The sequence below is a fragment of the Melanostigma gelatinosum genome (genome assembly GCF_949748355.1).
Source record: "Melanostigma gelatinosum genome assembly, chromosome: 7".
Taxonomy (NCBI): Eukaryota; Metazoa; Chordata; class Actinopteri; order Perciformes; family Zoarcidae; genus Melanostigma; species Melanostigma gelatinosum.
This window is the reverse complement of record NC_136640.1, coordinates 10,902,521-11,163,855: the sequence shown is the minus strand read 5'-3', so window position 1 is coordinate 11,163,855 and position 261,335 is coordinate 10,902,521. Positions and strand designations below refer to the sequence as shown.

Here is a 261,335-nt window from a genome sequence, read left to right as displayed (position 1 = left end):
AATGAACAGTGAAATCCTTCATATGAACTTCATTTAATCACACGTGACATGTAAACCGAAACAAATTGACCCATCATCTTTACCACAAGCTATCCAACACGATCCAGTTCTATTCCAATAAATTAAATGATTGCAACTTACACATATTGCACAACTGATTACAACAAAGAATAGACAGTTTTGTGAGTCAATTATGTCACACAATTCGTCTGAAGAACGGCTGAGAAAAAAGAAAAAAAATCGCCACGATCAATTCCCAGCAGCGGAGTTAATACTTCATTTAACCTCTGAACTTCCCTTTGTGCATTTTAAAGCTGATTTGGCAGCTCATGTTCCCTCATCGTGCATCTAGGACCTGACCCCTGAGTGCATGTCGGCAGTGGGCCTGAGCTCTGGGACTATCCCGTGCTTTATTCATTTATCGATCTAAAGCATTTCTCAAATCAAAACGAGGTCATATCCGTCACCTCCCTTTTTGACCCTCTGTGAACACACTGAGGAGTTTCCTCTGAGAGCTAGCACCTTAACCTGTAGTGTGTTATTTGAGCTAGAACAACGAATACATTAAAAATGGAAATGTAAGGCACACTCTTTGGCACTATTACGCTGTATTGAAATGTATCAAATCACAAAATAAAAGCACAAATCAAACCTTGTTCATTCCTTAATTTGTACGAATGTCATGATGAAAGACTGTTTTGTTTGTAGGCCCAGCAAAGATTTCGACAAAGTCCCGGTCTCCACCATCGAATCATTAAGACAGAGGAGGTTTCACAGTCATGTCAGTCAGGAGCTTGATTCTTCATCCTCTGTTCTTGATCACGTTGGTGTGACTCGGAAGAATCCCAATCGCTGAGCTAGTGAACAAAAAGTCAAGCACCCGATCACTGTGTTAAGATCAAAAGTCTCTCCTCTCACCACAGACGGATGTCTCTGAGTCAGAGCTGCTCACGTCTTAGACTGACACCAGGATGAACTCTAACTCTGACTGGTTCCTCTCTTCAGGTCAGCATGTCGTGGAGTCTCTGCGGTCTCTCCTCTGGTCTAAACATTGCAGGGTCCTTTAAAGACAAACATTAAAAATGGTTCAACATTTATTCTGCTCATCTTCAAAAAGGGTGCAGATTGTCTTTATTTTGGTAATTAGAATTCACAAATAAGAAAACAACTAAAAGTTACATTATTCCAATGAGGCCAGAGCAACACTCACCCAATTATTCCAGCAGGGATGAAGAGGATGATGGCAGCAAGAAGGAAAGAGAAGCCCTTCATGAAGTGCAGTGTGGCCGGGTAGATGGAGCTGAAGAGGCCACTGCCCACCAGATAACATAAGCTCTGCACACAGGCCAGACAGGCAAACAGGACACCTGGGAGGACGTTCAAACACACAGGTGTATACAAGCTGCAGGGCGCAAGCAGTCCCTCGTGAAAAAAGGGACTTACACTGCACCGTAGCAACATAATACTCAGTGTTCAGTGACTGACCTTGTTCTGATGGGCCCACCAACTTAGACAGCTTTGACCGGAGCACAGGCGTCACAGCCATGAAGAGGAAACACAGACCATAACCTGGCGACGAGCAAAACGAGCTTAGTAGCTGCTAAAAAGATATACTGTACATTGTGGCACCACATTAGTGACCACTGCTAACAGTTTAAAATGATGTTTCTGCATTTGTATGCATGTATTCTTGTATGTTTTTATTCTGTCATAAAATTACCCATACATTATTGTGCAACTAACTTTACAATCTGTGAAATCTGAGAATGCTATTGACTGCTTTCAGTCTTTCACTTGCTGAGCTGGACTCATGATAGCTGATAATGGGAGATTATTTTCACCTGTGGCTGAAAAAGGAAAATGAATGTGAAAAGGGCATATTGCATGTCAGTGTAACATCATTTCATATGTCATCATTCCTTATAAAGGCTGAATATGCTGAGATAAGGACTGATTTCTGTGCTTAATAAGACCTTGAAGTCATCTCATTTGCAGTTTACTTTTGCTTATGGGTAGAAAACCTTTTGTCCATCCAACCATCTGGAGGTCACTAACTCACCTGTGAACATGAGCTGGGTGGTGTCAGCTACAGAGAAGACCACCAGCCCGATGATATTGGAGGCCAGACCCGCGACAGCCACCCAGGAGTCCTGCAGGCAGCGCTGCATGATCTTCAGCCCCAGCAGACTGCTGAGGTAGTCCAGGTTCCGAGCTGCTGATCCAAAGCCAATGAGGGCCGGCCCCCAGCACAGCGGTGAGCTCAGCACATACAACACATACAAATCCTTGCAGCCCATGTGTACACTTATCACTATGAAGAAACACAGTATGTAAAGCCACAGCTTGCATCTGTGAAATCTTCCACCCGCCTCACTGGTACTGCCTCCTGTTGAGAAGAGGTGCCAGACCGCTTTATGGTGGCGAGAGGTGAGGAGCTTGGCACTTGGGTCTGGCAGGACGGACTCACGGACAAACAGGTAAGCGTACAGAGCCGAAGCCAAGTTAGTGGCCACGACCAGCCAGAATGGATTGATGTACCTAAATAGAGGCATAACAACATAATGGGAATGATTATTTCCAATTCAGATAGCAAAGGTTTTGATTTTCAGCAAAGTGCACTGGCTAAATGGAACTAACATTCAAAAACACACATTCCTTACCCTTGTGCCCGCCGCCACTCTCCTCCGATGATGCTTGCTAGCATCCCTGAAAGGCCCAGACAAGCCTCCAAGATGGCCACCCTGAAGGTGCGGGACCTTCTGTCGCTGGTGTCAGCCACATATGCAAAACAGGCCGCCAGGATGGCGTTGAAATCCCCCGAAAGGCCGCTGAGCAGCTTGCCCACTAGAAAGTAGACCACAGGCAGCTTCAGGTACATCACCATGAGGTAAACCAGCGCTTGGAGGGCCAGGCCGAGGTTGGGGATGATAAGGACAGGTCTGCGACCTGCGAGGTCACTCCATGAGCCCAGGAGAGGCACCACCAACAGGCCTATAGAAAAGCCCCCAAGATTGATGTACAGGTTCCAGTGGGCTGTCATGGTTTGCACCTCCTGTAAAAACAACAACAATGATTGTAACTCGGTCGACCACATTTATCAGCCAACAGGAGTTTGAGATACTCAAGTTGTTTCTGTCTTGTCCCCGAGCCATAACAACCTTGGATCCTATGTAGAATGTCTCAAACTAGATGTGTGAAACAAACCGTCAATGCTCTGCTGAGCAGGACTGAAACATTGTGATCTCTCAAACCTCTACTGCTGGTTCTCATTTAAAAAGTCAGTCAACCTGTTCAAATTGTGCATGTGCATATCGTTTTAACTTGTGACTGCTGTTCCTCTTTTTGTAAGTGCTCAAAAAAAGAAGAGCAGTTTATTTATGTTGCGCTAAAATGTATGCACTTGCATTTTAGGCACTGATTCTTTACACTTAATCGTCACATTTTGCTTTGAAAATAAAAAAAAGCCTCTTTCGTTTGTTGTGGCCTTGCTTCCATTGTGCAATAATGATTCATGTCTTTTTTTTTTTGTCTGTGTATTGTATGCCTTTGTTTTGCATGTGGCTCATAATATAGCAAAGTGACATCTTGTATCGTATATATATTGAATGATTGTTCATGATCCACACCTGGCCGGTGTCTAATTAGCGCACCTGGCACCAGCTGTGGTTATCAGAGGAGACTTCATGGCTGGCCTGTTAGGTTGCTTGTTAACGAAACCGCTTTGCAGTAGTTCGAATAAATAAGCGTTAACAGCAGACAAGTATAAAGGTGCCTTACAGCAAGGCACTTAAATGGCTGAGACATAAGAGGATTTTTATTTTCGATGAGTAACCATTTGAAGCGGGTCGGGAGGCACGGAACCGTCGCTGCACGCCGGCCTCTTGGAGCCGTTGTAGCCCAGGTCGTCGCTGATGCGGTCCCACAGATACTGTGTGGCTAGAGGCGTCTGCAGGGCCATAGAAAACATGGAGAGGAACAGCACTGGCTCCACAGAAACCGGCCGCCAGCATATCCACGGCGGTCGTACGAAGCGGGTTGTCGGTAACGGAACATCGGCCTCCTCTTGGTGGCCACGCGAGCCGTTGGTTTCCTCGCCAGTTGACGCGACGTCGGGAAGGATCGCTGCGGTGTCCCGCTCGTCCATGTCGAACCGACTAAGCGTTAACTGGGAACATTGATTGTTGCAACGTTACTTTCTCTGGATTCCGAGGGTCTGAACACGAACGTGAAATAAAACGAGCTTAAAGGCAACTTAACTGCCAGCTCAGCCGAATACAGGACGCGACACTGAGGCACGTTGAAGCGTGAACTCAGCAGCCCCATCTGGACAAAGCTGCGAACTACATATTTCAGATAACTAATGTTAGATAATGTCACTGGCCACGTCATGTTAAGTTAAACCGCTGTTTCAAAGCCTATTCTCTGACTTTATAGTCTTAAAAACACGGGATTCCATCTATTCAATATCTACTAAGTAACTTTATTCTTTATCTCTAATGTCAACTATCATTAGTTTCTAAAACACCCTGAAGTCTCACAAAAGAGCGGCAGACATCCCACTCAACTGCCCTGCTACACTACTGTTCTGTTTTTTTATTGATATCAATCATTATGCATGGCTTGCATTTTTATGGACTTTCTTTATGATTTTAATCATGGGGGTGCTTGTAAGCTCTAATTGGGTGTACAAAAGTTATCTTTTTAATGATTAACAGGATATCTTTACATCTGCAGTCATTGGCTCCATGTTTTTAAAAGGCAGCCTAGAAATGGAGTAAAACAGCATATACCGTCTAAAATATCACGCGTATTGTGCAACAGACGTGACTATCAGTGGACATTCACAACAAGACAAACAAGATGGCAGCAGAGAAAACTATCAGGAGAATGTGCTTTGGTCGTCAATTTTGTAAATCTATGAAGATACTAAACTGCCTTTTTTGTTTTGACACTCAAACTATGCAGTCAGCATTATTCTCTATCAATAATTAATTCTAATGAGGTGTCCAATAGAAATTCATTTAACTGGTTATTTTAAGTAAGTTTGGAGGAAGGCATTTGACAGACTACAGCAAACATGCGTGCTTTATTGTGTATACTAATTCTCCACTTGGTAGCCACATTTCTTGTAATATGAACGAGCTAAGATAATGCACAGATGTCAGAATTAGCTTAGAACAACTAACATATAATTCTGTCCTCATAGACGATGCGTGAAAAGCAGTTTCCTTTGTATGCATGTAAGATATTTAAAATATGCACGATATATTCAGTGACTATGCACTAGAGAATTAACGTCAAACAAAATGATGGTATTATCATAGTAATTGTTCATTCTAGTTGATGGATACTGCGTTAAGCAGCGTTCACATGTTACACCTAAGTAAACACTTATTTGTTTGTCATGTTGCCACAATTTTTGAAAATTAGTTATATTGTCTTTAAAATCACTATAACACTGTTTTATGTTGGCAAAAATCTATTCCCCCCCCCCAAGTCTCTAAGAGGATTATGTACAACTAAGTGCAAACTTGAATTACAAATGGTTTACTTCTTTTTTTTCTTTTTTCTTTTTTTTTTATCTGAAAGTATTTGTTCCTCAAATAACCGTCAAGGACTTCGAACGTAATTCGATAGAAACTGAAGGTTGCCTCAAGCAATACAACATCCATCATCGCTCTCTTGCAAAACCTTTTAACATTTTCACTTCACACACACGGTGGGAGGATTATCTGGTTTGTCTACATTTCAGTCTCTGGCAGACTTTTCAGAGGACTCACAACATTATGTTTTGCAAGTTACGCCCACACAACTTATTTACAAGGCTATCAACACTCTTATCAAATGGAACTTTGTTTTTTATAGATTGCCATCTCCTCTTCAAGACATTGATAACACATTGATGCCATTTCAGACATGCCCCCCCCCCCCCCCCCCCCCAAACACATGGAAACACACCCAGGACATGCAGGGCCCTCACTCTGATAGTTAATTTTTAATCTTTTTTCAGGGTGACAGACACACAGCCATATATATACTGTGGCTTTCTGTTACTGTCTCTTAGTTAGCACAGTAAGGTGGTGTTGCTAATCATTTTTTTTTCTCTTGACTCTTCAATACTTTGGGTGTCCGTCACACCTTGTGGATCGTGTCATGGCTGGGTTTCTTAGAGGGTTGTGGAGTTATAGGAATTACATTGTGATCGTCCTGGCACCTCTTTTACTTCTGCTTCTGCCCCTTCTCAGCCCGACCCCGGTAAGAAAACAACCATGTGTATGAGTTTTTCCTGTAGTAGAACGTATCTGCAGAAATATTTGACTTCAGACCTGCGGAATAGAGATGGCTTGTCTAATTGCATAATGTATATTAGTCCGACGCTATGCAATATAATACATTCAGCCCTTAAATGTTGCTTATTTTGTATGTATATCTATATAGGTTAAATTTTGTGTTTTTCTGATGTTGAGGTGCCTCGTTGTAAATTCTCAACGCTTCTCCCAAAACTTTAGCGATGACGAGTTTAGCAAGAAAGCCAGTGAAGTGCAGCTCACATTCCTTCAAAGCAAAGCAAGTGTAACTTCAAAATGCAAACTATTGTAGAATATGTTCAATTAAAGGCAGAGTGCAACTTTTTCCTCTCCATCTGTACTGATGGACACATGGTGCAGTTTCTTCATCAACTGTGGAGCTACTGATTGAGAGCCATGCTGGAGATGGAGTAAAAACTAACATGTAATATTGTTGCCATTTGAGTTAAACTAGCTTGATATGATAGATTATTTTTCGTAGATCAAAAAAAATTTGCAACGTCCTTTTAACCACTCTCACTGCACATTCAGGGTTAACAGCTTAAAAGCTGATCCGACTAATTTAGATTAAATGACGGGTGTGTCCTGCCATTTACCAAAAACATAGTCTCAAGTCACATATCAAAGAACAGATCTGATAGGACTTCACGGGTTTATTGTCATATCTAAACTTTGGCCAAAGGTGTTCTGATAACAAGATTAATGAACTACCTCGATGGCCATTAAGGCTGATGCATCGATACCACAGATGCCCAACGAAACACCACTCAGATTCAGATACTTTTACTTCTATTGTAGCAACATATACTCTGCTGCAACAGTCATTTCAATGCTTAAAATCAAAGAACAATATGATTATTAGGAGTAAGCAATGCAAAGGTCACGGTGCCCTGACTTTAGATACGACTCTGTTGTAAAAATGCACGATACATAAGAAGAAGAGATTGTCTTTGTGGAGGAGGTGGATATCGGAGAGAGGTGCTATCTGAAGTAAAGATATGTTCAAGTGTTAATGAGGCAAATAAGGGCTGACCATGACTCATGCAATGAAAGTGAGGAGTCAGAAGAGCGAAGAATAGAGGCTCATTAAACAAACACGAGAAACAGAGTTCAGGTGTTAGACAGCCAGTGGCGTGTACAGTAGGGGGGTTACTCATCTTGTTGGGTGTTCTGGAGACAACGGTGACTAAAGCTTGGATCTTTGAGTGAGTTTTTTTCTGCTCTCTAAAAGATGTATAATCAAACATTACATTCTACGGTGTTTTAGAAGAGATGAGCATTATTATAGCAAACTATAACACCGATACACTGTTGTTGTTTGGTTACATCTTTGCACTACTGTTTAGTTTAGTTAGAATAATATTAAATTAACTAACTATTTATATCTGTTGTATATATTGTGCATTTGATATTTAAGATTTTTACTCTGTTATTTTATTTACCTGTATCATAATTTATGCTGTAGCGAAAGAATTTCCCCTCGCGGGATTAATAAAGTGTCTGTCTGTCTGTCTGTCTGTCTGTCTGTCTGTCTGTCGTAAATGGAACATACAGCAAAACAAGCACAAGGAACTCAATTCATTTCCTTATTCCTTGACTTTTGTCAGCAGTTATTTCATGTTTGGTTTGGTTCCAGACAACTACACAGACAAAAGTTTACTGTGTGTGAATAATAAATGTAATGTAATTGTTTTATGACTAGGTGCAAAGTTTCAACATCAAGCACATATGTAGCATTTCAGGAAGTTGTTCAATGTTTACTACAGATATCAGAGAATGATTAAGTGAACTACAGTAAGTTAGCCAAGGTTAAGACGTTTATGGTTCCCTCACAGGCTTTAACGGGATTCTCTCTCTTGAGTAGCCATCACTTGTACACAATTGCAAAAGTGCATTTGACCACTTATGTAATTTATGTGTAACATACTGTGTATTAAGGCTGTTAAGGAACATATTCCTTGTCTGTCATTACAGCAGGCAAAATGTGGCTACGTAATAATCCTCATGGCGCTGTACTGGTGCACAGAGTGCATCCCTCTGGCTGTGACCGCCCTGCTGCCTGTCATTCTCTTCCCCATGATGGGCATCATGGACTCAAATGAGGTATTTCCATCTGTTTACTGCACATGCATGTTCTAATAAACCACTTTGAATTAGTTTGACTGGGATTTGGGTTTCTTTTTCTTCTCTCATCCAGGTTTGTATTCAGTACCTGAAAGATTCCAACATGCTCTTTATTGGTGGGCTGCTGGTGGCCATCGCTGTCGAGCACTGGAACCTGCACCGGAGGATCGCCCTTCAAGTGATGCTTCTTGTGGGAGTGAAGCCATCTCTGTGAGACGTTTAAATACTACAAACTGCAGCTACAATATAAAGTGTGTGGAAGAACTTGACTGGCCTGCACAGAGCCCTGACCTGAACCCCATCCAACACCTTTGGGATTCAGTGGTAGCCCGACAATAAGCCAGGTCTTATGGTCCAGAATCGACCTCAGTAATACTCTTGTGGCTGATTGGGAGCAAATCCCTGCAGCCAGGTACCAGATGTTGTAGAAAGCCTTCCCAGAAGAGTGGAGGCTGTTATAATGTAATTTTTGAGTCCACATACTTTAGGCCATTTAATGTCTATCATTTATTTTCTGTTTTTCTATACATGCCGTCTTCAACTTTCATCTAATCATTTGTTTTGCGTCCTCCCCAGCCTGATGATCGGTTTCATGGGCACCACAGCCTTTCTGTCCATGTGGATCAGTAACACGGCCTCCACGGCCATGATGCTGCCCATCGCCAACGCTGTGCTGCAGCAGCTGTGTGACACAGAGGCCAACGCTGAAGAGAGGGATCATAACCGGTCTGCTGCGATGGATGGTCAGGATAACCAGGCATTAGAGATGGGGGACACCAAAGAGAGCCAAGAGCTTAGACAAAGGGCCATCGACATGGGTGTGTATGACGGTCTTTTTTAATGTTCTTTAAACTTTTCCTTGTTACATGTTGAAGACTATTTTTGTTTTTACTGTTGTTCTAATGATGTTTTGGAAATAACGATGACCACAAATGCATGAAGGAAAATTACATAATATCAAGTAGGTGTTTTTTTTAAACTTTGTCTTTGAAGTGAGACCCAACTGGTAAAACATGGAAGCCCACACACTAAATGTATGTTGCATTCAAGACACAACAATTAAGATGTCTTTCCAATCCTGAAGGTCTGGACTCTGCCCCCCCAGAGGTCTGTGACAGGAGTCTAGAGGCCGAGCTGAGCAGACTGAAGCGGGAGCGGAAGTATTTGAACCTGACGAAAGGCATGAGCCTTGGTGTTTGTTACGCAGCGAGCATCGGTGGGACGGCCACCCTCACTGGAACCACACCCAATGTCATCATGAAAGGCCAGATTGATGAGTACGACCTGCACAAATGACACTCATGAGCAAGTTTCCTGGATGCAGATTAACTCTCTGGTCCTGGACTCTTATCTGTGAAAACAAACCACGATACCCAGTTCTAACTTCCTTTACTCGTAGTCTGGTGGGCCACATCTATTGCCACCAATATTCATTCACAACTACCGTAGTAGGCTGTTTCTTTGGTCAACATACTTACGGTTTTGTTAACATTTTACTCACAGCTTGCAATGTTGAGATCTAGACATGTGGCAACGCCAGTTAACCACAGTGTCTGTTAGTCTGTTAGGCAAATTGACTTGACAAGTTTTAAACAAGGCTCTAGTTTGACTTATTATTGTTGTTAGGATTTTTAGGATATAAAAAAAAGAAGATTTGAGCACACTCATGTGTAGGATCATTCTACATGAGGGATGACCAAAACAAGAAAAACACCCCGGTTGTACAAAACAAAACAATTGCTGTCAGTTGTAGGCTTGCGTGTTCTACCGTTTTTGAGATCTCAATATTTTCTTTTCATCATCGACAGACTCTTCCCAGAGAACGGAGGCATAATCAACTTTGCAAGCTGGTTTGGCTTCGCATTCCCCAACATGATACTGATGCTCATCTTGTCTTGGTTGTGGCTGCAGTTGATATTTCTGGGCTTCAAGTAAGTAATAGACAAGTGTCTCATACTCTGGTGTGATATCTTATGACTGCATCCAGATTATTAAAGCATTATTTATTGTTAACGTGATGTTATTCCAGCTTTAAAAAGACCTTTGGATGTGGCACTAAGAACGAAGCTGACAGAGAGGCATTCCAGGTAATCAAAGATGAGTACAACAAGTTGGGCAGGATGAGCTTCGCTGAGGGTTGTGTGCTGACTATCTTCACGTTGCTGGTTCTTCTGTGGTTCACCAGAGAGCCTGGGTTCATACCCGGCTGGGCCACTGTGCTCTTCAACAAAGACAAAACGTGAGTACAATAGCTGTTTGCCGTACAGCTTTTCATGACTCCTCAGTGAGAAAGTGAAGAGGTGCTAGTCCAGTACACAGTCCAGTATAGGAGGAGATAATAAGGGTCTACTTTTTTTTATTATCAATCACTGAACTTGTCTGCAGATGTTTTATCTTTGTCTTTGAATCACTACACTAGCCTCAAGATAGTAGCCTGAGTATTTGTCGCAATGTTAATACATGAAATGCAGACACTTCAAATGTGTTTTCTCATCAGGTACGTCACAGATGGCACCGTGGCCATATTCATGGCAACACTCTTCTTCTGCATCCCGTCCAAATTGCCCAGATGCTGCGGGAGGTCCGAGGATGGTAAGACAGCTGGCATGTTTCAAATTTTGTTTAAGAAACGGGTGCATTTGTATACATATCTTATTTTAAAAAAGTGTATAAATTGAAGTGTATAAAGTGTATAAATTGGATCATATCAAAGGGTAATTAAATCGTAGGTCAACAGGTATTTTCACGTTTATGCCATCATTTGTTGAGAGACATTGATAAAATAGTGATGAGAAAATGTATAAATCACGTTTTAAGAGGAATAAGACTATGTTGAAGCAAGAGGGCATAAACGTGATCTCTTTTAGGCCCTATCTGCACGTCTGGACAGAACAATTGGAAGAGTTCATTCACTGTTGCGTCACATTTTATATTTTCGGTTTAGTTTGCCACATGAAGATAGAGTGCAGTTTTATGAGCATGTTTGTCCTCTATCTGTGTACTATAACAACCGAAGATACAGTCAATAACCTTTACTGCCCGTGAAAACTCATCTCGCTGATTCAGCGCTTTCCCGACAAACGTTGTCCCAACTCCTTCCTGAATTGTAGCCTGATAGCCCCAAGGTCAAGCCTGTACAACGGTACATGCTGTGCTGTTCCTTCGACAAATGACTTTTTCTATCAATGAAATTTTTTTCTCCCCCTTGGTAACTTAAGTTAAGCGTGTCTTGCTCTTGCCTACAAGCAACAACTTCTTAAGTACCCGTCAAAAAGTGGAAAAGCAATGTGTTTTGAACACAAGCGAAGTGACACAATGATTAACACACACTTAAAAGGAAAAGGTTTAAAAGCTGTGAGGCAGACTTTGAGGTGCCATAGTCCGTTGGAAAAGGGCGAACATTGGTTTGAGAGTGAATCCACTTACAACAATGCATTTTTATTATGATTTTGATGGCTTTCCTATTCATCCCATTTACTTTTTATCTTTATAGATGCATTCACAGTCACAGCATCTTATCTGTACACAATAAAAGCTTGTTTTTTCTAAAGTTGGTGAAGATATATCATTGTTTATGACTGCCCTAACCAACAGTTGACAAGACACTGTCACCTCTAAAGATTGCCTTTTTTTCTCCTCGTTGTAAAAGGTGCTCCTGCTGAAGCCCCGTCACCTCTGCTTAGTTGGGACGTCGTCCATGAAAAGATGCCTTGGAACATCCTTTTGCTTCTGGGAGGAGGTTTTGCATTGGCACACGGAAGTGAGGTAACGCAGTTGATCCCGAGTCCACCTCTTTCTAAAGATAATCTTTTCTTTGAATGTTTGGACGCTAATATGTGTTTTTCCACCTTGCAAATAAGAAATCTGGACTTTCGTTGTGGCTGGGGGAGAGTCTCGTACCGCTGCAGAGCATCCCTCCTTTTGCCATCTCCATCCTGATGTGTCTGCTGGTGGCAACGTTCACTGAATGTTCCAGCAACACTGCCACCACCACACTCTTTCTGCCTATACTGGCTTCTATGGTGAGACAGGACGTCATCGAATACTTCAAACAAATAACAACAGATGCTACAAATAAACTGCTGTTTATCATCAACAATGAGGCCTTGAAAGATTTATACTAACAAGTGTTTGAATGTCCCTTTTTTAATTGGTTTAATCCAGGCAACTGCTATCAAGATACATCCACTGTACGTCATGTTTCCCTGCACCATCGCGGCCTCGCTGGCTTTCATGCTGCCCGTAGCCACTCCACCCAACGCCATCGCCTTCTCCTACGGCAACCTTAAAGTCATGGACATGGTAAGACCTTTTAGTAAAGTTACACCCCATAAGGGCGCATGTTGACATTCATGCAGTGTTTTGGATAAAGGCTCATATCTAGTTTTTGGATAACTGGCTTATATTAATCCTTATATCTGATGATTATCATCTATTTGCACACGTACAATATCCTTAATATTACCATGGAACATAAGCTCCGGCAGACTGAGCACCAAATGCAGTGTGTATATTGACAAATTAATATCCATACCTGTTCTGATGGTGTGTGGACAAAACACTGTATCTAAATATCATAGTTTTATGTTGTATTGTTTTTCTGGTTGTTCCAGGCCAAAGCTGGATTGGTTCTGAACATTGTTGGAATCATTACCATCAACATTGCCATTAACACGTGGGGCGTGTCCATGTTCCAGCTGAATACCTTTCCCAGTTGGGCTAATGTCACCAAAGCTCCTTGAATGTGAACTCAGGAAAATGGACACGGAGAAATTGGGGGAGATTCACAATATCTGCGTATTGATTAGGATTCCACCACTGATGGACTGGGCTGGCAAGATGATTTATTACTTTTATTTAAAGCCCAATACTCCAGCCAGAACAGCTTGATGTGCATTGAGGCCTGTACTTGAGACGGGTTATTCAAATTATAACCTCCCTCACACTGTGATGCTCATCAGAAACCAGCAGGACATGCTGACTGGAAACATTGGAGCAACTTTTGTTGATGTTTTGACTGAACTTGAGTGAGTTTAGTTCATATAGATAAATAATCTCCTAGACTCTCAACCAAGCACCTTTTTATAAACTCCATAATAACTTTTAAAGCATATTGTAATTGAAGTGGTATCCCAGGGTAGTCAGCTTTCGGGAAAAGGAAACAAACAAAAAAAGCCAGAATTTGTAAATATAGCCCTCATCGTGCAGCTCGCCCCTCTGTCCTAAGCCCCTCCCACCAGACGAGCATAGGCGTATGCACACACTTTATACAGTAACCTGCCAAGATGTCTAGTTTCTACTCTCAGACCCTTTGTATTACAATATGCGGAAAGGTTAATATGCATTTTTTTTGTACATTGATGCCAAAAATGGTTGTCTGAATAAAGAGTCTTGTCACAATAGAGAACCATAATTGTTGGAATGCTGTTTGAATTATTAAGCTTTTTATTTTCAATGGGATCTCTATGGAGAATATTTTCAAATGGCTTCAGGCACACAGGTGTTCGCGATTGAGCCAATTAGTGATGTTGATAAACACACAGACTCACAGACACACACGCACATACACTCCTCTCCCTCTCTGTCTCTCATACAGTCATTCAGGTCTTAGGGATCTTCAGAGGTCTTTCCTCTGAAGATCTGAAGACACCCCATTTTAAAATAAAAGCCGCACACACATGATTTGTTGCAGCTGTTACGTGTTGCATCTCGGCCAATCAGACATGAGTATTCTGATAAGTTTCCTGATTCGAGTGACATTTACACACACCGCGACACAAGAGGGAGAGACGAGGAAAGACATGGCAGAGCAGGACAACAGTCATGTAAGCTGTAAAAGATAAAACATTGGACAATCTCCAAATGAGAAAGTTTGCCAGAGATATCAGAGGCTCTATCTCGCTCTCTCTCTGCCTCTCTCTCTCTCTCTCTCTCTCTCTCTCACACAAATTCTTTCTTCTCTCTCTCTCTCACAAATTCTTTCTTCTCTCTCTTGCTCACAAATTCTTTCTTCTCTCTCTCTCACAAATTCTTTCTTCTCTCTCACAAATTCTTTCTTCTCTCTCTCTCACAAATTCTTTCTCCTCTCTCTCGCTCTCTCTCACAAATTCTTTCTTCTCTCTCTCTCTCACAAATTCTTTCTTCTCTCTCTCTCGCTCACAAATTCTTTCTTCTCTCTCTCTCACAAATTCTTTCTTCTCTCTCTTACAAATTCTTTCTTCTCTCTCTCTCTCTCTCTCTCTCTCTCTCTCTCTCTCTCTCTCTCTCTCTCTCTCTCTCACTAATTCTTTCTTCTCTCTCTCTCCCTGTCCATGTCTCTCTCTCATACAGTCATTCAGGTCTTAGAGACTTTTAGAGGACCCCCCCCACACACACCCCATTTCAAAATAAAAGCCCCAAAGAGTGAATTCTAATTGAAATGCTTGTGATGAAGCCAGGCATTTAATAACCTCTGTTTATGTGTGTCAGACATTATGATTATGACTCCTCTCCCCCGCCCAGCACCACCCTTTCAAAATAAAAGCCCCATGGATTAACTGTATTTAAACAAGCTCAAAATTAGGCTTTTTTTGTTAAAAAAATGAATGCTCTTACTAATACTGCGACAACTACTACTGCTGCTGCTAATATAGTATTACTACTTCGACTATAATTTTTGCTGTTGCTACTATTACTGCTACTACTGCTACCATCAATATTATTACTACCACTACTGCTATTACTACCACTACTACTATTACTTATACGACAACTGCTACTACTACTACTACTGCTATTCATGCTACTAAAAGTAGTAATACTACTACAGCTATTAGTACGACTGCTACTAGTACTACTACTACTGCTACATCTTCTACTGCCATTACTATTACTACTACTACTATTACTGTGATATTAAATACTACGACCAATACTACAGCTGTTACTATGACTACTGATACTACGTCTTCTACTACTTCTTCTAATTACTAATACTTCTACTTCTAATAATACTTCTACTACAACTACAACTTCTACTACGACTACAAATAGCACTACTACTAGTACTTATTCTAATGCTACTAATACTTCTACGAATAATACTTCTACTACAACTTATACTACTACAAATATCACCACTGATGAATTTTCTTTAAGCCACAGAAACTGTTAAAATATCAAAATGTTCAGCTCTTTCAGGAGAGGCGTGATATGACTTTTCATATTTGTAATCTTTAAACTCTTTGAATTATTAAGGTTTTTGCAATTTGTTTTTGAATTGGATATCTATTTTCAGCAATGTTTTTGCGATTAATTTCAGTTTTCAGCATTCCAACGCATTTTCAGCAGGAAATGCTTTTTCTAGTTCCTCTATTTCTTCCGTCCCCCGTTTCATCGCAACGCTTCTTCTTCTTCATTTTTTAAGTTACAGAAACCGTTCAACTATCAAAATGTTCAGCTCCTTCAGCTCATCTCTGCTATGACTTTTTCTATTTCTAACCTTTAAACTTTTTGAATTATTAAGCTTTTAGCAACTTTATTTTTGAATGGGCTCTCTATGGAGAATATTTACAAATCCTCTTAAACTTCTTCAACTTTCAAATCCTTCAACTTCCTCATACTTTCAGCTACAGACACCATTTCAACTTTCAAATGTTGAGAAAACCCTCAACTATTGCCAACATGATTCAGCTTTTTGATATCTTTTAAACTTTTTGAACTGCAGCAATTTAACTTTTATGATTTTTCAGCCCTTTTCTGACTTTATAATGGGTGTGTATTGCGCAGCTTAGAGTGCGTGATGTCACCGCTAGAGTGAAGAGCAGCTTGAGATTCTTGTGAAAAAAACATTTTTGTTTTGCCACTGTGTCCACAATCTTCACTCTTCATGCATAATTTCTGGATGTAGAAGTAGCTAATATTGTCCTTGTCGTAGAACAATTACTGTAGAATCCCACAGATTTCCACATTTGACACAGAAGCCGTTAATTGAGAGGAAAACCAACTTTCTGCTCCATAGAGACCAATGTTAAAGTTTGCTTCAAAAACATCTTCCACAGAACACGGTACCCCATTTCTAGATCGCCAGTTAAGCCACATTTTTTACACTACAGACACAATTTTTACAGGATCTGTTCTTCAACTCATTCTTCCCCTCAATTATTAATATCGGAGCAATAGGAGCTACGGTTATGGGAGTTTTGATGATTTGTTTGAGAAGTGTTTCCCTGTTTTATCTCCATGAAATGGCTTCAGGCACACAGGTGTTCGCGATTGAGCCAATTAGTGATGTTGATAAACACACAGACTCACAGACACACGCGCACATACACTCCTCTCCCTCTCTCTCTCTGTGTCTCTCATACAGTCATTCAGGTCTTAGGGATCTTTAGAGGTCTTTCCCCCCTCCTCCAACCCCCCCCCACACACACACACACACACATACACACACGCCATTTTAAAATAAAAGCCCCAGAGAGTGAATCCTAACTGAACTGCTTGTGATGAGCCTGTCATTTAATAACCGGTTTGTGTTTATCTAACATTATGATTCTGTCTCCTCTCGCCTTCTCCCCCACACCCCACACCCCATTTCAAAATAAAAGCCCCAGAGAGTGAATTCTAACTGAACTGCTTGTGATGAAGCCTGTCATTTAATAACCTCTGTTTATATGTCAAACATGATGATTATGTCTCCTCTCCCCCTCCCTCCCCCACCCAGTCCCACCCTTTCAAAATAAAAGCCTCATGGATTTACTGTATTTAAACGTTTCGCTCAAAATTAGGCTTTTTTTGTTGAAATAATGAATGCTCTTACTAATACTGCGACAACTACTACTACTGCTAATATTTCTAGTATTACCACTACTACTACAACTTTTGCTGTTGCTACTACTACTGCTACTGCTATTACTGCTACCATAAATATTATTACTACCACTACTGCTATTACTACCACTACCACTACTATTATTACTGATACCACAACTGCTAATACTGCTATTCCTGCTACTACCAGTACTAATAACCAGTACGAATACTACTACAGCTATTAGTACGACTGCTGATACTACTACTTCTACTACTTCTTCTAATTACAAATACTTCGACGACAACTTCTAGTACTACTGCTACTACAAATATCACTACTGCTACAACTAGTACTTATTCAAATGCTACTCATACTTATACTGCGAATAATACTTCTACTACTACTACAACAAATATCACTACTGCTGGAATTCTTTTAAGCTACAGAAAGCGTTCGAATATCAAAATGTTCAGCTCTTTCAGGAGAGGGGTGACATAACTTCATATTTGTAATCTTTCAACTTTTTGAATTATTCAGCTTTTTGCAATTTTTAAAAAAATTGGATATCTATTTTCAGCAATGTTTTTGAGATTCATTTCAGCTTTCAGCATTCCAACGCATTTTCAGCAGGAAATGCATTTTCTAGTTATCCTAACTTTCTCAGTTATAGCTATCGAGCAAACTATACACGCTGTGCTATATTTTGAAAACTACTGTGGTTACTCAAACTAATTTGTGTTGTCTGTCAACAACAGAATATTCAGCTTCCAGGAAAATAAATCTTTGGAATAGAGATTCTACAGGATCAAGGGCTCACTGTAGTTTTTGAGACCGTTATGACTGTTATATGTAATTTAATGATGGGATCAAATCTCATTACATCCATAGGATTAGGACCAGGGGGTCCTCAATTGATTTAAAGAGCGCAAAGAGCACAGAAGGCAAATCTCTTCAAAGGGTCAATGTGGGAGAAATGCAAAATGATGGGAGGTAAGAGAAATCAACTATAGGAAACTGATTGAAAACATTTCATTGAACCCTTTGACAGAGGTCTGCTGTATGTGAAGAGCAAAGGGGATTTTAAAATGGGGGAAACTACAGTACACATAGGTCAATAGCATAAACAGTTGGGAAATCCAAAACATTTTTGTTCAATCTAGCAACCTTTCTTCTGGCGAAGACTGAAAGACGGCATCATTCAGAGGGAAAAACTATCACTCTTGTTGAATCGGTGCTCACAGTAATGGAAGGTAATGAAGGTGCGATGGATGCTTGTTATCAGAGGTAAGACAATATCATTATGTTGGGACATCTTCTGTCTTCGTACTTTGATCCCTTTTGATCTTTTCCCAATCACAAATAGAAAAACTGCATTCAGAATGGGAAATGCTGCGGTACATTTTCTGTTTAAAAGCTCAGATGAATTGTTAGTATTTGGTATAATTCTCAGGTTATGTGCAAGATTCTGTTCTCAATTATCATAAGCTCTGGAGAGCTTTGCCACTTGACTGAACATATAGCATTTCTAAACATGTTATTTTTAACATGGCACCTGAATCAGTAATGATATGGTAATTGTGACTATAAAAGACAGCTGCACATTTTAGTTATGATGTATCCTTGGGACAGGCAAATTAGTTGCGGAATTTATATAACCTTACCCTGAAGCAAAAATGTGTTCAGCTGTAAATCTCGCTGCCACAGGGACTCAATGTTTTCCTCCAGGTTTTCAAAAGACACCCATAAATCACCGTTATATAGAATTAGATTTTCCTTTCCTTCATATTATACGCGTTTTCTGATTTACAATTATTTCTTTATTGGAGAAACTTATTCGAATTGTTATAAAACTAAAATGTTATTTTTTTTAAATGAACCATAAAGTAACAAACTTGTTGCGTCATGCTTTTAATTTGCTAGGACAGACAAGCTAAGATGTTGGTCCCTGTAATGTTTATAAACTTAGTTCAGAATTTATTATAACAATCTGATAAAACGGTACTGTAAGAAATCCTGCCTTCAGACAGGTTACTCTGTCCAGTGTCTGTTGACTGTATTAGGTTTTGAGACTGCAGTTTGTGTTGAATTGATGGTGTCTTTGATATTTAGAGGGCCGCCAGACAAATCTGAGGGGTTGTGAGACGACACACAAAGCAGAAGAAGCATATTTCTGCCTCACAAAATCATGGTAATATTTTAAGACTTTATTTTTTTCAGGCCTATTGTGTGACTCAAATTAAGAAACATTCTTTAACTGGTGCTTAATAACACTGACAGCTGATGATTAGAGCAGATTAAATAAACGCAGCTTTGATGCTTTTAGATCATAAAAAGGTAAATAATTAGCTCTGCAAAACATGACATTGCAACTTCGAACACCCAAGCACTGGAGCAATTATTTCCCAGGAGACAATGAGACTTTCAGTGAAGTGGCCCCTGGAATCTGTTCCCACATTACACCCTCCTCAAGAACTCCATCTTTGGCAAAAAAGAGCCTTCGGCAGTCGCTTCGCTCTGCAGAAGCCTTGCACTGTAACACGAGAGTTTATTCAATCTGTAATGAATCCTCTATCTCTCTGTCATCTCTCTGCCTCGCCCTCTCACCGAGGACAGAGTTTGTTCAAGGTATACCAACGAGCTACGGCTAGGACTGCTCTCCAGGTTCATGGGGAGGATAGGATAGGACTCTACCTGTATTGACATACCTCTACTCCCTCTCCGACTTTCTCCTTTATTTCTCTGCCTCTCTTACTCTTTGAGCCTCATGTTGTCACTGGAAAAGTTTCAGAGAGGAATTTCTCAAGAAAAAGGGAAAAATGCTTGAAAAGACGTGCCAAAGTCACCATGGAGCATCTTAAAACATGCGTAGGAGCTGCCTGATGTTCTAAGATTAGTTTGACTTCACATCCTGCAGCCCATTACAAACCCGTTGGTGGGTATGTCCATTAGTTATGACATTAAGGCTGCATCAGAAACTGAAATTTCTAGATCGACAGCTTCTGTCTTCCAGAGTAGCTAGTGCTTTCGGTTCGGTTTGCTCCAACTGTAACTTTAAGTGTGTGCTTGCATGCTTTAGATGCACAAATGATTCTGCCTGCGTCTACTCGTGCACAGGATTGATGAAGAGTGCAACAGTTAAGTGGAACTAGATCACATTATACGACGTTTGCTGTGGGCGAGCTCAGAAACCAGGGCACTGCGCCCGCTCTCTGCCACTGGCTGTGATCAGTAGTGTATCTTATGTCCCGTTCAGACAAGTAACCATTGAGTCAGGCAAAGAAAGACTGATGGAAGGAGGAAGAGAGCGCTGCCAGCTGCCAATGACTGCACCAGTAGATGTTTTGGAACCTGTTGCAGCAGGTTTTTCTTTCTGTATATCTTATTGCTGGGCTAGCCTGGACGAGTGCCAACACACACACATACACACACAGAGACAGACACACACACAATGAGTTTGATATTCCGAGCTGCCAAAATCTGAAACCAGCCCATCGCTCCTCTCCATACATATTTAGACAGTCAATCTAATCGAAGTGCTTCAGTGTGAGGGTTGAGGGGGCGTGAGGTGCACGAGGGATAATGGACTCAGATGTGGACAGAGGTTATGGCTCTGACTGAGAAAATCTGACTGAAACTACAAATCCGAGTCGAGAGGGGGCAGTTGTTGTTTGCAAAGTTTAGGTGAGTTAATTCGACAGTTTTCCAATAATGTGAAGGATGGTGTTTACGTAAACTGCTGCAACAATTTTGCTCTGATTTGTACTCCGTGTTTGTCTGAGAGAGAGCACACAGTACTGCACTGATACTGTTGGCACTGCTGTAGGTGCTGAATGCTCGTTAACCGCTGTGAACTTGTGAGCAGCAGCCTTCTCATGTCAACAATACTGGCAAAGCACTGTCAGTATATTATCCTGACAAATAGGAGAGCAGATGTGCCTGTCATTGTCTTCTCATTACCAGACATGAATGAGCCCTACTTCGCCAACACTTATGTAAAATACAAGTGGCTCAAATTTGCTTTAAGTATTCCCATGTGATGCAACTTTATACTTCTACTCCACTACATCGCAGAGGTAAATATTGTACTTTCTACTCTATTACTGTCCAGTGGAATTTATGTAGCTTCAACTTTTGTGATTTTCTGAAGGACAAAATGTGGTTTTATGTGTAAATGTAAAACATTCTCCTACTTCTTAAGCTAAATAAACGATCCACTCTTGGATGAGCTGGAAAACTCATGGTCACAAAGCTGAAAACAGGGATCTTTTTCTTTTAGAGATTTGTTGCTCTCGCAGGACAGCGATCACATGATGATCTTATAGAATATGATGTATTGCTGTAGATTAAACTACCCAACAGTATATAAATGGGTTAAATTAGCAGAACAGGATTCTGTGCCATTATCCATTTTGAATCTTTCTCAGCTTTGATCGGAAGATACATTTCTGAAGAGTCCCAACCAGACGAAAGGTTTTACATCCTTTGTTGAAGTCGGAAACAATGTGAATAATCCGGCTGGACGCGGTAGTTTGCTTTCATTTTTTAACACCACACCCAAGAGGAATTTCCTTTTAAAAATGCCACACTGCACAAATATGCAGCAGTTGACTTAATCTTTCACAGTAGCGCTTCAAATCACCCAGACAACTGATGACACCATGATCAAACCTATACAGGACAAACCCCCAGCTTTTGTTTATTCATATAAACCATGAAGATAAGATAAAAAAAACGTTTACTTGTTGAAACTGATTTGTTGGTCTTCTTTCAAGACATGCCATTAAGTGACATCTGCTCTGTTACACCACAAACACAGCGTTATTTGCATCAAGATTCAAATTTCAAATCAATAAAGAAATGTTTTGTATGTAAAATATGTATCTGTAAAGGTAACTATAGATCTCAAATAAATAGTACAATATATCCCTCCGATATGTAGAGCAGATGCAGTGTAAAAATTGTAATACTGAAGTAAAGTACTAGTGACTCAAAATTGGAAGTAAATGTACACAGTTACAACAGATGCGCCAACATCCAGCATGAAAAATAAGAAGTGCTTTTGGCCCGGTACATTAGTAAAATGTATTAACAATTCTTAGCTGTGTCTTAACAATGTAGGATTTACAGTATTTTACTTCAAATATATATATCTGCAATGTTCAAAAACATCATCCCGAACTATTAATACAGCCTATAGTACAGTTTCATACTTTAGAAGTCTGCTGATGGTGAAAATAAAACAGCTACTCTGTGTTCTTTACAGCATGTCGGCTTGCTGAAAAGGTTGCTGATGCATGTTACAGTTTCATAATAAAATGTCAGATGCCCATATGTTCACCCAATTTTTTAAAATGTCTTGCTGTAATCATTCCTCCTGCTTTAAATGTAAGTAATGGTGGCCAAAATCTACAGTCCTCCTGTGCAACATTTATTCAAAGGTTTATCTGGAGCTAATATGAGGCTTCGGCAGTCTGAGTTTAACAAATCAAATGTTTTTTAGCACAAACGTCCCTCTTTGTGTCACTGTCCCTCCGCTGCTGCTCAACAGAAAAAAAAAGAAAAACACTTTGACTGTAACTGACTGCCGAACCTCAACTTGGTTAAGATAATAACTTTGAATACTTTTTGCACAAAACAAGGACTGTGGATTGAATTCTTTCCTTCATCTTTTGATTACATCAGCACAATCTGATTCAATATTCCAGACACCTGACAGGCCGATCCTAAACCTATCCTTTGATATCGGTGTGCAGAGAATTGAATTGGTGGAAACATTTTGGTTCTGGTCCTGTGGGTGAACTTCACAGATTGACGACGTATAAGGAGCATCATTGTTGCCTCCTCTGCTGCTTCCACTGGTCAGCATCCTTAAATCACAATACACTTATCGTTGTTTGAATTAGTATGAGAAAAAATCTTTTTTATTGTGAATATTAAAGAATATTCTTTGAGGATTCAGGAAATATCTCAAATGCTGTGAAATGATGAGTTTTTAAAAGATCGCTGTACAATTATTTTCTGAGAAAATCAAATGCGAAAACAAATGGGACTCGCATATAGTGTTGACAATTGAGAGGCACACAAACCTCGGGTCTACACCTGCACCTGTGCATCTATGGGTTATCTCAGAGACTAAAACAGCTCCGTTTCTTTCGGGATCTTAATGAAGATCACACACACACACCACTGCTGATGTTTCTACTTCTCTTTCTGTAAGTGCATCTGTTCTGCTGGCAGCGTGTCTGTCAAGCAGATGAGAGGATTTGTTGCCACAGTGGTTAAAAGGCAATCTCTCAACTTTCACTGTGACACTTTAGCCTGGTTGATGTGAACAGAAAGAGCTACGATTGCTACTTCTCTCTCTTTCTCTCTCTCTCTCTCTCTCTCTCTCTCTCTCTCTCTCTCTCTCTCTCTCTCTCTCTCTCTCTCTCTCTCTCTCTCACGCACACACACAGACACACACACACACACACACACTACTACACACTCTGCCTCAGCATTATTTGGCTTTACATGACCCAACAGCCATGGTTTGTTGGCAGTTTTAATGAGCTTGGTTTATGTCGGGGCTGAGGTTACCTTTACTGGAACTAGGGCCACGTGTCTGTCACCTCTGCTGGGATCAGATATCACTTCTTTACACTCAGCCGGATAAACCCCTGCCTCATGTACATCCACTTATGTCAAACTTTGGTGTTTTAATAAATGGCACTGAAAGTGAACTGTTCTCACCCCTGCACTCATGCTGTCAGAAGACACAGTATAGCGTATCTCGCATTTGTACAGCAGAATAAAGACTCAGCAGATATGATCTCAGAGGATCAGTAACAATAAGTGCTTTGTCAAAACAGTTGAGATGTACTTCCTGTCATATGCCAACAGCAATATCAATCAAAAGTAGAAAAACAAACAGCTTGACTTGTTACAACTTGCTTTTTCACACTTCAGATTCCAATATTCAAAAGAATAGTTTGACATTTTGGGAAAAACGCTGATTAGCTCTCTTGCTAAGTGTTGATGAGATGTCAATACCACTCTGGTTCCCTTAGCTTAGCATAACGACTGGAAACAGGTAGCCTGGCTCTGTTAAAAGGTGCTTGCCAGCACCACTATGATGTTTGTAGATGTTTTTACCTTTGGACCGGGCAAGGCTTTATTTATATGTACCCCTGTCTCTACTCTTTATGCTAAGCTAAGCTAACCAGCTGCTTCACATTTAGTGTTTAGCTTTACCAGTCAGTAAGAGAGTGCATGCTATCAGCCTACACAAATCGACTCATGGCAAGAAAGTGAACAATCACATTTCCAAAATGAGAAATAATTTAGTTACAGCATAACATTTGTGTGACCTTTAATTTAAATTGATGCAGCTGACAATTCTATGATAACTGAAACATGTCATCCATCGCAAGCTATGCAGACCGCCGTTGGGCCAGAAAATGCCACTGACTAAAAATAGACGACCGTCTTTCTCTCCCATCTCAAATTTAACCTGTTTCCCCTCTCTTCACAGGAGCAGGTTTTAGTGCAGAATGTCAGACTCGCTGACATTTTCTCACAGTGGCGGCAAGTCAACGGCAACCCCTCAGGCTAGCCAACACACATGTGAGCCCTCTCGCCAGCTGATGGCAGAATCACAGGTATTGATCCGCCTCAGGTTTTAACCAGAAACGTTCTTCTGTGTGACACTGGAAATAGACTCTTGTACTTAACATGTACTGCTTGTACTTTGACAAATGGCCTTAGTTTTCCATGGGCTTTCAATGGACAACTGTTTTAATTTGCCTATGATCTGTATTTCTTTCTTACGGCAAATTAACTGTGGAACATACAGCATAACACCACATTTTTAAAGGAATAGTTTGACATTTTGGGAAATATGTGTCGTCACATTCTCAATGAAAGGGAGAGTGACTTCATTCTCTGCTCAGTTAGGTATTACTCCACGATATCTTTACATAGCAAATCGTTAATTAGTGCTCTCTGCACTCTAGTATATTAATGCTCTGAATATTGTATAGGGAAACTTATATATTGTTTCCCAAAATGTCAAACTTCTCCACCTATCAAAAGTACTGCGTTTCACAATTAAATAAATAAAAACATGTCCTGCCCCAGGAATAAAGGTTTTATATCTTAAAGATTAAAGTAAGGGAGCATGAAGGTTGATTTCATTTGATTTGATTAAAAGGCTGTTCTCTGTGTTTTACTATGAGAGAGGAAGTTTTCTCGTAATGCCTCAGAGGATTCCCAGTAAGCATCTTTGCAGCTTCTTGGTCCGGAAATGGTAGTACAGCTACACATGGAAACCCATCCTTGATGGGTTTGTCAACAGTTAGTGTAGATTGTGATTTGCATCTTTAAAGATTTGTATGATGATCACACCACAGACTAAAGAGGGCAGGGGCATCTGCTTCAACCAGCAAGAGAGCAGCAGCTTCATCTTGAGGACTGCAGATGTGAACAGGAGGCACAGTGCTGATGGGACCATCGGTCCAGGGTCTGGATCAACACCGCGACGAGGCTCTGTTGACGCTGACCGTTACCATCCGTACCAACGACAGTTCAGCGATGGAGCGAGGCCGGGTGCGGGTTGCCTCCAACAGGACACGTCTTCCTTCAGCTGTCTGCAGGAGGTGTGTAGCCCTGACACTCGTTCACACAGCTCCAGACACGAGGCATCATCATCCTGGGACCAGTACGACGGCAGCGTTCAGGTTTCTAAATTTAGGCTATACACTCATTTTATCCTCATTTTTATTCCAGTTTGTGCAATTCAAAACAAGTTGATATCAGAAAATAAGTCTATAATGAAAGGGAGTGAGTAAACAGAGTGACCAGAAATGTGAGAGATATGTATCTCAGGAGTTGGTAGAGACCAAAAACAGAGCTAAAAGAGAATATTGGACTTATCCCCACTCCGTGAGAGCTTGAGTTGTAAAAAAAAAACACTTGTTTGCTATGAAGTTCACCAATCAACTTAAAAGGTGATAAGTCTTTGTTGAGCTCACAACTTGTTTCCACTGCCCCCAAGTGGCCCAATTAGGCCATTAAGTTAATTTTAGGCAGAAATATTATTAGAAATCCCACTCTTGCACATGCGTTTGGCTTCTCCAAACAACTTTATTCTCTATTTTCTTTTAGCAGAGTTCGTTCCCAGAACTACTAACCGTACCAGTAGACCCCTCCTGCTTCCTGTCTCAAAGCTATCCATCCTACAGCTCATCGAGCCCTCTACAACAGGTGAGCGAGCGTGTCGGTTCACGAGTTGCATCAAGGCCCGTGCATGAACACGAGAACTGCGTGATGAATAATAAAAACATGAGCGAGAAATATTTAGGTTTACCTGTATGATTTGAGGGTATTACAAAAATCGGTCAAACATATCTGTCTTTTATTGTTTCCAGTTTTCAGGTGTGTGTGTGTGTGTGTGTGTGTCCTCTACAGGTCTCCTCTAGACTGTATCCTAATAACGATCAGTCCAACAGCTCAAAATATTCTCTCCAAATTCTCTCCACTCAATCACACCAGGAGAGCACCAAACAGTCCCTCTTCCCCAAGCCCATTTACTCATACAGGTAACATCGTATTTCAACATATTTTGTGCCATGTTTTACATTCATGTCTAGCTCCATTGTGCATTCATATTTAAAGCAACAATGTGCAGAATTAGTATATGATTCACATGCTTTGAATATTGGTGGGGTGTCTTTAAGTGCTTTGTTTGCGCCAAATGTAACATGTAAATAAAATTGTAATGTGAAAAATGTTTCCTTCACGACTGCAGCATCTTGATCTTCTTGGCTCTGAAGAACAGCAAGACAGGAAGCCTGCCCGTCAGTGAGATCTACAGCTTCATGACTGAACACTTCCCCTATTTCAAGGTACGGCGATGAATGTTTGTGTGTCACATATTTAACCAAATGAAAAAAAGCTCATCAGTGGCACAACCAGAGCAGCAGTAGTCGTGACTTTAACAACCCATAGAATAAATATTCTTCTCCAGCAAGTCTCTTTAGATCAATTGATAGTTTTTCTACAGCAGATCAGGAGTTGAAAGGGTTCACGTTCAGGTTTGCGTTGTCTTTCCCGTTACCAAACCACATCTTTATTGCAGCTGACATGAATCACTGTCTAATTAATGACACGCCTCAAAAGTCTCTACACCTGCAGCTAGGTGGCCCTGCACCGGCTGAGTGGTAACCTGTTGAGGCAGAAGGCTGGCATGGGTTTAATGAGGAGAGGTTTTGTATCTGTTGACTATCAACAGTGTACGTTTGTGTGTGTGTGTGTATGTAGGGTGTTAGTGAGGTTGTTTCACCATTCAGTAAATCAAATCTGACATGTGAAACCAAAGACACATCATAATTATATGTTATTGTTAAGAAAGTGCCTGGTAAAGTCAAACACATGCATCTTTGCTTTAATAGCAATAAAATGAGGCCGCTGCAGGGTTGGCCCTCTGATTGAACCCTGGGTCGTCACAAATACTGTACATTCGTCAAAGGATTCCAGGTATCTACAAATCAAATAAGTTCAGACTCACCTCTGGAAAGAGGTCAAAGACTTGCTGCCATTCGTATTTAAGAAGGCACCTTACAGATGGCTGCTTTCCAAACAGCTGCCTGTAACATTAAACACAGGCTGCAGGGCCAGAAAACACATGAGGCAGATGAGATGCGATACTGGAAGGAAAGTCAATGCATTCTTCAAAGGCTGAGATTGTTGAGATAGGTCTGAATACTTTCCGGATATTGTCAGGTATCTTTGAGATCATTTCGGTCCAGTGGACACTTACCACGGCATGCAGATATTAAGCACTGCAGATTGTGGAAACATTAATACACCTTTTAACCTCCGGGGAAAGAGGTTTCTGAATATGGATTTCAGGGAATTTGAAACATCACTCATAATATCTGAGTGATGCTTAATTTGCTACATAGATACTGAAACACCAGTTCATGCTAAGATAGGGCAAAAAAGGGCAATTCAGTTTAATTTATATCTTTATTGTGTGAAACAAATTAAAACTAAATACATTTTTTGGATCCTTCCATGGAATGCTAATGGTTCCGTTTTAGCGTGTGGCACCAGGAATGCTGTCAGTCAGTCCTTGTATATATTTTAGCTGTATGCAATTTGTTGTCATATATACTGCATTTATTGAAACAAATATTTATACACAGTATTTGGATTTGAAAGCACAGTATGCGAGAGGGCAACAAAGCACTGCAGAGTGGAGCAATATGTTGCGTGTGTGAAAAGTAAAACTTGACATTTGAAACTGTCTTTCGGATGAATTGCCATGACTTTCTTGTTCCACAGAGGATTCGTATCTCACTGACTTTGGTGAGCCTCAGCTGTACTTTGTGTTATCTGCCAAAATCTGCCGTTACTGTGGACTTTTAGTCTTGTTAAAATATCCTCGGAAAACTTTTCACTTCTGAAATAAACAGAAGAAAAATGCAAAACATTCACTGTTCCTGCTTGTGAGTTTGTATTTATCTTATGTATGTAATTTAAGGTCATATATAATTGATTGGACCACTGATCACTGAAATTATATTTGACAATTTTCCCAATTTGATGGCATTTTATAAAGGAAATGATATGTGTCCTTGCAGCACAGTGGTTTGGATGCATATGCCACCCAATAATGTGTACTCATTGCTTTTCTTCTTGTACTATGAAGTACTCTGACATGACATTATAAGAAGAGCTGCTTTAAATCTTTTCTTTCCCATCTTCTGCATCTATTCACTCCTCTCTATTTTCAGTCAGCTCCTGATGGATGGAAGAACTCTGTGCGTCACAACCTCTCCCTGAACAAGTGCTTTCAGAAGGTGGAGAACAAAAATGGGAACTCGTCCCGTAAAGGCTGTCTTTGGGCTCTCAATCCCGCCAAGGTGGACAAAATGCAGGAGGAGCTGCACAAGTGGCGTCGCAAGGACCCCATCAGTGTTCGCAGGAGCATGGCGAGACCAGGTGTGTCCCTTAAACGTATTGAAAGAAGTCAGTACCCAAGAAGAGAATATTAAGCAAAGGAAGAGGAAAATAATATTTTTCAGATGATTGATTTTTTACCATGAATTCATTACAGTGACAGATTAAACAATCAAAGATGTACTGTACAGATGTTTTACCTTTTAATCAGTTCTTGCTGTTCTGACCGCTACTTCTTCATTTTAGTACATCTTGAGTCAAACTTAATACAATACACACTTTTTCTGCAGAAGACCTTGATCGTCTACTGGGAGAGGGACCGAACAAGCTCAGGTCTTTGCCACTTTACACCAACCCAGCTTTGTTATCCAGAGTGGCCCCTTTCTACGGCACCACCTCGTCATCATGCAACCCAGCACAGCTTCGACCATTGTTCCGGCGTCCACAGTATGCCCATGTTCAACCTCAGCAGCCCTGCTACCTTCCCCCTGCCGCTGCTCAGCCCAGCAACTCCTTTGCCCTGTACTCACCCTGTGGACAGCAGCCTGCAGCTGGCATCCCATCAGCCACTGGAGGCTTGCACTCCCCCGTGGCTGGCAAGATGCCACCTAGTTACAATCGCGCCCTGCAGGCTCAGTACAGCTCCAGGAGCATGCAGGACTTGCTGTTGGAGGGAGACGCCAGTTATGACATCGACACGCTCAACCCCAGTCTGACTGACCTGCAGCTGCACGGTACGAGAGACGGTACAATATGATGGATAGGAATAAAACAAGCAAAGTGCAAGGAGACTAGAAAGTGCCGTGTCATTGACGCATCACATCGTCACATTCACTTGGTTAGGACACAGGAAGGCAACTCATCAAAGTCTTGTTTGCTCTAATTAGCTAACTAATGCTAAATCGCAGTTTTTCAGCTCGTAGCATAATTAATTTGTCGATTAATATAAATCCTGTGGCTGTATTGAACATTTTTGCTGCTATCAGACCTCAGCAGACATGTTCACGTCAAAGAGGCAAAAGCACAGGTGCAGTCAATTACATGAATGATGGATGAGACATTTAGCTTTGCTGTCTTTATCATCTAATTTCCCTTTTTTCACAGCAGCCATTTTGACTTTTCCCTGCAGGAAAAGCTTGTTTATGTGTCTGTTACAGATATATTTTTCTATTTTTTTCTTCTTCAGGTAACTTGTGGGAGGAGTTACAGCAGGACAACTTGGTGTCTGATACCACCGTGACTCCGCACACGACCTCTGCCCTGCAGGACCACCACGTCCGGACCGGCTTCACGCGGGTCACGTCTCGTGACGGTCAGACGTCAGAGGTGACGGGCGTCGGTCGACAGAGAGCAGAGGACGAAGACGAGAACACAGGCAGAATCTTTGACCAGCACGGCTGTTTGAATGGACTGCATCCTGCGGTTTATTCAGGGGTGGAGAGTCTTGCTGGCTATCTGACTTCCTGTACCGCATCCATCTCCTTAATATAAAGACCTGACTGTTTGGGCTCTTTCACACTCTTACTATTGATGTACTATATCAACCTGAATAGGGAATATTGTCAGAAGGAGCTTCTTGCCACAGTATTATCTCGGTGGTTATGTAAACCATCAAATCATCGAAATAGGAAATAGTTATATCTTTTTTTTTGTCTGTTTCAATATACATTCCCCCCCCCCCCCCATTTTTATTTATTTGCAAGCGCTCCAGTTATATATTATGGTGAGTTAGGTTTTTATAAATGGAAAAGTAAAAAGGAGACAGTTGATACATAAATAATTATAATTAAATTCCTTATTGAAAACTTTGTGAATTTGCTATTTATTTGCCTTATACAAACTGTATTGTTACGTTGATTCTAAAATGTCACATAATTGTGGCATTAATTCATGTACTTTTAAGTAATTCTAAAAAAAATGTTTTGTCATTTACGAATTGTCATATCCAATTAATTATGACTTAGTAAAGTTGTTTATGATGATAAGGAGGATTTCCTCTTCTTCAGCACCTTACATTGAACTGACTACAACCTGAAACAAATGTACAGTTGCCTGAATTATATCAATGCTTTTCAGTGCTGGCTGCTTTTTCACCTAACAAACAAATAAACAAAAAACTGTTATTGCAGGTCTGAATTTGTTATTGAATATGATCAAAATAATTGAATATGAATAGTATTTAAAACAAACCATATTGTATCATTTACACTGGCTCCACTGTGGTAAAAGTTCAGCATAATAACTAAACATGAGAACGGATTACGCGGATAAGACAATAGGAAATTCTGATATCAGGATTATTGTCAGTATTCATATCATGGTTTTACAGTTTTTACGATTATTTACGAGTACCTATTTCTAATAGAGCTAGCTAATGAACTAAAATACTAATTATTATCAACTACATACTTTTATTTTGTTATTCGTCATCAATCGTGCTTATTTGGATAAAAACACACGATTCACATGATTAGGAAATAAAATACTTTATTTTTAATGATTAAATCATTAAATCATGGCATTGGCAGTTTTGATGATGTAGTATTTGCTTAGAGCAGCGCGCACACAAACAACGTGTTTCGCGAGATGCACTTTCACCGGGCAACGATGCAGGAATCAGGACAACATAGATGTCACTGCTTCTTCAGTTCCTACAGTTATGAAACCCTGGTCCATATAATCGTGGGTACGAATGTTTAAATAGCAATGCTTGCCTGAGTGATGGTGATAAGTGGTGTCATGGCTAAAAATGCAGTAAGACTGATGTCACAGAAGATGGCAGCAAAGACACTTTGACAATGATGAGGAAATATCTTTTGATAATTAAAATGATATACAATGATTCTGCAACAGTCACATCTTTTACTTTCTCAATATATTGTGGTACTTTTGTCTCCTACATTAAGTAGCTTCATAAACACAAGAAAAACTTACAATATAGACCAGCTGGAAACTTTATTTACAGGCATTATTTAAGCACACACTTAGTTTCACCAACCACCGTCTTTCTAAAGGTATTGTCGCAAACAAATTAAAGTGTGTTATGTTTATGTAAATCTGAACGAGGTTACTATAATTGTGGAACCACACACAAATTATTTATCCAAGCAACTTTTTTTTCCAGTCTTAAAACATGTATGGAAGGAATCTTTAATCATTGCTCTTAAATTGTTGGAAGGTGGTACATTTCCAAACCTGTGTCTGAAAATCAGTAATACCGTATTTGAGAAGATACTGTTTAGATTTAAACTATTGAATCAGGTAACATCATCATTTTGGAATAAGTTTCCGTCTCACCAATAAAAGTCAGAGAAACAAGGCTGGCAAAATAGATCAATTATAAACAGGAACACAATAACTCTTTACCTTACCTCTGGGTTGTACTTCCTGATTTTGTCTGATTCTGATTATTTGTAAGCTTCACTGTCTATTGTCTGCTCAACCTGACTTTGACATTCTTCCTTCAGTTTCATCTGTTGTGAAAAAACAAACAAACAATGGATATCAAGACTTCGAAAAAATATTTATTGCAGTGATGGAATTTCCGCTGTCAAAACTTTACATACTTCTTCATTTGATACTTAAAACATTCATCATAATTAAAGTATACACAGTGTTCAGTACTACAGACAACGTACTGGATATCAAAATTGGTATGGTATTGGTTTTATGACACTTCAAAGTGGCTATTTATTTAAAAAATACTCCTTCAGTAGGCTTGAAGTACTACATGGAAACGTACAACAAATGACACCTTCACATTGACAAAGTACACATTTCTGTTGGTCGTTCCAACGAACGATGACAGAATGAATCATTCAGATGTGTGCTACTAGAAATTTAAGAAACTTCTGGAGTAAAAATGTAATGAGCTTCCGATACAAAGTATATAAATGTACACCTGAATGGATTAATTATTATTCAACTTTTCTAGGGTAACTTATTTTCTCTTTATGTCTCATGGTGTGTCTCTGACTCACTGTCGCCTTTCTCTCTTCATGTTTTAAAAACACACAAAAATGTGACGTCTTGTTGATGATCAAGTGGAACCCAAATATACAGACTGAAATCAACAGTATGTACTGACACTTAGCTGCCCACACACTCGCTCACACACATTGATGCAAAAGTGATGATTAAACTGGCAGAATTCGATGTTCCTGCAAAGAGGCAAAGGGAGAAATCTATTGGTCTGGCAGCTGAATACCTGAATGGGAAATAATGCAGTTAACAGGAGGGAGACAAGAGCGTTTAATGCCAGTGAATTGTCCATTAGTTCATCTGTTTCTGGTCCTGAAGTGGTACATGTCATGTAAAATGTCTAGACTATAGGGAGGAGTGAAAGGTGGAGGGTGATCTTCTTATGGCCCGCCGCTGTAGGAATAGTCTGCCTTGTTGTGCATCACCAGCTTGTTGTCCACAAAGTAGAAGCTGTCAGACTGCGTCTCATAAGGGTGCAGGATCATCTCACGCACTGAGAGAGAGAGAAAAGAAACAGCCAACACTCAGGATTTTACATGATTAAATCCTGTTAGATCTCAGAATACGCCTCTGTGTGGGTGCGTTTGTCTCTTGTGGTCACGTGCGTGTTGCAGCATTGTGTGTGTGTGTGTGTGTGTGTGTGTGTGTGTGTGTGTGTGACACTCACTGATTTCCTCAGACAGCGCGGGGAACTCGTAGATGTGCTCGCATGTGTTCTTGCTGCTGGGCATGCAGAAGCCAAACTCGAAATCAAAGCTCTTGAGCAGCTGATCGCGGAAGTAGTGTCTCTCGATCATGCGGAAGTTGTTGATTGGTGTGTCTCCCACTGTGAACTCAACTCTGCAGAAACACAGCGAGGACATTTATTCACCAACCTGGAAGCAAATGAGAAACTTTGGGGACTGCTCAAAGGTCAGGCAACCTTTAACGGTTAATTCCAGTTCATTTAAACTATAGGGCCTTATTTATGTAGTTTTGGCGGTTATAATAACATCATATTGACAAAAATATGTGGGAACATATGGGAACATCATTACAACAAAGTCAATCAGTTCATCAATTAAACAGGTTGTTATTGGCGATTTCACAGATGTCTACATCCCGTCCAGAGCGATGATTGGTCAGGGCGAACCCAACTTTGAATGAAATGTTTTGTGCTTTTCTTATTTGTTGGTCTCATGGAAAAAGTCTGCTACTTGGACTGTGGTAGTGGCCGACACAGTCTGTGGGGATATTGGATTCAAATGGGGAGACGGAATATATCCGTGGCATCGTGAAAATACAAATACAAGTTGGTCGAGTGTTTTTGCACGATTGCCAAAGGAGGAAGATGACGATAACACTAAAACCCAAATTGTAAATTGTCTTTTAAAAATGTTACCTGTTTTGAGGTGCTGTGCTAAATATAACATAACACCTCTTTTGTTATATGGTTCACAAAGCACATTGTATCTAACATACATTGAGCTTTTTTCTTTATATCCCTAGATTATCAAAATGAGTCAGTTTGTTGGACTGGATTTAAATCTGCAGTCAGTCACAAAGTAGGAGTCTGATGATGAACACAACTCAGAAGCACTGACAGCTATTTGGTGCCTGACTCAGCAGGTGGGCTCGGCTGCTCTGTATGTTCACACTTATCATCGTCCCACACTGACGCCCACACACCTCCCACAGCCGGTATGGGTCTTCTGTCCGCGCAGCAGGGTTGATCAGCTTTCACGGAAACACGTCTCTTGCTCTCTCACAGCCTTCAAAGACACACGTATTGTCAACTTACGTGGCTCCGACCTGCCGCAACTGCAGGAAGGCTGGCGTGAACTGGTATCGGACAAAGCGGCCGGCATTGGGGTCACACTGCTTTTTGCCTTCTGCGAAAACAAGAGACATTTCAAAGAAAAGAAGAGCGTTGGCTGAATTGAAAAATATCCATTATGACATTAGATTATCCTCCACATGGTGTCATGGAGACAAGAAAAGTATTATACAATAAAATCGAACAAGTGAAAAACCATTTAAAGAACAACAAAGACAAGTCCCAAAGTGGATCTGTTTTATAATATGTTATTTGGTTTCTATTGTTCGGAGCTGACCTGTTGGAGGTTTCGTAATCTCAAAGAGGACCGTCCCTGTCTCCATGTCCCGGATCTTAAACCTGGTGAAGTCGATCATGTGGACATTTTCTTCCGGAGAACAAAGATAATCTGAAAAAGAGAGAAAAGACCCTTGAGACATTCATTCTCAGCCGACAATACAAACGTCTATTTCTTCTCTTTTCATGATGTCACTGTGAAAGAAACAAACCTTTCATGTCTGGCAGCAAGCTGTCAATTAATGAGAAATTGTCACCTCTGTAGTTCTCTGCCAAGATGCAGTAATATCTGTTGTTACGAGCAAGTCTGAACTGATCTCAATCACAAGCCTGCTGCTTACTGAATGCATTCTACTCTGAACTGTTTCTGGATGCTCACCTTGGATTTGACACATCAAATCTGTGCCAAGGCATGACATACCCTGTCAGACATGTTTTGTATTGTGGAGCCAATTTCATTTTGAGTTTTCAAGTGTTTGACGAAGGTCATTGTTAATGTGCGTACTACTTGTTTTATGTCTGTAATGTAGTTACAGTGCATGTTATGTCCTGAGGTTACTGGTTTCTTTTATGTAAGTTTGATTCATTTGATTTGGAGTGCCTGTTGGAGATTGAAATCATAATAGTATCAAATAGAGCATGAAAAAGACATAAGACATAACACACACACACACACCTCATTATTATAATATTCTTGACTGAACAGGCTGCTGTTCTTTTTGCATTCACAGTCATTGTTACTTTTCTGGTTTTTGTTTGCATTGAACAGCAGGACCGTCAACTTGAATGAACACAAGGCCACTGAAAGAAAGAAACCCAAGTATCTAAGTAGGGTGATTGATTTGGTCATGATTGCACTGTGTGTGTGTGTGAGCATGTGAGCATGTGAGACACCCCCCTTCCAACGCGGCAGGATTAGACCTAAGAGGCTTATTGTGTTTCACCATCACATGGACCGGCTGGTTGGGTGGGGAGTCTCTCTCTCTCTCTCTCTCTCTCTCTCTCTCTCTCTCTCACACACACACACACACACACACACATAGACACACACGCTTACTATCTTATTGGGGTTGTGGTAAGGGCTGTTAATACGGTATTAGCAGTCTATATGTTGCAAAAGGGTTGAAGGGTCTTTCTGACGACTTCATGCAACAGATTTAAAATGACTGTAAGGTCAATGGAGGCCAAAGTGAATAAGATACACACACATGAAGGCATCCGTGTGTCTGCGCATACACAAACTCTGCATCCTCTACTGTTTTGAGAGGGTTCGAGAGCAGATGGGTCAAACAAGCTTTAGCCACCTGCCTGAAGATATTTATCGTCAAGTACAGTACATCATACCTGACACCTTGTCCAAAAATACCCCTCTTGTGTATAACCACCTGGAACTGAGAATATTTATGTTTTTCTTAGCTTAGAAAAAGCAATTTATATCTATAAAGCCTTTTGCTTAGGTTAGCTCGCTTGCTTTTTCCAGGGATGCCCTCCGAAACCCGGTATTAAACAGGCCCGGTGCTAAATTACCGGAGTTTTGATAAGCTCTGATGCTTCTGGTGTTTTTATTCGTACTTTTGTCATGTTTTGATGTCATTCATTGGCACGCTGCAGCGGGAATTTGCTCTGCTCTCTCTGTCAAGCTGAGTTCCTCCGACTACACACACGCATAGACACAGACACACACACACGAAGCGCAAGCAGATAGCTCGCTGTGGTGAAGTGAAGGATGCTCCAGTTGATGGCAAGTACGCGTTTTACTGTACGTGCCAATCAAATATTTGCAAGCCAATACTTTATCAATACATCTGTGCAACAAGGACAGACAATGTAAACAAAAGTAAAACCTAATTCATCGGCCACCGCCGGTATGTTTACACAAGCACAGCAGACACGATCGGCTAATCCCCAGTTAGTCATGTCAAGAACTAATCAGCAAAAACTATAGACTGGTAGTTAGCCGTGCATGTTAATGGGAAGGATGTTTTTATTAAGCATTGTATATATGCATGCGTGCGTGCAGAAAACACATATATACCTACGTGTGTGTTTGTGTGTGTGTAGTTTACACTTGAAGCTGTTGCATCTCTCTGCACATGCGTTGCAGAATGCACTGGGCTTGTCGCTGCTGTTGATTTTATGTTACCTTACTGTATGTGAGTGGAGTGTTTCCACGATGAACAACACAAGACTGGTCAAGATGTTTCCATGTTAAGCTGCTCTGGCTCAAAAACGCAAACTCTCCTTGTATTGCCTTCCAAACGACTCTTGAAGGTTAGCGAGCTGCTGTTTGATGCAGTGCCCTCTGGTGCCGCTCGTTCATTTGGTGTGGGACGCTTATCTGCTGTGAGAATATTGCTTTAAGCCGATGTTTGTAGGCTGCGATTGTGGTTTTCTAAAGGAACAGCAAGGAAACACTTTCACATGCTATTTATAGAGCACTTTCATACTAATGCACAGTCAGTGTTGAAATAGTCCTTAATCCTGCTTTGTTTTTGTAATATGTGATATTGATAAGTCTGTGTGTACTGCTGACACTGAACTGAGCCTTGTTATCATGCAGTACAACAACAGAATACCTCGTTGTGTGGTCTAATAAAGGGTTAATTAATAGGATTAATAACGTATGAATAACAGCTGTAGGATTTCATAATTACAATTATAATTAAGCTCAGAACTGTCCATTTCTGATCTTAAAGGCTGCAACAGAATTACTACATAACACAATTTTCTGAAGATATTTGTCTGTTTTTCCTCAATGGACAAAAAACGCACCAAAACCATAATATACAAATAATCATTTTCTATTTTTCTTAACATGGTTAAAAACCATCTGAAGGCACCAATGTTCATCCCCAAACTATAGTCACATTATATCAATACATCAATTGAAGTAATTGGTGGAAAATACTCTTTCTTTACCCTCATTGTAAAGTCCAGTATAAGGACTGGAGTAAGTGAGCGGTCACCGAGCAGCTCTCTTTGTGGGCAGATTAGCAATAGAAGCGTTTTGTGAATCAGAGGTGGCTACTTGCCAGACATGCTGAGGAAGACAGATGGAGCATTTCATCTGATACCTCAGCCTGTGAAGTCACTTTCACCCAGTCCAGTACAAGTAATCACACATAACCATGCCACTCCCACAGTCGTATCAAACCCAGAGCACGGTAGCATAGCACCTCTTTGATTTCATAGCCTCCGCTCATGCAGCAGCTTGACTGATGACGACCGACGACAGTCTTTTCAGAGATTTGTAGGAGTAGTAATAAGAGATACTTTCAGATGCTCACTGTTCGGTGAGAACAACATAAAGTGTGAGCTATGGAGGGGTAAAAAGGCAGAAAACACACACACACTGAACGATGAGTCATTTTCAATTTGTGAGAGACAGACAAATGGTAGAGAGAGAGAAACGTGGTGAAGGAGGATTTGAGGAATACAATGATACAACTTTTTGACGATCTGATGAAGGTAGCTTCTGTTACAGGCTGAAGTTTGTCTTTTTTTTATTGATGAACCAGAGCCTATTTTTCATAGATGTCTGGGCACATAAACCACAAATTGTTGTTTTTACACTTTGGTTGTTGTGCGGATTTAACAAAAGAGATATAACGTGTTAATTAGTGAGCTTTAGAGATGCTGCTTGGCAGATTTTATTTATTTTGGTCAGAGCTTCCACTTCCACTTGGCTCCAGCTGCATTTTTATCGTACAGACATGAGAGTGATATCTATCTTATCGTCTAACTCTCAGCAAGAAATTGAAGAAGTGTATGTCCCAAAATGTTGAACGATTCCTTTAACGATTGGCTTTTACCCCAATACAACTATCAGTGGTGTTGTCATTATTCTTCTGATAAGAAAGGTTAGTGCTGGAAGGATTTCTCCTTGCTATAAGACAAAGGCATATATGCAAAGTCCAACCAAACTATTAAAATTACGATAAAAAATGTTAACTGCTATTTCCCTGTTGCATGAATCACCTTATCTTGAGGATTTACATGTTCATATTTCAGTTCTTTCTTTATTCTTTCCTTCTGTTTTTTCCCCGACACACATGCACACATACACACACACACACACACATGAAGTGCTCCACTTCACTTCCTTCAACACCGTCACCTAGCAACGCTCCTTCTGATAGTGTGCCAGCTCTATTAGCCCGTCTTTTTCCTTCCCCTCATCCACCTCGCTGCTCCGCAACAACAAGGTGCAGCAGTGAATCAAAGGACAGTATCTTAGGTAAGGCATCAGAGGCATGCAAATGAAATGTGTCACGTCCGATGAAGGTACATACCTGAAGCCTCCTCCTACAGCCTGAAGGCCTCCTTTTGCCAGATTTCACAAGCTTGAAGCACAGGGGGAATCAGTATGCGCACACACACACACACACACACCTTCATGTGTGTGTGTGCACAGTGACTTCGACTTAGATTACAATACGCTTTCTTGTCCCCGGGGGGAAACACGTCATCAACTCCAGCACAGGTGATCTGCCATAATTACATACAGGACTTTCTACATTCATCTGATCCTGATTTCCATGTACTTCGTCTAATGTTTTTAGCCTTGCAGTGTTGTTTCTAACAGTCAATCTCATCTATGCTAACAGGCATTAGTCATAGACCCAAAGACCAACAGCAGATTCTTGTGAAACATAATCATTTTCATTCTACTGAAATACATCGAGTCTTGAAAGGATCCCTCTGGCTGCAGCCCCTCTAAAGAGAGTAAAATTAGCACCAAGTCTTGAGTCAAGCTGTGTTCCTGTGTTCAGATACAAAGAGCCTGTCTCACACCAAAGTGGCACTCATAAAGAGCAAGCGAGCTGCCATTTATAGCTCCTTAATCCTCAAGATTAGTTACAGACTCTCAGCACAGGGATCGACTTCACATGCCATATTCTTCCCATTTGACCCTGTGGTCTCCGATCAATGCAAAGACTGTGTGTTAAATGAATCCCAGAACATGAGGAAGAACAATGCAGGCATGTTTACTTGTCTTCACGTTGAAATAATCCATAGCCAAAGGCAGCAAGAGACATTACATCACGATGTACAGTGCACATGGCAGGCTGTTACATGTCTCTCCTTTAATAGCACCTATAGGCAAACTGGCACACGCTGAGGTTCGTGGAGAGGTTGGGTTCAGAGCAGCTGAATGCAGATGAGATTCTTTCCTCTTATCTTTCTCCGGCCTGCATCAGTGTGAAAAAATAAAAATGTATCTGAGAGGGTTTTTCGAGGACAAATATTGTGATCTAAGCTCCCTGAACCATGAAGGCAAAAAAAAACAATGTTCGACATTTTGGGATATGCTCACTCACTTTCTTGCCGATAGTTAGAAGAGTAGATCGAGACAACTCTAATGTTTGTACGGTGATATGAATCTACGGCCTGGAAACAGTTAGCATAAAGCCTGCAAACAGCTGGCCTGGCTCCGTCTGAAGGTAACAAAATCGGCATACTGGCACCTCTAAAGCTCACTGATTATTAAATAAACGAGACATAAAATAAATTTAGCGTTGCGAAACGATTGCTTAGGTTTAGGCGACAAAACCTCTTGGTTTAGTTTCGAAAAAAGATCAGGATTTGTGTTAAAATTCTAACGTAAAAAACGTCCCAACGTAAAAAACGTCCCAACGTAACTACAGTAGATAAATATAATAACAACCGCCTTTAGCGGACTTTCTTGCATTACAAGCATGAACTGCCTATCAGCACTCCTACAGCTTGCTAATTGTTAAATATACAAGACAAGACAAATACCTATAAAAGCAATCAAGGACCGTTAGGTTTTGTAATCATTCGAGCCTGACCTGTTGTTACTAGTATAGTTTTAGAATATTATCGTATAATAACTATTTTCTGTAACTATGCAACCGATCTACTTCCTATTTATACCAGCACCTGCATGCACAGTGTACATGAATAGTCGTGGGATTTTTGTTTTCAGGCATGTTAGTGTGGACGGAAATCATTTCTAAAACGATGCTGAAATACCCGTGTAGATCGTTTTCATTTAAAAACCCTGTTTCAAAACAGAAACGAACAAGAAGAGTCTTTTCATCAGGTGATCAACATGACACCACTTCCCACTTCTCGCCAAGCACAGAAAAACACACACACACACACACACGCGCACACACACACACACGCACGCACACACACAGACACACACACTGACCACTTATATTTAGGGGATTAATGATTTGTCTTCCTCCCTCCATGGGCATGATCTAAAAAGAGAAAAAGCCGTGTCACCAGTAAAAGTTTATACTCAGGATGTTCTGAGAAAGAAACCCTTAAAAGAGTTTCCTTGACATTAAAGCATCGAACAACAAGAAAGGCATTGATGGTGTTTAACCAAACAAAATTTAGCATTTGAGTTATTTTGACGCAAATAAATACAAATCAATCAATCAATGATGCATATTCAGTAAAATACAGTAGATTATTGTAATATTTGTGAATTAAATGCTTTTTTCTATAGGAATCACATGCAAAAGTCACCCTGCAAACAAATGTAAATGTGTGATTCAAGCTATTACTGCCTGTCCAATGAGCGCCACTCTCATCCCTTTTGTTCAACAGGTCAAGGGAAGCAACTACAGCATTTCAGCTGCTCTAATTTCTCTCTTTTGTGCACAACAAAGACCACAAAAAGACTGTTGAGATGAATATTTGAATTGGGTACAGGGTACATTTATGTATAAATTAAGACTGATACCGATAAAGTCAGTGTTGTAGTACTTGAGATAGATCTTGGCCTCAAGACCGACCACTTTTTGAAGATCTCAAACTCGTATGGAACCAGTGAAGATGGGTCACAAGAAGCCATTGCTTGATTTTTGTGGGGCCTCGAGGAAAGAAAGTTTGGTTCTTAATGCAGGAGACCCAAATCAATAACCCGATAAAACTCTAAAGGACAATCTTACATAATGCTCCTTGAACGTGATAAATGGACGGATATTGAGTTAATTTGATCCCGAGTGTGTCAACAACTGCCTGATTCAAAGAGAAAGAGGAAGCACAAATAAAAGACAGTTCATGAGATTGTGTTGATTACTGATGTGGATGCAACAAGCCATCTCTCTCCATGTCAGATCACCATGAAAGAGTGACCTTGTGACAGCTGTGCCAGGGAGATTAGGAGCCGGCTGCACCAATCAATTTTAATTAAAGCTGTATCCATTGTGTTGGCAGACATCACAGAGTGGAATCCCCCGCCCGACGTAGATAAAGCACTGCTCTGTGTCGCAGACTTATTAACACCAAATAATTGATCACCCATTAGTAAGGAACCGGGCTGTGCTGACTAAATCATTTGGATGGGGCAAAAGTACGCATCAATGTTGATTCTTTGAGTCAGGATCAAGAGAGGTAGAGCCGATACATCCCCTAAGAAACCGTAATGGGGTCTGAGAGTTTCTTTTCACAGTTATGTAACTTTGAAACTGAAAATCAAACAAGCAGGTCCACTTCAGGATTCAAACTTCTCCCCTAAATTCTCTTTTTCCACTTCACGTACAACGCCGACTGCAACGCCGTGAATGCCTTTGACAAGCAAACTGTTCACCATCAGCCGAACAGAGCAGGCATTTCATCCAACCTTTGTGTGTCCAGTCAGAAGAGGTATGAACAGGTTTGTCTTGAAAGATTCACCGTGTCGTCTTCTCTACACCAAAATCTGAGGAGTCTGTGTGTTTTCCTTGTCCCAGTGTCTTTCTCAGAAAGTAGTTCTCGCCGATATTTCCTAGATTTTCCTCGTTTGGCTCCTTCTGCTACCTGAAATCGGGACAAGTTAATGTGCAGCCTTGGCAGCATGATAACTACGAGTTGGACAATCCTGTCTGAGTAGCCTATTATAAACCATTGTACAGTCTTGGTACACCTTTAAACACATTAATCTGTTATTCAAACTGGACTTCCTGGATCTTATTTCACCGGTAACAACACGTCCTCACCAACGTTGTGACCCCTGTGTATTGTTTTAATAAATGTATCTGGAGCTCTGAGGTTGCTATAATCCAACTGAAGAGTGTATCTCTTAAATTCATGGTTCACATTTAAAAACTTTTGCAGTCAAATTGAAAGACTAAAGAGCATTTCCAGTAGCATGTTTTCATATTTTATCAACAGGAAATCCTGCCCTGAGCACTTACAAACACAATTAGACATGCGGATTAGAGGTAAGTGGGTACAACAGAGATCTAAATAACAATTCCAGAAAAGAACTGAACACGATAAAACAATAATAGGTTCAACGGCGGAGGCTTTTCAAGAATTTATGTTGATTATAATAAAGGATAAATCAAATTTTCCCTTCTGCAGCCATCAGCAATTATAGTAATTCTTGTTATTAGAAGGTTACAAGATGTCACCTATAAATGTAACATTTATTCTGTAACAGAGGTATTTCTGTCTGCCTGCCTGCATATCATAAATCATCCTTTATGTAAACTGATAATGTGTCATTTTTCCCATCACAGCGGTGCTTCTCTGCTGCGTGGATTATATTTCTTCTCCTCTCCGCCTGTTTGACAATGAGGCGCTCTGCCTCGCTTATCAGCACTGAACCAGCATGACAGACTGGAGCTGGGCTGCCCCAAAATGGTGGCATTTACCTCCCAAAAGCACAACTGTAAAAGTAATTTACACTGCAGGGTGACGCATTTTCTGCTTCTCTCTTTTCACACCGCGAATTTCGTTCTTTTGCAGCAGAAAATAATAGCCTGAATTGTGCGGCACACTTTGCTTTTCTCTGTGGTACGGTCTGTCGTTTAAAATGATTGGGCCTTGGAGAGACATCAGGAAACATGGAAGCAGATTCAAATGAATTTGTACAAACATCATCCAGCTTTCATTCAAATTAAGAGAAATGTCGTTGTTGAGGGGTTACAAAAGCCATTCTTGACCATCAAGTATCTTTGAGAAAATACTTCACATGTCTTTCTTTTAAAATTTGCACCGAGGGAACAAAACAACTGCATGTCTAATCCGACTTCCACAACGTAAACAAACTCACTTACGGTCCAGCTCCAGGGTCATTAATGACCTGAGGTGTAACGGGTCATTGCTGCGTTCCAGCCCCCTTTGACAAAATCCAGATTACGTACAGATGTCAGTGGAGAACAGAGATTACTGCACCATCATGACTAGTTTAGGTATAATTGCACTGATGGAGCCCTTGAATTGCATATCTGCTGAGGGGATACCCAATGAAAACAGAATTGATGGTCTGAGAGGAGATGAGAGCAAAGAGTTGATGTTTAAATTTGAGGGGGTTTTTGTGTTTGAGGGGTTCAGTTTTGACCCTAGACTTCAGCGTCAACCACTGCTATGAATATGAATTCATGAAAGTGAATGCAAATTTACCTTTTAGAAAACAATAATACGTAATTATTTATGTCTTGAGTTGTCAGTTCATTAAAAGACAAATTAATCAATTTGTGAGTGAAAGCAGGTTTCAAACCTGCTACTGATAGCGACAATAAAATTGCAAATATTCACAATTCTTTCGAGATCTATTGTGGGTTTTCTTCTTGCTATGTTGAAAGTGTGGTTTAGGTAAGAAGTGAAGGAAACACTCAGAATATCATTAGATTAAAAAGAAAAAAGAAAAATCTCTACACCCCAAAAAAGGCAAGGTCCACTATACCAACCCCCATTCACAGTTTCTAATATGCTAAAAACTACACCTGTAATTAAGATTTATTTATTTATTTGACGAACTAATATCAAGCTCAATAAATAACTTTCATGCTGATCATTATACTTATGAAGTAGACTCAACTACTCACATTTCTTTCTTTGAACCAACTATATTCTGTCAGCCTCCGTAGTTTTGACTCCATGCCACCTCTGCAAACTGTACTTAAACCATGCTTGTTTCACATTTCCATTTCAGTCCCAATCTTACCCTGAATCAAAACAGCAACATCTTGACAGCAAATATTTTATCACTAGAAATATTTTTTTTTAAAAATATATATATATTGTTACAAAATATGATACTTGTGAAATAGAATTTCAAAGTGTGCTAAACTCCTCAGACTTCACTCTGCTTGAAACCAGGCATAGTGGCCTTTAACAGTTTGCCGCTGTCCTGTTTCCATGACATAATCTGGAAACAGTTTCCATAAAAAGGCTGATAGTATTCTTCTCCTGTATTTGTTCCACTTGACTACAGTCTGTGACAAGCTATAATCAGTGGACCACATCTCTGGCCACCTGTTACCTCTGAGCCACAGGTGTCTTGAGATGAGGATGAAGTAAGAGCCAGATTTATTTTTCAGCTGGATTTGAGAAGCACACCAGGAAGTGTTCAGCAACCTTCTCTCTCTCTTCCAATGCCTGCCACACACTCAGACACGTTGCAAACACTTACAATCACACATGCTAGTAGTGTTAGTAACAGGGAAACTCAACATGCATGCTGCTTGTCCCATCTACAGTCCAATCAAAATAGTAAATAAATCAAATAGTAGCCTGCATTAAACCTGTAACTGCTTATTGACTGTGATACACACCGGTTACAAGTGATCAGTCTTACTTGAGGCGACAGAGACTCTCTGTGTCGCTGTCCATGGTATCTGTGTCCAGACAGTCAATAAAAACCGTAAACGACCGCAGGGGATATGTTACATCATTAGAAATACAATGAACAAGGACGCAACAGCAAGTGGGTTGCACGAATCTCCTCTAAATGCAGACTACGGCTTTAACTACTCTCCCCACCGTGCAAATGAAGGTTACTTACTCTTGGTGATCTTCTGCAGCCCGAGCACATCGTCGGGCGTTATTACGGTATTTTTGCGCAATTCTTCTTCAGTTGTAGCCGGGATCCCCATGTCTGATGAGTTGCAGCCCTGCTGCACTTTCATGTCCAACAGAAGAGGGCTGTTCGGTGCGCAACCTGGCAGGAGCTGAGGCTTTCCAATGCTCTCGGCGTCGTCGCCGCAGCAGCCGATGTACTTGCGTCGCAGCCTTTAGTTGCGCGCTGGCTAATACGCCGCACAGCAAACAGGCTCGGTGCTGCTACAAGAATAACTCATTCTCCGTGCCTCCTCCCCTTCTCGATCCGGTAAAAGATAAAAAGCAGCCCCTTAGCTCCCTCCCCTCCCGCGCCAAAGGCTCATCGGTTCTCTCACAAACTACTTAATCCAAATCCTGTGGCTATAAACCGACTAGTGGTGCGTGGCTGACAGTCTGCGCGCCTCGTCATCTGCTGATACACCACCAGAGCGTGCATGGCTGGGCTTTAGTCAGGAACAGTAACCGATTACGCAATATGAGCTTCCATATCCGGTGAGGAAGAGGTTCACAGGGGTCAGAAATAACATGTTGAAATGACATTTTGTTTAGGTGAGCTGTTACCATTGTGTACAAAGAGGTGGATGCTAAATCAGCAAACGACTGACACTGTCACTGTGCATTTTAGCTTCCCATAACCTAAGGTTGAAATGAAATATCTTCTTGAGGTTTGACTTTTAAAGCAGTATTGTTCATCATTTTGGGCCACGTGCAAAGACAATATTAACATATTAAGGCCTTACAATGTCGTTATGCTCACAAACACCAACACTAACCCTCACAAAGCACTCATTTAGAGTCATGTTTCTGGCTTCCTGATGAACAAGTCTGCTCTGCTTTATGCTGTTAATGGTCTCTACTGACTCCTGAAGGAAATATCTGGTGCTTTAGCTTTAGCTAAATGCAAGTCTTTCACTTTGTCATTTGGTGCGAGTGAGGTATAGTGTACAGTGGATTTATCAGAGATTTATTGATGAAAACAGCAGCCTGCAGCTAATGGAAACCGTGTCGATGAGAGCAGTGAGCCTGAACTCAAAACAGCAAAGTTGTGGGCCAGAAGACCAACACATTTGGCTGAAAGACAGAATATGCGCTCCTCAGGGCTGAGAGACACTGCAGAGTTGGCCGATAATTCTCTTCACATTACACATATTCCTTTGATCCATTGTTAATCAAACACATTGATTAATGCCACTTTAAATAACATCTGAGTAAAGGATCATTATGACCCTCAAGGAAAATAAAATACTCAAAAGCAGCTTTATAATATTTTTATTTCATTTTTCTTCATTGGAAAGTTGCTTTCCAGATGCCAGCATCCCTGAGAAAGTGTTCAATGCAAATCTTCCAGACAGCCCCATCAATGAGATGAAACAGGCCAGCCAAAAGATAATCACATCTGCAAAACACAACCCTGCATAGCCACCTTTCTCTTGATTATTCACAGGCTGGCCAGTGCCCTCATCCTGTCAGTGAAGTGAGCCTGTTGCTAATATGAGCAGGTAGTGCCTCCCTCTGCTTGGCAAACCTACTGCAGGGCATGTGCAGAGCTGAGAGCTGTCCATGGTAGTACTTTGTGAGGAATGATATAATTGTTTATCCCTTTACTCTTTAAAATCGGTGGGTCCCTGGAGTGGGAGAGCGCTTTGGCGAACCGGCTTATTGGCATCATGTCAGCTAGAAACACGTAGGCGAGTAAATCTAAATAAAATAAAAGGGTTATAATAGCATTGAAACAAACTAATAAACACAAACTATCAACTAATCCCCTATAATCCCCCTTTCATATTCTTTCTACGAGGTCTGTCGACAGAGAGCATTGCTACAGTTTTTACCAGAGTTACAGTTACTCTGGAAGTCTGTGACAATCAGAGTTTCTTATCAGAATCATTCACGATGCCACATACTCCCAAATCCTACCAGTAAAAGCATAACAACACTCAAAAGCCATTAGCTTATGTGGCGGTTGAAGAATTTCCAAGGGATGGTTAGCAGCATAGCAAGTCTGACCCCTTTTGCTATTCCCTCCTGTTCGCCCACAGTCTGCCGGACTCCTCTCTATGCGGTCATCTCGAAGCAGCCCCTGCGGTGTGTCTGCATGTCCCTCACCCTGCGGATGGACTGGATCTGGGGGTGCTGGGCTCCCCACTCGTTCCAGTGCTTGTAAGGGCCCATTTCAAACACATACTGGTAGCCGCGGTAGCCAGGGTACTGGTAGCCCACCCAGCTGTGAGGGGAAGTAGAGAGAAACACCAGTGAACAGTGAACAGCAAAGCTCTACTTTTGTTGGCCATGTAACTTATCTAGCTGCGTGTCCTTTTAGTTTTCATTTCATTCTGGTGGACAGAAATGACTTACGTTCCACCGGTGACCTGAATGCTGGCAATGTGGTCCTGGAAGCCATAAGACCACAGGCTGGGGATGTCCTCATCGCACACCTCCATCTTACGACCCTCGAAGTTTGGAGATTCAAACAGGCAAATCTTGTGATCCTGGGGATCCTGGAAGAGACACAAATCACTTTTAAATTAGTAACTGTAGATGTCGGTGGTGCAGCTTCTGGTTTGAATAATAATGCTGTTTTAGGGACCAAACCTCTGGGGAAAACATTAAATACTTGTAGTTGTCTGTATTTTTTTAGTCACAACTTTGTCAAATTGAAACATAATGGCAAGAGAAATGTCAGCTGATAAAAGCTTTAATCCAAAAATACGGGGCAGTGGAATGAGCCTATAAATACACATATAAGAGCATCCACAAAAAGCACTTTCCCTCGTGCCAAACGAAGATGGATGAGTGGGGAAAATGGAGCGAGACAACTCACCATTATGACGGGCCTGACCGACATGAAGCGGTCACACCTGTAGCTGTTGGACCAGGTGTCCCAGCGGGGATACTCTCCCTTCTCCAGCATGAACATCTCACCGGTCATGTTCTGCTGCGCATAACCCACCCAGCTGGAGCGATTGATAGAAAGACAGATCCATATTTAATTTAGGAAAAATGTACACCGTGTTGTAACACATATTTTGTCGGCAGGTGTGGTGACTTACGGTCCACACTCGACTCTGATGGAGCCGATTCTATCGAAACCCTTCTCGCACAGGTTTTTGCACTCTCCAAACAGGTCCATCCTACGGCCTTGGAAGTTCTCATATTCATAGAAGTATATCTGAAAGGTAAAACAAGCTGTTGGCATTTGTCTCTGAAAATATTTTCAACGATTCAATGATTGGTCGATTAAAAATGAATAAATAGTAGAAGTACCTTGTTTTTGCTCAGCCCAATGGCAGAGTGGCTGCCAATACTCCCTTGAGCACCTGAGTGAGACATGATCAGATCTAGAGACAGAAGCACAAAGTCAGTCAGCCATTTTTACATATTGTTGTGGGGCTTTGAAGAGGGGGAATTACTCAATTCTTCACTGCTGGAATGCAGCATGTACACCAAGAGTGGTGTGTGAGCACAACGGTTCCTGTTGTTGATAAGAGTCAGGATCCTTCCAAGCCAACGTTCATTCATTCATTGTTTGCCTTTTGGCTAAATGGGAACATTTTCTTGTTCATACAGTATCTTTTCTGTCGATGTTCACATTTATACATGTGAAAAAATAGATTTCATGATGTACCTTTATTTTTTTGATGGTTTCACTGTAAAATGTGTCTGACTGTGCTGCATTCGGAGGGCTTTAAAGGGTTAACTAACTCTGCCCTCTGTGGTTGAAAGTTTCCACCGGTTTCACCCCGACCATAATCAGAATCCCTGATGGGTGAGGTTGAGTGAGCAACTGTAACCACATCCAACAATGATGTCACGATGCACTGACAGACCCCGGAGTACACTACTTCACCACAAGGAGACAAGTTAAACTGCTGGAAGTCAACAAAAACTACATTTTCAAGGAGTGTTAAGTTGCTCTTCAAGGTTGAAACACATTGTGGAAACAATCTGTCATATATTTTTCTCTTGGACTTCTTTTCTTGTGTACTGAAACATAAACCTCAAGACTTTTCACTCAATCTCAATTTGGAAACAAAAAAACGAAGAAGGAAGCAGATTTCTACAATAATGTACATGCAAGTATTTGTACACTATGCTGCTCTTTCTTTTACTGATCCCATGAAAAGTGAGGAATAACTGAACTCTTTTTCATGTTTTGCTTTCCTAAGTCCATCCCTACAACATTTTCTTTTACATCTTACCTCATGATGAGCAGCTGAACATGAGAGCAGCACTAAACAGTAAAATCATACCCGGCTGTATTTTATGTCAATATTCCATCTGCTCAGTCCAAAGTTAAGGTTTAAGAGAAGAGCCAATACTTGCTTGGTTCTTTCAGTCCAAAGCGTGAGCAGACAAGGAAAACCACAGTATCCCCCTTAATATCCAATGAATTTAGCAGTTTTTGAAAAGTTAGAAGACCTTAAGTGGAAACTTACAGTTACAATTGCAGGTTGAAACGAACCGACCTTTGGAGAAAGTGATGGACGCAGGCGTTGCCAGTGGGTATATATATATATACATTCACATCCATGCCATGTCGATAGAGGCCGGATTCTGACTTCTCATTGGCTGTGGGCTCTTTGGAGCATGAAGCGAGGTCAAAGGTCACACTGATAATCTACGGGCAACTCGTGCTGACGCGGCGGCCTGTTTTGTTGTCCTGCACCATTGTGGGGGACCGGGAACAGTCGCTGCCATCAGCAGAAAGTTTGCTTTTCCACACACACACACACACACACACACACACACACACACACACACACACACACACACACACACACACACACACACACACACACACACACACACACACACACACCTACACACACACACACGCACACACACACACATACACACACACACACACACACACACACACACAAACACACACACACACACACACACACACACACACTTTTGCACACACTGCTCTCACATTCCATCCCTCACTTACTTTTAAAATTCTTTCTCTATTTTCTTTCTATATTCTTCGCTTCAGTCATTTTCTCCAGTTTCTCTGTGATCTGTTTTGTCTTTTTCTGTCTCTCTTTCTCTTGATCCTTGGTGCAGCCGGTCCAAGCCTTTGAGCCCTGTGTGTGTAATGTGCTGACTGCAGGAGCGGCGTCCATCTCTCTATTGTTTGGAGAGGCGAGTGTTGGACACTCTTTTGCGTATTATAGTGCTGTACAGACAGGCGGTCTCCATACATAGACATCTCATACAACCCCACACACTCATGTCATATGCACACAAGCATTTGTGCATGCACACTAACAGAATATTACCTTAAAGTAACTTGTGAAAACAGATACAAATAGGAACCTTGTGGCCAAAAGACTAAAGATAAATTAAATGTTCGTTATTTTTTAGCTCTATCAGCAAAACAAAAGATAAATAGTTTTGTCTGACTGTGCTTCCTATGTGTTCTAATAAGTGTGCAGTGTATGAATACTTGGCCAAAGATCTCTCACACCTGTGGCACTATGATCTTTTAAATGCTTTTAAAACTAATTTCAAGCAGACGGATCTGATTAGAACATTTCGATTTCCACCTGATGTCATTGTAATGACTTTGATGCAGCTGTTAGGCCGTGGTGAAAGGCCTTTGGGCAAATATTAACAATATCAAGGAAATTATTAGAGCATAGAAAAAGAACACACAGGAAATGTCGTCTTTTGTTTTGTTTTTTTAATACAAAGACAATGTGAAAACATTTGACGTCAAAGCTGTTTGAGACATTTACATCGTTGACATGGGAAGAAGAACCCTTCAGAATATTCGGAATCACTCTGATTCAGAATATTCTGCTCTTAGTGCTCAGTTTGAATTCATAACACCGAACCATTTACAACGGGGACCCTCACAGGACTGATGCTGTTGTTACCTGTGTGACCACTAGCATGTGCTCTTCTCTGCTTGTATACATTTGCATTACCTGCAGACCTGGTGCATTTAACCCTTTTGACCAAGACTAGGATTTATGTGTGTTTCTGTCTCGGTGTGATTGTTTTATCTTCACCTTTGCAAGTCATGCTACATTTACAGAAGCATTAGTCTTTATAAAGGTATTGCAAGCTTACAGCATATACAAGGTAGCCTGGTAGAAAATATTAACACCATATCTCTCATCATCTTCTGGGTGTGGCTCGAATATCAGTTTGCAAAACATAGATACTGAATGTTTTTACATTTTAGAATATTGCTAAATTGTCTCACAATTATTTAATTCCTCAACGACCCAGAGTATTAATGGTATACTCTATGTAGCTCTGTAATATGTGTATGACAGTGATAATGCATTATTGGAGTTTTTGATAAAGTGACCATGAGTTTAGAGTTAGCTCGGTGAACTGCTTTGAAAACACTGACCTGTGGGGAAGCTTGTGGAAGGAATTTCAATTTGTTTGTATAAAATGCAATGAAAATGTATTTTTCCGGCATGTTTAGGCTTGCGTGGATGTTTTAATTATTATTTATTTTTATCGCCATGAAGAAAAAAACGTTGAATGAAATAAAGTGACGTGTAAAGTTGTAAACTGACTTCAGGGTCAGCTGTCTCTGTCTAAACGGATGTGTAGGACGTGTAAGTGTGTGAGTTCCTTTGTATGCTCTGAATGTATTTCTGACGGCATGAACCATTTCTGACCATGACTGTGTGTGTGCATGACTGAGCACGTGTGTCTATAGGAGTGAGTGAAAAGTTAAAGGACCAGAGACATGGGGTCAGTTGACGTGGACATGGCGTGCAGCTCGGAGACAGAGCACAGCTCAGTGTGGAAGGAACTAAGCAGGTACATTATTAATCTGGCTTATTAATCAGACAATTCTGTTATTTTGAGTCAAGCGTCTTTTAGGATAGAGATTTTAAATACAAGTTAAGATGTTCTGTTTATAGTCCGCAATATCAGTTTGCTTTTCACTTGAACACTAAATGTGTTTTTTTCCTTTTGCACCAGAGTCACTGGCAAGACTGCCTACATCTGTGATGATCTGTTTCCTGGACCAGGCCGTGCCAGGACTTGGTCCGGCCCGCTGATCGTGGGCCATTTGGAACTTGCGCTTATCTGCACTGGGCACGGTGCCCTCCATCCAGTCCGAATGCAGCGGACTAAAGCCCGGCAGCTCAGTGCAGAACAATGACTGCAACAGCAATGTGCTGACTCCTGCCCCGACCCACGGGCCCAGATGCTTTTCAGCACCAGCGTGTATAAATAGGTAATTTTACTCTGGGGTCGGGACATCGTATTTGTGGAGCCCCCTGTGAGCACTGCACTGCTATTCTTTGGGGCCGGTCAGGTAAGCCCTCCATCTCAATCCATTCATCCTATAGACCTTTGCAGACCATTGTCACTTTATCTTTCTGTGTCTTTTGTCTTTGTTGTTTCTGCTGAGCCACGTAAATGTATAGACTGAGGTCAGACATGCACATGCAAACACATACTGATCATACACCGGGAGAACAAACAGCATTGAGCCTACGACAACAGCTGCATCATCAAGTGTGAGCATATAGTCAGCTTCAAGAAAGGTTTCATACTTCTTTCACAGAGGTCATGCAACACTCAAAGAATATGAATATACCTCCTACATAGGCTAGTGACAATAACTTAGCTCATAAAGTTTGTGTGGAGGAGGTGACAGGTTGTGTTTGAACTGTGTGATGTTTTCCTACGATTCTCCCTTCTCTCGACACTGAAGGTGAATCAGCATTCAGACACACAGTAGCATGGCTTTGAACAATCCCAACCCACTGGGGCCATGGAAGGTGAGTGTCATGGCTTGCCATTGGCGCTAAACAAAAGCAGATTCACATTCTTTTTTTAAATTCGTGCCTGGCCTGACGACGTCAATGATGATGTGTGTGTCTGTACACACATCAGTGTGTGCGGGTGGCATGTGCATACTACATGTATGCATTTGTGTCCTCACCAGATCACAGTTTATGACCAGGAGAACTTCCAAGGGAAGCGTCTGGAGTTTACCTCAGCCTGCCAGAACGTCATGGAGTGTGGCGTTGACAACATCCGCTCCCTGAAGGTGGAGTGTGGAGCGTAAGTCAAAACGAGGAGCTCTGCAGAATCTTTCACACAGGAGGAAATTACCTTCAGTGAAAGAGATCTACCTGTGACAACATTCATATTCAGCAACGGTGGAAATGTTCAGCAGATCCAATATCTGGTAATCAGTCTGTTTTTACCAAAGTGTGCTCATGGTGCTGCATGTTGTGTGCATGTGTCTGTCTGCTTGCTGTGGACAGCTGGGCAGGATATGAGCACTCCAGCTTCTGTGGACAGCAGTTTGTGTTGGAGAGAGGAGAGTATCCACACTGGGAGTCGTGGAGCGGCAGCAACGCCTACCACATTGAGAGGATGATGTCCTTCCGCCCCATCTGCGCTGCTGTGAGTTTAGTTCCCACTCCAAAGGCTTCTGTTTCCCCTCTATTTGACATCTCATGTGTCTCCAGAAGATTCTGAATTAAAAAGCGTTAAGTTTTGACTCATCAAATTGACCTGCTTGGTTTCTTGTGTGAAAAGCCTACGGATCCCAACAGCCTAAAAACAAACTATAGATAGATGCATAGATTATCCCTTCCCACACAAATTAGATGAACAGGCCCATGTCGTAAATAACTTGTCTTTTCTTGCATTACATGCACACAGAACCACAAGGAGTCCAAGATGGTGTTGTTCGAGAAGGAGAACTTCATGGGACGCCAGTGGGAGATAAACGATGACTACCCCTCTCTGCAGGCGATGGGCTGGGGCAACAACGAGATTGGATCTATGCAAGTTCAGAGCGGCACGTAAGTCTCTTCACAGGCTTCTGACTTGCTAATGCTGCCATTAACCAACATGCTGCATTTAAACTCACGTGGCACAATACATGTTATAATAACACACTAACAATCTGCAGACACCTTAACCGCCACCTGATCCCAAAATGATGTATTTCACTATTTATTGCAACTTAATTTTGTCAGTTTATTTGTGATTATTTGTGTGCATGCATAAGGATAAACATTTTGAGATGCATTTCTTTTTTAGGGGCACTCATATTTCTGTGTGGATTATGCTGTACTGCTCTCTACATGTTATTATTTTTAACTTTTTTTGAATGGAGTGAGCTGTCAATGACAAGAGGAAGCCCTGTTTTTAACTGCTGCCTTCTTCTCACATACTTTTGAAGTGTGGTTATCTTCAATCATTAATCACTGGTTTCATTTCCTCCTCTAAACATCCCTCCTCCCCCCTCCCTCCTCCTCCAGCTGGGTGTGCTACCAGTTTCCCGGTTACCGGGGCTACCAGTACATCATGGAGTGTGACCGTCATGGCGGCGAGTACAAACATTACAGAGAGTGGGGCTCCCATGCTCAGTCCTTCCAGGTGCAGTCGCTGCGTCGAATCCAGCAGTGAGACCTGCGGCCTCCTCTCTCAACCTCTCACTCTTTACTCCTCTCCCCCCCCCCCCCCTCCTCCTCCTCCTCCTCCTTAACCCAGTCATTCCAAGCTTTATCCAGCTCTGTCAGACCTGACTGAACTAAGGCGTTGCCACTTTGCTGGTGCTTCACAATCAAGATGTTTACCGCACTTTTGTTTTGTTCTGTTGCCAAATAAAAGTAAGGAGAAATGATGGAAAGAATTAAGGAAAGAAAAAAAATTGTCACTGAAGAGAAGCCCCTGACTGACGCCCCACTGAGGAGAGAAGAGGAGGAAGTCACTCTTATATTTGTGGGTAAAGATGGTGTTACCAGTGATCAATAACACAGGAATGGGCAACACAAAATAAACAGAAATACAAGAGTCTGCTGCTAACCTCCATGGTGCTCAGTTGTGATTTATTTTCATTCTCTGCTTTTGGAAAGTTTTATATTGAAGTACATTTACACGAAAAGGGGCTAACAAATCCACATGAAGCTTGCGCCAAAGCGGACCAGTGTAAATTCGGATTATCCTTGTATTGCCTGTGTATAATAATAGTCTTACAGAAAATATGCAGTTGGAGATAGGAAAACAATGCACACATACAGTAAGCATCACCAACATTTTGTCAGTGATACTGGTTAATTACTGGAAATCATGAGCAAGAGTTTTTGTGTGTGTGTGAATATCATCCTTAATCATTTTAAAGCTTAAATCAACAACTCAAAGTAGTATTTTCAAAATGCAAACAAGTTAGATGTAATGTGGTTGCTCCGCCCATACATAAGAAGCATTGTTACATGAGTTACTGATAACAGTTAATAGCATAACAGCATTGATAAAAAATCACTCAGTAAAATTTATTTTCATTAAGATCTCTCGTGTTTGCTTCAGGGAAAGAGTGGTTAGAACACATTAAGTCAATAATCCTCAAATTGAGCCAAAACCCAGATCCCCTTAAGATAAATAGTTACAGAGCCTCTGCTCCATTGATAGCTAACATATATTGGGTATAGAGTCTCTAAAGCTTAGAGAAACACTCCACATTCATCAAATGTGTGTAATATTAGTGGGTGGACATGGCTAACATAAGTTTGCGTGCAAGGGTGAGGGTTCAACATAGTAAAGAATAAATAATACAACAGAAAATGTCTTGAAAATGTGTTGCCTTGAGCAAACATTAAACTTTTCAGGACTTTTGAGTCATATCAGAATCCGCTTTATCGGCCATGTATGTGTACGCACACATATAATTTGACTCCAGTTTACATGCTCTCAACATGGAATATACAAATAAACAAGACAAATATCAAAACAAGGACATTAAAGACAACAAAGTAGAACAGAGAAACTCAGCATAAACATTTAACATTTAACTACTATGTACAATATAAATATATTTCGAAGAATATATGAACATAAAGAACAACAACAATGACAATGGATTTGGGATGCATATATACGGAAACTCTGGCGCCCACATTAATACAAATTGACATCTATTTGACAGTACATCTCGGGAAAATATACAGCCGCCAGCATTGTTACTTTACACGTTACATGTGTGAAATTGGGACAAAAAGGCAAAACAAATAAAGTCGAACTCTAACGGTCGACCTTAAAACGTTACGTCACCGTCACGCCCCGCCCCTCTGAGATGAGCGGAAGTAACGTTGGATGGAAACAGCCAGGCCAGACCCTCTGACAGCAAAGATACGCCTGTCGCTGGGGAGCCAAACTCTCCGGACCTGGTGTTGTTTTTTTCTTTGACTTGAAAGTCCGAATGGTGTAAAATTAGAAGACAACGTCAACATGGTGCACATTTCGGAGCATCTACCGTCCACGCCGAAACTCCGGGCGTCACTTTTCGCCTTTCTTCTCTTTCTTGTTGTCTCCCGTGGTGACGTCCCCCGCACACGAAGCGTCACCCCCTCGACGGAGGAAACGGTAGAAACTTACAACAAATACTACAATTATGTTGACATGACCGGGCGTTTGCAGTCCTTAGCTCAGAGATACCCTCACATAGCTAACCTGTCGAGCATAGGTCAGTCCGTTGAGGGACGGGAGCTCTGGGTGATGCGGATCACCAAGGACCCCAACAGAGACACATCGGGGAAACCTCAATTCAAATACGTCGGGAACATGCACGGGGACGAAACCTTGTCCAGGCAGGTGCTGGTGTACGTTGCAGAGTACCTGCTGACTAACTATGGAGCGGAATCGCGTGTTACTGAGCTGGTGGACACCACGGATGTTTACATCATGCCCAGCATGAACCCTGACGGCTTTGAGAGGTCCATAGAGGGAGACTGCGGTGGCAGCAGCGAGGGTCGAAACAATGCCCAAAATAAGGACCTCAATAGAAGCTTTCCTGACCAGTATGATGGGACCACGGTCAATCCAGGGACCATCCCCGAGGTGATGGCTGTGATCAGATGGATCCAGGAGAACAAGTGAGTTACTCTCTTTCTTTGAAACACACCACAGTGCACACACATACAGTTCAGTTGTTGTGGGCCTTGTTGCCCAGAGGAATGACTTAAGTAAACTTTATTGACCTCAAAACACTTTTTGCTCAATGCATATCTCACAGTGGAGGATTTGGAGAGTGACACACATTCCTATCAATGAGCAACTCTGTTCTTTGTCTCATTTATCATGGCCTCAGGGGTTGTGTGACTCACTATGGAGTCCAGAACTACTGAACCGGGACAACATAATGGCACGGTGTGTAACACTGAGGTGCAAAAGAGATTTGTAGATTAGTCAATCGGCAGAAAATGAACTCATAACTCATTTCCTAAATGTTTGAGTCACGTTTCAAGCTAAACTGCAAAAGATGCAGTGGTTCCAGCGACTTAAATGTGATTAATGTTCTTGTGTCCTCTTCTTATTTGATACAGAGTAAAAAAAAGAAGAAGCAATTTCTTACATTTTATTGACCAACTGACAATAATTTCCCCCCCCCAGAAAAAAAATACTGGGAGGCATCCTGGAAGCTGAAAATTGGGGTCAAGTACCAAATAAATAACGTCCAGGGACCTTCCATGTCGTAGCCCCCTCGCTCTCTTTCCTTGTTTCCTCTCTGCTTTGATGCGATCAGCTATTTAATACATCCGGAAATGGATAAAAAGTGCCGCAGCCCCAATTTTGAGAGCAGGAAACATGTTTGTCAATGAGTAACACATTTTCCCCTTAGTTCCCTTCTTAATCAGGACCTCAGTGTGGGACTCAAAATAAAGTCAGAAAGAACTGCTGTCCTGGGATGCCATAATAACATGGTGTGTAAGACTGAGGTTCACTTGGAAGACTAGAATATAAGCCGACATGTACACAAATATTCATCCAGAAGAAGATGCCTAGAATTTACTCCCAAACATCTTCACACAACAGAATTATTTCCTTGTCACTTTTTAAAGTTTTGAGGAGACACACATGTAAGTAATTGTTTTAAGAACCTATACTTAAAAGGCTGCTTCTAAAATCTTCCTTTCGTCTCTCAAGATTCGTGCTGTCAGGGAACCTGCATGGCGGCACCGTGGTTGCCAGCTACCCCTTTGACGACTCGGCCTCCCACCTGTGGCAGGGCTACTATAGCCAGTCAGATGACGACGGCCTGTTTCGCCACTTGGCCCTGGTGTACTCCCAGAACCACCCTGGGATGAAGACCGGAGAGCCCAACTGTCCCGATGCCCCGGATGAAACGTTTAAAGATGGCATCACCAACGGGGCGCGGTGGTACGACGTTCCTGGTAAGAGGACTTTTCGTTGTTTTCAATGCCTTGTTTAGTGATGGAGAACAAATAACTGTAGATGAATCGTGTGAGGTACCACACGCTCCGAAAACCGTGGCCAGTCGATTTTGTGTTGACCATCACAACTTAGAAATTCTGCCTGTACGGTGAGGATATCCAGCCGCAGACAGTTTAAAGTTGTTCTTTGATTAAAGAGCTGTTGTGGTAGAAGATGTTTTTTCATGTCATTGTTCTCTCGTGTACTTCAAGTGTTATATTTGTTGTGCACAGCAGGCAAGAAAAACTATTTTTGTAGAAAAAAAAAAAAGAATTGTAATGACAGTCTAACCAGTGTTGCTGCTTATCTACACATCTGAGGGTGACGAATGTCCCTTATCGTTGTTGGACAGTTTGCAGCATACAATATGTTGGTTCCCACAACTGATATGTACGAGTAACAACCGGTTTGAGGAGACTCAGGAATTCATTTTTTTGTGGAAAAAAAAGAAGGTATTTTTTGTAGCGGATTTGTTCACAGTTACATTCAGAGATCAACTTTACTGCTTTTCCTGTTAAGATGTCCTACTCAATTTTAGGAAAGGATAGTGTGTCTTCCAATTGGTCATTTCACATGGATTAGCATGCATTCGCCCCAGTTTTCAACCATGTAGTATGAATGCACTTTTGAGACTGTTTGGGGGAAGTAATCAGGAGTAGTTATTATCTTTAAGACCTGCTCTAATGTAATTTACCAGATATTGTGATGTAGGTCGATAAACTGACCCACAATTTAAAAGATTCCTTAAAAAAAAACTATTATTTGTTCACTTGCAGATCACTTTAACCGAGACAATATGTCATTATATGTCACACACTATCCGTTTACCACCAGGACCTGGAGCAGTTAATCATTGCCACACTTGAGCACACACAAAGCAGTGTGATTACTGAATGGCGGTTTTAGCTGAAGATTATTACCTCTGCTACCTCTATGCTGTTCCTCATCTTAAATGGCCGGTATTCAGTCAGCTTCAGGTTGCAATAGGAGCCAGTCATGAAAGCTCTTAGCGGCAACAATATCAAGATGAAGATGGACAGCAAAAAGTGTAAAACACTTCAATAGACAGTGCTTTGATCCGTCTGACACGTCGCATTGGATGAAATGTCACTGCTAAAACTGGGCTAATGACAGATGATGGAAACAGCCACGGCATTGTGTGACATAATGATTGGTCCAGGCAGAGAGCCAGGACCAGGAGATTTTTTGTGTGTGGGCAGTCGGGGCTTGAAATAATGATTCAGCATAACACGTTATCGTGACTCCTAATCTCTTGACACAGTCTGGCCTCTGAGGGCGTTTCTTGAGCTGTATTGTGGTTTGCTCATAACTAGGACCCTCTGGTATTGCTGGAAATATATAATGTTGGTTGTAAGCATCTTGAAACGGCATACACATGTTTTTCTGTGATTTGTTTAAAGCTGTAGGTTGTGAGACACATGTCACTATCTTTAGACATGACAGAGTACGAGGTCCAGAATATCATTTTACTGTCTGGAAACACATTGCTGTGATAATCTGATGTTCAGACCTCTGTCACTGTAACCTGTTGACAGTCATATGACAGTACTACAGTTTTTTTTTCCTGCAAGATTATTATCCTTTTAAATGTTTGACGAACATAGTTTATTGCATTTCATCTCTGAAACCTTAAAGTCATCCTGCTTTTTAAACATCCCTATGCGCTACACGGCAAGTTCAGCTACCAGCTCTGGCTTTGGCTACATTGTCTCGCCGACGGTTTCCTTCCAATTCCAAGGTGTGTCCCTGGATCCGGTACATAGATAGGATATTTAAGGCTGAGTCTGTCATAGTGCGCTGTCAGACTATGTTAGCATATGGGAGGTGTTTACTTCAAGTAAATGGTACCTGATCCTTATGAATAAAGTACAAACAGTAACTTTGCTCAGGACGACGCCTAATGTCCTGTTACCGGACAAAAGGGTTTGTCTTGTTTGTCATGGTGGATTGTCACAGCTGGATGTAGATCCAGCGTTATTTGCTCATCATTAACAGGTGAGATTTTTTTCAAAGGGTACATTTTGTTTGGTTGACAAAGCAATCTGCTGTCTCTGCTGCCACCACAAGAGGTAAAACCTCCGATGAATTACCCCAACACACCTCTACACACTATCACGTTCAAAATAAGCTCAGGGGGCATGGTCACCGTTGTCTAGTGTCACTGTTTGTACCCACCAGTTTGGTGGAACACGTCTCAGAGTTCTTCATTTCTTCTTAAGTTGCCCTTTACAGTGTCCAGTGAATGAGCTGGCAGCCAGTCACCCTCGCGCTGACCAGCTGCTGTTTGACCGGGGACGACTTGGAGGAACCTGTGTTTGTGGTGTATTTTGGTACACCCGCTCTCAGAGCCAAGCCGGATACCACATTACAGCCTGCAGCTGTTCGCCACAGTTGTATGGGATGCATTGTCATTTTCTTTGCTGCAAGATCTCCAAGTTGATATGACACATAAAAAAATGTGCAGAAGTATGCATATCTTGCAATGGTTGTTCAGTGATGGTGCAGTACATTAGAAATAGAGATTTAACGGGTTAGGGTTTCAAGAAGCACTGACAAAAGCATGTAAAACTGTGGTGTACTATAGAGTATTGTAAAGTCTTGAGGTTGTGGATTTAAGGTGTTTTGTCAAATACTTGTCATTGTTGTGCATCACAGATAGTTAAAGGCCATTGTTTCCTGGTTGATGTCTTCCTTACTCTGACTGGTGGGAGGCTGGTTACTTTGCTAGAGTTATTTGTTGGCGTTTGAGCCCTATTTCAAAGGGTCAGTGATTCACTGGGTTCCTGCAGCCACCCAGCAGGCGGTCTTGGCAACCGTCCAGCCAGGGAGCCTCCGGCTGCCTGCTGTCGCTCCGGTGGGATGGCCAGTGGGCCCTCCTCTTCGTCTCTGTTTGCCGAACCGCAGACGCCACGGCGTGTTGACACATTCAACACTATCTGTAAACTGTGACATCGAAGAGACGAAGATGGGGTCAAATTAGGATTAAGACTTTACTTTACGTTTGCATGTTCATTTCTGGTTTTAGACACATTCTTCTCTATTAGACAACATATAATTGAATGTGCTGGTTCCATTTCTAGCCTCATTTCTTCATTACATTTCTGGCTTGTTGTCTAGGTGGGATGGAGGACTACAACTACCTGCATAGTAACTGTCTGGAAATCACCATGGAGTTGAGCTGCTGCAAATATCCTCCTGCTGCTGAGCTCCATAAGGAATGGGATCTGAACAGGGAATCCCTACTAGCCTACATAGAAATGGTAGAGCTCATAACTAAGAAAATGAGTAATGATACATCAGCATTCATAATAATGTTACCTTCTTTTTTTTGTGTTTATTTAAAAGGACTATGCCACACCCTGCTTGATACCGTTACCATACCATTTCTCCAGTTTAGCCGGATACCCTTGGTATTTACAATATCACTGTCTTCCAGGTTCACATAGGTGTCCATGGTTATGTGAAAAGGGCCGTCAATGGTGCTGCCCTCGCCAATGTCAGCATTGTGGTGGCAAGCAATCGCCATAACCTGACCACAGGAAAACATGGGGACTACTACCGCCTTCTACTTCCAGGAACATACAACATCACAGCTGTGGCCCCGGGGTGAGTAATACCATTGAACATTCCTTCGCATAGCAGGTTGTTAAAAATAGAGTTGCATCGCAATTAATAGTCAGGTTTCAAATGCCATTGCAATGACTGATCACAGCACAGAGAGCGGTGCATTCATTGCTGTTTGTTGCCAAATCCCAAAGCAAAATTTGTAACCTGGCTCCTACAGATTATTAAAAAAGTGAAGCGCAGCATCAATGTCCCAGCCAGATTTACCTAGAAGTGCTGCATTCCTCTTTAGAGTTCCAGAGTAATTCTCTTTCTGAAGAACAATGTATGTCACAGGTCATTGGAAGTCATTGGTGAACGACTTCCTGGTAGAGAGAAGAAAAGAAAATGTTGTTGCTGTGTCATCTAATTTGGGTACTTCCTGGTATCTTTAAGGTGGAGTAGAAGTACTCAAGCATGTTTGTTTTTTTCTGTACACAGGTACACACCAATGACAGTCCACAGTGTTGTGGTCGTGGAGGGCAAAGCCACAGAACTTAACTTTACCTTGGCCCCTGTGCTCAACGAGGGCCCAGGTGGCATCACTGTGACTACATACACCATGCCATCCACCAATGATCCAAACCTCCCTACCACCACCACCACCACCGACTCTTCTGACTCCACCCAGACCCGGTTGGTTCCTGAAGCAACGAGCAACAGCAGCCCACCTATACTTTCACCCGAAGTACACCGAAGAATACTTCAGCCCATTCAGCCTCAGAAGTTTCGCCACCACAGCTACGCAGACATGGAGCTGTTCTTGCGCAAGTACAGCAGCGAGTTCCCCTCTATTGCCCATCTTCACAGCATCGGCCGCTCCGTGGAAGACCGCGAGCTCTACGTGATGGTTATCTCAGACAACCCCACTGTCCATGAACATGGTATGTCTTCGATGGGTTGATTAAAGGAGTTTTTATTCACGCGTCATGGAGAATATTCCCTGAAAATGTGATGTGTGCATGCCATTATGTTAGTGCTATTTATTAATACAAATTTTCACTCTGACCTCCTTTTTTGTTTTGATGTCAGGTGAGCCAGAGTTTAAGTATGTAGCCAACATGCACGGTAATGAAGTGGTGGGCCGAGAGTTATTGCTCAACCTCATTGAGTACATGTGCCGTAACTACGGTACTGACCCGGAGGTCACTCAGCTGGTCAACAATACGCGCATCCACATCATGCCTTCAATGAACCCCGACGGATATGAGGTAGCCACTGAAGGTAAGGGACACACTAAAGTAACACTATCTGCACAGTATGGAATAAAGACTACCGGTAGTAACATTATCTTAGCAGACAGGCCACACAGGTGTCAGTTACATTTCTTTGGATACATGAGCAAAGATGTAACAGTAATTTGATTAGTTGACTAACATTCCTTGAGTGTATATTGCTGTATTGAGAGGTACACAAAGCATTATTTTGTCACATATAAGCTGTTCTTTTAATTTCCTTTGCGAAGTAGTCTATCCTTGCATATTATCTCCTTACATCCTGCATCTGCTGGTCTAAATGGCGCTTTAGTTGCACCATCTTGCTTCTGTGAATATTTTTAAAGAATGGGGAAATTTCCAAAAGCACTTCCTCTGTCTGCCAGTGTCTTTTAGCTGACAGCTGCTGCTGATGTGTAACAGGAAGTAGCGGGGAGGTGGAGCTGAGGTTGTGTGCATATCTCATCAGCCGGAACATGCTGTGGTTGCAGATAAGGAAACCTGTAGGTAGCCATTGCCATAGCTAGCCATTGTTTTCTCTCACAGGTGATGTAGCCGGTTACAAAGGGCGCAACAACAGCAACGACTTTGACCTGAACCGCAACTTCCCAGACCAGTTTTTTACCATCAAAGAGCCCAGACAGCCAGAAACTATAGCTGTGATGAACTGGATGAAGAGCATCCCCTTCACGCTGTCAGCCAACCTGCATGGAGGTACGGTCTCATTTTGAACTTTAGTGCCAAAGATTGCAGATTTCACACTGAATTGGATTTTAAAGCTACTTCAATAAACCTAATGGATTACTGCTATCGTTTTAAGTTTTGCCTTTGAATCCACACTTTAAAGTCTAGATATTAGGCTACATTGTGAAAGGTAAAAAAAATGATGCACAGCAAGTATATTTCAACCACAGATGCAATTGTTTTTTTCACTTGTTTGTCTAATGCTTGTGCTGTGGAATATTAGGCACCCTGGTCGTCAACTACCCCTATGATGATGACAAAGAGGGGATAACAAAGTACAGCCAGGCGCCTGATGATAAAGTCTTTCAGCGGCTGTCTAGAGCCTACTCACAGGTAACTGGACACTCTTGCTGTTGGATCTGTTTCAGGCTGGGATAATTATGCGTGCATGTGGTTTCATGTTATAATTGAGTGAGGAGTTAAACATAGAAAGGCCGCTGGCTTCTTGTGACATCTGTGGAAAGACGAGGTTTGAAGACCTGACCACAACAGTACTCATTGTTGTTTTCTCTTGTGTGTGTGATGCACGTGCAGGAGAATCCTTTGATGCACAGTGGACACACTTGTGAGAACCTGTACCATGGGGAATATTTTAAGGATGGCATCACCAATGGTGCCGTCTGGTACAATGTTGCAGGTAAGCCTAAATCAACCATAGCACCATGGTTGCTCGCCACATTCATTATTTTAGTTTTGCCCACACCTCTTTGGCCAATTCAGACTTCTCTTTTATTATGTTTTATTTACTAGTTTAGTCAGTCGGTTTGTCTGCAAAAGGGGTAATTTAGTAAAAGTAAATTAAGCTGCTGTAGTTGTAGACTAAAGTGTGATTGATTCTTCAACAATGGACACAATATTGTAATTTCATGGTGGATATTAAAAGTAAATCTGCCACATTTTGACTATGCCTGTTGGCAGTTCAGGGTGTTTGATTAACATCACTGTGTGTTGAAATGGAATTTGAAGTTAAAGGACCACTTTTTCTTTAGGTGGCATGCAGGACTGGAACTACGTCAACACCAACTGTTTTGAGGTGACCATCGAGCTAGGCTGTGTGAAGTACCCCATGGGCATAGAATTGCCAAAATACTGGGAACAAAACCGACGGGCCTTGCTTCAGTTCATACACCAGGTAGTAAACTCTTAACATTCCCCAGAGCTTTCTCCCTACATACTCAATTTTGCTTGTACCGGTACTCATATTAATACGGTAATGTGTCTCCGTAGGTTCACAGTGGAGTAAAAGGCACAGTCTCTGATACTAGGGATGGCACAGGAATTCCCAATGCCACCATTAGTGTGGAGCAGATAGACCACAATATCACCACAGCTCTCACTGGAGACTACTGGAGGCTGCTGGTCCCTGGGACTTACTCTATCACTGCCTCCGCTCATTGGTAAGATTTGGTTTTCCAAACGGAGAATTTTCTACATATTTATGTGCCCTGATTTTTACTGCTATTAACTTTTTCTGTTGTCCAGGTATAAACCTGTGAGGACCTACGCCACAGTCTCAAAGGATCATGTAGAGTTGGTGGATTTCAGACTGACGCGTATTCACTCAGACCCTAATGGCCAGTCTCCCAAGGGCCCCCAACCTACACAGAACCCATCTGAGAAGGCATTCCAGAGCTTAATCAAGGACCTCTCTCTGGGCCAGGGTTTGGAGCAGTTGGTCAGGAGCACGGCCACGGAGAACAGCTTCCGCTACAGACGCTACAAAGAGCTCTCTGGCTTCGTGAGAGGCCTCACACTTAACTTTCCCAAAATAACATCTTTACACAGGTATTTGAACCAGCCAGCGTCATCTCCACTTCAGGATACATAACTGTTTGACGTCATACCTCTATATCTCGCATCCTCTGTATGCCACAAGTCAATACTGTCCAGAACTTCTTACAGCTTCAGTTACATTTCTTATAATAATGATGTACACTCTGGTTTCTTCTCTTATGTGTCCAGTTTAGGCCAAAGTGTAGAGTTTCGAACCATTTGGGCTTTGGAAATCTCCAACAGACCAGGGCAAGCTGAACCTTCTGAGCCCAAGATCCGCTTGGTAGCTGGGATCCATGGCAATGCCCCTGTGGGCACAGAACTGCTGCTGGAGTTTGCTGCCCTCCTGTGTATCAACTATGGCAAAAACCCAGTCATCACCAGGGTGAGTTTTGGAGGGTCTCAGGAAATATAGTGTATTGATAGCCTGGAATCAACCTAATTTAAAACCTTTCATATCCGGGATTGGGTTCAGTTTGTACTGTTACCGGTCCCAGTAAGTACAGTACAAGATTCAGCCATTTCTGTATTTGATCATTCTCTGTTTCCCTTCCATAGCTGATCAATGAGACCCGGATTGTCATCGTGCCTTCTGTCAACCCAGATGGACGAGAACAGGCTATTGAGAAGCAGTGCACCTCCATCCAGGGCTTGAACAATGCTCGTGGCAAAGATCTGGACACAGATTTCTTTGGTCAGTTGTCTAGATGTGTGTGTGTGTGTGTGCGTGTGTGTGTGTGTGTGTGTGTGTGTGTGTGTGTGTGTGTGTGTGTGCGCGTGTGTGCGCACAATTGAATTGAGATACAAAGATAAAAGAAAAAAATATTTAATCAATTAATTCACACTGCAATTGTGAAAGATTTGTGGTGAATGTCACAAATACACGTCATTGCACTTTCTACATACACTTGCCATAAAACACTAAGTTTGCTCTAACATTTCCTGTTTTCCGCCTCCTTTTTTTTTTTTTTAGGCAATGCGTCACAGCGTGTGGTGGAGGCCCAACCAGAGACCAGAGCCATGATGGACTTGATTCTAGACAAGACCTACACTCTGTCTGTTGCCCTTGATGGAGGCTCCCTTGTTGCTACCTACCCTTATGACAAGCCTGTCCAGCCTGGTAGGTTTCTTCACAGCTTACAGATTGACTTGACAAGCTTTTTATTTGCAGCAGCAATTTGCAAAGAGTACGACAAACAATACGCCATCTCATCACTGATTGCTGTTTGGCCTTGTGGCTTTATGTACCGGTACTCTCTTTTTTTTTCAGTTGAAAATGAGGGCACATTGAAGTACTTGGCAAGTGTTTACGCCAACAACCATCCCAAGATGCACCTCGGGAACACTGGATGTTCAAATAATGGGCAGAGTATGTCATTTAAGTGCCAAGAATAAACCCTGTTGTCTTGTTGGTATTGAATCGTCATTAATACCTAACGGAACTTCTCTGTGACTCAGTGGGCAACATCCCAGATGGAGTTATGAGGGCAGCAGAGAGACAAAGTCACATGGGGAGCATGAAGGTAAGTCTCTCCACTACAGTGTCTGTGATTGCAGTTAAGTTGGTGTCCATGCTGCCACTACATAGCATTTCATAAAGCAAAGCCAGAAATGGGCTTCTGCCCCAATACTGTCTCATTTGTCCTTGTGTGTGTTCGTGTCCTACCAGGACTTCAGCATGGACTTTGGTCACTGTCCAGAGATCACCGTGTATAGCGGCTGCTGTTTGTTTCCTCCTGCTGAGCAGCTGCCCACACTCTGGGCTGAGAACAAGAAGGCTCTCCTAAGCATGCTGGTGGAGGTATGATGCCAGATGTAATCAGCACAACATGGAGTTTGTTTCATGACTTGTTTTTCATTGCTACATGAATATTTTTAACTACTGTACGACTTATTTACCTTTGTAACCGATTAAGTGAGATATTTTCAAAAAGTATGGAAACTTAAAATAGTGAGTGCTCTAGCTTTAAAAAAAAAAAAAAGAAAGCGCGTTTTAATGACATATCTAACATATATTGTTCTGAAATTAAGGATTTTTACAGCCTTTAATTTACCCTCTATTTCTACCCCACCCAGGTCCACAAAGGGGTGCGTGGCGTGGTGCGGGACAAGAGTGGAAAGCCCATTGTTGGGGCGATCATTGTACTGAACGGGGGAGTGAGAGTCTTTACTGCAGAGGGCGGCTACTTTCATGCTCTGCTGGCTCCTGGCAACCACAACATTGAAGCCGTTGCTGATGGCTACCAACAACAACGTCAAGAGGTACACAGTTGTATTCATACCATGTATTATACCGTCAGGGGATGTACTAGCCTTTAGGACAACACTTTACAACAAGTAAATCAAAGTATAGCGTCTAATTATTCTTTTCCATTGTGATCAAATTGAAATGCATACGAAAGATGTGATGAGCCTTTAAAAATGTTGACATTATTATACATGACAATTTTGAAGCTGAGCCTTGAATGTGGATGATAATTAAAGTAGAAGAAGAGACTTACAATCTCTGGTTTTCAGCATGATTTTTATGCTCGAGTCTTTGAAAGCAGTTGTGCATCAGTTGCAACCACATGTGACGTGTTGAACAGGCGGTGATCAAACAAACAGTACAAACTAATGATTTGGTATATTGAGCACTGAGGCAGATACAAACCCAAATGCAGCATTCATTTTGGCTTCGTAGGTATTGCATAATTGTGTTTTTTAAACTGTGTGAAATATTGTTATTCATTTTTTTCAGTAAACATTTGAAATATAAATCCAGCTGCTACTTTACATTTCAAGGAAAATGAAAACTCTCTCAATAAAGTATCAAGAGACATAAACAATAATAAATAGTACACTCGTATCGTAGAAGGTTAGTGAGAGGATATTATTGTGGTTCCCCATTTCTGTCTATATCTATGAAAGGTGTCGGGCGGAGCACACAAAATCTCTCCATCAGCTCCAGCTTTCCATTTGACTGCTCAGAAATTTGCAGCGTGGGGTACGCCAGCTCTTCAAACAGATGTTCCTTAATGTTTCTGCCCAGCTTCAGACTGTAGGCTGCGAGCCTCCCGCAAGGCCTTAAGAGCAGGGGATCCACCACTGAATGATACGTCTGCTGGTACTCCGGTACTGTGAAGCCGTGAATCATCAGAGGTCCCGGCTGGCTAGTTGACAAGCTGCCGGAGGTCCTCTCTTCAGTAGTGAGGGCTCCATCGCTGCGGGGCAGTTTGAGATCCGGAAGAACGGCAGCGTTCCTTTTATACTTGTCATCCAGGGGTTTCTGGGGGTCTGCTTCGCTCTGCTCACACAAAAGGTCCAAATCGTAACTCGGGGCCAACATGTATTTCCTCTCTTTAATAGTCTCCCCATATTTCTTAGGACATCGAATACTCCGCCGTAGACCATAGGGACGCATTCCATTCCTCTGGAAATTAAAGTGACATTAGTTTCAGTGGATTCAGTTCCTCTGTTGGCTATTCTGTGTCATACTGTCCAAAAAACTACCAGCGACCCATGTTGATAATAAAAACAAGGAGAGAAATTAGGATAAAGAGGTGCACTTACTCTTTGCCAACAACTCTTGGCTGTGTGTTCAGGCCACATTACTGAATCAGGTCTGAAACCACATGGTTTGAAATCCTTTTGGTCTAGTTTCTCCCATTTTTTTTAACTGCACTTGAACAATGGCGCTGAATAAATAAGAGACACTTGCTGTGGAGAAAAGTCAGGCAAGTTACAGAAAGAGATTCCAGTGATTCACCTCTCAGAAAATATCTGTTTAATTTAGGATTTAGATGAGCCAGCACTCAAATCCTTTTTTAGACATTCAACACAACCTGCACCAGATTATACTCAGCAGTCACACCTGTAAGGGAGACTTGCTGATTAGGTAATTAACAACCGCACTTAAGTAGGGAGCTTTGGCAGACGGCTAAATGGCTTTCACCTCGATTTAGAGAAACAGGCCGACTGGATGAAATGATTCTGTTTATGATGTGGTAGAGCTTGACATTGTCTTCATGTTGCATTTTGAGTGACGTCAAAAGGTTAGTTAAGAAGATAAGTTTAGCAAAGCAATTTATATTCAGCGGCTACCACAATGAACAAACCAGTAACTTGATTCTGATGTTTCACTGAGTTTCTGTTTTACTGTAAATCATCTCAGCATTGACGGAATGTGACAGTGTTTCAGGAAGGCTCAGAGGCCTACTGAACGATTTGTGCTGTGTTGCAGGTGGTGGTGTCTTCCTATGAAGCTGCTAGCTCCATCATCATTGTGTTTGACATGGACAACAGCATCTTTGGCCTGCCCAGAGAGTTTGTGGTGGCCAGTGCAGGTAAGCATGTCTATAAAAACGACTTTAGAAACCAGTGTTGACAATATGCATGATGTGATCGCCCCACATAAAATAAAGCATATGTCATTTTGTGTTCTAGCTACTGTGAGGTGCTAAAATGGTACTCTAATCTGCAGTTCATGTTTTGATTTATTGTTGTGAAAACCTTTAACGGTTACCGGCTCTTATGACGCAAATCTTGCTAGTGATACGTCTCAAAATTATACAAATCTCCCGCTTAAGTTTGTCTTTGTTAGTCTTGTGATCTTTGACACAGATGACACACACACACACACACACACAATATAAATGATTCCCTTTGTTTTAAATGCTGTTGAAGTACACAATTCCTCTCCTTTTCAGTGTTTTTATGAGCAGTTGGAACCAAGACTCCTAACTAGTTTTCACTCAGGAATGTTCTTCGTCCACACTGTATCCAGTGTCTTCTCGCATGATCTTTGTCATAGACACTTATGGAGGACAGTCCTATGTTTAGTGTGCTTAATCATCAAAACAAAAATCTCTGTGTGATAGTATTTAAATGTTGTCTTGGCTAGAAACGGTGTGTGCCTGTAAGCAGACGTGCTGAGTTGCGCGTTTCTTTTCCTCCTTGCAGCAGCCTCCATGACGGCGTTGGTGGTGACGGCGTGCATCATCTGGTGTGTGTGTGCCGCCAAGTCTAACCGCCAAAAAGATGGCTTCCACCGCTTGCGACAGCACCGAGACGACTACGACGATGAGATCCGGCTCACCTCCATGGGCTCCAAGAAGTCGCTGCTTGCCAATGAGTTTCAGGACGAGAGTGAAAGCGACGAGGAGACACTGTATGACAACAAAATCTGAGGACCATTGCACAAATTTGGATGTTGGATCAGTGGTTCATTTTGATCTCTCCCTTAAATTTACCCAACAAGGAACAGTTTGAACTCTAGACAGCGTCTCTGTCTCTCTTTTTATGACGGAAATACAGGAGCGATAAAGGACTCACTCAGTTATTAGTGCTACTAAATTATTTCTTTTAGCGCATCCTGCTGGCGTCTGGACTGAAAGGCTTGCTCCATCGCTACCTGACTGGATCAGGAGAAATAGACAAAGAGAAGGCGATAAAAGAGGGAGAGAAGTAAACATTTGATCCACTGTGACCCTCATCCACCCTTAAAGCAGGTTTTGAGTTCCACCGTTTTTTCATTTCTGAGCCACGCAATAGTGCTCTTATAGATAATCACCTGTCCTGTCTGGCTGAGGGCTTCCAGCTGATAAGTCCTAATTCACTCTATTTTTTTTTCATAGAGGATGTGTAATGAAGTCTGAATGGAAGTGCTTAATATCACACAATCTCCCATCTGATACCATGCATTCATTTCAGTACAGCTTTGAGCAGAGAAATTATATGTTTCTTCTATCCGAGACAGCATTGCTACATTGAAGTGTCCGATCCTTTGGGAGACTGAATCCAACACTGTGCCTTGGCTTCTATATAAAGTTTACAGTCCGGTCGGGCTGAAGTATGCGACGCGAAGCAGCAACATAGTGAATAGATAATATTTGATCCCTCCTATACTCAGGTGGTAGGAAAAGAGAGAACTTGTGATTTAAAGGACTGCTGAATTGTCAGAGTAGCACTGTTTCTGCACGGGTGACTCAAGGCTGTCCGGTCTTGGTTCAATAGTTTTGTATTTTCCCAGTGAGTCAATGTTGTGGCCACGATCAATCCTCATGGGAGTGAGCTCTCAAAAGCTTCTGAGCTTCAGGGGGAATCTGTTACCAATGAAATGCTTGAATGAAACCCTCCCCAGTGAGTGCGGGGTGCTCTGATGTATGCATTGAGGTCACTTGCACCAAATGGAAAGCAAGGATTGTCCCATATCATTGGCCAAAAACTGAGTTTTTATATGTAATCATAAAAAAAAGAATGTATTTGTTGTTTTCCCCTTTTTGTGTTTATTGTAGGTTCATTTCAAACTGTCTACATGGAGTGTTGAGTGTGTGCCCTGTTTTTATCAAGGATGTGCATTCTCACCATGTCTCATAAAAATGAATATCAATTATGTTTTCTTTTCAATGTGTTCGTGTTTATTCTCCCACTAAACAATACATTGGAGAGCAAAAATCTCCTAGGTTGTCTTTCCATTACTGATCACTGTCTACGAATCAACGTCAGAGCCATCCAGCTACACGATTGGAAGGTCCAGTGCAAAGAAAAGAATAGATCATAATCCATTTGACAGAGATGTGGTTGTAAGCTGCAAATTGACCTTTGACTTTAGGCTTTTAAAGCTACTCGGCACATAACCATTGTGTAAATGTAACATGCACTGTTAATTAAACTCCAGCCAGTTGTCAGGGATGCTGAAAAAGAGGATAAAGAGAACATAATCTGGTCTGAAATAATACAGTAATTTACCATTTCTCTTCTCTGTTAATGCAGATTTAACTAGAAGCTTCTCCTGGTGAATTTGAATTGAAATACCAAAACAATCTAAACGTGGTTTTCGTTGCATCAGAAATCTGTGTAAATATTTCTGTCGAATTAAAACTGATGCACTTGATCATTAAATAAGGTGGCTCCTGGGAATGCCGTGCATGTTTCTCATCACATTTTTTTAAGGAATAGACTTGTTCACGAAAGAATTTGCCGCGATTTCCAATTGCTTTGAGAGGAGATTGTTTTCCTTTTTATCAAATGCAGCGGTCATCAGTAAAAACCTAATACCTGCATAGGGAGACAGTTTTGTACATTATTTTTCTTTCTTATACTGTGTCTGGATGCGTGCGTATGAATTTTGAAAGTTGATTGTGTGTCAGGTCACAGTGTTGGTGTGAAGATTTTATATGAACTGGAATCAACTGTACATAATGTTTGACAAATGAGAATGGAAAAATAAATGCAATTCATGTTAACCATAAATCTACACAAAACATCCCAATAAAAACCTCTGTGTGATCATGACATACTAACAATGCACAACAACTCGTAAAACCATTGAATGAAACACTTCTGAACCTCTCTTTTCTTTAGCATTGTGCTATTTCTAATAATTGGGGAGATTGGAGGACACTGTGGCTCATCGGGTCAATCGGGTCGTCATTTAATTGCAGGCAGGGGTTGGTGATTTGATTGCTTGCTCCTACATGTCAAAGTGTCTGTGAGCAAGACACTGAACCCAAAATTTCCCCTGATGGCTAATGTGTGAATATATACCTGTTACACGTGTGAGTGAAAGTGTAAAGTGAATTGTGTGGTATAAAGGTTGAGAAGTGCTATGAAAATGCAGATCATTTTCCAACATAGGGGGACCACAATCAGAGTGATAGCTTGATATTGTAAGTGTTTTATTACAGCGAGAAAGAAGGAGGCCATACTGGGAACGTGTGATGTATAGAATCAAAATTGCACAAGTAAAACCAAACATCCTGTTACTTGTCAACATTTATCAATAAAATATTGATGTTCATTTGACCAACTCGGCAATGGTGTGTGTGCTACGTCTATTCAAAAAATACAAATATACAGAAAATAATCGTTTTGTTTTAAAAACTCCTATATGATGCAAACATTAAACATTCATCGTAGGGGTTTAACAGTACAAAAACACAAAATTGACATCAACTATCACACAATTTGACGGTATACATATAATCTACAATATATTGTGTATCTGCATGATATATCAAGGTTAACCCATAATGTAACTAATTGTTTGAAACTTACTGTGGGATCCCAAATGACCACTAGGTGGCGCTGTTTATATTGTATTAGCTGGCTGTTATTTGTGGAGCCTGGTGGATCCTGAGGAGTGTGCTGCCTGAGAGGCTCAGCTGAGGGCGAAAGAACAACACTATATTTTTTCGTGTCAGTGGAACGTCTTGTTCTGACACGTGACACACCCAGCCCGGAACTCGGTGACATCGCAGGACAACAAAGATGGCAGGAATAGGAGGCAGCAACTACTGGGAAGGTAAGAGGGACTCGATTTAAGAAAATGGAATGTAAAGCAACAGCTGCTACAGTTTTCACAATTCCAACAATTAGCCCGCCGCTGTCGGCGCGTTTGTCTCACATCTGTGGTTTGAACACATAACGTTACGTGTCTCTACAACGACTAGCTCCCAACAAGCTAACTAACATATCGCCATGCAAATCAACGTTATTTCTGTCACTGTTGAGTTAAATTAATGTCGCCACTCTGAACGATTCATCAACTACACACCTCGAGAGGCCGTTGTGCCAGCTGTCACACCCATTAGATGGTGTTTTGTTAATTTTTTCCCTCGGTTTATGTAAGTTAGCTACTACGTTCATGTCACTCCTAACGTACTAGGAAGAAAGCGTTGCTCTAATCATGATGCCATTGCTTATGGCTGTGGCATTAAACTAACATGAGCCGTTGTTAAGCACTGAATTGTTCTGTCTCGCTCTCTCTGTGTGTGTGTGTGTGTGTGTGTGTTACAGATCTGCGAAAGCAGGCCAGACAGTTGGAGAATGAACTCGACCTGAAGTTGGTCTCCTTCAGTAAACTGTGCACCAGCTACAGCAGCTCCAGGGATGGACGTCGAGGAGACACGTAAGATCCGTCTCACCTGTAGAGTTAACAACCGCATTAAGTATGTTATTCTCAGTCATACGGGTCATGGGATGTAAGGAAGCAGTTCGACTACACAGTTAACTAAGTACACGCAGCACGTCAAACTGCTCTTTACTTGGTAAATCAAAGCAAGAACACATTTGTATATTCAAGTATAAATGCCCAAACGTTTCTGGTTCCAGCTTAAGGGTTTGCTGCTTTTCTTTTTCCATGTATGATAGTCATTTAATATCATTGGATTGTATATTTATTGTTTTGATAAAATAAAGAACTTAAAGATGTCACCTTGGGTTCCTGGAAAGAACAATGGGCATTTTTTCCCCACAATTTTATTTGACATTTTAAAGTGTCCTTGATTTAGTGAGAATTTAAAAAAGTGATCATAAAAGGGGCCTAGTAGTTGTAGTGGTCAGAGGCCACTGGATGTGTGTGTGTGGACGCTTGCCCTCACAGGAAAGGGTTGGCTGCAGGAAGGCAGTGTCGATGAACAATACATTGAATCCATACCAACACACAGGATGTTGTTCTCTAGCTACACTAGTAAGTTAAGGAGATTTTATTATTAGCAGTACCAGTTCACTTTTAGTTTCTTTTTGTAATCCAGCCACTGCTTGCGAGCTAAAGGGATGCAAATTTGAGCTCTAGCTCACCTTAAATTTCAATTCTTGAAAATAACTTCTCTGGAAACGGTCTATAGAGTATTGTAAAGTCTTGAGGTTGTGGATTTAAGGTGTTTTGTCAAATACTTGTCATTGTTGTGCATCACAGATAGTTAAAGGCCATTGTTTCCTGGTTGATGTCTTCCTTACTCTGACTGGTGGGAGGCTGGTTACTTTGCTAGAGTTATTTGTTGGCGTTTGAGCCCTATTTCAAAGGGTCAGTGATTCACTGGGTTCCTGCAGCCACCCAGCAGGCGGTCTTGGCAACCGTCCAGCCAGGGAGCCTCCGGCTGCCTGCTGTCGCTCCGGTGGGATGGCCAGTGGGCCCTCCTCTTCGTCTCTGTTTGCCGAACCGCAGACGCCACGGCGTGTTGACACATTCAACACTATCTGTAAACTGTGACATCGAAGAGATGAAAATGGGGTCGAATTAGGGTTAAGACTTTACTTTACGTTTGCATGTTCATTTCTGGTTTTAGACACATTCTTCTCTATTAGACAACATATAATTGAATGTGCTGGTTCCATTTCTAGCCTCATTTCTTCATTACATTTCTGGCTTGTTGTCTAGGTGGGATGGAGGACTACAACTACCTGCATAGTAACTGTCTGGAAATCACCATGGAGTTGAGCTGCTGCAAATATCCTCCTGCTGCTGAGCTCCATAAGGAATGGGATCTGAACAGGGAATCCCTACTAGCCTACATAGAAATGGTAGAGCTCATAACTAAGAAAATGAGTAATGATACATCAGCATTCATAATAATGTTACCTTCTTTTTTTTGTGTTTATTTAAAAGGACTATGCCACACCCTGCTTGATACCGTTACCATACCATTTCTCCAGTTTAGCCGGATACCCTTGGTATTTACAATATCACTGTCTTCCAGGTTCACATAGGTGTCCATGGTTATGTGAAAAGGGCCGTCAATGGTGCTGCCCTCGCCAATGTCAGCATTGTGGTGGCAAGCAATCGCCATAACCTGACCACAGGAAAACATGGGGACTACTACCGCCTTCTACTTCCAGGAACATACAACATCACAGCTGTGGCCCCGGGGTGAGTAATACCATTGAACATTCCTTCGCATAGCAGGTTGTTAAAAATAGAGTTGCATCGCAATTAATAGTCAGGTTTCAAATGCCATTGCAATGACTGATCACAGCACAGAGAGCGGTGCATTCATCGCTGTTTGTTGCCAAATCCCAAAGCAAAATTTGTAACCTGGCTCCTACAGATTATTAAAAAAGTGAAGCGCAGCATCAATGTCCCAGCCAGATTTACCTAGAAGTGCTGCATTCCTCTTTAGAGTTCCAGAGTAATTCTCTTTCTGAAGAACAATGTATGTCACAGGTCATTGGAAGTCATTGGTGAACGACTTCCTGGTAGAGAGAAGAAAAGAAAATGTTGTTGCTGTGTCATCTAATTTGGGTACTTCCTGGTATCTTTAAGGTGGAGTAGAAGTACTCAAGCATGTTTGTTTTTTTCTGTACACAGGTACACACCAATGACAGTCCACAGTGTTGTGGTCGTGGAGGGCAAAGCCACAGAACTTAACTTTACCTTGGCCCCTGTGGTCAACGAGGGCCCAGGTGGCATCACTGTGACTACATACACCATGCCATCCACCAATGATCCAAACCTCCCTACCACCACCACCACCACCGACTCTTCTGACTCCACCCAGACCCGGTTGGTTCCTGAAGCAACGCGCAACAGCAGCCCACCTATACTTTCACCCGAAGTACACCGAAGAATACTTCAGCCCATTCAGCCTCAGAAGTTTCGCCACCACAGCTACGCAGACATGGAGCTGTTCTTGCGCAAGTACAGCAGCGAGTTCCCCTCTATTGCCCATCTTCACAGCATCGGCCGCTCCGTGGAAGACCGTGAGCTCTACGTGATGGTTATCTCAGACAACCCCACTGTCCATGAGCATGGTAAGTCTTCGATGGGTTGATTAAAGGAGTTTTTATTCACGCGTCATGGAGAATATTCCCTGAAAATGTGATGTGTGCATGCCATTATGTTAATGCTATTTATTAATACAAATTTTCACTCTGACCTCCTCTTTTGTTTTGATGTCAGGTGAGCCAGAGTTTAAGTATGTAGCCAACATGCACGGTAATGAAGTGGTGGGCCGAGAGTTATTGCTCAACCTCATTGAGTACATGTGCCGTAACTACGGTACTGACCCGGAGGTCACTCAGCTGGTCAACAATACCCGCATCCACATCATGCCTTCAATGAACCCCGACGGATATGAGGTAGCCACTGAAGGTAAGGGACACACTAAAGTAACACTATCTGCACAGTATGGAATATAGACTACCGGTAGTAACATTATCTTAGCAGACAGGCCACACAGGTGTCAGTTACATTTCTTTGGATACATGAGCAAAGTTGTAACAGTAATTTGATCAGTTGACTAACATTCCTTGAGTGTATATTGCTGTATTGAGAGGTACACAAAGCATTATTTTGTCACATATAAGCTGTTCTTTTAATTTCCTTTGCGAAGTAGTCTATCCTTGCATATTATCTCCTTACATCCTGCATCTGCTGGTCTAAATGGCGCTTTAGTTGCACCATCTTGCTTCTGTGAATATTTTTAAAGAATGGGGGAATTTCCAAAAGCACTTCCTCTGTCTGCCAGTGTATTTTAGCTGACAGCTGCTGCTGATGTGTAACAGGAAGTATCGGGGAGGTGGAGCTGAGGTTGTGTGCATATCTCATCAGCCGGAACATGCTGTGGTTGCAGATAAGGAAACCTGTAGGTAGCTAGCCATTGCCATAGCTAGCCATTGTTTTCTCTCACAGGTGATGTAGCCGGTTACAAAGGGCGCAACAACAGCAACGACTTTGACCTGAACCGCAACTTCCCAGACCAGTTTTTTACAATCAAAGAGCCCAGACAGCCAGAAACTATAGCTGTGATGAACTGGATGAAGAGCATCCCCTTCACGCTGTCAGCCAACCTGCATGGAGGTACGGTCTCATTTTGAACTTTAGTGCCAAAGATTGCAGATTTCACACTGAATTGGATTTTAAAGCTACTTCAATAAACCTAATGGATTACTGCTATCGTTTTAAGTTTTGCCTTTGAATCCACACTTTAAAGTCTAGATATTAGGCTACATTGTGAAAGGTAAAAAAAATGATGCACAGCAAGTATATTTCAACCACAGATGCAATTGTTTTTTTCACTTGTTTGTCTAATGCTTGTGCTGTGGAATATTAGGCACCCTGGTCGTCAACTACCCCTATGATGATGACAAAGAGGGGATAACAAAGTACAGCCAGGCGCCTGATGACAAAGTCTTTCAGCGGCTGTCTAGAGCCTACTCACAGGTAACTGGACACTCTTGCTGTTGGATCTGTTTCAGGCTGGGATAATTATGCGTGCATGTGGTTTCATGTTATAATTGAGTGAGGAGTTAAACATAGAAAGGCCGCTGGCTTCTTGTGACATCTGTGGAAAGACGAGGTTTGAAGACCTGACCACAACAGTACTCATTGTTGTTTTCTCTTGTGTGTGTGATGCACGTGCAGGAGAATCCTTTGATGCACAGTGGACACACTTGTGAGAACCTGTACCATGGGGAATATTTTAAGGATGGCATCACCAATGGTGCCGTCTGGTACAATGTTGCAGGTAAGCCTAAATCCACCATAGCGCCATGGTTGCTCGCCACATTCATTATTTTAGTTTTGCCCACACCTCTTTGGCCAATTCAGACTTCTTTTATTATGTTTTATTTACTAGTTTAGTCAGTCGGTTTGTCTGCAAAAGGGGTAATTTAGTAAAAGTAAATTAAGCTGCTGTAGTTGTAGACTAAAGTGTGATTGATTCTTCAACAATGGACACAATATTGTAATTTCATGGTGGATATTAAAAGTAAATCTGCCACATTTTGACTATGCCTGTTGGCAGTTCAGGGTGTTTGATTAACATCACTGTGTGTTGAAATGGAATTTGAAGTTAAAGGACCACTTTTTCTTTAGGTGGCATGCAGGACTGGAACTACGTCAACACCAACTGTTTTGAGGTGACCATCGAGCTAGGCTGTGTGAAGTACCCCATGGGCATAGAATTGCCAAAATACTGGGAACAAAACCGACGGGCCTTGCTTCAGTTCATACACCAGGTAGTAAACTCTTAACATTCCCCAGAGCTTTCTCCCTACATACTCAATTTTGCTTGTACCGGTACTCATATTAATACGGTAATGTGTCTCCGTAGGTTCACAGTGGAGTAAAAGGCACAGTCTCTGATACTAGGGATGGCACAGGAATTCCCAATGCCACCATTAGTGTGGAGCAGATAGACCACAATATCACCACAGCTCTCACTGGAGACTACTGGAGGCTGCTGGTCCCTGGGACTTACTCTATCACTGCCTCCGCTCATTGGTAAGATTTGGTTTTCCAAACGGAGAATTTTCTACATATTTCTGTGCCGTTATGTCCCCTGATTTTTACTGCTATTAACTTTTTCTGTTGTCCAGGTATAAACCTGTGAGGACCTACGCCACAGTCTCAAAGGATCATGTAGAGTTGGTGGATTTCAGACTGACGCGTATTCACTCAGACCCTAATGGCCAGTCTCCCAAGGGCCCCCAACCTACACAGAACCCATCTGAGAAGGCATTCCAGAGCTTAATCAAGGACCTCTCTCTGGGCCAGGGTTTGGAGCAGTTGGTCAGGAGCACGGCCACGGAGAACAGCTTCCGCTACAGACGCTACAAAGAGCTCTCTGGCTTCGTGAGAGGCCTCACACTTAACTTTCCCAAAATAACATCTTTACACAGGTATTTGAACCAGCCAGCGTCATCTCCACTTCAGGATACATAACTGTTTGACGTCATACCTCTATATCTCGCATCCTCTGTATGCCACAAGTCAATACTGTCCAGAACTACTTACAGCTTCAGTTACATTTCTTATAATAATGATGTACCCTCTGGTTTCTTCTCTTATGTGTCCAGTTTAGGCCAAAGTGTAGAGTTTCGAACCATTTGGGCTTTGGAAATCTCCAACAGACCAGGGCAAGCTGAACCTTCTGAGCCCAAGATCCGCTTGGTAGCTGGGATCCATGGCAATGCCCCTGTGGGCACAGAACTGCTGCTGGAGTTTGCTGCCCTCCTGTGTATCAACTATGGCAAAAACCCAGTCATCACCAGGGTGAGTTTTGGAGGGTCTCAGGAAATATAGTGTATTGATAGCCTGGAATCAACCTAATTTAAAACCTTTCATATCCGGGATTGGGTTCAGTTTGTACTGTTACAGGTCCCAGTAAGTACAGTACAAGATTCAGCCATTTCTGTATTTGGTCATTCTCTGTTTCCCTTCCATAGCTGATCAATGAGACCCGGATTGTCATCGTGCCTTCTGTCAACCCAGATGGACGAGAACAGGCTATTGAGAAGCAGTGCACCTCCATCCAGGGCTTGAACAATGCTCGTGGCAAAGATCTGGACACAGATTTCTTTGGTCAGTTGTCTAGATGTGTGTGTGTGTGTGTGTGCGTGCGTGTGTGCGCACAATTGAATTGAGATACAAAGATAAAAGAAAAAAATATTTAATCAATTAATTCACACTGCAATTGTGAAAGATTTGTGGTGAATGTCACAAATACACATCATTGCACTTTCTACATACACTTGCCATAAAACGCTTTTTTTTTTTTTTAGGCAATGCGTCACAGCGTGTGGTGGAGGCCCAACCAGAGACCAGAGCCATGATGGACTTGATTCTAGACAAGACCTACACTCTGTCTGTTGCCCTTGATGGAGGCTCCCTTGTTGCTACCTACCCTTATGACAAGCCTGTCCAGCCTGGTAGGTTTCTTCACAGCTTACAGATTGACTTGACAAGCTTTTTATTTGCAGCAGCAATTTGCAAAGAGTACGACAAACAATACGCCATCTCATCACTGATTGCTGTTTGGCCTTGTGGTTTTATGTACCGGTACTCTCTTTTTTTTCAGTTGAAAATGAGGGCACATTGAAGTACTTGGCAAGTGTTTACGCCAACAACCATCCCAAGATGCACCTCGGGAACACTGGATGTTCAAATAATGGGCAGAGTATGTAATTTAAGTGCCAAGAATAAACCCTGTTGTCTTGTTGGTATTGAATCGTCATTAATACCTAACGGAACTTCTCTGTGACTCAGTGGGCAACATCCCAGATGGAGTTATGAGGGCAGCAGAGAGACAAAGTCACATGGGGAGCATGAAGGTAAGTCTCTCCACTACAGTGTCTGTGATTGCAGTTAAGTTGGCGTCCATGCTGCCACTACATAGCATTTCATAAAGCAAAGCCAGAAATGGGCTTCTGCCCCAATACTGTCTCATTTGTCCTTGTGTGTGTTCGTGTCCTACCAGGACTTCAGCATGGACTTTGGTCACTGTCCAGAGATCACCGTGTATAGCGGCTGCTGTTTGTTTCCTCCTGCTGAGCAGCTGCCCACACTCTGGGCTGAGAACAAGAAGGCTCTCCTAAGCATGCTGGTGGAGGTATGATGCCAGATGTAATCAGCACAACATGGAGTTTGTTTCATGACTTGTTTTTCATTGCTACATGAATATTTTTAACTACTGTACGACTTATTTACCTTTGTAACCGATTAAGTGAGATATTTTCAAAAAGTATGGAAACTTAAAATAGTGAGTGCTCTAGCTTTAAAAAAAAAATAAAAGAAAGCGTGTTTTAATGACATATCTAACATATATTGTTCTGAAATTAAGGATTTTTACAGCCTTTAATTTACCCTCTATTTCTACCCCACCCAGGTCCACAAAGGGGTGCGTGGCGTGGTGCGGGACAAGAGTGGAAAGCCCATTGTTGGGGCGATCATTGTACTGAACGGGGGAGTGAGAGTCTTTACTGCAGAGGGCGGCTACTTTCATGCTCTGCTGGCTCCTGGCAACCACAACATTGAAGCCGTTGCTGATGGCTACCAACAACAACGTCAAGAGGTACACAGTTGTATTCATACCATGTATCATACCGTCAGGGGATGTATTAGCCTTTAGGACGACGGGACAACACTTTACAACAAGTAAATCAAAGTATAGCGTCTAATTATTCTTTTCCATTGTGATCAAATTGAAATGCATACGAAAGATGTGATGAGCCTTTAAAAATGTTGACATTATTATACATGACAATTTTGAAGATGAGCCTTGAATGTGGATGATAATTAAAGTAGAAGAAGAGACTTGCAATCTCTGGTTTTCAGCATGATTTTTATGCTCGAGTCTTTGAAAGCAGTTGTGCATCAGTTGCAACCACATGTGACTTGTTGAACAGGCGGTGATCAAACAAACAGTACAAACTAATGATTTGGTATATTGAGCACTGAGGCAGATACAAACCCAAATGCAGCATTCATTTTGGCTTCGTAGGTATTGCATAATTGTGTTTTTTAAACTGTGTGAAATATTGTTATTCATTTTTTTCAGTAAACATTTGAAATATAAATCCAGCTGCTACTTTACATTTCAAGGAAAATGAAAACTCTCTCAATAAAGTATCAAGAGACATAAACAATAATAAATAGTACACTCGTATCATAGAAGGTTAGTGAGAGGATATTATTGTGGTTCCCCATTTCTGTCTATATCTATGAAAGGTGTCGGGCGGAGCACACAAAATCTCTCCATCAGCTCCAGCTTTCCATTTGACTGCTCAGAAATTTGCAGCGTGGGGTACGCCAGCTCTTCAAACAGATGCTCCTTAATGTTTCTGCCCAGCTTCAGACTGTAGGCTGCGAGCCTCCCGCAAGGCCTTAAGAGCAGGGGATCCACCACTGAATGATACGTCTGCTGGTACTCCGGTACTGTGAAGCCGTGAATCATCAGAGGTCCCGGCTGGCTAGTTGACAAGCTGCCGGAGGTCCTCTCTTCAGTAGTGAGGGCTCCATCGCTGCGGGGCAGTTTGAGATCCGGAAGAACGGCAGCGTTCCTTTTATACTTGTCATCCAGGGGTTTCTGGGGGTCTGCGTCGCTCTGCTCACACAAAAGGTCCAAATCGTAACTCGGGGCCAACATGTATTTCCTCTCTTTAATAGTCTCCCCATATTTCTTAGGACATCGAATACTCCGCCGTAGACCATAGGGACGCATTCCATTCCTCTGGAAATTAAAGTGACATTAGTTTCAGTGGATTCAGTTCCTCTGTTGGCTATTCTGTGTCATACTGTCCAAAAAACTACCAGCGACCCATGTTGATAATAAAAACAAGGAGAGAAATTAGGATAAAGAGGTGCACTTACTCTTTGCCAACAACTCTTGGCTGTGTGTTCAGGCCACATTACTGAATCAGGTCTGAAACCACATGGTTTGAAATCCTTTTGGTCTAGTTTCTCCCATTTTTTTTTAACTGCACTTGAACAATGGCGCTGAATAAATAAGAGACACTTGCTGTGGAGAAAAGTCAGGCAAGTTACAGAAAGAGATTCCAGTGATTCACCTCTCAGAAAATATCTGTTTAATTTAGGATTTAGATGAGCCAGCACTCAAATCCTTTTTTAGACATTCAACACAACCTGCATCAGATTATACTCAGCAGTCACACCTGTAAGGGAGACTTGCTGATTAGGTAATTAACAACCGCACTTAAGTAGGGAGCTTTGGCAGACGGCTAAACGGCTTTCACCTCGATTTAGAGAAACAGGCCGAATGGATGAGATGATTCTGTTTATGATGTGGTAGAGCTTGACATTGTCTTCATGTTGCATTTTGAGTGACGTCAAAAGGTTAGTTAAGAAGATAAGTTTAGCAAAGCAATTTATATTCAGCGGCTACCACATGAAACAAACCAGTAACTTGATTCTGATGTTTCACTGAGTTTCTGTTTTACTGTAAATCATCTCAGCATTGACGGAATGTGACAGTGTTTCAGGAAGGCTCAGAGGCCTACTGAACGATTTGTGCTGTGTTGCAGGTGGTGGTGTCTTCCTATGAAGCTGCTAGCTCCATCATCATTGTGTTTGACATGGACAACAGCATCTTTGGCCTGCCCAGAGAGTTTGTGGTGGCCAGTGCAGGTAAGCATGTCTATAAAAAGGACTTTAGAAACCAGTGTTGACAATATGCATGATGTGATCGCCCCACATAAAATAAAGCATATGTCATTTTGTATTCTAGCTACTGTGAGGTGCTAAAATGGTACTCTAATCTGCAGTTCATGTTTTGATTTATTGTTGTGAAAACCTTTAACGGTTACCGGCTCTTATGACGCAAATCTTGCTAGTGATACGTCTCAAAATTATACAAATCTCCCCCTTAAGTTTGTCTTTGTTAGTCTTGTGATCTTTGACACAGATGACACACACACACACACACACACACACACACACACACACACACACACACACACAATATAAATGATTCCCTTTGTTTTAAATGCTGTTGAAGTACACAATTCCTCTCCTTTTCAGTGTTTTTATGAGCAGTTGGAACCAAGACTCCTAACTAGTTTTCACTCAGGAATGTTCTTCGTCCACACTGTATCCAGTGTCTTCTCGCATGATCTTTGTCATAGACACTTATGGAGGACAGTCCTATGTTTAGTGTGCTTAATCATCAAAACAAAAATCTCTGTGTGATAGTATTTAAATGTTGTCTTGGCTAGAAACGGTGTGTGCCTGTAAGCAGACGTGCTGAGTTGCGCGTTTCTTTTCCTCCTTGCAGCAGCCTCCATGACGGCGTTGGTGGTGACGGCGTGCATCATCTGGTGTGTGTGTGCCGCCAAGTCTAACCGCCAAAAAGATGGCTTCCACCGCTTGCGACAGCACCGAGACGACTACGACGATGAGATCCGGCTCACCTCCATGGGCTCCAAGAAGTCGCTGCTTGCCAATGAGTTTCAGGACGAGAGTGAAAGCGACGAGGAGACACTGTATGACAACAAAATCTGAGGACCATTGCACAAATTTGGATGTTGGATCAGTGGTTTATTTTGATCTCTCCCTTAAATTTACCCAACAAGGAACAGTTTGAACTCTAGACAGCGTCTCTGTCTCTCTTTTTATGACGGAAATACAGGAGCGATAAAGGACTCACTCAGTTATTAGTGCTACTAAATTATTTCTTTTAGCGCATCCTGCTGGCGTCTGGACTGAAAGGCTTGCTCCATCGCTACCTGACTGGATCAGGAGAAATAGACAAAGAGAAGGCGATAAAAGAGGGAGAGAAGTAAACGTTTGATCCACTGTGACCCTCATCCACCCTTAAAGCAGGTTTTGAGTTCCACCGTTTTTTCATTTCTGAGCCACGCAATAGTGCTCTTATAGATAATCACCTGTCCTGTCTGGCTGAGGGCTTCCAGCTGATAAGTCCTAATTCACTCTATTTTTTTTTCATAGAGGATGTGTAATGAAGTCTGAATGGAAGTGCTTAATATCACACAATCTCCCATCTGATACCATGCATTCATTTCAGTACAGCTTTGAGCAGAGAAATTATATGTTTCTTCTATCCGAGACAGCATTGCTACATTGAAGTGTCCGATCCTTTGGGAGACTGAATCCAACACTGTGCCTTGGCTTCTATATAAAGTTTACAGTCCGGTCGGGCTGAAGTATGCGACGCGAAGCAGCAACATAGTGAATAGATAATATTTGATCCCTCCTATACTCCGGTGGTAGGAAAAGAGAGAACTTGTGATTTAAAGGACTGCTGAATTGTCAGAGTAGCACTGTTTCTGCACGGGTGACTCAAGGCTGTCCGGTCTTGGTTCAGTAGTTTTGTATTTTCCCAGTGAGTCAATGTTGTGGCCACGATCAATCCTCATGGGAGTGAGCTCTCAAAAGCTTCTGAGCTTCAGGGGGAATCTGTTACCAATGAAATGCTTGAATGAAACCCTCCCCAGTGAGTGCGGGGTGCTCTGATGTATGCATTGAGGTCACTTGCACCAAATGGAAAGCAAGGATTGTCCCATATCATTGGCCAAAAACTGAGTTTTTATATGTAATCATAAAAAAAAGAATGTATTTGTTGTTTTCCCCTTTTTGTGTTTATTGTAGGTTCATTTCAAACTGTCTACATGGAGTGTTGAGTGTGTGCCCTGTTTTTTTATCAAGGATGTGCATTCTCACCATGTCTCATAAAAAGGAATATCAATTATGTTTTCTTTTCAATGTGTTCGTGTTTATTCTCCCACTAAACAATACATTGGAGAGCAAAAATCTCCTAGGTTGTCTTCCCATTACTGATCACTGTCTACGAATCAACGTCAGAGCCATCCAGCTACACGATTGGAAGGTCCAGTGCAAAGAAAAGAATAGATCATAATCCATTTGACAGAGATGTGGTTGTAAGCTGCAAATTGACCCTTGACTTTAGGCTTTTAAAGCTACTCGGCACATAACCATTGTGTAAATGTAACATGCACTGTTAATTAAACTCCAGCCAGTTGTCAGGGATGCTGAAAAAGAGGATAAAGAGAACATAATCTGGTCTGAAATAATACAGTAATTTACCATTTCTCTTCTCTGTTAATGCAGATTTAACTAGAAGCTTCTCCTGGTGAATTTGAATTGAAATGCCAAAACAATCTAAACGTGGTTTTCGTTGCATCAGAAATCTGTGTAAATATTTCTGTCGAATTAAAACTGATGCATTTGATCATTAAAATAAGGTGGCTCCTGGGAATGCCGTGCATGTTTCTCATCACATTTTTTTAAGGAATAGACTTGTTCACGAAAGAATTTGCCGCGATTTCCAATTGCTTTGAGAGGAGATTGTTTTCCTTTTTATCAAATGCAGCGGTCATCAGTAAAAACCTAATACCTGCATAGGGAGACAGTTTTGTACATTATTTTTCTTTCTTATACTGTGTCTGGATGCGTGCGTATGAATTTTGAAAGTTGAGTGTGTGTCAGGTCACAGTGTTGGTGTGAAGATTTTATATGAACTGGAATCAACTGTACATAATGTTTGACAAATGAGAATGGAAAAATAAATGCAATTCATGTTAACCATAAATCTACACAAAACATCCCAATAAAAACCTCTGTGTGATCATGACATACTAACAATGCACAACAACTCGTAAAACCATTGAATGAAACACTTCTGAACCTCTCTTTTCTTTAGCATTGTGCTATTTCTAATAATTGGGGAGATTGGAGGACACTGTGGCTCATCGGGTCAATCGGGTCGTCATTTAATTGCAGGCAGGGGTTGGTGATTTGATTGCTTGCTCCTACATGTCAAAGTGTCCGTGAGCAAGACACTGAACCCAAAATTTCCCCTGATGGCTAATGTGTGAATATATACCTGTACATGTGTGAGTGAAAGTGTAAAGTGAATTGTGTGGTATAAAGGTTGAGAAGTGCTATGAAAATGCAGATCATTTTCCAACATAGGGGGACCACAATCAGAGTGATAGCTTGATATTGTAAGTGTTTTATTACAGCGAGAAAGAAGGAGGCCATACTGGGAACGTGTGATGTATAGAATCAAAATTGCACAAGTAAAACCAAACATCCTGTTACTTGTCAACATTTATCAATAAAATATTGATGTTCATTTGACCAACTCGGCAATGGTGTGTGTGCTACGTCTATTCAAAAAATACAAATATACAGAAAATAATCGTTTTGTTTTAAAAACTCCTATATGATGCAAACATTAAACATTCATCGTAGGGGTTTAACAGTACAAAAACACAAAATTGACATCAACTATCACACAATTTGACGGTATACATATAATCTACAATATATTGTGTATCTGCATGATATATCAAGGTTAACCCATAATGTAACTAATTGTTTGAAACTTACTGTGGGATCCCAAATGACCTCTAGGTGGCGCTGTTTATATTGTATTAGCTGGCTGTTATTTGTGGAGCCTGGTGGATCCTGAGGAGTGTGCTGCCTGAGAGGCTCAGCTGAGGGCGGTAAGAACACCATTATCTTTTTTCGTGTCAGTGGAACGTCTTGTTCTGACACGTGACACACCCAGCCCGGAACTCGGTGACATCGCAGGACAACAAAGATGGCAGGAATAGGAGGCAGCAACTACTGGGAAGGTAAGAGGGACTCGATTTAAGAAAATGGAATGTAAAGCAACAGCTGCTACAGTTTTCACAATTCCAACAATTAGCCCGCCGCTGTCGGCGCGTTTGTCTCACATCTGTGGTTTGAACACATAACGTTACGTGTCTCTACAACGACTAGCTCCCAACAAGCTAACTAACATGTCGCCATGCAAATCAACGTTATTTCTGTCACTGTTGAGTTAAATTAATGTCGCCACTCTGAACGATTCATCAACTACACACCTCGAGAGGCCGTTGTGCCAGCTGTCACACCCATTAGATGGTGTTTTGTTAATTTTTCCCCTCGGTTTATGTAAGTTAGCTACTACGTTCATGTCACTCCTAACGTACTAGGAAGAAAGCGTTGCTCTAATCATGATGCCATTGCTTATGGCTGTGGCATTAAACTAACATGAGCCGTTGTTAAGCACTGAATTGTTCTGTCTCTCTCTGTGTGTGTGTGTTACAGATCTGCGAAAGCAGGCCAGACAGTTGGAGAATGAACTCGACCTGAAGTTGGTCTCCTTCAGTAAACTGTGCACCAGCTACAGCAGCTCCAGGGATGGACGTCGAGGAGACACGTAAGATCCGTCTCACCTGTAGAGTTAACAACCGCATTAAGTATGTTATTCTCAGTCATCCGGGTCATGGGATGTAAGGAAGCAGTTCGACCACACAGTTAACTAAGTACACGCAGCACGTCAAACTGCTCTTTACTTGGTAAATCAAAGCAAGAACACATTTGTATATTCAAGTATAAATGCCCAAACGTTTCTGGTTCCAGCTTAAGGGTTTGCTGCTTTTCTTTTTTCATGTATGATAGCAATTTAATATCATTGGATTGTATATTTATTGTTTTGATAAAATAAAGAACTTAAAGATGTCACCTTGGGTTCCTGGAAAGAACAATGGGCATTTTTTCCACACAATTTTATTTGACATTTTAAAGTGTCCTTGATTTAGTGAGAATTTAAAAAAAGTGATCATAAAAGGGGCCTAGTAGTTGTAGTGGTCAGAGGCCACTGGATGTGTGTGTGTGTGGACGCTTGCCCTCACAGGAAAGGGTTGGCTGCAGGAAGGAAGTGTCGATGAACAATACATTGAATCCATACCAACACACAGGATGTTGTTCTCTAGCTACACTAGTAAGTTAAGGAGATTTTATTATTAGCAGTACCAGTTCACTTTTAGTTTCTTTTTGTAATCCAGCCACTGCTTGCGAGCTAAAGGGATGCAAATTTGAGCTCTAGCTCACCTTAAATTTCAATTCTTGAAAATAACTTCTCTGGAAACGGTCTATAAAACATTCTTTGTTTGTACACCAGTCAGTGTACGATTCTACTGATGCATCCTCGCATGGGACGCTCACTAAGGACAGATACAGGAGAACATTCCTGGCCACTGCAATAAATCACCTCTGGCCAGATCATCCTTCAATTGACTACAACACTGCTACACTGTTGTTTGCTGTTGGTGATCCTTGCACTACTGTTTTTTACCTAGTTAGTTAATTTAGTACCAGTCTATTTTATTGTACGTACTGTGCATTTTTTAATTTTCTTTAAATGTATTATATTCTGCTCTGTTGAATACACTTATAAAACCGATGTTGAATACACTTATTGTAAGTCGCTTTGGATAAAAGCGTCTGCTAAATGACTGTAATGTAATGCTCTGTTATCTTATTGTATTGTGTGTGTGTATATTGAGCATCTTTCATATTTTTATGTTTACTCTGTAACTTTGTTTGCTGCTACAAACTAATTTTGCCCTGGGGATGAATAAAGTATCTAGCGATCTAAACCATCACCAGCTAATAAATCCATGAACTACCCATGTAAAATAATCAATCAGGATGTGTGTATGGGGGGGAGTAGTGTCTGTTTGCCAGAGGAATGTCTCACGTCCTTCCTACGTGGGTTGTGTTATTAAAATATTTTACATGAACATTACTTATTAAAGTTAATAGTGAGTCATTTCTAATTCAACATGTATTTTCATTTGGAGGCAAAGTCATGTCGTTTGGTAAACAAAAGTTGAAACACAAGTGCGCAAGATTCATCACACAAGCATATGCAGATGTGTGAAGTCACACGTATAAAAACGAACAACTTTAAGTAATCTCTCTCATTGTTCTCCATTCTTTGGTTTCCTCCTCAAGGTCGGACACTACCCCACTGCTCAACAACTCAACCCAAGACAGGATGTTTGACACCATGTCAGTGGAGATTGAACAGCTGCTGGCCAAAGTAAGTCAATTCTCATGGGCCAGCGGCCCGTGAAAGGTCAACAGAAAGACTGTAAGAAGAAAAGCACTGGATTTATGCCAAGGGTCTTGTCTTCTGTCAAGGAGAGAGCGGACTGCAGGCTCCACTTCTTCACATTGGTTTGCATTGGACCCTAAAGTTCTTTTATTGTATTTGACTGAGGTCAACTAAAGTTTTTCATTCGACACAATTACAAGAGATATTGGTCAAAAACAACGGCTACATTTTGATAGTAATATTATGCATTTCTAATCTCAAAATGCTACGGTGCAGTTATCCCAATAATGCCTTGAATCATTTGTCTATTTGGCATGAAAGACATCCCTTTGATATGAAGTGTTCATCCTTTAATTGACACGTGTTGTTTGTGTTGGTATTCTGTGTGAGTCTTTACCTTTTATCTGCTGCTCTCCTGTTCTCCCTGATGTCGTCCCGCTCCATCTGGCAATCAATTCAATTTCCATCTCTCTGTCAGCTGACTGTAGTGAACGACAAGATGGCGGAGTACACCAACACCCCGGGCACAGCTTCTCTCAACGCTGCACTCATGCACACGCTCCAGAGACACAGAGACATCCTACAGGTTTGCTCATCTATTTGATGTACTCTATATATTCTATTTTATTTATCTTTCTTTGTGAAGCACACATGCCTCAGTGTTTCCATGTTGTCCTCTTGGTGTTCACTGTGTGTTCCTCCTCAACCCCCTTCTTCATTGTCTCTTTGTTTTTTATGCAGGATTACACGCATGAATTCCACAAAACCAAAGGCAACTTCTTGGCCATCAGGGAAAGGGAAGACCTGCTTGGTTCTGTCAGGAAAGACATTGAGTGAGTAACCGGTCGCAAAACCTTTTTGATTAATTTGACCGTGCTGGTCATTCACCAGCACGTGTCCAAAGTTATGGGAATATGTACTTTATTAACACTGTAAAAGCAATTTCAATGCACATAACTATTGATAACTGTATTGACTGCTGAAGGTACAGTAAACGAGGAGTCTGAGCCAACGCACACCGTGAAGCTGTTCATGGTATTGCATACAAAACAAATAACATTGTCACGTGATGCATTGCTTTGTGTTTGGTCTTAGTGGCTGTGGAGGAATAGAATCTGCCGAGCATTATTCAGTGTTTTTATGTTGTGAACCTTTATATTCCTTAGAGGGATAGTTGAACCTTGACTTCCACTTGGCCTGCCTTTGAAAAATGTCGGCCATTAAAACCAAAGAAGATTCACGGCCTCTCTGGCCTCGAATTGAGAAAGTGTGTCCTCTGCTCCGATTGGGAGCAGAGGGAGCTGAGGACATGAGGGAGCGCATTGATATGAGATGGAGGCTCCCACAAACCGTGACTCTTGTGTTTTTTTTTTTTTGTAATGGCTTATTGATCTGTAAGACGCAGCAGTGAGCGTACGTACGGTGAGCACTGCAGGATTCCTATTGACTTTCCATCCATCTACTGTAGTATGCAGATGGTCTGCGGATGCATCGTACAGTCCTATGTGTCCCGTAGGCCTCATCGTCACTTTGTATCGTACATCTTTCTCACGCATAAACCCATTTAAAGATGTCTCGTTCATAAGAGCTTGTCCGTTCTTGTATTACTAAATAATTTGGTTTCTTCCTATTGGTATTTGGCCATGGTTATATCGGTGTAATCATAAACTTACTTGTATACATTGGATTTGGGGAATATATAGCGGCCTATCAACAGTTGTGCCTCCATGTTTTCTATAGATAATGTGTCATTTTTTTGTGGTATCTCTTATTCAACACATACTCGTATTCTTTAAGTTAACCTATTTTAAAACTACATGTATCAATGCACCACCAAGCCATTATTGTCCAATTATAACTTGGAAGTCACGCTGCACATTGGCAATTACATTCACTGTTTATCTACTCGGTAAGTTCCATCCCATGAGGTCAGCACTACATGCAACAGCCCCCCCCCCCCCAAATCTTCCCACTAAATCACATTTCTAAGGAGTGCCACTGACCTGACTAATGGGTTCGCTGCTGATGAATCTAATGCATAGAAATGAGCCTCGAGTCTTGTTGACCCATTTGCTCAGGCTAATGATGACTAATGTGCCCGGGGGCCGCTAATGAGAGAACCGTCTGAAGCTTACGGGTAGGGGAGTTACAGCTGCTGGTGGCCTACGGGGGAAAGTGATAGAATATACGAAAGAACTCGATCCTGGACAGCTGGAAGGACGGCCTGTTGTTTTTCAACACTTGGATCTGTTGAACTGCCTTGCCTGTAATGCATCTGATGAGGTTTAACTGAAATGTCAGCGAACGTGATATCACTGAGACACTTTTCGTCTGATATTTTCAGAGGAGCGTACGGAGAAAATCCCCGATCACAGTTCTTGGGCTAGAGCAGCCTAGTTTAGAACTTTCATCATGACAACACCTTAGTGTCGTGTGTAAGGGTTAATGTAAGGTAATGCAGTTTAAGTTGTGTTTGGAAAGCTAAACGGTGATGCAGTGATGGCTGTTTCTGCTGCAGCCTTTTTGTTCCATTTGTCAGACAGAGGGCAGTAGAGAGCTAGAGCATGTAGGCAACTGTGTCAGTATCTTTCTATGTACTTGCAGACTCTGTCAACAAAACATATTCTCATGCACACACACACGTGCACGCACAGCTGCACCACTCATAGCAGTAGAATGGAGTAGAGCTGAGCTCAGACCTCTCCTCCTGCTTTGATTCTCATTGTCAGCAACAACAATGACAGTTTTCCTGATTTACATCAGTGCCCTTTTGAAGAAAAAAAACAACCTGCTGGAGTGATGAAGCTAGCTGTCAGTGTGTGCAATTCTAGCCCTGCAAAAGGCATCGGCTTCTGCTGGAGCGTGCTGTGTGTGCACTGAATGTGGTTTTTCCATTCAGCGGCGTCGGATGGCGCTCTGGGGATGAAGTAGGCACATTTGTTCTCGGACCGCTCATACTGTCACAGAGTGGCTGATGCAGAAGAGTGTGTGTGTGTGATGTGTTTGCGCTGTGAGTGGTTTAACAACCCATCCATTTACTACCAGATAGCTTTGTAATAGGTCAGGCTTTGGCCCTTTCCCACTGCCCAGTATGATGTTTTTAGCTGTGTTGTAGCATGCAGAGCTCTGGTTTTTAGGCATTTCTAATTGCTGCTTCATAGCAGGGAATTACCACAGGAAGATGGTCATCGCTGCCCTTCCATGTTGTAAACTAATCGGCTCAACATACCATGCAGTGGATCAGCTATCATAACGGTAGAAGCTTGTGTGTAAATGTGCGGTGGTTCGTTCCTTTCCTTCCACGCCGTCCTTACTTTTAACCAGCCATTAACGGTCTGTTTTCTTATCTGCTCTACTGCAACTATTCCAGTGCTGAATCCGCTGTGTTAAGTTACTGCTAATGCAAAGCAAATATATCCTGCCGCTGCCCTCGTCACATTAAAAGCTTTCCATTGTGAACCACAAGAGGGCTTTTACTGTAAAGCATAAATGCAGTGGTATTGGCGACGACTGCAAAATTGGTCCACACAAAAGTTCTGCCTGTGCTTTTTGTCAATGGCTCGGATGAAATGTTGCAATAAATAGTAAAATAATAAGTTTCCGCAGTGAGCTAGATAAAGAGCTTTAGGCCGCTTGTGTTTGCAGTTTGTGTGAACCAGTAAGGCTCCATCACACCTTTTACCATGCCAACAGGTCCCCAATGTTCAGTGGGATGGCTGACTTCAAAGAGCTTGTGTAGACAAAGACTGACAGATTTTTCCTATTGTGTTGCATTACCTGAAATTCAAATTTCTATTTTATGTATTGGACCGACACAAAACTGTCAAAAGTGGTGTAGTGTAATGAAGGCAAAAGAAAGTTGTGCATACATGTGTATTCATCCCCTTTACTGTGAAGCCCCTAAATACGCTCCGGTGCCATCAATTACCTTCAGAAGTCTCATCATTGGTTAAATAAAAGTCCACCTGTGTGCAAAAAGTGTCACCAGACGCATCGTAAGTCCATTATTACAAGATGGAACAAATATGGCACAGTAACAAAACGGCCAAGAGAGGACCAAGGATGACATTAATCAGAGAGGCAGCAACCAGACCAACGATAACCCTGGAAGCGATTGGAAGCTCCACACTGGAAATTGGACTATCTGTCCATAACACCGCTTTAAGCTCCACAGAGCAGGGCTTCATGAAAAAGAGGCCAGAAAACAAGACATTGCTTAAAAAATACATAACTAAGGAAAACCGGTTTTAGTTTTTCTTTCACTTCACAGATTTTGACTATGTAAAGTAGGACAATTGCATACAAACCATTCAATTCCAGCCTGTAGTGCAACAAAATAGGGAAAAACACCAAAGGGGGTGCAAGGCTCTGTAGCAGCAAACTATTTCCCCCGAGTGGTCTTCTGACTGTTGGGGGGTAAGACAAGGTTTTGATGCCATTAAGATACATCTTTCTCTGAGCGATTTGATTCCTGCGTGCACTGATTTGAACAGACAAGAATCATTAGTGTCAGATAAAACAAATGGGTTATGCAACAATATTTGCTTCTTTTAATTTGTGACAGTGTTGTTTTTACCCTTGCGTCTGCGTTTCCCCTTTTTCAGGTCCTACAAGAGTGGCTCCGGGGTCAACAACAGAAGAACGGAGATGTTTCTGAAGGAGCATGAGCATCTGAGAAAGTAAGTTCCCTTCACCTTTTCTTTGCTGTATCTAAGGAATTTGAAGAATCTCACTTTGTAATACACTCAGAGCAGAGTTTTTAAAGATGCTTATTAGTTAGTTGGTGTTTCAATCACAGCAGTTAAAAGTAGAAAGTAGCTGCCATTTTTCTCCAGAGCTGTACAACCTTTCCTGGCAAAGCAATAGCCTCAACTTCCCAGAAATCCAAGCTTTGGAACGAACTCATCTTGAAAGTGCAGCAAAGCTATTTGGAATAACACTGGAAATCATTGCTGCTACTACTAATGCTTGCTTTGTTAAGCTCCGTCAACCCACGGCCCTTTATCTCTTCATGCTTTCACTCTCCAGCAGATGGGAAGCCACGTTTTCACGACGGTGCATTCATTAAACTAGAGTTTGTTGTATAATTCAGGACAGTTTGGATTTGAGTGCTTTTTTTCTGGCTGGTTGAGACAAAAAACCCGTTTGTTTTACTTGATGTGCTGTCGGAGAAAATGTGTGCAGAGACAGGTTTAGATTAGCTGTAGAGAGGATTTACGTTCTTGTCACATGATGCAGCGTAAACTAATCCAACATGTTTTCTACAATTTAGCATCTTAAAGTTGGAAAAAGTTCGGCACACTTGTGATATTGACACAGTACACTATGATCTGCCAGCAACCTCATTAGTGTCCTACTATCATTTGGCTGACTCTCCAGCACTGCAGAACTGCATGAGGTGGCATAGTTTGTGAAATCTGTACGTGTGTGTGTGTGTGTGTGTGTGTGTGAGGGAGGGAGGGAGGGAGGGAGGGAGGGAGAGAGAGAGAGGAATGTGAGAGGCACCCTATGTTTAAAGTAAAATTGGATGTCAGCAGGGAACACACACGCACACAAATAATACACAGAAGGCTAACATTACCCAGGCTAGAGGATTTGAACACAGCAAATACAAAGCAGCCTGATTGATTCGCTCTGTGGCTAAATATTTGTTTCCTCTTTCAACCTCTCAAAGGAATAATATCCCAATTATCCCCCATAAAAGACCTTTTCATTCATTCAAAAACAGGCTTCACCTGATTCGACATGGCATAGATGAGATAACCCTGCAATGACATTTTTTTTAATGATTCAAAGATAAACCCGGTTTGCAGATTTTACAATAAATTTGAGAAAAAGAGGCCACTGGTCACATCGGGAAAATGTTTCCAAGAGAGTGCTGCAGAATGCTGCCACCTCGAGACTCCTTCAGTGAATTCATTAATGAAGTTTAATTGCAGTAGCATTCTGTCAGTTCAGCCCCACAGGGCTTTTCCCCAAAGATCCACTCAGACATAGTGTCATTGTGATGCTCACGATGACACAAGGAAAGACCCAAGTGAAACCCTTAATGGATTCACGGCCTGAAGCAGAGAGAGAGTCATTCTTCCTGTCCTGCCACTGAGGGAGTGACCCTGAAAATAATCAGTCTGCCTTGTACCTTGGATTCTGGAAGGGAAGATAAGACGCTCTCTTTTCTCATTTATTAAAATTGGGCTCATAGCAAAGTGAAATGAGAACAAGATTGGCTTTGTGACACATTGTGTTGAACCTTCTTCAGCAGCCGAGCCCTCGAGTCAATCCAGCGCAATTAATCAGGATATCATCATAGAATTATCCTATTAAACCACATCCCATTTTAAAGGGCTTCCCCCAAAACATTGACGACGGCGGGAGGAGATTGGAGATGAGGATCGAGTTACGCTTGATTGATCCTATTGGAGCCATAAAACAGGAAAGAGGCCATTAAGCGAAAATTACTAAAATGTAGGGCTGGGCGATATGGCCTAAAAAAAAAATCTCCGATTTTTTTACAAAAAATCCGATTCACGATTTAAATCGATTTTTTTCCCCCAAAATTTTTTGCAGATGACAGAAGCTGTTGAAAACAATTTTTTCTTTTATTTTGTGATGATTTTCCCAAGTAGGTTGATAAAAATAAAGTGCAAACAAAACCTGAACATTGTAGAAAGGTGCCTGTAGTATACAAAAAGTATTTGGTCACTCTTTTGTTTGCCTGAATCATTTAAATATAAAATTAAATTAAACATAACATTAAATGGCATTAAATAGTAGCCTTCCATTGTAAACAACTGTGCAAATGTAACTTTTTACAGTAAGCTTTTCTAACTGAATACACTGATACAAACACAGCATGAAATAAAATGTATATGACCCTTTAACATTCACATTTTCAAAAGTGCAACATCTGATCTAACATCAACATAACATATTTTGCACAGTAAATAAGTGCATGTAAACAAAATCAAGTGCATTCACAACATAACCAACAGTATTAAACAGTAGTGCATGTTTTTTCTAAATATTTTTTGCCAGGAAGACAAGCCTGTCTACTACCTCTGGCTTCAGGCATGCACGGTGGCATGTAACAATGCCCCCCCCCCCCACACACTGAAAAGCCTCTCAGAGGGGGCACTTGTAGCTGGCACAGAGAGGTATTTCTTTGCTAAAGTACTTAGCCTTGGAAAGTTAAGTTGGTGACGCTTCCACCAGTCAAGTGGATCGGTGTCTGGGTCAACCTGCTGGACCACAGGTCAGTTGTTGCGGAGTAGAATGACATCCCCTCCAGCTCCGCAGAGATCCTTTGGCGTGTACTATTGTACAGCCGAGGCAAGGCAACGTCAGAAAAATGTTTACGGCTTGGTAGCACGTACCTGGGGTCCAAAGCTTTGAGACGGTGAATAAACGCCGGCTTTTCCACGGTGTATATGGGCACCATATCTTTTGCGATATACATCGCGACTGCATCCGTGATGGCTTTCCACCGGGCACTCTTCTTCTCATGCGGAGTACAGTTGGTGAATGTCTCCAAAATGCTGGGTTGTTTTTGTGAGGTGGCGGCGGCAGCAGTGAAGCTGCTGGCCGCCATTGTTTTAGTTTGTAAACAATGCGCGCGCACTCTACTACGGGAAAAAGGGGTGGGGGCGATTTTCTCGATTTTCAATAAAACACATCGCCTTAAAGCACACATTCGAATTAATCGATTAAATCGATTTATCGCCCAGCCCTACTAAAATGTGTAATTGGCCAGAGAAATGGTCCGAAGTCTCGCTGAAGGCAGAGCACGGATACGAGAGATTTGAGTTAAAGCCGTGTGTGTGTGGAATATATTGGCAAGTCTTGGTACCAGCATTGCCAAACTGATCAGCAAAGAAGAATCACTTCCAAAGAAAGTCCCTTCCAGTTAATCTACAGATTTCTGCAGTGGGTGGAGTGCTTGCCGGCCTGAATCTAATAAGACTGACGTGGCCAGATGAATGTCTAAGATAACCTCCTCTTTAGTTCTTCATCAGTCAAGACCTCCCTCTCCATTAAGTTTTAAAAAAGCTGTTGTTGCAGGAGACAACGGTAAATAAGAATGGCACTTAAGGTACTTTCAGACATCAGCGAGCCACCGCCAAGGTTGGCAGCGACAGCGGCACACACAGCTGTTCAGAGTTTAAGACTGTTCAACTTTTACAACGTGCCGCAGCTTGCAGTGACCGTTTGATACTTGAGCTGGTGTTTGTATTAGTGTTGGTTGAATTTAACTTGATGCTGTTAAGTAAGCGCGACTCTTTCAGTCCTGATCTCAATACCGATGCCTTGCCTTTGGGTTTTGGCAGATACCGAGTCCCGATCCAACAAATAGGTCAGAACTTGAGCAGGAAGTCAAATTCCAGTCTATAATGTGTACAGTATTTAATAATAGATCGGCTCCATTGTTGCCAATACGCGACCCGGCTATTTGAGTCGGCATCGGCCCGATATCTGCTCCGGTATCAGTGCATCCCTAGTCCTGTTCTCCTTCCTCGTAATCTGTTTTTACATCTCTCTCTCTGCCATTAATGTCGGTGTTGAATGAATAAAGTAGAACGAGTTTATTAACAGTTCATGTAGGAAATGCTCTAATGGTCGTGGTTACTCTGATGAGGACATCCTGTCAAACAGAGGATTTTGGATATTGTCATTTTTACCAAAGTCTAATATGAATTGGCCAGAGTTGGTGGCTTGCAGCTTCACTGTAAGGATCATCTCTGTGAATCTCACCATTCGTAAGCTGTGCTGAGTGTGTAGCTCCGAGCTTTGATTTGTGGCCGCTTCACCTCTTTGCTGATGCAGTTTGCTTTCTGCATCTGTTGCCAGGATTTGCTCGACTGTTTCCTAGGCAAAGTAATGAATGCTTCAGTTTACCTGGCTGATTGTATTCGTTGCCTGACATTGCTTTAAAAGCCAACGTGACGGAGCATTACTCTCGGGGAGGTTGCTGCAAAGCGTTTCCTTTTCAAAAATACCACTTGAATAGTCAAATAAGTGATGAGTCAACGGAAAACAAATTGGTTTGATTATCTATTCATCTGTGTGTGTGTGTGTGCGCGCACGCGTGCGTCACTGACCGGGGAAAACGGAAGAGGAACTCAGAAAAAACCCCAGAAGGCTACATGTATGAATGTGACGGTACGATCAACCTCCCAACTACAGCTGCAGCTTGATGATGGGGGGGGGGGGGATAACGCATCAATGCTTACCCTCATCTCATCCTTTCATATAAAAGCTCCATGAATCAAGGCTCACCTCAGCTCTCAGCCGCTCTCTCTTTTGCTCTTCAAGTCCTAGTTTATAAGGTGAACACTGTTGACAGTTACAGGTTTGTTTTTCTCTGTCACTCGTTTGTCCGTCCACCATGATCTTCCATCAGGTGTCATGTGGCTGTCTGGCCTTCGTCTAACCACATTCTTCTTGCAGCCTTTGTTGGGCCATTGCTTGATCTTATGTACCTAACGATCTTATAAGCATACTGGGTTAGTAAGATTTACAAATGACAGTGAGTTGTTTTAAGTTATAGCTGGCCTGACTCCACTGCTCTTTGCATCACAACCAACCATACTTTTCCCACAATCCACCTCGGCCAAACTACCAGCCTTCATTCTGAATGATGTGCCAGTTACATCCCATTTTACCAAATGAGTTGATTCCTGTAAATGATTCCATTTCAGTGTGACAAAACCAAGATATATTACAAACTGCTGCCACATAGCAGACCGGTGCTTGTGTCCGGAGCTATGATCCAAGAACAGAAGGCTGTCCCGCCCACACTGTCGCACAGCGTCCCTCGCAGTGTCCAGTCTTCTTGGCGACACTCCTGGGATTACAGCAATTACACCCAACAATCAAACGTTAACTGGTTGCGGTCGGTCCTGTTTGGCCCACCAGCAGAGGGAAGGATGCTGACATTACAGGCCATTGGCACGGCCAATCTCAAAGTGATTACAGCAATAAATATAACCCAGAAAATGGCGTGTCCTTCGAGAGATCAGTTGGCCAATACTTGACCACATAAGTGAATTGTAGAAGGTCACATCCGTGCTCCACAATCACATTTAGATTCGAACCCCTGGATGGTATTGCTTGTTTTTGTAGTTATGATGCCATCATTTGTGGTCTACCTGAATGAGCTTTGCAGTGCTCCCTCTGCAATAATAATCAAAATAAGCTTTGCTTTTGAGATTATTAGGTCTTCCTTGAATTAATCATCTTTAATAAATTGGATCTTTTGAAACTTCTTTGAGGGCTGACCAGAAAAACAGAGAAAACAAAACACAAAAAATGATGCCGATCGAGCAGATTAAACATACTTGGCCTCAAGATGGTCAAGTTAAGGTGTGAGAGAAGGTTTCGGTGAAGGTTGGAGATGGTTGTGGTTTGGTAGGAGTTTGGTGTGGATTAAGGTAGCAACCTTTGAGAGACCTTCCCTCTCTTCCTGTAACTTTTGGTTGGACAATAATAGGATGCCAAGAGCTTAACAGAAACCACATAATGGAGCTGCACAATGAGGAAGTGGAGTTGTTTAAATAGGACATAACGAGCCCTGCAGTTTTGTTTGTTTGCTTTCACTTTAGTTATCTGAAACATCATCCACATTGATTCCAATTAGGCTAACAGCATTATTGGTTATGAGCAGAGGCACAAAACTGATTCCGAAAGTTTTATACAACATAAAGGGTTCGTTGTGTGCGTGTGTGCCTTCTAATGTTCTCTGTAGGACAAAAGCAAGCATCTGAAACGAGTGTTGAGTGCACAAAGGGACCAGACTGATGTCAGTGGGAAGATTCTAATCGGGTTACACTGTGTTCTGCCACACTGGTCGGTTAGTCACTATGTGGGAGTTGATGAGATCGATACAGAGACGAGAAAAGGAAATCCAGTCCCAAACAACATAAGAATTTAATTCAGTTCAGTGTCCAGTTCAGTGTCACACGATCAGAATTCAGTATTTATTGCAGCCAATCTGAAACTGATCAGGGTAACTGCCCCCACTTCATTTATTTATCACCATTCTATGTGTTGCTACGTTGCCTCGTGTCAATAACTTCATCTTTTTCTTCCCGCTCCTGCTCTTTGTCTACAGTTCGGACCGACTGATGGATGACACAATAAGGTAAGACCTACTTGCCTCATCCTTCCACAGCCACTATATGGCAGAAATGCTAACCCTGAGTGAGGAAATGAATAGATTCTACCAAAAAAACCAACATTTTCTTCCTAACCCAATTTTCGAAATGCAATTTAAGAAAGAAATAGAGTTAACCTATGGACCTGCACATATCAAACAATACTCTTTTTGAGTCTCTAGCATACAGCCTCCTGACAAGACTACAAAAACAATTATTTTGACATCGTATAAGAGAAAACATCTGGCAGAGCTGTACATTTTCATTATATCTATTTGTGATGATTAATTGAAATGTTCCTTACATCGTAACACATTTTATGAAAATGTATCGAGGAACTTTTCACTGCAGTTGCTCATTGTTTGTACGGATGATTCAACTGTGGAGAGTTTCAATCACATCAAAGCCTTGGAAGTGCAGCCACATAATATTGTGTGTGAATGACGCTGACGCATGCTTAGAATAAGTCCTCTCACGTCACTGATTTATAGTTACCATCCATCCCTCACTGGTCACTGCTCCTTTCCCTCACTGCAGACCTGCACAAACGACAAATATGTTGCGTACAATTTACTCTCTCTCCTTGCTGACTTTTTCCACCTCCCTTGGTGTTTGTGATGGGGAACCGTCATCCTCCAGCCCAGATGCTCGTGGGCCGGTTCACATTGGGATGGAGGCGTGTCAAGGTTGCTGGAATCAGCAAAGTGTTTCTTCCTGACTGAGGAGAACATGATCCCTAAAACACAGCTGCAGGCCAAGACTGCGGACTGTCAGGAGATGCCATGACACCACACTTACACACACACTTACACACACACTTACACACTCTGTCGCTCTGGGATGGGAGCAGTTGGTCCCTTTGGACAGAGCTTACGGCAGGTTGTCACCCTGCTGTTCAAGAGTTCCATAATATTGTTGTCACACCTGTTTTTTGAGCATATCAACACTTTACTTAGGTCGATATTTTGACTTTGTCGGCCGGTTTTAGGGAGCTGATTTCTTTTTCACACTGTGAAGGGCACAAACATGGGCCCAGTAGCTGCCTGCCATTGATTATTGTGTGTAACAGATGCCGCAGAGGGAAAACAAAGGGCCTGAAACTTTTGCAGCCAACTGCACTTTCCCCGTACTGAAAGTTGCTGATGCCCAGGTTGGAGAGTAAGAGAGCTACGATATCACAGCAACGTCACACCTTCCTTCTACAAGCCAAAGCAGCTCACACGCATACTGCAGGCACCCACATACAGCTGAAGGAGAACCTGATAGGATGACTTGTGTTTCAGAATAATTCCTTTACTTGTAGCATGGACGTGCCTACAGTCGTGTAGTCTTTAAATACCCATCTTTATTCACTACACAGTTTCACATCCTATAATGTTATCTTTATCGTTAAATAGGTGACATGTTTTTTTTTGGATGACACAATTGTTTAGAAATGTATTTTATAGGATTTCATTTGCTTTTCTGCCCCAAAAGCTTGAACTCGTAACTCAAATGTAGCTGTTAGATATGGTGCAGTTCGTAGCGACTGAATTTAGATGACGGGACGTAGGCTTGTGCCGATTGGTGATCGGATCGTATTTCGATGATTGAAGGGATGATCGATGATTGTTTTTTTCTCACGCCAATATCCAGGCGGATGCTCCCCACTGTGCATTCTGAGTTGTTGGTTTTTGTAGAGTGGCATGTCCACCCGCTGAGCTTTGAAACTCTGCACGAGTGATTCTAAATCCTTAATTACAAAACATTTTGCCGTCTCTCTTTGCACGGATCAGACACGTCACATCTGCGTGCCTGAGAGAATCATACGTGCGCTCCTTTGCCGTCAAAGGCACTTTACAGTGTTAACGAGTGCAGCCAAATGTAGCCTATTGTTCCTCCTCAATCCATGTCTCTCTCTTGTCTTTTTAGTATTGCCATGGCGACCAAGGAGAACATGACCTCCCAACGGGGCTTCTTGAAATCCATACAGAGCCGGGTCAACACACTGGCCAATATCCTTTATGCTGCGTGTGTGTGTGGGTGTGTGTGTGGGGCAACCTGGTATGAAATCACTACCGGTCGTTCAGAAATCAATGCTCACGTATTGCTCTTCTGTTACCACATTATCTGTGATGTACCAGGTGGTCATTCACCCAAATTATCCTGTTGATTTTTGTGGAGGCCAAATAATGCAAGAAAGTCTGAGTAAAGGGCCACAGCATTCAAATATTTGTGATCTTCCTTAACTGTTGGTTCTTCCACACCGTTTCCCAACCATCAACAATCTCATCCAGCGGGTCAACCTGCGGAAGAGAAGGGACTCTCTCATCCTCGGCACAGTGATCGGCGTCTGCACCATCCTCCTCCTGCTCTATGCTTTCCACTGACAGCCAGACCTGGTGGACTCTGTAAAGGAGCGGCATCGATCTGCTCTTTGTAACGCGGGAACCCCAGGAGACTGTGCTGAGTTATCGGAGGACCCTGGAGGCTCCTCAGCAGAGAGAGACATTCAGTTGGTCCAGTTGTTGGACGGGAACACACTTTGGCCAACATGAACTACTGAACTTGTAATTAGCAGTGGGACAGATGGAGGGCTGCCAACACGTGAACGGAGACCAAAAGTACAAATATGACTAGATTTTAATCAATAATATTGATATGGAGAGAAACTGAGGGAAGCGTGTGATGCATCATTCAGTTCAATGGTCCTTTTTAATTGATTAAGTGGGATGGTTCATTGTGTACTGTAAAATGGGAATTAATAAATTATTCATTTCAATATGTGCAAAAAAGGTGTGACGCTACTAGATGCTGAACATTTCATTTTTCAAAATATATGATCTGAAATCTGAACTGTATTGGGCCTCATTGCTGTGCAAGTTCAGCCAATAGATGCCACAGCAGGACTCGCTTACATTTTATTTTTACTGCACATTTTATGTATTTTTGGGTTTTTTTTACCTCCGTTAGCGAAAGAGAGAGATGGGGAACGAATGAGAACGCTGGCTGTGGGTCATGGTCAGTGCTTGAACCTTTCTGGGCCACCAAGTCACTCATGCGGTCACTGAATTTACATCTGGGGCTGAATTTACCAATGTGACAAATAAACAGGAAATTATTATTCACATTTTAGTGAGTGATGAATTGTTAAATATTCTCTGTACCATATTTAGAGCATTAATGTAGCAGCAAACTGCTATTTGCTATGTAAAGATAGTGTATTAATGTATTGTCCTGATCTGTACTCATACAGCGATTACAGCTGATAAGTACAGTTGTCGTTGCAAAAGCGTAGCGCCAACCCTTCAAAATCTTTGAGGATTGGCTGTTGAAGGAGATCACCATTCTGCCCATGAACCCCGATTTGATTTCACTCCACTTGAAACACAAAGTGACGTGTGTTTGAAGGTGAGAACTGAAGCATTCATCTGAGAAGGGGCTGGATTTGACTCACTAGGTTAGTTAAGTCTTTCTTTGTTGGCAGAGGGGGGGTGTATGAATTTAAAAGCAAGGCAGCTGTGTGAGAAACATCAATGTGTTTTTGTCTCACCGCAGTAGGCTCACTTCAACAGACTGAAAAGGATGAATGCGTCCCAGCAGCAGCCAGACAAGCATTGCCATCTTCCCCTGAATATCTCACTTCCTTTAGGAAGGAAACCTTGTGCTGAAGTCCAAATTTGGTCCCAGACATGTGTCTGCGCCGTCGGTAAGGCTGCAGAGGTGCTGATGCATTGAGCTGCTGAAATGTCAGCCACTCGAACTGAGCTCCACCCAAGCAGAGCTAAGCGCCAGATCATCTCACTTTGAAGTGTCGCGCAACGCTAACTTCTGACGAGCACAAAGTCTGTTTAACTACAGCAGCGGAAAGGGAAGACAGGAGACTGGTCCTCTGTGTTTGTGTGAACATTGCACTTTTCTTTGTCAAGGTTTGTTGATGGATCAAAAGGCTTTTAAGTGAAGTTCAAGATAGGCATCGGTCTAGTTTTCCCTTTTTCTTTGGCAAATTAAAAGACACGTATGTACGTATGTATCTGAACCCTAGCAGAAGCCTCTACCTTCAATGGTAAGAAAGAATGCAGTTTGTTTTTGTTCGTCTCAGGTCCGTGGGTTCCTCAGTATTCTAGAGCCATTCATAACCCAGAGTTGTGGCAGCCATGAAAAATGGTGTTTGTGTGCACCGAGGCACAATTGTGTACCAGGACCTGCTGCATGTACGCGGGTTAGATATATTAAATGCTACAGCTGTGTAATACAGGCCCAGTGCAATCCAATAAAACAGCATTGCAGACTACAGAGTTGAATCAATCTCTGTGATTGAGTCTCGGTCAAATTGAATCGTGTTCACCCTCCCTTAATGTGAGGTAAAATAAATATTGCTTCCATGACATTGATGTCCCTACCGCTGTCATTTTGCGCAATTGATGACATTCTTCATCAGTGTTTTTATAAACGGCTGTTCAAAATGTGCAGTCACTCTCAGGCACTCCTTCTTACCCACGTCAATCTGTCGACTGGTTCACCTTGTGGTCCAGACGGAAATCTCTCAACCCACATTGAATGGATGGCCGTGGCGTTTGTGTTTCACAGTGGATGAAGCCCACTGACTTTGGTGATATGTTATTCATGTTTTTTTCTTTATGAAAGAATACTTTGGTTTATCATTGAATACACTCCCTGTCAGCCTCAGCATCGCGTAGTAGTCAATGATGGCATGCTGATCAGCTCAAGTAAGATGGTGAACATGGTAAACATTGTACCTGCTAAACGTCAACATGTCATTGTGACCGTGTTAGCATGTTGATGTTAGCATTCATTTCAAAGCACCACTACACCTAAATACAGCTCAACAAAGCAGCTGCATGGCGGTAAATTAGTATGCTGTGGTCACACCAAGTGCGATTAGATTACATACAAAGTTACACATTTTTAAACTGGTGAGAAATTTGCATGAAGCTGTGTCACGAAAGCCTATCAGCGTTGAGATTCTCTTCCTGTCATCACTGACGTACTGCCGTTGTTGAATCGGGACATTTTATTTGTAGCCATAGGTGCACCCAGAGCTCTACGATACCTCATATTAGTAGAGACAAAACTGTGTATAAACCATATGGTACAAACGCTGCCGTATTTACACCTAGATGTTATTTTAAGTGTTGATGGAGCTGCTACAATGTTAGCATAGCCTAGCACCAATCGGTCCGAGCTCCATTGAGAAAACAAGTATTTTAAAAGTGATTTGCTTCTCGTCTTGTGGACAACGCTGATAGGCTCTTAACGCTGATAGGCTCTTAACGCTGATAGGCATTCGCGACGCAGCGTCGTGCACGAGTTGAAAAAGGAAAGCGCGAATGAGGCGAGTTCCACGTTATTTGCTTCGTGTCATTCGCGTCTGTTCACGTCTTTGCATTGACTTTGTGTGTAAACTACTAGCAAATTTGCGCCGCCTTTGGTGTGAACACAGCATTCGTCTTCTTAACTCACTTTTGGATGTCATCGCAACTCTTTGTAAACAATATGACCAAAAGGCAAGAAAGCTGGACCATGCATTGGTAACATTTATTCCGGACATGCACAATGTACACAACAGAGATGAAAACTGGCACGTACAGTATATTGGAAAAGAAACCGTGTTATATAACAAAATTAAATGGAGGTTTGAACTGTTTTACTGACGGAGCAGAGCTTATACGCTAAACAGTTAGACAGTTGGCTCCTAACCACTTTCAGTGATGGGAAATTTGTGTCTTCTATAGTAACACAAGAGCGGTAAACTACACTCAATGTGACCCACAGAAATTACACACATTGTAATTGTAATATAACACTTTTTTTTAAGATTGGTAGTAAACACGGGGAATCTTTGGATTTTGCTGCTTTCAGATGTTTGGATAAAGAATATGATTTGTATGTACAACTATGGATTTGAATGGAATTGATAAAAAGCCCATTTCACACAGAACATTGTGCATTTTAGTGTTCAGACTTTAAAGATTGCAGTTCGGCCTTACATTGATGATGTTCAACTGAGGACTTGGTAGAATATCTTCAGCCGGATACATTTCGTCCCTCATCAGTTAAAATGAGCTGGTGTTCCTCTAGTTTCACTTGTATGAGCCCTTAAACAAACATGTTTTATCACTTTAAAATGAGGTCCTAATGATTCCTGATAAAAACAGCACAAGATTAAAAAAAAGAAAAGCAATGCTGAAAAAGAATTGCTACATGGTGATGTTACCTGTGCTTGTAGCATAAGCCAGTAATGTGTCAATACAACAGTCCTATGTAGCCACGGGGGACTTAATACAGTGACTTCTCTCTGATAAAGTGATGAATACAATCTGTCGTGCTTGGATTTCAGAGAAATGTTCCCATTCAAACTCGGGCCTGTTCATTGACAAAAAATAAATGTGTTGAAGCCGGCTTGGCCAATAGCATGCGTACATATTGCATATATATTTTCCCATATAAATACATTTCATACCCAATACAAGGAGCAGAAGTGAAACAATGGCGTGTAACAGTCAATGTACAACAATGTAAGAATGATAATGGAGCTATGGTGTAGAAAGGTAGTACAAGGTAATTTGTAAAATGGAGTTTAGGGGAAGAAGACGAAGGACAGCAGCCACTAAATCAGGTTTTGTGGTGAAGAACTGGAGGATGTGAAAGGAAAAGTAGGAGGGCCTTTTGGCATGTGTTTTATTCTGCCAGAGCAAGGCAAGGTTCAAGAGATTTTGGAGATATAAAGGGGGTTAGATCTCAGCCCTCTCACGTTCTACAGTGGCTGGACTCACATAATGTACACAATAAAGTACACCGTAATAATCACTCTTCCATGTGCAAACCTGTTAGCCTCTCTGACTCCTTCATAAGAAAAGAGACAACTAATAACAGTCAAAAAGAAGGCAGAATGTCGGTTATCTACATGCAGGCATGCAGTTGGTCTCGATTTGTTTTTTTAGTTCAAAAAATGATAATAGATAACAAAAATAAAAAATGTGTTCCCTGCCCTTTTTCACAAACCCTTGAATTTCTACTGATAATCCAAGTGCTGTCAAAGCAGCCATCGTGACAGTGTTAACAAACCCAGCACCACTTGGCATACAAACATTTTATAAAATGTACATCTATATATATATATATATATGTATTCATATATCCATATTTCAAATATATTTGTAGCTGTATATGCTTTGAATGCAAGAGGTTCAGTAAGGAATATATGAGGATTATACGCAGCTTTCTGAAAGTTTGAAGAACTCAGAATCTGTTTTTCGAAGGAGCCCAGACATAGAAACGTCGATCGTTCATTCTCTCCTCACACGTAGATCGTCCTCTTCATTTAAGAAGTCCATTATTCCAAAAATAAACATTCACGAGTCCTCCTGGCCACACACACAAATCTGCATTTTCTTTTTCCTCTGTTTTAACCCAAACTATTTTACATCAGGTTTTCATTATTTTTGTCAAGCAAATGTTACTGGATTCTAATGCATGCATCTCTGCTTTTCTTCTCTGAATGTTTTTATTTGTTTACTTGCTGCAGTACCTACTCTCATGAGTTGCCTGTTGCTGTTTTTTTTGCTTTCTGAGGTCAGTCATGATGTAATTACAATATGGCATAAAGTTGAGAAGTTTATTTCTTGTATTTAATTTTTTTCATTGGGCTTTTCCCCTCTTTGTTGCATCCGTGGTTTGGCATTCACGGTTCGTTTTTTCCCCCCTCAGGTCGTCCATGTCATTGGGTTACTGCAAAAGAAAGAAGAGGAGACGCGGGACATCGTCAGAGAAAGTCAGGTCAGACACAAAGACAGCTTGAACTCGCCATCAAATGAATTACTCTGACCGGTGCGCCTCAAGTGTCGAAGGCTTTGAGCAATAGGTTAGCTGCCCTTGCTGCGCAGTCAGCCCACTACGGCCACTGCAGTACTAAATCAATCTTCTCACACACACACACGGCTTGGAAATGTGCCGAGTTGAGTCGTAGAAAAACACACATCTCATGCTTGTGTGGTAGTGTCATATATATCACCCTGTAATTGTAATGCAGTAGGTGTTCTTTGTTGTTAAAGCCCTGTGCTCGTCTGTGAGTGGACATGTGCACACATACCATACGTGATTTTCAAGTGACATACCTTTGCATATTCATAAGATATACTATAATCATACAGTTAAGATTAGGCACTATGCACTGCATCACTGAAGCGTCACCAAATACTGCTCATAAATATGAGTCACAAACACAAACACTGAAAGGAGCTGTCATTGTATTTTGAAATTTGTCCTCCTTGTCGTAGTTTCTGCACCTGAAACTGAGACGAAGACTACGATGGTGACCACGCCCAGGACGATGGAGACGATACTGAGCAGACGAGCCAGTCGACCCAGCCTCCTGGCCCCATCAATATCCCCCACCTGCAGACTGTTTCTGGACTGGAGACACACATAAGCACAGGGTATTACCAAGAGGAACGCGTGAATGATAATGTGAAGCAGGGCATAGACGTATAAGATGTTACATAATAATTGTAAACACCACAAAAGGGGTTCATGACTACATTTTATTCCTTTCACACATTGGCACAAGAGAGGAATGGTCATATTACTCCCTAACAAGGCAACTACCTGCTCAAATGAAAGATAAGGAAGGTGATCGCTCACAAAGTTACTTTATTGAATGTATATATTCCACTGGCACTGAAAAGCAATGTACCTGTTGTTCCCCTTGCCTCGTGGAAAATTGCGAAAGAGAAAGTTTTATTCAGGTCAGAGATTACCGTTGCAAAGTAATTAAACAAATGGAGGATAGCGAACTAACTTGGTCAATACATTCATGAATGCATAAGATTAAATACATGTAATAGCAAGAATATACAATAGAATATAAACCCCACAAAGCGACACGGTTGTCCATGTCAAACAGCAACGGGAGATATCTGAAGACAATATTGTATATTTAAAGTTTTAGTCGATTTGGAATCAACCAGGAGAGGAATCAAGTGCTTCTGGAAGTAAGGTCAATGATAAGAGCAGAGTTCAGGTGGATTCTTTGGTGATTAGGATTACAAGTGGCGAGCAGAACATTAGCCCAGACCAAAGCCCATTGTAAATATCTCCCAAAAAACTAACAGGTCTCCGACCTATGAGTAGTTTGTTGCTGTTAAATATCGAGGGGTTGAGATGCCAGGGGCATTGAATAGTGCATGATTTATTCATATTATTATGATAAATGGGAAAGCCAGGCTATCACTGCCAACTCCTGGAGAGAGTTCTGTCGTGAGATCATAATACAAATTTCTGTGACTCCAAAATTGAATTGTATTCAGAGGCCTTATCGGGCTGAATGAATGCTGGAGATATTCATATTGGCAAGAGATCACTTCAGAAATAATGACAATTTGTGGAGTAGAAATTGATTGCTCTTCTGTCACATTATTTGTGCGAAAATTCCCAGACAAACTCATGGCTCAGAAAGCGCTACAATGCCCTCAATCGAAGGACAATTTCCAACGAAATATACTGTATGTAGAAAGTGGCATCTACCTCAACACTAAGATATGATATAAGTGTTGTAAAATAATGGATTACATATATGTAACCCATTATATAGGTCATTGAAAGATGCTTTTCCCGTACTAAGTGCAATGTAAAATTAAAATAAAGTTGCAAAGTCACTGATCCACAGTTGCTTCAATTTATTGATAAAAGCAACCAGCATATAAACTCTATCAGCACAACATTAAAGTAACGCCACAAACAAAAGGGATTTACAGTTTGGAGTCCCTGACACAAAGATCCCACCACAGTCCAAGCAGCTCGAGGCTCTCCGGCAGCTCTCTGAGCGGTAAACTTTAAAATATTCATCAGGCGGTTTCCATTAATTGACAGCAGAGTTATTTTAAAGGGGAAATGACACACATACAGTGCAGTGATGTTGACTTGTCTACTGGGTGCTGTAGAGTCCCTCAAAGTAAAAGAGCAGCAATAATTGACGGTGAATTTGTCTTTTTCAGACAAGATTGGGATTGATTGGAAGGATGTGACTTGCAGAGCCAATGGGGGGGGGGGGGGGGGGGGGGGGGGGGGGGCGGTGAGCGAAGCGGTGTGAAGGGGTTGTAGATCAACTTGATGTTGCATGTATATTGCTTCATGTATACTGCAGCTATGGAGACAGGATGATTAATGTGTGTGTGTGTGTGTGTGTGTGTGTGTGTGTGTGTGTGTGTGTGTGTGTGTGTGTGTGTGTGTGTGTGTGTGTGTGTGTGTGTGTGTGTGTGTGTGTGTGTGTGTGTGTGTGTGTGTGTGTGTGTGTGTGTGAGTGTGAGGCATGATGGATGGGAGTCCTCAATCCTTGTGTATTGCTTTCATGTGTGAGCCCCAAAACAACAAATCTCACACGGTTGATGTCACCATCTTCTCATCAACATGAGTTTGATTTGGGCGCCTTTCAATTTGTAATTTGTGATACTGTCAAACACGTATCACTGTTCATGACACATATACAAGTGAAGAGGTGAAAATGATATGTTATACAATAGACGGAAGAAAAAGCAATTAAATATGATACTAGGTGTCAGATTAGAGATTAAAATAGACACACAGGAAGCCCGTAGAGCAGCAACAGTGCATTATTGGTGTATGCCAGCTAATGGCCGAACAGAGTTGTGTTTCTATCAACATTGAACAAGAATTACAGGTTGTACTGAGGGAGAGGAAACAGCATCATTGGACACTGGAGAGTTGGAAAAACCTGGTCTGATTAATTCCACTTCCTGCTGCCTCCCTCTGGTTGTGTGACCAAATGCATCCATCATGCAGAGTGAAAACACCGCAGTGTTGTGGTGGTGTTGATGGCGTTTGCATGGCACTAACTGAGCCCCTTTATGATGAACATTTGAATGCTACCGGACAACTGGCCATCCCTTTATGCCAGCAGAGCCCGGCATCTGTCCACAATCTTTCGATAAGATAACGCACCGTGCCAGGAGGTTAACACTTTCCAGGACTGCTTTCATCAACAAAGCTGTGAAATCAAGTTATCAAGTTATGTAGTGGCCTGTCTGTTCACTAGATTTCGACCCAGAGCTATTTGGGCTATGTCCATCATGGCAGCTTGTGTGAGTCAGCCTCCGTCAGCATCCCTGTGGGGCGATTTTGACTACGTTTTGGGTCCATGCTGAGAGTGTTCGAAAGGTCAGACAACAGTATTAGAAAAGTGTCGCTCATACTCTGTGTTAAAACAACAGCGAAGACGGAAGGTGAAGAGATCCCATGTAACAAAGCTTGTGTTTTAAATTCAAACCCCCCCCCCCCCCCCCCCCCCCCATGCAATTTGTTATGACACCATCTTTTACTTTTTAAAGCCTGATGGAAACTGTCGGAGCTGTCCTTGGTGCTGAATGTGCCTTTTTTTAAATCAGAGGAGGTGCACAGTACAGCAATGGCCTCTCATAAGAGAAAGAGAGAGAGAGAGAGAGAGAACCCTGCCTCCACTCTCCCTGAATCTCCTAGTTACTTCATCCACTCACTCCCATGAGCCTCTCTGTCTCAGGCTGTCTTGGGTGTTGTCAGATCCCGCAGCACACATGACTTGGTGGGTGTAGACACTGTGGTGTTCCACTTAATCAGAAGCTGCTGACCAGCAAACTACAATCTTTTTTTCTTTATGTTTGTGAAAACAGTATATGCAATATAAAATAATGTGTAAACTGCCTGTCTTCCACTAGGTCTTTACGGATTGTAAAACACACAGAATGCAGCCAGTTATTTTAAATGTATTTTCTTACAGGAATATTAATACTTTGGTTATTTATTCAAGAAGCATACCCAAAATATGATCTTGACTGCTGGTTTGAGAGTGAGGGTTTGTTTTTCAATACATTCAATTAAGATAAGACATTGAATTGACAATTTCTGTTATTGGAGGTCTAATTCTAAGATGAAAGACCTGATTATAATTCAAAAACATTCAAATTGGCTTTGGTACATTTTCAACGTGACTTAAGCCACAAAAGCTCAGTCAACGCATGTGTCAATCTGGGCCCTAGAAGGTACAATAAGAGATATTGTTTCTCTCACACAAAGGGACACACTTCAGCTTCTCACTTCCAGGACTGCAATGTGAAGCTATGGTGCAAACACAATCCCAGTAGAGCCTTTATTGATCTGGATTCACATCACAGAGAAAAGCAACACCAGCACCTTAAATCAATGGAAGCCCCTTTCAGAAAACACTGTTTATATTTCGCCTGCTCAGAGAGAACATATTAATGGAGGTAGGTTCAAAACGATGATATTATTTTCATGAAAAGGAAAAGGAAAGAAAATAAGGGATGGCTTCTATGTCAGCATACTTGTTTAATAAACCGTATTATTGTTTGATATTAGCTACGGGGACTGCATACCATTTTCTGTGCGTGTGTGTGTGTGTGGGTGGGTGGGGTTATAGGGGGGGTATCCTTCCCTCTGCTGACGTATGTCTATATTGATTCACAGTGAGAGTAAGCCTGGTCATCTTTGTTTTCTGAATGGGAAATTCTATCCTCAAAGTGTCTTGTCCAGTGTTTATTGTGCTACCAGTGCACACACACACACACACACACACACGCTTCTCTCTTTCTCTGTAGTTCATGTGTTCAGCAGAGGATGGTGGAGGCTAAGTCAGTAAGTGCTTCCCTTTTCTTGTGTCATTAATAATGAAGAGCCAGCATCAGCCTGGTGGAGAGGGACAATGTACAACCAGGAGCTGGTGTGTCTGTTAGGCTGGCAAATATGATCAAATTAAAATGTTTTATTTGCACTTATGCCCCTAACTTCCAATAAAATGTTCATTTTTTGTTCATTTTTCTTCATACTTTTCCTTTTATGTGGCTGTTATTAAAGTGCCTTCCCCATTTGATACGCATTTTACATTTTTTAACGAAGTAAGGCAAGGCAAGGCAAGTTTATTTGTATAGCACATTTCAACAACAAGGTAATTCAAAGTGCTTCACATAAAACCATTAAAAGCATCAAAACACAAGGCAAAAGAAAAGGAGATTTAAAAACAATTAAAGAAACAGTGTAAGTAATAAATAAGTAACTTTCATAGACGAAAGTTTGCAAAAGTCGTGGTTGCGTTTTAGTTTTTTTTAGCATTGAGTAATCGTAGTCATTTTTAAGATGAGAACAAGGCTGTTGGTTGAAACCACTTTGGTCTGGTTGGGTGTTAGGAGCATCGCGCCCTCTCGGGGCTGCTAAACAGGGCTTTTAGACTCGGTCCTGTTCCACTCGAATCTCCATTAAAATTGCAAACCACTCAATGCGGTCCGATGATCAAGTCTGTCAGACCCATGATGGCCCCGCTCTCATTCTCCGAGCTGTAAATGCATTCTAGCTACTGCTGCAGCGCATACATTTTAATTGTTTTTCTATCGTGGTTCGGTCGTGAACTGGAAACACAGTTCAAAAAAGCTAACTAAGCTAAGTGTTAGCACCATAAAAACACAAGGCCTCTGTTAATGAGACTCTGTTCATCAAGATTAACAGAGCATAGCGATTTGTTTGTCAAAACGAAATGAGATTATCATTATTCAGTTCATCTATAAAGTGCTGGCTGTCATACAGGGGCAAACACATCTGTAACTAAATAGGTATCAGATTGACACAGGAAAAGGAAGCACTCATCACCATTCAGGAGATGGTTTATCTCGATCCATCAAATTATTTAAAATGATTACCAACAACAGTCCAGTACAACATAGAATGCATGTATAGTTCCTCACTACTTCCATGTGATGAAAAGCAGGTGTAAAGGTTTACATGTTCACTATCTTAGTTTAGCATGTTAGCATTTGTTAATTAGCACTATACACAAAGTACAGCTGTATATCAAGGGGACGTCGTTAGTTTTGCAGGTTTTTAGTCATAAACTAAAGTTGTTTTCATAAGCACAATCTGAATTTTGGGTATATAAATACCACAAATATGATGATATCTCGTACATAATCCAGCGCCTCCTAAACCACGCTTTTGTACAGTTATGGTAACGGACTCTCTCTCCACCTCCCTGCACGCGTATTTTGAATGTAATTTATTTGCCAAAACACGAGAGAAAACACATAATAAACAATGTTAAAGATGAATTTAACAAAATAATTGAAAAAAAAAGATATTGCGATAATATTGTTATCGGGACATTGTGAGAGCCATACATTATATCCTATTTTATCCACTACGGAATGATAATATCATTACCTGCACAGATTTAACATTGCAAACATCTATTTTCTATTATAATATGAGCAGTGTCTGGTTTTCTCTCTGCAGGACTCCGATAGGCTTCATATAATTCGCAACAACAGTAAAAAGTGCTCTCCCACCATATCTGCAGTATTAGACAGCTAATAAGAAGTAATTTACCTACGCACACACACACACACACACACATTCATACTTATCCATCCAGTGCAGCATTGCGTGTCCATATTTCACAGGCAAATCTGCTGAGCGTGCAATAATGCTCCTGCAGTTTGGGCCTTCCCATTACTGGGATAGGCCCGTCTAAGCAGTAAAAACCTATTACCCCTGCCTTTCCAATCCCCATAATTGACTGCACATCTTTTTTAGGTTGTCCTGCTGCTGGAAGTGGTGGTGGATGATGATGGATGTAGTCCTGTTGTTAGTAATGCACCATCTGCCGGTACAAAAAAAGATGCCGACTCCTTTTACAAGGCTAAGTGAGGCCTTAACAGATTGTATTTTGGTCATTTACCGGATTAAAAGACGGATATTGTCTTGTTCTTTGGCGTGTCGTCTCTGTACATCGGTTATCACTGTTCAAATTTCATCGTTTGCTTGCTGCACCTTTCCTACAGTGATGCCTCATACAGGTTCGTTAAAACAGGCAGTGGAATTCTGAAAGGCAGTCTTTGTAATGTGGACATATGTCAATTATTATAAGATCATATCCATACCACCATAAAAGGGTGATATGGAATTTTTGGCCACTTGCTGAATTTAAATCCAATATTCCCGCTCCTTTTAGTTCTGTTTGGGTTTTCACCAGCTCCTGATGGAAACATTTGGGTCTTCAAACGCTCCACTGTGTGCACCAGCCAGCTGCTAACTTTGCAGGTACAATAATTCTTTTTTTACTTAACGTTTACAGTTTCCTGCACTCGCGGATGTTTCCTCTGACCTCGCCGCGATAATAATAATTTCAACAGTAGCAGAGCAGTTTCTTTTTTGTCTCCTAAACTTTCCAGAAGTATCCGTTTCACATGGGCGGGGATAATGTCAGCACTTAGCCGTGAGCGTGCTCTCTAGGGCTGAATCGTGCAGTATCAACCACATTACTTTTGATTCATTTGTTCACAGCGAGTGTTGTAAACTTCTACTCTCCTGCTCTGACTCACTTGCACTTATCCGACATCGCTGTGGCGTCTGATTGAATTCCTTTCTAACCCAGTGATAGGAACTACTTTATTGCCATTTTCTGTCTCTCTCACACCCATCTGCCCTTGTAGCGAATCGTGTTTTGATCTTCTTTGCGAGGTCCGTATCCCCTTTCTATACCCTCAGGAAAGAGAGAGCATGTTGATGGCTGCCACAGAGCTTGGCTAACTGCTGCAATCTGCCCTCTGCAGAGAAACTAAAGAGACTTCTCGCGCCTTCTATTGAATTAGAGGCCAGCTCCAGTTTCTAACTCCTTCACTTTTCTTTCTTTTGCCCTCTGTCAATGCCTCTCTCTCTCTCTCACACACACTCTCCGTGCCATTAGCGAGCGGCTGACTTGTGAATGTCAGTGGGTTGATGATGATGATGGCTCAGGGAAGTACAGAGCGTCTCGTGGATACTGCCCGATATTCCCTTTGGTGTGTCGTGCCCACAGGAGTGCTATTACAGAACTAATGGGTTTACTGCATTGCCTTTGCCATGTTTCTCTGTAGCTCTGAGTGCTGGCTGCTGCACAGTGTCGGAAGTAAAGAGCGCTGAAAAACCCCAAATGGTTGTGCCAACAGCAACTTAGCTGCCACCAGCCAACGGGAGTTAAACACCTGACACAACAGAGTTGCTACTGATGCCACTAAAAGACTCCTGGTAAAATACTACCAGATACTTTATGCAAAAGTGTGCCAACAGCCTTATTTATCTGCACTGCGCAGTTACAGTAGACGGCCAACTGTGCTGTTGTTTCCTGGCTCGAACGAACAGAGCGTCAGTGGAGGAAGTATTCAGATCCTTTACTGAAGTACAAGTACTAATACCATGCTGTAAATATACTCTGTTACAAGTCCGCCATTGAAAATTGTTACTTAGGCTTACTAAAACATAAAAGTATGTAGGATAATCATGAAAAATATTTTTAAAAAGGTACTCAATGCAGACGAAATGTTCCCTGTAACTGTATATAAATACATATATACAACACACACACACATATATATATATATATATATATATATATATATATATATATATATATATATATATATATATATATATATATATATATATATATATATACATACATATATATATATACATATGTATATGTACATATGTATATATATATATATATATATATATATATATATATATATATATATACATATATATATATACATATGTATATGTACATATGTATATATATATATACATATATATATATATATATATATATATATATATATATATATATATATATATATATATATATACATACATATGTACATATACATATGTATATATATATATGTATGTATATATATATATATATATATATATATATATATACATACATATATATATATATACATATGTATATGTACATATGTATATATATATATATATATATATATATATATATATATATATATATACATATATATATATACATATGTATATGTACATATGTATATATATATATATACATATATATATACATATGTATATGTACATATGTATATATATATATATATATTATATCATTAGAGTATCATTACTCATGCATTCATGGAAAAACAGGATTTTAATGTCGTAGTTGGTTGGCTCCTTCTTAATTATTTAGGATAATTGCAACTCATTACTAATAAGTAATTAGGAGTACATTACTCCTATGAAATATCACAATATTACCCCACTTTGGAAAAAACTCTCCTCTGGTCCCATGAGACACAGCCGTCTCTCGGAACCACACGCCCTCATATCCGTCCGAAACTCCTCCCCTTCCGTTTATCCCAATTCCTATTGGCTAACTTCCAGGAGTGTATTCGCCTGTCTGCCTTTCTGTCCCTGAGTTTACTAACACATTCAATGACTGTCAGTTATTGCTTAATCCCTCTATGATAAACATTCCATATAATAGATAAGACTTTGCAACTTTTGGCAAAAGCTACATATCTCAAATTCTACTGTTAGCTACTAATCCTAGAACACTTTATGCTTATCTTAATTATGCATTTCCAAAACACTTATGATTATGACTAATTATGAATTCTTAAATATGAATCATGAAACACTTTTATTATATCTACTGAACACACAGTTCTATGCTCAAATGTCTTACATGATTCAGCTGGGGAGTTGAGCCTGATGCACACTTGCAATACCTCAGTAGATTAGCAAGCCGATGCCTGGATTTGATCCCAGCAGTGTCAGTCAGCTGAAGACCTTTTTTTTACTGAAGATTAAGGCAATTACAAAGTGAAAGGTTCAGAATTACTGACCTGCCAGTCTTGGAGAAATTCCTGCTGTGTCACATTATGTGAATGTGTACTGTGTACGCAGCAACACATAAGTACGGTGTAGTGCATAAACACGTGGTTTGTAATTACTTATTTCAAATAAATATTGGGCCTTTTGAAGTTCTTTTCCCATCAAACGTTGACAATTTTTTATTTCATATATTGACTTTGTGAATTTACAAGATCGACTTTTAACACCCGAGTCTACTATGATGGAGGAGTGTCAAGATGGGAGGAGGGACATACTGACTAAAGTACACTGCTAATCATCTGGGACACGCCGGTTATCACAAGCATCCTGCAGCTTCCAGAGGAGCTTCCTCGAGCAGGATGTTTTGTTGCATCAACTTGCACAAGTCATTTGGAGCCATGTCGAACAGGTTTTTAGCTTTGCCGCAATATCCCATTTGACCTTCACACCATGTTTGCATTTTCACACCTAAAACTCAGCAGTTATCGCGCGTCGATATCTGGGACATTCTCTAAATGTTACTCTGGCCGGTTGGACCGAGCCACGAGCTCTCACCGCCTTCAATAACATGTCCACCATTTTTACTGCAGACCTCTCACCACTGCAGAGGGGGACAACAAGAAAAGTGTCAGCTTTCAGTTTTATCGTAGAGCACCCTCAACACAGATCTCGTAGACTCCGTTAGAGGTGCTGTGACGTGAATGCAAAGAGGCCACTGCACAGTTGGGTTGGAAAAGAGTGTTTTGTTGACGAGCAACTGAGGATCGTGTCCCCAGAATGTATTGATTGGAGAGCACTAAACAGCAGCAGCATATCAAGCATCTGTGGCTGCGCAGCGAGGCGTCAGTGTCTTAGCTGCATCTTGTATCAGCATTTCCTGCATCCTGAAACTTTCAGTGAGAGGATGAATCGAGCGTCTCTAAACCAGAACAACCCGTAGCTGAAGCCTGAACACTAAAGGCCGAGGATGCACTGAGCTCTACATGTAGGTGTGTGTGTGTGTGTGTGTGTGTGTATTCCAGGGAACCCTGATATTCAGAGTTGATCAGGGACCGCAGAGCCAACTGCACTGCACTTGAACGCAACAATTTACAATCAATGCGATATGAGGAATTTTTAGGATATTCAAATACGTCATTGCGCTGTTCTGTTAAGCTGCACATCTGAGGGGTTTTGGTGGAATTGCATGGAAACATCTTTCAAAATCTTTTTTTTTCTCCTCAATTTTTTAGATAGAAAATAAAAAGTCCAAAAAACAAAAATCAAACAGTGACTATTCTGACAATTGATGAATCATTGGTTGTGATTTATCAACACCAAATATAAGTTCTGTCTTCTTAAATGTGTAGTTTTGCTGCTTCTTTCAGTTTTATATTAAGGTAATTAAAGTTTGGATTGTTGCCCAGGCAAATTAAGTCCTTTTAAGACATCATCATGGGTCACCTGGGTCATTCTTTTTTTGATATTTATCTGAAAAACGATATCTTTTTAATTAAAAAGTAATTTATCAATCCAATTAAGTACAATTATATATTTCTTAATTATCTGATAATTATCTATTAAGGATGAATATTCCTCTCTCAAGAAGTTTGATGACCATCCTCTAATACAAAACAATATTGCTCTTAGTGAAGAGAAATATCCACTTTCTCCTAAATGTCACCCTCACTTTCTCCAAACATCAAAATTATAAAGACAATAGCTGCATATTAACGGAAAAAAAATATTTTAAAACTATAAAAGAGGTTGGAGGCAATTTTCAAGTTCATGAAGTTTGAAATCAAAGACTTAGCCTAAAAAATACAGACACTTTTTTGATTTTTTTTGGTTCGACAGATATCCATCCATCATATTGACAAAACATTTATGTATCCATTCTGATCTACAGAAACAGGCTGAAGTAAAAAGATGCTCACCATGATGGAGTACACCAGTGCGACAATGCTGACGGGCCAGACGGGGCAGAAGCAGGACAGGATGACAAGGAGGAGGTAATCCTTGGGCTTCCGGGTCTCATGGACGGTGGCGTTCCCGGTGGAGGAGCGGCTCAGACTGGCCTTGGACGGGGAGAGAGGGGCGGCGGCGCCCAGTTGCCCGGCGGAGCCCGATCTCACGGTGACGCTGTGGCCGTTCAGGTCGCCCTCCTGGCCCTTGTCGCTGTCCATGTTGACGGTGAAGGAGGTGGACATCTTCATCCCATTTCCTCCGGGCTCGGTGGTCAGCGCCAGGAGTTTCTCCGTCTCGTTGGGGTCCGCAGGCTGAGTGCCTCCTCCACCCTCACTTAGGTTGGACTTCAGGAAGTCGGTGTCCGTGTTGATGGCCATGTTCAGGTCTCAATTGTATCAAATTTGATTAGAAAATAAAATTTTTAAAAAAATGTAAAAATGTTTTAAATTAATTACAAACCAGGAGCCAACATCTCATACCACAGCTGAATGTGAGCTTTTACAAAAGATCTTTCGATTTTGATTGACCAATGTGATCAACCGGCCAAGGTGTGGTGGGTGGATGACTGTAAATGTGACAATTTGAAAAGGTGCTTTAAAAAGCTCGGATGTAACAGATCAGCCACCCCCTAAAAGAAGAAGAATGAAATCAGAGAGGAGATGAAAGCAGCGTGATTCCTGCAGATATCATCTTCCTCTTGGATCACTTTCCGTCACCTTCCTTCACGTCCAACGTCTGGCTCATTTCCGAAAGGGGCTCGGATCAGAAGAAAACTCCCCTCCTCACTAATCCGAGGAGGAACAATTCAGAAAGAGGAGCTCCTGTCGCCTGCCTTGATCCAGTTGCACCACTTTCCCTTAAAAGTCTGTCTGTTCATTGAAAAGCAGCCTAAACAATTATCGTCTCTTTCCTTTTCTTTACGCAGAAGGATGAAGGCGACGCGTCCCCGTCAAATCAGGTCTACCTCAAATCAGCCACTTTCTCCCTCTCTCCTCCACTGTCTCCACGACGCAGCAGCACAGCGACTGTACTCAACTTGGGACCAGTGTCAAGACACCCACTTTAAAGCAGATCACTTCCGGTGGCGATATACAAAATAAAAGCTCCGGCCTCTTCGAATATTATATATTCGAATATATAATATTGTGAAAGTAATGGCTCCACATAATACCCTATATATTGTACAGTTTGTGAACAATGCAAACTGCAATGTAATAAAGAATTACGTCATTTTCGTTATGGGTAAAAAAAAAAGGAGAAAAAGGTCGCATCTGCCTTCATTAATCGACGCACCACCTGGCGAGCATGCGCACATCTAACACACACAGGTGTGTGCTAGTTCTGATGGACATGCTAAAATGCTAATCCTCCAGCACTGTAACGGTGCCTGCGGGACTTCTATGCCTCTGTGCTGTTTGTGAGTGACTGCAGAGTCTCGTTCAGCTCAACGTGTTTTAAAACTTAAAGGGTTCACATGGGACATAGAGGCTGAGTAGACTGGTGATGTTTGAGAAAGAACGAGGAAAGGAGTGGAACCTGGAGCAGATTGAGGAGGACAGGAGGCTTTGCGTTGCACGAGGTTCAGACAGGTGAGTTTAATGATAAACTTTGTTCGTGTGTGCTCTACACTTGCAAAATCTGTGCATCTACCCCCCCCCCCCCCTAATATGTGTTTGTTTGCTGCTGCAAGATCATGTTTCTACATCTCTGCGTTGCTTTAGTGTGTTTTATTCTGCTGTTGATTCTTTAAGAAGTGTCTCTTTCTTTTTGTGGCTAAATGTTTGTTGCATCTGCAGTGGTAATAGATTCTTATTTATTTATTGTCAGTTACATTCTGTTTGATTCTGAGTTTTGTCCTCATTTCCGATTGTGTGATTGATAATCAGTTGCGTCTGCAGTGTTGTTGGTTTGAACATAGGGCCTCTGTGAAGTGAAATTTACGTGCTGTCACTTTGATGTTCATGCACGTCATCCTTTTTCCTAAATAAGTTAATTCATTAGCCTATCATATAACCTCATCATCACATGATGAGGTTTCATCACTGTGCAACAAGAATGTCTTTTTTATACAGAATTACACGGCCTTTTTTGGGGGAAACACTTTTCAAGGCAAATGATGTAGATCAGGGGTGTCAAACTCATTTCCACTCTGGGCCACATCAGCATCACGGTCGCCCTCAAAGGGCCGGTTGTAACTGTAAGACTGTGTAACTAACTTCTCCCTAACATATTGTTAAATAACTCTCTCTGCATTTGATGCTTGTTTATTCAAGTGTAAAAATATTGTACATGCAGTTATATAAATGAAAAATTATATTTAAACACATTTCTGTTATTATAACATCAATTATTTTAATTGAGGGTTAAGAAACCCACATGACTCTATCAAAGATCAAACTATGAAAGAAAATAACAAAGACAAATATCAAACACAAGTTATGACATTAACTTTGTTCAAAGCTGTTTGTGTCACCTCTCTGCATCACTAATGTTCCTCCCTGTCGTCGTCCTGTGCATGGCAGCTACATCCAAGAGCTGCTCACTGAGAGTCAGGTCTGATGAACATGGATAGATGATGTATCCGTGTTGTCTGCTTTCATTAGAATATTTCCCATCTTTCATTACATTTTCTTCCCTCTGCATCAATTTTTCTCTTCGTGGACATTTTGGGATTATTTGTCGATCTTTTTCAATCGTTGGAAAACCTCTTTTCGGGCTGTTGCCTCTCCTGTCCACCTGTTGTGATAGTTTTAATGTCGGTACACAGACAACATGCTATCTCATAATTCCAACTTTCTGTCTCATAATTTTGACCATGGGGATACTTTTATTTCCAAGTCTAACTTTTAATTATTTTTCCAAAAATTCGCTGATTCGCGGGCCACATAAAATGACGTGGCGGGCCGGATTCGTTTCCGGCTGAGTTTGACGCCTGTGATGTACATTGATACAATATTCTGTGTTCAGTATTATTGCTATACTATGTCTATACTATAACTGTAGTTTTAAAGCCTGTGTGGCTTCTGCTCGTAGGGGTGCTGGTTCAGAATCCAGCTCCATCTGCCGTCATGCAAGTATTCATCAAATGAATGCAATGTATACGAATGAAAGAGAGAACGTATGCAGTACATAAAGTAATTGTATTGCCTCATACTTTTGTATTAATTTATAATGTAACATGGAAAGTGTACAGACCAATACAAGAAACACAAAATATAAAACATTTTCTTTACCTTCCTTTGAAAAATGTATTTTATTTTCATTATACAATCACCGTACTTCCTGTATGAGATTGTCCTTTTCCTGCCGTCTTGACGCATATTATGTTGGGGCAGAGCAGTCAGTCTGCTGAGGAACAGCCTCCCCCTCCTCCTCCTCCTCCTCCTCCTCCTCCCTTTCTTCCCCTCTTCCCAACATCAGCACCAGTGGTTTATGGAGGAAAGCCAGCAGCAGATTGTGCTGCTATGCAGAGTTTACTGTAGCTCCGTGTTTGAGTCCAGGGCAGGGTTTCCAATGGCTCAGCCCTGCATCATGAATCTATTCTTTCTCACTCCATTTTTTTCTAATTAGCACTGATGATATCAAGTGTGAAGATAAAGAAAATGTAATACTGGATCTGAGAAGAGATAAAGTGCATATGGTCTCTAATGAGTGCTGTATCAAACCGCAGGTTTAGTCTCTTTGTTTAGTTGCCTCACATCAGGCAAGACTCGACAGGAACTGCATTAGTAACGGTGGTTGTGATGGGCTGGATGCTTTAGCTTGAATGTTTAATCCGCGTTTCTTTGATCTGCTCTCATTGATTTTCCTCTTTGTTGGACTGATGCATTAGCGTCGGCCTCATTTCCTGACTGCTAACACTGCGCTGTGACCTGTGGTACTGATGAGTGGGGATTCCCTCAATGAAACTGAGCTCTGTGTGATGTCATGCTATTGAGCTAATATTTAATCTTAATTCACAAACACGAGTGCATTGAAATGTGTCTTTCAGTGCATTTCCCCAGACGTGATAGTAATAACTCAGCCGTTTGCATGAAACGCTCTGTTTCCTTCCGCTCTCTCTTTTTAAGGTGCACAAAGGAAAAGATGGGGAGGAGCCGAGCCGTGCATTTAAGCCAGATCATTTATTTTTACGAGCCCCTAGACTCCTCATTAAAAAAATGACAATGCTGTGCTTGGAATAATTTCTCCAACAGGCTTCAGGTTGAAACAGAGGAACAACGTGGTCAGAGCTCCACCTTGTGGAAGGCCAATGTGCTTACAAGACTCGGAGGAGTAACTGGGCTTTATTGTTTTTTATACGACTGCTGACTATAGATAACAATTTAGAAATAACATAGCCGCCTAAACTCTTCGGTACTGTTTTTGTGACATTTGGCTTTTAAAAAAACTACAATAATGGTGTTGCTGTGGAGTCGCATAACATCTGGTGTGGGGACATATTTAGAAAGATATATCCAACAGTTAACGAGTGTCAATCAGTCATGGTCAAATGGATGATTTATTTTCTATACATGATGAGAAAATATACCAAAAACAATATTACAAATCAGAACAATAGCAAAGGAATAGTTCAACATTTTGGGAAGTATGCTTAGGCTTTCCTTCCGAGAGTAAGAAGACTTGTACTCCTGGTATCTGAGTGGTAAATATGTAACTAAGTAGCTTAGCATAAACACTGGAAATGAGGGGAAACGGCGAGCATGGCTCTGTCCAAATTAATGCAAAATCCACCTACCAGCACACCTGAAGCTTGCATGTTATAATAGTCAATGCAGGGAGTGGGTTAAAGGCAAAATGAAGTGTGGAGATTTGTGATTTACCAACGTTACTCTTCTGTAGCTCGTGGCTTATCTGGCCCTCAAACCTCTGCTTCAGTCTCCTGTCAAAACATGCCTTTGTACTTGTTCCTGTCCTCCTGGTTCTTCTCCTCCATGCGCATGTTCAGCACAGCCAGCTCCCTCTTGACGGCCTTCTTCATGCCGGGGTTCAGGTCCAGCACCCTGCTGAAGTCCTGCCGAGCCTCGGCCTCGTTCCACACTTCCGCGTGGGCCTTCCCTCGCAGGTAGTAGGCCTTAAAATCACCTGGAGGCCAAATACAAGCATGTTTGTCAGCAGCTCTGGTCAACAAGACAAGCGTGTATGCTCGATGTTCTTAACTGATGTGAAATATCTGCAAAAATGTAATAATTCTATGTATTTTACTTATGAACACGTACACATATAGGGTATTTATCAAAGTCAAGGATCTCCCCTTTTACAATATATCAACTGGCTGGACTGGGATATTGTACTTGGTAAGACCATTGAACCCCTCACTCCACCATGGTAGAAGCACACCATCTGTATATAGTAAGTGGAAGTAGTCACTATGACGTCACCCGTCTTAAGGAGACAGAATAGGGTCACAGGCAGTATAGCTCGTCCCCAATCACGCTTAGTCACCAAGATGTTAGAATTAACTTTCATTAGCTGAAAACACAATGTGAAAGGGTAAATGTTGAAAGACAAAAACATCGACGACTTCCAGGCTGGAAAATGCAGTGGTAGCAACCTGTCAATCATAAGGTAGCACCACCCTACATCACACCCTGCCTTATGGTCTATTTTACTCTAAATGGGACCATAATTTACCAAATGAACATCATGCTGTATTGAAGAGGACTTGAAAACTAGTAATTGAAACCATAAACGCTTATTTACACTGTTTCCTCGGGTAATAAATCGAGTGATAAGTAGGGTTATTTTCTCATAGCCTTCCATGTAATCTGACTTATTAGATGCTGGTTTAAGACACTCCCGCATTGCCTTCACTTTTCAGAACTGGAGGTTGCCGCCTGAGTCGCACACGTCTGTCGGTGCCAAACCTGGGTGCTGGTTGATGATGTCGCTGGTGTGCTCGATGGCCTCGTAGTATTCTTCCATGCGGAGTAGACACTGGCAGTAGTTGAGCGTTAAAGTGTTGCCCATCTTCTCCAGCTTCAGCCACGGGACCTCCCATGCTTTTTCCTGCAGAAGAAGAAAGTGGTTTAGATCCATGTCTATGCGTACTGTTTTATAGCAGGAAATAAGATTTCCGACCGATGACTTGATGTACCTTCGTCTGAACGTTCTTGATGCAGATGATGGCCTCCTTGTACTTTTGTGTGGCCTCCTGGTAGTGTCCTTGTTTGTAGAGCTTGTTGCCGTGGCCGTGCAGCACGGGGACCACCTTCAGCCTCTCCTCATCGCTCATAGCCCACGTCTCCCTGTTATACTCACTAGGCTGCTGCACCTACCAAACACACATGCATTGTTTAAAAACAACAAACCCCTCCTCTCTTGTAAAGCTTCCCTTTGACAACGATCCACGCAAATCCGTGTGGCCGACTCTGTTCTGTCTCACCCGGATCAGCTCCAGGACAAAGTAGAGTGGTTTTGGTTCCTTCATCAGCTCGTCCAGGTCGTCGTAGCCAAGGCTGTGGTAGGCGAACATGTTGGCCATACCACACGTATGGATGTGCCAGTCCACTGGGTCTTTGCCCTCTGCAATGCGCCGCATACTCTTGGCCACAAGTGGATAAACGCCGGTGTGCTGGAGTGGCGAGAGGATCGCAACAGTCAAAATATAAAATGGAATTAGACTAAAGGTGACTTTCGATATTTAAGCAGCTTTCAAATTCTGTCTCATGCACTTCCTTGGTTAAGAATAATTTGGCGATATAGATCATACTTCTGCTGCAGTTACCCTAAACAGGACTTCTGATACATCTTGCATCAAACTGATTAAAGATTGATTGTAATTCCACTTAAAATGACTTGTTTCACAATATCTCCAGTCCATCTCCTCAGTCTAACGCGGCAAGTTTGCCCTCCACTGGATGGAAGCGACATTGCACTGTGTGTGTGTGTGTGTGTGTGTGAGAGAGAGAGAGAGAGAGAGACGCAGCCATGTTGTTCAGAGAGGAGTGAATGCATGCTCTAAGCCCCATCAAATCTAATCGGAGGAGGCGAGTCACGAATGCTGATTCAGCCGGAATCGGAGCCGATTAGGGAAAAGTGAGGCTGCTGCAGATTCATGACAGTATGCCTCAACCCATCTGTCTCTGATATATATATATATATATATATATATATATATATATATATATATATATTTATTTATTTATTTTTCTCATTCAGAGAAGGTATGTTTGCTTCATAACACCTGTCTCTGGTACAGATGATCATATATCTATATATTACATATCGGTATAGTCTATGGGACAATATTTCATGACAGGAGGTCACACAGAAACCACATTCATTATTAAGTAAAACTAAACTGAAAGTTAATCAAATGTTCCTGAGGCAGTTTTCTTAATGCGTGAATGCAAACCATGTTAATTATTGTTCTGCAATAATTGTTTTTGCTTCAGATAGCCTGTTGATCCAGTTTTGAAAAGAGCACCCCACTCTGTTCTTTACATTTATTGTCTCGATACATCTGTGTTCGTTTTCTGTTTCACGAAGAGCAGAGTAATCAGAGGGGGGGGGGGGGGTTGCAGTATGCTTGTGCTTTATGTTTCTTTAAATGTATGTATGTATGTATCTTTAAATGTATAAGTGGGGCACTTGCACCACTCGTTATTAAAAGCAGGGTCTGTAACTTCCACATCTGCATGTGTGATGTCGTTCTGAATAAAGTGAACAGCCTAACTTCTCAGAAGGGATTTTAACGAACAGACGATGCACGGTGCTTAATAACAAGCAAGAAGGAAAACAAGGCAACACTCAAACGGCTGACATTTAACATCTTTCAGCACTCACAATGATGTCGCACCAGAATTCAGCCACCTCCCCAATCCTCATGGAAGACAACAGGGTCTCCCAGATGTCCAGTTTGAACATGTTGCCGATCACTATCTCCATGGGCGTCCCCACCACTTTGCTGTCATCTATCACTGTGCGTTCATCATCGCACAACTGGGTGCGGAAGTGGAACGTGACCTGGAGTAAAAAGAACCACAGAGAAGGAGAACCACACGGAGAGAAGAAGCTACACGATGCTTGCTCGACAAAACGATACAGCGTGGACAGAACGTTGGGGAAATAACAAATGAATGAATTGCAAAGACTTGTCAGTTTAAAGTGGATTAAGACACTTTCAGATCACACATTGAGCTGCTCTCATATTTCATGATAACTTCATCCAACTGCCACTGTCAGAAAGCAGAGACGGAAACTATAACGCCATTTAACCACACACAGTTCGCCATGAGTGTAAGAACAGGGAAATGGCAAGACTCCACACTCGTATGACACCTCTTGAAAAATAATTGCACACGTACATAACAGCAGTCTTTACGTTGCAGACTCATTTTGTCAAATCTGATGCAGATGGTTCGAGGTGTATTCATTTAGGTTTTGAAAATGTTCTTCTCATTAAAGGGTCATTGTCTGCCGCGGGGAATTGCAACCACATGAATGTGCCGCCCCTCATAACGGCTGCAATGGCTTCAAATTGGCACAAGGAAAATAAAATCAAACCTTCACAGATCATAGTCTCAGCAGGCCAATCACGTTCCTGTTCCTTATTGCTTCTTTTAAATCTGGTTCTTATGAAGAGGAGACTCATCTGAATTAACTCATTGTTAGATGATATATCAGAAGCAAATAGCATATCTGTTAAAATCAAGTCGACATGATATTTATGCTTTTCTGCAACCACAGTCTAGAAAAATGGTTTGCTCTTTTGTCTCTGCATGCTCAGGATGATGTGCATAATTAGTGCGCATGTTGACTTCCATTCGTACCTCTAATTAGATTTAGAACATTTGAAACTGGCTTTGTGAGACACATTTTCAATCATTCAGCCATTTGTCCAAAGTACAGACTATAAATTAGTTGTTTTTATGAAAATTGGTTCAGTTAGATTCATTTACAAAACGGTCAATGGGCTGTATAGTGAAACAGCTGTGTACTCGCACCACTTAGTCTATAACTGATGAGAGCTAAGTTGGTTAGCGGTCCAAAAAGTGAACGTAAAGACGTAATTGATCAGAAAATGTCAATAAATACCTTTGCCCCAGTGATGAATTTTGGGATGTCTCCGGTGCCTCCATGCAGGATGGTTTTTTTGATTCCCTCCAAGCCCAGCAACATTGTATCCTGCATATCCGCCATCTTTGTTTTTAGTTTATTACTATGTATCCCCTTATACTACCATGTGTATCTATACATATCCGTGTGTGTCACAATGATGTGTGAGGTACATGGGTATGGATTACTTGGAGGTGTTCCTGGTGGATTAGTTTCGGTGGGGATAATGAGATTGGAGACTCCTCCTCCTCCTCATGTTTCATAATCTCTCTCCTTGTTTGAGTATTGGCCATCATCAGCACTTTCTCTGAATAATGCCGGACCCCAGAAACATCCGGAAAGGCAGAGAAACAGTCTTTTTGAAAGGATTCAATTAGTTTTGTTTGTTTGTTTTCTTAAGTGTGCACGTCAATGTCTGTGTGGTTGACTCCCAACCCTGTTGAATATACCACGAGACCAGAATAAAAGTGTTTGAGGCAAAGAAAAGAAACACAAATAGGTCTGTGAGAGGAGGACATGGTTTCCATTCCAGAGGAAATTTCCAGGACTTATGTGGATGTGGTGATCTGAACAATGCCGAGAACACTGAGAAATGGTGGAGACAATCCCTGTATGGACTCCTTGACCTTGTCTGTTAAACATCTGTCTCCCATCTGGGCAGTGTGTGCGTACGTGTGTGTGTGTGTGAGTAATCCAAGGCTCCTGTTGTGCTTGCGAACAAAGTCTGCAAGCAGTTTGAGGGGGCAATTATTCTAAAGCATTACCCAGTGTTAATGCCTTATTCCGTACTAATTGCGCAAATAGAACACCCCATAACTGCACCTTTTGGCAGCGCTCACAATTGTACAACTTAACAGCTTTGTGTTTTCTCTGTGGAGGAATATGTATTTCACCATGTATTAGCAGGCAAGGTTGCAGTCTTGCCTCTTATTCAAAAAGCACCTCCTTATCCTTGGAAAGTGCTGAAACATACTATAAAGTTAGCCTTTTTTTCTCCACTGATGTGACAAACAGGATTGGGCAACAGCTTGCTATGTACTTGGTTGGCAGCTCTCCGAGCACAGGCGATGAGGTTCTGCGCTCTCCTGTGGAGGAGATCGGTACCGCAGCAGGATTGGTCTTCTTGAACATGTTGGGCCTGATTTTGGAAGCGCTGCCAATGTGGACGTGTGAAGCCCCTTTGAGACATTTATATGGAATACTGGGCGACACAAATAAACTTCATACGACTTAATAATTCATCTATAATAGTCGCAACAAATTGTGACTCCTCAGAGGTGGTAGGGGATGCTGGCTTCATGAGCAACATCATTATTATTATTATTATTATTATTATTATTATAATAATAATGATCTTATACACTTAAATAACATGAAGAAACAGGTAAAATTGTTTCTCCTTCACTGTGGAAACACTGGTCGTATGGTGGGGTGCTTGGATGACAGGTTTGTGTTGCTATAGTTACACCCTTTTACATAACTATCGTATCTGTGAGTTTACAAGAATGAAAGGTGCGATGTAATCGTTGTTGGACCCCTGTCTGCAATACAAACTGGAAAGAACATTTCATGAGCGGTTTGTACTGAATAAGGTTCTGGTTTGGTGATTTAAAGTCGTCCGTGTCTTCACATCGAGTCAGTGTTTCATATCGTAGCGTTAGTTCCACTGTAAGCAAGTCATACTCTATTTTTGGAAAGTACAGTGGTGGATTTCCTAGGGAGGAGCCATGCCCTGTGTGGAAGCCATTCATTCATATACATAACCCACGAGGGAGGGCTCCTTCCATGACGCACAACATATACGCACATAGCATAATGTTTATGAATGTGTAAACCTTTTGTGCTTGTGCTGTGGGAGTGAGGCAGAGAGCAGCCATCTTTCGCTCCCTGTCAGACTGACGTGTAGAGCTGACTGAGCAGATGTGAAAGGAAGAGGAACGTGCAATAAGAGCAGTGTGGGGCTCACTGTGCAAGGTTGGGAGACAACACCACTACATGTATTTGGCAGATGTAGTCACTATGCATTTAGCTGATTTAAATTCGTAAAACCTACAATGATTAAATAATTATCACCACCTAGACCTGATGCATGAAAATGCTGCATACATGTTAAATTGCCAATAAACATAATCCAACTAACGCTGACGGAGGTCTTCTGTTGCCTAATGAGTGCTTTTACTTTACATTGCATTACAATGTTTGTTTTTGCCACATGAGGGCAGTGTGACGAGCTTAACATACTTCATTTTTGATATTTGATAGCGGTGCCTTGTAACCATGTAAATGTTTTGCATGAAACTGAAATAAAACTGACTAATGAATGAGAATGTGTTGGCAAACTGTTACATATCAACACATCAGCAGACACGGAGCAACATTATCATGTATTCACCTTCCCTTTAACTTTTGGCGTCCACTAACTCCTGAGGGATATCGAACTCTTTAACTTCTAGATGCTCCACTGTGTTCACCAGTCGCTCAGTGTGTCTGTCTGTTGTTTGGTGCTGAGGTAGTGTAAAGTGGGTATATCAGATTAAATGTCTGCTGCGGGTTGGTTGCTGAGAGTGAACCAAAATGGTGAAGTTATGGGCCGTAAAACCAAAACAACGAGCTGAAAGATGCTAAAATGCACCAAAGACTGCACAGTCTGATAATATTCTTTGGATCGGTCTCCACCTCAAGTTAACTTGAGCAGCTGTATGGAAACTTTTGAGTGCAAGACTTATACCATTATTACTTGTATTTAAAGGATGTGAATACTTCAGCATCGCTGCACTGACACACACATCCGCAGATTAAGACCAAGGCACCATCTCCTCTGTGTTTGTTAGTACGTGTGTCGTTGCATGAATCACAGCCTCCCTGGCCACTTCCATAGAAGGGGAGAGAGAGACACACACACACCTGGTATGGTTAATCTACTATGCACACCTACATTCTGGGCTGAAGACAAATGCACAAATATTTTATCACACTCAGCAACACCCTGTTCCTGCACACACACAATGACTGAGGAGTGCTCTCTGAGAAGCACAGGCATGTGCACACTGTGCTGCCTTGCGGCTGTACCCTCAGCTGGAAATGTGGCTCTCACACACCAGCACTCACACACTCACACATCAGTAATGCATATAACAGAATTCCTAACATCAGTGGAGACATTTTGCCAGAGGTTTCATCTGCTCTGACTTTGAAAGGAAAACGGCTTCGCCAACCTTCAGATGCTTTCCAACACTCTTTAAATGTCTTATGTTGTCTTGCTTGGAAGTCTTTTATTCTTTTATTTAATCAGTTTGAAGTTTTTGGATCATTCGCTGGTTTGGGATAGCCTGGCACAATTATTGCTTTTGTCATTTTGGTCTAGCAAGGCCGTGGATTAACTACTTGGAGACATATGTCATTTTAAGGGTTCTGACTGTATAATAATGGATGATTCACAGTTTTCTCCTTGGGTTACATATCAATATTAACCCTTCTTGAATTGATGCACGATATGCTGGACTGGTCATTGGTCTTTTTTAAAATATATTTTTAATCAGGAAAAACACGGAGGCTGCTCTGTAAATGTCAATTTGCTTCTGAACAATCTGGAGAAAATCCGTTTCTGAATAAAAGTAGGGGTCGAAGATGCAGAACACACTTTATTTAGTATTTACTGCTTTGTGATAAATTGACTATCAGGAACAGTGAAGAAACGTTCCTCAACTCAACCGTCATTTGAGCCTGCATACGGTAATAAATGTCTGTTTTACGAGAAGTAATTCAGCAGTATTTTCATGTTAATGGATGGCATGGATGCTACACCGTTCTGTATTGAACAGGAGAAGAATCAGAGATTGGACAAAATAACAGCAACACAACATAACGCAGTTCTTTATTTAATGTCAGTGAAGCACAAATCCATCCCTCATTAAATTAATAAATCATGCAACTTTTTTTTTTAACCTTTTGATAGAAATTGCAGCAACAATTGTTTTGTTACCTGCGCCATTGTAATGTAAGTATGTAGTGCACAGATGTGCACTATCAAATTATCCAAAATGTGAGTCGTAAGTCACTTGTTCTTACAATTTAGAAATCTGGCTTTTTGATGTAACATTGCTTCTGCGGTCACTAAATAAATATAAATACATCAAAGTTATGCCTTTTGACTCTTCTACTCCACCAGATTAGGAAGTGAAATGTTGAAGGTTTCCAGTCCATCCCTCATATTTCCTCCAAAGATTTAAAAAGGATAAGCAACATGGCAGCAGTTCTATCAAGCCAGTCAAATCCTCCAGGCTCAAGATTTCATATTTGGATCTTCCTTTCCACCTTTTAAACTCTGTGTGTGCCTTATTTATCAAAGGGGCCAAAATGGAGGAAAGCTGTGCACACAACTTTCATTCTATATGTTCCAGATGTCTGTGGAATTTGAACAATCACTCGCTCGCCTAAGCTCCCAAATCTACAAAGTAATGGTTCTATATGCCGGTCCTTCAATTTATCTGGCATTCATCACCAGATCATGCAGGTGTTCATGGTATTGTTTCTAACCCTTGTAATATTCCACTGGCACACATTTCTAGGTCTAATTTCCTTTTAGGCAGAACAAGGTCACAGATCTGAAAGATTGCATAACAAATGGCAGCCTCGCAAACATTTCTTACAAAGTTCTGCAGCGAGTCAACAAGACAATGATCATTTGTTCTGTTGCTAGTTATTCTCGGAACAAACAGTGTTTTAACCCTTCAACACTTAGTGTTTCCATATTTAGCTTGACGCAATCTGTCATGTGATAACTACTTGCTTCTCTCTTCCTTGTGTAAATCCAGTCTATTCATCCAGCAAAACACAGGCCTGACGTGTGTAAAGCAGCCTGCTGGCCACAAGCCTGAGCAGAAAAGGTCAGAGGTCAGAGTCACCGTTCTCTAAACCGCTGAGGCAGAATACTTTTGACCCTGCAGTACCGCTTATAGCCAACTGGAAGACTGCTGGATGGTTTATAGCGTGTGTGTGTGTGTGTTGTAGCTATCTGGACTTGCAGCATTCTCAGGAACAGCTTGTGCATGAGCCCTGTGAACGCATGCAGCGAGTTAATGACGGGCGAGAAGTTTCCGGAATGTCATAGCTCACATTTCCGAGATGTTGCTGCTCTTAAATTACACACACGTTTCGCTTCAGTCTCGGTAGAGGGATATTTAACATACATAGTGCACTAACTGATTATTTCCTCTTGCATTCTATAGCCTGTATTCTTTTAGCCTGTGCACAAGGATCTGCATTGTTTTGCTCTGATATCCATGTCTCCGTCCTAATCCCCTCTCTCTTCAGAGCTGCTGGCCTTTGGCTCTGCGGCTCTTCCCAGCCACAGCTCCCCCTGACCGGGCCCCTGTCGTCCTGCTCTCCGCCTGGCCCCGACCTTTAGCTACATACCAGAACACATAGCAGCCAGGACAAAGGGCAAATGCACACGACACATAAACGCACTCGTACAGTACATACCGGCTCCCTGTTTCTCATACACATAACGCAACGGTGATTTCTAACACAAACACTGTTAGACTCTACTATGAAATTAACACGCTCCTATTTAAGCATCGTTTAGCCTCCTTTTTGATTTATCGTTCAAGATTTTAAGCTGGAGAATACATATCTGTTGCTGGAACTCCTCTTATCCTGGTGCCTGTAATGTGTCACTGGTATCGGTGGTGTCCGTGGTAATTGCGGTATAGTTTTGATGAGACACTGACAAAGACGAGGCAAATCCGGCTGTGCCCATGCTGCGAGCTGATGGAGCCAATTTACCAAACAGCCCTGGACACAGACAAACCTAATTCTACCCTTTCGAGGTCATGATACTACTAAGACATCCAGATCTCTTTGTTTGCCACCTGAACGACGAACAAAATGCAAAAGAAGCCTGTATACAGAAATTTAGGACGTTTTCATGAGAACATTTGTGCCAAAGTAAAATAAATGGAGAATGAACAGGTCAACACTTTAAGTATCGGGCCCATACTGCATTGTGTGAAGTGAATTTGAGTACAATTGGAAATCCTAAATTCCAGCCTTTACGGCCTTGTTTCCCCGGTAGCGCGTCAACACGCCCTGATGTCTTTTGGCTGTTTTTAATTTAGCAGCAAAGCCAGAAGCATTAAAGGCAATAAAACTTACTTTATTTAGCAACTTAACTCTTTGCAGGAAAGAACACCCGGAACATATCGGACATCAGATTTACATTTTTTTCTCACAAGGCACAAAACCTGAGCTTTTGATGCCCTTCAGCTGATGACTAATGTAAAGATAAAACGGTAATAGAAATGACTTTCCTTTGTACCGCCTCTCTCCCAGTCTTGTGTATTGTACTTTAACTATTCATAGCATCAATGCTCTCTCTTATGAGTTTACCCTTGACTTAACAGTTTGTATGTAATTGACTCACTAATGGCAGGTGTGTCACAGGGACATCACATATGAAAAGAAGAATAGTTGCATGACGTGCGTTGCAGTTGTTATTCAACCACCTGCAGAATTACGGTAATGGCATTACTCTGTCTGATGGTTTCATTGTCTCTTACAGTGTCATTTGTTCCTATCTGGTTTATCCAGTATTAAATGCCATGAAGTCACCCTGTCATAAAATCCCGCCTGTGCTACCGTCATTACTCATTGTGTTCTGCGCTGTATTGACCTTTTCTGCCAGGCCTGCTGTGGGGATATGAGAGGGGGAAATCGGATATTGAATATAATTGAAGTGCAGCCAGCAGAGAGTGACGGGATCGACCGGAGTATTTCCCCCAACAAGCCGGTCTAATCCCTTGACCTGGTCCAACCAACAGATTAAACGTGTGCTGTTCAGCGGCCATCCTGTCTGACCTCAATACGCTTAACCTGGCGTGCTACCTGTTGAACAGCAGATGGAGAAAGCTACAGAAAGATGCAACAGAAAAGTGTGATATTTAACTTATAAAAGGCTCAGTTGGGGGGCTATCTATAATCAAATATCAAATTATATATACCGTAGTAGCACTGTAGCACACCAGCAACTCAGCTCAACAATGAGCTTCGTACCACACAAAATGTAGACGACTGCTTACAGGACACCGAGATGTGGATAAATCATTATCTTGTTCTTCGTAAAATGTGCAACCTGTAGATTCACTCCTGCACCATTTTTAGTTTGATTTTGACTTACCACCTTGAGGTGCTCCATACAGCTTTAAAAGAAGGCTGTATTGATGTGGAGCTCTGGAGCTAAACCAAGTTATGTGAATAATGCATCAATCCCAGCCTTACAGTATCACAGTCCACTGTTACACTCTGCATGACTGAACACAAACCCAGTGAACCTGGAAGTCTCTGCCAACACCTCCCGGGAAACATTATCCAGCCAGAAGCCGAATTTCAAATGCGATGTAATTTTCTGAGGACGAACTGAAACGGCCAGACGTTTGACTGAAGAACCTGATGGCCAGCACGCCCTTGGGTGAGATGGCTTTAACATGGACCGTGTGCTCTCAGAGGGCAGGGCGGGGCTGAGCTGGTTCTGGTCTACATGAGCAACTATTGACAATTTCCTCAAGCATGCGTGAGATGCACACAGAGAGGCGGACACTCCCAAATACGCAAACACACACATGCTCACACGCACACACATTTTTTCCATGCTGGTGAGGTTGTCACATACAGCTCAATTCAAAGGTCAGACTGCTCTCACATGGATGCTGCATGTGGTGAGCAGACACGCATATATAGACCAGACCGGCATCACATCGTAAAGCGCCAAGGCCGTGGCCCCTTGTGGGGGAAGCTGTCGCATTAAGAGAGAAACAGTCAAATTCAGAAAAGCTGCACATAAAATACGTGAATATTCACTGTCAGCGTGGTGAATCGCTAAACGATGCTGGTGACAGCTACTTTACTACTGATGGATAGCGCACGTTGCTTGAGTGGGAGGCTGCTGCAGTACAGTCATGCATATTGTGGCATCAGACTGTACCAACTAGATCTCAGCCTAGCCAGTTGGCTATTAACACTACTAGCCTACGAAACCTGGCGTTTTCGATCAAATATGTTTGGATGTCCGGATGAGCAACTGACCACAGGTCATGAGATTTGTTGGGTCATCGTCACACATGTCAAAATTACCACGTCAAATTACATTGACATCTACAGGATCTTAGGTTTTCTATCCCCCAGAAAGGGGTGCAGCTTGGCGCTTGACGAACACACAAGATCACGTGTGAATTGCGGGATCACATATCAGACTAAAATCCATCTAGTCAAAGGGAAGACATTTTACGTCCATCGTTTCTTCCTCCCATCTTAATCTTTCTTTCTTTTAAATAAAATAAAATTTAAAAAAATACTGGTTTCAGGTGATCTTGGTTTGCTGAACCTTCCTGCTTAAAACACCCGAAAGCTGCCTCTGCATCCAAAGGCTGACATCAGAGGATGGGTTCAGCTTCCACTTTTTCACTTGAGTAAAATTAGAGGAAGCTTTGAGGCGGCCTACATTCACAGTAAGCAGAACAAAAACATGAAGGATTGTAATATCTATACAATCCTTTTGGTTGGATTGGTTGGTTGATGCCACTCATGTCTTATGGTGGTATCAAACCTCCCACCTTACTCTCTGCAAGTAAAGATATTGAATTACAACAGTTCTAGTCAACCCTGCCTTCTGTATTTCACCATAACTTCTCATCCACATGACGAGAAGAAAAGAAGTCCTCTATGCTGTTGAGGAATAGAGAGTAAGGTGAAAGGAAACGTGAAACCAGTCCCAGGATGGGCTGTAAACCACTCTGTTACTGGACCAGCATGATGAGACGAACACGGTCGAGTTAGGTTGTTTTGTGGCAAAGCAATTCACAGTTTACTCCACATTGAATTCTGTTGTGCAGTTTATGCAGGATTTCTATTAGAAAACTGTATTGCAGGTCCACATGTCTTGGACAATTTCAATGTCCTGGACAAAAGGGAGACATTTTGGTCAAATATCTGTTTATTGAGCTTATTAAAGCAATTGACAGGCAGGCTTTATAAAGAATGAGCGTCTCCTTGACTTCAGACTGTAGGCTATCTGAGAATCATCGTTGGTGTCAGGGTTGCCGCCAGTGTATTGAGAAGATAAGATACACTTTATTGTCCCGCTGGCTCCAAGCTGCCGGGCCTAAGAGTTGGGGAATTTCTTTTTTTTGTTTGTTTTTAAGATGTTTTTTTAAACTAAAATGTCTCATACATGTAGCAAACTCCTTTTAAAGAATAACACTAACGTTTAGCTGTGGACGTAGCAGTGAAGTGTGTGTACGGTTTTTGCTATTTGTCAGTGAATTAATGCTTCAACTCCTCAAGACCCAAGTTCTTGTCTTGCTTGCCACCAAGTGAAGGGGGTTAGCCCCAAAGTTAGCGACACATTTAGGCTAGGCTCACTTAAGGTGGACTGACCTTTTTAAGGTGGACCAGCTATTCTTATTTTAGTGACACGCTGTTCCTTGTGTTGAGTTTTGCTCAGCTCTCCCCCCTGAGACTGTGAAGTTTTGTAAAAGCAAAATAAACCCTGTAATTTGGGTGAGTGGGAAAGTTTAGCAGAACAATGTGTTGTATTTGTTTCTAAGTGAATGTGCCGTTTGTATGCACGCGTATGTAACAAGCTGAACTGTATCCAAACAAGAGCCTGTGTATGCTGCTCTTCTCTAAGTGCTAATAACCAACAGTAGCTTGGAAATCCCAGACGGCCCTGCCTAAGTTGTCCGGTTACATTGAACTCTGAGCGCCCTCCATCCAGACAAAACCGTCTTGAGGTGCCGGCCGTCCAGTTATTTATAACTCTGTTGGGTAAGCCTCCACTCTACGGCCCACTCCAGCGTATAGACATGTATGGGCCTCTGTGTTCTGCTTTATTACGTGGACTCAAGGTGAACTCATTGCAGGGGTTGTGTTTTACCTGCACTATATCGTAAACGCCACGCAGGAGACACTATCAGCACTGTGCAGCTCCTTCAGTGACCAATGATGTCTCTTGTTGCACTGTCCACTTTGCTGCTGTAATCCTGCAAATTTCCCCACTGTGGGACAAATAAAGGATTATCTTATTTTATTAAAAAAATGTGTGATACTGTATCGATATGTTTCAGTCCGTTAGTGCCCGTCACAGCTATTTAACAAGATTGTTTGGCCACTACTGGTCAGACTTTCAAAAGAATTACATGATAGGCCTTCACTGAAGAGCACCAGACTGACAAGAGCACCTTTTACTGACGTCACCACACACACACACACACACACACACACACACACACACACACACACACACACACACACACACCCACACACACACACGTGCCCTATTTCCACTGCATGGGAATTAGTAGTAAATGCAGCAGATTGCAGACACACAATACCAGTCCTTTATCCCTTTTTGTTACACTATATTGCATCCCACTCTCACACTTTCTCACTTTCTCTCGCGTTTGCCTCCCAGCCCACCTATCTGGAACTGCCGTCTATTGTAGGAGCTCTGTGCCGGCCAAGTATTAGCTGCAGTGTTTAGACTACATCAAAAGTATAGCGGCCCTTGTCAGTGGTGGGTGTAGGCTACTTTGTATAATTTCTCAATCCCTGACTTACTCAGTTTTACACCTTTTTGACATTTTCATCTTTTATTTAGAATTAGACAACTCTTATGTTGGATATGCATGGTTAGATATGAGGTTTTTGGTGCAAATCCAACCTCTGTTTGATTTATCCTTTTATTTTTTCTCGTCTCTGATGGGATTTTCACCTGTGTTTCCACATTCAAAGCATTTATAAAAAAAAATCATTACTTTGCCTTCAGTTTATATGAAGACTCAGCATTCTTTGCGGAGATGGTTGCCAGTAATGTACTCTAGATCCTCACATGATTTATGATCATATCCATTACACAGTTAAATGTGACAAAAAGCTCAGGCAGTTATTGACCGTTTCAATACATTGCTTTATTCATTGTTAATTTATCAAAGCTTGGTAGTCTCCCATAAATCAGCTGAATGAGACTAAACAGAAGCCCGCGGTGATTGATTCCCGACATTTAAAATAAGACCGTACGACCCCGAAGAAAGACGGGATGAGAAAAACCAGAACTCGCCACATTTCAGCTGCTGACATTTCTACAATTACTCTTCAATTCTCTTGAGAGAGACTTGCCGACGTATTTTCTACATCATTCATAAAGTGATTACTCATATAAAATCAATGTTATTTTTAATGTATCTGCTTGGATTCTGTCATGGATCACATGGAGACAGACAAAGCGCTCATGTGGGGCTTTCACTAAGCATTTCATTTTTCACTGTAGACCAGAACATCATTCTGAATTATTCACATTTTCAGTGATGTACAATGGCATACATAGACTTTCAATGAAAATGTAAATATTACAACTTATTTTGTATAAGCAGTGAACTGTTCTATAATAGTTTTAAGCATTGGAGCATTGTGTTTTCATGATGTGACGGTGCACCTGAGATCTCGTTGGAATAAATTTAGGAAACAGTTCTTCTACTTATACCTGGACTCAATTTAAGTGTAAATTACCAGCTTGACAGCCTGACACGTGGCCAAAATTAACTTCTCCAGATTTAAAATGGCCTAATGCAGCTGCTTTAAAAAAATCAATGAATCAAGACTTTTCATATCTTATAACGGACAGTATGGACAAAATGCAGTACAGTTGGGTCAACATAGATAATATTCTTACACCTGGAAGCTGGCTGGAGCTGGCCAGTGTATTCCCTTCGCTGCAAAGTTTTGTCACACCTGTTGTCTTTTATGATATGGTTTACTTCTCGGGCATTATTAATGCTTAAAAAAAGATATATTGATTGGATTATTGGACTAAACACAAGGGTGGTGATGGAAAACAATCAAGGAAAACATCATCTTATCCCTGATAAGTAAATATGTTAGAATGTTGTCAATAATGTGTCAAAATTTGTGTTCAGTAAAATGTAAGGTTAAACATGGATTACACAATCTGAAACACATTCAGCAACAAATTTATTGATTATCTTGTTAAATTTATTTAGTAATCAGACCGCTTGTATGTTGATGTGTGTGTGTGTGTGTCTGATCTTCTGGTTTAGTTCCTGCCTGCTTTAGGCCACAAGATGCACTTTTCCCTCCGGGGGCTAAAGGTCATGGAGGATTGGAAGCAGGCTGCTGTTGCGTCATCACCAGTCTTGAGTCAGGTGCCCTCCCAAAGATCTCGCTGCCAGCTGCCATGGAGGCAGGGATAATCTGCCTAAGCAGCTTTCACATGATTTCACCCACAGGGAAGAATTTAGGGAAGGTTGTAAACCTCTTCAGACCTGGCCTTGGAGCTTCTTCCTGCGTTGACTTAAGAGGTGAACCAGGGCTGTGCAACAAACACTACACCAGAGAAAACAAACGCCCTCTGCTCGTATGCAATGTATTAATTACCACACACACACACCAGCCCTTATTTAAAAATCTAGGATTTGTGTGTCTGGTCCATTAGCGCTTTGGTCTCTAAATTTAGCCATTGAATTGAAAGCACTACTATCAGACGGGAAGTGATAAGGAACATAGATCCGATCTCGCATAGATGTCCTGATGGAGAATATCTCTAGCAGACATGAGAGCCCAGTGAGATATACTGTGCGTTCTTGACAAGACTGCAGGACGTCTCTGTGACCTTCTCTGTGAGGGTTGGAGGAACTTGATGAAGTTAATCTACCAGCAGCTAGGGGTCAAAGTCAATGGCCTGACGACTATACATGCTGTGCAAAGATCTGACTGGTATTACATATTCCAAAGGGCACTGGCAACCCTATCCCTGCAGGGAAAACTGTCTCGGTCAGTCTTATGCATTCATGCAAAGCACTGCTGACATTTAAAGTTTTTGTTTTTAGAAATAAAGACCAAACTGACTTCTGTAAGACTGAAATATAAGTGAAAATCCCACTTTAATTTGGCTTTGGAGTTGCTTTGGCTCTAATGTTGTCTAACTTCTAAAATGAACAATCTATTGAAAAGATAAAGATTGTCTTTCAGGCTACTTTTTTTTTTTTATTGAAGTTTTTCTTTACTGATGTGAAAAAAGTACCTATTTTTTCCTCAGCCTCTTTCAGGCTTTCTTATCACTTACTGAGCTTAAACAGATTATAGCCTACTGAGCTGTTAACTAACCCTCAGCCATCGTTAATATTAACCTGCTATTAAAATGAATTGAGAACACTTGTTAGTATGGTATCTGTGCAGGTGTTGACAGAAATTCAGCTTCAACAAAAACATCACGACAATTTTGGTCCGTAAGCTAACTGCACAACAATGCCACGTTATGGAAAAGTAGCTGTCAGTACTTCCTCTTCAGATACAGTACATTGCTTGAGTAAGGGCTTGCTATTGCTGCTCGCAGAGAGGCTCACGCCTTAAGAAGATTATTGTTTACGTTCCCTCTGGCTGTAAAATGTATGTCTCCAACAGGAAGAGTGTTTGCTGAGTCCATTAGCCTGCAGCACTTATGTGCTGTCGTTCAGCTCCCACAGTCAAATGCAAGATAAATACAATATATTCACATGCGAACAACAGATTTGAATTTCTTATTGACTCAAGCTAAATTGATGAGTTGATTGTCAGTGAAAATGGTCAAACTGTTCACCACTTCTAACCATTCTCTCATTGTTTGAGCCATCGCAGCAAGATGATCCGTTCAACAAACAAAGTCTGTCAGACATGCATGTATATGACTTCACATCCCAGGTGAATTTTCCGTTGTCACACAAATACAATTGCTGTATGAATGTGCAGATCCTCTTTGCACTACAGTATTATACAGTATTGATGAACTTTTACAAAGTGATATCAGATATTGAACCCGTAAACATTTTGTCTCATGTCATTAGTTTTAGGACCCCGATGTTGTTTAAACGGATCACAATGAGTTGTTTTATTGATCAAAACTTAAGTTAATGTGAGAAATCACAAAATGCACTGGTGTGGCGCATTAATGCAGGTACTGGCAGTGCTTCCTGAAGAGGATGTACAGGAGAGAGTAGAATAATCCTGTGTTGGTGTTTCCTGTTTGTTTGTGTGTCTCACTGGAGTGAGGGAGGATTGGGGGAGGGGGGGGAAATGTCTGCCAAGCAGATAAGGAGATTGGGAGACAGAGAGCGAGGAGCCACACCATGTTAAGGTAGTCTATAAAGAAGACGATGTACTTCAGGCAGGCTGAGGAGGGATTCTGCCCAGTTCTTGCTTCCATCTGGGGTGTTAAGAGCTTGAGGAGTGAGAGAAGGCAACCGAGAGCATGTGTGCAAGGGAGAGTAAGCCGGGGCATCTGGTTTTGTTATGGCCTCAAAACATTCCTTTCCTCTCTGTTCGTCTCTGGCTGGTAGCTTTTAAAGGGACTTGTTTGCTCTCATATCCTGCTCTGGGCATTGCCCCGTCTCTTGAAGTTTGCTTTATGACTGCCGAGGGTCACAGGCAAGATGTCTGTCTGTCAGTTTATATGTGCGCTCCTGTGCATGACACCCAGGGTTGTTACAGAGGAGAAATGTTCAATCCAATTCACTTACGTCGCGTCACATCACAACAGAAGTAATCTAGAGACGCTTTTTGTATGGAGCAGGGCTGGATTGTACAACATTCTTCTGTGAGTAAGGACTTGGGCGACGGTGGCAAGAAAAATACCTCTTTTTAACGAGTACAAACCTTGGGCAGAACCGGGCGCTGAAAAGGCAGCCCAATGCCTCCAGCGGTTGGGTTGACGGAGAGAAAGACAGAGAACAGGCAACAACAATAATTCTAACCACAACAGCTATAATAAGAATGAAGAAAGGACTAATACAAATAATAATAGTAGCGGTAAATATAATAGCAGAAATATGACATAGAAATGTTATGACGCAGACAAGTGAAAGCTGAGGCAAATTTCAGGTGTCTTCAGGTTATTTATTTCTTCTTAGTTTTTTTCTCATTCATTAAGCAAACACAGAGCATGACTAATATCCATTGTCACCTCGAGCAACAAGGTATTTTAATACAATATTGATATAGACAAAAGAACAGTTTTTTTTAGCCTTCAACTTTATTAGCTTCGCATGTGATTAATGATCTATTGAGCTCCCAGCATTTGTGGACAGATTCTTAACTTGGAGGTTTTTGTTTGAACACTGAAGGGGCTCTCTTCAAACGAAATTGAAATCCATTTCAGATGTTTTTCCTTTTTAAATTTCACCGAGGAGTTGTAGTCCAAATCTGAAATGAGGAACAAAATACTTGAATGTGACAGCTCATGCTCAACTAAAATGTGTTTGTTTTTTAGGGATGATGCAAGCCAGGTGAAACTTACAATTCTGCCAACACTGTACAGCAGCATTATAATAACACATTAAAAAGAAACCCTAAACTGCACAGCTACAGTGAAGTCTAACCCAAAATGTCAGCGACGAGTCTACTGTCCCATGATGCAATGCTTTTGTTACATGATACGGCAGGTGTCATGGTATGAATCTCAACACATGAACGTGCCGCATAAGTAACAGGGTTTCCATGCAGTGACAGCTATGCTTATCAATTGATATGGCTGTCAGAGGCTGGATTTGATGGGCTCGTTTTCCCCATGTCACTGTAGGCGATGGACGGGTCTTCAATGCAGGGAAGGGCCGACCACAACAGTTCTTCAGCTGGCAGCTTTAGCTGGTACATGAGGACATAAAGCTTGCCAGTGAAGAACTGCTGTAGGTCAGCCAACGAGCACCGTATACCCAACATGCAATGATGCACACCACGACATGAAGAAAAATACCAAAAGTAACACTTTCAGGCTTTGATTTTCAATTTGCTGCTTGCTGGCATCTGTGACTGAAGCTAATAGGAGGAGACGCCTGTCAATAAATAGAACACACCCCCAAACAAACTCCTGGTAAAGTCGTAATATCCCCTGAGTGAAGCACTAATTCTCGAAATCGCCATCAAGGAACCATTTAGCGAGCTTGTTGAAGGCATAACTTCTTCCGACAACAAAATAATGACTTTGTATTTCCAGAGAAAATAATTTGGGACCTTTTCTATTGAATTCTATGCAGTTGGTGATTTTCTTGGAGCCAGCATCTAGCAACCATCACTTGTACTCTTGTACATCTTAAGGCGCTTCCACATTGGCTCCAGCTTTTGGCCATGCTGGTAGATGCTTGGCTCACAAACACACACTCCTTCTTCCTGGGCTGGCTTTAAAGGGGATTTGTTGTGGTAGAGATGTGAGCAGGAAGGGACAAAGATACCAGAGAGGGAAAACTTTTATAACATTCCTTTATCCTTAGTTGTGAATACTGCGGTTTACGACGTGTTTAAATGTGCGTGCATGCTTAATCAAACAAGCTGCGTGTGTGTAGCGGCACGGAGCTGGCCTGCGTCAGACTTGCCAGCCTACTGTTTTAGCATTCTCTCTGCTTTTGCTATAATTGAATACAGAAGTCCTTAGCCAGCGAGATAGCTTGGCCTCTGGTTACAGCCTGAAACTCCTGATAAAAAAACAACCAAAAAAAACAAACAGCTCTTGTCCTGTGGGGCAGTTCAGTTTACAGCAGCCATACTGGGCTGAATGAAGGCATTTTTCTTGTTGTTCAGACACTTCCAGGCCTTTGGGTGTGTCACAACTTCCACCAACATGTCAAGTATTTTGTTATTTCACTTTGAGAAAACCCCACAAATTTCCATCCAGATGAAAGTCAGTTTAAGAGATTTTGGTGGACGGATGAGCCCCTAAGAGAAACTACACTGGCCCAATATCTTCTTTGCTATGAAATAGTTTTGAAAGTTAAACCATGGCCCAATCGAGTGTTCGAAATTAAAAGTGACAAGAACACCCTTTGTGTGATGTTCCACTTTAACATCCCCTTTCCGCTGGCCACTGTGTAATACTTGCAAGTAGCCCAGGATTTGTCTCGTCCGGCTTCCATTCAGCTGGCCTGACGTCAACTATTGCAGTCACTCGGTCTGAAAAGCCTTTCCCCAGCAGCATATTCTAACACAGTTCAAGGACAGGTCTTTGGGCAAACTAGCTCTCAGCAGCACTGCAAACCCAGCAACCCCTGGAAACTCAATGAACCCCACGCTGCTCTGAGCAACAGTGGAAAGATCTGGTCTGCAGAGACACACACTCTCTCTCAATGTGACCAAATGGTCCTCTCCCACAAAAGCTCTGAATGGGCGGTGGGTTTTGATCTTTTACTGAATCCAGTGGGATCCATTGGAGATGTGTAATAGTGGAGATGAGATCCAGGACAAAGGGTTTTTTTTTCAGCACTGATACAATAAAACAAACTGGTGACCATGGCATAACTCCAATGTGACAAATGATGAAACGGCAAGCCTCTCTGTGGCCAAATATAACAATCTTATCAGTTCAGCTCCAAAACACGATTTGCAACGACAGAAGCACTAAATAGTTCTAATCGAAGTGCTTGCTAACCCAAGCTACATAAATAGCTGGTGTACACTGAGGAAACAGAAAATGTGTAGCATTAGCTAAAGGTAACCCTCTATAGGGCAGTATTTTCAACTGAACACACACATAAAGCACACTGCCCCGTTCCTTCCTGCGGTAGGATGGAAAAAGAACATTTTGACACCTTTTGTTATTACTTGGTTCTCAACACTTTGTATATAATGTGTTAATTGTATTACACAGTTAGCCTGACGCAATCTGCGATCATTTTCACATGCTGCCACCGTAGCTTCCTCTGGAACATCAAATGCTTCTGCGTTTAAAAAAATGAGTCGGACATGCAAGGCTGAAGGGGAAATTGAAGGAAAGACAAGAATTGGCAGCAAAAGGTGAAAAGCAAAAGAAGGAACTATATGAAATATATTTACATCTTCATTGTACACCAATTTGCATGCATTGGTTGTTCTTTCAAATAGCATAAAAAATTAAGTTGAACCTCTTGTGCCTGTTGTGACAGAGAGAGCTGCAGCAGTAGTTTCTTTTCATTTTAATATCATTTTCATCTATTATTCCTTAACTATGTTCCTTCTCTGCTCATATGTTAAGCATGCACACTACACGCACGCAGAGGCCATCCCAGAGTGGAGAACACAATGTACCAGGAGTGATTTATTACACAGAGCCGACCATTCCCAGGACAATTACAGCCAGCCCAAGCAACAGGCTGAAAATGGCTCCTCGGAGTGTGTACGCACAAATACGAAAACGCACAAGAAGTACACAGTGTACTTGTGTCTGAGCGATTCAAGCACAGTTGGCAGTGTGAAAGCGGTAAGTCGAGGAGAGCAAGGGCTACTGTCCCCAAATTGAGGCATTGTTCTTAATTAAACATGCACAAAGAAACAGCCCATATGTTTGTAATTCAGGCGTTTTAAGCTTTTCCTGATGCAACACAGTGACTGCTTAGGAGAAATATGGACTAAATAGCTATTAAGCTCCAAATGCAGAAGACAAAGCTCTGGAACACACACTTGTAATTTGATAAAAATCTCTGACAAAAGGTGCGTTTAGTGTCGATGAGGTGGTGGTTAACTTGAGGTTAGGATCAGGGCAAACGTTAACACAGAAGGGAGGTTTGACTGAAGTTAAACTTCAACCAAAGTGCTCTAACATGCAAAGTCACTGACTTTTAAAAATAAACTACAAGCTGCTGACACTTTGCAAACCAGCCAAGTATCAACATACCCTCATAAAGAGAGTGATTTGACTTCACACAGAGAGATGGGAAACACCCTCATTTGTTTCCAGTGGGGTTCTGTCAGTTTAGTTTGAGCTGTAATGATCTTCCTCAGGAAATTGAACTGATGTCTAAGTGTGATTTTATTTTTTTTAGAGGATGGAGAATGGATCAACTCTATGACTGTTTGCCAATAACAACATATCCCAGCAGACCATGGGAATGACTTGGCAAACACGAAAGAATGGGAAGCCCCATGAATCATTCTAGGAATGCCATTTCTTATCCAAAATCTCCCCCAAGAATGCATCCAGTCTGTATTATGAGATTGGTACAATTCCAGTGTGATGGTTTTAAAGGAAGCTAAATGTTTCTCCTGCAACTTGAGCCAACAGCTACAGCTAACATGGATACTAGAAACCACCATGCATGCTGTATGTAAATGTGGGCGTAATACCACAGTTGAGTATACCATACGGCATTTTCTATATGGGCAGGATAATCTTACATAAATGCTGGTTGTGCTTTGGGGATGAGAGCAGCTTTGCAACATATTCTGACAAGCATCTTATCTGTCCTCAAAAGAGGTATCAACAATATTCGTTTCCCACACGGCAACATCCTGCCCTCGTCTTTTTTTGGTATTGCAGTAATCAAAAATATTTTTCCCTTGAAAGCCGCAAGCTTGGCAGAACAGCTAATGTTAGCAACCTTAAGGCCCACCCCAGAGTAATTGGTTCAGTACCAGCATATCAATCAAGCTGATCGCCGTTATAGCAGAACAATAATAATGCATTACATTTATTTGTTGAGTTTGTAGAGTTTGAGTCCTCTGGCATTCTGTTCTCCATTGTAGACCATAATGTACCAGTAACCCAGATTCTGTAAATGAATATCTGAGGAAGTGGCCATCTTTGTTCTGATAACGAGCTCATTTACAGTTAAATTATCTGATCAATTCTTCACTTCTGTGCCATCGTCCCAGTCTCAGCTGCTCTGCACTTGATCATATGTGCACACCCAACCCCCCCCCCCCCATAACCCTTCACAAATTGCTTTCAAGTCAAGGGCGGATCAATATACTTGCCAGTGCTTTCCTCCAACAGCCATGAATGGGGATTAGGGAGAAGAAAGGGTGTGACTTTTAAGAGACATATACAGACACATGAGCAAACATTGTTCAAGGGCAGTTCTGGGGCGTTAACACTAACACTCAGAGTGGATTCATCATTCACACTGCTTCTCAAAATGAGCGAGCTGGAAGTGATCATTGTGAGCGTGTGAGCATATGCATGAGTTACTGTATGTGAGCGAGCAAACGTATGCATGCGTGGGGAGATTGGGGCGCTGTCGGGGTGGGTGTGTGTGTGTGTGTGTGTGTGTGTGAAAAAAGTCCACGCCGTTTTATAGAAGCACGACTTGCTTGTTTTCTCGCAACCCACTCGTGCAAATTATGAAATGCCACTTGACGCTGCTGACAAATAAGGGAGTGTGTGTTTGTTACTGCACATGCATGTGCACGAGACCTGTGCAGACATGATACAATATCTGTTTGTGCCGACAGCTGCCGTTTATCTGGATATGAATTAATGATTCAAAATTAAACCGGTTATAGTTGGAAGTGGCAGAACAGGAAGTCAGCAGGTGGGGAAGAGGGAATGGCCCTTCAAGTAAAGTCTTGCATAGCATCTAACAGGATTTTTTACCGAGCATCTGGAGCCAGGAACGCATGGGAACAATATAGTGTGTGTGTGTGTGTGTGTGTGTGCGCGCGTGTGCGTGCGTAGGAAGAGAGGCGGGTGGTATCTGCCCCAGTGATGTCATGAAGTGAGAATCAGACAACCTGGTCCTGGTGTACAAACTACACACAGATGAGACAATGACGCAGCATGACTCTCAAACTGAGGGTGTGTGTGTTCGATGCAAGCTCCCTGTGAAGGACATCAAGTGTCAAATTTTCTACGCATGCACGCACACACAGAGGGAGAGAAAGAGAACAAAGTATCCCTTAGAAATAACTGAACTGGAGGAGGAGAGAGCTCCTGAGACAGTGAGATACAGAAACCGAGGGATGGAAGTAAGGGTGTGGACGCTGGGTAAAGATGACCAACATAAAGAAAATATGTGTGTGCTTTCTCCGGCTGTCATCTCACTTCCTACCACTGGGAAGAAGGGTGTCAAAGAGTACATTGTTTCTCTCTATGTATCCGTTTGTGTCCATTCCTTGCTCTGGCTAAATCTCCTCCGTATCATCCCACCCATCCTCCCTCGAGAGATAGAGAAAAAGACACGGAGGGCTGAAACGCGCCATACACCATCTCATTTCATGCACAGTGTCATTTTCCTCACGAAAGGTGATGTAGTTTAAAATGAAAACCACTGGTTGACTACTTTCCAAAGTGTTAAGTTGCGTGGTCAGATTTAGAGACGGCAATAATGCGGGTTTCCCTGTCACTTTCCATTTTATGACCACATGTAACATTATGGTGTCCCAGTTAGGGCCACAACGGTTTGCGTAATCGTTCAGAACAGTCACGGGACGGGGTTCAGGATTTACGTGCACGCTCACTATGCACGGCATATTTTTGAAAGTGCCTGCGCTTTTCCAAACAGCTGAGCCGGCTTCTCAGATGGTTGTTGGTAACAAACCATCTGGCCGTCGGGTGAAGATAGCATAAAGGGTTACCGTGCTAATGTGAGCAGGTTTTTCCAAATAAAATAGAGATCCTCATTTGGTGAATTGGTTCCTCGTTTTATGGGCTACATTTTGAATTAACTTGAAGAGGATTAAGAACTTCTCGTCTAGAACACCGACACAAGATTAAATGATAAGCTGATGAAAGTTTGGTTGGTCAATGAAAAAAATGTGGCGGGTGGAGGTCAACTGCCATTCAACCACAGGCTCATCTCACTCCGCTGAACAGGGTGTGTGTGTGTGTGTGTGTAGGGGACATGGCCAGGGTATGTTAGACTAAAAAGAAATGTTTGTATAAGTGTGTGTGTGTGTGTGTGTCTGTGAATGAGTGTGTTTCCTGCCGCCCTGGCCCCAGCTGTACCCAGATGGCCTGAGGGCACAGTGTGCTAAGCTAACAGAGACGAGACAGAGACATTCACCCCGAGTTAGTGAGCTGGAAGAACACTGACCACATTTCATCCACAGAAGCCACGCCCTATTGAATATCCTGTATTACATTCGATTTTGCTCATATAAATAACTTAAACCTAAAAAATGCTGGTCAGAATAGTCTTCTACTCAACTCAAATCTTTGTCTGCATTATCCTGATGAAGACGACTTGGTCTAGCAAACATAAACCACAAAAATGATTTGTCTTTTTTGTCTGTTTTGGATTCTACCTGTCTTAAATACTCTCTCCCTTTAGCCAAGCCATTGCCCCTTTGTTCACTTAACTCCTCAACTCCACCCTGCCATCTTTCATCTCTTCTTGTGCGCTTTAATAATCTCTCTTCTTCGGCCATCTGAGCTTTCATTTTCCTCCATCTGCCTTGTTCCCCTATGTGGTCCTTTTCATCCCTTAATGTCATCTTCCTTGCTCTCCCTTCACTGTATCCCTTCCTCCTCATCCTGCTCAGCTCCCTCAGTGTCTTTAGGTTGCTCAGTTAAACAAGGCTGAGTTACATTCTTGGTATGCCTGCTACATATGGTCCACATTCCAGCCGGTCTGCCGAGAGGCCCGCTGCTCTTCACCGCTGGCCCTGCGGAGACCAGCCCCAAAGCTGAGCGTGCTACAGCCTAAAATAATCTTAACACCGCTCTAGTCTTTGCCTGCATGAGGCTAGAACTACAACTCAGATACTAAAGATTCAACCTGGGCCTACAGTGGTATTTCATTAAGCTTTCTTTCCTTGCATATAGGCGATAATTTATTTCTCTGTATATCTGTTCCCTCAGGCCACTACCTCTGGCTCTATATGCGTGTTTGTGTGCATGCAGTTTTACATTTTTGTTGGTAGAGAGAACTTTTCCTGTGGGCAGGCACACATAGTGCAACATGTGTTGTCCATATGGGCTGGTACAGCGCTGCTGAGCAGTGGTGGCTCCATCTCTCTCCATTTGAGGCGTATACAATACAGTCTGGGACACAGTTGCAATGCTGTTAGCGCCACATCGCTATGCTGCACACACCAAAACATCCTCGCATGTGTGCACATATGAAAGCACAAAGAGTACATCTGTCTCTCCATCAGACGATAACATACACACACACCTTCGCGCAACACCTGCCACAGAGCTTTGTCTGTCTTAACCGGACGCAGACACACAGCCTTTTAACCCGCCTACAATTTCTATACCCGTTAACCTCCAACTGTATACCGGTATTAGAAGCAACATATAGATACTCGACAAACAATGCTGTATTCATCCCAAAGCGTGGAGAAAGATTTGCCTTCGCTCGTCAAAGTTAGCTCCCTAAGACTGTCTGGGTGTGGCCATAAAAATGTGCAACCTCACTGCAGCTACCGCATTTCCACCGCAGATCCTCCCCTCTTTGGTCGGCCATCAATAACGATCAATGTCCCACTCCTGCTCACTTACACCAAGTAATTTGATGGATCGGTCATTCAAAAGCTTAAGTTAGCAGAGGAGGAGTGACTCAGCCAATGACATATTTACATGGTATGGTTCTGATCAATGTCAGTGACTCTTAACGGGGCTAAACTGTTCCAGGTCTCTCTGTGGGAAAGTTAAGTCAAAGGCCTTCTTGTCAGACCAAACCCTTTCCAATTTGCCGAACCACACGTATACACAAATTTGCATTAAAATTTGACAAATACTCAAACACGCACACACAATTTTGCATTCACATGCACTCAAACTAACGACTTTCAGGATAACTTGATATTTGACTCTAGATTATAGGGCACAGGGACACAACATGGCACAAACACCAGATACCAATCATATCATTAATCATCATTTATCATAAAGTCATTCAATTCTTATAAAAATCCACAGTAATTACCCTTGCATTGCAAAAATGCAACCACTGAGGCTGCAGATTCAGTTCCTTTTTTTTACTTGACGTTTAAGTGAACTTCTAACCAGGACCATATTTCACCCAGTTCACTTGGACTCTTCTAGTTTCACATCCTTTTTCTATACCAGTCTTTTTAACACACATAATGTGTCATTGTAACCAAAGTCAACGAGGCCTCGTACATACATTTTCACACTCCTAAATGTGAAACCAGTCTCAACACAGTGCTTCCTGCATGGGTGGGACATGTGCTGGGACTCTGACATTATTACCCCCAAGGTTAATTCTCATATGGTGGCATCCTGATAATCCAGATGCGTCCCGTGGTCTGGACTCTGACCGGCCTGCAGCATCATGTATAATTCACTATTCATACCCAAAGAGGGGACTCTTGAGGAAAGGGAAGGCGGGGGAAGCCAAAGTGAGGCCTGTACAACTAACAAGCATTTCCAGAGCATCTACGGCCTGAAAAGTGCATTTTCTTTGATTCATCATGTAATTGGAGGGAAGAAAGGGAATGGGCCAACAGAAATGGCCATGATTTGCGCAAGGTCAGGTTGTCCATCAGGAGCTTTGATGCCAAAGATCAGAGACAACAAGGTCTGAGCTGTCATTTGGCTGACGTAGCTAGGATGCAAGTGGAAAAGGCCACCGGTTGCTCAACAGAATGTGAAGACGGGGAGTTGCGGCTCAGCAGCCTGCCCTTACTGAATCATAGCCAGTCTCTCTTTCTACCGAAGAGTTGGTGAGCTTTGGGACCTGAGCTTAGATAAATTGTTGTATTTCAACCCATTGTCTTCTTTAATGTGGAAATCTTTAAACTGAGCTTGCATAAACAAATGTTCGAGGGCCTTGGACACTGACTATAAGATTACATAATCCCTGTCACTGGAATTCATAGAAAATGGGGGACGGAGTTCATTGACTGTCTAAACTTGCAACAGGTTGATGAGCACAGCACAATAACCAGTGTGACAGGAAAAAAAACGGCAGGCAACGGAAAACAAATCAGGCAAAATGAAAAAGCACTGAAGTATGACAAAAACTACAATATCTCACAGTAATACACTTCTTGGTTGTCTTTGGCAAAGTAGAGAAATAGTTCTACCTTTTTTTGCTTTGTACAATTACAATAGAGCTGTAAGCATTCCACAGGTTGACTCAAATACAACCGCGCCTTACCTCCAACAATTAACACTTCTGTAGATCCCTGGAAGTAGATCCTGATGCCACGATCTAAAGTTGATGAAAAGACATGAAGATCTACTGTAGGCACCCGGATACACTGGGGAGGAGGAGGAGGAGGAGGAGGAGGAGGAGGAGGAGGAGGAGGAGGAGGAGGAGGAGGAGGAGGAGGAGGAGGAGGAGGAGGAGGAGGAGGAGGAGGAGGAGGAGGAGGAGGAGGAGGAGGAGGCTCTCCACATCCATGTTGCGCTACAAAGGGTGGGGCCTTGAGGAATTCACTCTATCTGCTTTTCTCTCGACTTAAAGCTTATCTTAATTAGACTATACGGGGTCAGTCTGCCTGTGCACTCAATTATGACAGAGTTATTGTGGTATAAACGCATCGCAAGAGTGAGGAATGTGTGCTCGATGTTCTTTGACAAGTAGAGCAGACTACTGTAAGAACATAGACAACTCCTTCCCTGCTGGATTCCGATTCATTCAACGCCCAACCGATTTGCCTCGGGAAAGACGCACCCGCCTCATCCCATTATAGCAGCATAAACGCGCTCAGACACATGTACAGAAAATACATATTTTAAATAGGCCTCGGTAGACCGACCCACAACCTTCACTGCCAAATCACTGCGTTTCTTCTGTTTAGACTGACATATTAATATAATGACAATAAAACATGTTAAAATGCCTTTGATGGAACACCGCAGCACGCCCTCTCTTGTGGCCTTTAAATGTCACCTCCGCTAAAAAAAAAGTTTGCAAAATGTATTTGCCAGTCGCACTTACTTTGGTTTGGGTAAATCCACCGAATCCACCGAGGCACTTGTCAGTGCGGTTATACTATGTCAAATATGCGCAATTTGTGCCGTGCTTGGATGAGATTTGAGGACTATCGGGCGCTGTTTGGACCATTTCCCCCACGCCCAGTTTGCCTGTGGCATTCAGCAGGGCTGCCTGCTGTAAAGTTGCCACGTCCGTTACATTTCACTTATGAAACCAAATCGACCCGACAAGCAGTACTATAACAAAAAAATAAAAAAATACTCTACTTACTTCTTAACTGCGTAATAGTCCAATTCATCTAATTCAGTGAGAGCGATGTGAGCCAAAAAGGTGCGCACATCAAGATGGCAATACATTTGTTATGTAATATCTTCCTAGATGAAAATGACTGAACAGAATCTATAAAGCCATTGGCAGACATAGAGTCTCAGCCCTGACTGGACACTCGAGTAGAAACAGTCGGTTTTGTACCATTTTTCAGCGCAGAAGCCTTACAGAAAACCCTCAGCCACACCTTAACTCTCAATCAATTTTTTCTAACACTTCCAGTGGTTTCGACGAGATGCGAAGCCCGCAAGTTCACCCTAAGCAGGCTGTCTGCTTTCTGTGGCTCGTGCGCGCCGGTGTTAACGTTTAAAGCCCTAAAAAAGAGAAACGTAAAACGGTCCGATCTGAGTATCCGGTTGTCCGGACCCACCCCGTGCTGCTCGTTGCTCCTCGGGGCTCCCTCCCCGGTCTCTCTCTCCGGTCCAACTCCTCTCTTCAAACCGGCTTCTCACTCCGATCAGCTGGCAGAGCCGTGACGTCAACGTCCACCATCATCCAATCAGACGCGAACCGGAAAACCCAGTGCTGACGCCCACTGTACACGCACGATGACGAGCAGGTGCACCGGCCAATGACGGCGCAATTCTGTGAGGAAAAGGGCGGGCGCTAGAAATAGTGACCAATGGGATTACATCCGCCCATGGGAGGTGTTTTCTCCTCGGACCTATTGGGTGTTGGGAAATGTTATGTGTGAAGTGTTGGGAACTTTTCTCCACCAGCAGGCTACAGATTCAATTGAATATACTGTGTTGCTATTGAATAAGTATAAATAGTTGGGATAACAAAATTAGTTCACCTGGTCTTCACAAGGTCAGCTGATAATATTTTCAGCTTGTGTGTCCTATCAAATGTTTATGTCATATGTTGTCTATTCTATTTCAGTAAAGTCACTTATTTGTGTAGCCCAAAAATCAAAACTTTGCTCCAGAAGGATGCCATACGTACAATATCTGGCACTGTCCATCTTTAGACACTAATTTCAGGAATGGAAAAAGTCCCACAATTCTATTTTGTTTGAGCAAAGGCCTGATTTGTCTATTTTCTAACAGTCATGAGTCAAGTTCACATATAAAGCCTATTCCTGGTGCAGCAGTATATAACCAAACTTAATTGTCTTAAGAGGCCCACAGGTCTTCCAGTTTGGGTCTTTTAACTGTTCCAAGGTAACACTAACTGTGATTGAGCCTTTGCAACACTGGCTCCTCACCATTTACCATCTGACTGACGAACACTGTCTCAGCTATTACATTTAATCTTAGAACCAAATGTATCTAATGCTGTATTTAAACGGCTGCTTATCCTATCATCGTCTTTCATTATTATAACTCTGGAAAACACTTTTTGCCTGAGAAGTGCTCTATAAATGGACTAATGTTATTACAATCGGTTAGAAAGGTTTTAGGGGCACATTACAAATTCACTTTGCAGTTATACTGCTCTATGCAACTACAAACGCTGACCATAATGAGAGAGAAAACGGCTTTAGATTTAGGGTGTTAGTATACAGTATGGTACTTTTTACTTTTGCAATGAAATTGTGCTTTTCCCCAAAAAATACATTACATTTAAAGCCAACCACCCAATCTCTTCTTAATAATACATTTTCCATCCATGGTTTGAGAAGTCTCCATGTGGAGCCCAAACCACCAAAACTCCATCGCATTTTTAACAGTTTTTCAGAGTAAGAATCGGGTTCTACGAACAAATAAGTGATTTCACTTCTCGTGGATGGAAACCTCAATTGGAAACTTGCTTTGTTGAAGTCACTACAATTCCACATTTAGGAGAGTGTGCTACATCAATATATGGATCGACGTTCTTGTCCTCGTACAGTATGAGCACACGGGTATTGTGTGCATGTTTACTTGTGTGAGCATGCACGTGTCCAGAATTTTACTATAAATGTACAGTATGTGTTAACGTCGGGAGAGAATCAAAACAATGCACTTCATACAGCACCAAATCAGTCGATGTTTTGGCCGAGGCACAGTTGGAGAGGTCATAGGCAACAACCTGTCAACCTATTTGTTGTAAGACTTTGAACATGCAGTAACACAATGCTGCCTCAGCACAGTGACACAGCTTTTATTCCTTACCTCAATTTATGTTGATGCATTCACAAAGCTGGGCAGGAATGCGCCACAGGCACACATCGCTCAAGAAACCAGTCCTTCCTCCCCTCGGTATTATTGCATGGGTCTAATGGTCTAATCCATGCATTAGTGTCCCCTATCAGGGCAGGGCGCACCACTTCTGTGAAGGCTGCTAAAATACATCCAGGTTGAAGGATATAGGAGAGACATCTTTAAACCTCAGTGATGACTGCAACGATTTATAATACCTCCATATAATACGGCTCGTTGTGCACCACTGGATATGATCAGATTATATTTCCTGCAAACAGTAGATTTGATAATACGACCAACCAAAAAAATGTCTCTCTGGCCCCAGATGAGGAGTAATTTGAGCAGACATGGAGAGAGGATGAATTGAACCGAACCAGTAATGCCTTTTGATTGCTTGAATTTTAAGGTGGGACAACACAAATGGAACACAAGCATTATACTGATGTGCAATTACATGAGACGCTGTTACATTTCAGTGATGCTCTCAGTCAATATTAGGTGAAAGTAAATGGTTTATTTGCTTTTAAAATCACCACTTTCCAAGCAGACAGCTGGCTTTTCTGAACCCACTTATAGTTGATCATGTAGGCGACCTGGAGCGAACACTTGAGGTCAATTTAAATTCTCTGTAATAATGTAATTCAACAGACATTCGAGACATGATAGTTGAATTGTTATTGTGTTGGATAGTATTATATTATAGGGTGGTTTGATCATTCATCAGAGTGGACAGTTAAGATGGTGTTGCCACATGAATCCCCTGAACGATGGTGTTTCGGAAGCACATTGGAATTGTTTAGCTTGAGTACAATTGGCCATAAATATCCATTTCAACATCTAAAAGCTTGTTGTACTTTGATGAGTTTTACTTTTCTTCAGCTGAGAATTAATAGATTCGGAATCAGAATGACACATTTAATTGAACTGTAATATTATTTGTAATCAGCAGCCTTTGAGTTGCATCACATCTGCAACACATTTAGTGGCTGCTCTTTTTTTGAAGATTGAGAATAAAATGACTGATATTAAATCAAATAATAATAGTTAGATAACAAGACTGCCAGTCAGTCATCTATCAACTTCTCTATTATTGTTTAGATGCACAAAAGTGTTAAACTTACCACTTACAGTACTCATCAAGTGCATCAAAATGTGTGAATTAGTAAAAGATGATCAATACTGTGGTGAGAGGATAACCTCTTTGAATGGCTTCTTTAGAGCTTCTGATGCTTGTGAGCTCAATCAAATGACTATTATTTCTCAAGGGGTTGAGGTAGCATACCTCCACTGGTATCTTACAAAAGAGTGAATCATCGTTGTTATAAAGCAGCAATGGAGAGAGCAGCATTCTTCCTTTAGAAAAGATGTATCACGCATCACAGAGTAAGCAAGCCTTTATGCATTTCCTCAGGTATGACGTGTTTATGTTTCAGTGGAAACATGATGCCGCCACTTCCTGTGTCTCTCGTAAGCACACAGCACAGACTCGAGCACGATGCTCTGATTTAAGTGCACCAGTACGACCTGTTAATTAGAGCCACACATTTTCCATCTATATATATATGTCTAACTTTAATACATGCTCCACTTTTTTCTCTCTCCTGCCCCCCCCCCCCCCCTTCCTTAATTGCACAGTAGGACTACATACAATCTCTGCCAGGCAAGGAGCAATCTGGGAACTGTTTAAGCCAGGTAGTGGCTCTCCACAGCCAAACGGAGAGAACACATTGCGCAGTCACACACTACAACAGGTCGGCGCCTATATGCTCCGAGTGAGCGAGAGCGACTCACGCAGATGAAATTGAGACCCTGAAGCCATAAGTCAGAGGGTTCAACACTGACAGACTGCAGAGGATATTACCCAAACCATCCTGGCCATTCAGGATCAAGGTATTATGGTCCATGAAAGTGCAGCTCCATCATAAAGAGGTTTTAGTAAAGAACTTGGGTAGCGTCGCTTTTTCTGAGCAGGTAACTATAAAATGCTCTTTTTGTCTACTTTATTTAATTGTTAATTTAAGTTGTTAAACGTGTTTGTGAGCGATGTTGAAATTCTTTGTGCAGGTAAGAGTCGGGGCCTATGTATTCAAACAAGACTGAGTCAGTTACGCTAGCGGCTCTAGCTGTACTTATACCGTGTCTCAATTGGGACACTTTGTCCGTCGTACATTGTGTACACAGTGCACTTTGCTCTGTGCTCCTCCTGACCTGTTAGAGGTCAGAGATCTCACATACGCCTGTTCTTCTATCACTCTTTACTCCAGAATGCTGGCTCTTCCTCAGTCTCTGATTTTACCACCTCAAGTGTCCATCTGACCCAGACCCACAACTCCCATCCTGTTTGTTTTTTCTTTTTCTCTACAGTTGTCTCCCATCCAGCCTCTTTCTTTTCAAGATCCCCACAATTAAACCTCTTTGGGCTTCTTGGGTCAGTTAGACATGAGTCACAGGGGAGAAAGAGGAGCACCTCTGTCACTTTAAGAAATGCCTCTGGTGAAAAGAAACTGATTAGTAGTGCTGGCAGCCAACCACGTGGAGAGCTGTGTGGAGACCGAAGCCAATGAGAAGCCCAGCTGGGTGGAGGTTACAAAAGCAGTCTGAACCCAATGACTCAGCAAAGTTTGGTGCGTGTGAGATGACACTTTGCAGCGATTTAAAGGGCCAGCGTGCCGGCTTGCAACCCTCCAAAGGAAGCTGAAAAATGCACTTTCAAAATCAGGCCAAGTGTTCACTCCCTCCCTCTTGTGCAGATCACAAAAGTATGTGTAGCAGGTTGTTCTGCCGAGTCCATTAGAAGGGTACACCCGGCTTGTTTCACTCAAGGGCACTGTCAAACTAGGTGTTGGTAATTGGAAGATCGGTATGTTTGTTGTAGAATGATCCACCTCGGGTAACATCTAAGCCTAAGGGCTTTAAACTATAATGCTTTAATAAGTGTTGTCTCAGTCGATGTTATTAATTTCTCAAATCAAGAATCCATTCCATCCTCCCCTTCTTATGATCTGTTTCCACCAGTATGACTGGCAGAGTCATCCTCACACTGGTACACAGATTTGCAGATGATAATGAGTTGGCCCATTCAGCTCTGTTATAGATTGGATGACCCACATTATGATCTGGCCAGGCGCCGTTCCGGCTTCCTCTCTATACTGTAACACTGAGCCGTATTGTGAAGAAGTCGGGTCTGTGAGCAGCAGTGGAAACTTCCATTCGGCCACAGCAGAAGTATACTCCTGAGTATTGTTCTGGTCAGGCCTGCAACAGTCAGCATAGCGCAGCACACTTCTGTGACAGGACGGGGCTAAATATATATACTGTGGCTAGCAGTAATTCAGCAGCGGCAGCCATCTCCAGCATCCCAGCTACCACTGCAAGAGGAGAAGGGGCCTCTTAAAGTCGTAGTTCACAACTTCACGTCCTTAAAAGAACAGAAACAGGCTATTTTTATCTAACCCCTCTTGCCGAGGGGTTAGATAAAAATATCAATACTACTGCTATCTGTCCGTTCAATATGAAGCCGGAGCTGTTTCCTGTCTTTATGCTAAGCTATGCTAATTGGCTTCTGGCTGTAGCTTTATATTGAACATGCATATACAGTATGAGGGTGGTTTCAATCTGATCTAACTCTCAGCAAGAAACTATTTGTTTGTAACTTCCTTTAGTTGCAAGGTTCACTTGACATTAAAAAAACATAATTAAAAAAAAAAAATTCCGAAAACCTTTAAATTATAAACGGGTCAAAGAGAGCGCTTTATCAAATCTATATTTTGTTCATTCTTTGACTTTTTGCCAACCAGACGGCTGCCCGTGACACAATCCCGTTATCCTGATAATAGACACAAAACAAAATGGTATCATGTAAATAAATGCCAGTGTTGCAGTGGAATGTTCATTTTCTTATTCATGCTGACGATTAAAAATTTACAAAAATCCAAGCGATGCTCAATCAACCAAGCCATCATTTGTAACTTTGTGGACTTTATGTACTTTATTCAATACATTCTGTTCATAATTGTCAGCGATGCAAATTCACAAACAAGTGAGAATTTAGGGCAACGGTGAACTTAAGATGTAGTTTTTCTGAAAAATGTCAGCGACTGAATATTTATATGCCACTATCTTTTTTTCTATTCATGCTACAAGGTGAATGTATAGTTATAGTGCAATATATAGTTTGCGTAACACTGACAACTGCAGATAAAGGAACAATTCTGTTCCCAGTAGATTAGACATTGCTCCGAGATGCGGTCCTCCTCGTGCTCTCCTTTCTGTGCTCGTTGTACTCTTCTGCAGTCAGTGAACTGTAACTTCCGTCACCTCTCCACGTTGAGTTTGTTTGTTCCAGGAAGTGCCTTCACATGAACCCTGAACCCTTTAAGAAGTCACCTACTTTCTTCACAGCTCGAGCCAGAAAAGGGTGTTTCCTCATTGATTCATGTGATCTACATCCAGCTGTTTGATAAGCTCGTTGTGGCTGGGATGTCAACCGCGGTCGTTCATGTAACTCTAACCTGGAGTAACTACAAAGAGAGGGGTATTTGTATGCATAGTCACAGCTGACATTAACCTCTGAACTGTTGGTGTTGCAGACTTTTGGTTTAAAGAGTTACTTTTGCCTTTTATATCATTCTCCTATACTAATTACCCACTATTCCCCACGGCTGACTGGGAACTCCTGGAATTCCTGGAGAACAGCATTTCCATAAGGTTTATCTTGGTTGCCACATGCAGGGCCAAGGCCTACTTACTGATATGATTAGCCTTGCTGGTGGAAAAGGAACGCATTATCCTCAGACGGTCTGATCCAACCTCCTTTCTTTCCAAACACCCTTAATGTCTGATGCTTGGAAGAACTAATGATAGTAACTGAAATGCACCTCTCTCTTACTAAAGAGAACCCCCCCCCCCCCCCCAAGAGAAACGATGTGACTTTTAAAGCTAATAGATGGAGACAGGCTGGCAGAACTGTGGCCGGTGACGGGGATGACATCACTGCGATGGGAAGACTTTGAGAGAATACGTCTTAGTGACAAGTGGCAGCTATTGGAGCCGACAGGCCGCTCTCAGGCTCTTCCTTTCTCAGTATCAAAGTGCCAGGGCTTGCTTTTTTCCCACCAGCGGGATAAATATCGTCCAAATCTTTTATTTCACCTAAAAATCTCATACTCATTGGATCAGCGTGTGCGGGTCAGTAAGTACCTCCAGTGATACTCTGACATGTCTGCTTTCACGCTGTGACACCATGTGACTGCATTGCAGCAGACACACCAGCAAGATGCCTCAGCCCCAACTGGCACTCCGTTTTCCAACATGCACTCTCGCGGATCAATAACCTCTTACATAACATTCTGGTTCGGACTGGAGGCCAGATTCCAGCTGACTGGAACATGTGACGGGGCTTTGACTGTGTTGACCCACATTTTCCCTTCTTCCCGAGATCCCTCCCTCCCTCCGTCTCCTCGTCCCACCGTGTCCCTCCTTCAGCCCAAGCCCCTCTCTACCCCTTCACACCCGTCAGGAAAGCAGTCATGTCGGCAGTCATATCCAGACTCGGGTTGGTCAGGCCTTTCTGCGACGTGCCCAGACATGCACCCAGACAGAGTGAATGACACAAGCAGGGAATAGCTGGTGGCTGAGCAGCAGCTTCTACTCTGACAAATGACATAACAGGGGTGGTCATGGAAAGTGTTTGACTTTTTGTATGGTATTCCAGACGGACACAGTGTTGTGGCTTGATGCTTTGCCAGGAACTTTTTTGTGTTTTTCCTCTAGCTGCTAGCTAATAATCAGTGTTTGACAGGTACGCATTACTTCGCGATGTATTACAGTAATGAGTACTCTGGCCATTCATAGAGATTACAATTAGAAATTTTGTACTTAGATATTTAGACAATTTGAGGGTCAACTTGTTTTCTGTTTTACCGGGTGTTTAATGGATGGCTGGGCATCAATTTGTTCTCGGTGCGTTCAGAGGACAGACTTCTGCAGAAGCATCAGCTAGTCAGGAGTGGGAGGTGTGGGGAGGTGGTTATGCTGCATTCACAAAATGTCAGCTAAATATGAAGAACAGAAAAACCAACTGTTGTTCCAACTTGTGTGCGTTTATGTGGGAGGTTCTCCACCTGCTAGTCTTGTCACAGCGTTTTTAGATAGCCTTAACTGTAATTTTTGTGCGTTATGTATCTGGTGTTATCTATTTTATTTTATTGTTAAAAAAGAAAAAAATAGCCATTGTTACGTTGGGGGATCTACGTCACAATGGTATATTAGGATCTTTTCAGGACTTTGTACAGCACTTTGGAATTCCCCTGTCTCATGTGTTCAAAAATATCTGCAACTTCGCCATTTGCTATCAGGGATCTTTGGATGTAGTACACCAGCTCATGAAGCTGCAGAGTTATTAGATTAAGAACTAATGAGCAATGGGAAGGTCATCGGGCATCTCTGTATTATTCCATGACGATTCGGAGCCTGGGTAATGAGGCCTTTTGAGCTCTCAAGAAAACATGGGAAGAGATCTGAACCTGACATTGGATGATAAGGAGTGCGATAAGATTCGTAAGAATATCAAAATCATGTTAAGGGATGCGACGGTACGCCTCATTCAGTTATGCAGCATGTCGACTGGACTCGGCCCAAATAGTTTGGACATTTTGGTTGAGAGACACGCCAGTTAAACCACAATGTCTTGTTCTCTCGTTCAGGTGTTTCTGCAGCATAACGAAAATAAACAACCAGGAAGCAAATTACTTTTTCAGTTCTTTTACTGAGTAATTGTCGTTGTGCAGTAATGTCTTTGTTTTTTCACGAGTGATGCATTATATTCATGATGGTAACTGCTTGAAAACTGTGATGCAACAATGAATGTGATAGTTTCCTTGGCTGTTTGTCCAGTTTTCTGAGGTTTTGTTCGAGGTGTTGGTGACTGTCGTGTTTTCATACACAACATAAGCTTGTTGTGCCTTCAGGAGAGAAGAGAGATCACCACAGACATACAATAGATGCAGCAAGTTGCACACTGAATTGTCTCTGCAAAGGTATGCGTGTTGCTTACAGCGGGCAATCAGACAGTATTACAGTATGACACTGAGCTCGGGTGAGGGGAAGCCCGTTCTGTATTCCTGCCACATTAACCTGTCTGACTTCGCATTACAGTAAGCTGATTAAGTCCCCACAGGTGTCCTATTTAAGTGTTTGTTTCGCTAAAACTTCCTCCACACAAGTGCCTCTGAATCGTGTGAGTGTTCCTGACTGATCAGTTTAGCCTCAGCGGCTGAGTGTCGAGTGGTGCTGAGAAATGTCTTTACCTCAGCCTCTTCATTCTGCGCAGAGAGTGATACTAAACAAACCAGCCAATGCTTTTCACTGACTAATATGAACAAACGATTCCTTTCTACTGATACTTCTGCGAATACCTCTACAGTTTGGTCTACACTCGTACATACGGCCTCCATGAAATAGCCATATGCTCGCATCAACACTTTCACAATTAAGTAAAAAGTACTTCTGGATTTCATCAGGTCTTCTTCAGCTTCATATTGTCAACTTAATGTTTTGAGATGACATCCATTCTGCGTCACTTCAACTCAGTTCCCGTGTATCATGTTAGTGTGCACCAAGACTTCAGATACTCGATGCATTTAGAGACCCGGACACGAACACTTGAACCTGTTCTACATAACTCGACATACAAAGACCGACCGTAATTCAAATTCTGTTCTTGATAAATAGTTTATTTATTTTGTCTCTCAGTCGTCTGCTTTCATACAGTATGTGGGTAATTAGAGTGTGAATTGCACTGGGCCTGGAGTTAGTTCTTTAGGAAGTAGCAGTGACTCATCAGAAGCTCGCTTCCTGCTTCTATAAATAGCAGTAATTCACTAGCTTGAACAACCGGTACAAAACCATCTCTTTTATTCTTGTTTTCTACAAACCTAATTATCAGTCTATGACTTGTGTTGCTCTCACTAAACAGAAAAGAGGGGTTTGTGCTTCACGGATGCAATATTTCAATTGAATCAGATCTTTTTAGCGTCCAAGTTAAGGTTGAATGTAAAGTTTGAAAAGGTTGTACGGGCATTTTCTGCATTCTGAAGCCTAATGAAGGAAATTCAACTCTGGGTTCTTTTTTAATGAATTCTAATCCTACTTTAGACAAATTGTTGTTTTAAAGCTATAATTCAAGTTCAAACGTCTCTCTTGTATTGCCAGCTCAAGTAGTCCTGTTTTGTCTCTTGTGGACATAAAAATGTACATATTTAAAGTTCTAAAAGTGATCAAATTTAACTTTCTGTATGTCTCAGCTACAGATGGCACAATTCCCAAGTGCATGAATAGTTCACATTCACAGCCATTGAACGTAAATTAAGCACAGTGACATCTTGAGGCCATGCTGCTTTCTTACACTAATGGCTGCAGCGTGAAAGAAAAGAGGGCACCTGGAGGGAGAAGAGGAATGAGAGGAATGAAAGACCCGGGGCAGAGGAGAAGGGCAGGGTGCCACCACAAGGGTGTGGTGGTGGTGGTGATGGGTGGGTGTGCAGCAGAACATCCAAATGGACTGTGAGAGAGAGCCGTCAGTTAAGGAAGGCTGGTATTTTTCCAGGGAGGTTTGCTCTGCACATGCATGCACATACAAATGCTGCAAACGCACGCGCGCACGCACACACACCCTTATGCGTACTCATTTTCCATCCATCCTTTTATTTCCTACTGTCTTTCTGGCATGTGCTTTTCTCAACTCCTTTTTCATCTGATTCCTTCCTTGTGCCTCCATTTCTACTTTTCACTCTCTGCCTTGCCTGCATACTCTTTCCACTTTAATTTGCGTCGTCTACTACTACATATCCCTCCCCATTTCTCCCTCCCTCCCCATCTCTGTCTCGCCTTCCCACCTCCCCCTCAGTCCCCATCTGGGGCCCTCGTCAGAAACGTCCAGCCTAGACGGGCACCAAGGGCAAGGAAACATCCTGACGCACACACTCATATGAACGGAGTTGGACTGCAAAAGATGTCTCAGGATAAACCTTTTGTCTTTGTGCGTACAGTATATGAGCATCCTGAGGCAGATGCAGTATATGTGTGCCATCAACTATGTACGTGCTTGCATGTGGAAGAGAGCGCATCCTGGAGTCGATTTTGAAAAGCAGCTGCTCAGCGGCTGTTTGCTTATGTAAGCCTGTACTATAAAACACAGCAGAACAAGAATAAACTGGCTGCCCGGGACAAAGGCCTCACTGCTGCACTGTCAGACATGTGTTTTTCTGTCAGTCTGTATCTAGGAGACACAAAATGAGGGAGACAGAAAATGAAAAAGAGAGACTGAGTCCTCTGGAGATTAAAGTACTGTATGGGTCATACTGCACAGGACTGTTGTCCTGAAGATGAGGGGAAACATGAGCCCTGCTGCGCTCCGGTAGCCCACCTGCTGCTCTGCGGCCCTCATCTACTGCTGCTCTGTCATACAGCACACCACCTTGCACAAGACTCCATGGGTTGCACATGGAGAGAGACAGAGAAAGAGCAAAAACAAGATCACATTACAGGCAGAGAATCAATTTGAGAATACCAATTAAAGAAAATCAGAACCGTTTAAACTCTAGTCCAATTGGAGTGGTTCTCATCTGCAACTGGGCCACAGGTACAACAGTAATACCATTGGTCTATTGCTCAGTTCTGCTTAGTTTAGTTCCTTTTTAAGTGTACTTAGAGGAAAAGCAATAGGAACTTGCCACGGTGTTAGTGACTGCATATGGCAGATATTTGTTGAGAGATGAAATATGTCACAAAAGCCACTTTGTCTTATTTCCCTGTCTTGTTTAAAATGAATCCGGATTGAACTAGCTTGCAGGTGACTGTTGTCTTATGCTCTTGTCATCAGGGATGCTTTGGTTTTACTTGCCAAGGCCGTTTGGATCGTGTGCAGAGACAGAGCAGGCTAGCTGTCATGTTGCATGAGCTCTCCGAGTGTTCGCCTCAAATTTAGCCTGAAGGAGAGGTGGTTACCCACCAGCAAACTCATTGTACAGTGAAAAGGACATGCATACACATGCAACACGTGCAGGCTGAGATGCACACACGCACGCACAGCGATGCACGCTGACAAGCAGTATGACCGTCTTTGTCCAAACCCTTTCTCAACCTCATTTCCCTCTCTACTGTCTCTCTTGTCCCTTTAAGGCACAACAAGAATGACACTAGCACATATTAGCTGGTGGATACGCTCAACTAAATCTCTCCTTGCCAGCAGAGAATAGCCACACCCTGTAAAACCCATGTAATGTGACAGTTAAGGAATTTGCTGCAGGCTAGCCACAAATACTTTCAGCCCGAGTCCAAGATACTTGTACGTCACTTGCGGTGTAAATTGTGGAATGGCAGTCAGGCGTGCTGAAAACCGTTTTCAGCACGTTTGCTCCTTGCTTTCTTCTCCTTTTTTTTTTTTTTTTACTTTTGCAGGTTCTAAAATAAATGTTTGGCATTGTTGAAATATGTGTATTTGTAAATGGGAAAAAACCTTCTGAATTATTTGCAAAGTAACTGAGATGTAACCCCCGACAAGTGATTGGAGCCATTTCTATGATTTACCAAGTAAAAACAAACCAATCATTTAAAATAGATTTGTAACATACTGTACCTTAAGTTCGTCTGACTTCTTGCCCACTCCACTTTGGGAAAGTACAACACAACACCCACTGAGTCACATGACCAGCATACTATAAACCTCACACAATACAAATGTTCTGTGCAGGTTCAAGAGCTTGGAAAATGTACACTTTGAGCATTGCCAGCTGGTCTCCAACACGTGTTAATATTACACATTGTGATTACGCTTCTTTCTCGTTCTCCTTTTAGGCTCAAATTTAGAAACATGAGCTTTTGAGTCCAGTGCGATGACACACACTGTACCACAACTCAAGAGAAAACGGCAACAAGAATGCAGATGAAAACCCATTGTCTGTAAACATTCAGTATGAAACGGCACAATACTGCATCCAGTTTAGTCTTTGAACTGGGACAGCTTGGACATTTGCTTTGTGTTCATTGCTGGAGAACAGGTATCCTCACACTTTCTGATAACCTTGGAATTAACCAGTTGATCAGCTCAGATTTACACGAACATTTCATCTTCAAAATCGACTGAAGCGGAAAGTTGACCAACCTGCCCCCTTTTGAAGTGTGGCACACATAGCACAGAAAAGACATTTTTGAATCTACATTGTATTTATTATTCTTTGGATGCAATTTAACAATGCAAGTGATGTAACGTTTTTTTGATGAGCCACAGTTATGTTACAGAGTAGGTTACTCTCATGTTACTTCCTGGTTTTGCGGCATTATTACAGGGTTTGAAAAAGTGATACTTGATACTTCCTCCCACAATTGCCAAATCATGGCAACACATTCTTTTTGTTTTTGTTTTGTGGAGCTTTTTTAGATTCTTATTGACCCAATCTTGGTTTTGCATTTTTAGATTTTGTCAGTTTTGCTTACACAGACAAGCCACATGTGGCTCATTGTCAGTGATCAGGCCATAAATTATCTCTTGATTTATGGACCAAAAGCAGACCCCAAATGAGCAATCTGTGTCACATCGTCTTTATTGTCTTTCAGATAACATTTGGAGTCGTTCATTTCTGTCATCATTAACTGCACAGACGCTATTAAACACAAGTTTATATCTTAGGGTTATTTAATCAAACTATATTGCAGCATTAAATAAACGTTAAGCAGGATACAATGCCACTATCGGACCAATCCAAGGTGAGCACCCACACAGAGGCTCAGACTTCATCCACATGGTGCAGTAACGTGCCAATGAGCACTGTTCACTGAGCTGTTCATGCTAACACATGGCCTTAACAGGTCTGAAAATGAAAATAGAAGAAGTACTGAACATAGAAAAACCCCCAGAAAGTGTATAAACAACTCACTCAAAAGAGGAATGTTTAAGAGCTCAGATTGAAGAACTCACTATTAACTCGTTCTGCTGTTCTGCTGTCATATGTTTGACTGTTTTTAAACATTGTTTTTTGTTTTTGCTTTGGCAAGTTTGCTCCTTACCCATCTGTAGAGTGGAAAGAATTACAATGGAGTCATGTGTAAACAGTCGGCAAATAAACTGTCTGTCTGCAATCAATTTGATTAAGTGGTTTGTGTCAATGCAAGTAGTTATAACTAATCAGTACTTCATGCAGGCTCAGTTTGTTCACATGTCTTCAGGATCATGTGTCATGGTGTCACCTTTGTCACACATTTCATGAATGCAGAATTTCTATGTGAGATGATCATAAGTACAAATGAGGATACATATCGAATATGCAACAAATTCAAAACGTAGTCAAATGCTTTTATGTGCCATTACATGTACACAGTATTCATGGACATACAGCACAGTCCAATTTGTGTGACTCTACAGATATCTATTTAAAAGACCAGCTTAATACATACCCCCCCCCCCCCCCCCCATGTGCTGAGCTCTAATTTAAAACTAGCTGCTAAATATACTGACAGTTTCCAAGCCAAAAGCAGAGATAGCTGCGTCATTGTGTCTTGTCTGAGCAGAGTCAGCACCTGGAGAGGTCTGAACATTTCGGGCAGGGGACCTTGTCGATGTCGCCATCTGCTGGCTACTGCAGCAGAACAGGTGGTCTCCATGGTAACCCCAAATTACATGGTTGGATAGTTTGGATGGGCAAGTGGGTCGCGTGATCTTGATAAAGACATCATTGTGAAAATAGGTCACAGGGATGCAGACAGTGTTTTAAGTGTTGTGGATGTTAAGCTGCACTGAATGATGATGTGATCAGAACACTGCAGTGGTTTTATGTCCTCATTGCTAAAAGCTATCTGTAAGCTAACTGTGTTTGCACTTTTTAAACTTTTTCTAAATGGACATTTGCTGTCATGAAAATGGCTAAATATACAAATTATGAATGCCCCTGTTTTATTAATAATATTACTGTAGTTTCTGTTGGACCCAATCAATGTAATACTGTACCTAAACTACACTAAACTAATGAAACAATATATTTAATTAATGCCCAATTGGGACAAATATGTAAAACGTATTGTTATTTTGGTCACAAAGGGAATCTCAGTATCTATTTAAAAAAATAAGGATTAAGATTTCATTTTAAATTGAACACACAAACTTTCTATTGGGAGTAGAAATATCCATCCTTTACCCCATAATGTCCACTAGATGGTGCTCTGGTCAAAGTCATTTTCCGTGGGAGATCTCCAATTCTGTTGGCTGTTTCTTTTCCCTTATCTGGACAAAATTAAAAAGACAATAGATACCAAAGACTAATGATTAATGCCTGAACAAAACCCAAATATGAATCCCAACAAGACGAGATATTATATATATATACAGTATGCATAATGTTACATTAAATGGAAATAGCATACATTTTTCCTCCGACAGTAAGAGCTATTAAAAAATACCGTTTTCTGATACAACTGGAGTTGTGAGCAGCTTAGTGGGCCAGCAGTCTGAGGCAGTGTAACCTACATTGATGAAACATGATTGGACATGCTCACTCGAAAACCCAACTGGACTGTCTCTGGTACAGTAAATACTGCATTAAACTGCAGGTGTACTGTAAATATTTCACAGCCTCACATTTCATGAAAGATTGATAGTGCCAACGGCTTCTTACTGTATGTAGTAAAAGAGTAAATACCCCCTGAATCGTAGAAGACGGTGATGGTTTAAAAGTTAAATGCTGCACTATTTGAGGTCCATTTATTCCGTTTCTTTCATGTGTAAATAATCGATACGAACTCTTTTTGAATGTCAAAGACCAGCTTACATTTTTTGTGCTAATCTATAAAGCCAAGAGCCAACACGTCACAAATAAATAACAGCAAGCTTAATGTATATGTACCACCGTAGCGCAAACTCTTTTTATTACGTCTTGGCAAACCAACATGGGAACCTGAGATAGAATAAACAGAAAACTGAGAGTGATGCAGCACATTTAAGGAAATGCAGTAAAAGCTTCAGTAGGAGAGAGGGGGAAGGTTTATCTTTCTCTCTCTTGTCTGTCCACAACACTCTGGTGTTTTATTTAAGTTTTGCACATATGTAAGCACCATGGAGACAAGAAGTCCGTCACTGTAACCATTGCCTGTATATAGTATACCTCTTTTGGATGCTTACAGAGAAGCAGAGCTGGCAAAGAAACACCAAAACACTTGTTGATCACCATCCAAACCAAGTACAACTAGAGTGTCAGTGACCCAAACCGAAACATCTGTTTTGTATTTTTGCTGGCCTGCTGCTTGCTTGCTTCTCTCTGATCACATTTACTTGTCTTGGCTCTGGAGAGACTCTGATAACGTAATGCTTTGAGCTAAAAGGTCTCTAAAGTGAATGTACAAAATATTATGCATTCCTGCTATTTTCTATGAACACAGCTTTTCATTTGCGAGATGCACAATGACTTCTGTCTTCTTTTAAAAAACGACATAGTCTTGCTTTAACACACACATGAAGTATTTCATGTCGTATTCCGTCCGTCTGGCAGTTTGCTGTTACGTTTCTAAATCTTGTTTGTTGAAGTCGTATCTGAACGCAAATATTCTTTTGTGTATTTAGTATAATAACACATGAACCAGCTTCTCTGAATTCTATTAAGATTATAATGCAACCATTGTGTATTTATGAGATGATACAAACCTGTTTTGTTCTCGGTTTCCCACTTCAAAACATGCCCAACAGAGCGTGAGCTTCAATTTAGAGAACCTATGATTTAGTGTAATTAAAGTGATGGGAATGTCAAGCTCTCTCTTTCTTAATTAAATATCAATCATTTTAATGAAATCAGTCTCTGATCACTGAGGCAGACTATTGGGTCTGAATTGAATAAGCTAATTGGGCAATTCAGTCTTCACGGCTTGATTTGTTAGAGGCCAATGAAAGCCAGCGTTTATTGTGAGGGGAAATAGTGTTTACATTTGGCCAATAAATTATTCGGCTTCATTAATGTCAACAATAAAATAGGACAGGTTGTATAAAGCCCTCTTTTTAATGGTACCCCTGCTGTCACGTATGCTCTTTTTCAGCAATGTGCTGGCCAGATTTTATTCCAGTAATAAAGAACCACAGACTTGCCCACTTAAAGGTCCCTGAAGTTTACTGCTTGTTCTGGTTATTTCAAAATAAGAGTTGAATAACACTGATCTCAAACACAATTTGTCGATGGGAATGCTTTATTTTACTTTAGATTGCTTTATTTCTTCAAATCATACTTGTGTACAAAACGCACCAACTGGTTTTGTGATAAACGTTGGATCGACATGTTGGTGTGCCTGTTATTAAGAGACACATTATGACACGAGTGATAAGATCTACCTGCAATGACGAGCACAAGCTTCAATCTGCCAACAGCACAGCATTAAAGCCGATATCAATATTTGATAATGAAACGCTTTATAAAGCACACTAATATGCTGCCGTAATAAAACAGTAATTTGTGCATGATGTCGTCCATCTTTTGTTGTTTCACATCTGTGGCTCTGATGCATGCATGAGGTCTGCTTACAGTATATTCTGTGACACCTGCGCAACATTTAATAGTCTTGTATCGTCTTGTTTCTGCTCCATTAAATCAGGTCAAACTCCCTAACTGTATGCATGCAATGAAAAAGGCCTTTGATTCCCATTTAGCCTCTTTAAAGACAAAACGTGATGATTAAAGGGATTCATTTAAGACCAAAGACATGTCTCTTTTACCCCAAGACCGAAAATGTGGACAGGAATTGAATAAGACGAAACTGCTCTTCCCTCCACAACTATAAGAATGATGATGACTTGATTGTTTCCAGTTACAAACCGTGTCATTACCATGGCTTGTGGGCTGCGAATCTCCCTTTACATAATGAGCGTGTATAAGAATATCATGTATGTATGCGACAGCTTGTTTGCATGTCTGTGTGTGTCTCTCTCTCTCTCTCTCGCTCTGTGTGTGTGTGTGTGGGATGCGTGTTGACAATGTGTCTGCCGGCACACATTTTTCTGTGTCTGTGTCTACACTGCTGTGTTCCAGCTGTCTGAGTGGATAAGGCTCAGTGGGGGGAAAAACACTGTATTGAAACACACACACACACAATAGCATAGCTGTGGGGACTGGCTATAATGGGGAGTGTCTGTTAGCATTAATTCAGCAGAGTTTTGACAAGACCACAGATCCCAACTACAGTGTGAAGCAAAATGAATGGGAAACTGAGAACAGGATATATTCTGCAACATGCTGGTGTTGATGAGAAATGTACTTACCTGCAGTGGAACAATAAATGCTGTATTTTTCAGGACATATTGCAAACTGTATCCCAAGTTTGTCATCTTGGTTCATTTATTATATTTGTATTGGCATAATGCATGTTTATGAAACAACAGAAGACAAAAGTCAATTGACAAACGGTGCTTGGTCATTTTATGTCGTGATGCTTTCTACTTCTCCGACTCTCGGCTTGCTCATTTAAAACTGCTGATCTGAACACTTTCAATGCAATATTTATTACTTTGTATAACTTTTATTTGTATGATTATTTGCTAAATGCACAAAAATAATCCTAAACAACACACTTTACAGGGACTTGCGAAACGAGCCACCATCACAGATCCATACCCTTCAGATCCTGAGTGGCCAGGAGAAACCTAAACGATGAGACAGGAAAACTCTCAAAGTGCTTCCAGCCACCCGGCTCATTAAAATATCATAAGCTCATGACAAAGATTTTCCTCGAAAAGCTAACTGGGTGCCAGTCACACACAAGTTCCTCTATTCTGGGCATCACAGGACATTTCCCAATACAGAAGAGAACATTCAATAATATACACAGTAAACTCTCTTTAATGCGTATCATACCACCATCATTAAACTCATCTGACATGTGGCTCCAATCAATTTTAAACTTTTACAGGATTTTTTTCTTCACCTTTCTAATCTATGCACAATACTTTTGCTCTCCTATAAATATCCTCAGTGATAAAAAAAAAAAAAAAAAAAAAAAGTGTCAAGGTTTCAAACATCAGGTGTAGAATGTGAGGCAGATGAATTGATGGATCAATAAATGTACGTGTGACAGAATCCTCCAGTTTCACCTGCTGGCAGTGAAGAGATTTGTATCAGTCTGTAGAACTGTTCAGCAGTAAACATAACAACTGCATCAAGCTTGTGGCCTGTCGTGGTCTTCTTCTGTCCGAGGGTTTTACGGCCAACATCAAATGTGTGAGAATGACACACACTGCATGACCTCAGTACATAACAACATTTGTAGTTTTGGATATCTTAACGCTCAGTTTGCTGAGTGTCACACAGGCAACCGGAGTCCTTCACATTCCAAATCTAAACAATATCAGAAGGCATTAGTGTAGTCCATTAACCGCCATTAAGCTCCCTCATCGTGTATAGGACCTCTGCCAGTTGTAAATGGCATGGATATTATGGGAACACTCTGGCACTCGTTTACATGTACTGACACTGCGGTGGCGGAAAACCCTCCCTCCTGCTCCTCCCCCCAGCCCCCTCCTCCTAGCAGCGAGTTGCTTTGCTCTTTCTTCTGCAGCGAAGAAGTCCGTGGTCGCCCTGAAGAACTCCAGCAGAGCTCTGTGGCTCCAGTTGGTCCGACGGCTCGCCATCCCACTGTTCGGTGCGGCCGCAGGACCGGCTGCACCAAATGCACCAGCGGCGCTCCACTCGGGCTGGGTGGAGAAACCACAGTGACTTCCACGGCCAGTCAGGAGCAGGAAAAAATGTGGGTTTGTCTCAAAGAGTTCAAAGGGTACGGTGGATTGGGCGTCACCGCGGACTGGGTCATCCTGAGCACACACGCTCAGGACAGGAATAGCCACTTCATCCACGTCTCTCAAGGGTTCATTGCGTTCCCAGTAAGCATCCCAGGTACCTGAAGTATTGCAGATACTGCTCGTCCCCGTCAGTGCTGCTGGTGCTGAGTCCACCTGTCCAGTCTGACAGAACAGCGCCTCCTCCAGGCCACGTAAGGAACAGCTAGAAAACAGGGTGTCGGTCTGTATGTTCTCACCCAGCACCGTCTTGTACCTATGCAGATCATCCGAGTACACACACACACACACACACACACACACACACACACACACGCACAAAGAAGAACAGAAGCGTATAAATAAACGGGAAGAAAAAGAGAAAACCAGTAAATCAATTTTGAAGAGCTGGGTCAGTGGCATTGATTTGAAAAACGTTACCTGAATCACGATGTCTCTGAGAATCACTGACTTGACACTGAGCAGGCCATCTGTTGCTACAGCAACTTGATTGTCTCCTTAATTGTCTGTGCCTTTTCAGTAAATGGTTAGTGAGTGCTTACATCAGTTTTTCTTACAATCTCCTTGTAACTGTGTCTCCCTTTTGGCTGATTGAAAATTCAGGATTTTCCTTGTCTCAGTGTATTTGTCTGAGATTATCTCATTGTACAGCAGCCTCGTGAAGCTGGGTTGTTTCGTCACTTGACACTGTGATATCTTACAGTTGACCTGCGGTAAACTGAAAGATCTCATTCTGTCTTCCAAAACTCATTATTCTCACAAACTAATTCACCGTGTTCCAAAAGGATAGGAAATCTACTGCAGAAATATAACTTCAAATGTTGTTTCTGTAGTTCTGGTTGTTATTGGTAAGTGCTCAGGTTAATTGCTGACACCTGGGAATGTGGCAACCTGTCCTGCCGTACGTGTGTAAACATCTTTCTTGTGTTTGGGGGGATTGTTGCTGTAATTTTAGGTGTGCTCATGTTCGGTTTTCCCTGACAAAACATCTGACTGTCTGTTTGACAGGCATTGCAATAGTGATATTGCAGTGCTTCCAGATTTCAGCAACTACTTTGGTGAATACAATAACCAATAGAAATAAAGGCCAGAACTATACAAAATAAGACACGTATTGAACCAGAATCTTACTTTGAAGAAGTTGTTTCCACTTAAGTCTTTCTGTTTACTTCCCCTTTTATAGCACGTTTCCCTCCATACCTGCTGAGACAGATCTTCTGGTAGAGCGCCAACGCCCACTGCAGAGGCCAGCACAGCCCGTTCTCAAACCAGCTCTGACAGCGGAACACAGGTGACAGGCAGATGGCAGCCGTCATGTAGCTGGATGAGCCACACTCCCCGAGGTAAGAAAGGAGAAGGCCCGAGCCTGTGCTCTCGCTGACTGCATACAGTCTTCCTGCTGGCTGTCTATGGCGAATATAGCGCACTGCCTCTCGCAGATCCGCAGGGTCACCAAACTGCTGCAGCTTGAGGGTGGTGAGCGGGGTGCCGTTGTGGCTGCGGCGGTTGAAAACTGCCGGAAGGTAGCCGTGGGACAGTGCCGTTTCACACAACTGTAGAGGAGAGGAGGTGGACAAATATAAGTCAAAGGCTGTCAATGTGTCATCAAAAAGTGCAAGTGTTACGGATTGGGAACATTATGGAGGATTTGTGGGGAATTCTATATTTTGTGTGATCGCTCCTTTGAATTAAACAGGATTTTTAGCCATAAATCAAGAAGGGAAAGGTATTAATCCATGTATGTAATGCTACAGAGGAATGGTTGATAGACGATGCATTTTACATACACTATGCCTACATGAATAAGCCACACACTCTTCAGTGTGGCCTGGTCTCTTGGTTGTAATGCCACAGAATTAAACAATGCCCCCTTTTAGAAATCAGTTTCCATTGAGTTTTACCAAATGTCTTTCTAGTTGGAACACCTGAAATGTCATGGTCCTACTTTTTATTGTAAGGAAAAAGAAATGAACAGTTGCTGAAGGAAGTGAGAACACCGTCATTACGCCGTTTACAAAATAACAGTCAACATTTTGACATACCACTGAATTATGTTCTATTTTCTCTTCCAGTTTCACCTATTTATCATTTCAAATAGTTGAACAACCAACTCTTGACAGATACACTTACTATTAAGCTTCTTTGTTATACAGTTTGGCACAGATGAACATGAGCAAACAAGAGTTATGCATCCCGAGATACCGCCTTCACAATGTGGCCCAAAGAAGCAAACAAATCAGTGGCCAAGGAAGCCTCCCTGTGGTGATTATCAACTTTGAGGCAGTTTTGAGACAGCGTGGAGGCCTTGGTGAAGGCCAATAACACAGTCTCGTTAGATGCGATGATGTCCACGCAGCCAGATTCTCAGCTCAGACAGCCTCAACCTGCACGATGCAGCTCTCCTTGAGCTGGACAAAATTGGCACGTGAACCGAAAGGGCTCGAGTATACGGAAACCTGTGATCTCATGTCTCTGGCAGGAAGTCTTTCCTTTCAGTCAGCAGCAGGTTGGAGAGAAATACCACCACTTATTGTTTCTTATAAAGTGAGATATTATTTGTATGTATAATTTGATACAAACGCAACAATATTACATATTTGGGCTGAGTGAATGAATATAAGAAAATGCTAAACAACTGAATGGGAAGTAATGTCTCTTTCATCTTTCTTTAACAGTAATTCTGATGTGCAAATGTTTTGAATCAATGTTGTAAACTTGACAATACTGTCATTCAGCACATTCATTTTTGTTTTGTTTTACTATTCTTTAAATGCTGAGGAGAATATACTAGAATGACATATCCTCAAAGTTGACAAACTACAGTGCTCAGAACAGCATAATTAAGGCTCGATAAAGCACAATATAAAACGGAAAAACGAATTACAAGAACAAGCCAGTTTTATACAAAGCAGGTACAATTGAATAGAACTCTTTCAAATTCTCTTCTGCTCACTCAAAAGCCTTTTTATCATCAAAACGTGGCTCAGGCACAAATGGTTACCATCAGTTTTTATTTAGCTTTGAAGGCTTATGCAAATCTGTCTCGCCAAATCGAATGGTTTATTCTCTCAGTGGACTGGCTCAGTAGTAAACATTACAAGCCTGTAACGGTGTTAAAGAAGGAAAGCAGAGAAAATATACAAGTTCTACTTGTAGTCTTGGCTGCAGATAAGCTTATTGTAAGCATCACTGAATTGGTTAAATCCTTAATCTTGTTAATGACAGCAAGAGTAACATATTTAGCACAGATTCTCATATGACAAATAATATATTCTATACATTCCTATGAAACATCATCCGACTTTAATAAGTCTAAACCAGAGCTTATAACTCCATAAAGTGTGAACAATAACTTTGGGCAGTTTTGATTTGGAATGGAGCAGAAATGACAATTAAATAGATCAATTACACTGACGAGCTCTCTATGCAGAGGAGGACTGAAAATGAGAGATTGTTCCCGCCAAGGCTCTGAATATTACATTTTAGAATCCATAATTCAATCCACCAGTGTCTGGAAACACAAAAAGAGTCTTCCCTCTTCCCCTCAACATAGAGGGAGTAGTGTTCAATTCTCTGTTTTCTCATACAAACGTTTGGGGTCAGAAGAAAATGGCGGAAGCCTGTTCAAACAACCTGTCTGATGTGAAATGAGTTACATTCTGCTTTAAACCTGCAGAAATCCCAGTGCGATGCAGGAAGAGCTGCAGAATTGCTGCATTACATATTTTACCAGCTGACGAAGACTGCAGCAGGATTTTTGCCACTTTCTGGTTGTCTGAATGAAAAGAGGATTTACTCGGCCAGATGCGTCGCTTGGCAGTGTCGGGAGAGCTCCGAGCAGAGCCAATACACCGGAAACACCATTCACTCGCATATTCATTGGCCTCTGAGCGAACTCATTACAGAGATACTCTTTTGAAGCAAGATACGAGGAGAAGAGCAATTTCTGATGAATATGAATCATTTCAGCTCGGTTGAATTCCCAAAGATATTGAGAGACACGGTTACTTCACAAGTTCAACTGCATATGAGGGCCGGGGCCGAGGGATGAACGTTGCTGGGATTAAATTAGGTGAACGGATTGTGAAATGATTTCGTCCTGCTCCGGTGTTAATACAGCGACACTGTGGGTGATGCACTGTGTGAATCACCCACAGGCACAGTGTGTGATGAGTAACAACCGCTCCCAATACATACCAAACATACAGGATGGCAAATAAAATGAATGGAAGAATCCACTAAGCCCATAGCAGACACAGCAACGCCTGTTTCTGTTATAAAATGTGTTACCAAAAGGAAGCGAACAGCAATAAAATATGTTTTGGACAATCTGATAAAGTCACCAGCTTAGAGGGAACATTTGCTCCAAGTACTTCCTTAATGTGACTTTTATTTAGATTTAAGTAACTTGACCTTTTTCCCGAGATCATATTTATGCAAATTACATTCATGGCAATCATTTTCCTAAAGTATTATCATGACTGTGAGAATTTGTCCTTTTTTAGAGATTTCAGCGTCATTGCAGGAGAAGTAAAAAGCGACCAGCTGCTGCTGCTGCTGCAGCAGTGCCAGTGCTCATAAACTGTCAGCTCCGTGACAAATTCCTTCAGCAGTGACTCCAAACATTGGCTCCAAACATACCAGCCCTCATACACACTGTGCTTCTTATACACAAACACACACACAAAGCATTATTCTCCTCCCCCGCTCTACTGAAACAACGACATAAATACAACAATCTTCCATTCAAAGCACGTTAAATAAGTTGATCTACTTCTGTGAGACCACGTCTAGCATTAAACAAACTTCAGCAGCTTCATCTCCACATGTTGCCACAAATCAAGGATGTTAATTCGATGAGAAGCCTTTTAGAGGCAACGAAGCATCTCGCTACAATGCTCTGTCCTCTGTTCAGGTCAATAGTTTCCCGAAATACTCTTGAACTGGCCTGTGTCCAGGGAATAGATTTGCTCCTCTGAGTTGGATTTGTGCAGGAGAGCAGGCAGCATTTCAGAAATACGGGATGATAATATTATACGATTGTATCGGCTCACCCAAGATAAAAAGCGACTGCACTTGTTGTATAATCAATTCCATGACTGCCATCTTTATAGTTCATTTGTTGGCAGTTTCCAGACCAACTAATTGTATGAACCCAACTAAACAAAGCAGAGTCTGTTGCATTGCAGCAGAGATAGAAAAACTCGGTCCTTCCATCCAACATGGCAGCACTGCTGGAGAAGAGCGGTTACTTAAAAGATGACACCATAGATGTAGAGTGTGATATAGAAAGTCTGCCTGCCATAGTAAAAACAGCAAGAACTGACGCACCAGCCAAACGGCTCCTGTTCCACAAGCCTCCATGAAAATGTGTTTCCTGTCTATAGTGTATGTTAAATGAGCTTCTACTTTGCATTTACCTGCATTTGCATACTTTGGATAAATTAGCATTTTGCTCAAAGTGTGGCGAGAATTTACTCTTTATCCCCGTGTCCTCTCGACACACAGACTTTGAATCGTGCAGCAGAACAGTTATGGGCTGAAATTCCTACCCTCTTCACTTAATAATAACATAAAGACCTTCAAACTAAAGCTGAAAATCAACTCTCTGCACACATCGTCATTGTCCTCCTTCAAAACCAAGAGCTGACCGAAAAACTGTCCTCCAGACTGGCCCTGGTGTGTTGAAAACAAACAATAAAATTCACAAAGGAAACAGATCTAACGCCCCATTTAATTATTTGCCTCCTCATTCAGTTCATCTATGTATGTCTGGGTATTGTGCTTTGTACTGCTGGTGATGTTTCTGTGATTGAAACATTTCCGGACTGATTAAGTATTACTGCGACTATAACCTCTCTCACTGATCTAATCTTGGCTTTTAATGGCAAAACTTCCCCACTTTTAATGCATGAGTGCCAAGCTATTAACCCATCCTGCAAGGAATTCGGAAAACTCCAGGCTGCTCTCTCAGCAATCAGAAAAGACAATTATCTAAGTGTTGAAAGGTAAATGACACACAATGACCGGATTATATAATACCTCATATCTATGAGCAATGAAAAATACTTGATGTGAAAAAGAGTGCCAAAAGCATGCTGAATAAAACACTTAACTAGGTCACAAAATGATGGTACAGAAGTGAGTTTATGTCAGGAAAGTGTGACGCGTGTAAATCAATAGACCTCACGTCTATTAAACTGACCCCTGTGCGTGACCTTTTTGAAGTTGAGAATGAAAATAAATTTAGTTTGTTGATGGCTGAGATCAGGAGAGTGTATGGAGGGTAGCTGACTATGCAGACATTCAGTGTTGGTTTAAATAGTTGGGAACTACGCTTCTTCACTTCCTCTGCAAAAATGATGAGAATCAATCAAGATCAAAGTCCTGTCTCACAATCTCACTGTGAAGACACTGCAGAAGCTGATTAGCGAATCACAAAAAAACTGACACGGCTATTTTACAGGGAGGTTATGTGCTTGACATGCATACACAATACAATGTGTTGTTTTTACGCTTCAGCATTAAAAAATATGAACAAGATACAATGCCTTAATTGCCTTTAGAGGTGCTGGTAGGCTGATTTGGTTACCTTCGGACAGAGGAGCTTGCGGTTTCCCTCTGTTACCAGTCTTTATGCTAAGCTAAGTTAAACAGCTTCATATTCACCACACAAGAGAGAGTTATCAATCGAATAACTCAGGAATCAGGAAAGCAAATAAGCATTTTCCCCTGAATTTCAAGCTTTTAATGTCTGCTTTAAGAAATAGAAAAAAACAAGCCAGAGAGAGATCAATGGCAATGCATTGTTGGTAAACGTGTTTTATGATCCTATTAGTAATTAGCAGTATTTCAATGCACAGTGATATGTCTAACTATCTAACTGGCTGAAATAATGTAAGTATATTTTGTGTGTTTTGGGAGGAACACATTTCAGACTTTATAGCCAATGAAAATACTGTATAGGACTGTCAGGTACTGTACTTCATATTATTGATGTTTGATTATGCCATGATGAAAATATTTATGAATTATGCCAGACCACATGAATCAAGGGATCAAAAAGACAAACGGAGCGTAAACATGTGAATGATTTAAGAGGAGATGGCCCATTCAAAAATTCATGAGCTACTGAAATGTGCCGTGTAAAAGAGAAGGGGACAGGAGCCGCAAGCCCAAAAATAATCTGCATTTCCTCTGTTTCTTCTCTGAGTCACAGATATAGACCCGTGTGTGTCTGCCCACGCAAACATGGGCTCTTCTTACACACACACACACACACACACACACACACACACACACACACTGGGTTATGCACACCAGTGACGGGTGCGATCGTAATTGGTGTATATCCGTTGTGGTGCCTCAGCTTTCCCACAGCATCACAAACTGATGATGGCCAAAAAATAAGCATGAGGCACAGATCTGTCTGAATGTAACAATTACTTTTCATCTCTCCTTCCATTTGACTTTTTCCTGTTGCAAAGACAAATATTTATAATGTTTTCCTTCTATTGTTGTCGCTCCATTGTTTATTCACACTTTTTTTTAGATCTATACAAAGGCGATCACTCTAAATTTACAACAAACCATTTGACTTTGTTGGTGTTGAGTTCTTGCAGAGTTGTTATTTCTGACAATGGGTCGACAGTAAGCCTGTGATGAATTTACACACAGATCTAGCAGTATGAAATGCAATGAGCAATGCCAGGTGCCCAGAGTTGTGCGAGAGCCAGCAGGCAGTCATGTGGAGCAGCGCTGCACTTCTCCAGGCCCCTCACATCAAGCAGTGCTTTGTAATCTCTCACTCAATTACCTCAGTCAGTGTATTGAACGAGTAGTTGAAAGATGTGGTGCTGCCTCCGCATCTGCTTGTTTTTACCCCCTCCGCTCTTTCCTTCCAACTGAGCTTGTCAAGGCTTAAGCTCAAGTTTGCCCAAATGGGCGTTGTTGATTTGTTCTCTTTCGACAGACTTGGTCCTGAATGTTTCTAGATTTTACCATCTGAATTTGAAAATAATTTGCAGCAATATGAGGCTGTTAGTGTGGACCAAGGGCTATTTCTAACATTTTACAGATTTGTGGGATATTTTAAGTGTATTTCTTTCATACTGGTAAGGATGAGGTACCCTACTCTGTTCAGCAATCAGCTCACCTGAACATTCAAAAAAATACTTTTTTTTTACATTTAATAACTTTTGATGATGTACATCGTGATCCATTGTGTGACTGTTCAGTTTCTGCATGCATATTATTATCTGTGGCCATTCAATTCCTATCATTAGGATAATTTGTTATATGTCTGAGAAAAAACAAGAACGCACCTTTAACACATTCCTAGTGAACTTCCCAAAAGAGTTTGGGATGATGAGCAGAACGGGACTGGTGGAGTGACTGGAAGTCCTGCGTCGTTTCTGGTAGGACGGCACTGCCCAGTCCAGGGCCACCAGCCCATCATCGCTCAGCTGCAGGTTGTCCCGCACAAACTGGACCGGACTGTCGTACGGCCAGCACGCCTCGTACACACTCTGGAGGAAGGCGCTGGCGCGCCACGTCCAGCCGACACACGGCGAGTAATGACTGAAAGTCCTGCAGTGTTTCAGGAGATAGTTGGCCAGCGCGGACGGTTTGCATATTAGTGCCACGGTGCTGCGTGCTTTCTCATCACAGGCCGCCTGGGAAACGTCGCCGTCGTGCTCCGAGACGCACCTCCCGGTCTTGTCCTTGGTTGTCTGTTGCGAACTCCCATGTCCCTGAAGCAAGGCACCCGACTGGCTCTCAGTGCCAAAATATTTGAAGCCTGGCCAGATTAAGCCCGCCAGGATCACAATGCACAGAGCCACAAGCCATTCCAGCATTGGCACAGTTGTTTTCAGCGAAATGAGCACAACAGGGACGCTTTCCACACCGTATCCTGGATCTTAAGTTGATGCTTACAAATGTATATTATAGAAAACAGTCGACAGGAACATGCTAGTTTTTAGTGTGCCGATCTTTTGTCCTAAATTGATGCTCAGCTCGTCCTTGAAGTTTGGTGCTTCCCTCGGTGCCAAGGCGCACCAGTCTCTCGTCTTTGCAGGCGTGCTGTCTCAGTTACGCAGCGCTTCTATTGTTCTTGCTCATTCCAAACCCGGCTTCTTGTCTCCATTTCGGTACAGCACTTTTAAATTAACGATGAGAGATTCCGTCCGTGTTTCATGCATCCAACGTCAACTGGTTTGTTGACCGGCCATGTGCAGGACTGAGCTCAAATCAACAGCTGGGAGCGCATGTCTGTAAGCAACGCGCAGCTCAAACTGGAAACGCCTCCCATCAGTTCCAGCCCCCCTCAGAGCGAGCAGGTACTCCGTGCACGTGATAATCTCTGCTGTTATTAGCCATCTCCTTAAATTACTTCCAGCGCCCACAAAGAGGTAGATCTTGAGTGTTTTGCTATACGATGACTGTCTCTCCGAATCCCTGCGAGGACTCCCCCATCTTTCTCTTGCTTGCTCTTTCTGTCAGAGAAGACAGTCACAGGAAGTGAATCTGATCTGTTCGATTTTAGTCAATTCCTTCAGAATTTCATCATCATGAATTTAGCAACATGTGTACTCTGTGACCTATAATCAGAGATAAAGAGAACAAACATGAATAAAGCATGATATCTGGAACGTATAAACTATAGTGGTTTCTTTGGTTGGGACCACGTCAAGTAATGTAACCTGTTTGGCAAGTCTCTGTTGTGTAACAAGGCAACTTTAGGTTGACTTCAGAATTACAGTGTCATTTTTTGTAACTGTAAATTGAAATAAAGGGTGAAAGTAGGCCAGTGTTCTTTGGACCTTTGGACATGCATATTGCAATGCACAGTGAGTGCTGCAGACGTCCAGTTTGATTCAAGCTTATGAGCTCATCGACTCTCTGCTATTTTCCCTCCTCGTTATCTATGAAACATCGAACGGATAAAAATAACCAGTTCATTAATGAAAGCAAGAAACTAGAGCAGGGACATTTTAATTGTAAATCAGATATGTTGGAGGACATAGGGCAAATGGAGATTATCATCGACAAAGGAGTGCTCTTCTCCTCTGTGTATAAGACAAGGCATTTGAGCAAAAGGCAAAAACGGGTTGTTATTCAAGGATCCATGGAACACTGAATTGACATCTTAATCAGTCACGAACACACTTTAGTGCGACTACTTAAGGTTGATAGATTTCATGGAAAGCTGTAGCTGCGCCGTCTGTTTTTGAGGAACATGTTTTGAACACTCATTCAACCGATTTAACCGGCGTTGGTACCTACTGTGTGTTATTCCAATTTTAAATGCCACCCCATTCCTGTGGATAAACCAATGGAAAATGAAAAACACATGGCAAAATGGGAGATGCAAGCGGATGAGCAGAGAATTAGGACAAATGAGTGGCTGGAGGGATTTCGGTATCACCTCAGAGACACTTGAGCAGAACAGCTCACAGCTGGTGCAGCACAGAACCAGGTGGGGGAAGTTGTATTCATTTTCAGCTTTGACATACAGTATTTATGATCTATTGCAAATTAGACCAGTGAGTTATTAAACTGCAATCAATATGGGTGTATGATAGTCAGATGTTTTCAGAGGCTACAGTAAGTCTGAGCTGCAGGTGGAGCTGGATTTTCTCTTTTCGTGATTGTCATATTGGCCTTGACATGATCACATTTTAGCCGTAGCTAGAGATAAATGAATGAAAGTCACCAACCTTTTTCAAATGTTTGGTAAAATCATTTCATGTTTCGGTATAAATCTCAATCATTGTTACATTTTTTTGGAAATCATTCAAGAAGACTCAGAAGGAAAACATGAAGTCAAAACACATTTTGAATGTTTTGACCACGGCCACTTCTCTATCGATGGCTGAGTGAGGCTGATATGCCTCTGTCTACCATGTCAAAAAACCACTAGAGTTGTTGATTTACTCTAGCAAATGTGCCTGAAGGGGTTTTACTATCTCTCCAGCATACTGTAAGACACCCTCTGTCCTTTCAACCCTCTGGAATGTGTCACCCATATTGATTGCAGTTTAATAACTCACTGGTCTAATTTGCAACAGATCATAAATACTGTAGATGTCAAAGCTCAGAATGAATTGCTAATTTATGCAAATTAAAATGTCTCAGGAATAGCAAAATTAGACATTAATGCAAGAACACAGTCAATGTTTCCAAAAAGGTCGCAAAAGACAAATGTGTGGAACAAAATAATACATTTTGCATTGATGGGAGGCGATGAGGACAAAGAAGGTCAACTTGAACTTTGGGACCAGATAAAAGCGACAAGATTAGATAAGGTTTGGACTGACCGGGCAGTGTAGATAGGGTGGACGTTATATATCCCGGGATAACTTGGTCAAAGACCCTGAAAAATTTCCCAATGTTGTCTAAAGAAACAAACAGCCGCTGTTGTCCTGTTTGAAGAGCCTGACCTTCATCTTTAGGTGTATTGATGACAGAAAAAGGCATATAAGTTGTATGTAACATGCAGTCCTCAGTCTGTATTGTGTGAATATCGTGTTTACCAAATAAGATGCATTTAACCATCAATTTAGGGAGAAGACAAAAATGTAACGCACATATCTTCCAGCAAGGATCTTTAGTCAAGGAGATGCATAAAATAATGCAAAACCATTCTTTTGGTGCAAGAAAGATGGGAAGAGCCCAACCCAGTAACCTTTGACCCAGATCACAAACTCGGACACACACAAACACACTAACACCTAATCCGCAATCAAACATTGTGCTTTTATATGCAGAAACTGAAGTCTTTTTGTAGTAGTAGGTACGATCAGTATGAAGAAGCCAATAAAACAATAGAAATGTTTTTCTTTTCTGTGACAGCTGAAGGTGTGTTTGTATCCGTGGTGAAAATAACAGGAAAAATCCAAATCTAGTTCAAGCTTTTATTCCAAAGCAATAATTCAGTATTTTGGGAAATAGGCTTTTTGGTTTCTTAGCAGGAGTAAGATGAAAAGATTGTTAGCACTGTGTGATAAATATGAAGCTTCATTGTGTTTAAGGCCGTTTTTTCTGCTCCGTTGCATATAAAGATCAGGCCACACTGACATTATTAGTACGAAAAGTGAGCAGGAGAAAAGAGCAGTGAAGACAATTTGGCATTGAATCCCAGCAGAAGAAGAAATGGAGCACCCTGCACAGCCTCACGACCCATTTGTTTGTGTTTAAATCTAATTTGCGGGCCCAACCAAACATCCCTCCACCACATTTTAAATCGAGTTAGCTCCTTGGTGAGGATGCAAACCAGCTGTCGCAATTTCAGATGATTGACAGTCGATTTAATATTGAGATTCTTTCGTCTGACCCGATAATGCCTCGGTAAGAATGAGTGCTCTGCTGCTGTGTTGTTCTCGCTGTGTCCTCTTTCTCTCCCTCCCGTCATGTCCTGTCACCATGGCACAGCCAGGACCGTTAACGTCAAAACAAACAGCGACTGTGTCACGGCTTCAAACTGATTCAGGGGACAGGGGGCAACACCTTGACTCAGACATGGCTTGGCTTTTCTCTTCACTTATGTATGATTGTTTTCGGAGTAAACTGAGTCAAAACACAGAACACCAACATCCCACCTAAGCAATTACAAAAGGAGAAATGTTACCGTAGTCACCTCTCTCAACTAAACCTCTGTAGCTGCAGCCATACGCATAACTCATGTTTAGTTTGGCCATAACCTTTTCAAACGCCAGCCTTCATTTATGTTGTGTTGCAGTACATGGCCTAACCCTGAACCCTGACTCTGACGTAGGTCTACTGTTGACTGACTCCGTACTGATGATCAAACAGATGTGTCCACTTCTCTGGGTGGATGTTTGACAGGCTGCAGCCTCTCCAAAATCCAAACAAATGTCTCCATTTACAGAAACTTGCTTTGTTAACAACAATAAGTCACATATGAATTGAGAGGGTAGACATTGTCCTTCACCGGGTCCCTCCACAAGCGTCACAAAGAAAAAATAGGTCAAGTTAGCGAGATGTTTTCTGTAGTCACGAACAGCTCATTCAGCCACAACGTTGCACCGCCACTTTCTTGCACATGTCGATGCACGACCACATCCTAAGTGGTGGCCTTTCTGCCCCATTTAAACTTCCTGTTGCATCAAAAATACCCTTTCAGCTGAGGCATAAAACGAGCAGCTCACCAAGCTATCAAAGTAAAGCCCGAACAGTAAATGGGATCTTGTAAAAGCCACACAGGACATCAGTTTAGATCATTTGCCCAGGTGTTTATTATAATAAGTTGGTCTCATAAACACCCAGTCAACTGCGACAAACTTTTGTTTGGATTGCAGGGAGAAACACTGTCAGTTAATGGGCTTACGACTGCTCCGACATAAGGCACAGTGAGGAGGTGTTTATAGTGTTTATAGAAGTCATGACACTGACTGTGTAAAGGTGTTTTGTTCTCAGAGTCAACCCCGTGTTTCCCAAGCCTGCAGAGGTTTGTCTAAACAGTCCACCTACCGTCTGTTACTTTTCCTTTGTAGCTCTTCTTATTACTTGTCTGATTCTTTGAAGACCATTTTTGTCTGGTTTCCTCATGACTTTGTGACTTACATTAAATGCAACTTTAATCATCAAGCCTTTGCGGTCCTCTGGGAGCGGCGCTGCCATTGTTGTCCAGGAAACTGATTGGCGAGGGGGCATTTGGATCGGCGATCTACTTCGCTTCAGGAACAGGGAGCCGCCTGTTCCTGACACTGGTTACCTCACTGATCCCAAAGTGGAGCATTGTATTGTACCTCTCAGGTGTAACACATTTGGCATTGATAATAATGTACTACCATAGAGAATGTCAAAGTCGAGATCAAAGCTGATCTTGGTTACAGATGGCAAGGATGACATTTGCAGTAATAAACAAAGGGAGCCCAATGTTCATTAAATCTCCCATAGCTTTTGTCACCGCAACATATGCAATTATAAAGATGAAAGCCAATCCCATATAGTATGTTTATGCTGGAGCTCATCCAGTTACAGCTGAGGCGCTGTGGTAAATCCAAGCTGCTTTGTTTGTGTTTTTCACAGATGGTCACTCTGTGAGCCAGAAAGCTGAGCAGGTTCCCTTTGACGTTGCAGGGTGCCGTTTACATGTGGTTGTATATGTGGTGTGTGTGTGTGTGTGTGTGTGTGTATGTGTGCTCTTTGAGCCAGTGCTGAATGTACAGTAAACAGAACATGAGCCCTCGGGCTACAGCGTACTGGCTGTGGGAGCCTGAAAATGAAGAAGGGCATGCGGGAAAAGCAATTTCGATAAAGGTTGACCGAATCTGCTGATATATTCTGCGGAAATTGTCAATCACGGTACTGAAGGATTTATAATATTCTGGGAATCTCAGCTTCTAGTTCAGAGGATATCTGAAGTCATGCCATAACTTGAAAGTAGTGGTCTCAGGGCAGCACAAATTAGCAGCATCACGGCCAACTGTCAACACCTGTAAGGTCAGGCAACTATTTCTGTGACCAACATGACAACAGTTTCTTGAATTATATATAGAGAGAGTATCAGGAAAAATGAATCTCCATATCATTTCATTCTTAACTTTAGGAGATAAGTTAAAAGTGCATGACAATCAGTGGCCTCTGTTGCTACTGTTTATTACTGGATGGTTTGCAAGTCAAGGTTTAGGAGCTCACACTGCTTTCAGATTGTCAACTATGTCATCTCGGCCTGAGGCAATGTTAAAGAGTTGTTTGAGGATATTCCAGTAGACCCGAGAACAATGGTTACATTTGATGCTGAACACAGACATTCAGAAATGTTTCGAACTATCTAAGCTACAGCATTAGTTCTTTAGTAAGCATAGATTTCCTCACAGTATATTACATGCTAGTCAGTCCCATAGCCTATCACACACACACACACACACACACATACACACACACACACACACACACACACACACACACACACACACACACACACACACACACACACACACACATACGTCACGTAGCTCTGCACTTAGCGTAATTAAAGAGCCTTCACCGAGCTGCTTCTGCAGTGAGACGTATGAACCCATGAGATCTTTACAGATCTGTCAGTCACCGGGGGTTTGTGGTCAATCTTCCTCTGACTTCAGTGAGGGGGAACTCGTTGCACGTTGTCATTAATTATAGTTACTTAACCTTTATCGTAGCTCAAATGACACAGGCAGCTGGATTTTCTCCCAGATTCTCTCAACAGGCGGCCTTATTCCTACTTAAAATCCACCACTCATACCATCATTGCGGGTAGAAAACATCATGGCCGGTAGTCGCAGCTGTTTGAAATCATGCTTTATACGAGGCTAAATATTATACATCACATCACACTTATTTGCACTTTTCTGTTCACAAATTATCAGGGCATTATATATGTCACTGCTCGAAAATGCCTTCTGTATGTTTTCGAGGGATCTGCAAGTGAAAATCATTATTATTATCGATGAGTTCGATTTTTTCTCTTGAAAGTTTTTTTTTTCTTCTTTTCATAGGTTTGATTTTATGTTGAATTTGTTCTGAGTATTTCTAATAAACGTATGGTTAACATTCAACTTTTAACTCGTGCTTATGACCATCAGACCGTCTACAGAAGTCCTTAACCCTTTGAAACTTTAACTGGATTGTGATTACTCCCTGTGACAGTCACCCCTTCATGAATGCTATCATTTGATCATTTAATAGTAGCCTGCTAACTGTGCAAACAGTGCCCAGGCAACAGCGTGGCAAACGCTGAAGGTGAATAAAGAGCACGATAAGACAATGTGTAGCTTACCAGCAACCTGACATGGGATTTTACTCAATCCCACAATTGTTCATTAGTCAGAATATTGAACAAAGAGGGGCAGCGATGTTATACGTGATCAGATAATTTCCCAACAGCAAAAACATTTTTTTCAATCTTCCACTTCCAGTCAGTCACACAATGATGACAGTTTGTGGTGTGCTCTTGAATTAGCACAAATGACATCAACAGTGAATGTCAGGAAGGAAGTTCTAACATGAAGGGATAAATGCACATTGAACATGACCTTTAGCAGAGTCTCACACAAAAATAGAGCCCCATGAACCAATCATGTCCCAACAATGACGCGATAAAGAACAATAACAACACAAGCCCACGGCCACTTTGCGACCCATTGAGGAGCAAACAAAAACCTCCAGTGTCGACCCGATTCACAGCAGAGATTTGAAGAACATGAAAAAATGCTTTTCTCTGTTGGAGGAAACTTCTGAAAGGCCTTTTATGTTCACTTGGTGGTCTGAGTTTATCTCTAGTGACAGGTCTCAATGCACAGGGCTGCATTAATACTAAACAGAAACAATCCCATGACATGTAACCTAATAACCCTGATAGATACAGTATGTGGTGTAGGTCCCTTTGAAGTGTGACAACACGTGAACATGCAATAACAAATATGGGTCCCTGACTTTCCCCATCTTTTTTCTTTTTTTAAAGATAAGATCAAACCGAACCCTTTGGCCATTACTTCATAACTGGCATGTGATTTCACTGTGTTGCCCATTTGTAATTGTTATCCATCACAAAAGAAAACCAACTGCTCAGTCGTTTCATTGTCGAGAAAACATTTTTCTACACCGACAGCATCGTGTTCTCAGTGGTGGGAGAAGCATTTAGACATTTTACTTCCAAGTAAAGTAAACTACTCGATTAGAAGTAAAGGAAGTACTATCAGCAATGTTGATTCAAATCATAGCATCTGTCATAGAGGTGTATTTGTTGTTCTCCATGGATTCACATGCACTGAAATCATGTAGACAAACGCACAGTCACGAGGGTTGACGCTGCCCTTTTTGGCATCCTGCCTTAGTAAACATTATTGCCTGAGATCTCTACAATACAAATTCTGTCCCTCTTCCTCTTTGTTTTACACACACACACACACGTCCTGCCTCTGAACGGACTGTTTATATCACTTAGCACCCATTCAAACTTCAGCATGTTGTAAATTGTGCATAAACACACACAGATAACAACAAATGTGTGGCTGAGAGTGGCCATTAAGTGCTTGTTAGGACAATGAAATGGTTTATTTTAGGAATAAATACTGTGGGTTTTCTGGGAAGTAGAGATATGAGCACCACAGTTCCCATATCTAAACAGACCACATGCCCAAATACACTGAGAAGATAATCCTACCATGTGATACGAGAGACAGTTGTGTACTTGTGGTTGCTTGAATTGAGAAGAATCACTGACTCAAAGCATATGTTGCTGCATCCTCTATCGCATATAGACAAGCAAGTACCCTTTAAATGACACATCATGCTTTTGTAAAAATGAGGCCAGCTATTTTGTGTGACAGACGGATGGATGGACACAGTGTGTGAAAATAAAGTGTGTCGAGGACACATAGTCTGGTCAATGTCTTACTAAGCACACATTTACAAGGTTAACCCCTCCGATGTGAAACGTTGGGATAAAAAAAGCCGTATTTAGCACCAAATGTTGCCATTGAGTCTGATCCTTTTTACGTATACAGGGAAGCCTGTCAAGGCTAAAACTATGAATACTGAAGGGCTAGAAACAACCATCACACGTGTTTTATTCAAGTGTTCTGAGTGTATATACACCCCCGAAATATATCGATTTCAACAATAACAGGTTTGGTGCCCAGGCAAAGTCCCATGTTTGCTTGAATTGCCCATGTGCGGTTGGACAATAATAGTTCTCGTCACAGCGTTTAACATTATAATAACAATCTTGAGGCAAAGATAAGCCATTCGAAATGAAGGACCTGGTCTATGTTAGTGGGAGCTCAATATTAGTTGACATTTTATTATCGCTTCAGGAAGAGTAAACGCCTTGCCAACTGTATGCAGAGTGAGCTTGTAAAGAAAGCTTTTATTCACAGAATACATCGAGTAATCATGGCTACATTGGCAACAAGTGCCAATAATGGATAATGGAAAGAAAAGCTACATTAGCTGACATTGGCCACCATGAGCTACTGGTCATAAGTAAGTAAGTCTGCAGCAAACAGAGCTGAGTAAGGTGTACTTTTTTATTTTTTATTTTTTGTTATAAATGAAGGTTTTTTTTGTGCGATGATGTATTGTAAGAATGAGTTATTTCTCCTTTCAAAAGTAACATAGTTTTGCTTTAATGCAGAAGCTCTCTGCCCTTAATGAATGACATTAAAGGACTTCGACATCAGACTGATGCACTTTTAATATCTTAGAGAGAGTGAGTTCTGGCTGACAAGATCAACTACTGTCCCAAAATAGAATATTAAGTGTGTGTGTGTGTATGTGTGTGTGTGTGTGTGTGTGTGTGTGTGTGTGTGTGTGTGTGTGTGTGTGTGTGTGAGAGAGAGAGAAACACTGAGCTTACGACAGACAGAAAGAACATTCATCTAAATTAAAAAACATGGACCCCGAAAACCTCATACATATTACCACCACAATGACACCTGCTATAAAACTCATATTCATGGACTTGTGATCCAAACACTTACACTTGTACAACGCAGAAACAGCTGTTCATGAATATGCTGCAGCTTGCTGTGTACTGCCATCCTGACAAATGCATGCACACATGTATTAGGGTGTAAATGATAAGCTGTGCTAATTAGTTTTTTTTACAAAAAGCATTTTTTGCAGAGATAAAATGTCACATTTAAAGGTCATCCCTTTGTGACTAACAGCAATGTGTGACCTTATTGTTAAATGGACAAGTACTTACTGTACTCCTTTCTACATTACGTTTCTTCCACATGCTTTCCCTTGATTTAATAAAAACAGAATGCAGAAAAACGTACTGATACAAACACTATCGCATGAACACATTCAGGAACACACCTGTCTTCCGCAGATGTAACTTACTCTCTCAGCAACAATCCCAAGCTCCTACTTCGACACAATGGCTCTTGGCATCATGGGAAAAAACCTGAACACCCCACGAAAAATCTGCACACTCAAAACACACAGTGCATATTTAGTTAATATCAACAGTGTCATATCTTATATCTTTTCCTTCTGCAGCAGCAGCGACGAGACCTCCGATTCTATCAGTTGTTGAGTTGATTTTGTGCGAGGTTGTCTTGACAGACTGCATACGTAGCACATCATTACTGCTGTGCTCTGTTACCCATTCAGTGAGGCAGACACAGATCTAATCAAGAGTGAAATGTCACATGGGATGAGAGTGATCTTTGAACAACAATTAGAAAAGGTGTGGCTCTCCTAACGGCGAAGACAAAACAATGTATTTCCTCAGCCCTTGGAACAGTTTCTGACACAAAAGCAAACCTTCATCTGGCCTAATGCTGAATCCAACCCCTTACAGGTAATGAACTGGAAAGCGGCTACAGCTCACTAAGAGCTGCCGTGAGCAATGGCCCCGACATCCTCTCTCCTGCAGCATCTCTGAACGACATGATGAGGGCTCTGTAATTAGGAAGATAGATGGGTATAGTATGGACCAGGGATTGTAAAAACTAATGGGCTCTCTAAACTGGAATCCATCAACAAGCTTTCTGAGGCCTGCTGTTAGTAATGCAGTATGGCAAACTCATACTCGCCTTCTTATACTTCACAAGTCAGTGGGAGGAGCAACATGGATTCCGAATTTTGTAACAAATATAGATATAAGGGAGTGTTATTTACAGAAACATTTTTCATTCGTGGATTCGATACAACAGAGAAAAAGAATAAACAGCAGAGAAAATGTCCAACAGTGTTGTTCCTCTTTCCTTTTTTTTCAAAAGTCATTTCCATGTTAAATAGATTCAAGTCTGAGGTGCCCGCAATGCATTAACATCATCCTAGGACTGTAGAGTATATGGCAGCTTTCTTGCTGAGCCAGTTGGGTTGAAACTTTTGGACACATTCAAGTCTATCAGTGTGTTACATAGTTGGAAAGAAAAAAACGAAATAAAGAAAAAAGAAACTGACAGAAATAGAGATATGTTAGTGCACATAGACACAGTTAAGGCACAGTAACAGTGAGTCTGCTGGCTGATGGGAAATGACAGACTGTTTACAGAGGCAAGCGAGGGAAAAGGGAAAGCAATAGGGAGCACTTTGGCCTGCCATCAGGGTGGCTGCTGGAGCTTTTAAGAGCCTGAATGAGGGGTGGCGTAACTTCATTAGTGTCCCTGGGCAGCAGTGAGAGAGACGGGGAGCGCTGAGGGACTCGGGGGGACGATCCCATCTGCAGCCAAACAAGCAATTAGACACACAGAGTCTCGGCCACCTGCCTCGGCTGTGACAAATGGAAGGATGAAGATTGCCGTGTAATTATGACGGCTATCTAAGCCATCTACCTAGGTGTGTGCGGTGTTACTGTTCATGTGTTGTTTGATTCTGATGTGTGTGTGTGTGTGTGTGTGTGTGTGTGTGTGTCAGAGGGATTTTCATATTGAAATGTGTATCGTAGTGACACATGAAACTGTTGTCTGTAACTTGGGAATGGTGACAGCATAGAGGGCACTTATTGATCTGGTCACTGTGAACACACACACACAGTCTCAGAGGGAGTTTGTTGATGCGTTACTATAACAACAGTTTGATTAAGGCCTTGCCACTAAAAGCTCAGAAATGCAAATTTCCATTTGTACACAAAGAAAGTAAAGATTCCCTTTTATTTTCCTGAATTTTAGTTTTATGTATTCTCTTTTACTGGTGTTGTTACCACTTTATTGGGCTAAAAAACAACATAAATAAACACTCCAAAAATATAAGAAAATGAATTGCAGAGCAGCAACATTTTGATAATGGCAGCCATTGCCAAGTGCAACAAGCTACGGATGGCTCACTCACACTCTTCACTGTGTTTTGCCCTGTAGCAGCATCTAGTGGATACATAATGTCATAGCAGCTCAATAATTATACGAAATGAAGTGTAAAGTTAAAATGGATGCACATCAAATTTTTGACTTGCTCAATGAGAGCAGCATATTCAGGTATTATGACACTATTGTATAGTTTAATAGTGTAATTAACAGTAAGGGAATATAATATAGAAAACAAACATATTTATGTGTATAAGTCACATAAAGTGGCATATTTTGACTTGTTTGTTTAAAGGTCTAAACTATGTACAAATCATTTAAAAAAGACAAACCACCAAGACTAAAACACCACGTTATGTGAATTGGTGCTCTATATGTAGATGTACAGTATGGGTTGATTTAATAATATAAATGCAAAGTGACATTTTCTTAGGTTACACTGACCTGAGAAAAAGTCAGTGCACACGCGGCTGTCTCTTTGCATGTAGGTGACACTGAAATAAAAGTGTGGAACTGAAAAGAAACATTTCAAGAAGAAGATTGTCCCTAATTACCCATGAAACACATTCAAAGACTTCCTTAGTTTGATGATATTTCTTAAGACCGTATCTTAACTTTTGTCTTACCGAATCGAAACACATAGTTTTGTAGTTTTTGAAGGCAAAATAAGTCATACATTGCTCGTATTGTTTTTATAATATTTGCCTTCTCTCTGTTTCCCATTAGGAGGAAGCAGCATCCTTTCCCTCTCCTGCAGTGAGTAGCCTCGGGGCAGCTCATTACTGTTACTGTGGCTGAGGCAGCAACTGGATGTTAGCTTGAAAACAAACAAATCAAAAGAAATAATAGACATGAGTGTTTACCTCTGCATGAAGGAGATTTAATGTAGCCCACATTGTGTTCTCTTTCCTCTTTGTTTTCTTCTTCTTCCTCCATAGCGCTTGCACATGCTTTCAGCCCAAAACTTCAGTCACATTTCTCCAGGCTTAGCTTTTTTTTTACACGTTCTGTGGTTTCTAAAATATTTACCTTTTAATCAAACATCTCATTTATGTTTTTCCCTAAAAATGCATGCACTGTGAAGAAACTATGCATGGCACACGGATATTTGACAAAGATACCAACGGTGCCCTCCTGTGGCCAGTGATGAAGCCCTTTCATTGTTGGCTTTGTGCATTCATACTCTTCCAGAAACGACTTCTATCTCTGTTGTTCATTCTGTAATTAGCACAGCTTCAGAGGAAAACAGCCTTCCCCACCTTTCAACCAACACCAAAGACCATGAAAGGAGGGATTACGCATGAAATACAAACAGAGGTTACCAAAATGTGACATTGATTCTATGAACACATGCATATATCCTTTATGCTCCTGGTTCAATGAGTTCAAAAGGAGCAAAGCAGCAGGCTTGTTAGTAATCTAAACAGGGAATTGTACCAATTTACGCACTAATAAAATTGGAGTTACATGCAGATAATGTATCTTATGTATGCAAGAATGTTCTACCAGTGGTGCCACATGACACAGCATTCTAAAGTAAAAATAAAATCACAATATTCTTCCTGTTGAGGAATCAATGTAGAATTGAGTATTTGATCAGATTACTTGATCTGTAAAAAAAAAAAAAGAAGAAAAGAAAATGAAAGTCACCAACCCTAATATGCATATGAACTGCAGTCTGCAGGCAAGTGCTCCCTCATGCATGTCTTCATCTTGTGCCATGAAAACAGTTACTCATATATGCAAGAGTTCTAAAATAGGCCCACATGCACAATGCACCGCTCGTGTGAGGTCCAACATTCACACACGCAAATGCACCAGCACCCCCCCCCCCCCTCTCCACACGCGCTCAATATCAGTGGTCAACCATGAGACAAACCCATTGAAGCAAAGATAATGTGGTCTTCCTCATCAACTTTGAACAAAGTAGGACAGTGAGTCAGATCATGTGATATGAAGGCACATCACAAGATAATATGGACCACTGGAATTACAACGTTGGTCCAAACCATCGGATGCAACTCTTGGCATGAAGCAGCCATCAATTAGAAAATGCATTCACAAGATGGATACGCTTGAAGACGATGCATTTGATTAGCAATAATGTCCAGATGTCCTGTGGCATTCGAGCGTGCCTCCCCTTTTATCAAGGGGCCCAGTGTTTTTTTGAAAACACTGTTCGCACTGTCACACACAGTCTGAACGACGTGATCAATATATTTTTGCTTTCAGGCCTGCTGTTGGCTCGTTGTCAACTGGAGGATTGATCATTCTGGAGGCACAAGGGGAAACTGCCGAGCAGCAACCACTTATACTGTATGTCCCATTCAAAGGCACTAAATACTCTATTGTCCATTTTAACTGGACACAGATACAATGTATGTCCTGATAATCAGCTCGATACATGTGCCTTTATAACCGTCTCTCTGTCTGCGCTGACTGAAGTCGATTACAAATGTGCAGTCAATATCAGAATAAACTGTAGCATGCACCGGTTTGACCTGCTTGACGTATTCATGAGAAAAAGCACATTTTATTAAAAAGGCATAAACTATTATAGTTCATTCAAATATAAAACCTTTTCAAATTTAGTGCGGATATCAAAGATTTACTTACCCAGGTAATGAAAAGGTAGTTTGACTTTAATGCAGAAAGATGTTTGATGTTGTACATGCTGTTCCATGCCTGTTTTTTAATCCAATTAAGTTTTGGGAATGTTAATCCAGATATAGATACTCTCCATTTTTATAATTTGGGATTTAATCTCATTTTTGGATCATGTCTCATTCATGTAAAGCCCTTATATATATTTATATTTATATATATATATATATTTATATTTATATATATATATATATTTATATTTATATTTATATTTATATATATATATATATATATATATATATATATATATATATATATATATATATATATATATATATATATATATATATATATATATATATATATAAAGATCCTTTGCAGTTAACAAAATATTGTTGATGACGTGGACGTAGAATCTGAGATGCAATAGTGATGAATAATGAACCCATCATAGGGTAAGCACACATAAAGACACTGAGATTGAAAGGTATGATGTGTGCACTTACTGTCCTTTGTGATGAGAACTGTGACATGCACAAATACTGAGTACAGGCAGGCAGACAAACCCATGAGGTCGGGCTGTATTGAGATCTATTCCTGTTTCTGACAGCTACACGCATCACTGGCTGGTTTTGTCTGAGCCAATAAGCGAATGGCTCACTGGGTGTTTTCTTTTCACTGCAGCAGGAGTTAACAAGAGCTTGGCAGAAAAAAAATGACTGAAAAGGCAAAAAAGAAATGCTGAAAGGTGTGAGACAGAGGGAGAGAGAACAGACCACTTATTACAGTGACGTGAATTTGTTAAGTGTACATCAAACAGGGGGGCGGTGTCGCGCCGGATGGACCAATAGGAGGCAGAGAAATGGGGCCACTTATGACATCAATGCTGGCATGGCATGAGAGTTGCCTGCATGAGGGAGCTTTCCAATGAGTAGACAGACGGAGTGAGCATACAGTGACACTCCAGTCATCAGCCATGCAAAAACAAAACCCACACACTTTCTGCTTCATAGTCCAGGTTTGGCTCATTTTGCACATGCAACATATTTTCTTGTTTTTCATTCACACTAATGTACAGAACATAGCTGCACAAAGATTGAAAAACATCCACAGATGGGGATTCCATTTTTGTTTGGCTGCCTTTTTGTTTCAACATAATAGGCAGAACATTCATATTTGGACATATTGGAACATGTATTTATTTACCATTTGTACATTGGTTGTTCCAATAAATAAATTTAAAAAAATAAATAAACACAGCGAGGTCATTTACGATTCATGAACAGTAATAACCAAGCAGCTGTGGTCATGGTTAAATAATTCATGATATAATAATAATTGTCATATTTAAACAACAAGATTTTCATTAAATGAAACCCCACGTTTGATTCAAAATATGGTCACCATTTGTTTCATGGTCAATATGTGCATAGTCGGTAGTCTTGATGGAAACTACACATACATTGTGACATTCAAGTGACCGTTTGAATTATATAATTAAGATTATCTAATCCAATTTACTGTAAATTTAATCAAAAAAGCAACCCACAGGTCTAACTTTGAAAGGCTGACGAATGGAACACACTAAGCTCCACTATGACCGAAGACACGTATGTTACACAGATCCACCTTAGAAGCCTGAAGTATGATTGATGCTTTGTTAAGCACAATACAAAACCTTAAGACAAATTTGAGATGCCTCTGTGCATGTTTATGCAAAGATACATTGGTGAAATAGGCACAAATACACACATGCACATAAAGGACTATGGAGTAATCCAAGTCGCTACATCAGGTTTCTTTCCTCAGCAAAGATCTCTCTCTCTCTCTCACTCACTCACTCACTCACTCACTCTCACACACACAGTGTGTAGGGCTGCTGCTCATACCGTCCATATTCCACAGTTATGTTACTCATCACAAACGGATCACAACAGAGTCTTAGTTGTAGGTTTTTTATTCTGCTGTGCAGTTAAGATACAACACACAGAAGCACCGACCATCTAAAAATGATTATCATTTGTCAATATGTTTTACAAGAATTGCATTTTGGCAAGTAGCTTGTTGCAGTAACATGAAAAAAAAGGCAGTTAGATTTCCTGATTTGATGTGACAACATAACTTCTGAAAATCTTTTGTGTTGTTTAAAATGACCCCTGACACATGTATGCATGCAAGTCTGTATGCAATGCAAATCAGCAGGCACGGACACGTGTACATGCATCATTCATGAATATTGATGGCCGTTTGTACACACAGTGCGTGTATAGTATGCACTGTGTGCTAGGTAATGCTAACACGTTATTGATCCCAGAGAGAAGGATGTAAAGGGATACATTCCCATTCACAAGCACACACACACACTTTGTGAATGAGCTCGTATTGATCGGAGACCTTCACTTTTGAAGAGATTAAATCACTGGCAACTTGTAATGACTTTTAAATCCATTATGTAGGGAGCGGTAATGGAGCAATCCCTGGAGTACCGACAGTGGCACTCATGACTGCTGTTATGTTCCCACATTGTTGAATTGATGCTGAGAAATTGGGCATTACTTTGTTCATACATATATTTTTATGCAATGATATGAGACGGACACAAGTCGTACAAAGCGTTCATTAAACCTGCATTCCCACTGCTTATGTCAACCGTCACTATCTGTGCAGACTGTGAATTACTAAGACCCTAAAAGAGAAACACGCCTTGTCATATCAATAATGTATTAGAAAAAAAGTGTTCCACCATTCATTTTAAGTGTTGGGAACAAATTGAGCATTGACCATCTGGCGGCAGTCACAGTAGTAAAAACAATGCACATTAAGTCCAGAATGACTTCAACATGTAGAATAATGATGTGAATTTTCCATGGGCACTTATTTGCAGAAGCTTATGTGATTGTTACAAAAAATACCCCTCTATTGAAAAGACCCCTGGGATTTTACTGTACATAAATCTGCATTTCCTTCTACTTTCTTTCTTGCTTACTCACCCTCCCTCCCGCTTTCTATTGCTTTAAGCCCACAGCTCCGATGGGAAGGTGTTTGGACGATAAGAAACGGTGTAGAGAGCGGGGAGAGGCAGGAAGGGAGTGGGGCCTTTACGGCTGTTTGCAGCACGTTATTCTCTTTCTATTCTTGATTCCCAGATGTTTGTAAGGCCAATCCTGGTTTAGCCATGTACACATGCACACAGACACATGGTGCACACATCAGGATAAATTGCTAAATGTCCTGTTCGAGTGTATTACGCATCGAGCAAATTTAGCTACAACGCCAGGTTGTGCATTTTGTTGCATAACTTTAACATGTTGTGTTCAGGGACTACTTTACAAAGAAAACAGGCAGTAAGAACATGAGAAAGCAGGAAGAAGCCTACAGTATGAGGTAATGACATCACCAGTGGCTCTGTAATATCTTTATAAGTTAAAAAGCATGCAATTACGTAGAAACTGCCCTGCACGGTGACATTCTTTTACCATTTAGTCTGTGGCATTGTGACGGTAACTGTGAGACAGAGGGGAGTGTTGCTCATTTACTCTCTCTGTAGCCTTTTGCTGCTTTTCTAAGGAGTCGAACCAACGACCTTGTGGGCACACGCACAGTGCTGTAACCTTGTGTCTACCTCCATCAATTGTAGAGCATTACATCCTGTGTGTGTGTGTGTGTGTGTTACAATATACCTACTTATCGTTAGATTGTTTGGTTTTTTTTATTTAAAAAAGGCCTTTTCTGTGATCTTTGATTCAGATGTAATACATCCACAAGATAGAATAGTACAAACCATCAGGAAATGAACTAAAGTGAGAAAAAAATGAAATAAGAAGAGGACATGTGCAAGTAAATGCTAATGTTTAAAGCTTTGGAGTTCATGTTCTCTTCTCTAACATCATCTTTCAGGATGTTTCTCCTCACCTCTCTGGATGCCCACCGCTGGCTTTAAAAATAAGGCCAATTACATGTGCTTCCTGGTATGCCTGCTTACTGTGAGCCAGTGTGACACTGGTACAATGGGCCAATAATGGCTCTCTTGCTGGGCAATAAGCCCATACGGATGATGGACTAGGCTTTTCCTTTTTTTTAAAATAAAGAGCAAGCCAGAAAACATTTGTACGGTAATACCAGGCCGGCGGGGAAATGTAGTTAATTTTTTGCTGCATTTCCTCCCAGTTGGTGGCCTCTGTATCCCCAGTGAGGAGCATCGGGGGAGCCTCTTTGTGAATTGCCTGAGGATCACAAACAGACCAGCAACACTGCAGGGAAATCTCTGTTGGGCAGTTTGAATACACAAGCTCAGTCTTTTGGTCACTACCTGACAATGATGCAGCCGCAGCACTTCATTAATAATTCATGTCTTCACGCTTCTAACTGACACTTGAATAAGAGGCTCCAAAATAACTAGTTTCATGTGATTTGTTGTCCTGCCATGCATGATCGCAAAAGTTTGTATCGTTCTTCTGAACGGCTACACTGGAAGACAGAATGAAAAACCAGCCATCACAATAAGGTAGGGAAACCTGGTAGTCATTGATATATGGGGACAACAGTGCTCATTTTCATGCAGTCCCTGCTGGAACGTATTCATGGTGTTTTGTGCTCAATTGTTCACATGAAAAGTAACAGAAATAGTTGTGTAAAGAATAAAAAGTCTAAGGAATAGTTTAAATTCTGCATTATCAGTTTGGGGAAGTTGTTGGAAAGGTGGGTTGGGGGTTTCCAAAGCTTTTATCGTGTCTTTATCTTGATTGCATCTTAGAGAGTTTAGTCCAATAATGCAAGAAGAATGAAGTCACCCTTATGTCACCAAACTGACATGAGGGTGACATCCTAAATAAGAGAGGGAATAAGGTCCTTTCAAAATTCTGATAGCACATTAAAGCAGTATTATGCTTCTTCCTTTCTTTTAGCAGAGCATGTCAGGGTATAACAAATGACTGCAATAAAGGACTGGCTGCTTGATGGAATTCAGTCCTCCACACATATGCATTTCAAAGCTCTTATGAGCAGGAGGTGTGGGGGTAATGTGACAAACAAATTCAATAGAGCAGAAGAGATTAATCGACACAGAAGAAGAAAAACTCGTGTTTCACATCCAAACAGTTCTACCTGATTGTACCAGGAAGTCACTCATTCACTCGCACATATTTGGCCAGTGTCGACCATCAAAGCCTACTTGCTTCCAAAGAATTCGCTTTTTTCATCAATCATACCCAAAGCCATACTAGCATTGCCAAAATACTGATCTACTGTGGCAGAATTTCCCTCATTTGTCTGGAAATTGACAAACTTAAAACATCCATAGGCCAGTCGCACAGCACTGTTATTGGTGGCTGTCCTGAATAGAAAGTGCTGCAGAAGCTTAACCACCACAATGTCCCTCAGGAATGGTTTCTATTTCAGTGTAAGTACACTGTCTGCCAATGGATGATGTGATTGGAGGAGGTTTGAAGGAGAGAGACAGGAATATTTTATCCCAGAGCAAACCTGCTTGGCACCTTTTTCTGGCTGTGAAGCTTTGATCGTATCCTGATCGGACTGCTTAGACCTAAACAAGATACATGTATTATTTGGTACAGTACAATAAGCCCAGTAATAAACAGCTTTGTTCTCTTTTCTGTTACAGTGTGAGGCAGCAACCCATAAATCTATGCTCTGTTTGTGTCGGCAAATAGCACCTCTAATCTGACTTAATGATGCAACTTTTTTCAGCTACACATGGATCCTGGCATATAAACTTTGCATCACTTTCCAGGTCTCACTGCAGCCTTAATTAACTTACTTCTCTATTCACTCCATCCAACATGTATGCAGCTGGAGTTCTTTACAAAGCAATGACAACATATTTTCAGAGATCCGGGTTACTTTGGCAAAACAGTCAAATCCCCTTGCTTTTGTCTGTGGGAGTTGCACTTTTACCCCTATGTACTCGGGTTGATGCAATCCACAGGAAACTGTTGTTGATATATCGGCAAATAGATCTCCCTGGAAGGCTTGTCGCATACCTTAAACTCTGTATTGACAGAGGGCTTGGGGCAGCCAAGATTGCATTTTTGTATTGTGGCTGTCATTCAGGACTTCAGTTCTGGGCACCTCATTTTATTTTTAGCAGTTGTTATCAAGCTTTCTTTGGGATGGGTTATGGAATTAGTACTAATAGCTTTTCCTAGAGCTATTTGCTGTTTTATTCTTGCATTTTGTACTGGTGTTACTTTTCAAGCATGTGCAACCATGCATGGAAGTGTGTTTCCCTGTCTGCCTGAATACATCTTCATATTAGCATTTGGTCTTTGTCAGAAAATGTTTCAGAACTATGGCTGCATGCTGTGGTGTCATCTTCTTATGGGGATTATGTTTATTGGACGTTTTAAGGAGAGATTCTCCCACTTTGTTGGGATATGTTAGATAAAACAAGTTATGTGGCGAATATGTTTTCATATATTACCATCCACCTGCCCTAGTTCTGCTGTGGAAAATACACAGTGGTATAAGGGAGTGATGTGATGCTGATGAAGATATTACAAAAGCTGATCAATGATAACTAAAATATGTAGCAATCATGTTTATCCAGTTTGTGTGTGTACGTGCTTGGGCTGTATGTAAAGGAGGTAGTCAGGGAAACTGAGCTGGTTTGATGTTAATCAAGCTTGACACAGTGACATTAACTTCACTGGCCCCACAGTCTCGCTCTCCTTCTTTGACTCTCTTGCAGCTTTTTCTTTCCACCATCTCTGTCAGCAGCAGCTCTGTACTGATAGGTTTAAGGTTCACATAGCTATTTAGGCTTTAGTTGAACGAAGTGTCAAGTTTAATTAGCAAAACACAAATAAATAAAAAATGATTATTAATTTAATTTGGCAACTTAACAAAATAAATGTATTAGCTAGAGAATGTGTTACAAGAATGAAGTTGCTGCAGTCAGTCCTGCTATTGGAACAAAAAAGCCTCATGCTAATCATACCACCAGGGAGGTACTTTAGCCCCAGGAATGCAAGGTTTGACATTGCAGTGATTGGTTATGTGCCAACACAGAATCTGCACTGACATGGAGGCAAACAGCAGAAGTAAGAGAAATAACTCTGCAAGAAAGCTAAAATGCGCATTTCTCAAAATGTCAAGCTGTTCCTTTAAAAGTCATTATTTGTGGGTAAAGATAATCAAATATAACTGTCCAAAAGTTTGCATAGGTTTGACAGATCAATGATATAATACAGTCAGGACTAACTGACCTTTTGTGTTGTCTTTTTATGGCATTGTTACTTCAATGATATTGGTATTGTGGCAAGAAAGGAGAAGCTTTATAATTATTATAATGAGATGCTGTAAGTATTGTGAAACCACTTCATTAGATGAGTAATTATTCAATCAGCTGCCCACATATATGCAACGTCTGCTGTAGCGGGACAGACAATGAACAAAACGTTATTGTGAATAACACACAGGTATGAATAGACCATTGGCATAAGGCTCAAAAGCAAAGAACAACTCACGCTAAATTGGATACTTGTCAGGAGGACAACAAGAGCCCTTGGAGTTGCAAACATAAAAGCGCACAAGCACATAGACACATGGCCTGTGGAAAACACAGTCCCTCCTCCATCTCTCTCCTTGCCTCTTCTCTTTCTGAGTCCCAATTTTTTTATCAGGCCACTGAGACACATGTTCCACACAAATGCAAATGTTTCATTTGGTATTACTGTAATGGGAGAGTAGGTGCAGCTTACTGTTCATATTTGTTTTTTTGTTTTTTTATCAATGAATCCATGTGAGGTTGCTTGCTCACTGTGCTTCATTATGACGCCCATCTGGGTGACTTGGTGAGATAAATGAGCTGTGTGTCTGCGATGGAGTGTGTGCTTGTGAGTGTGCAGGATGTATTAGCCCAATAAGGCTTAGGTGTATGCTTACATACATGTGTTGCCATGTATTTGTCTGATTTACGTGTGTACAAGAACATGTGTTTTTTTGCTTGAAAAGTACCCAGAACGGAGTGCTGCACTGCTCTGTCTAATCAGATGGAAGAATTGGAAACAGTCAGTTTCTCTTCTATCACTCTGTACACTGTGAGATGAACCCATAAACAGTTGTCTACATGTGTGCACACACACACGAATGCATGATGCATGCACACGTACTGAACCCTGACAGAAACCTGCACAAGCAGCTCTGCTTCTTTCATGGTGACAAACTTCAGTTGTATGAAAGCCCAAGGCATCCCAAAATGATTTTTCATGACTTTCTATGCAAATTCAATTTAACAATTATGTCATCAGACTTTAGTCAGCTATATTTTATATTCCCCTAGTTCCCCTCAGCTCTGAAGATATTTATAGCATCTTTCAGTTCATTGTTTTGGTTTTTCCATTTTCATGAGCATTGTTTTAAGTAAACTTATGTAAACTTATGTTTCTAAGGGCTTCATACGACATCAAACTGTAAAAACTGTTCAGCAGCCTGATCTTGTAGCATCAGTAGTCGGATCGTGTCGCTAACATATGAGGCGACAGGCTGTTAAATATTCATAACATTAGGCCTATCTATATAATTCATTGGTATTTTCTGTAGGCCGCTGTAAGAAATTTGAGTAAAAAACTGTAGTTAGTAGATATAATAAAAGTGTTTAATAATTCATAATTAATAATTCATAGTTAGTCATAATCATAAGGGTTTTGAGAATGCATAATTAAGATAAACATAAGCATAAACATACATGCAGAAGCATGAAACATCTGCCAAGTTGCAGAAGTATAAACTTTTATTTTGAAGGATTATTATAGATGGGATTAAAACGTAACTGACAGTCATTGAATGTGATAGTAAACACAGGGCCAGACAAGTGAATACGCACCTGGAAGTTAGCCAATAGCAATTGAGATAGACGGAAGGGGAGGTGTGTCAAACAGGGGTGGGAGGGGTAATTCAAAGTCTTTTTCCTCGCTCTGTCTCTGTGCCAGGCTCCCGGACGACAGATGTGTTTCCACCGGAGGAGCCGAGCGAGGTTTTTTGCAAATGGGGTTTTATTGTTTTAATATGTCATAGGAGTGTACACTCCAATGTATAACTGTAATCGTGCTTACATCAGTGGAATTAAATTCCTTATAATTGTAAACCAGTTTTGGTAGCGTTATTATTGCAGCGTGTGTGTCGACGGCACAAGCCGGCCACATGGCTGGCTCCGGCCTCCCCTTTGTTATGAGGTAAAAATACTATCCTAACAAATTTGGCGAACCCCAGATGGGACAGTCTTGCCGGCCTCGCTGTGTGTGCTGACGGCGGCATTAGTCAAGCAGACAATCCTGGGCCCACAATATCGGTGGGCAGAGCCGTTTCATGAAATCTGTGAGTTAGCTACTAGGAATCTTAGAGGTATTTCTGCTTGGCTAAGCGCTGCTAACGGCTAGCGCTGCGTTGCCGGTGGGTACGTTCCAACGAGGGAGGCCATGTTCCACTGAGGTAAGTACGATTTGCTGTCTGAAGTATGATGAACTTAAGGGATTAGTCAAGAGTATAAGGATCCTAAGAATTAATTAAAGACGGACAGCGCTGTGTATGTAATTAAATCATCACATTTGTACCAAGCAGTTGATTAGCTAGAGCGGGCTAGCTTTGCATCGCTCTGAGATCCTCCGGCTCTGGGGTGCATGGCTGGGTTTGTGCTGACAACTGTTTTAAAGCAGGTATGTGACTTGGCGGACTGAAATATCTTGGCATTCCGACTTAGGGGTGCGAGCCTTTGTTGTGTGACCCAAGAATCTTCGGGCTTTGAGCATACGCTGCTTAGTGAGCTAGGCAAGTTTATTTATATAGCACATTTCAAGGTGCTTCACATAAAACCATTGGAGGCATCAAAACATAAGGCAAAAGAAAAGGAGATTTAAAAACAATTAAACAGAAGAAGGAGTAACTGCAGGCAACTGTAAATAAGTGAGTAGAATCTGAATTTTTCAGAGATTCATTGTCTAAGAGCTCTGAGCTTATATCCTGACCTTAGTTTTAATTAAGCATTATAACTTTAGTCGTTGACTTTGGTTTTAGTTCAGCATTTTAACAAAGATTAATGGTTTCAGTTGTGTTTCTTCAATTTTTGAACTTAATTGTGACTCATTACTGTGCAGACCAGAGTGTAAGTGCAGTTCAACAGTTTGACTTACATTGGTATTTCTGATTGAATATCTTTGAACACAGTTATTGATTTTTAAAGTTGAATTTAATATTTAATTGATTAATTATTCATTGTTTTTTAATTTCATTTTACTTCCAATTTTAAACCTTTCGAATTCTGATTTGGAACTGGATTGTGATTGTGATTCTGATTTAGATGATGAGTTTGATTTCGGAATTCTAGCTTCAATTTTGGATTCGAGATTCCTTCACATATCCAGTATTGACTAATTTTGGTACATTTACTAATTTACACAGTTCCTAAGAATCAATTTTGACACGGACGGCGCAACATATTTGAGAGATCGTTGACCTCTCTTACACTACAGACGTATGCTAACATTTACTGCTGAACTTTTGGCAGTTCTGTGTCTGTTTTAGTCAAGGTGCGTGGCTGAGTGGGTCCAGATCTGGGAAGGGGAGCAGCGGATCCCAGTTTTGGAGTCAGCGGCCACACGCCATACAGCACAGAGGGTGAGTTGACTTTGATTCATGTGATGACAAGCGTGCACATTTAATACACACATTTGAATACTCCTAGGCTGCATAATGTTTACATTAAAGAAGCAGAGTAAGGAAGTAGGAGCACTGGTAAGAAGACTAAAATGTGAAGTAAGAGAAGTAGAATGCATCAGAAAAGATTTGCAACAGCAGATAGAGGAAAGACGAGCAGAAAGTAAAGAAGACGAGGATATAAAGAGCATGCAGCGGCGGCTGCTGAAACTTCAAATAGCGGCGGCTGACAGAGAAATAAGTGGAAAACATCTGGCCAAGAAACAGATGGCCGTAGCCAAGGCTCAGGCCTCACAACAGCCCCAATATCCAGCTGCACCCCCGACCTCATACCAACCAAATCCAGCAGTACCAGCCCACACAGTGGTGTACTACCAACCTCCACCACATTATAGAGGCAGAGGACGTGCACGAGCATCTAACAGAGGGAGAGGTAACTACAGAGGAGGTTATGAAAGACCTGTAGGTAGAGGGAAGTGCTACGTATGTGGGAGAGAGGGTCATTGGGTAAGAGATTGCCCACATAAAAGGAGAGGAAGACAGATCAGTGCAGCACCACAACATGCTCCGTTCCCACCACAACATCAGCAGCACCTACGACCAGGTCCAGCTGGACCTCCTCCCATGAGACATCAACAGATGCCCATGCTGTCACCAGGACCATGGGGAGGTTCAGGGTATAGCCAAGATACATAGATGGTTGCCATGTGATCCCTTACAGCAGAGATATCGAGGTGAAGGGGAGATATGGTAAGGTGTCAAACATTTTTTGTAGATCCACATTTAGAATCGTTTTCAGTAAAGGTGCTACTCACAAATTTTGAGATTTAATAACGTCATGATAAACCACAACTAGACTTGCTAACTCTAGAAAGTGAGAAATATACGGGAGCTCTAACTAACATGAGCCGAGTGTTGTTTTCTCAGGTGACAAACGCAGAAGCAGCAGCTGACGAAAGGAAGCAGGCTGATGTGTCACCAGGCAGTCTGGTGTGGATAAGAGTCCACAAACGCAAGTGGAGTGAACCAAGGTGGACCGGTCCATGGGAGGTAGTATTGGCAACCTCACATGACACCACCTCACTCACTGTGCAGCAGCGAAGGTAACGAGTGTGACACTCGCAGAGACAGGAGTGAACATCAGACAGGAAAATTTGAAGCCAAAGACACCTCAAAAGAGGGGTTAGACAGTACTGAAGATGACGTTTCCCCCACAGTTTAAGCGAGGGCGTCCATTAGGAGACTCTAGGGTCAGTGGGTTATGGAAGTCTGTAATTATTTTATTCCTGAGTTCAGTAGCTTCCCTCTTAGTATGTGGAATTAACCACAGACAGGAACCAGATCACATGCATGACTACATCAGGATTCGACATTTAGCCTCAGTAGCTAATCAAACCGATCTTAGACCACGTAGAGAGGCTTCTCTGACGACACTCACCTATGAAAATGTAACTCTCACTCTTATGTTCAAAGAAGGTACAACATCAACGGTCCAGTTCGACTTCTGTGAAGTAATTTCCAGTCCCAAGTATGAACACGCCTGCGGGTGGATGACCAAAACCGTGTGCATCATAACTGACGAGTGTGGGCCTGCCACACATAAGTATGGGAAGCTGTTATCATATTATGCCTGTGATGTGTACAAAGGGGGTGGGTAGATGTAATCCTTAAGACTTACCTAAATTGACTGACGGAGGACTTTACGTAATACAGGGAAAGGCTACTGATAGTCCTGCCCCACAAGGGCTCATTAGGATTATTGTTAAGCCTGTAAAAAGACCAGGTTCGACATACGACTGACGCAGAGAATGAGGTACCGGGGGTGGAAACTGCGATGGCAGATGGGAATTTATGGCTCCGGTGGGTACAATATACGGCTTCAAGTCAGTAGTACAGATTGTATTGTGTGATCAGGACCGAGCAACCCCTAGCAACACCAGTTCCTTCAAGATTCAGACTCATAAGTCCTGAATTTAGTTGTATTTTAACTCTGTTTACTGATGACACTTTGCCCCTCCAACACACTTGTCAGAGGCTACACTGGCATTACCCACCTGTAGAATATAATACCCCACCTCTGTTCAAGGTTACAGAGGGTCCATTTGATTGTATAGTCTCAGATACAGCTATGGGGCCCAATGTAGGCAGTATTATTGAAGCAAATTGTAGCAACAGTCACAACGCTAGCGACTATCTATATAACAGTGTGTTAAGACAGACAGCACCTAGAGCTGATTTATGGTGATGGTGTGGAGGAAGAACCATACATCCAATCCTGCCTAAAGATTGGACAGGTGCGTTGGTGCAACTTATATTGTCATTCTATATCTTGCCTGTCACTGATGCAACTTATGGAGAACTCATCTCTCCACGCCCACATGCTAACAGAAGATCCAAAAGAGATGCCGGTGGCCCGAAGGGGGCCTTTGATGACCAAGTGTACATAAGATGTCATAAGACTGCCAAGGGGGGTGTCTAATGACTTTCAAGCCAGAAATCAAATAGCAGCAGATTTAGAATCTGTTTTCTCTCAGAGGGTGATGATTAATAAAAATGTCGATTGGATCAACTACATTTACTATAACCAACAGCGTTTAGTAAACTTCACCAGTGACGCCATATCAGGACTGCATGCACAGCTGGCGAAGACTAGTTTAATGACCTTGCAGAACAGAATGGCATTAGAGATGATTTAGCAGAGAAAAGTGGCGTGTGCCAGATGTTTGGGTCTGCGTGCTGTACTTTCATTCCAAATAACACAGCTCCTGATGGATCGGTGACCAGGGCTCTGGAGGGACTGACAGCACTCAGCCAAGAGCTAGCAGACAACTCTGGTGTCACGAATCCATTCACCGACTGGTTGGGAAGTATGCTTGGCCAGTGAAAACATACATTTTTGGCAATCGTAATTATTCTGTGTGCTGTCATCATAAGCCTCCGAGTTGTCTGTGGATGGGGGTTCCCGTGCATCCGTGGACCTCTACAGGGGTTTATTGTTTCACCGATGAGCCAGACACCAGTCCAGGCAACCAGTTATGTGACGAGGATGAGGACGAATTGGAGCTTCTGATGGCCACAGTCTAGATGAGGCCACCAGAGGGACTTCACGAGCGGTTCCTGACCATCCTCTCGGAGATCCTGAAGGACCTGATAGAGGCCCAGATGGACTTCTAACACATCCGGTGAGATATTGGAAATTTGGGAAATAGACTGATTGTTCTGGATGAGTAATTTGAGATTTTATCTTTGTTTAATGGGTTATAATGGGATTTTAGGGTGTAAAGATTAAGAAATGTAATTTTGACAGGTGTAAAAGAACAGTCAAGGCTTCTCAGTATGTGTTCTCTAGCCTACAGGCTGTATCCTGATCCTGCCAGCCCCAAGACATGGAAGGCAGTGATTTTCAACGCAGTCGATCTTTTCCTTTGTTACGGATTCTATCTTTCCCTTTTTAAATTTTCCTTTTTTGTCTTCCTTCTACGGACTCAATTTTGAAACGAACTGAACAGAAATACTTGAAATGATATCTGTGTGCATGAATTCTTTGCCTCTGTTTAGATAGATAGGGAGCCTTTCCCTGGATTGAGTAGGGGGGAGGTCTCCAGGGACATTTGAATAACTAACTACATTTGAGTAGCTAACTCACAGTGAACTGTGAGTTAGGGGGGAATTGTAAGAAATTTGAGTAAAAAACTGTAGTTAGTAGATATAATAAAAGTGTTTAATAATTCATAATTAATAATTCATAGTTAGTCATAATCATAAGGGTTTTGAGAATGCATAATTAAGATAAACATAAGCATAAACATACATGCAGAAGCATGAAACATCTGCCAAGTTGCAGAAGTATAAACTTTTATTTTGAAGGATTATTATAGATGGGATTAAAACGTAACTGACAGTCATTGAATGTGATAGTAAACACAGGGCCAGACAAGTGAATACGCACCTGGAAGTTAGCCAATAGCAATTGAGATAGACGGAAGGGGAGGTGTGTCAAACAGGGGTGGGAGGGGTAATTCAAAGTCTTTTTCCTCGCTCTGTCTCTGTGCCAGGCTCCCGGACGACAGATGTGTTTCCACCGGAGGAGCCGAGCGAGGTTTTTTGCAAATGGGGTTTTATTGTTTTAATATGTCATAGGAGTGTACACTCCAATGTATAACTGTAATCGTGCTTACATCAGTGGAATTAAATTCCTTATAATTGTAAACCAGTTTTGGTAGCGTTATTATTGCAGCGTGTGTGTCGACGGCACAAGCCGGCCACATGGCTGGCTCCGGCCTCCCCTTTGTTATGAGGTAAAAATACTATCTTAACACCGCCACACCTTACGTCTCTTCAGCTCACACCACTTATACTGTCACACTAGGTTTGACCATACATTTGTTCTGTTTAAGTGGGATTTGTAAAGCATAGTGGGATGACTATAGTCCTGCTTTGTGTACATGTGTGTGTGTGTGTGTGTGTGTAGGTGTGTGTTATCCCAGCGGATCACAGTGGTTTGTAGATAGCTTGACAAACACACATTGAGAAGGTCAGTCAGAGGTGGCAGAAGTGGGAGGGAGACACACAAGAATGGAGAGATTGTGTGCAACTAAATTGGACTGAGACCAGCGGTGAAGCACAGGTACAACTCCTGATAGCACATCTTTCCTTTTCTCTGTATCTTCATACGCTGAGGTCACACAGTACCATGAAAACAAATAAAGGAGCAGATGAATACTCCAACTACATCTCCTGTAATCCCATAGATCAGGGGTTCCCAAACCTTTTAATGCCAAGGCCCCCCAAATAGCATTAGCTTATGGATGGCCCCCCCTGTTCTGTTCCCAGGCCTTTGACTACCTGAGTTAAAGTGGCAGACACACACACTCACGCGCACACACACACACACACACACACACACACACACACACACACACACACACACACACACACACACACACACACACACACACACACACACACACACACACACACACACACACACTTATTTCTGGTTGAGAGTACCAAACAGGATATGGTACATTTTCTGCTGTGCTAACTCATAAACAACTCCTAATCCATCATATGGTTACAATTAAGGAGAAACAGAGCGAGACTGAATAATATGTGTGTGGTGCGGGTTGGGGTTTTCCAACCATATAATCGTTGACGTCTCCGATCAATTTAGGCTCCAATAGGGAGAAGATTTTAATGTTTACATTTGTTTAAATCTTTTTGCTGTACATGACTTCTTGAAGACATAACAATGATACAGCTTCATCTTAAACCTACAAAACAGCCGTCTATGCATTCCTCACTACTTATAAAAGTGATGATATATCTTTAAACCAGTGGATACAGCACCGTGCATCCTGTTCATCTTGTCTGTGCGTGGATGAGTGCTGCCTTGTTCTCTTCTCGTAGTGTATTTATGTCTTTTGCTTCCATGTAACAGATCACAGACAAAATTGATTTTCTGAGTCGTCCATAGCTTCCTGTATCGTTTGCTATTCAGTCAATGTTTCTTGCATGAAAGACTTTTGCACTTTCATTGCACAAAGCCGTATATGGAGATCTTTATTGTTCAGCCTCCTACTAGACCTTTCAATTCACAAGATAGCTTTGTCTTTGTCATGGCAAAAGATGTAATGAGAATTCAGTGGCCTTGCTTCAAATGTCTCATTCAAATTGTGATTGTGAAACTGTGTGTTACAATCCTTTGACTTTAACACAGGTCACCTGAGTTGCTGTTTAAGACAAATGTTTTCATGATCAACAGATTTCTGGCTCTGCAGACTTTCTCCATGCTGTCAGTTTTGCATCCTGTGTATTTTCAGCTGCTCAGCGATGGCAGATGGTGCTACAAGCAAGTGACCGGCATCACAACACATTTTGGTGTCGAGCCAAAAGAAAGACGACATGATATATCACTGCACTTCTTGCATAGATGGACCAGTTACTCACTCACAATTACTTTTATATTCATTTGAATAGGTTATAAACAAGGACTTTTTTTATCATCCTTGGTTAATGATGAAGAATTATTAAAGCAATACATTAATAATGGCCATTTAAATAAAATTACGTTAACAGCAAATAAGAAAAGAAAAAGAAAGTTGCATTGAGATAAACTGTCCTTCTGCCTTCAGCTGATCATAGTTATCTTCACAAACACACCTCATGATTGGCTCTGTATGTTTAACTCATGCAACTTTTCAAATTCTCCTTCTGCATGTTTGAATGGGCATCAAAATGCTGGAAGTTGCCTGAAAATATGCACTTCCCTTTAAGATTTTAGAGTAGGGCTTACAGAGATTTATTGCATTTTGTAAATATATTTTGTGTGTTCTTTATAGAATCTTTATTTTCCCCACTCCCCATATACAAACAAAGAAAGTAATTATAACCACACAGCATCTTTTTTACCCTCCAAGGTATTACAAGCCTTCTTTCTGAACCTCTCGTATGATCAAACTCTGCAGGGGATCACTCATTTGATGTGCTGTGTTTAGAGCAGTAAGTTGTGTCTCCTTGGCATGCAGTGACTGGAGTGTGCCACTGCACCCAAAACTATATAGAGCACCATGGGTACAGAGTTCCCCCCTCCTCAGAGAAAGTGTCAGAGCAGCATAACATTTCTGATGTTTCGAAAAACACGGAGAGGCAGAGGGAGCAATGTGAGCGAGAACAGTCATCTCACTGCTGCATAGCTCACAGAGACGTAGGCTGCACAACTGACCTCCTAACGTCTCCGAACCACTTTTGCTTGACCTCGATGGAAAACGTCACGGGGTCAAGGAAGGATGTGAAGGAGAATTCACGAGTGAGGAAAAGACAACGTGCTACAAACCGACGACACTTTCACTAAGCTACGTGATTATTATGCGATGGCGGAGGTCACTGACGTAGGTCACACTTAACAATCAACACTGCTTCCAGTAGAAACTGACAATTCACTCGTGCAATAGCAATAAAACTGTTCAATATCAATATTTCCTTTGTGCAATAATGTAGATTCAACTGTTCGGTTATGTTAGATTTTTAATAATTTAGCTTGAGAATTTTTTAATTTTCATGTTGCCGCTGCAAGGACTTGTGGTGGTCCAGTGTATCCTAATGGAGCTAAGAAAGGAAGCATTGAAGCATGCATGTAGAGAATTCGAACAGCTCTTATTTTGGCGGCCACTTCGATACTTCCGGGTCATTTCATTCAGTTCGGAACCTTCCTAAGCAAAAATGACTTTTCAACTGCAGCCGTAGCCTCTTCTCTCCTCACCTTCTGACCTTTGCACATGTAGACACGATCAAACGCATGGAGACAGTTTTACATACACACACATACAGGAGCAGAAGCACAACCTGCAGTCTCCTTCAACAAGCACAAACACAGGCAGTCTTTTGTCCCTGGCAGCCAAACAGCTGGCCAGTGACGTCTCTCTCGCCCAGTGTGTGCCCACATGATGAACAGTTTAATGAGCCATTATCCAAAAAAAAAAGGTTATGACAACAGGGGCACAGTCTATACTGTCTAAAAAGCAGAAGTCAAAAAAATGCAGCAGTACGAGGCTGTAAACTCTACCCATGTGTATATATAGCAGTCACACTCAGGTTTGCTTTACATTTTTACAGCCACGAAATAAAACATAATGATGTGTCAATGCAATGTGTACCATGGCATTGTGCATGGCGTATGTTTGAACGTGTATGCTTTTGGAAATTCTTGCCTCATTAGCAGAAGTTAGACAAATACTTGAATTTGAACTGTCTATTCCTCAGAAATAGAGCTATTTGAACAGCCCTGGAACATTCCTCTTGGTGTCCTGTGTGGCGTGGAGGATATATTTAGTGTGAGCGGACAAACCTTCAGAGCCCCGAGGTCTAAGTTAATCATGAAAAAGCTGATTAGTGAAGCATAACAAAAAATAAAATCTGTTGTCATTATGAGTCACCCCATCATTTGGAAAACTTGCAGTGCAAAATTCTAGCTGTTTTATGGTACTATTTGTGCTCATGATTGCACCTGGTGTACTTTTTATGCACTTTTGTTCCAATAAATCGGAGCCATATGTTCTGCACTGTTCTCATATGGCGGTTACAGCTGATGAACCCCGTCCCGACCGACAGCGTCAATGCAGAAACATAACACCCACCCTCCGGTTCCCCTCCGCTTCCCCTTCAGGCAAACACTGTTTGCTCCGTCAGCAAGACAGCAAGGCATACGTTTGATGACAGTACAGCACAATGTCTCCATCAGGATGTCTAAGTGTGGTTTTGTAAGCAAACCAGATACAGATAACCAGATGAAGGCCAAAAGTGAAACACACACACACACCCTTACATCCAGTTCTCTTTAAGCACTTCAAAATGATAGATGGCATTTTTACAACACTTCCTTAGTACAGCTGGAGGAGTGTGTCTGGACAACATCTCTGAGGGCAAAGGTCGATGGATGTTATTATATACCTTTGCCAAAATGTGGTTTACAGTGTGTTCGTGCTGATGTACTGCAAAGACGGGGCTAAACCCTGCTAGAGCCGGCCCACACTGAGTCCGCTTCTTAATCGCACCTGTGGGTCCCCACAGTTCAGGGTTTTTTCTCTGAGACGGTTGAATTGGCGACTGAATTTGTAAACAGTCAGCGCGTGCGAAACAACTGTGTACCTGTCAACATCCTTTGACCAGTCAAATGTCCGAAAAATTGGCTTGTGACGTGGACTGCGCTGTTTTTCACTTTGGAAAGTTGTCAACCGGTACGAAAAAGTAAAACAAAATAAAGTTAAAACTCATTTGGCATTTTGTGCCCTCATTTTTCCTCTCTCAACCTCCCTGACATGCAAACCTCGAGCTTGAATGAGAGTGAACAGTTTGTTCTGGCAAATATCCACTGTCCGTTGTGATGGGATGACTCAAACCTGACATTTATGCCCTGATTGCACTCGACTGATTGTACTGACCCATGTTGTGTAACGCCGCTGTATTTAAAACACTGTTCCTATGTTTCATCATAACTCAAACTACCAATGGGGGAAACAAGAGACCTCATACTTTCTGGTGCATATATTGGCTACCCATAACAAAATCAATGTCCTAGTGTTTTACACAGATGTTTTGACAGATGACTTCATAATGCAGTATTTCTCATGTCAAGTCAATTGTATTTATACAACCCAATTTCACAAATTAGCCTATAGGGGCTTTACAGTCTGTACTGAATACGACACCCTCGGCCCTTAGACCCTCGGTTCAGATCAGTAAACGCTCCACAAAATATAACTTTCATGGGGAAAATAATGAAAGAAACCGCATTCTGAACCATTTGAAGACTCATGGAGGTCCTGACAAACAAAAATGTTCCTACAACAGATTTGAGTGATTTAGTTGTATTAATAATACTACAGAAAGAGATGACAGACTTATGCAATTACATTGCATCATTTTAAATCCTCACATAAAATGTAGGGCAAACAGGTGAAAGCTGCTAACTTGTCCTCGGCCAGTCTGCCACTCAGGAGGCAGAGGATGATGTGATTTAGGATTTTAATCCCGGAAAACAAATACATATATCATGGGGAGCAAAACAATATTGTTTTTCGGAGTAGGCCTACATCCATGAAAATGACCTGGTTGCATACAGTGTAAAGGAAAGTAAAATACGTAGCTTCCTGAAGACAGAATGCTTTCTACGTTTTGAGTATAACCTGAGCCTAATAAACGATATCGTTTAAAGTTACGTGGTATGAGGTATCTTGTCATATTCATACAGTGGAGAACCTCCAAAATGTAATACAGGATGATTACAGTTAATACACATTATAGGCAGCTCTCTTTCAGAACAAGCCTGGAAATCTTCACGTAAACATGGCAATCATCCACTGCGAACTGAGTCACATCAGCCTGCAGAATGAACAAAAACAAGGGGAAGAGCTGACGGAGGAATCACCGGAGTGGCACACACACGCGCGCGCACACACACACACACACATGAACACACAAAATAAGGCTAGTGTCTAGTGGGAGAGAGAAAGAGAGAGAGAGGGTGAGCGAGGGACTATGTGAAGGAGTGGAAGCAGTGGCCTATGTGTGAAAAGCCAGGGGTTACTTTTTTGGTTGACTGGTTGTCTACCAGAGGCAACCCAATACTGGACCAAATGTAATGGGGAAGTGCTGAACCACAAAACTTCAAGAAAAGTTGCGAACCCAATCATTTGGCCGTTTTAAGTTTATTGAACTTTTGTTTTGGAGGCAGGACACTGACCACTGTTTTGCTGGCAGCGGCGCACATACCATTGCGTTATGATGGGAATCATAGGATGAGACGCGGACAGAGAGACTACATCGATTATCTTCCCGGACGGTCAGGGCAGCGTTCCACTTGACCGATATAGCGATGGCCTTGGAGGCGGACAGCGACAGAGGTTCATCAAGAAGTGCTCATGAAAAATATCCCCGGGCAGCGTTGGAGCTCAACGGCTACGAGAAGACATGTGTCACCCCGTTGCACCGGGACGCAGGGAGCCAGTGGCTGAGACTCGCTGTGACATGGACTTGCAGAGGAGTGTCGTCTGCGGTCTGCGTCGCCTCAGTCTCCGTTATTCTCGTTCTACTACTCAGATTGGTCGACTGGGATGCAGGCAGCAGCGGCAGCAACGGAAATAGCAGCGGCTCCGGCTCTTGTCTTCATTTCGCGACGGGCTGCGCGGTGGAGCTGCTGTTGACTGCGTGCTACTGCATATCCCCCGTTTTTACACTTGTATGTGCCTTCTTCTGGGGCGGGCTGTATCTGATTCGCTGCAGGGTGCTCATCCGCACCGCGGTTTTTCTGTTAGCCGTGTGCCACTTGGGAGAAGCCGCGGCGCAGTTCCTCCTGCGCGGCGCCGAGGAGCAGCTGCTGTCCCATCCCGCAACCCTGGTAGTCCTTGGCTGCCTGGGCAGCGGGGCTCTGCTGGTCGTCCGGCTGCGTCAGGGAGTGTCCATCATTGTCTTCATTGGCGTCATCAGGGCAGTCTCTCTCGTCTCTCTGGGTAGATTCCGGGCCAACTGGAGACCCTACCTGGCCTACCTGCTGGGACTGCTGGGGGTTTTGCTTGCGAGGTATGCTGACCGGCTCCTGCCGGCCCCAGGGACCAGCGGGACGGGGTGCTGTGGCTCTGTGACCGGGGCGAAGGAGGAGGACATCCCTGTCTTCAAAAGGAGACGGAGGTCCAGCTCCATATCGGCCTCGGAAATGATGGCTCACAGTCAGAGCAACAGCAAGTCTCACCGCAGGACTTCGCTGCCTTGCATTCCGCGGGACCAGGTAATACATGTCCAGCTTCGGAAGTCTGAACCAGCGAATGACGGTTTTGTTGTTTGCGTGTATGACCTTTCAGCTGCTGCAAAGCTGCAACGCTTTGTCTCTTTCGCTGATGGCATGTGACACCTTTACGCGCGTTTCCTTCATGACAACGGGCAAGTCGGGATAACATATCGTAATAACACACTTTATTATGATGCCACTATGACTTGTGTGCTTCATAGACCCACATCTACACTTTCCAATACCCATTATTAGCCTCGTGTTTTTGTGAATTACGCCTGCTTACACTGCTGTTTATCTTTTCTCTGATACTGCTGTTCATTTGGTCATGTTGTGCTGTGTTTGTGCTGCTGATAATCAAATGCATGGTGCACATAGCTTGCCAAGTCACTGTGTGCCTGTGAGAGCACGTGTGTATGTGTGTGTGTGTGTCTGTGTGTGTGTGTGTGTGTGTGCGTCCGTGCGCGCACATAGGTGTGAGGTCACATGTAAATATTTTGAAAGCCTCTGTTTGTCCTGGGTGCTGGCTAGTGGTGTGGTGCATGTGTTTCCAAGCACATGATGGAGCCAAATTTGTCCTCACAAGAACCCCCTCTTGCAGTGGAAATAAAAAAAGACAGAAAAGTCACAGTTACATTGTATTGGCTGCTCTGATGTATTAGTTCAAATGGAACCTAAGAGTAGTTGATCCTGGAGGTACCTGCACTTTTTTTTGTGAGTAGAGAATGCAGCGATGAGGGAAGCTGTTGTGACCCATTACAACAATTCTGTTGGATGTGACCAAAAAGCCATGAATGAGGTTGATGTGCTCTGCCCTGAATACTTTTTCGATGCGCTTACTTGGAGCTTGAAGCACACTCTGCTCACATCCAAAAATAGCACTGATTTCAGCTTCTGAACATACAAACTGTGTTGGTTTAGCTTTCATTGAAAAACTTTGTATTTTTGGCATGTAAGTGAGACACTATTTGGGATAATTTGATGAATCAGCATGTCAACATCTAGCTTCTGATTTTAAAATGTTCGTCTCACTGTGATTGACTCCTGATTGTGGACTGGTACACTGGTACATATATATATATATATAATATTATATATATATATATGTATTCTATTATATATATAATAATATATGTATATATATATATATATATATATATATATATATATATATATATATATATATATTTACGCACATTCAGGTTCTTTGTCTGTTGAATCTACGATGTTTAGCTTAACCTGAGCCTCTACCAACTATCCTTGGATTACCTACTTTGCAATTCACTTTTTATTGCCACAGCAATTGACAAAAAGTTGAATGTTCACTAAAAAGTGGGACCCAATACAAATCATTTTTCAGATGTGCATGCCCTGCAGGGTTAAACTTACATTCACATCAAATCTTATAGTCACTGAAGAACAGTAAGACATATAACATTGCTGAAAGTGAGCTTGGAAAAAAAGCTGTCGTGATAGAGGGAAACTCAAGGCTGTAAATGCATTACTTAAACAGACAAAAGAAGGCCGACAATAATTATCTTCTCGGTCGATAAGTGGTCCATAATTTCGGTGTTTTCTAGCTTACATTGAAGCATTTTTCCACAACGGACCAAAGCATCTTATATGTAGGCATGTCACCCGCTCACTCGCTCACTCGCTCACATTTGCGTATATCATGAAAACATATCAAATCATATTTTGATATAATATTATTTCCCGCCGGGTGTTGACCTCCCGCTGAAACAAGTGATGCTTCCACTGATCATCCTTTTACACCCATGAATGCCTCCTCCACTGAAGGTTACTCTCCTGCAGTCTTTGCCCCTGAATGTGCTCTTGCCCTCTAGTGACAAAATGAGATATCCACCAAGAGATTTGTGGGGAATGAACAAGGAGTTGGCAATGTTTTTGCCACATGGGAAATAGAGACAGTGATCGATACACATGCATGTGCAGTGGGGAATTCAGAGGGATACAGCTAAATGGGTGAGCTTTGGTCATACTCACCCATGTATGCGTTCGCTGTATGCAGCATAATCCTAACTGATGACACTGGTCTTTTCCATCTCTTGGCAACATTGCGCTGATCTCATTTGCAGATTTTGAGACTAGAGGAGGAAAGAAAGTGTGACTGAGGAAAAAAAACACCTTAATAGCGGTAATTAAATGGTTCGTTAGCCCTCTTTTATGGTTTCTGATGTAGCGGACAGGGTAAATCTTCAGAGGTATTCTGGATTGGTTACTCTGTTTGCTACGTGTTAGCCTAAGCTTTTTATAGCTACTTTTACAGCTCCCATGCATTTTCAAATCAGATTTTCAATCAGACTTTTGCTGTGTTAATTGTCTTATGAAATTAAAAAATGTTTTTCCTCATGTTTTTATTCATCAAAATATACACTGTGCACAAATACACAAAATACACAAAAATTGTCACTGTGCAGTTTCGCAATGGTCATAGATTTAGATTTTTATGAAAAAGCCTGAAATTAGTATTGGGCCTTTATCTTAGCTTGTACTCTGTGTACTCTGTGTAGGTGATGGGGAGTCATTAATGGCCCTGCTACAGCAGATCACATACACCTTTCCAGTGCCCTGATCCAGAATCACATGCTGTCCCATCACATGTATTTCATTTTCTCATTTAGATAGCGCTGATTCCACATCAGCTGTCCGGCTTTGGATGGCTGGTTGTTCATTGCTAATTGGTATCCAGGGAACGCTGAGTTAGTGGACTATTAGAACAGCTCCATTACCCGTTCTATCCTGTCATGTCTGGAACAGGACTGGTGACAAATTGAACATTTAAACTTCAAACACCTCAAAGTTAACCAGATGCTGAGGACAGTGTGTCCTGCAGTAGCCTGTCCTCACTGTGTAATCCGTGGGACCAGTGAGAGGAACATGGAGATTGATGTGAGGCACAAAGAGAGAGAAACACAAACAAATGGATTGAACCAAATTTCCAAAATGGTGCCATTTTATAATTTATTGATTCATTGTACTTCATTTTTGTCTCAAGTGTAGTTGAATATATAAAGACTTTTACAGTTTATATAATACATAAAATACATAAAAAGATGTGCCAATATCCAAAAACAGAGGAGGTTTCCAGTTTCTGGCCGATTGACAAATGGGAATTCAATGTCAATCGTGTCCTTTTAGCTCTTTTATGGTCTTTTACTTTCCGAAAGATTTTACTTTCTTCACCATTTAGTTGCTAACGTTTGACCTTCTGCTGCTGTCTGGGACTGGGAAATCAATATACAGCTTGTTGTCAGAGCTTGTGTGTTACAAAATAGTTGTCTGCTGCAGCTGTGAACATTTAACTTAAGTGACCAAGTGTAAAGAAAAGTCACCGTTGACCTCAAAAGTCCACATGATGGAATGAAAATGTGCACCATGTACATGACGTTTTGCTCAATGGTGATTGAGTGAACAAGGGAGTGATTTCGAACACAGTCGGCACATCAAAACACCCCATGGGACCGTGACCCAATTGCAAGAAAGAAAGAAATACCTCAATAATGATTGAATAACATTAAATCCTATTACTACAGCATGTTGTCAAACTGAAATGATTGTTCCTTTGCATGACCACACTCATAAACCTTTTTTTTTTTTGGTGTTTGTGGACCTCAAATTTTGCCATTCGCTTGTTGTGTTACAGAACAGACATCTAACAAACGAGTCAAATCAGTTACATTTGCTTTTTTCTAAATCTCTCCTTTCCTTCTTTCACAAAGTCTCTCTCTGACACAAACACACACAGAGTTTGTAGGTACAGTTTATCTGTACTGTAGATAATGAAGCTCTCCAGAGTGTACCTGAGAGAAGCGGGGGGGGTTTCATCAAGCGCTGGTTGTGCAGTATTTATGAAGCGAGCTGGTGCAGCCTGCCAAGCCAAAGGCAAGACAGGCACTCGGCTGAACTAGTAGCTGGAATATGGCGTCCGCTGTGTTGCTGTACTTCTGTGTTTTTTAGTTGAGAAGGATGTATTGTTTTCGGGTTGGATTGCTATACAGAGCAAATTATATAATATAAATGTAATGAGAGGTGTCTATACTATCACTATGATGCCAAGTGTGAGTCTTAATATTTTAGGATTTTGACATGCATTTTACTCCACTGTGATCTTTCAGGGCTGGCTCCAGACAGAGGCCTTGCGTTTTGGCTGAAGGTGTTTGTGTTTTAGGGGAAGGCCTCTGATGGTGTTTTTTGGGTCACCTGCAATTGAAAGGCGCTCGCTGTACACAAGATAACGACAGCTATAAATAGAATGTCTAAAAACAGCAGCAATGTTTTCCAAGTGTTTTCTTTTGTTCTTGCGGTTTATTTTCCTCTCTGTTGCACAGTCACAACAGTTCATTACAGAAATGTCAACATTCAGTACCTTGTTTCATCCAAGGCCATAGAAGATGACAAAGTTTCTCTAAGTTGCACTCCGAATGGAAACATGTTAAAGTACAATGCCTTAGAGTGAAACAAATGAATTCATTTCTAAAACTTTGTTCATTTAAATTTGGAGGTCAGACCTTGAATAAGGCCACGTTGCATAACATATTCATCATCTCATCATCATATACACTGTGTGTGAGAGAAGAGGGGGTGGCAGATTTGAAAGAGACATGTGCTCAGAGGTCTATTAGAGGGAAGGCCCATATTCTCTCATTGACGCAAATACATTTCCAGGGAGACACGCAACCTGTTCTGGTTGCCGGAGCGATCTGACTTTGTGTAACATTGAGGCTTATTATACCTTTTAATGAGATAATGGGGAATATGTTTTATCTCCATGAATACATAACACATGGAGGTTTAAACAACCCATTTCACCAGAGAGATTATTTGTATTGGACTTTTATTTTCATGAGATACAAGTGTGAATGCATTACAAACAACACACGACATTACCCATCTTTCACATTAAGTACACAGTACACACCCCTCTATAGATGGCTCCTTTGAAAAATGATACTTTCATCCAAAATACAGATTAGTTATAGATAGAACTTCTGGTATTAATTTCTCAGTAAAAAAGACAGTTGAATGCTAATTCAATCAGGGGCCAAAAGTGCAAGTGCATAATCCGATGAAATACCAAGTGTCTGCTCTTGATTGTTTGTTGCTGGAATAAGGGAGTGAAAGAGTAGTGTTAAGCAGAGAAAATGGGGGAAAGAAGTGGAGTGAGATGTGCAGAATTTAGGCATGGTTAAGCAAAAACATGGTTTGAATTCAGGAGCCAGGTCTGTGTTGCCGGAGATGTAGCTGTGGCCTTCTTCAATGGATCATTTCATTCCAGAGAAACACAGAAAAACTGGAAAGCTCGACAGAGGGACAGCCACTGAAGACAGTGGAACAGAGATGGAAAGATGGGCTATAAAAAAAAAGAAGTGATTGAAGGAAAAGAACACACTGGCATTAGCACAGGCTGCATCCAGCCCCAAGCAGCAGTCAAATAAACAAGTGTGTGTGTGTGTGTGTGAGAGAGAGAGGGGAAGGAGGGGGGTGGACAAACTAGCTTGAGGGGACCTAATGAGCTACTGCGTGAGAGAGGAGCAGGGAGGGAGGGAGAGGAGGGGAAAGAGAGAGTGTTGAAAGATTTGCTGAGGAGGGTGAGGGGAGGAGGGGGAGTGAGAGGAGGTTTGCTGCCAAGCGCAGCAGAAGTGTTGATGGTAAAAGGACAACTATCTGGTCCCTGTGACCAATCTCTCTTCGCTCCGAGCTCAAACACAGACTCACAGACAACACTGTTGAGGCAAGTTCATGTTGATCGCATGTGGTTTTGTGCAACAGATATTGCATGTGTGAGTTTGTGTGTTTTGTCTCCACATGATGTGAATATGGCTCTATGCCACATGCTCCCACAGCGAGAGGAGAGGGCCGGGGAAAGAGAGCAAGAAGAAATGTGTGTGAAAGAGAGAGTGGCCTCCACTGCTTGCTTCTGAAAGGCAGCAGCAAATGATTTTAAGCTGGCCTGGCCACTACTGTATACACTTCCTCACAGACACACAGACATACAAACACACACGTACAGTGGCTTCCCTGCTGGCTGTCGAGATGAGGTTTGGTGGCCCTTGGACAAGGATGGCCTTGTTACTTGATTCAATGGTGTGTTTTAGCTCCAAAATATGCTTGGTGAGAGGAGGGGGGGGGGGGGGGGGCGGTTGGCCTGGGCAGGGGGCAGCATCGTCGAGCAGAATCTAGATCTGTCCATACGTCGGTCTGCATGTCTGTCTACGTTTCTCTTGCACTACAGTAAATTCTCAGTCAGTAGGAGAGAGTTATCAACAGGTCTGCTCAGACTGTTTACGTGGTTTACTTTTAATGGCATTTGTCAGTTTGAGCTTTTAAGTCAATCAATTTCACACAACACAATGAGGAATTTCACATTTTTACCTATTTGTTTTTCTGTGGACAGTCTGGCCACAGCATGGGCAGTTTGTGAAGCGTAGAATCATAAAAGGCAAGATCTTTGAACAGTTTTTATACAGGAATGTTTGGCATTTACTCCTATGTGTTCTTTGACAGCTATGCCTTTGCTTTGCAGACTTAAGGCTGACCCGCCCTAAAAGATGTTTCCAATCTTAACAGATGTTGCAGATGTGACCCCACATAGGACTTAATGATGATGACATGTAATGATAGTTTTATTTCTAAAGTGTTTGGACAGCAGCCTGTGCATTTTTGCGTCCTCCATTAGTTGACACCTACTGACCTACCTGGGAGATGCCAATAGTGTTGCAGCGTTACTGACTGAGCTACCTAGCTTACATAATCATACTGGTTTTAGTTTATCTTTTTATAAGTATCAGCAAATCCCATGAAAACCAACACAGAATGTATCCTGTTAACAAGCAGCTGTAGGCCTCAGTGCCATTATCTTCCAAAACCTATTCAAAACACATTAAAGAGCCATGCAGTTGCACTGGATGATGCATACTGATAATATAATTTAATCTCAGCTCATCTGTGTTACATGTATTTCCTCTCGTTAGCAGGATAAATTCATTGTATGTGTTTTGGCATTTTCATTGGATTTGTTGAAAATAATAAAAAGATAAAACAATGCCAGCCTAAAAGCAATTATTGCTGATCTTGGCGGAGAGGGCATACTTATTCAGTAATCTCGCACAGTGACACAATTTCGGAGGCCATTTGTAAGAATCCTCATTTAAATGTTGACCCAATTAAAAATTCTGCCTTTGGCCTTTATTATCCTGCGTTGTATGATGTCAATTTCTCCAAACCTCTGTTTCTTCATAGATAAGTGAGATTATTTATTCACAACACTTTAGCACTCCCATCTAATTGAAAAATAACATTATTTAAGTCTCAGTTTCAGTTAACTTTAGGCCACAAGTGGGTTCAACCTGTGACAGAGTAAAAATACCAGGATGACAGGAAAAAACACCTGAAGCCTGAATGGACTCGTGTTTTACAGCCCTGGCACCAAGTGCAAAACTGGGGAAATAAGGAGGGGTAAATGAGGTTACATGCACAGACAGTATATAAGAAGTCAACGTAGTCATCATGACGTCACCCATAGGTTTGTTGACTACCGTTTTGATGGCGGCCATCTTGGAATGCGGCCATCTTGGCTTTTTGCAACCAGTGAACGGAAGCGACCATATTTGGACTGCGGGGAGTTACAAAGAGACACCATATACGGCTTTGGTTACGGTAGCAACCTGACAATCCCAAGGTAGCCCCGCCCTAACGCCTACCCTGCATTATGGTCTATTTTACTTTAAATGGGACCGTCATTTACTGTATTGAAGAGGAACTGAAAACCATAGCGATTGAGATCATAAACTCATGTTTAAACTCAATGTTTACTGAGGTAACATGACCCTAGCCGTCATTATTTACACTGAATCAAATGATTTGTGAAGGTATTGTTCGTATAGTAACACACTCACAGATAATTATGCAGTTCCCCTCATTTCTGCAGGTCTAATGAAAATATTGTTCCCAAAACATCTTTGCCAAGTGCTCTCATGTGATCAATGATGAGACGGTGTTTAAAACTCCATATTCAAGAGATTATGCCACATTTTAAGATGAGTTCATTTCTTTGCAATCAGCACTCAAAGAGCTAAGTTACCCTATTTTGTCTTGTGTTACTCCTAAAAAGATGTGTGTAATTCTCCAATTAGCCACAGTATATTTTTTTACGTACTGCACTTAAAGCGCCCTCTTTTGGCAAATTAAAGCTAAACCTCTTTCCTTTACTACATCCTATTTGGTGTGTATTCTGCACAGCACAAAGACACGTGGGGACAAAAACTGTACACACACACACACGCACACACACACTGAGCCTGGCCTTCGTGAAGCTCCCAGATGTGCTGTGTCCTCGTAAAGCAGGACCTCTATTCAAATTGAGTTGAAGTGTCATTGTGGGTTAGATCACTGAACCAGTCAAGCGATGTCTTTGTCTCTTGTTCATACGCACGCACGCACTCACGCACATACTGTCAGCTGTCAGCCTCATATGTATGTTTGTCACAAATGTTACGATACAATCAGCAGCTCGGTTTCCTCAGCTCGCCTCCTTAATACACAGCTTCCATGGAAAATCACGCATTCCCTCGACCTCGCACGCACATGCAATATAGAGAAGGCCCCCAAATGCAATTTCTTTTTTTTTTGGGATGTATACAAATCACTGCTGCTTTCATCACAGCCTTTCAGCTTGGCATTCACTATATCTATGCATCGTTGAGCACTGCTCAAATACGTGTGTGTGTGTGTGTGTGTGTGTGTGTGTGAGTGTGTGCGCACGCTTCCTAGTGGTTTATGCTCGGTCAACAGTCTGCTGACAGTGTGTTTGCCTTGGACGCCTCCAGCCTGCCTGTAGATTACCCAATCAGATAATGGTATAATTGCATCACATGCATCTGGAAGTGTTTTTCCCTTCCATTATCCCTCATAATGCATGCATATACGTCTCACACACACACACACACACACACACACACACACACACACACACACACACACACACACACACACGCTGCAGACACAAATTGATGACGTACATACAGCATTTCATTGCCAGAGGTTGTCTGTGTTGTGAGACGATACGTCTATTCGTCGTCATCTGGACATACAGATGCGAGAGCTGCATCTTTACGTGCTGCACTCTGTTTCGACAGGAGAGTGTCACTAAGAGAGACTCTGGCATACCTGCTCCTTTGAAACTGGGCCCGAAGTTATTATAATGATGGGGAAGTGGACCGTGAAATGATGGATAACAGAATACAATGTTACTTTGCCTCTGATGTTTAAAATAACTAGCAAAGGATATTTCAGTCTATGAAACGGCCCTCTTTTCTAACAGGTGATGCGATGGACTCATTCAGTTACGTTGTACCAATGAGCAAGGTTTTTACATTTCAATATTTGGTCCGTCACTGGAAGACATTTATTACTCACGCTATAACATGCATCATTGATTCCCAATGCAATGGCATTTTGTGATGTAATGTAATTAACTTAGTAGGGTGTTAGTTTGATATAAGTTACAGAAGTGTATTTCATCACTTATCAAAACACAGGATTGGAATCTCACTCCCAAATCTGTTGGCAGGTCTTTTAATACTGGAACTAACACCGAGTACAGGCGAAGTATAACTGAATAACACATAGATACACATGAAACTGTATCTATGTTATCTGTATTCAAGACACAAAACACATGGTTTGTGTCCATGAATGTTACACACCACTGTGTAACCACAGTAGATATGCAGACATCACAGTCTTCAAAGGGCAGATATGTCACTTAAAAGTTCTCGGATCCAGATTGGAACTACGCTCCACCTGGATCTGGGTTATGCTTATGAAATCCCAAATGAGTACATTGAGTATCAGACCCTTTCTTGTGCATTAGGTTGCTACAAAACCCCAAATGTACCTTACTCTGAGATGCAACTGTTTTTGAAAACATGACATCTGAAATTCTGAGCAAAGCTGAGCAGCTATTAGATAAGCCTATCCATCAGATGTCCCTACGGTCTAAATTGGGATGCATCTGATCTCCTGTCTTAAAATTAAAAGGAATTGTTTTTCAGTTTTTAAGTCGACATGATGAAAAGCTCTGATGAAACATTAATGAGGAGTCATCTTAAATTAGAAATGTGCATTTTCCCAAGTCTGTAAATTCATTTCACTTCCCAAGTAGACCTTGTGTCGGGAGAATTGTACACATTTTAATGTATCCAGCCCTTTCTTTTCATTGTCTTATAGAGTTCAATATGCAATACTGTTGTTCATTCATGAAGTGTTTTTAATTTGGTTGCAAATCTATCATTCACTCATTATATCTGAGCCCCCTCCCCTTTGATAGACAATACACAAACCTCCCCTGACCTCACCTCAAAATGAGGTCGGGGGAGGTTTGTGTATTTGTGTATTGAGTATGAACTTGCTTTAAGCAGTGAAGGGTATTGAAATAAGGCATAAAATATAGTTAAGTATAAAAGTACTTTGGTGCATTAACAGTCTCGAGCTGCAGAGCATCGTCAAAGGGGAAAGGCTTTAACAACTCATGATGAAATAGAAAGTTGAGAAGACATGAAAATGACTGGACTGCAGGATTCATTTGGGTATACTTTCCCTCAGGGCATTTTGCCTCAGGCCATAGGCATCTGTAGTAAAAAGAAGGAAAAAGCCTCTCTCCCTTTCTTTTTTTCTATATCTTTCATTATCTCAGCATTTCTCTGACGTTCTCTCTCTCTCTCTCTCACACTCTCACACACATACTTTCTGTCTGTTTTCTCTCCCACTCACCCGATTTCCTCTCTATCCAACTTTCACAGGACGAATGCCAAAGGCGGTATTATTGTGTCCTCAGCTGCCATCACTCACTGTGTTATGTAAGACACTGTTGATATGCTTGTGTGTGTGTGTGTGTGTGTGTGTGTGTGTCTGTGCATGTGTGCTTGTGTTGTTGCCTCGCTTCATATCTGATATGTCGTCTCTGAATTCACAATCATTCCAGCTTATCAAACTACAGTCCGGCTTGTTTCAGGACTATAGACTGTGGTGGAGTTAGTAAAGAGATCATGTTTATGTCTAAATGATGCAGGTTGTCGTACTTCAATACACTGTATTTTAAAGCAGACATTCAATATCATAAGCAGGTGATGTTTTGTCCCTTATTAGACAAGGTGTGTCTAACTAAATGGTTGAGATACAAACTTTGGGCTCCATCCAGAATTACACCTGCTTCGTTAAAAAGCCTAAATAGGATTTTAAACTGTTCAAGCAAAACACACTGTGTTAAAATACAACCCATGAGACGGGGGTGAGAGTGTGTGAGGAGAGGAAAGCAGCTACAGTGACAAAGGAGTAGCTAAAGTTAACCAACCTGAGTGTAGCAGAAGTAAAGCCATCATGATGGAAAGGAAGGGTACCCGTTTTTTTACATTTCACATTAATGCTTTTCCCATTTTTCTGAAGCAGAAGCAGAGAGTCTATTTCAGGTCAAGTTTCAATCTTCAGAAATAATTGGATCCCTTCTATATACTGTTTTCTCTGCGAGCTGTGGTAAAGCATTATGAAGTCAGAGCTTGGTTCTCATCTGAAGAGCAGAAGAAGGTGTTAGCCTTGAGCTGTGATACGTGCGTACGTACATGATGGTACACACACTGCACCCTCTGTCTCTGTCTCAATCACGCACTCACACATAGAGCTACATACACACACGCACGTTTACTGTATGTGTGACCTGTTTAGTTCCTTTAGGCCTGATGCAGCTTGTGCTAATGTCCACGCGTTCCAGCTTATTTTCACCAGCATCTTTCACTCTCTTCAGCCACCTCCCACTTTTTTCCTTTTCTGTTCAATCTCATTGAACAAGGAATTCAATGAGCAAGTCCTTATTGGATGAAGCTGCACTGGTGTAAAACAGGCTGAGTGTCTTTGGTTTAGCCTGAAGACAAGGCTACCCAGAAAAGCCGTTTTCTTTCTATGGATTTGTTCTCCTTTAAGTTTCATATTCGGTGTCTTTCTTTTTGTTGTTGGTCTCTCAGACCAGTGTTTCCTAAGCATTATCTTTTGTGTACACACACAACACACACACAAAAAGGTCATAGCTTTTGAATGGGCTATATACCAGCCTCTGAATGCATCTCCATGAATTGATACAGATAAATAATTATAGAAAGTGGGCTGGCTTAGAATGTATGAGCTACAGAGGACTGTAGCTCCACACACACCTCCCTTGTCGCTAAAAGTTGATCGATGGATGAATGTCATGAAAATGATTGGTTGAAAGTGATTGGTACTAGCTTACGTAAGCACGCATTATGTTTTGTTTTACAAGAATTAAAGATTTATAAAATAAAAAAATGTCATATGCTGTAAAAAAAAAATTGGCACATAATATGACTCATAAACACTTACTTATTTAATTTAGACTTAAATGTGGCTAACCGACATGGCCTCTGTTGAACAATGAAAATATTATAAATATGCATATATTTTGCCCCGCTCCCCATGGGCATGAGTGTATTATAAAATAAAAAAAGTGATGAAGTACTGCCAATATCTCCATTATTACAGCTGGTAGGAAGCCGGCAGAACCGGATATGTCATATTGAGCGAGCAGGTTGGAAAGGTCGTTCATTATGCCTTCGAAAATGACGCTGTGTTCGGCTATTTGTGAACTGTACAACCATTAAGACATGATGATGTAAAGGAGGGCTTTTTCAGTGTTTGTACTGGGAAGTGGAATTACCTAAATAAAAGGTCCTCTGATTTACAGATATCTTTATACATCCATGGCCACATATTCATTGGCGTTTAAAGTCCAAAATGGCAAAAGGATAGCATACAATGCAAATACACGCCAGTTTCCACGTAAATCTATATTTACGAACACACATGAATGAATCCGAACGAGGTCCGTAAACTACAAGTAGCCTACAGATCGGATCTAACAGGAAGTAACTGTTTCTTTGACTTCCTGTTCATTCTTTGAAGGCAGCTGAAAACTGTCCCTGCTGCTACCGTCATCCACTTTCCAGGTTTTTGTTTGCAGCCGATGTTGATGCTGTTGTTGATCAGACAGCTGAGTTCAGGGTGAAGCCAGGCTTTTCCAATCATGCATTGAGCTTGTGCATTTGAATTTACAGTAAGATGGACACACCGATGTACTGTATATTGTTCTAAAAAAATGTACCGGTGATCGATTCTAACAACAAACACTCCACTGGGTCCTACTGCTAACTCTTTATTTTATTTCTCATCATAAATCAGACAGACAAAGCACAATAATTAAGGGGTTTGTAAAAGCAGACAGAAAGACAAAACCTTCTCTAATTTTGTGTATTGTAGACTAATAATGAAAACTCACACGTTTTTTCACCTATGACTGTCCATAGAACACCTGTCAAAATACATGTTCACTGGCACAAAACTGAAATGTTTGCAACACAAATCTGAATCTGAAATATAACACAAACAGTATTTTGGCACAAATGTCTATTATGAGTTATCTCCCTTGAAGAGTATCGTCTAGGAGATTTTGGTGAGGGAAACGTTAAAAAGAAAAACTTCAAGAAGCACAGCCGCAAAGTGGGATGTAAGTCATTATACATGCAGCTCCAAATGGAAGACCAATGTCTGGACGCTCACGTTGTTTTATCATGGGACTCAGCCTGAAATGCCAACGCCCGGCAACGTCGGTGTCAATCAGCGAGAGCAGAAAGCTGACAGAGAGAAGTGGGTAGTGGGAGCTGTGATGCACTCCCATCTCACAGTAATAGGAGTAGAGAATGACAAGCTGGCGTCAGTAGCCTAACATGGGTCCAACAACACGAGGGAAAAGCACTCCACTTAGCCGTGGAGCCTTGGAGGGAGGAGGGGAGGGAGGGAGGAGGAAGACGGGAATGAAATGGTGTGTGCGTGTTCAGATGAGTTATGTGCATGCATGAGGGCCCGTTTGCATGTGATTCAGCTTACTCGGTGAAGTAAAGATGACAAGTAGATCGTGCAAGAATATGAATGCACCCTGTTATCATTCTTACTGTTTAAATGTATTTTGTAGGCCACATTCTGTACACCATCAAGTCAAAGGATCTTCTTTTACTCCGCAAATGTCCCACAAAAAAGAAACACAACCCTGTTTGTTGGTACTGGTAAATTTGGTACTGACATTCATGTGTCCCAGGAAGCCTTAACTTCCCTATCTAGTGCCATAATCAGGTCGATATTTCACTCAGTTCAATACTTAGTTTTTTGACTAAATGTCAGCAAACCATATGACATTCCCATCAGCCTCCATTGCACTTAATGATTCGTGCTAATTAGCATGTGTTAGCACTAAACTAAGATGGTGACAATTGTGCTGTATACCTAAACATCAGCATGTTAGCATTTATTATTTAAAGTACTGCCTCACATAGCTGCTCGCATGGCTGCAGACTCTTAGTCTTGTTTCAAGAAATACAACTGTGTTCACATGTTTTGTATTGATCATACGGACCTTCTGTAGTTTTAAATAGTTGTAGCGTTGGGCACAGTCATCGAGCTCTGATTGATCCGTCAATCGTCTCTCTCTCATGTGCTCACAGGTACACAAAGGCTTGCTTGACGGAGTGACGTGAGCGTGTAATGAGATCAATAAGCAATCGCTGGTGTGGTCTGGTTTCCCAGTGCATTGACAGGACCCCTGATACGCTGATTGGAAACAATTAGCATCAGCCGCGCCAACATGGTTTTGAGTGATGACGGTGATGAGTGCATATATGAACTCATGTTTGTAAGTGTGTGGGTGGGTGGGTGAGTCATCATCATCCAGCTCAGGAGGCCCATCTCTCTCCCGCTAATGCACACACACATATATGAACACACACACTCATATATGAACACACACACTCATATATGAACACACACAGTCATATATGAACACACACAGGCAGCTTTGCCAAATCCTTTTGGCAAGCTAGTTGTGTTGAGTGGGCAGATAGTGACTCTTGGGGTTACTATAAACTAGACGGTCTAGAAAACATTATGTGCTGTATCATCATTCCATCGAATGAATCTGCTTTTACCTCACCGTGAGGAATACAACTAAATTGTGACAAGCCTTAATGCAGCCTTAATGCAACAACACAGAGCATTGATTTAGCGTGATTGGGTTTAAGATGAGATGAGATGAAGGGAGATGTTCCCTCAGATCATTTGACATTGTCTTTTCACACCAGATATGGGCAATACTAAATATTATTGTATGTTTGACTTATTGGTGAATTGGATTGTGAATTTAATTGTGTTTTGTTTTGCATGTGCAACACAGCTTTGCCCCATGTAATGGATGACAGTGGAGCACAGTTCACATATTTTACACATTTGCCATATCACTCGATGAAAAGAGGTGGGATGAGGTAATGATATATGAGCTCAGATACATGATATGCTCTTTGGCATCTTTTATTGTTTTCACTTTAATTATTCAGATTAATCAGATAGTTCTGATTCTTCAGAACTATTTCTTTATTCTACTCTACGTTGTTTTATGTCTCTCCCTGCTGTCTCTTTTTCTGCTTCGGCTGGGATCCAGTAAGAACAGTTGCTGGCCAGTAGGGGTTTTGGTCTGGCTTGCTGGGTTCTTCAGGACTGGAGTGTCTGAGTCGTGACAAACAGAGAGCATGCGTGTGTGTGTGTGTGTGTGTGTGTGTGTGTTAATGTGTTTATTTTTGCCTGTGTGTGCAAGTGTGTTGGAGTGTGTGCTTAAAGATAGACTCACATACATTCATCCCGGTAGATCTTTGGTCTCATTAACCCCTGCATGGCTTTGTAATAGTATGCCCTAACATGCACAGATACACACACACACACACACACACACACACACACACACACACACACACACACACACACACACACACACACACACACACACAAACAAACAAACAAACAAACAAACAAACAAACACTGCTAGTTCGTTCAAATAAGAACCCAGGGTTTAAGGATAGTCACACGATGTGTGTCAGTCCTGTAAACAACCCAAAATGATTTCACATTGACAGAATAGATTTCATATAAAGTACTTAAAGAGCAATTCAAGAAAAGAAAGTAGTAAGTATACACAAATTCATGTATTTCCATATGTAATCATTTTTACAATGCAAAACAAGGATGTTTTCCTTAACCCTAATGGGCTGCCCAAGAAAAGCTACGTGTTATGTGGTTTAGAATGGTATCATGTTATAATATTTCATAATGAATTAGAGATTGATGCACTACGACATGCCATTTAAAAGAAGATGAACAGATATAATCTATGATGTGAGTAATGGACTACAGTGTTTCTTGTATTATTTGTCTTTAATTGGGAGAGCTTGATAAATAATGTCTCTCAAGGACAAAACTCTAATTTGTAACAGATGACTTCTGTGGTTTGTAGTATGACGTTTGGAACACTGGTACTCTCTGGATGGAGGTATCGTGTTTTTATTTTTAATTCAAAAGACATGCAATTCAGGTGAATACTAGTATAAAGAGTTTTGGTGTCTGTGTTGGGACGACTTTTTTTTTTAAAATGTGTTGACTTTTGTGAATTCACGGAGGATTTGAGTTCACTCCGGTCTTTCCTTTAAAAACAAATTGACATAACTGCAGAATGATATATAATCATGGTTGTTTTTACATGCAGCTAAAGTTTTTTTAGCTCTAACTTTTATGCTTTTGTTAAATGTTTGGATCTTATCACATACTGTATGCAGGAGGCTTTTCCTTGTCAACAGATTTAAGTTCTGCATGCCGCAGAAACAACCCTGAGACCAGCAGTGTTCATTTAAACAAAAAGAGCTCTCCCTGCAGACTGCAGTGTGTTCATGCATGTGTGGACCTTCCCAGCAATCTAACACTCGGGTGTGTGTGTGAGAAGATGAACCACCCTTACTTGCACACGATGTTGACATTTTCTTTTTTTACCTATGCTGATATGAACTATGCATTAATTTGCATGAGTGCAATTAGAAGCAGTCTACTTAAGACTGAATGATGGAGCTGTCACAGATTATGTGGCTCAGAAGTGCATTAGGCCTCTGTGATTTCCCAGACTCTTATAGACTTGACATGCGAAGTGTATTTGAGCCGTAACGGAGGCCTTTAAGGAACAGCAGAGCACAGAGGAGGGTTTAAGAGCCTGGGTAAATGATGGAAGCTGAAATGTGTGTGCAGTTTGTGAGAGACAGAAAAAGGGGCTCATGTGGTTTTCTCAAGTCTGATTTCTGCCATGATGCAGCGCTGTAACTGCCTCATTACTTTAATATGGCACCTTGTTAAATAGCCGTACTCTTAAACATTATCACCAAAAAGGAACGGCACACACAGTATTCTGAAATGAGGTATGATTATTATATATGATGATGGAGTTCAGTGTGATTCAGCATTACAGTGCAAACAACCTCCCTCCCACCCTGTGGGGCTCACATAAAACATGAATCCACTGTATTAGGCAGATTATCTCATCTGCCATTCAAAATGCAAAGTCATCCCCAGTGGATGACAGTTGCACTGTCAGGTCATCTCACTTTATGCCATTTTATACATAAGCCAACAGACTATGACAGCTAGGGCAGTTCAAAAGACACACACACAGGCATGCACACTACAGTTTGTCATGGGACCAGTTATTAAAATGATCATTATTATCAGAAATTCAGCAACATCTATCATTGAAATGACCAATTTCTTTTTGCACAAGAAACATTCTGCACATTGACCTTATTCAATGAAATGGAAGACACAGTAAAGCCAAAGCTAAAGTAAATACAATGTTATGCTCTTAATGAATGACATGAATGTCATAAAGACGTCATGTTTGTTTGAATATTTAACAGTGCTTGTTGTGTTTGAATGAAAAGGGTCGTCTTTATTTCATGTCCAGCTGAAATGACAAAATACAAGAGAACTATAACATTGTCTTTTAATCGTGTATACATTAAATATTACACAACTGCAATAGTTGCATTGACCTTGTTATTTTGTTTTATGAATTTATTATTTTAAATCTATAGCAACAGAACTTTAACAAGGTTGCATGCCGGTGATGATTGTGTCAACCTTTGTTCTTAGTGGTGGTGACAGGCCCTGTAAAGCAAGGGATGCAAATAATTTAATTCAGTGCAGTGTGAAACTCCATTGGACAACATTTTGGAATGCAAAAACAACAACAACACTCATTTATAGTTCACGCAGTGGGGGATGCAACACAGCATCCTAACTGAGATGCTTCCATATGAACCTCTGCAGTTACATCTTGCTGTCATATTGGGTCACTAGTTGTCTATTGCGGCTTTATATTACCCCTCTTGTATTCTGGGTGCAGTGCAGAGGTTGGTCTGGGATGAGTATGTTTTAATCTAACTATGCACAATTACTAGAAACGGGAGGGAATGGTTAACTCTGTTAAAGGTGCCGCCCAAACACTTCAAAGATGTCGTATTTAGGAAAAGCCACTCGGAAACTCATTGTCTGACTGTGAAATTGAATTACAGTTTCCTCTTATTGAACAAAAATGGAAAATCATTGCAGTGAGGGGACAACTAGAGGGTGGTGGGGAGCCGTATGTAGATCAGCCCTCCGGCATTAAGAGTGATGTGTTCTCTTTTTTTTTCTTCATCAGCAGCGCCTGCTCTTTTTTATTTTTAGATGGCTTGACGGAGAGAGGGATGGCGGGAGGAGGAAGTAAAGGAGGGAAGTTATGTGCGTAGATACAGTGGTGCTGTACTGTGTCACAGAGTGGACAGGTCTCTGAAAGTAGCTTCTGTTTGTATGCTTCTAGCTCCAGATTATGTGCCAGCCAGAATGGGACTTCAAGAGAGCTCTGAGCAGATCTCAGGTCAGTGCAGCCCTGAGGGAAAGCGGAGGAATGGTGTGTGCGTGTGTTTGGCATAACCTTTCCAAGCTTTGTGGAATCGAATAGAACTTGACTCGTTACTGCATGACATTTTTAAGCAACTCATTTTGATTCATTTGTGAGTCTTTTTAAGGTTTAGGTCAGTATATCCATCTACTTTCGTCAGTTGATTTGCCTGTCCAATCTGTACGAATAACTCTTTTAGTAAAGTAATTAAGTTTAGTAATGAAGTAACTTTGTTTTCTCAAACAGGTGTTAAGTATTTCATTATATGGCATTTTTAAAGCAGCTTGAGATGATCTTATTTCAGTCTTCAACGTTACCTTGGTTTGCGTTGGAATGAGCTGAAAGCCTGGCACGTATCATACAGGCGCTAAAGGGAGCCTTTTGCATCCTTATCAAGTCCCCGCAGGTCACTGCCCAGGGAGTGAGACTATGCTGGAATTATAATGTGTGTAGCCAGACCTTTCTTTAGCGCTGACACAGCACTTTGGAGAAAGGTCTGGCTATGTAAGACTAGCAAACGGCTTACTTCTTGCGCACCAAGAAAAAACAGAACAACGTTGTCATCCTCTTGGAATCATCTTCATGGCCATGGCCTTGTTGCCATGATTTGGTTTATGTACTAATGCAGGAAATATCTGTCTCTTTTTGGCCAACTTAATGTTTGACATTCTTCACATCACATTGTTTTGTCTCTATGGCTCTTTCTATCAGTGAAATCAAATTTTTTACTCGTAGCTGGCCAAGGTTTTTTTTACAAAGCACCATTGTTTTGGTTTGGTGTTTGTGTCCAATTGAGCCAGCTCACTCAAATAATAAACTAAAAGCTGCTGAAATGTAAAGCAGCAAAGTCGGATGTTCTTCAATTGTATCAGCAGCGCTACAACACGTTCACATAACTGGGAGTCAGTTGATTCAATGTCAATATCAACATATTGCTCAATGTATCACATTAGCTTAGCTTGGCTTAGTGTTAGCTTAACAATAAGACCAAAACCACCCAGGTACAAGATGGACTGAATTTTGACAAAAGAAAAGTAAAACCGTTGACGCTCAACAAGGAGACAAAAAAACATAATGAAGAAAAATTACTGTGATGATATTTAGTTTTTTGTTCATTGCTTTGACAGAGTTTGTCAAAGCAACTCATGTCGAAGTAAAAGAAAACAAGAAGTGCATCTTCACGGGATCTTTTTCAGCGTCTCCCCTCTGGCAGAAGCAGGACAGAATATCTTAACTAGAGTTTCTTCCCAAAAGTTGTGCAGTTGATAAATAGGCCATACAGTAAATTGTAAATTTACTAAATTGTAATTGTATGTAAAGTTGTGTACTGTACTGTTTTTTGCACTTTTGTCACATCTCTACTAATATTAGTCTAATTCCACTGACCTAGCCGTGTTGTAATGAAAGAAACACAAACTTTCTGGGATTCAAAATGAAGTTTACCCCGTTCTTTAAAGTGTAAAAACAGGTTGTTTTAAATGCTGAAAAGAGATGCTGCTCGTTGAACTGGTCACACATCTCCCTCTCCGCTAATTGGGCCAGGATACATTTTTTTAATTGTCATAAGCATGCAAAGCAAGGTAAATACAGATACTTGGTTAAGAAAGAAAATCATTAAAATACAAGTTCATTCATAGACATTTTGGGGAAAAAAGTGACATCAGTGACTAGTTTTCACCATTTTGCTGGTTTGACTTTTCGCACGAGGCTCGAAACAATTGCAAACTGACTTTATATTATACTCTCCACCTCTGTATTACATTGGTTTAGATTTCATATTTGAATCATCCATAATCTTCTCTCATACTGGACATGCGTCTCCAGTTTTCAACAACAAACCTACCATCTTAATAGACTTTTAATGAATCAATACCTCAGTTTCCTGATGCAGAAAGCCCTCCTCTGATAATGCACATTACTTGCTGCTCGGTTGTCATGCATCATCTGCTATGACAGGAAACACTTGACAAGTCGTGGGCGTAGTATAACTGTGGCCAACTGAGCCCCAAACGACAATTTTATGGTCCGTAGTCGAGTCACTTTGATCTTTGTCCCGATGTAGCCGAGCAACCAGGTATTTTCAATACAACTGATTTCAGTGTACTGCAGGTGCTCTCATCCCTGAACCACCAGTGAACATTTGCAATTGGCAGATGCAGAGGCAGGGGCGGGTGAGAGGACAGAGGGAGGTGCATGAAGCAGCAGAGAAGAGGAGAGGGCGAGGAAGTGTTCGTGGACAACATTATTGAAATGTCACTTGCTTTGGATTGAGATTCTTACGACTGTGACATTTGAATTAGGGTTTAAGGAAACAAAGAGAGCGTAAAGCTTCTTTATCGTATCTATAGGAATCTAGATAGCAAGATCAGGATTGAGCAGTTGTGTTTAAACCAAATGCAAAGGATGCAGAGAAGGCACTCAGCAAGTCTCATGGGACGCCATCAGGACAATAGACACCCTCCCAAACAGGTGCAGTATTGGCTTAACTGGAGTTTCTCCCCTTTAGTCTGGGTGTATGTGCTCTATGTACATGTGTATGCGCTTTGTGTGTGTGTGTGTGTGTGTGTGTGTGTGTGTGTGTGTGTGTGTGCAGGAAAAGGAGAGCCATTTAATCAGTGATGATGAGATTGTTTAAATAGGACAACTTGAAGCAATGTCTAAATTAAGCATCCTGAGTTTTTAGGTCAGCTACGCATGTGAGAGACTGGTGTTCGTAGGCAGGAGAGTCAAGCCACTGTTGAGAGATGCAGTGCCACTCTTGTTCTATTTGTTGAGCAGCATGTCATCGTAGTGGATGTGTTTATAGATATGCGTTACCTCACACTAACACAAGGGTTTGCATAGTTTCACTATCTTCAACTCAAACTTGAAGAGCAATTCCATCGATGTCGATTGATTTTGCGTTAGCACCACCTCTGCACATCGTGAAGATGAGAGACGGGTAGATTCATTGCAAATTGACGAACAAATGGTAGTGTCTGGCGTTCATACATCTTGACCAGCTCAGAAAACGCACCTTAGTCTGTACTCCGTCCAAAACACATACTTACCACATCATTGTTACCAAATCAATGTTTGTTAATGATTCATAGCCTTGCTACTGCGAGACGCTGTTTGCAATTCTGCAATCATCCTCCGGTTTCCAGAACGTGAACTTGGCCTCTGGCATGTTTTGTTTGGCTACTACTGCTTCAGCATTAATATTAAAGCAGCGAGAGGTGTGAAAGCTTTCTCCTTATTTCATTTTTTTTCTGTACGGCTGGTGTAGTAGTGCAGAAACAATGCGAAGCTCCCCACTGTGGTGCTGTATTTACAGTTGTTGTAGATATGTCTGTGGAGGAGCTCAGCTGGCCTGCTCGAGTGAGCTGTTCTCTTTTTCACTTGACTGGCCATGGCCTGCCCGTGGACTCAGCTCTCTCTCTCTCGCTCTCTCGCTCTCTCTCTGTCGCTCTTTATCGCTCTGTCTCTGCTCTCACCATCTGCCTTAATGCCTGATCTGCCGACGTATCTCCTAACTGTTTCTCAGACAGGGCTGGGGGTAGAGAGGGAAAACTGAAATAGTGAGAAAGGGGGAAAAGGCAGATATGAGAAAAAGGAAGAGGGGATCTAGGAAACTGGAGGATAATAATTGCAAAAGGTAGAGAGAACGGGAGTGATAGTGTACGTCACCATGAAAATAACAAAGACAAAGGGAATAATACAATAGTGTGCGTGGTTCAGGCGTGTTGACTGGAATCAAAACCGAATATTAAATACGTGAGTTGTCTTCCAGTCGCGTTATCTGTTTTTTGTGCATGTGCGGACTTCCTTATTCAAGTTTCTTGATTAAATAGTCCTGCAATAACTGCTATAAAGCTGTTTATTTAGATGTCGGGCATATATTGACTCAACATTATGGTCGTTCTGTAATGTTTACAAACTGTTAAGGCTCACATTTTGTATGTATCCATCTAAATGCACAAGCTCTCTCTGAATGAATGTTTGTTTACCTTTCAACATTGATGATGTCATGTGGCTTTGACTAGAGATCCAAATCAGTGGTTCTATTCTTGCCAGCTTGTTTATCTGTGTTCATCATCATATACCAGTGTTTAATATTGTCTTCTGTTACAGTGCACTGCATTTATTGAGGGATTATGACCCATCTTTCTGTGCACAGCATGCACTGTATTACTCTGAAAACCAATTCTGGTACACGCATGCCTGCGTGTGTGTGTGTGTGCGTGTGTGTGTGTGTGTGTGTGTCAACACTCATCTGTTCCCACTGTTGATATACTCATTGACCGCCGCTCCGCCTGCTGTCTCCTGTGGGCCTTTATGCTGGGAGGAATCGATAGCCTTCTTCCTCGCCTTGCCTCTCCACTGTGTCTCTACCAGAACGGTGCTCTGGAACACTACATCAGCTCAAATGCTGATGCATGTTGCACTGAATGAGCTTGCAAATGTACACATATGCCGTAGGCTTGTTCTTTGTTAAATGCTCAAATATCAGAAATCTAACAGATTAAAGTGTCCTAAACACACACACACACACACACACACACAGACACACAGTCATGCTCCCTCTATCTCACTCGCTCCCTGACATTAGCTGAACCGAGACCATTACTGTCAGTTAGTAATCGGTAAATGTCACAATAGCAGGATGTCATAAAGCTCTGGAGTGGTCTAATGGGTTTTGTTCAGGTTGAGGTGACACATGCACACTCGCACATACAGACACGCGCTCTTCCTGGAAACTATCTTCCTAGGTGCTTGATGCATTTACTCATCACATCACAGCTCTGAGCTGCGACATGTTTGAAGAGCTAATGCAATCTGTTTAAGGAAGCACATTATGAGAGTCATCTGTCGCTGTGTTTTAAAACAGAGGGGTGGTTACATTTTATGTTTTCCCCTTTACTCCACCTGCACTTTCTTTTTTTACCTGAGAGTAATTGCAGAGACAGATATACCGTACGTACAGCAAAGTGATAGCGTGAGTTAAGTGAGACATAAAAAGTAAAAAGGGCACAGATACAAGCAGAGAGCCAAAAAGCAGAGGTTGCTGCTAGTCGCCAAGCCTAGAAGCCTGGGGAGGCAGATGGGAGCGTGAAGGCTTATGGATGGAGTGATCACGTGAGCTTATTTGCTTCATGTGTTGGCACAGTGGGGGAGAGAAGGATGCAGGAGGAGAGCAGGATTGGACTCTCTTTTAAACCCACCCTGCCATTGTTCCGTGAGCTTTCCGATCATTTCCATTTCAAAACTTTTTCATTTTACATTTACAGCATTTTATTTTTGTTTGCGATTTGCTTTCCTCAAGCTGTCAATGTAGAGACAGTTACATCTATATTATCCAAATACAAGCGGACTTGAGGCATGAACACATGGTTGTTAGATATGGCTGGATATTGAACCAACTAAAATGTGTCTGTAGCGCTGAGGAAAACTGCCAAGTACTGAAAACTGGCATCGAATGTGTTTTGTAATCTTGTTTACATATTTTTTGATCAGATAGTTCCTGGTTTAAAGCTACTTTTGGCAACTTTAATAAGAATAACTTTGTGTCACTTTGTAAGAGACTCCTTCGCTCTCATTGGTTGTTTTTCTTCTGGCGCAGTGGAATCTTGCAAATTCCATTAGGAGCATTAAAAAGAGGCAGAGGAACCTGATTTTTGTACTGTTCTCATACTGTTGCTTGTCTTGGGACAATATTTATCTTGTGAGATGTATATTTCTGTCTTTTAATAAAAAAGAAAAATGTCTTAATATGTCTTAATGTAAGATATCAAAGACTTGGGTATTGTTTCATCACTTGTATCAACAATCAATATCCACCGCTAGTGTCCGGCTGAAGAAAGATGTTGCTCATCACTGTAGTAATCACAGGCATCACAGCATCACAGGCATAAGTGGGAGAAACTCCGCTTTGAAAAAATGTCTCAGAAGAATGTAAAGTAAACAGAGCAACTGTGTGATCAGCCACGAGTTTGACAGCATTGTTTTATTACACAGTTCATCCAGGGTTCAGTGGGGAGACACAGCTCAGCTGACTCTTACAAAGTTCACTCAACTCCATCTCTTTCTGCAGTGCACAGTCCTCTTCTATGTTACCAAATGGTGCGTTTTCCTTTAATTGTTCCACAGACGTTGCAGCAGAAATGTGAAAAGAAAACATTTTTTTGTAAATCAATTTCTGTTTATGGTGTCAAAGAAGTATTTTTGTTTTGTTTGGGGACTGGTTTAGGGTTAACTATCGACGCACCTTAAAGAACTAGTTGTGTAGTTCATCCGTTTTTTGAATTGTGTCCCTTTGTGACTTAAAAAACATCAGTGCAAGTTGATGAAAATAGGTTGCAATGTGTTGTAATACATCTTAAAAACACAATTTAAGTAATTGCTGACAACTGACACATCAACATGAGTCCAGTCAGTATTACTGATTTTAACATTTTAGACTGTTAAAAAAATCATCCTTAGACTATCAAACATGTTTTCCATGATTGCATTTTTGCAAGATGTGTGAGTTCCATCCAAAGTCTACAGAATCGACTACTTCTTTTGAATGCGTTCTTTAGCTTTTGCCGCATTCATATGGATTAACTTTGCTAATTACAAATGCTAAATGTTGCTTGCAAGCACTTAAATATACTGTACACGTGTATATACATGCGTGTGTGTGGATACATGCGTTTCACAGTGTCTGAAAACTGATTAGAAGCTAAAGAGGAGCTGATGAGCAAATTGTGACATTAATGGTGGAATCCATTACAGAAACCTAACACGGTTGACCTTTGATATAGATGAACCTTTGGGCTTATCAGTCAATATGTGTGTTAGGATGTCTATTAATTATGTTTTCATGGCTATGATATGTTTAACACTGTCACTAACCTCTACACCACATGAAGCCATCATGCTACTAGCTTTATTTTCTATCACATTTTAAGACTTTCACATCACACGACCAAGCAATAGACAAGATGTCATTGTGTGTTCCTTCTGGGACCATAACATGTTTAATTTATGATAAAGACAGATGCTCACACATACACACACACACACACACAGTGCATGTGCCATCTACAGCACACACACAAACACATCCCCGTTCTCGCTCAGGTATGCAGATAAAGACGCTGTGTGCGTCAGTGTGGTGTGACGTGTGTTCACCGCATCGTCATTGCATTACACTAGGGAAGATGAACAAAGAATGACTATCTCATTCTCTATCTCTTCCTCGCTTCTCCAGTCGAGCACTAGCGTGGTAGTGGACATCGCGGTGATGGGCGAGGCCCACGGTCTGATCTCAGACCTGCTGGCAGACCCCTCGCTGCCCCCTAACACCTGCAGCTCTCTGAAGGCCGTCAGCAACCTCCTCAGCACCCAGATCAGCCTCCAGCCGCTCCACCGGCTTCACATCCCTGCACACACTCACACCTGCTCTGACTCTGAGGAGGGGCCAGATAAAGCAGAGAGACTGGCCATTCCAAAGGTAAATGTTGAATGTGGTTTTTTTCATTTCTGTGTCTTTGGTTAGGTGTTTGAGATCATTTGCAATGGCTGAACCCCAATTTCAAATTCCAATGATATAAGGATTTGAATTGGAAGTTTACTCACCAGCTAATAAGAAGTATTGAATGGCCACCCAGAATGACTGAAGACTGATTGTAGGAATTACTGTAATTGTGCTCAATCACATCGCTGGTCTGTTGCTGATTCATTTTCCAACCTGAGGGTCAGGACCTCCCAAATGATCCCCAAAGAAATCTGAGGCGTCACAATATGAATAAAAAGATCAGAAAAAAACAAGAAATTATTTTAGCTTTTATCTTCTTGTGCAACAACAAATGTGCCCTTACCTCCCCAAGCCCTTACTGTATTTTCTGAGAAGTAGAAATCGTTTTTTGGTTGAGCTGCAGACAATTCATCACAATTAGATATCACTTCATTTGAAAAGAGGACTCCACGGATTTAGTATTGCACCTCAAGGACATGGTGAGACTCACATTTGACAAGAAAAATATAAAAATCAATGCAGCACAACCAGAGATATCTCTTTTTTTATTTTACGCAATCTCCTTCCTTGTCAATACCTTGCGCCTACATTACGTGTGTAATGCATCTCAACCGCCGACAGTTCCGTTGAAAATTCGGGGCTGTTATGGTCGTAGCAGCTAGAGCAGAAATGAGGAGGGAGCTGCAGAGGTCTGGTATGCTCATATCTTTTTAACTCAACACCCCCGGACTCTTGTGTTCAAACCCTTGATCAGATTTCATGCAGCTCCTCCCAGAGCCACAAAAGGCAACCGTTGTTCCATATGTAGCAGTACTCCCAATGAATTATAAACAGACCTTGACGTGTAAAATCGTTCCCCTTCAGACTAAAATAATGTTCACCATCATAAAATATTACAAACAAAAATTTCTCTGAATTGGTGAAGCTAGATGTATTACCAGACGTGTGTTCATAGAAACAGACACGGTTGTATCAGAGTTACGTTTTGTCGTACGCTGCAGAACATCAATAAACACTTGTGCGGATGGTCTGGTGTAGCTCTTCCTGCAGTCATCGCCTCCATTTCCTCCGTCACTGCTGGCGTAGTGTGCTAACAATGACGCACAGGCTTCCAGAGGGCTTTTTAATGTTTTACAAGGCCAGTGCTTCAAAATGTGTGCGTTCACTTAAGGAGGCGAGGGAACGAAATAAAGCGTGTGATGCAATGCAGGATAGCCCACCAGGAACGTGACAAGCAGCTTTAAAACTGCCTGGTTGCACTCAAATGCTCGACCCATGTAGTGAAACTCAATGAGATACTGTCTCGTTTGAGCTCATTGGAGATTTGTGAGTCTGCATAAAGCGATGGTTGAAGTTGGTGATTCAGCTTACTCGTGCTGCCCTGTTGTGTCGCTCTGGAGGACAGAAATTTCAGAATTGTTGACGACTGAGGTGCATTTGTTTCTCTCCTTTTGACGTAGGTTAACGGGGCAGCAACACACAGTTTCATTTCTTATTAAATACAGGGAACTATTTGGCTTTCACCTCATTTAACTCCAACAGTTCTGGCTATCTGTCAAGTTTATTGCATCTCCTACGAATGTACCCACACTTCTGGTGCACAGATTTGTCTTTAAAACATCTCTTATTACAGCCACACATTTCCCCAAGCGTACCACAGTGATTTATATTTATTTTTACTGCAGTACGAAAATAAAGAGGCTTCATGTAAAAACATACAAGATGACACGCAACAATCCATCACGGCCAACATCACGTCTTCTGATTGTCAGCTACATTATTGCATGATAATGCAGAGCAGATGTTTCAGATCTGCACTTAAAGCTTTATTCCCTCACAGTTATACAATTCGCAATGGCAAAAGCAGACATGGTGTTCACAGTAATTAAACAACAAGTCTTTCTTTGACATAGTAATTGATGGCTTTGATTAGCTTTTCTTAACTACAGGAGGGCGGTTTACCACAGAGCACTATGCGGTCGTGTGTGTGTGTGTGTGTGTGTGTTTATTTGCCTAAGAAGTGAACATACCAAGAGGGATGGACATGCTTTCCTTCAGTAGAAGAAGTTAAATCCTCTGCTGCCCTCTATAGTCCTGGGTGTGTGTGTGTGTGAGTGTGTGAGAGAGAAATTGGATATCTTTTCTACTTACCATTCAGTCTTTTACAGACTTTTAAAAAGCAGGAATGGACTGGAAGAACAAATATGGCATCCTTCTAGTTTGATGTCTTTACGTTTCTGTCGCACAATAAAGCTCCGTTTATCGGTTAAAACATGTTCCTGAGGCTGAGAGGTCACTTTACGTACTCAGTAGAGCAATATTTGTGAGCTACTGTATCTGCCTTTCTTTTCCTGATGTTCTAATTAGTCTCTTGCTGTGCACACTGTGTGACTGTTAGGGCATTTTGGGCTTGTTTATGGTCAGAGAGTAAATGTTACTCTTTGTCAACCTTCTCAAAACATTCTTGTGTAGAAGATGAGATAAGGTCAGACTTTAATTATTTTGGAAAAAATGATGTATAATTACACCATTGCAGTATATATTGCATATAATAATTGTGTTACATTAACAGTATTTGCTTTATAAATACTATGAAACTGTTGCAAATCATCCTACTGTGACACGACATTGAGATTTTTGTGAATTATAAACAAGTGGAGGATTATCAAGAGTTCTAATCATTACAAGAAATCCTGATGTATATGAAGAAATTGGAGCAGATGTGAAAAGACAGCAAGTAAGAAATTTACTCAAAATGTACTCAAATAAATGTTCAACATTAGTTCCACATACATGTATCACAACATATACTTTTCATACAAACACACAGACAAGGCCATATCTTTGCAGTTTCCAAAAAGGTGCAAATATTAGTAGCTTCTGGTTGCAAACGTGTGTTTGTTTATCTTTATTGCAGCGTATAAGACGGAGTCTGCCCCCAGGCTTGCTGAGGAGAATCTCGTCAACTTGGACCACGACCACCTCAGCTACAGGGCTGCCTACCTTAGAGCCGGGCCCTGTACGCCGAGACCGCTCAGCCAGCATCAAACACACCACAGACAGGTGATTCTCACGCACTCACTCACTCACTCACTCACTCACTCACTCACTCACTCACTCACTCACTCACTCACGCACTACAATCAACCGGACAACAGTATTTTTTTAACTGTAACAGTGCTGGTTTTCTTACATTAAATCAGTGAATCGTGGAACAACTCGGTGATGATGACCATCTCAAAGAGTCGCTCCATGTCTGCCTCCTGTGCTGCCTCTGTCACCTCCAACCACCTCTACAGCAAACCACTGGGAAGACCAGGTGTGTGTGTGTGTGTGTGTGGGTGTGTGTGTGTGGGTGTGTGTGTGGGTGCGCTAACACACTGAGACAAGTTGAGTACGTTGAGTATGTTACATGGGTAAAAGACATCCTTGTTTACACTAGTTTTAAATTGGAAAACATTTTTACGAAAATTCTTCTCAGCTTGACGATTCACTGCACATGGTTCAAAGATAGATGAATCCTAGTATCAAGAGCAAATCACACAAACACTGAAACGCTCTCTTTCTCAGGTTTCCCCCCCTCCAACGTATCACCTCTGGGCTCTCCGTGCCCATCTCCTCCCAACCAGGGCACGCCTGTCTCAAGCCCCACCATCAAAACATGTTCAGAGCAGCTTCCTGAGCTGTCTGGGCTCCTGACGGAGAGAACCCCTGGCTCTGTGGCCCACAAGAGCCACCACAGAGCCTTGACTCACAGTCAGAGCGCCCCGAGCTCCACCACCCCTTACTGGCGGCCTCCATCACTCTGCGGCAGGTAACATAACATGCCATCGCACACTGGATTGATTCTCCTGTTACACTTTGATGAGGTCTAAATGGGTTGATGTTTCTCTGCTCTCTTTCCATCAGCTGTGGCAGGCCGTTCAACAATCGACTAAACCACAGGGTAGAATCTGTCGACAAAGGGGACAGAATACCCCATCCAGGTAAACGGGTAACAACTACAGCTTATGATAGCAGCCTATGAGTGTGATGTACAAGAAAATGCTTCCAGAATCTAACCTGGTTGATAAATATAGACTATTCCTCCATCTTAACTGCCCTCATTGTATCTTTGTTTAGCCGTCACATGGTTACATTAAATAGCACGTCTAACAATGTAATGTCTCCCCAGATGAGCGTGCCGTAGCTTCTTCGGATTATGACAGCACCTACGACAGCACCTATGAGACCAACCACAGTGACAGCAGTGACTTTGCACAGAATGAAGAGGAGGGAGAGGGAGGCAAGAAGCTGCCTGAACCAAGGGAAGGTTGCAGGGAGTATCTGGCAGAGGGCATCGTTCTTCACCCACTCCTGCCATCACCAGAGGTAGGCAATCAGAGAGGAACAAAAAAATCTGTTATCTTTTATGTCCTTTAATGTGCTTCAAAATCATATCTTTTTGAAAATGCTTTTGCAAAATGCTAGAAAACCAAGCAGCGGTGCAGTCTAATAATGTAACTGTGGTAACATAGAAGTTATTTTACTGTACTTGCAAGTATCTTTCTGACCTCTCCTCCTACCTGATAGGACAAACCCACCTTGGCCGCAGAGCCTTCAGCATTGCCAGCGCTGGAGCCTCTGATGAGTCAACTCAACAACTGGAACTTTCCCATTTTCAGTCTTGTGGAGAAGACTCATGGCAAGACAGGCTGCATCCTCAGTCAGGTAAACACTAATTAGTGAGGAAATGTTGAAACCCATGTGGCATTTATGTAATGAAAACACATCAATACCGCTTCTATCAAAATTATCTCATATTGATGGAAACGTTCACATGTATGTAATGAGAAGCTTAATGTGGTAGTGATGTCAGCTGTGCAGGCGATGGAAAGACTGGATTTGCATTTCACGCCTGCAGCCACAACAACGCCAGCAAGTGAAAGCAAAAATCACACATGCAGTGTTCGCCAAGATGTCATCAGTTCCAGAAACAATTTTGTGTTAGCAGATATTAGACCTGTCTGTAAGAAAAGGTGTGCTGTGAAACGGGAAGTGACCAGACCCAGCTTTACATCTGAACCTCTACAAAGATTCGATATATGACTCGCAGTGTGTTCTCCTCATGTTATATCCCAGGTTTCCTATAAGCTCTTTGAGGACGCAGGTCTATTTGAGACCTTCAGAATTCCTGTACAGGAGTTCATGAACTACTTCCATGCTTTGGAGAACGGATACAGGGTCATTCCTTGTGAGTAGAAGATCTCCACTTTTATCAAATTCTTCAAGTAAAGTATTGATACCGCAGCATTACCTTTATCTGCCACAAGGGGGATGCATTGCATTGTCATAGTAATAAAACACCAGGCCCACTTTCTGACTTTTTTTATACTGTAGTTGTATTCAGTTTTATACTTATTAACAGTTTCAGGGGGACATTCTACATTTTGTAAAAATGTCTGGTTTGCTCTCCCTCAGACAGATGAGATACCAAGTAAACAGCCTTTTCTCCTATACATTTACTGCCATTAGCATCTATTGCCTAGTCCTGAGCCATTCCAAATAACATAGGAGCATTGTCTCTGTTGTCCATTTTGTGTGAACTCATATTTAAACATTCGACATGAAACTTTCCCATAAAATAGATCTATTTTAAAAGGCAGAAGGCTTCAGCAATGTTATATTCCTTGTCTGGAAGGGGCTTTAGTTGTTTCTTTTAATTTTTTCCAGTTTGATAGTGTTACACTTCACAATTTAAAAAAATAACATACAAAAAAAGAGTTTATTACCGCTGTAGCTGGGATTTGAATACAAAGGTCTTACTGCCCTCCGCTGGTGTGAATAAGCATTTTATCTTACTTTCCGCAGATCACAACCGCATCCATGCCACTGACGTGCTACATGCTGTTTGGTACCTCACCACTCAGCCTGTACCAGGCCTACCCACCCTGCTGACTGAGAATGGGATACACACTGGTGAGGATGTTTGATACATACAGGTTAAGAAAAAGAAAAAACTACGCTTTCGACCAGATTTAGCTACTAGCTAATTTCCATCTGCAGTCCTAGTCCAGTCCCCTTATACCTACCTGCAAGAATGTTCCACTCTTAGACTTTAGGAGCGACATTTTCATTGACTGGAGTGATGTCAATCAAGGATGTATTAGTTCTCTGTCAATATCAAACAAATCCACTCGCAGTTCACCGCTGTGGTTCAGGAATTAAGATGCTGAACATGAATTACAATGTCCCTGATTTTGTCATCCCTCTCTGATCATCTGATAAAGTCATAAAGTGCCCCCAAAAAGAATTAGATAAAAAGAAAAAGAAATCCAATCGAATTTGTGCGTTTTCTCTGCCCCTTTTTGTGATACTGTAATTGAGTGGGGAGGCTCGTTAACTCTTATGTCCCAATAAAACATGTAATACAGAAGTCATATTCACACACATTCACAGAAGAAGCTTTAAAAACTAACAAAAAAGTTGAATTGTTCTCATGTTTGTGTTCATTTACAAAGTCACTAGTATAGTGTGATGGCATACCTCCTATTTATTTGTATTATTCTCACCTGTTGTGGCATGATATTGTTTCGTCACTTGACTCATTTTATAGTCAACAACATCCCGTTGAGGGATAATGTAGATGTAATGAGTCAACATGCTGAAAGTTATTTTCCCTGAATAAGTCCAACAGAACAAGGTTGTACAGCAGCCAATGAGGTGGCAGTATTTGCGCAAAGTGCACCATCAGTGACTGGGGAGTGTGCTGTGTTTTGTTTGTCGCCAGTAGACTCAGAGAATGGCATTAATGCTGGTGCCACAGGCTTCCTTGTGTCCAAGATGAACTCTGTGCTGGAGGACGGCTATGGCTCCCTGGCTCGCCTGATCCCTGGCCTGGAGCTCATGGCCCTGTATGTAGCTGCCGCCATGCACGATTATGACCATCCTGGAAGAACCAACGCCTTTCTAGTAGCTACTAGTGCACCACAGGTAAATGAGTGCAGCAGCATACATCGTCACAATAAGAGCTCAGTTTAGATGATGTGAAGAAGAGTATTTGTATTTTGCAGTGTATGTACCAACCAAAACAACCAAAAGACCAATAAGCTCAACCTCTACAAGACAGCAATTCACAACCAACACCAAAACTCCTTTGGTGAAACACATAGCAGCTTACATCTTAAATTCCAAGCCTGTATATTCCTTTAATTTTCTCCTCTGTCCTTCCATTGTAGGCTCTTCTGTACAATGATCGTTCAGTCTTGGAAAATCACCATGCAGCTTCAGCGTGGAACCTCTTCATGTCTCGACCTGAGTATAACTTCCTAGCTAACCTCGAACATGTGGAGTTCAAGCGCTTCCGCTTCTTAGTCATTGAAGCCATTCTGGCCACCGACCTCAAAAAGCACTTTGACTTCCTGGCAGAGTTTAATGCAAAGGTAAAGATTTCTGTAATAAGATGTAAAACTAAAAATGTAGCATCCTTTATCTATCTGCAGTGATTGTCTGTTCTCAGCTCCTGTTTGTCAATTTGTTCTGTTCCTGGAACAAAAAAGTCCTTTTAGTCCGGAAGTAAAGCTGACAACCAATCAGTGGTGAATTCTAGACAATCCACAGCTGTGTGTTTCTTTTTTACACAAACCTTCCTGTGCACATCTGCAGGTGGGTGATGAAGGGGTGACTGGTATTGATTGGACCAACGAAAACGACCGATTGCTGGTGTGCCAGATGTGCATCAAGCTGGCTGATGTTAACGGGCCGCTGAAGTGCAAGGAGCTGCACCTGCAGTGGACAGAGGGGATTGTCAACGAGTTCTACGAACAAGTATGCTTATAAATCTCCCTCAAAATCTTACTTTCAAGTTATTAGCATTTAGACAGACTAGTGCGTTGTCCATTCGAGGCGTGGCCGTAAGGGGACTCCGAGCTTGGCTCCGAGTACTGCTGCTTTTAGGGCTGCCAGGGGGCAACCAATGAAAGCAACGAGCACTAGCCAAGAATAAGGCTGTTCGGAGCGTGTGCTTGGCCCCCCTTAAGAAAAATCGTGTCTCTAGGACCACATCTTGCCTTGATGACACACACACAGACTCACCAGCTGAAAACAATACTAGCGTTGTGGCTGGAAAAAAGCATCTTACGGTATGTGTATCTGCTAAATCATGACTGGTTTGATCAGATTTGATCGACAGTGACCAACAACCCACAAACTGTCATCAGATTCCGTAAATGTATGAACATGCTCATAGGGATAGAGATGTAATTGTCATGTTCCATTTCTCCCAAGAGGCAATTCATCTTTTTGCTCACATCCGCCACAGCGAGGTCAGGGTCAACTGCATAACAGCGCCTCTGCAGATGATAGTGATTTACTTATTTGCTCGGGGGACCCCTCAGCAAGTGCTTTATGTGTGCGACTGGATGTTCCCTTTGAACAGAAATACAACAGTCAGAAGACTTGCCTGCTGGATTGCATTATGATGATTTTGTTAGAGACTACTGCAGACGGGCGCCTGCACCACTTTAACATTCAAAGTATTAGCAATTTCTGGTTATGATAAACAATTCCCTCTCTCTCTCCCCCCTGACTAGTAATTGTACCAAATGTTGCATTTATTAGGTCTGCAGTTGGAAAAACTCCTGTTTTCTCTGCTTTATTCTCTACTTTATTCTATTTGAAGACGGTTTGCAAAGTTTGAATTCAAATATTATGAATTGATAAGAAGTGATGTTCATTTGATTGAAAAGACTACAGGATTAACTTCAAGTCTATAGCTTTTTTCGTCTTGGAACTATAAAAATATAGGGCAGTAGAGAAAAATGTTGTTTGTACCGTTTTCCAGCACATTGACAGTTTATCATTTCCGTGCTTCTCACATATTTGCCATGTTTTAACCCCTTCCAGGGTGACGAAGAAGCAAACCTGGGCCTTCCCATCAGCCCGTTCATGGACCGCTCCGCTCCGCAGCTCGCTAAACTACAGGAGTCGTTCATCACTCACATAGTGGGACCTCTGTGCTCGTCCTATGACTCTGCTGCTCTTATGCCGGGACGCTGGGTTGACCCACCTGAGGCAGAGACGGAGCCAGAAGACACGGAGGAGGGACATGATACAGAAGAGGAGGATGTGGCAGATGAGGACACATCAACAAGTTCCGATACCTCCCGTATGACAACCTCTTTAATCATCAATGTTGCAGAAAATATCTCACAGATCTGTCCCTGTCATTTATTTAAAATAGAAATTATTTACATTTATCGAATGCCGATTGTACCACTTGAGCCGCTGTGTATATACTTGGAAATAATGCCAACAGAGATTCTAGCTATGAAACTGGCAATGGTTGTGATATAGCTAACATACTGAATGACCCATTTGAATGAAATTTATAATTTTACATTTTGGGGAATACACTTATTTGCTTTCTTCCTGAGATTTGGATTCAAAGATTGATACGACTCATATCTTTCTGTGATAATATGATGCTAAAGCCAGGAGACGGTTAGCTTAGCTTAGCTTAGCATAAAGACAGGAAACCGAGGGAAACAGCAAACCTAAACCTGTTCAAGGGTTAACAAGAAAAGTCAACAATAAAAATGAATCAATTATTTTTCTTCAATCTGTAAGAAACAAAAACTTCTTGCAGTCTTGTTGTCAATGTGAGGTTGCCAGGTAACGATCGGAACATTTAGGTTTTTGCATGAATTAGACTAACGAGATCGAATTGTTGATTGCTAATTTTCCAAACGTTGGACAGTCAATCAAGCTGATTCACCTCGTTTGCACTCTTAATGATAAGCTGTTAACAGACTCCTGGCTGTAGCTTCATATTTATATTTATAGTGCAGACATCAGAGTGTACACAATCTGTTCATCTAACTCTTGGCAAGAAAGCAACATCATGGCCATTTTTTCCCAGGATTTTGTCTAACTGTTGATTTGTGTCTGACAGAGCAAAGAGAAACCAAAAAGGTGAGCAGGGGGAAAGTGTTTTGCCAGATAACACAGCATATTCTGGAAAACCATGAAATGTGGAAAAGAGTCATTGCTGCAGAGGCCAAGGAAGAGGCTGAGAGGGGGGACCCGAACTGCATCGGCAGCCCCACCGATCCAATCACAGCCATTCATGAGGAAGAGGAGGAGCAAGCAAGCAAAGAGGAGGAGTTGATTGGCGGCCTTGATGAAAGGGAAGAGGCGCCGGTTATAGAGGAAGAAGAAATCCTTCCGCAATCAGAGACCTCAGGGGAAAAAGAGGAGGATCCAGAGTGAACTTTGAACTCCTCTTCTAACCAGGGATCTGAGCGTTGTCTAAAAATGTTTGTTTCTTTCCGAACTAAACTCTTGATATGGTAGCCAGCACATCACGTCGACACAACACTGTAGCAGATTTTTTGGGTAATACGTGCCGAACAAAAACTGGGAGGACAGGGATGATGCATGCCCAGTTCATCTGATGAGAAGAGTCAGCAGGCAGCAGAGTAGTAGCAGAAGAAGAAAAAGAAAAAAGAGAATGATTGGGACTGTACTTGTTTTTGCTATCGTATTTGTTTTAGTCTGGATCTGCTGCCCTGCCCTTACCCAGGCTGCCCATCCTGCACTACAGGCCAACCACGCTGATTCACAGATTCACTCCACCAGTGAGTAATACACTGTCACCCTACCCCCCCCCCCCTTTTTTTTTTTCCTGTGTTATCAGCACACTGTAGAGCCCCCAGCTGGTTGAGGATGTGTGACAAGTCCTTTCTCCTTTAAGACAATGGGATGAAAGCCAGGGAAAAAGCTGTGTCCGCTGAGGCTCAGCCGTGTGGATTTCAGAAGGAGGCGGAAAAAAGGGCCAGTTGTAGTCGATTGTGTATCCAAGCATAAACCCTCACAAGCTCCACAGACACATATACTGTACACATGCAGCGACTGTAGAAACACATTTCGTACTCATGATCGATAGGAAGTTGAACAAAGAACCCTGTTGCTCTAAAAGCTTTATTCTCGCTCAAGGAAAAACATACAAAACAAGTGTTTCTTGATGTAAAACAATGTTGGTCCGCATGTTTTCTCCCTGTCTTTTGTTACTCAAAGTCAGTCCAGCACACCTACACATTTCCAGGCCACATAACTCAGGAAGGCAGAAACCCGTAGAGAAAATGAAACAAAAAGAGGACTTGCAGTTTCCTTCTCCTTTTGCTTGCCACTGCTTCAAGATTTTCTATCTCTGCTGTTTGCGGCGCTATTAATTCACTTATTTATTTACATGTCTACTGAGACATGCAGTTTCCTTTACGGATCACAAAGGAACCACAAGAGAAACAAGATTATTGATCACATTATACTGTATATTACAATTCATTTTGTCTGCTCTCAGTGTCAGCCTCCCATCATTCCACTAATTATACTATGCGCCCAACACAGCAGATCACACTGTTAATCATGTTTAAAACGACCTTACAAGACTCAACACTGCTAATAATATGGAATGTTTTTCTAAGAAAATAGAATTTGTGTCCACATTTTATGCCACTTCCCAACGTGTGCGTTCTTACTTTCACAGTAACGACAAGAATTCTTCCTTCTTTGCAATATAACTTACAGTCTGGTATGTCGGTCAAATGTTTCAGAAAGTAACGTAATCCCGTAAGCCATAGTGGCCCAGGCCAGAGCTGACTCACACCTCCAAATCACCCAAGAGGATTTACATCAATAAGGCATAAAAGAAACCGCTACCCTGGGGAGCCTACTGCCATCCAGGGGGGTGCTGTGTACTCTCAAGAAACGATCTGCAGGTCTCCATCAGATCCGAAGCATTCATTTGTTGTAATCTCAATTGCTGTTGTCTGTAATCAGGGTTTTCTTTTCCTACACTGAGGAAATCAAAGACAGCGAATATAAAAGCCAGAATGAGAGATGCACAAATTGTACTTGCAGATAAGGAGAGAAATGTGCTTTTGACGCAAGCTGTCATTGAAGATGACGTCTGCATTTTGCGTGGTTTCTTTTTAAAGAAGCCAAAGTGCAATCGCGGAAGAGAAAGCTCCATTGAAATCTGATCATAGGTCAGCAGACCTTTTTTTTTCGTTTTGTAGTCCTTACTCATGACGAAGCCTGTGGGTTAACACGTTGTGTCTGTGCTCTCCTGTGATGTCCTCAGATTCAGATTGGTGGTGATGGAAGTGTGAACACGGAGAACAGCCACAGTAATGAGACGTAGTAATGAAAGAGGAAGGAGGAGAGGGAGAAGTCTTTTAGCTTGACTTGTAGCTGCTTATGAAGGGTCAGGGGGGGGGGTCTTAGATCTTTTTCACATTTCAGTAAATTCCTCGAGGTGTAACTCTTTGAAGATGAGCCAGTTCGGTCGGATTCAAAATCATGTGATGATATATACATCTACAAGTCTGCGAAATGTGTTA

At 41.7% G+C, this 261,335-nt stretch overlaps 13 protein-coding genes across 20 annotated transcripts; 7 read left to right on the top strand and 6 right to left on the bottom strand.

Annotated features, from left to right (window-relative positions):
• Positions 1 to 921: 921 nt before the first annotated feature.
• slc46a1 (solute carrier family 46 member 1) lies at positions 922 to 4,265 on the bottom strand. The gene is made up of 6 exons (XM_079272670.1): positions 3,833 to 4,265; positions 2,661 to 3,052; positions 2,060 to 2,538; positions 1,486 to 1,569; positions 1,211 to 1,367; positions 922 to 1,061 (listed from the first exon to the last, which is right to left on the bottom strand). Exons 1-6 carry the CDS (start codon positions 4,142 to 4,144, stop codon positions 1,007 to 1,009), a joined length of 1,479 nt encoding a protein of 492 aa, XP_079128796.1. The 5' UTR covers positions 4,145 to 4,265; the 3' UTR covers positions 922 to 1,006.
• A 1,888-nt stretch (positions 4,266 to 6,153) lies between these two features.
• LOC306779316 (solute carrier family 13 member 2-like) lies at positions 6,154 to 13,174 on the top strand (the record flags this gene model as incomplete). Its single annotated transcript, XM_079271179.1, has 12 exons — positions 6,154 to 6,255; positions 8,283 to 8,411; positions 8,506 to 8,642; positions 9,009 to 9,250; positions 9,538 to 9,709; positions 10,241 to 10,363; positions 10,462 to 10,671; positions 10,930 to 11,024; positions 12,082 to 12,197; positions 12,293 to 12,454; positions 12,597 to 12,734; positions 13,046 to 13,174. 12 exons carry the CDS (start codon positions 6,154 to 6,156, stop codon positions 13,172 to 13,174), a joined length of 1,755 nt encoding a protein of 584 aa, XP_079127305.1.
• Positions 13,175 to 20,738: 7,564 nt separating this feature from the next.
• foxn1 (forkhead box N1) lies at positions 20,739 to 30,911 on the top strand. Of its 2 annotated transcripts, none has more exons than XM_079272120.1 (9): positions 20,739 to 20,904; positions 24,737 to 24,863; positions 25,614 to 25,940; positions 26,371 to 26,466; positions 26,671 to 26,801; positions 27,011 to 27,107; positions 29,001 to 29,208; positions 29,457 to 29,900; positions 30,353 to 30,911. In XM_079272120.1, exons 2-9 carry the CDS (start codon positions 24,756 to 24,758, stop codon positions 30,655 to 30,657), a joined length of 1,716 nt encoding a protein of 571 aa, XP_079128246.1. In that variant the 5' UTR covers positions 20,739 to 20,904; positions 24,737 to 24,755; the 3' UTR covers positions 30,658 to 30,911. The 2 variants fall into 2 exon arrangements, with proteins under 2 accessions (XP_079128246.1, XP_079128247.1); XM_079272121.1 differs by lacking the exon at positions 20,739 to 20,904 and adding an exon at positions 21,204 to 21,296.
• A 2,590-nt stretch (positions 30,912 to 33,501) lies between these two features.
• unc119a1 (unc-119 lipid binding chaperone a1) lies at positions 33,502 to 46,227 on the bottom strand. Of its 2 annotated transcripts, none has more exons than XM_079272131.1 (5): positions 45,996 to 46,227; positions 35,241 to 35,351; positions 34,928 to 35,018; positions 33,815 to 33,987; positions 33,502 to 33,640 (listed from the first exon to the last, which is right to left on the bottom strand). In XM_079272131.1, the coding sequence occupies exons 1-5, from the start codon at positions 46,117 to 46,119 to the stop codon at positions 33,528 to 33,530; spliced, it is 612 nt and encodes a 203-aa protein (XP_079128257.1). In that variant the 5' UTR covers positions 46,120 to 46,227; the 3' UTR covers positions 33,502 to 33,527. The 2 variants fall into 2 exon arrangements, with proteins under 2 accessions (XP_079128257.1, XP_079128258.1); XM_079272132.1 differs by having other exon boundaries at positions 34,928 to 35,015.
• Positions 46,228 to 48,106: 1,879 nt separating this feature from the next.
• On the bottom strand, positions 48,107 to 50,572 carry crybb1l3 (crystallin, beta B1, like 3; the record flags this gene model as incomplete). 2 transcript variants are annotated; one of them, XM_079272129.1, is made up of 6 exons in its annotated part: positions 48,107 to 48,275; positions 48,407 to 48,549; positions 48,873 to 49,005; positions 49,102 to 49,220; positions 49,316 to 49,389; positions 50,488 to 50,572. In XM_079272129.1, 6 exons carry the CDS (start codon positions 50,570 to 50,572, stop codon positions 48,107 to 48,109), a joined length of 723 nt encoding a protein of 240 aa, XP_079128255.1. The 2 variants fall into 2 exon arrangements, with proteins under 2 accessions (XP_079128255.1, XP_079128256.1); XM_079272130.1 differs by lacking the exon at positions 50,488 to 50,572 and having other exon boundaries at positions 49,316 to 49,381.
• A 3,203-nt stretch (positions 50,573 to 53,775) lies between these two features.
• Positions 53,776 to 55,465, top strand: cryba1a (crystallin, beta A1a; the record flags this gene model as incomplete). Its single annotated transcript, XM_079272135.1, has 5 exons — positions 53,776 to 53,817; positions 53,985 to 54,103; positions 54,310 to 54,451; positions 54,713 to 54,855; positions 55,318 to 55,465. The coding sequence occupies exons 1-5, from the start codon at positions 53,779 to 53,781 to the stop codon at positions 55,463 to 55,465; spliced, it is 591 nt and encodes a 196-aa protein (XP_079128261.1). The 5' UTR covers positions 53,776 to 53,778.
• A 1,698-nt stretch (positions 55,466 to 57,163) lies between these two features.
• On the top strand, positions 57,164 to 74,331 carry LOC306779980 (carboxypeptidase D-like). Its single transcript, XM_079272117.1, has 21 exons — positions 57,164 to 57,927; positions 58,979 to 59,226; positions 62,405 to 62,547; positions 62,724 to 62,893; positions 63,332 to 63,774; positions 63,923 to 64,114; positions 64,651 to 64,818; positions 65,072 to 65,181; positions 65,383 to 65,485; positions 65,838 to 65,980; positions 66,076 to 66,245; positions 66,331 to 66,633; positions 66,811 to 67,006; positions 67,180 to 67,315; positions 67,595 to 67,741; positions 67,892 to 67,990; positions 68,080 to 68,144; positions 68,291 to 68,422; positions 68,698 to 68,883; positions 70,844 to 70,946; positions 71,563 to 74,331. Exons 1-21 carry the CDS (start codon positions 57,284 to 57,286, stop codon positions 71,787 to 71,789), a joined length of 4,128 nt encoding a protein of 1,375 aa, XP_079128243.1. The 5' UTR covers positions 57,164 to 57,283; the 3' UTR covers positions 71,790 to 74,331.
• Positions 74,332 to 74,839: 508 nt separating this feature from the next.
• Positions 74,840 to 87,330, top strand: LOC306779982 (carboxypeptidase D-like). The gene is made up of 21 exons (XM_079272119.1): positions 74,840 to 74,905; positions 75,400 to 75,511; positions 76,763 to 76,905; positions 77,082 to 77,251; positions 77,690 to 78,132; positions 78,281 to 78,472; positions 79,013 to 79,180; positions 79,434 to 79,543; positions 79,745 to 79,847; positions 80,198 to 80,340; positions 80,436 to 80,605; positions 80,701 to 81,003; positions 81,181 to 81,376; positions 81,550 to 81,685; positions 81,886 to 82,032; positions 82,182 to 82,280; positions 82,370 to 82,434; positions 82,581 to 82,712; positions 82,989 to 83,174; positions 85,144 to 85,246; positions 85,893 to 87,330. The coding sequence occupies exons 2-21, from the start codon at positions 75,493 to 75,495 to the stop codon at positions 86,117 to 86,119; spliced, it is 3,255 nt and encodes a 1,084-aa protein (XP_079128245.1). The 5' UTR covers positions 74,840 to 74,905; positions 75,400 to 75,492; the 3' UTR covers positions 86,120 to 87,330.
• A 1,842-nt stretch (positions 87,331 to 89,172) lies between these two features.
• gosr1 (golgi SNAP receptor complex member 1) lies at positions 89,173 to 105,768 on the top strand. Of its 2 annotated transcripts, XM_079272126.1 has the most exons (9): positions 89,173 to 89,238; positions 89,717 to 89,828; positions 91,409 to 91,496; positions 91,990 to 92,097; positions 92,253 to 92,344; positions 96,116 to 96,190; positions 102,619 to 102,648; positions 104,573 to 104,656; positions 104,907 to 105,768. In XM_079272126.1, exons 1-9 carry the CDS (start codon positions 89,205 to 89,207, stop codon positions 105,028 to 105,030), a joined length of 747 nt encoding a protein of 248 aa, XP_079128252.1. In that variant the 5' UTR covers positions 89,173 to 89,204; the 3' UTR covers positions 105,031 to 105,768. The 2 variants fall into 2 exon arrangements, with proteins under 2 accessions (XP_079128252.1, XP_079128253.1); XM_079272127.1 differs by lacking the exons at positions 104,573 to 104,656; positions 104,907 to 105,768 and adding an exon at positions 103,301 to 103,469.
• Positions 105,769 to 108,174: 2,406 nt separating this feature from the next.
• On the bottom strand, positions 108,175 to 123,266 carry trarg1a (trafficking regulator of GLUT4 (SLC2A4) 1a). Its single transcript, XM_079272134.1, has 3 exons — positions 122,257 to 123,266; positions 110,950 to 111,076; positions 108,175 to 110,392 (listed from the first exon to the last, which is right to left on the bottom strand). The coding sequence occupies exons 1-3, from the start codon at positions 122,662 to 122,664 to the stop codon at positions 110,382 to 110,384; spliced, it is 546 nt and encodes a 181-aa protein (XP_079128260.1). The 5' UTR covers positions 122,665 to 123,266; the 3' UTR covers positions 108,175 to 110,381.
• Positions 123,267 to 126,769: 3,503 nt separating this feature from the next.
• Positions 126,770 to 157,729, bottom strand: aipl1 (aryl hydrocarbon receptor interacting protein-like 1). 4 transcript variants are annotated; one of them, XM_079272125.1, is made up of 8 exons: positions 157,682 to 157,729; positions 156,192 to 156,255; positions 133,183 to 133,259; positions 130,076 to 130,255; positions 128,673 to 128,861; positions 128,385 to 128,561; positions 128,155 to 128,296; positions 126,770 to 127,372 (listed from the first exon to the last, which is right to left on the bottom strand). In XM_079272125.1, exons 3-8 carry the CDS (start codon positions 133,222 to 133,224, stop codon positions 127,173 to 127,175), a joined length of 930 nt encoding a protein of 309 aa, XP_079128251.1. In that variant the 5' UTR covers positions 133,225 to 133,259; positions 156,192 to 156,255; positions 157,682 to 157,729; the 3' UTR covers positions 126,770 to 127,172. The 4 variants fall into 4 exon arrangements, with proteins under 4 accessions (XP_079128251.1, XP_079128250.1, XP_079128248.1 ...); XM_079272124.1 differs by lacking the exon at positions 157,682 to 157,729 and adding an exon at positions 156,988 to 157,083; XM_079272122.1 differs by lacking the exons at positions 133,183 to 133,259; positions 156,192 to 156,255; positions 157,682 to 157,729 and adding an exon at positions 131,327 to 131,695.
• A 19,118-nt stretch (positions 157,730 to 176,847) lies between these two features.
• abhd15a (abhydrolase domain containing 15a) lies at positions 176,848 to 186,110 on the bottom strand (the record flags this gene model as incomplete). The annotated part of the gene is made up of 3 exons (XM_079271438.1): positions 176,848 to 177,508; positions 178,453 to 178,805; positions 185,577 to 186,110. The coding sequence occupies 3 exons, from the start codon at positions 186,108 to 186,110 to the stop codon at positions 176,848 to 176,850; spliced, it is 1,548 nt and encodes a 515-aa protein (XP_079127564.1).
• Positions 186,111 to 221,661: 35,551 nt separating this feature from the next.
• On the top strand, positions 221,662 to 259,203 carry LOC306780197 (cGMP-inhibited 3',5'-cyclic phosphodiesterase 3A-like; the record flags this gene model as incomplete). Its single annotated transcript, XM_079272456.1, has 15 exons — positions 221,662 to 222,570; positions 248,689 to 248,931; positions 251,873 to 252,018; positions 252,159 to 252,274; positions 252,526 to 252,769; positions 252,865 to 252,941; positions 253,130 to 253,326; positions 253,528 to 253,665; positions 254,077 to 254,188; positions 254,806 to 254,913; positions 255,728 to 255,927; positions 256,173 to 256,376; positions 256,600 to 256,761; positions 257,839 to 258,100; positions 258,887 to 259,203. 15 exons carry the CDS (start codon positions 221,662 to 221,664, stop codon positions 259,201 to 259,203), a joined length of 3,435 nt encoding a protein of 1,144 aa, XP_079128582.1.
• Positions 259,204 to 261,335: the final 2,132 nt, after the last annotated feature.

Bases quoted from the DNA above. Each gene is read 5' to 3' on its own strand.
- foxn1 (XM_079272120.1), top strand. From the start codon at position 24,756: ATGTCAGACTCGCTGACATTTTCTCACAGTGGCGGCAAGTCAACGGCA. The intron at 25,941-26,370 runs GTTTCTAAATTT...TTCTTTTAGCAG, and splicing joins AGTACGACGGCAGCGTTCAG to AGTTCGTTCCCAGAACTACT. The intron at 29,901-30,352 runs GTACGAGAGACG...TTTCTTCTTCAG, and splicing joins GACTGACCTGCAGCTGCACG to GTAACTTGTGGGAGGAGTTA.
- slc46a1 (XM_079272670.1), bottom strand. From the start codon at position 4,144: ATGGACGAGCGGGACACCGCAGCGATCCTTCCCGACGTCGCGTCAACT. The intron at 3,053-3,832 runs GTTACTCATCGA...TTGTTTTTACAG, and splicing joins CTCCCGACCCGCTTCAAATG to GAGGTGCAAACCATGACAGC. The intron at 1,368-1,485 runs GTCAGTCACTGA...ACGTCCTCCCAG, and splicing joins GGTGGGCCCATCAGAACAAG to GTGTCCTGTTTGCCTGTCTG.
- trarg1a (XM_079272134.1), bottom strand. From the start codon at position 122,664: ATGGCCATCAACACGGACACCGACTTCCTGAAGTCCAACCTAAGTGAG. The intron at 111,077-122,256 runs GTGAGCATCTTT...GTGTGTCTCCAG, and splicing joins CACTGGTGTACTCCATCATG to TCCAGAAACAGTCTGCAGGT.
- gosr1 (XM_079272126.1), top strand. From the start codon at position 89,205: ATGGCAGGAATAGGAGGCAGCAACTACTGGGAAG. The intron at 92,345-96,115 runs GTGAGTAACCGG...CCCCTTTTTCAG, and splicing joins TCTGTCAGGAAAGACATTGA to GTCCTACAAGAGTGGCTCCG. The intron at 104,657-104,906 runs TATCCTTTATGC...GGTTCTTCCACA, and splicing joins CGGGTCAACACACTGGCCAA to CCGTTTCCCAACCATCAACA.
- unc119a1 (XM_079272131.1), bottom strand. From the start codon at position 46,119: ATGAAAGTGCAGCAGGGCTGCAACTCATCAGACATGGGGATCCCGGCT. The intron at 35,352-45,995 runs GTAAGTAACCTT...TCTCTTTTTCAG, and splicing joins GCTGCAGAAGATCACCAAGA to ATTATCTTTGTTCTCCGGAA. The intron at 35,019-35,240 runs GTCAGCTCCGAA...TTGTTTTCGCAG, and splicing joins GATTACGAAACCTCCAACAG to AAGGCAAAAAGCAGTGTGAC.
- aipl1 (XM_079272122.1), bottom strand. From the start codon at position 131,431: ATGGCGGATATGCAGGATACAATGTTGCTGGGCTTGGAGGGAATCAAA. The intron at 128,862-130,075 runs GTGAGTGCTGAA...TCGCCACTCCAG, and splicing joins AATTCTGGTGCGACATCATT to CACACCGGCGTTTATCCACT. The intron at 128,297-128,384 runs GTACATCAAGTC...CTTCTTCTGCAG, and splicing joins TCAAGAACGTTCAGACGAAG to GAAAAAGCATGGGAGGTCCC.
- LOC306779982 (XM_079272119.1), top strand. The intron at 76,906-77,081 runs GTAGAGCTCATA...ACTGTCTTCCAG, and splicing joins TACTAGCCTACATAGAAATG to GTTCACATAGGTGTCCATGG. The intron at 82,033-82,181 runs GTAGGTTTCTTC...CTTTTTTTTCAG, and splicing joins TGACAAGCCTGTCCAGCCTG to TTGAAAATGAGGGCACATTG.
- LOC306779980 (XM_079272117.1), top strand. From the start codon at position 57,284: ATGGTGCACATTTCGGAGCATCTACCGTCCACGCCGAAACTCCGGGCG. The intron at 57,928-58,978 runs GTGAGTTACTCT...TCGTCTCTCAAG, and splicing joins AGATGGATCCAGGAGAACAA to ATTCGTGCTGTCAGGGAACC. The intron at 70,947-71,562 runs GTAAGCATGTCT...TCCTCCTTGCAG, and splicing joins GTTTGTGGTGGCCAGTGCAG to CAGCCTCCATGACGGCGTTG.